The sequence below is a fragment of the Cyprinodon tularosa genome, unplaced genomic scaffold, assembly GCF_016077235.1.
Source record: "Cyprinodon tularosa strain WSP-4 unplaced genomic scaffold, ASM1607723v1 ctg630, whole genome shotgun sequence".
In the NCBI taxonomy this organism is placed as follows: Eukaryota; Metazoa; Chordata; class Actinopteri; order Cyprinodontiformes; family Cyprinodontidae; genus Cyprinodon; species Cyprinodon tularosa.
Window position 1 is genome coordinate 158885 of NW_024039375.1, and position 254203 is coordinate 413087.

Sequence of the window (254203 nt, forward strand, 5' to 3'; positions counted from 1 at the left end):
TTAACATTTGAATATGACGTCTTTATATGGGTAAACTTACTTTTATTGATCATTTTGGATTCATTTTAGCACAGGGAAGAAAAAAAAAATCCCCAGGAGTAAAGAGTTATTAGAAACACTTTCAGCTATTTGTGCTTGGAACAAACAGGACGCCTTCCCACTGGGAATGCCTGCACCCGCTTATGGCGAACTTGTAGAGTGCTTTATGTGCAATAACCGCTTTACAGTCTCTCTTTGAGTAACATTGCCTGCAAAGAAAAAAAAAAGCAAACCAAACTCTGTGCAGGCTGCATGGTGGTGGGATTAGAGTGGTCTGTGTATTTGCTGATGACTGCAAGAATGGTCCTCTGTGGAGAAGGCTGCCTGACTGCCACTCTGCTGTGTTCAGCAGTCTGAACAACATGAGAGTATCTGGACCTGAACAGATTGGGGAATATCTGTAACCAGAAGTAGCTGAACACATTTTACTCAGCCTGTTATGATTGATCCTTATTTCGCACAGATTCAAGAATATATCTATTAGTAATCATAATTTGGGGCTACAAGTATACAACTTGTGTATTAGAATTCATTAGTTGAAATTATATACTTTACATGTATCAACATAGCCTTCATTTTTATTTTATGTTTGAATTAGGATTTTTGCATTGGACTGAGCTCTACCCATGCATAAGAAAATCTATCTGAGATGAGGCGCAGCTCTTTGGAGCTCTGCTGACATCCAGTGGCAAGTCTCATCGATAGGTGCTCAGGAAGGAGCAATCCAGTGTTAACCATGGGAAAGAAATATCCAAACTACTAACATGTTTTTTTTTTTTTGTCTTTGTGCATTTGCATTTTTTTCACTCCGACACATTAAAGGCATATCTGTGAATTATTGTTCTTATATGGTATCACATCAGCCTTTAGTTACTATTTAGATCAGGATTGTTATGTGTATAATTTTATTTTATTATCAGCCCTGTAATATAGATCTGCCTGATCTTCCTTTCACTAAAGCATTAGATATCTTGACACTTTTTTCTATCTTGCTGGGATTCTATTAAATATTCTAGAACAAATTAGTTTGAATTGAGGAAACTGATACATGGCTGTCCAATGTTTTTATAAAAAAGCTTTCAAAAATTAAGATCTGTATTTGTATGCAGTACCCCTAGTTCAAAACTATAACCCAGTTTGAACTGCAACCAGGATACATAGAAGAACGTTAGCTCCATATGAGCAATCTAAAAAAAATCTGTGAAGATATATTGCATTGTTTTATGAAAGGAATTTAAGAAATAGAAAAGTAAGATTTGGTCTACCATAATATTCTAAATATAACAGCTGCCCCTCAGCATGATACTGCCACCATCTTGTTTCAGAACTTAGTGTTTAATGTGTTTTGCAGTGTACGTATAAATATTTACTAAACTGCTTTACTATCCTTATAGAATCTTATCCCCTGTTTGTTGTGTCCCCTAGTTAATACTTGTAAAAATAACTTTATTCCACCCCTTAACAAAGACAGATTTGTTGATTTTCAGATGTTGGATTGGATTGCACTGGTTGAGATGTTAGAAGTTTGGAATATTGGTGTATAACCAACCCAGCTTTAAAGATCTCAACAACTTCATCACTTTTATGTATTCCCTACATACTTATTACACCTCTGAGGCCTTTACAGAAATGTGCTATTAATACTGAGACTAAACATCACATATGTGGACTCTTCTAATAATATGACACCTGAAAGCAAATATTCCACTCATTTTATTTATCGTTACCAGAATCGAAGAAGACAATCCCAAATTGTCACTGAAAATTTGGATCAATGTTTGTAAAATAAAAAAGATAGGAAAACCATGTATATACTCATTATGTCACATGGCATTTTCTGTAAGTCAATTAAATAAGTTGCACTCTGTGGTCATTATTTGACAAAATCTTGCAGAAGGACCTAATAAAACCATTCATTATGATTGTTTTATAGGTAGTCCAAACAAGTAAAAGAAAGAGCTGGTTTGTTTTGTTTTTTTCTTTTGAGAATTCACCAGTCTTGTTTAAAATATAGTCTATGAAAATTGCAGAATCAGTATGTAAGACTGTAGATCTACACTGGTAAGAAAAGGGAAAGCACTGGAGTCATTTTGCATGCTGCACATAGTAGAAGCTTTAACGGCTTGAGTGTCAGCCTGACACCTTAACTGAAATGTTTCTTAAGACAACACACTGAGTTTATAACCATGTAATGAAAACAGCTGAGTATTATAGAGCAGTCATCAATTAAAATGCTGTCTAAACATGATGACTTTTACTACAATTCTTACTGGTACAAGAGTTGGTTTCCTTTTGGTCAGTTATTTTTTATTTACCTTTTTTTCTGATTTTTTTTTTTTTTTTTTTACAATAGAGCAGTTAAATCTTTAAAGGAACTAAATAGACAGCAAAGATTTGTTAATCACAAGATAAACATGAGAAAAGGCTTATTTAATGTTTAGTGTCCTACAACTGGACTTTTAAGGGCGATTCTGTTCATTTTCTGTTTTCATGTAGCTTGCTGACAGATAAGGAAATAAATATTTTAGCTGGATGGGATTAAACTTTTCCACATATGAACTTTAGTGAAATTTAACGGTGTGACAGGTATGTCAGTCATTTTGCTCGAGTTTTTAGAGAGATAAGTAAAAAAAAAAAACAGATCTGAGGACAGGATAACTTTTCTGTCATTTTCATTCCTTTCACTTTTTTCTCAATATGAAGCACTGATATGATAGAGCTTATCTATAGGCTTTGCATTTCTTTTTATAAACCCACCAAGCTATCACTAGGCCCTCATGTTGTTCTAGTGTTGAATTTAAAAACATAATTTTAATGCATTTTACTGATTTTGAAAACATTCCACAAACATGTTAAGCATAATCTGTACTGAATTGAACTATTTTTTTTATCACCCTTTGTTCTTAGTGTGAAGAAACACAGGATATAATGTCACAAAACAAGTAAAATAGTGCTTTCTTTTTAAAATTGCCCTTGACTATGTGACAGCTATGTGAAGATGAGAAGCCTGTGAAATACACTTTAGCCTTTTATTACCGTGAAGCCCATCATTAGGTGCCCTCAACTGATTGGCTCACTTGAGCTCTATAACAATCTCCAGCTTGTGTCTTCTGCAAAGGGATCCCACATTGTCTGTGGTCTCAAGTGTGAGTTTCACATAGTGACCGAGCTTAAGGGAGGACATAAATAGAAAGGCAGGCACCCTCACTATTCTCTCTGTGCCAGGTTTCCGAACAAAGTCTTGGTCCTTACATCACTGAAATAAAAGATGACATGCTTTCAAGGATGAATTAAGAAATTTTTATAGACAAGGACATAACTAACAAGTTAAACACATTGACCTTTAAGCCAAGCTCCTACAACCTGTGCTTATCTACTGTCTTGGAAGCTGTTGGTATTTTCTATTACCGGTATATGAAACCCAACTGGCCACACAAATTACTGACAGTTAAAGTGTTTAAAAGCTGATGCCAAATCTAAGTAGCATAAAAGGTGATATTAGATGTTAAATAATAATTTATAATAATAATACCAAAAATTATTGAACCTTATTAATCTCACATTGGAGAAATTTACCCTGTGCGTTTAACCCATCCACTTGAGGAGAAGTGGACTGCCATTGTGCAGCACCTGAGGAGCAGTGTGGGGTTAAGGGTTTTGCTCAGGAACCCAGAGTGGACGCTGTGGGGATTGAACCCAGTACTTGCAACCTTCTCAAAGCACAAGCACACTGCTCTAACCACTAGGCCAACACTTCCCCCCTTATAGAAAATATGGTTCAAAATCACTCGAATAAGCACAAAGACAAATATTATAATTGACTGTTGGTTACTATGCTACTACTGCTTGTGTTTGAGCTGTGCTTTAATGACCAGTGAAACATTCTGCAAGTAGATAAACAGCAACAAACATTTTTTACTTATTTGACTATAAACAAGTCCTAAAAAGAAACTACGGTAACCCCCTGGTCGGTTGCTCTATATTAATTACAGAAGACTTAGCAGGAGTTGAGCCTCTAAAATGTTACTTTTTCTTCTTTGAAACCTTGGGCTAGCCTGAGGTTATTTGTAAATTATCTGGGACAGTACAGCCATGATGTATACCCATCATATCCTCTAGATGTGGAATCAAAAATATGAAACACTTCTCATCCTTTATATAAGTTTACCATGCTTTAAAAAACATGGTTGGTTGGTTGGTTGGTTGGTTGGTTGGTTGGTTGGTTGGTTGGTTGGTTGGTTGGTTGGTTGGTTGGTTGGTTGGTTGGTTGGTTGGTTGGTTGGTTGGTTGGTTGGTTGGTTGGATGGATGGATGGATGGATGGATGGATGGATGGATGGATGGATGGATGGATGGATGGATGGATGGATGGATGGATGGATGGATGGATGGATGGATAACCTCTTGCTCTTACCTCCTCTTAAAACCTTTCATAGTAAGTCATTATAAATCAGACACTTTAACTGCAAAGGGGGTCCCACATTATAAAAGGAATCTGTTGCACATGAATTGATTCTTAGATTCCATGTATTGTTAGTGTTGTACTAACTCCATGTATTAGTAACAGTGGTTTTATAACTTTTATAAAAAGACAGGCTGACTATACTGATCTGAAGGCACTTCATCCTTCAAGTTGTAAAAGTAAGAACTTTTCAATAGCCTGGGTAAACCTTGTTTTTTGTAGCCATTGCATGCTTGTCCTTGGTATTATTTGGTGACCCCTGTAGGGAGGGGCCACAGATTGCGTTGTTTAGGCTTGTGTCCATCTAATCCCACTAAGGGGCTTTATAGACTGTGGGTCACACAGCCTCCATCAGTCCCTTTAAGGAGCCAGGGCCTCGACTTGTAGAAATCCCAAGAAACTTCACACCTCAATGCAGGTCCTATAAATAGGTGCCATCTGTCCCCACAGGCTCAGTTACAGCCTCATTCCTTTTGGCACAAACGCAACGTATCAGGAAGGAAGCACTCAGGCTTTAAAAAGAGGGAGCCAATGGATGGGACCAAAGTCCCAATTCTACTTTCTAGTCATCGCGCATGACTGGGGAACTAGTGTGGAATATTTTTCAGGAGAGGAAATCCAGTGATGTGCTTTACCTCTTCATTCTAAACAAAACATTTCTTAATGCTAGCAATATAGTGACCAGAGGGGGGGGTTATGCCATCTTTAGAACCTCACACCACACTGCACTCATCGCATGAGCTGGAGCTGGAGCTCAGGTTCTTCACATTTCATTAATCATACTTTAAAACAGGAGTCCTCCCAAGGCCAGGACGCATGCTGCATCTGCATGTTTTTGCTCCTTCATAAAATCCTGAGGGCATATTTCACTGTTTCATGGTTGAAATGTTATTGCTTGTGCTTGCAGCACTGTCTATGGGATTCACATACACAACTTTGAATACCAAACACTCTGAACTAAATCACTGACCAGTACTCCTCTAAACTATTGGGTTTGAGTGTCATAGTCCTGAGGGATGTAATTATTAAACTTGTTGCACGCATACCTCACCTACCCAAGGGCAAAGTCAAAAACTGACAGAAAAAAAGAAAATGCAAACAAAAGTATTTCTATATTTATAATACAGTAATCCCATAAAACCATGCAAAACAATGCAAAACAAAACAAAAACATGTCTTTATTTGCCATAACATCTCAGCATGCATTTCATTTTCTGTTAGCTGCAAATTCTGAGCTACTCTGCATTTCGACAGAAGTGCAGAGTACAGAAGTGCAGAGTTTATTGGAACACTGAATATATAGAGATAAACACTCATTTGTATTTTCTGATATGGGTAGAACAGCTCCAAGATGTTAATAGATGTTTGAGCTATTTACCAAATTATTTTTGCTAATACATACTTATTGTTTCATATATATAATTAGTAAAAGGAGAGTCTCCTTTGTTAATATTTTCTCTGTTTAAAAGATAAATGACAAGATAATTCAAAACTTAACTGGATACCCTTCTGAATTAGTTCAAACACCTTGACCAGTAAAAGGATGAGTGACCCACATATGAATGAACATAAAAATAAATACATGAATGCATAAAATAATGATTCAATAAATGTTTGAAAAAAAACAATTCATGGTGACTAAACAAAGTTAATTTCTGATATTGCCATTATTTATTTTATTTTTATTTGTTAAATAACACTCAATTCAAAACAGATGTTTTTGCTTTTCGGGGCAAGCTTACAAAATAACTACAAAAACACAGTAATAATGTTAACTTGTCTCACCAATCCTGAAACCATTTTTCAGGAGGATCGATGTTAGATAGCCTAATAAATAAAATGAGCACAACTCATAGTGTGGGTAATGCAAATATACTTCATGGACTCATAGATCTTATTCATGTTTTATTTAAAAAACTAATTTGCTATAAATCATGACTGCCAACAGATACCAGTATGTCTCAAAGGTACATAAGCTGTGTAAAAATATGCTTCTCTTCTGACAGTTCCAATGATCACTTTCAATCCTGGCCCCAAAAAGGATTTTTTAATGGATCAGTATTGTTTTACAGACTTAACCACCTGTGTCCATAGCAGATCTCACCTATTCACATGTCCTCTTTCACATAGATAGTATATGAACTTACCTTTCACAGAAAAATCAATTCCTTGCTCTCTTTGCACAGTCCTGTACTGACTTCAAAACTATTTCTTTTTCTCTGTGTAGCAGGCTGTTGCAATATAAATGTCAGTGGAATGTCTGCTTTTAGAAAAGCAAAAAGAAGAGGCCATTCTGTAAAAGAAGCAAAAAGAAAGTCTAAATCTTAGTCAAAAGTTTGATAAATGTCGTGGGAGACACAGCAGAAGTCTGGAGGAGGAGGCCTGGTCAGGCAGGATCAAAATGAAATGTTTTGGCTTACTGTCAAAAATGTATGGGTCTTAAAGGTTTGCATGCACAAAACCAACCATGCAAGCTGGATATCACACAAAGCAGGTCTACTAACCAGATGCACATGAGTTATTTTTTTTATAATGAGCAGAACAGTAGGCACAAAACTTTAGTGTGTCTGCCTTCATGAATATCTACAATTTGTTCTGATCATCAGAAAGTGTAACATACTGGGAGGGAGATAAGCAAATGTATTTACTTACAATAATAACAGAATAGTCTGACCTAAAACAGATTAGGGATGCTGTTGCTGCATCTATACTAGGCACTTTTTGTAAGTCAGCTTCAAACTCATATTAAAAATTGTCTGATTTCTAATTTCTATTTATCTTAATTTCTAATATATCTTATTATTACATTCTATAAAGTATGTTATTGTTTTAATACTACTCATTTACAGAAAACATCTCCCATCAATCAGGGCTACCATAGATTAAGTTTTGGAGGTAGGCTCTAAGCTAGCTAGGGAGTCATTCTCAAACATTCTGGCATATAGAGAAGGCCTGTCACAGCACCATATCTGTAGCAAAATGTCAGGCCAAGACAAGCCGTCATTACCAAATATAGTCTTTGATGTTCAAAACTCAATTGGAATAAATTAACACACGTTTTTTTCACAGAGTGCAACTGCATAACTCAAGAATTTAATTCAATTCAGTTTATTTTTATAGCGCCAATTCACAACACATGTCATCTCAAGGTACTTTACAATTCAACCAGTTCATTCAGTCAAGTTGATTCAAAGTTTTCTATCCAAAGAAAACCAGTTGGCTCACTGACTCAAAGGCATCCCTCACACTAAGCATGCTTGTAGCGGCAGTGGAGTGGAAAAACTCCCTTTTAACAGGAAGAAACCTCCAGCAGAACCAGGCTCAGTGTAAGCTGCCATCTGCCGAGGCCAAGTGGGGTTCAAGGAGACAAAAGCAGCCATACAGTAAGAAGCAGAGACACCAAAGGCAACTGTAAACCAGCTCCACAGGGGGCCCCGTCCAGGAAACAAATAGCCAGGCATACAAGCTCTGAGCCAGCTCCCATGTCGGAGCATGAAGAGAGCTCCTACAGTCAGTCACAGTCAGAGAAACAGGACTCCACTGAAAAACAGGCCAAGCTTAAACATCTGTAAACGAAGTTGTTGATGGCAGCAGCACAGCTGATATTTCTTTCAGAAAGATGAACTCTCTAAAGAAGGAAATAATATGAAAGTAAAACAAAAAAAACATTGCCCATAAAACAAATGTGGAAAAAAACAACAAATTAAAGCAAAAAATATATGTATGAAACAGGAAACTTTACATGTTCCCTTTTTTCCAGTAGGTATGATTCAACAAAAGTTTTTCAAAGCTGCTATCATTGCAAAAACAAACTATAAGTTTCATTATTCATTCCCATATCTTGGGTATATTCTTGGGTATAAGTTTACAGAGGTGCAGGATTTAATAAAACTCCTCCGGGTGAGCAACAGGGGAAGCCAGGGAAAGCAATCTATATGATGAAGAAGCTCTATTCTTCCCCCCATATGTTATATCTGCTTCTGAGAAGCTGGCAAAAAAAAAAAAAACAGACATATTTGAGAGTCTATTGTCCAAAAGCATAAATCCTTGAAAAAGAAGCATCCTGTAATGCAATAGTATCATGCAATAAACAACCATTGAAATGTGTTATGAATCATACACTGAAAACTGTGGTTTCCACTCGGCTTTATCAGATCATTTATTATTTCAAAATGGCAAACAAAGTCTCTACAGTTGCCTTTTATGAACAACAGCTTGTTGTTCCACTTAAAGATCTGACCTCATGCCTCAAGTGGATATTTCAAAGAAGCTTTGAAGTGATGATGTAGTTGTATATTTAGACATAAGAGGTTTAAATGTATTCTCTAATGTAATGTTTTGTGTTTTATTCTGTAACATTTTGACTTTATATATATAAATGTCATTGAACTGTACTACCTGCTATATGTATAATATACTAAACAACCATTATAGAAAATCTGTATACTTTTATATCTTTATAGACTTTGGTTCATGCAGCAGAACATGAAGTTTTATGCAATAGCAAACAAACATGTTTCTTTCCTCCTTTCTATAAGTCAACCTTTGAGAATACCTTAATAAAGTTTGGCTCCACCAGCATGCTGCTGAATCCATTAAGATTCTATAATGGAGCTGAGATTGGACTGCAGCACAGGTGCAAGCTCCGGTCTAGGTTTCTATAGGGGGAAGGAGAGAAGGGAAGCTCGACAGAAGATGCAGTGGATTGCCATGAGTGAGCCTGGATGACAGCTGGGGGACTGGGTTTTCTCTGGCTTACGCTCATGGAGATGGGGTCAGCGAAAGCAAGCGGGTGGGTGTGTACAGGCTAAGGGGTGCAAGGGCTAAGAGGAGTTTATGAACTTCTATCGTGACTGGCCTCTCCCCGTCTTGGTGGTGGGGGCAGGGCTCCACTACTGGGGCTGAGACAGATATAGATGAGAATTAAGGAGGCAAATTTGCACTCCTGGCCTTGTCTCTGTTACTGGCACCAGCAGCTGAAAGTTGCTCCATATCTCAGTTTAACTGTGCTTGTACGTCACATGCACCCTAAGTGTGGTGGTGACGCTCACTGAGGTGCTGTGTTTCCCAGCACACACTGTTATGCCAAGAATAAACAAGTTATCATTTGCTTTATTTGCTCATGATTGTGTACAATCAAGGAATCTGACTTTTGTTATAGTGTTCACAGCATACTTTCCATGTATGTAACATATGTTTTGTTTTGTATTTTCTTTGTATCTTTATCAGAGGAACCCGCAGGAAAAACTCTGTCTCTGTAGCGGTAGGGTTTTGCAAATAGTGCTCTATAATGTTGCCCAGAAGATACTCTAAACTGCTCTTTTGAAGGTTGTGTAAACCTTTCAGAGATCCTAGATTACCTTTTTCTAATCCTGGTCTTGGATCGAGGAAAGGTCAACCCAGATTATCTTGTCTACAGACCTAGTTGTTGATTGCAGTTTGGACCTGTTTTGTTTTGTGGATGTGACAAAACATGAAGTTGAGCTAATATAGGAAACATAAAATGATATTGGTATAGAAGATGAACAGTAGTTACTGCAGAAGGTGGAACATCCTGAGTTGAGCAGCAAATGTTGCTGCTGGTGCTTTTTCCAAACTGCATCTATGTGTGCAGATAGAAGATTCAGTGAATTTGCACTCCATTAACTTTTTCACAATTTGTGAAGTAACAAACCAAACCTCAATTAATTTGAGGGCAACTTACAGTGCACAGTGGCTAGGGTGACCAAATTTGGGTTTCTGAAAAGGAGGACACTTTTTTGGGCGCTTCTGGGCCGTTGACTGGCTGTCAGTTGACTGTCTTCCTGAACAACAGTCCACAGACTGTCAGGATCCACAATGCTGTTAAGGTTGCTGTAATTAATCCTTTACTTAAGAAACTGTCTCTTGACCCAGATGACTTGGACATTTATAGACCTATATCCAATTGTCATCTCTTACCTAAAACTTTGAGAAAGTACTTGCCAAAGAAGTGTGTGACCATTCACACCATAATGAACTTTTTGAATAGTTTCAGTCTGGTTTCAGAGCTCATCATAGCACTGAAACAGCTGTGGTGAGAGTCGCTAATGATATTTTAATGGCCTTATATAATAGACCTGTATCTGTACTTGTCCTGTTAGATCTCAGTGCTGCATTTGATACAGTTGATCACAATATTATTTTAGAAAGACTAATTACAGGAATTAAAGGAACAGCACTAGAGTGGTTTAAATCTTATCTATGTGATTGATTTCAGTTTGTTCACATTAATGACAATTATGTTAGCATTTTGACTAATCTTTTTCATGCTCAAGGGTTACCTGTGGAGAACCACATGGATCATACATATATATGCTCTCAATCGATAGAATTATTCGACAGCATAGGATTAATTTTCACTGTTATGCTGATGATACTCAGCTATATCTGTTTATAAATCTAGATGAAGCTAACCCATTACATAGATCACAAGCATGTCTTGAAGATATAAAACCTGGATGACTCTTAATTTTCTGCCCATGAATGCAGACAAAACAGAAGTTAGAGTCTTTGGACCAGAGTCTTTTAAAAATAAGCTAATTAGTCAATCACTTCATTTGGATGGGATTAAACGGACCTCAGATAACAAAGTAAAGAATCTTGGTGTTATTTTTTGGTTAGGATCTCTCATTTAAATCCCATATCAAAAAGGTTTCTAGAATTTCCTTCTTTCATCTGAGGAATATTGCAAAAAATTTGAAATATCCTGTCCAGAGGTGATGCTGAGAATTTAGTCCATGCGTTTGTTACTTCAAGGCTGGACTACTGTAATTCATTACAACCAGGAAGTCCACAAACTGTAGTTAAAAGTATTCAGCTCATCCAAAATGCTGCAGCCAGAGTTCTGATGAAAATTAAAAAGAAAGATCATATCTCGCCTGTACTAGCGTCTCTTTATTGGCTTCCTGTTAAATCCAGAATATAATTTAAAATCCTCCTTTTCATTTAAAAAGCCTTAAATAGCCAAGCACCACCTTATATCAGAGATATGATTGTTCTTTATGTTCCTAACAGAGCACTTTGCTCTCAATCTGCAGGTTTACTAGAATTTCTAAAATTTGAATGGGAGGCAAATCTTTTAGTTATCAGGCTCCTCTTCTGTGGTACCAACAACCATTTTTAGTGTGTGAGGCAGACACCCTGTCAACTTTTAGGGGTAGACAAAAAACTTTCCTTTTTGATAAAGCTTATAGTTAGGGTGGCTCAGGTTATCCTGAGCTATCTCTATAGTTATGCTGCTATAGGCTTAGACTTCTGGAGGACAAAGGGACTCCCATTTCATCATTCTGCTTCATTCTATCTCTATTCTCCCACTCTGCAGAATTTTTTAGTTCAATCTCTAATGCTATGCTCTCTCTCTGCTTTTTCTCATAGTAGCTTCGCCTTGTCTGTTCCTGTTTGGTTGTGACACCACCCTGGACATGCATCAGTACACCCAAAGGGGGGAATTATCCACTGTTGATGCCATGTCATCAGTGGTCCACACAGCCCTCATCTACCTGGAGAGCACAATCTCATACAACAATCTGCTCCTCCTGATCTATCCCTGGTCCTCAACACCATCATCTAACAGTCATTATTCATTAGTGTTCTCTCTTGGACTGATTCCTAGACTGGAGCACTGGGTCCTGGACTTCCTGAACAACAGTCCACAGACTGTCAGGATCCACAATGCTGTCACCCACAGCCTTTAACATGCCCCAGGGCTGTGTGCTGAGGCCCCTCCTGTTTACTCTGACATATAACTACTAAGCTAGACCCCACAACTGCTATATATTAAAATTTACAAATGACATAGCTGTAGTGGTAAGCATCACAAATAATGAGGAGATCAAATGCAAAGAGGAGGTTGAACATCTGGTCGAGCCAAGACAATGGCTGTGTCTGAACGTCCGACCTAATCACTATATGCCATTTTAGATGAGTGTCAGAATGTCCAGTGGATAAAAAAAAGTTGTGGACTCTACATTTCCCACAATGCACCTTAAAAAGTAGTGTACATCCATCGTCACTAGACGAGGAGATATATCCCAGAATGCTTTGCGAGAGCTCTCTTTGCAAAGCATTATGGGATTTGTCGTGGCAGTGAGAAAGACCAAAGATTGCGCAGGCAACGTGCAGGGAGATGGAGTTATGTGACCAACAAGTAGTGATCATCTTTCTGAATGGACAGTTAACTGAGTTGACTATAAAGTCCACTATATAGTGCCCACCTTATATAGTGATTGAGGGTTTTAGGGGTCTGTGAGGACATTGAGACACAGACAATAACTTCTGTATCAATGTATAGAAGACTAAGGAGATGGTGATGGATTTCAGGGGGGAGAAGGGACCTCTTCATTGCATGTAGCCTCACCTGGACTGCTAACACTTCATTTCTGGTCAGAAAAGCGCATTAGTGTCTCTAATTCTTCAGAAAGCTGTTGAGAGCTGGAGTCAGAAGGTCAGTCCTGGGAGTAGCCTTCCCTCCTAAAATAAACAACTCATCATTGCAATGTTGAAAAAATTTTAAACATGCAAATTGATTAAGCCGTGTGAATACTTACCTACCAGAGACCCTTTCTATGAATATTTAAAATCTGATCAGATCCACAAACTAAGATATTATTTTGATCATAACTTTATTGCAGTGTTAATTTTTTACACCAGTGTATCACTGAATGCTGATCAAAGATCATTATATCACCCGGATGAATCAATTAAATTTTCTCAAAGATGCACTACTTCATAAAATATAGAATTTGTAAGGGGTTTTTAAGTTCTTCATTTAAACGGTCCATCCTATGTGAGCTGCTGGGTCACAGTTTTAACTTTATGGAAACGTTTTCAGGATTTTCCTTAGCAGAAATAAGTTTTGGGGGGAATTTATTTTTTTTACCTTTAAATGCATTATAATTCTTTTCCTTAATTATAATTAGGCACAATCCTTAGTCAAAAGTATTTTGCTTGATTGATGCATGTCTGAGTATTCCTCGTAAATTCAGCTTTCTTAAAAGCAATCCCTCCCCACCGGATCCTGTAACCTTAATGCCCCTACTGTAACTTTACTATGTAGAATAGCAATCACCTGTTCCCTTCAGGAAGCCCCTACCTTGACCTGTTGCACCTGGCCAGGTCACAACACACCCACAGCAGAATGAAATCTAAATGTCTAAATCGTTAAATATTTTTTGTTTTTTTTGGCTATGAGAGCTCCTTGCCTTTGTTCAAACTTTCTAAAGAAGATCCTACTCACCATGACATGATACTGTGCCCTAAGGTGATGTCATGAGAGCTGTTACCAACTTGAGGAGAGATGGCACTGCATTTTGTTTCAGAAAAATAGCATATTTGATAACAGTGAATAATCAGGAGTGCCAACATTTTTATCAGAAATATGTCTTCATATATATGCCTACAGAGACTTTTGGAAGGCTTAGATTATATAAAACCTTTACATAATCATAAACTGTAGTTTCTCAAACACTTTGACTGTGTTTATTGTTATTTTTGTATTGTATTTTATTTCTTTTATTCAAACAACTGACCCTCATGTCTGTCATGGCGGAGTGGTTTAAGTCTTTAAGATTAATATCAGATTGCTGAATTATAATGATACAGGGGAAAGCATTTACAAAAGTGATACTTGGTGAATTTAAAATGCCTGAAACCTACCATCATGGGTAATTCTTTGGTGGAAACCAGGGATGAACTTTCTGAACTACAGCAATAATATACTAAACTATAACTGAGCATTTTCAAGGAAAATATGGGAATAAATGTAGATACAATCCAATATGTTCACTGGAAGAAAAGGTCTGTAAAGGAAAGGTTTACTAGTGATTCTTATACAAAGAAGTTGGAAGGCAGATCTTTTATTTATCAGGCTCCTTTCCAGTGGAACCAATACCAGTTTTAGTCTGAGAGGCAGACATCCTCTCTACTTTTAAGGCTAGATCTAAAAAAATACCTTTTTAATAAAGATTATAGTTAGAGTGGCTCAGGTTATTCTGAGCTATCTCTATAATTATGCTGCTATAGACTTAGGCTGCTGGAGGACATAGGGACCCATTTTTTATCATTCTGCTTCATTCTATCTCTATTCTTCCATTCTTTCGTAATTGTAATCTTTTCTTAATTGTTAGTTCAACCTTACATTCTTACTTTATACTCTTTCAGCTTTTTCTTATCAGTTTAGCTTTACTTGCTTTGTTCCAGTTTGGCTGTGACAGAGTCCCGGAGAAATATCAGTCTTACTGCTGCCATCAACATATTTGTTTACAGATGTTGGAGCTTAGCCTGTTTTTCAGTGTAGACCTGTTTCTCTTACTATTACTAACGGAATGCTATCTTCATACTGTGACATGGGAGCTGGCTCTGACCTCATCTGCCTGGCTGTGTGTTTCCTGCACGAGGCTGCTTGTAGGAAGCTATTACTTTCTAAGTGGACAAACAAAACAAAAAAAAACTTCAGTCAGGCTCCAGTAGTCCTTATAACATTTTTACAGGTGTGTGGTAAAGAGCACACTTACCCCCTCCATAACCTGCTGGCATAGGAACTGCTCAGTTTTGGACAAGATAGCTTAGTGGAGGATAGTATGAATGGCTCAGAAAATAACAAATTGAAGCCGACTGTCCCAAGAGGATACTTACACCAGATGATGCAGTAGCAGAGTATAACATATTAAGGATTATTACGCTCAGCCAACATTTGGACTGTTGAGCCTTTTCCTGGAAGAGACTCCACTGGCCTTACTTTGCCTTGGAGGCTTATGGTATGAACATTAAACCTGAGCTCTGATGCTGCAAACCCCATCACTTTCACACTGGTACATCGTTGTGTATAAATACAGATCCTCACATACATATATCTTGTGTTTTTTTTTTGTTAAATTTATTAATTTATTAATTAAATTAAATCGGATATTATCATCCCATTAAATTGCTGTTATTAGCAGTTCCCAGTCCCATACAATGACTTCAAATTGTGCCTCATACCTACCAATAGGTTCAGTGGGTTGTTATCATCAAATAAATCCTAATCCTAGAACTAAGATCATTCCTTTTTTACCCGCAGAATAAATTAATGTATTAATGGGTAATCTGAACATAATTTTAGTTGCTCTTATAGTGTTGTAAAAGAAAAGGTTGATCGGCATGTCGCTCATATCAAACAATCCCTCCCAAAAAAATGTCATATCCTGTGAACTGAGTTGTTTTTAATCACCACATTAAATCCGTGTGACTGAAACATTAGACTTAGATAACTTTAATTGTAATTTTGTATACACAGATTGTATGCAAAACGAGATTGGAATTCAGCTGAAGTAAAGTTTTAAAATGCATTTATTTTTAGGAGGTATGTTGTAAATAGAAAGTGAAACTTAAGATTTTAGATTGAGACTTTTATCAATGATAAGCTGCATAATATCAGCCATAAGAAACCTACTAGAAAGTAGAGGAGGTGCAGTCTGGAGCCATTCGATGGGACTGATAAATGCTCATAACAGCCATTTAATGGTTGATCACATCCAAAACTGGTGTATAGAAAGGGCTCCACTTATCAGCTTCTGTTTAAGGCTCTTTAAAATCTTTAACCAGCCCTGCAGCCTAACACAGCACTTATATTTCTCTTTCAGCAAACAATTCACACAGGCAGGTAACCTTTTTAAAGAGTGTGTAGTGTGTTTTTCTTTTCACATTAGTGGAATGGATAAACTTGTTCTGGCCTGCAATCCTATATTCCATGTTTAGAGAGGAGACCCCCACTCTCTAACACACCCTCCCATCTGCCATCCAATCCTCGTACTGGGACAACATGGACGGGGGTCAAACGGAAAATAGCCTGATATATATACGGCCAAACTGGGATTTCTTCCTCTGAGTCCCCTCCAGTCTGTGCTGCTCTCCTGTGTTACCCATACCGGAAATTGACTGTGCTTCGGTGAAAAAGTGGTACTTTAATAACTAAGCAGAAATGGCACCAAAGAAGGACCCTAAAGCTCCTGCCAAGAAGGCCGAACCTGCACCTGCACCAGCACCAGCACCTGCTCCAGAGCCAGCGCCCGCTCCTGCAGCTCCTGCTGTTGACCTGTCCGCCGTCAAGGTACCCCTGCAACTAAGGCATTAACCTAATGAAAGAATAGGAGGGCATGTACTCTTTTGGGGATGAGTTGAAACTTCTTTACTAAATATTGCATGATAGATCTGCAATGGCTATGTAAACGACTTGTATGTTTAAAAAAAAAAAAAAAGCAAAAAAATTATTTTGCCTTTAGTTCTTACTCTTTAAATGAAATTATTAATCATTGTGTCTTATATGTGACACTTATTTGTGTGGAATAAAATATGATGTTACACTCATTTGATGCAGCTTTAAAATGTATGGGTAAAATTTTAGATCAAATTGAAGTTTATGGAAAGTCTCATACATTATGAATGGGGTTGTGGCAAATAAACAGAACCATGGATAGCTCACTCCAGGGTTAGGCCACACCCAGCTGTTATCTGATTGGACATTGAGTGATGAATAACTTTTGATGGCAAACCACTGTCTCCAAATGTGGACATCATAATGTGGCTAAAGATGGTCACCCAAAATTAAGGTGTAATTACACATAACAGCTGTTGGCTAAATTAATAAATATAATGGCAGCACGATTTTTCTTTGCTTTGTGTGAATTCACTTGTGCTTATATGCTTTCATTAAAAAAAATTTCTATGACACAGTTTTTCTTCTTAAATTTATAATTTTGCTTCCTATTGGCTTGCAGATTGAATTCAGCGCAGACCAGGTTGAGGGTAAGTAGACTTTTGCCTACTTTTGCTACCACAAGACAGAAAAACACGCCAAATTGCAAACAGTCAATGGAATTAGAAAGCCGTGTCTTAAAATTCACCTTATCTACTGTTAAGGGAGCCTTTCCTACTCGTTACCCTAAATCTTTGAAGTTCAAAAAATTTATTAAATGAACCGTCTAACCCAAACCTTTAACAGACTCAGCAACAGGTGTTAAAATGTTTTCAATGACAGGTGTTCACCTCAATCATTTCTGTGTTTTGACATTCCGACAGAATACCACATGCCAGGTGAAATCTTAGACTGACTTAATGATAAAGTACGTACTATCGGTAGTTGTAAGCTATACAAAGCTTCATGAAAACATATTTTTGATATTCTTAAAACTTAGATGCATTTATTTAGACTATTTAGATTTGGCAGCATCAAACATTCATTTTGAAACAAAATCAAGCTTTCTTGTATAAGCAGATTGTGTCATGTTTAAAATGACATGCAAAGTAGAAAGGAGTACATTTTGTTGGAAGAAAAAAGTTTTCAGAAAAAAATAAAATAATTATCTTCTGGCACTTAAATGTTTCAACAGAGATTTGGCTTTGCCTGTAGATGTAAAATAGCAGCTAAAAGAACTAAGCTAGCACTTTCAAATGAATTAAAAAACGACACTAGTTAATATTAAAATTACAGAAATGATTAATGATGATTTGCCTTTGGTGTGCTTAATATATTTAAACCGTTCCTGAATCTTAATGTTGGTTTCTTTTATTATACCAATTTAAAGATAGGTGGAATATTTTAGGAGCAGCAAAAGCAACTGAGAGAATAATGAAATGTCATGACTTTGACAAGACGATGCACCTGTGTGCTGGAAGCCCTATTGGTCGTTCCAAGACCAGATTCGTAGCCTGACTGTCTGCATGTTGCACTAAAGTCAGCACTGCCTTCTTTTGCTCTGCTTTCACCCACAGAGGGCCTTGCCTTTAAAGGAGGGGCTCGTGTTCTCAGCTATGTTTATCAATTCCAAGGTGGTCTTTTAAAAGAGCCCCACAGTGACAGAAGGAGACAGCTGAGACAGAAATAGTGTAAGGGGTGACAGAGCTCAGCAGCAGTGGGTCCATTCAGCCAGCAACACTGCAGGCTTCTTAGACATCTTGCGCTTGTGCATTACCCTTTTCATTTAGGAGAGTAACTACTTCCACCTACTGGCAATCGTGCAACAGCTGCACTGTTGTATCTATTTCTCAGTTACAACAATCTGAGAAATAAAAAATTTTACCACACTATAATTAATAAACTGAATTAAAGTCAAATTTTAAACTGATTGCATAGAGTTGAATTTGCAGAAAGTTGGTATCTAGATAGTTGAATAAAAAGTAGGACTTATTTAGGCAGGAAAAAATAATGACAAAAGGATTCAGTTCACTTTTATATTAATCAATACACCATATAATGATGGCACTTTTAAATATATACAACATGAACAGTTAATCTTAGGCAGCTCTTACTTACAGACACACTTGTTAAATTATTTACAATTACAGCAAAAACACTGGAGCAATAAGGTAATTTTATTCTCTTCTCATTGTTCTGGATAGACTACAGAGAGGCCTTCGGGTTGTTCGACAGGGTGGGTGACAACAAGGTGGCATACAACCAGATCGCTGACATCATGCGTGCTCTGGGACAGAACCCCACCAACAAGGATGTCACCAAACTGCTGGGGAATCCCTCAGCTGAAGGTAAGGATACCACTTACCAATCCAGATTAGTGATGACCTTGTTCCATTCATTGCCTTAGATTTGTCCTGAAAACAGAGCCAGCATTATAGCCAGTATTGATAGTTTATTGCAGGATTGGACCTAGTTACCTAGTTTTAATTAGACTTTAGCTGGTATTTGTATGTGAAAGCAGCTGTTATTTATATCATTTTACTAGATACGGCCAAATAAGTCTTATAGACCTTGCTCATTTTCATAAAGACTGATTGGAATACATATTCATGCCTATTCAAAGACATGACTGAAGTTGACAAAACGGTGAAGCTTAAACATTAGACAGATTTGAACATTTTACCACTAGAGAGTGCTGTAGTGTAACATTTGGAAGTGTCTATATTTTGAAATCTTAAGCAGAATTTCTTTTTTTTAATTCATATAGAAAAATAAAAAAAATAAATCACACTTTTTATTTTTATTTATCTTAAGCACCACTGATGGGATAATTTGATCACCTGAAACAAACTTTTAGAATAATTCAGAAAATATTATATGAATATTTTCTGAATTATATTAATAGTAGGAAGACCCCTAAAATATATATATATATATATATATATATATATATATATATATATATATATATATATATATATATATATATAAAATTCAAGTATTAATATATAAGTTTGTTCTGTTTGAGATGCACTATTAAAATGTTTGTTGTTCTAATTTTTATTTCTTTTTATGCAGACATGGCCAGCAAGAGAGTAGAATTTGAAGCTTTCTTGCCCATGCTTCAGACCATCATCAACAGCCCAAATAAGGCTGGATTTGAGGATTACGTTGAGGGTCTTCGTGTCTTTGACAAGGAGGGCAATGGCACAGTCATGGGCGCTGAGCTGCGCATAGTCCTTTCAACACTGGGTAAGTCCAAACTGTTTTTTTCAATGCATGTATGACTAACCTAATATCTTAATGTTGAATGTGTTCTGTGACCCCTTTGCAGGAGAGAAGATGAATGAGGCAGAAATCGATGCCCTCATGGCAGGACAGGAAGATGAGAGTGGCTGTGTAAACTATGAGGGTGAGCCAGAAATTCAGTAACACTACTTCTATTACTAATACTACCGCCATAAAACTGAGATGCACCATATAAATATGATAAAGCCCATTGTTAATTAATCTCAAGCATATACTATAAATTATTCATCTGATAGCAGAAAATTGTAACTCTCCACATATCAACTTTTTATATGACAACAAACATTAATCTAGTTTTCTCAGCTCTAAACTAGTAATTAAAAATAGGAATATGCAAAACTCGACCAATTCTGTAATGATTATCCCAAAGCATCTTAAGTTTCTTCTGATAATATGTATATATATATATATAATTTTTTTTTTCTTCTTTACAAATTAATTTAGAGGCGTAAATTGGGATTTTTGAAGTGAGTTTCTATTAAAAAGTTACAGGTAATTAATATCCTACATATCAAGGTACCTCTTTTTGACATCTTCATTTAGTATAAATCAAAATCAGGTTCTGGAGGCTGAAGTTATCAGTTTACCTCAGGTGTGGTGAGACCAAAGGGTCTAAAAACTTTTTGTACTTTATATTGCTTTGAGTTTGTCATTGGCAATAAAGGTAAAAAGGACTTAAATAATGAACAAAGCAAGGGACATTTTTGGATTGAATGTAATGCAAAGAGATATCAAATGGAGGTACCAGGAATTACTGCAGGTACAGTACACTATTGACACAAAAAGGCTCAGTGCCAATTCACCACATATGTCATCTCAAGGCACTTTTTGGTTCAAAGCTTTCTAAGGAAAACCAGCTGATTGTATCGACTCTTTGAATCGAAAGCAATACCTCACAACAAGTACAGTATGCATGTAGGGACAGTGGAGAGGAAAACTCATTTTGCTGGTCACTAAAATAAAATGAATTCTTAAGGAATTACTTGCATTTTTTTTCCCTTTCCTTTTGTCACCTTGTTTAAATAATAAATGCTGCAGATCTCTGTTTTTCATGTGATATACTAGTTTATCACTAATATCATGTGGATCATATTTTCCCTCATTAATTTTTCTACTCTGTTCTTTCTGTTTAATGCCCTGGTCAACATCTACAGCCTTTGTCAAGCACGTCATGTCTGTGTAAGGACCCTGCCACTGTGGTGGTAAACATCGACTAGTGCAGACCCCATGGTGTCGCGACATCCACTCGCTGTTTCCTGAATCATCTTGGAAGCAGGGGGAACAATGGACTAAGAGATGTCATTTCTTGAACCCTGTTTTGTTAAATCATATTTTTTTTTCTCTCTTTTGTCCAAATGGTGCTTTATTTTATTTTTTTCCGCCCTTCTGTCTCTTTCTCCTCCTGCCACTTGGAAAGCAACGATTGCAAAGGAGGTGCTTCTTCCTTCATCTTCATCCTGGTCCCGTGGTCTCATTGGGGTTTTGTTATTACAGAGGAGCAGTGATGGAAGGGGAGGTGGAGTACCGATGACCATTTCCTCCCAAGTGTTGTTTATTTGGCTGTCTAGCTGCCATGTCAGCGACAGGTTTGGCCCAGGTCTGGCCATCAAAATCAATCCACCTTTTGCTCGATCCATCCCTGAGTCTTAAGCTATTCTATTCTCTGCCATTTCACAATAAACTTTTCACACTCCCATTATTTTCCAGAGTATTTGACTCTATTCTCCACCTACCTTTGTAACTTGTATATTATAAATAAATAGGAAATGGGGGCTTTTTATTTTTTTTATAAAAAAAACAAAAATCCTCTTTTAGTAACTTGCAACTTTTAAACTTGGACTCAAACATAAAACAGTTAGGTTTTGAACTATGTTTTACTAAAAAAAATGCTATTTACCACTTTTTAATTCCTACATACAAAATAGTTTCACATGTAAAGGTAATACATTTGACAGAATAGCAGCAGAGTTAAGTATATCAGCTGTAGCTACAAAAAAAATGACCTTTATTTTAGTTGCGAAATACCATATCTTGCTATTGACTCTATTTTAGAATAATCTAATGGATTAGATGACAATATTTTACAGAGACAGGAACAATTGGCACTTTAACAATGTATTCGCCAAACAAGCAAGAGCCTCAAGGGTGTTAAAGAACCAAAAACAACCAGAACAGCCTTGGATTTTTTTTTTTCTCATGCTGATCTCCAGCCTGGCCACAGACAACTGTGGAATAGCAACCCATCCTTCATCTGTACGAAAGGGTGGCGTTAGTGGACTGTGGCCCATCTCAGAATCTCTTTGCATTCAGATTTACAGCACAAAATAATAAAAAAAAACTGTTTTTCCACAAAGGAAAAGCCATACCACATCCTCACAGAGAGTGTCTGGTGGCATTTAATTTAAAATTTGGCAAGTGTTTCATGTGAGCAAGACAGATACTCGACTTTGATACCCAACCGAAATATATTTACTTACAAAAAGACCTCCACAAAGTATATTACCAAGTGGAATTTTTAAAATAAAAAATATTGAAAAAACACACTCAAATTTTCTTCTTTGTTAAGCTATGAGAATAGACTTAAAATAAAAAATTATTCATGTATTCAAAGCAAATAATAAAGCAAAAATGATTACCAGTTTTAACATCCTTCGTCAGAGAATATGATGTTTATTGTTGCAGCTAGACAGGAACAATCAATTTGGATAATAATGTTGGATTTGATAAGAAAATTCTTAGCTACTGTAAGACAATTATAGATATCTAGGTATTAACTGTACTTTAAGAAGAAAAATGCTTAAAATGTAGATTTTTATGTCAAACTGAAAAGGATGAAAAATCCAGAGAGTTGTTTTTTTTTAAGCTTTCATATCGGATTTTGTTGGATTTATTTTGGAATTTTCTTATTTCACCCCTGGAATATTACCAAAATGACAAAAATGTCCTGTCCAGGAGTGAAACTCCAAAACCGTTCCACTGATTGCTTAAAAGGAATTACATGTATGAACTTAGAAATTCCATACACACGTTTTGAATTGGCTGCACAGTGAGGAGTGATACAGTGGGTAGCTCTTGTCCTGTGTGTCCCTGTGTTGCCCTATGATAGACTGGTGACCTGTCCAGGGTGTACCCCGCCTCTCGCCCATGACAGCTGGAGATGGGCACCAGTAACCCTCGTGACCCCAGTTGGGATAAGCGTGACAGAAAATGAATGGTTGGATGGATGTTTTGAGTTCCCGTTGATATCTTCAATGATAGATAATAAAAACAGAACAACAAGATCAATGTCACATTTTGTTATTTTTATTGTCATTAATCATCATAATTGGTGTCATATCAACAGGAGAAAAACTGCATACATCTACTTGACCTTTTAAATACATTAAGAGTTGCTGCAGGGTGGAGCAGGGCCCGGGGAGGAGAGGTACACGGAAATGGGAAATGCAGAAAAACACAGAAGCAAACAAACATTTGCAGTTGAGGGCAGTAGCTAGGCAGGAGGCGGGTCAAACCACAAACGGTGTCAGGAAGAAAAAAAAAAACCTAGATCACCCAAACATTTTGTTCAAACAGATATAACAGGAGCTGACTGAGTTCTTTCTCCCCAGTGTACATTTTCAACAATGAGTATTTTTCTTCTTAAGGCTTTTAAAAAGTTGTTTTTTTTTTCTTTTCTTTTAACAATTTCTTTATCCTACACATCACAACAAACAAGCTGGATGCAGAGGCATCCCTCCTTAAAACGGCAAGGGATCTGCACCAAACGCAAACAACAAACACACACCCCCAGCACACACAGAATTTTGAGTAGTGGCATCATCTGTAATATCTATTCTTCTGTGAATCAGACATCAATTAGCATATCATTTTGATGAATGAAACAGCTAATTTTATAGGTGTTTCCTAATACTCCTTGAGGAATTTCCTCCTAGGTTGAATATTTGCGAAATGAGCTCTTATACAGGAAACTACAAAGATCTACTGAGCAGGTCAAAGTGAGTAAGGTTGACAGGACGGAGGTGCCTCCCTCAGTAACACCAGATCAGTCTCGGACATTGTCACCAAGCTTTACACTGTAAAACATCTATTAACTACAAAACATGAACTTGTTTACCTTTATCCAATAAATGAAGAATGATTTACTAAAATTTTTTTTTTATTTAAATACAAAAGAGCCTCTTTTCATAGTGGATTCATACATGCTTGTTATAACACGATGTGGTTCTTGCATAAATGCCATTTTAAGGTAATATCTCAGAGCCATTTTATTTTGCTTCGTTTGAAAATGTGTAGGTGTGTGTGGGAAGCAAGTTGTATTTTAAAGATATCTCAATGTTGTTCTTAAATAGCTTATGAATTGAGTCCAAATGCTGTCTCTGAATGAGGAATGCTTGTTGGGGGCTCTGATAATCATGCATGTTTACTGAGCAGGAACAAAAAGGGGGTGTTCAGACAATGTCTAGTGTGAAGTAGAAAAAAATGCTGTCACTTTTTCAAAACACTGATCCAAGACCTGCAAAGCCAGCGTTAACAGATATACCACTTAATCTAGAGCAAATGCCCAGTCTAACTTTATGCAAAACATTGTTCAAAACATAAAGTAATATCCATAACAGAAATCAGGAAAAACACATGTTTAGGGTTAAAAATAGAGAACTAAAAACACAGTAGCTTCTAAATCTAGCCTCAGCTTAGTGAGTACATCAGTAATGATGTATTTTGAGATAAAGAAGTTAAGAACTCTGTCTGCTGAGCATCAGCGGTGACCATTTTGTTTTAAGATGGCAATTGAGGGCAGAAAAGTTTGAAAAAGGGAGGATGTCTTGGATGCAGAGCAGCAATCCAGAGATCTAATGTTCACAAACCCTGTTTGGCTAGGGCGTCGGTGACATCCTTGGCCAAGGTTGCTAACTGTGGAGACTCCTGTATGTTGAGACTGCCAGAGGATGAGAGCTGGCTCCCCTTTTGTTGGTGGGGAGAGACAGAGCCTGACAGACCAGGGGATTGGACGATGATTTCAGCTCCGTGGTCAACGCGGGCCTTTGCATGCTCGCGAAATGTCAACCTGTGGCTCTCAATCTGTTAAATGCAGGACATGTGATTTAAGAGTACAATGAGAATAAGATTGAAGCAACAGTCCTTCTGTCTGCATTGTTCAGGTTTATGGATAAAAGACATATTCTCTTGGATTACATCGTAAAACTTATCCAGATGCTCTCTACTCATTAGCCTTGATTAAACACTGAGAAGACGCTATGATGTGTGATGAATCAATCAAAACAGAACTTTGTAGAAATCTGATGTCTCTTCTTGAATGATTCAATTAGAGACTCACCATAATGTGCCCTCCACCAGGAATGTGATGTGCATTCTCCAGTGAACCCACCTTGGCTTGAGCTTTGTCTTTAAAATCCAGCTTCACACTCTCGATTCGCACATTACCACCTCCTGAAGACAAGCAGGGAAAGATTGGATGATTAAAAAAAAAAACAGTGCATCATGAAGAAATTAAAAGATGATAACGAAAGGCAGGATATCCCATTGACAACATCATTCTGAAAACACAGGGGGGCCACATTAGAATACTTGGATAAAAGCATAACCACTCGTTAGAACGGCTCAGTCAAACCCAAGACCATGATCCAAATGAGAATCTATACAGTAGCAAGACAAGAAAACTGAAGCTCTTTGACACTTTACCTCTAATTTAACAGAGCCTTAACTAACTGGCAAAAAAATAATAATTTTTTAGAATACATTTGGACCCTTCATATATTTGCAACATTAAATTGCGTGTGAAGAGGAGTCTGAAAAGAAACTAGACTTTCCAGATTTTATTTTTGCACAGATTATGAAACCCAAATTCTCCTTTGCACTTGCAATCTGTTCTTGGTCCACATGTAGTAAACCGCAGGTTTTGTTTACAGCATGTAAAAAGAGAAATTAGCTCAAGGGGTATAATTACTTGTGTGTTTGGAATTAGCATTGTGGTTAATAGTTGGGAGGAACCTGAATGCAGAGAATGTCCTAAAAAAATAAAGGTTAACAAGTATACTGTAAAGGCAAGACAGCAGGAAGATAATATGTGACAGAGTAGCAGTGAGCAGCAGTTTTGTATGTAAGAACTGCATACAGTGTTTAGCATCTATAAATTCTTCCAGAGATCCAGATTAGCAACCTGGAACCGCGACTGAAACCGTCTGGAGGCAGCAGTCAGAAAAGGGTAGAGTAATCGACCATATATTATACTTTATTTTATTTTCCTTTTTTTTATAGACTTCCAACTATGCAAGAAAAGCTTGATAACTTTCTCATTCATTTCTGCATCTTGCAATGAAAAAAAAATGCTTGCTTACAGACTGACTTTCTTGACGTGACTTTATCTATGGGGATTAGAATTATTAAGACTTAAACATCTTTTTTTTAATCTGACCCCGATTGGATTCAACGCAGGTCATAGAATGTTGTTTCAAACTCAGGTTGGTTTTCTAGTTAGGGTCAAGGCAGCTGCAGCAATGTTTTCCAGGGACCAAAAAGCCCCTCCTACAGTTCACTGCCTGTGGACAGATTTATCAAGCTGTCAATCCAAACTAAGTTCATGGCTCAGTTCAACTTCTATTCTTTGAGTGCACTGGGACAACAAAGAGCTCAGCAGCAAAGAGTGATTAATGGGACTTTCAGGGATTTATACAAGCTAAAAAAATCAACAATGTCCTAAAAAACAAAACAAAAAACAAATAAAAAAAAACGTTTGATAAGTAAATCATCTAGAATAACATATTCAATTCCCCATTTTCTCTGATCAATCTCTCTATATTGTCCCAGAGGTTTTATATTGGATTTTAGTTGACTTGCTATGATAATGGAGAAAGGCAGATTTTTGTCTGATTACTTATTTCTTCCTCAGTTTGATAAGAGTTTTGAGTCCCTCTCCCAGGAAAGGGTGAAATAATAACAGATTGTCATCTATCTGGTAGATTGCAGTATCCGTCTTTACTTTACAACTACAATTCATGGTTTCAATGAAAACGCCCAAATTCATTCAGTAAACTAAAAAGATTTATATCAGTGATTGGACCTTTTTGTTGGTATACCTGTCTAACTGGCTGATACAGTATGATGGCATTTACTGGTTATGGAAACCCTGTGAGCCGAACACACTGTCGTTTGCTGCACTTTTCTAATAGAGAGTCAAGTGACGTTATTTCAAGGCCAAGAGCTTTGCAAAGGAAGAACTATGATGAGCACAACGTCATATTGGCTTTATCTGTTGCATTACATTACACAAGCTATAACAACAATGCATTCCTGTTTAAAAATCCAACAATGTTTGTAGGAGGAAGGGGCGGGGTGCGGTTCTTGATGTACAGTAAGGGGTGTTTCTTTTTGGGACAAAATGGATATTGCCATCTGGTGACAAAGCAGCTGGACAGACAAACAGAATATATGTCACGTCAATGGACGACATACTGGACACCAAGGTGAACAAAACTGTGAAAAAAGTGATGAATAAACTTCAAAGATGTTTAAGTGGCAATGAAGAGTTCAAATTAGTGCTGAGGATGCTGTGTACTAAGGATCAAGGCTGCACAGAAAACCCACAGCAGCTGTCATAGACATCATAGCCCAGTCTCCCTCTGCAACACCAGCTGTGTATAGAGCTTTATACCTGGCCGATGATGGATGTTGTCAAGAGAACCACATTTGGAGGTCACATGGCTCAAGTCAATCTTCTTGTTCTGTATTTGTATCTGAAAGAGGCAAAGTTGGGAAAAGAAAATTCAGCTCTTAGAGATAAGCATGAGATTCCAAATGCTAGGGAAAAAAGGTATTCTTTCATTATCTGAGTTATAAAAGAAACTGGTTTTATCCACAATTTCTAATTCTTTCATGAATTTTCTTGGTAAAGGAATTTTAATAAACAGGCTCGTAATGAGAGTATTCATGTTTTGTGTTTCTTTTTTTTTGGCACAGTGCTCTAAAATGTCTGTAGTACCACAACAGTTTCAGTTAAGACAATCTTTATTCTTTCTCCCAGCAAGTATTACATTTAATGTTTTTTTTTTCTAATTCCGCAAACAATTGTGATTCTTAAGCAAGTAATAGGTGATTACCGTAAATAAAAACTACGAAAAGCAAATCTCATTTAAAAACGAAATGGAAATAAACAGCTGTTTAAAATAACAATCAACAAAAACAATCAACAACCACTAAAAATGTCTTTATTGGCAAACATTTTGAACTCCACTGGTATTCCTGACCATATGTCTTTTGCACTGAGCTCTAAGTGTTTAAGGTTTGAGAGCATCTTTCCAACCCATTTATCTTCTACTCTCTCCACAGATTCTGGATCAAATTCCAGTCATGGTGAATATCCCTTTTAGTGAGTGAGACAGCAAACAGAGAGGAGCAATAAAGCTTTATAAACACAGCACAATGGGTAAGAAGAGAAACATCACATGCTGAAATGAATCACTCAGACATGTAAGGTTCCAGTTTTCCAATGATTAATCCAGAGTAAAGAAGCATTGTTATACACGTGTCAACAAAAATAAGACAATAAACAATGAATATCGGACCATGCAGACAGCTGTAGGAGCTTCTGCCAGTACCATACATGTGAAGACAAACTCCATAAAGGTATTGTGCTTTGTGCAAGTGTTAGAAGGCGTCCTTCAGCTCTTTATTTGTCCCAGATTTCATTTGAAATCACATCTTTCAATCCAAAAAACAAACATCAACTCTAAAGTTGTGTAAACTACTCCAAAGATTCTGCAGTTTTAAAACATACTGAGTTTTAGGACATCTAGAAAATCCTAGATCACGGACCATGCCCCCATTTTCCTATGTTTTCTTTGCTTAAATCATGGGAGGTGGAAATTTATATAAAACATCTTACTATAATAATGGCATGCATCAGTTTTCTTGAGCTCTTATTTTTGTTACTCTAACATTTTAAAATATATTTTCAAATATAGCTTTTCGAACCTTAATTTATCTTAATTTGCTATGTTTTTGTTTAAGTCGTATCACCAAAAGGCTTAACATTAGTATAATTACAGTAACAGTCGCTAAATTGGGAACAAAGCAAAAAACAATAGTCTCAAAGTGACTTTGTTAAGAAAATATTTCAGTTAAAAAGTAATTAACTTCAACATGGTTTTATGAGCAGCTATGAATGCTTTTAGCCACAGGCAGTGTTGTTTAAGCAAAGCTGTTTGCCAAGATATGTGAATCATTTCTTGCTGAATACTTGATTTCACTAAATAAAATTACATTTGTTATAAAGGGATTAAATTAAGAGGTATAAAGTTAGCAGAACCTTTATTAGTCTCATTGTCTTGTGTTATGGTGTGCTTATAATGAGCATCAGTCAAACCAGAAAACCACAGATTAGGATTAAACTTCTAACCTGTTTCCTCTACAGTACATGGTGCCAATTAGATTTAATCAAGTGTTTAATGAATTCCGTTATATTTAACTTGTAATGTGTAATTGTAAAAGTCTTACATAAAGGGGTATGATCAAAAAGAAAACCTTTATTATTAAACCATATTTGATAAAATACACTTCATATAATCTTTTGAGTTCTTGAACCTTTGGAAATGCCTTTCCAAAATTAAAGACACATCTTAAACAAAGCGGTGGTCGTATTTGGTAACCGTAATAAAGATGTCTATACGGATTAAAATAAATAAATACATTTTTAATTCCATTACTATAGTTCTACACTGGACTAACTATACACAAGAAAAAAATAGGAAAAGCTATTTTTAGGAAATCATAAGTAACAAAATAGCTACTGATACATGTGGCAAATAATTACCATATGTATTGTTGTTTTAATAATTACCTAATAACATGATTTATTTTCCTAATGAAAGAATGAACCTAAAATAATTCTTTAAAAAAATTTACAGTATAAAACTTAAAATAAAAGAGAATCAAATTAGCACAGACCTCCGCTGCTGTGTGAATGATCAAAAGTCAGATCAATAAAATATTTAATACGTTGAAAAAAAGAAAGTAGGAACACTGCAAAAAAGCACAACACAACACAGAACAAAAGGCAAACAGCACTGACAATGTAGCACTGAGAATGGTTTGCAGGACAAGACTCACGTGTCCACCTCCTGCTGAGTGGCCCCGCCTGTCCAAGGACCCACACCTAGACTGAACATGGCTATAGTCCAGTTTAACAGTGGGGATGAAGACCTGCAGGGGGGAGGCGGGGAATGAAGTGGAACAATCCTTTGACTCTTAAGCAAATCTTGTTAAAAGTTTGCATCACCTAGTCCTGCTTCTTTGACTGAAGCATTGGAAGTCAGAGTTTGCTTACTGCCTATAACCAGAATTTTACTAAACACCACTCTACTTGGAGGAAAAGCACAGCAAAGGACTCTCCTAAATTAAATAAATACTACAAAAAAGATTTAAAGCACTAGACTCAAATCAGCTAACTGACAAAAGCTCTGACTCAATTTGGGATCTTTCAAGTACTGAAGGCTTCATACACAGATAATGGGAGGCCTAAACTGTAAGGCAATACTTGTTTTTATGTGCAACATTTTCAACTTGATTGTGGCAGCAATGGCAGATTCTTCAGAAGAGTCTAAAAATACCAACCAGAGTAAATTACAGACAACTTATCTACTGAGACCAAAGTTTAAAGGTATTAAATAGATTAAGTGTCCAGGTGTTTCTCAAATTAATTAATTCATTGATGGCTGGCATTCTTGAACTTATGGTAACACCCCCCCTACCTCCCAAAAAAAGAAAAAACTAAAGATAACAAATATGAGTGTAACGATGAATGGCTCAGCAGCTGCAAGGAGAAAAGCAGGAGTGAGATGCTGACGTATTCGACTTCCTTAGCGCAAATTAACAATAAAGATACAGACATTTCATGCAGCAATTGTAAACAGAAATAAATCAATAAGCAAATGCATTCCTAGTTGATTTAGGCAAGGAAAATATGATAGAGATCAACAACCGGCCGGTCAGCTTTGAACCTGGCATAATAACCATGGAAATTCCCAAATTGTTGAAGATAAACTTGAGTACAGTAAGGTATCTACCATGAGCTGATTCATTCCATCTCTTTGTGCAAACTGCTTAAAAATACCTAAGAACCTAAAAAGTTACATCTAATTGTTTTTTAAGAAAAGGTCAGTGAGTCAAACAACTAAATACTAATGGGCTATTTTTAAAATTACTTTAAGAGAAGAATGTGAGCCATAGAATATAATGATTTAATTGATGTTTGGGAAATACTGGGTTATACTGTAGTAGTGAATACAAGTGTTCTCTTTGTTTTATTCTTGTAATACGTATGAGTAACAGCATTGGATTATTTAGTGCCACACTCAGTCGAGGCTGGAAAGACTTTTGTACCTAAAAGCTTAATTATACAATTTTATTTGTGTCACCTGCTTCAGTGTTTTTCCACTCCCTGCATCAAGCTAATAACTTTTGATAACAGGTTTGGTTACATGTTGAACACAACTCTCAAATGCATAAATACTGCCATTTTCCATTCATATTTAAAATATGTTATAAAAAATGTATTTATTATATTAATGGAACTTTTTTATATCCAGCTTTGTCATGGAAAAGGTGGCATAAGAGGTAAAATACCTTTTATGTCAGCTTAAGATTGTATTTTGAGATATATTTTGAAACACATTTTCCTAAACCTATTTATAAATCGTGTCTCTGTAGAGCATGATTTACAGAACAAGTGTACATTATGTTTTTTTTTTTTTTTCCCCATGCTTTTTTCTTCCAAATATTGGTGAGAAAGAAAGAAAAAGTCTTTCAGTTCTAAACTGGGAGAAAGGAAAACCGTTCCTTATATTTCTCTTTCCGTACTGCAGTCTTTTTTTTTTTTACACAGAAAAGAAAGTATCATGGTGTGAAATATACACTATATTGCCAAAAGTATTTGCTCACCCATCCAAATTATTGGAATCAGGTGTTCCAATCACTTCCATGGCCACAGGTGTATAAATTCAAGCACCTAGGCATGCAGACTGTTTTTACAAACATTTGTGAAAGAATGGGTCGCTCTCAGGAGCTCAGTGAATTCCAGCGTGGAACTGTGATAGGATGCCACCTGTGCTACAAATCCAGTCGTGAAATTTCCTCGCTCCTAAATATTCCACAGTCAACTGTCAGCTGTATTATAAGAAAATGGAAGTGTTTGGGAACGACAGCAACTCAGCCACGAAGTGGTAGGCCACGTAAACTGACGGAGCGGGGTCAGCGGATGCTGAAGCGCATAGTGCGAAGAGGTCGCCAACTTTCTGCAGAGTCAATCACTACAGACCTCCAAACTTCATGTGGCCTTCAGATTAGCTCAAGAACAGTGCGCAGAGAGCTTCATGGAATGGGTTTCCATGGTCGAGCAGCTGCATCCAAGCCATACATCACCAAGTGCAATGCAAAGCGTCGGATGCGGTGGTGTAAAGCACGCCGCCACTGGACTCTAGAGCAGTGGAGACGCGTTCTCTGGAGTGACGAATCGCGCTTCTCCATCTGGCAATCTGATGGACGGGTCTGGGTTTGGCGGTTGCCAGGAGAACGGTACTTGTCTGACTGCATTGTGCCAAGTGTAAAGTTTGGTGGAGGGGGGATTATGGTGTGGGGTTGTTTTTCAGGAGCTGGGCTTGGCCCCTTAGTTCCAAGGAAAGGAACTCTGAATGCTTCAGCATACCAAGACATTTTGGACAATTCCATGCTCCCAACTTTGTGGGAACAGTTTGGAGCTGGCCCCTTCCTCTTCCAACATGACTGTGCACCAGTGCACAAAGCAAGGTCCATAAAGACATGGATGACAGAGTCTGGTGTGGATGAACTTGACTGGCCTGCACAGAGTCCTGACCTCAACCCGATAGAACACCTTTGGGATGAATTAGAGCGGAGACTGAGAGCCAGGCCTTCTCGTCCAACATCAGTGTGCGACCTCACAAATGCGCTTCTGGAAGAATGGTCAAAAATTCCCATAAACACACTCCTAAACCTTGTGGACAGCCTTCCCAGAAGAGTTGAAGCTGTTCTAGCTGCAAAGGGTGGACCGACGTCATATTGAACCCTATGGATTAGGAACGGGATGTCACTTAAGCTCATATGTGAGTCAAGGCAGGTGAGCAAATACTTTTGGCAATATAGTGTATGTCTGCATGGTGGTCATACTTTTACAGTGAAAATTTGAGAAGTGTTTCATGCATTTTTATTTAGTCTGCATTTTTTAATCCATTGTAGAACCAACCTTTGGTATCAGGGCTTCTACAAGTTTTTACAAGATATGACAGGACATTTCTTTTGTCTGGGGTAATTAAATGAAGAGTTTTTGTGGCAATCTGTTATTAAGTATTGCCTCCAGAATGTTACATTTACATCCAGACTATTCTAACATATTTATATAATTTGCTTTTTCAGAAAAATACTGGGATCATACAGTCCTGCAAGGGTTTCTTTTTTCCCTTGAATATTGTAACCCCTGATAAATTCTATTGCAAAGTATATTTTATTTTCCTTAAATTGCTTAAAAGGCATTCTTTTTCAGCTTCATACATATTTTATAGCCAACTGAAGGCTGTCAACGTGCAAAAAAAGTAAGTTCTAAAACATTAAATATCATAACATCTAAAAAATAATATTGTATCTCACTTGTCAAACCACTCAGACCAAAATAGTGTAGATTAGTTTCCAATGTTCTCAGAGATGTAGACCTTTAAATTAACTATTTCATTGATTAATCAATAAAAGACTCATTATACCCCAAAAATTATAGTATTAAGAATAAGTATTATAGTATTAAGTATGACAGGTATATTATAGTATTAAGTATTTGAAATTCCAATAACAAGAAAGTTTTCCAAATTCTTCCACATTTCAAAACATAAAAAGGAATGGCATATTTACTTTGGCTAGTAACTAGTTACTTTGACTGAGCGGTAACTGAGTTACTAACTTGGTTACTTTTTTGGAGAAGTAACCATAACTACCGGTAAGTACATTTTTAAGTGACCCAGCACTAGTTAAGAATAAGTCACATTATGTTCATGTTCTGCCTCTTAACACAGAAAAATACAATATCGACTGTTTACGTGGAAAAAGGAATGATCCAAATATTTCTGATACAAAGCTCAAATACTGAACTGCAGCAGTTTTAAAAGATTTGGGGCTCACTCTGATTTATTTCATTTTTGACTAAATTCATCTGCAGTGATTAACGATTTGGGTCTAAGCAATCAAAATAAGCCCTTTTACTACGTCTGATAGAGAGAGACAGAAAAAAGACAAGATGAGTGATGATACCAGCAGGCTGTGGGCTCAGGTCACACACTTTGTTGTCAACAAAGAGTAAAAAAGATAAAGCGTAGCACTGGCAGAGCAAAGAGCTTCTGCGATTTGCTGCTGATGGCATGTCTTGTTCAGTTTACAGGTCAGCGGCTCGGTGGAAGTCAGTGATGAGCTAGGAGAAGCTCTGCGAATTTATGACGTTACCTCAGGCGGTCAGTTACATTACTGAACACTGATGTCTAGTCTGGTAAAATGAAAATTTGGTATAAAATCATATAATCACCAAGAATGTGTATCTGCCTAAAGAGAACTAGTGCATACATAATATAAGTAGCACAATCATGTTGATGCAAGTTATATTTTCTATTTATTTTGTTTCTGAAATGTGTATTTACAGAGAAATTCATTCTCTACACTTAAATACTAAAACACATGTTGAAATCTTGCTTCTCAGCTGTCAGTCAATGTATTTTCTAAACTGAGCTCATTACCTGATATGACTGGAGCTTGTGCAAGTCAGTCTTTAAACAGGCTCAAACTGGCAAATCATCTTGTGTTTAGATATTTTAGAGTTAAAAGTACAACTTCAAACACCTTGTATTTAAATTTGAGTTTTAAACAAATAATTGATAGGAGGCGTAATGCCTGACTGTCATAGTTTTGGTAATTATGAAAAAAAAGGTGGACTTTTACAGACTTTTATTTCCCTTATCCTTTTGAGTTTCCAACTTTTACCTGAAATTAAGCATGAAAACCTTTAAACTAGGTTACACCTGTTGGAAAATAGAAATATTGGTATCTAAAAATTATGCGAAGGGAATGCTGGTGTAGGTAACAATCTTTATAACACAAAGGGTGGTAGCTGCTAATTACAGTACTGAAAAAAAACTAAATAAAAATCAAAATTTAGATGGACAGAATGGTGAGACTTTTTTCAATATCTAAAATACATAGGTTATCCTGATCATAATTATTTACCATCAACACAAAGAAAGCTTTATTTGACAATAAATATAAATCAATTAACACATAATTAAGGATATAATATGTCATTGAGTGGCTTTGTATAAAAATACTTCATGCTTTGCTCCAACGATGACAGAAAAAGTGAATTTAGAAATAGTATTTTTCATCTTGTTTTCAACATCAAGAAAACATATCAGAATATAAATAAATAAATAAATAAATAAATATAAAATGGATGTCCTCAAGAACATATTTAGCGTTGCCTTTGCTGTACGACAGTATGCAGCACTAAAAAGGTTAGGATATCATAACTTTTTCCACTGTTCCCCAAAAGCTGCCATCCTTAAGTAATAAGGCAGGAAAAGATACACAACTATTTCTGTGTAAATGGAAATGAGCCCTTCAGAAATATGCTGTTCTCATCAGGTCTGGACATAACTCCTACAGAGTTTATTTTGCAATCTGTATCACATTGTAACACCATTGGACTAAAAACTGCCAAAACTCCTCCATCTTGGAAGCAATGATGTAAATAGATGTTAGTGGTAGGAAAAATGACATTGTCACAAATTCTAACCAATAATGCCTTCATACGCAGAGGAACATGTAAACAAATCCAGATCAAGCCTCCAAAGTCATAATCTTATAGGCAAAATGCTTCGACTCTTAATCAGGTCATCAGTGCAGGCTTGTAAGAGCTGATAGCTACCAACACCCTGCTGTTTCCATCACCATGGGTGATGCTGCAGGACTGCTTCTTGGTTTCCGGTTTAAAGCTGAAAATGATATATTGACAAACCTGCACATTTTCCACAATAACAGAAAACAGGATTTAAATGCTGAAGAATGTTGATGCTGACCTTCCATGCAAAGCCTGGAGGAAAACATCAGGCCTGAATGCTCTTAGTTTGCCTCCCCAGTAAAATGGCAAAAATTATTTCTGAAATAATTAGTTTTTTAATCTTCCATCTTAGGAATAATGACAGAAACATGAATGTGCTTGAAACAAACATGCTTAACTTAGGCTACCAAGATGGTAGTTCATTAGAGTTATGTTTTTTTTTTTTTACTTTTTTATATTAAAGGGTACGATAGATACTTTTGAGGTTCCCTAGATTTTTTGCAAACCTATCTCCTTCGCACAAAACAAGACCAAGTGGGCACACAATTAGAAAACAGAGCAATAAGACTATTCATGACAAGACAAAAGGAAAGTAGAAAAAAAAAACTGCTGAGAATAAAACATAATTTGAACTGCATCGCTGTCACATGTACTTGTTGGTGTTGTTGTATTATCGATAAACACAAAACCAAACTGCATACCAAACAGGGGACACAATTGTAACAAAGCAAACACCATTTCGATGTAAAAATTATTTACATAACTGTTTTTTTATAGGATACCCTAAATGTTATTTTTAAAATATAGGTTTATGGTCTTGCTGGGTTACTGTTGTTTTCTTTTTCTATTAGAAAGCCTGAGGACATGATTTCTAAAACATTTTCTTCATTGAGATTGAGCAAAAATGTGTTCAAGGTTTAAATCGTATTTTGTGTTCTTTAGAAATTCCATAAGCTTTTTCGTGGGTTAAAATGAAACATTAAATATGAGTATAAAATATGTAAGATTTTTTTTTCAATAGGTATTATGTTTATTCATCTATATTTAAGAAGCTTACAGAAATGATTCTTTCCTAGAAGGACATCTTTGAAAATAGATTGACAGTGTTAAGCCCCGGGGTGTTAAACTGGTTTTTGAGAGGGCCGTGTGGATGTATTTTCTTTTTTTTCCCAACCCAGCAGACTCCAGTCATCTCATCAAGTGAGTCCAGTCTTAACATGATGACTTGATGATATGACTGGATTCTGGTGTTCTATTGCTCAGTTGGAAAGAAGACCAGCAGCCTCACAGCCCTTTCTGGAACAGTTTTACACCTGTGGTGTAAGGAATGATCATATTTGACTAAACTCATGGTATCTCAAAGTCCTTATCTGATTGGTAGACTGATCCCCACCTAACTAATGTACAGAGGAAGTTAACACTTTCCCTGCACTAGTCATGGTTAAAAAGTCTATCCCGAAAGAACAAAAAAATGGGGTCACCCATTCCCAACTTTCCCTGCTCATGCCAACCACTGTTGACAAGTCTATCAACCATCATTCAGGTGAGAGAAAGGTGCCAGAGGTAGCTGGGAAGGTTATCTAAAAAAATTTAAACAAAATTGGGTTAGATCTAATAAAGGAATTTTTCATCTGTTAGGGCTGTCAATACTAATCTTACGTGACCACATATTAAGTTCAGAGATGTATTCTACCTTATTTTTCACATCACTCCTCAAGCAAAATCAGACATTAAATTCAGGTTTCCGAGAGAACTTTGAATTTTAAATGAAGCTCTCTTATACCAAAGCAAAAATATCTTCAAAGATACGTAGATTGAATGTCTAAAGTGCAATCATCCTTGACTGATCTCATGGCTTCCCAAAGTAGGACACTGACTGGTCAAACCTCCATATCTGACTTTATCCTAAAAATAAAAGCCATTTCTGTCTTTCAATATCTCACACACTTTTATTCAGTTATTCCTGGTAGAGTTTTAATTTCCTTTTAAATGCTATGTATTAGCTTTCATTGATAGCACTGAGCTTAAACTCTGCATTGTACATCTGTCTCTTGAAAGGAGCCATTATGGGGTCTTAACACACACAGACACACACACACACATGGAAATGAAAATTCCTAGTATGCGCCACGTGCTACTTCTTCTATGGGAGAAAATGGAGTCGGTGGCTGCTCCCTGTAGTTGCGAGATCTGATGAAGCTTTATTTTGATCCATACATAAGGCACACAGGATTATAAGGCCCACTCTCAGTTTTTGAGAAAAAGGCTTTTTGGTGCACCTTATAGTGCAGAAAATACGGTAAATTGATTATCAGATTTTGTCAATTTGTAAAAATGTATTGAAGTTGAGTGGATTTTAAAAGAGTTCTTAGTCTTTATGAATTTCAGCCACAGTAAGTATCATAACTGATTCATAAACATTTAAATACTATACTGAAGTTTTTTTTTAAGCAGCACAAACTTTAAGTCTATGCATGTGAAATGGATATGAAACCAATATAGTATATTAGTTTTGTCTTAAATGTCTGAATGACAATGAAATTATAATACACATTCTAAAAGAACAAAACTATTTGTTTAAGGGTGGAAAGTAGAGATGCTGTGATGAAAGAAGAAAGACCGGCTTTAAGTTTTTGAAGCCAAAATTGTAAGATATGACATGTCACCTGTCCTCCTTTTGGCTGATACTTGATGTTCTCTGTTGAGCCGATCTTTGACTTGACATTCTTGAAGTCGGGCAGTGGCTGGTTGATGATGCGCAGCTGCTTAGGAGTGGTTGCAGGTGACTTTGGTGGTGTGCGGACCACTGCCACTTTCCTCTCCTGGGAGATCAAACTAAGGGAGCGTGGGGTCCCAGGGGTTCTAGAAGATGAAGAGTAGCTAGGAGGGGTTCCTGGGGTGATGGCTGTAGAGCCTGGGGTACGAGGGGTGGAATGGCCACTGCGTGCGGAACGAGAACGCATAGATTCTGCAACTGATGGAGGAGAATAGTTACAACAGATGAGGTGAAGACAACAAAGAGATGACTTGTAACTCTGAGTAATGCTATTGAATAACTAAATACAACTACAATCTATCACTTCAGTGCTCTTGCAGTAAATATTTGATATCACATCATACCTGTCATACTAGGAGCTCGTCCTATCCTATGCTCTGCTCTCATTTCAGTGCGAAATGCTGCAAAAGAAAAATAAAAACTTAAGCAAGGTTGTGTTGTTATATTAAATGTTCTGTCTTTGTAATCTTAAACACTGGGGCTGAATATTATATGGATCCTCAGGCCAATAAATTCACATCAAGGGTAATTAGGGTTGTATCACTAAATAATACAGTATACCCTAAGATATAATAATCAATACAAACTGAACAATCTCTAGAAAGTGACTAAATTCTTTTCAGTGGCTAAGATCAATGATTGCCAGGTATGGAAAAATATTGTTATTTTGCCAAGTTAAAAAAGAGTGTAACCAAAAAAATCCCAATTACTTCTATTCAAAAAAATATTTTTTGTAACCAATAGAAAACCAATAAAAAAAACCAATAAAAAATATTATTTTGTAACGAATATTTTTTTTATACTGTTTGAAAACGACTTCCTCTATGAAATAAGGTTAAGCTAATGTTTCATAACATACTATGTCGGATTCCCTATAGAAAAGAAATGTCTAAAAGTGAATAAATCAATTATATACCATGTCTTTAAAGCTGCTTGAGAAAGCCTGTATAATTGAAGGTGATAGGTTTAGACAAGTATCGCTGTGTCAACAGAAAGTATTACGCTTTTAGTGTGACATCGCCATCTTGGTTTTCTCTACAAATTTAAGGGTAGACTGGTAACATTGGATAAAAGTTCAATGCTGCATGGATGCCGTCAAATAGTCAAATTCTATTAACTGGGTTTATCAGAAAATATGTTCAGCTATTTTAGCCAAATAATAGTAAAGTCAGTCTTTGCTCAAAATTTTGGGACTAAGCAGTGAGTAAATCCTCATCAGTGCAGATGGAGGGTATGTTAAGTGTAGCATGAGATTAAAACATGTTGTTGGGTTATGCTGTTATGTTTGAATACCAGCTGTATTACTTCCATAGCACAGTCTAATGGATGCGTTTTACATGTGGTACCTGGGAGATCAAAGTTATGGAGATCAAACTTACTGAACCATGTCAGGTGTGTTGGAATCTAATGATGGATTTATATTTTTATTAGCCTATGTATCTTTGTATGTCACTGTCAGCATGGGTGTTTAAGTATGTTATGTTAATTTACTGTAACTTATCTGTTATTTTAAAATGAAGTTTAGATCAATACATTTATATCATTAGACAGAAATTTTTTAGTTTTCCATTAAAGTAAACAAAAATTTGTATTGGCCAAAGAGAACCCTCTATCTGAGCAGAACATATGTGGATTTTTTTCCACATTGGTAATAGTTTTTACCTTTTAGGAAAGTGTTTTGAAGATACAGTTAAACCTAAATAATCACATTAGTATGATGACAAACAGCTTTTCTTCAACTGCTAGAAACCCAAGTTAAATGAGCAGCCTACATGTGGGTCTGCGGGGAGCAGTTGATCCGGAGCTCGTAATGGAGGTAGAACTTTCCTCGTGTTCATTGTAGCCAAGGCGACCCAGGACAGAGGCATGCCGTGGAACAGAGTATCTTTTTACCGGACTCCGTGACCCTCCATCCTGATGGAAAACAGTCATTCATTCACCCAAAATATATCAGCTTGGATCAGAAATGACTAACTATGGCCCTTGAGCGCTACTGTCCTGCAACCTTTAGATGCATCCATGCTCCAACATAGTTGAAATAAAGAACTGAATGACTTCTTCACTCATCCTTCAGTCATGAAGTTTAGCTAATGCAAGACAGTGCCCAATTCATTTTATTCAAGTTTTCCTTGAGCAGGGATACATCTGAAAGCTTTATGACAGTAGCTCTGGAAAATTCATAGATAATATATTGTGATTGATCACAGCTAGTAAATATAAAACATATTTGTACTGTACTTTACAAATACCCTACCAAATGATGTTCCTCCTATCTGTACAGTACATTTCTATGATTATGTTGCGCTGTGTGGTCTTTCTAGTGAGAAAGATTATCAGCATATCTAGATCTTGATCTTTATAACTGGCAAATTATTAGCACAAGGCTAAGAAGGAACAAGGATGTGACCCAGAATGTTAATATAAATAACACAGTGACAAAGGGATGGTGAAAATGAAAGCAGTTTAACATGAATAATAATCAAACTTGATGTCATGGGTTTATCTATTTCCCTGATGAATAATTTAATATCTATGTGGTCAACCATTATCTTTGACAATTATTGTAATTCATATTACATAAGATGACTGGCTTTATTTAGGGAAATCAGAATAAAGGGGGATAAAAAATGTGTATTGGCATCTATTTTTAAACATACAAACATACAATCACTTCTCCTTTTTTATAATAAAATTACGTGCTACTTTCTATTGGTTTTCACATTAAATTCAAGCAAAATACAATGAAATAAGTAATTCTAATATGACAGATACTAAAGTGTGATAAAAGTGATTTTGAAAGCACTTTATAACACTCAACTGATCAACAAACATGGAAAGGTGGAGGACAGAACATTACTTCCAGCTCTGGCAAACGATAACCCACCACACACTAATAGATGTATTAGAAGACATTTACAGTATGCTGTAAATGACATGACATTTCCAGAATGTAGAAATTCTGTTATTCTAGACAAAATAACTATCATTAGCACGGTGGAGGAGGAAACTGGAGTCACGACCACACTGGACGATTGTGAAATGTCACAGGGTGACTTTACACCCAGTCAGTATAATACACATTCAAAACAGATCTATCTCCACAACTTCTTCAAAACCACATATTATTGCTCGTATGAGACGCTCGTATGGGACTAACTGGAGATACAAAGTAATTAAAGATAGATATAGATAGATAGATAGATAGATAGATAGATAGATAGATAGATAGATAGATAGATAGATAGATAGATAGATAGATAGATGATAGATTTCTTTCTTTCTTTCTTTCTTTCTTTCTTTTATGCAGGACGTTATTGCTAACCAGTCTCTTTGCTTCTCTAGCTGACTCGGCTCTGCCGAGGGCCCCCAATTTACAGTACACACACACACACACACACACACACATATATATATATATATATATATATATATATATATATATATATATATATATATATATATATATATATATATATATATATATATATATATATATGCAAATTGTAATGAAATGTTAAATGTTGGAACTGTAACTGTACAGTCATATGTTTACATCACTTTATCACTCCTGCTTACCTTTATCAAGGCTGCACTTTAAAAAATGAAGTAGTCTAGAGAGCTGTACTTAAAGAAATATCTCTTTCTTTACACCTGTGTGTATAAAATGACAAAATATCTCTGTCTGAGTCTAAAAAGTATCCATTTAACCAACGATTTTAGAGGTCTCTGACATGGTGCATTAAATATTACAAGGTTGAAAATGTATTTTTTTACTTTGTGACAATTTCCTAAAAATAATGGCATCCTGATGGGACAAGCTGTGATGAACTCCCTTTGTAATTGTTTCAGAAAATAAGGTAATGTCTTTTTCATTACTCTGACCTCAAGCAAAGCACCTTTCCAATATATTATCATCATTCAATATAGTTTGTTTCCATTGTTATTTAGTAGCTGTGTTTCTCAAACTTTATATGTTCAGCTTGCTGATTTTTATGCCAAATATTATGTCAGACGTGTTTTTTGTTATACTCACTGATGCTCTGTCTCTGGACTGCCTGGCAACGCTAAGAGGTTGGCGCCCTACTGATAGGGATTCTGAAAAACACAGATATGTGGGTAATGAAATAGGATGAATTCAGTCTCAATACTATTTAACCACAGTATAATCTTTCAATTACAGTACCTTCTTTGTCAGTTATAGAGCTCAAACATTGTATTAAACACACAGTTTACTCTGGCAGTAAGCTAAACAAGTTGTACTCAAAGTATATCCAGAATAAAGGCTCTTAAAGGGTATGTCTGCTATCTCCCCCAATCTCTGGTCAGTATATTAACAACTGGTTTTATCTGAGGTGCTAAAGCTGACCTGTATGGTTAGTAGTTGATATCAATTTGGCGAGGAATACACAGAACACTGCGGTTTGTTACATATGATGCTAGTGTTTAACATTTCCTTTTAAACCATGTGGATGTACTGGTGTGTCTCATACTTGAAGAGCACAAGGCACCAGTATGCACTATGGAAAGAAGGTAAACCAGTGGAGGTAATGTTATGCTTTGGGCAAGGTTCTGGCTTAGAAACCAGACCTGCCCTTGTTAATGGAAGTTACTTTCACACATACCACCAACTTAATTGTTGCAGACCATGAAATAGTTTTTATAGATAACATAAAGAGTTATACATGATCTCTTGGCATCTTTTGGTAGGCAATTCCAAAATAAAAAAACAAAGTTTGAGGTGTTGGCTTGTGCTCAAAACTGCCAAGATCACATCTCAATCACACATCTGTCCAATTCAATCTATAGAACTTTTAAGTATTTGCTTCTAACTTCTCAATACAAAGTAACACAGCACAAACTTCAGTGGTTGTAGATAATCCATCCATGGTATTTAGGGTTGTCAAAAGTATCGAAACTCAAAAAAGTATTGATACTGAAATGTTGTATCCGGATACAATACTCGTTTTTAAAAGTATCGATACAGTGTCGTCACCAGTGGCACCTAAGCAGTCATTCATCTAAAGTGCAGAATAGAGGAAAATGCCCTTTCTGAACACTGTGATTGAATAATTCTCTGCACTTTTCAGTTTCAGACTTTTTTTTTTTTGTAACAGGTGCAGCTGCTGAGAATTATTTTTGTTTCTTAACTGGTTTGGCTAGTGTCATTGTTATGTGTGCAAAGCATAGCCAAGGAAGGAACACTTAATTTGAATTTGAGTTTTTTATCAAGCTTGCTTAATATTATGCACAGCATACAACCTTTATTATATTTATTTATTGTATTTTATTTATTAATGAAAATATTTCTGTAGACCTTTGGAGTCTTTGTTTTTATCCTTGTGGTATCGAAAATGGTATCAAGTATCGAATATTTTCCTTAGTATCGGTATCGAGTTGAAAAGTTTAGTATCGTGACAACCCTAATGATATTATAGGTTCTGGAAATTCTGGCAACATAAAGGGACACAAACAGACATCTATTTACCTATCTATGTACCTGTCTGTCTGTCTATTTATGCATACAGTATATACAGGGAGGAAAATAAGTATTTGAACACCCTTCTATTTTGTAAGTTCTCCCACTGCAGATCCCTCCATGGTTTCTAAGTGGGAGAGCTTGCAAAATTTTAGGGTTTTCAAATACTTATTTGCATCACCTTAAATGAATATGGTTAAACCTACAGGTGCTGGTCATAAAATTAGAATATCATGAAAAAGTAGATTGATTTCAGTAATTCCATTTAAAAAGTGAAACTTGTATATTATATTCATACATTACATACAAACTCATATATTTCAGATGTTTATTTTGTTTAATTTTGATGATTACAAATGACATCAAATTAAAATCTCAAATTCATCATATCAGAAAATTAGAATATTGTGAAAAGGTTCAAAATTGATGGCCCCTGGTGCCACACTCTAATCAGCTAATTAACTCAAACCACCTGCAAAAGCCTTTAAATGGTCTTTCAGTCTAGTTCTATAGGCTACACAATCATGGGGAAGACTGCTGACTTGACAGTTGTCCAAAAGACGACCATCGACACCTTGCACAAGGAGGGCAAGACACAAAAGGTCATCGCTAAAGAGGCTGGCTGTTCACAGAGCTCAGTGTCCAAGCACATTAATAGAGAGGCGAAGGGAAGGAAAAGATGTGGTCGAAAAAAGTGTACAAGCAAGAGAGATAACCGCACCCTGGAGAGGATTGTGAAACAAAACCCATTCAAAAATGTGGGGGAGATTCACAAAGAGTGGACTGCAGCTGGAGTGAGTGCTTCAAGAACCACCACACACAGACGTATGAAAGACATGGGTTTCTGCTGTCGCATTCCTTGTGTCAAGCCACTCTTGAACCACAGACAGCGTCAGAAGCATCTTGCCTGGGCTAAAGAGAAACAGGACTGGACTGCTGGTGAGTGGTCCAAAGTCATGTTCTCTGATGAAAGTAAATTTTGCATTTCCTTTGGAAATCAAGGTCCCAGAGTCTGGAGGAAAAGAAGAGAGGCACTTCATCCACGTTGCTTGAAGTCCAGTGTAAAGTTTCCACAGTCAGTGATGGTTTGGGGTGCCATGTCATCTGCTTGTGTTGGTCCATTGTGTTTTCTGAGGTCCAGGGTCAACGCAGCCACATACCAGGAAGTTTTAGAGCACTTCATGCTTCCTGCAGCTGACCAACTGTTTGGAGATGCAGATTTCATTTTCCAACAGGACTTGGCACCTGCACACAGTGCCAAAGCTACCAGTACCTGGTTGAAGGACCATGGTATCCCTGTTCTTAATTGGCCAGCAAACTCTCCTGACCTTAACCCCATAGAAAATCTATGGGGTATTGTGAAGAAGAAGATGCAATACACCAGACCCAACAATTCAGAAGAGCTAAAAGCCACTATTAGAGCAACCTGGGCTATCATAACACCTGAGCAGTGCCACAGACTGATCGACTCCATGCCACGCCGCATTGCTGCAGTAATACAGGCCAAAGGAGGCCCAACTAAATACTGAGTGCTGTACATGCTCATACTTTTCATGTTCATACTTTTCAGTTGGCCAACATTTCTATAAATCCTTTGTTTTTATTGGTCTTCAGTAATATTCTAATTTTCTGATATGATGAATTTGAGATTTTCATTTGTTGTCATTTGTAATCATCAAAATTAAACAAAATAAACATCTGAAATATATGAGTTTGTATGTAATGTATGAATATAATATACAAGTTTCACTTTTTAAATGGAATTACTGAAATCAATCTACTTTTTCATGATATTCTGATTTTATGACCAGCACCTGTATATGTGGAATTATAGGCTACAAGTCATCAAATGTGCAGTTTGAGTAGGTTGCTGTTCCTTTTAGAGCTTTGTTCTTCAAAGTGTTGGCAATGAATCAAACAGATGGGAGGATTTTCATTATATAAAGCAACGATGGAAAATTATCTAAGTGGAGCATGCATCACTAAGCTGAGTGTCATCCTTGGTGACAAAGAATTTAGTCAATCAGGGGAAAATTAGGCGCAAACCGCCTCTGGGACAGAGCAGCATTACAGAGTCCTTATAGAGATGAAATATAGATCAGGAGCTTTGAAGCAACCATACACAGAGAGTAGAATAGTGCAGTTATACTGTGCTTTAAAACTTAGCAGTTTGAGAATTTGAGATCAGAAATGACCCAAACTATATGTAATATTAAGAGAGAGCACAGGTAAAAACAACAAACTAAAAAAGGTTAAGTGATCGTGGTAAGAAATAAAAGCTAACCATGCTTTTATTCAAAAAGATAAAAACAGAAGGCCTAAACGGTTTAATTGAAAATGATGAAAAAAAACATTAGAATACAAAATGCTAAGTCAGAGAAACATGAAAACACTTATTTTGATCCATTTTATAGTGAATAAATACATAATAACCCAACCAAACACAATGAACAGTAATCAAAAAAATAAAAAATCTAGCTAAAAGAGGAGTGCTTTGATAATGCATGATAGACATCACAAACACTGCTGTTCTGATGACTGCTAAGGCTGTATGAGAGATATAGGTAATGATGGATTACCTGTGGGTCTCCTTCTTGGGCAGGAGTGATGTTGGATGGGCCGTATGTGACGGGTTGTGGGCTTCATGGTGCTTCGCTTGGATGGAGAAAGAGTTTGAGTCTCAACTTTTTTGTTGAACTCAGTCTTCTTTATGATAGCTACAAAGTGGAAGAAATAAGGAAATTATAAAAGGGTATGAAATACTTTGAACAAACCAATGATAAGAGATTATTGTGTCATTATTTGAGTTTTTATTTTTTGGTTTCTATCTTAGAGAAAACAACTTTAAATATGGAGTATTCAATTGGAGGAAAAGGTCTGAATTATTATTATTATTAAATTTTTATGGATTTTTTTTATCAGATAAAATACTGAAATCAAATTAAAATTGTTATAATTCTCAAATGTAAACAGCCCGCCTCTAAGCCTTCTGTTTCCAATTTTGAACTAACTTTGTTTCAGGTGAATAGTTCAAAGTGTGTCTTCTGCTCTATTATTTACCGCCCCCCTCAATATGATAAAAACTTTTAAAATAACCTCTAATGCTTTCTGTATGAGTTTATGCCCAGCTATGATATGTTCTTGTTGTCAGAGATTAAAATTTTCATGTGTGTTGGTCATGAAAAACCGCTGATGAAGGATTTTAGACCTAATTGACTCTTTTAACCTGATCCAATCAGTAACTGTTTCCACACATGAGCGAGGTCACACATTAGATCTGGTTCTATCTAATGATCTGCCTTTGTCTAATGTGAAATATGTGATTCTGGCTGGTCAGATCATATGTTTGTTTTATTTCTTGTTTGTTTTAAGCAAGCTTTAACTGAATCCGGTCCCCCTGTTTGTCACCGTCAGACTTTTAATCCATCCTCTGCTGTGGAATTTTCAGAGGCTTTTAATCAGCTCCCTGTTCCTCCTGAGGGTCCTCCTCTGTGATGATGGAGCTCACCCCTTGTTTTCACTCTTCATGTCGAACAATCTTTGACTATGTAGCTCCCTTAAGAAGAAAGAAGCTTAAGTCTAAACCTGAGCCTTGGGTTCATGAGAGGACCAGGGCTGCCAAAAGGGTTCTACCTAGCAGAAGATTTTTGCCGTCTCTCCTATAGCGGGTGCAAAATATGACCATGTCGCTCCTGTCTTGGCTTAACTCCACTGTCTGCCTGTTTATTTTAGATTTGATTATTTCGATTAGATTTTTTGCCCCACCTTACCTCTCTGAGCTCCTTCAACCCTACTTGCCTCCTTGGTCCCTAAGGTCAGCAGAACAGCAGCCCCTGCAATTACCGAGGTTTAAGAGGAAGCTCAGAGGGATGACAACCTTTTCTATCGCTGCTCCTCTTTAATGGAATAGCCTCCTGTTTCATGTTAGTGAGGCTCCTTCACTGCCAAATTTTAAAACATTGCTCAAGACTTACTTTTATTCGCTGGCTTTTAACTTTGGCAGGAATTAGTTCTTGTGACCTTGTTTATTTAGCTCAGAGAAATTCTTTTATCTTTATGCTGTATTTTATTCTTTTTTGGTGTTTATTATTTTATCTACAGTATGTTCAGCACTTTGTTTTCAGCTGTTACCTGTTTTTAAGTGTTCTACAAATAACATTGATGATGATGATGATGATGATGATGAAAGTGTTGCTTTTCATCAAAACAGCTCATAAACAAGAGCCATATCAATCAATCATATATGTTTGTGCTGGTGCCGTCTTGGTTTTACTTGACCAGGTTTTTCTTTTTGCATTAATCAAAAATATTGGAACTTTTTCTCTGTGTATTTAAGAGCAATTGATATTTAAAATACCTAAAATCTATGATTAATGAAATAATTAAAATAAGTCCTCATCTACCTTTATGTTGTTTTTTTTAAAGCATAGCAATGTCCTACAGTTTAAGCATTAGAATTGATAATCAGTTAGAGACTGATGCACAGTCCACCTTCCAGGGGTGTCATCAACTTTTGGTGACTTTTTCTGCTTGCTTGCATGCGCTTAATTCCTTATTCTTATAAATATATTCCTTGATTTTATGAAAAGTGCTGTTAATACTTTGTAGTACAACTTTGAGTAAAAAAGGGTTGAAGTTTGCTTTTATATAATAAAGCTCATAAAGAACCACAAAAGACCCTTCCTCCTCATTTTTTCTCTCTCTAAGTAGCCCTAACTCTTGGTTTCAGTACTTATTTATCATGATAACGGAAAAAAAATTTAATGTGTCAAATTGTTTTTTTTTGTCATTTTTTTTTTCAGGGAGGTAGATCCATATACATATAAAACCTTCATTTACTACAGTTAATTTTAAATGAACTCACAAATTGTATAAAATGTATAGCAACTTTCTTTTTAAACAGTATGACTATTTATGACGACATAAAAAGTTTATAATTTCCTGCAGTGCTTAGATTATCACATTTTTTATTAAACGAATGATGAACCTTCAAATTACCTTTTTTCTTCTTGAGCTCCTCTTTGGGAATGTAGGTGGGCTCTTTTCGAACAGGTTTGCGCTCAGGGGTTGAGATGCGACCTTTGGCTCGCCCTGTTTTACTTTTGGGTTTGACAGATTTCTCTCGTTTTTCCGTACTCCGCTGTTTTGTCAAATTGCTCTGGACCACAACAGGTTTCTTAGCTGGACTGGGTACCTCAGGTAAAAGCTCGATCTGTTCTGTTGCCATACTCCTGTCATCGTCTAGTAAACAGAAAATCTGATTAGAAACACTAAGGAAAGGAAATGGAGTGAATATAATAAATAACATGATACATAGAGTAATTTCACCTTGTGTGTCAACCCAGGAGCTGTCAAGGATGGAGTCATCTACTGTTGTTTCATCTCTATCATAGCTTTCAGACGGTACCTCTGTTTCTCTGGTCCGAGCTTCCTGTGCTGGGGAGGCAGGTGTTTCGGGAACCTCTCCTACTTCCTCAAGGCTTAGAGCTTCTAAGTCTGCTTCCTGAGCCAACTCCACAGATTCGTCATGTTCTTCTTCTTTTTGTGCACCAACACAAAGGGCCTCGGCCTCAGGTGGGGCTGAGAAACGAACGCTGTGACCTGGTTCTTCGGCTTCATCGATTGTTTGTACCACAGTGATGAAATCATCTTCAACCATGACCACTGATTCAATGGCGGCATGGGTCTCTGGTATTTCCTTTTGCACCTGTGCTCCTTTACTCTCCTCTTTCAATGGATCTTTATTATCTGTTAGCTGCATTCCCTCTTCTGCCACTATCTTATCTGAAGCTATTTTGTCAGTCTCAGACAATTGAAGTTGCTCTCTCTCCTCAGTGAATTCCATCACTACCTTTTCCTCATCCTCATTTTCATTTTTTCCCCGCTCCACCTTTTCCATCTTCTCTTTCAACACATTGTCTGCCGTCTCTTGTTCCATTCTTTTATTCCTTTCTCTGTCCTCTTGCTCCATATTTTCCTTTTCTTCAATTTCTTTTTGCAGTCTGTCCTCTTTTTCTTTCCTGTCCTTCTCTTCTTTTTCTTTTCTAACTTTCTCCCTTTCTTCATTTTCTCTCTTCTCCTTCTCCTCCCGTTCCCTCTCTTCTTGTTCCTTTCTTTCTTTCTCCTCCCTTTCCCTCTCTTCTCTTTCTTTCTTCTCGTTCTCCTCCCTTTCCCTCTCTTCTCTTTCTTTCTTCACTTTCTCCTCCCTTTCCCTCTCTTCTCTTTCTTTCTTCACCTTCTCCTCCCTTTCCCTCTCTTCTCTTTCCATTCTTTCTTTCTCCTCCCGTTCCCTCTCTTCTCTTTCAATTCTTTCTTTCTCCTCCCTTTCCCTCTGTTCTCTTTCTTTCTTCTCTTTCTCCTCCTGTTCCATCTTTTCTCTTTCTACTTTTTCCTCCCTTTCTTTAATCTCCATCTCCTCTTTCTCTTTCTTTTCTTTCTCCAATCTGTCTTTTAGCTCTTTCACTTGAATTTCTGCCTCTTCTTTCTCTCTTCTCTCTTGCTCCTCTCTTGCCTTTAATTCTGCTTCCTCCTTGATTTTTCTTTCATCCTCTTGTTTTTTTATTTGCTCAGCTGCCTCTTTCTCTTGGTCTTCCTTAATTTTTGTTTCTTTTTCAGGCCTTTCATCTCTGCTTATTCCAGACACATGCGAAGCTGATCTTTTCGGTGAACCGTACAATTCTTTTTGCTTAAGTTTTGAGGGTGAGAGTACTGGGGAAAGCAGTTTGTCATCATCAATGTTGCTCTCTACAGATGAAGTAGGTGATGTTTTCACAGGTCTGGCAATGCGGTCCTTAGCCATCCCAGTAAGCTGATAAACATCTTCAGCATCGACCTCCTCATAGGCCTCTTGGTGCACAAGCTTCACTTTTTCTCTTAGTTCCTGCAGTTCTCGCTCCTCCTCCAGACTCAGAGGTCTGTCCTCCATCTCCAGCTTGCGGATCTGTCTCTCATAGTCTGCTATCTCAATTTCTGTCACTGAAGCTTCACCACTGGCTTGACGTTCCATCTCACTAGCTGACCTCTCACCTTCCTCCAGAGTCACAGTGACAGTTGGTGTCACGAAGGGCTCACTTGGGTGAGTAGGAGGTGTCACACTCACAGGTTTTATCAGCAGATCATTTGCATCACATTTCGTGCTTTCCTCAACTGAATCTTCGTCTCCTGCTTGGTTTTGGTCTTCCCCCTCATGAACATCAGCATCTACAGATGACTGGCTCTTGTCTTCCAAGGAGGTGTCTCTTACTGCCAATTTTCTCGCCTGCTCAGCCACTTTCTCCTCTAGTACAGAAGGGGTAAAGACTTGTCGAGAGGTTGTGGTAGGACTTAGCACATCTGCAGGGGACGGCATTGGCCCAGAATATTCACTGAACACACAATAGCCCATCTCTTCCAGCTGGCTATCACTTTTTCTTACCCCAGGACTCAGCTCCCCTGAAGTCAGATTAGCCAGAGGGTTCTCAGTAAAGGTAGGAGAATCATCTTGGAATGACTTTTTCTGGATGATTTCGGGGTCTGTGTTTTCTGAAGCCAGCCTGGACCGAGTACCAGCAAGGTCTAGCATCTCTGGTAAGTCCTGTGTCATTACTGATCCATTTTTAAATGAACCTTTATTTGGCTCTGGTGATTCAGGAGATTCAGGCTCTGGACTAACTTTTATTGGTGTTTCAGCAGTTCTAGGAGGTGAAGAGGAATCGGATGTGACAGAGGCTGCAGTCTCCAGGATCAGTGGAGGGAATGATGGAGGCTTATCTACAGAAGGTGTAGAAACTGGAAGGTAGTCAGCTGACTCATCAAGACTTCCACTTGTAAATGACATAATGTCAGTGGCCAAGGGGGTGAAATTTCTTTGCCTTCCCTGTCCAGTCTGATCTGTTGCTCCAATGGTGATGTTAAGCGAGTAACTCCTCTGCTCTAAGGCAAGCTTACCAGGTGAAAGTCTGCATTCATTACTTCTATCGGGATTTGCAAACATGTCAGTGTCTCCAGACAGAGGCTTTTTGGTTTCTGGTTTATCCTTCGTTTCTACAAGTGTGCTGTAGCTGACTTCTTGGGACTTGAAATCATTTTCATTTTTCTTTTCACCAGACCGACTCAGTTCGTAATAATCCTCACCCTTACTTTCTGTACCTTCCTTAACCTCCATAGCTGAGGTTTCAAAGTATGCTGACATGCCTGACTTGTCTCTGGCCTCTCTGGTTGCATCTGCTCCTTCAACTTTAACTCCCATCGAAGAGAAATCTGAAGGGGCAGTGATGCTGCTGAATTCCACCACCTCCACTGATGGCTGTTTTTCTGACACTGTGATTGGCTCACCATATGTAGGCTGAAGTGTGAGAGATTTCACTGGTTCTTTTACTTGGGTTTGAAGATCTGGAGGCACAAAGGATGGCATTTCCATGGTTGGGCTTTCTGGTACAACTCGTTCACCAGCAAAGAACCCTTGCATCTGTGGCTCAAAAAACTCCTCAGGGCGCTTCTCCGATCCAATGCTGTCAGGGCTCATGGACTCACTCTCTTGCTTGTCTGCATCCATCTTCAAAGCTGTAAAAATATCTGTAAGTTGACTGGTTCCATCACAACAGAAAAATACTGCTTAAGCATGCTATGTACAAGGATTGTTTATTAGCCGGTCACAGGAAAAGCTTTTGCACAACCAGGCAAAGCTCTCCTTTGGAAACTTACAGCACAATGATACAGCCACCACTGAGGAGATACGGCAACACTAACGACCCACCATGTCACAGATGGATGAAAGACATGAGATGCAGTGTGACGGAGCCGACATGAGGCAACTGTAAGGATGATTTATGGAAAAACAGTAATGAAAGATGGGATGAATATCCATGCATTTCAAATCAACTACTGTAAAAAGCATATATTTCTGTCACTCACTGAAGATCATTGCTACATAAGTTATAAGTTAAGTATAAAGTTTAGAGGTTATTAATAATAGTAATCCATATGAGAATCACATGGACCATTGAGGGCTCATGACAGATCTTTAAAATCCAAAAATTACTACTTTTTTAGTGAATGACAGAAAAATGCCACATGTTCACACTAACTGTAAGGGGAAGAAAAGCAAATTAAGATACATTTGCTTTTTTGTTTTATTATAATTCTAGAAATGGAAATGTTTCTACAGATTCCTGTACCAAACTGAGCAAGAGACATCAAACACAGCTTGCCTCTAAAGTCTTTATACTGAGATTGATGGTAAAAATGAGCATTTCATGTTTATCGGCTATGACTTATGATAGCATTAAATGTTCAGCACTGGCACACCAGCACCATGCCATTATGTGTAAACATAATGAGAGACTAGGAAGCTTATAAAAATGTGAGATTAAAAAGAAAAAGCATTGTCATATTAAGCATCACTTCACATCATTATATCAACACAAAACGGCCGGCCCCAAAAACTACAGCGGTAAAATAAAAACACAAGCGAAGACAACACAAGGGAAAAATAGGTCGATTTGAACAATGTGACTCTCTTCACCAACAAGCCTGTGTTGCCTTGCAGCCACAGCAGAGCGCAGGTTTTTTGTCATTCCAGTTGAATTATAATGCTTATGTCATTTGCTTTCTTTTTGACATATATTAACTTTTATTACAGTATAGAATGCAATAACATGCAGGCAGGGAGAGCAGAGGACAGGACACACCTGTCTCATGGCTTTCCTCACCCTCTGCATCCTCCTCCTCCTCTTCCTCCTCGTCTCTGTCCACAGAGCTTTCTGTGGTTGCACAAGCTGCCTCAGACTGCCCCAGGTCTACATCCTGTGCCACCTCTAAGGCTTCTGTCTGATCTAAGGGTTCAGCTTTGGGGCTGTCCATCTCGGGCTCTTCCCCACTCCACTGCTGCTCATCAAGAGCTGCCTCGGACACTGCCGCTTCTGCACTCTCCTCCTCCTCCTCTTCCACCTCTTCCTCATCCTCCTCGTATTCAGCTGTAAGAGCCTCCATGGTCTCTTCTTTTCAAAAACAGGGTGAAAGGGGGGACACAATAAGACTACAGGCAACACAGACTTGGGTTATGTAAGAACATAACTTATGAGGGGATATATTAAACTCTGGAGGAATGTGACCCAAATAATTAAATTTTATTTTTATCCAAAACAGCAAGAGTATGTTGGCATTTTTATATTCAGAGGGATGTTGGTGAGTGTTTTAAGTATTGTGGGAGACATTTTACTTTAGATCTGATTATGTATTTACTTTGATGCAGATTCTCTGTAAGTGGGGAGGAAAAATGCTCTTACATTCAAATTTAGGAATGATTTATATACTATACATACAGAAAGAGTAGAATAAGAAGAATAAAAAACATTAATTATATGATTAAATACGCAACAATTGTAACGGTTGGCTAGATTGTTTAAAGATCATAATCCTGTGATCTTTTAATATCTTTACTGTTTCTAATTTGCTATGTACCAAGAAATAAGTGCTTCTCTCACCATGGCTAATATAAAAACAAACATGTAATAGGTCACTGAGATCAAAGTTGTAACAGTTAACTAGAGTACTTTTAACCCTATCACATAATTCAATTACATTTTTTATTCTGAAAAAACATTACTAAAACTGTAAAAAAAAAAAAAAAAAAAAAAAGTACAGAAGTACAGTTACATACATACATGCATATATATATTGGATATCTAAGCTGAATTACTTAAAATTTAGAGTTGCTGAAAATCTTGATTTGTTTAAAATTTTATAGATATATGTAATGTCATTATTTATGCATCATCAAATAAGCTACACTTCAATAGGTCTCAGTCTAAATACTTGTTTCTGTAAAGTAAAATACTTACAAAAAGCTTTTATAGAAACGAGAACTGTAACAGAGAACATAGCGAAAGTTTTGAAAGTATTGGCAGATTGTTGGAAGACTTCATATGGTACTACTAATTTAGTTATAGTTACTGATACTGTAGGTCAGGGTAAAACACTAATAACTAACTCAACTTATAAAAGACTGTTTTAAATATCCCATGACATCTGCCGAGGCCGACTGGGGTTCAAGAAGACAGAAGCAGAGATACAAAAAGCAACTGTAAAAGCTACCATTATATTCACAATAAGCATTGGTGGAGAAAGATGCAGTTTTGCTCTACTAAACTTCCTCCTCACCAAAACGCATCAACTAAAAAATTTGGGTTTTTGATAATCACTGATCATTTCATGTGTTCACGGACATGCAAAGTAAGAAGCTAATAGTTACCACATGGAAGGTCCTCTAATTCTGACATATTTGGAGCTGCGGTTTATAAACTTATATCAAACTTTATTTTAATAAATAATAATAATTATTCTAATACATACTATTATAATATTTATTATATTATATAATATTTATTTTAATAAATGTAATTAAATAAATAATATTCATTTAAATAAATTATAATATTTTACCCAATAATACAGTATTAATCACATTGCATGGTAAATTGGTTTGAACACATTTCAATTGCTCCAAATTATTAAACAGCTAAGTTGACCTCATTCCAAACCCTTCCAAATAAACATTTATTCTCAAACATAAAGTCTATGCAAAACTATATCTTTGAATAATTATGGTTTACAACCATTTTTAATAATTTTTCTATGTGTCATGATAGCTTAGTTTAGTTGAGTTACTAGTTACTAGTTTGGTCAAGAATTTTAACTGAAATTAGACAAGGAGCTGAATGTTTTTTTTTTATTGTTACTACACCATTTCATGTATCGTTCAAAGAACAACATATGAACATCTAAAAGTTATTTGATTAAATAACATAAGTTACTACAGCATTGAATTGCATATTTATTTAAAGTCCCAAACTTTGCACTATTGTTTAGTGCTATGTGTTTAAAGAAAGTTAGAGAAAAACTGTAGCTGTGGTATGGTATTTTGTCAGTAGATAAAACAAGATTGATGAATGCAATGGAATCCTATGCACATTTTTATAGTTGAAAAACAGCTAGACTGCATTCAATATTCTCTATTGCTTATCTAAATGTTTTTATATACAACTTTTGAAATGAAAGTAAAATAATCGGATGCAATAACATATCGGGCTTCAATTGTAAACTACAAGGAAGTGTTTGTGTGTCTGTAGCAGCTAAAGTAATGGTGTTAAAACTGTGATAATGTGTGGAGCATTACTGATGCACAAAACACAAGTAAAAAAAAAATGGTTTAATCTCAATGAATAATTCCAAGATTTGCAAATGTTTGGCGAAGGATTTGTTTCTTTTTTTTTTTTTTTTTGCTGTGCAGAGTGGCTTTTCACAGCCTCTAAGAAAGTTGTGCTAGCAGTTAAGCTTAAATCATGTCCTCAGAGTCAGCTTTTTGGGCCACAGTGTTACTGATGAAAATGCTTACTGAGTGAATCACAAAAACATAATGTCATACTTTATACACATCACTGCCATGTGTTGTTGTTAACGGCGAGGCAACCACGGGTAGCGACTGCTTTGATTAAAATGAATGACAGCAAAAAGTATGACTGTTAAAAAAAAAGTCAGATTTTGACTGGACACACTTCACAAGGACACACAAACATCACGTCAAGACAGCCAAAGAGACGGACTGAAGGACGGAGAGACGGAAGGACAAAAAGAAGGGAGGAATGAAGAAAGAGGGTAGAATCACAAAAGGAAAACAATGAAGGAGTGGGGAAATAAGGGGAGAATGGCAAAGAGGAACCATGCGTGGTTCACCTTCAATCTGTCTAAAGGCCACGGCGTGCCCAGTGGGGCGAGCGCCTGAGTGCGTCCACTCTGGGCTGAACAATGGGTGGTCATAGTACTCCTCGTCGGAGTGGTAGGGGTCGTCCTCAGGCACGGAAACTGAGATGGAGGGGGCGAGGAACTTGCACCTCTCCCGAGAATTTTGGAAGCGGCGGAGAGGACCTGCCTCCTCCTCATCCCCTACATCTACGAACAAGACAGACAAGGAGAAGAACTGCAGGGAAATTCGGACACAGACTGAAAGAGAGACAGTGAAAGGGAAGGAAAGAATAAAAGACGAAAATGAAGAAAACACACAAAGAATGACCATCTTAAAGGGAGTATTAGGAAATGACTAGAGTTGAGGTTTAAAACAGTGATTCCCAACCTATTGGTCCGCGTGTGCGTTGCAAGGGGTACACGAAAAAAATGGTATTTCTTAGGCAGTAAAATAAAATAGGGCTGGAATCTGTTTTGCTTTTTGCTTAGGTGTCTTTAAGAAAACAATGTTAAACTAATTTAGTCAGTCTGACTATAATTTTGTTCTGCATTTTGCTGCAAATTCAACAAGTTTGAATATAAATATAAGGGTGCTTAATTTTTATAAACATAGATTTATAATATGATTTATTTTTTTAATTTTTTTCCATTTCTTATTAACTTCCAGGGAACATATTTATGTTGTTTTTTATTTGAGATGGAAAGCATAAAAACGCTTAATAATTAAATGCTCAAATAAAAAGATTTAGTCAAATAGTTTTTATTTTATTTTTTTATAATTAGGTATTGTAAGCTCCATCATCAATACTTTTAAAAGAGAGGCTATTTATGGTAAGACAAAATACCCAAAGGGGTCCATAAGTCTAAAAAGGTTGGGAAACACTGGTTTAAAACTTAGTTTTATCAACTTAAACCCTTTTATCAGATGCTAAAATCTTAAACCTCTTTTACTGCAGATATAAAACTAGTAAAGACATTATGCATTTTTAAAATAAAATGTCTTTACTTTTTGTGCATTTTATCTGTTGAAAAAAAAGCCTAGAGAAAGACAAAATCACTGGTTCCACACTTATTAGCATAAGTGGCACAGTGGTGTCTCCAGTTCTCCATAATGTGAATAGCTGTTTGGAGGTGGTGCCATGAAAGGCTGTACACTGACACTTTTCACAAACTTAGATCAATGAAAGACCTGAATGGTAATTTTTGGTCAAAGACAAAAAATGGACTGTACTCTATATACTGTAATAGCTTGGATGCAAAATTATGTAATTTAAGATTAGGATTCATTTAAATGGAGTAAATTTTCATATTTATAGCAGATGTCCAATTACTTGTACATAGTGCTGTATAAATGCAGCAATTCAAATTTAGATTTAATTTACTACTGATACATCTTATTCTTCACCATCGATAATTTAGAAACAATGACTTTAAAACGTAAATGTTTTTTTTTCTATAAATTAGATCTTTACTTTTAAACTGGGCCCGACCACAGACCATTAGATTATTTGATTGAGGGGGTTTTGTTCACATTATTTTTAAGATGGACATTTTTTTTGCAGATAAAAAAAAATGCTTTAGAATAAAATCAAAAAGGGTATTTACAATATGAAACAGAACATAACAAAAATCTGACGAAAAAAAACAATGAGGAAAAAGCTTGATTGAGGAGAACAAACATATAACACACAGCAACAAGAGGACAAGTAACTCAAATGAATCAAAGCTTTAGGGGCCAGCCTTTAACTAGAAACTGCCAAAAAAGGCATCATTTCACTGAAGACATTTTTTCCCTTCTATTATTATAAAACATAAACGATAGACAATAAACATTTGCAGTAACAGATTTCATTAGTTCTAGAACAAAAAAAAACATTTGATGCAAACTATAGTACAAATCTATCACACTTTTCAAAACATTCTGTCATTAACAGATGCATCTAAATACATGAGATAGTTATCAAAATGTTGATTAATTTAAGAGTTTCAATTTAAAAAGTGAAAACTATTATCTATTTTGATTATTATGGCAGATGGTTAATGGAAAATCTGTTTCTATCAAACCAATAAAAAAAATGCTTTATAGAGAAATAAGAACTTTTCATTCGATAGTTACTGACATTAGCTTCCACAATCAGGGTTAGCTAATAAATTTCATTGCTAAAACACAGAGTGCTGTACTCAAGCTTACGGTATATTATTGGGAAACTGTGTGGGAGGTAAAAGTGTGCTGGAAAAAGATTTGCATACGAGAAGGATAAATGTAACCTTGACAGAACACTGCAGCAAATCCCATTACGATTTTTAAGGCAAAATGTGTGGACTGTAAGGAGAAACAGCAGTTCAAGAGCAAGAGAACAAAGAATTATATGCAAGAGTCCGTCTGTAATTACTGTAGCATCTTAACCAGTGACACAGTCACTTAACTAGGCATTAATTTTAAAAAATGAGGCACAAAATCAGAGTAGCTTGAAGTCATACAGTAGATCATGTTTCCCACAGTTAGTGATGATCTTTAATCTACTGCGGTTGGTCCAATGTGTGTAAAAACAGGTATATATCAGGAGACTTAAGATCTTTTTAAAGATCTTTTTGCTTCATTCTCCTAAATAGCAGTTATGGAGGGGGGGAGTTGATGTTCAAGCAGGACTTAGCACTTGCTTACATTGTCAAAGGTAGCTACATGGGTATATGGCAATGGTGGAAATTAAGCCGGGCATAATATTGTACGATATTTTCAATGCTTCCTACAGCTCAAACTGTATCAGGGTTTAAAAGAAACACAGCTCACGATGTATGTTCTCACACTATGCGGCCCGACGCACTGATGTGATATTGTACATCCAGGAACCTCATGTCGGACTCAGCGCAGAGAGATGGTGCTGGTCGGACTTGTCAGTCTGTAAGAAGAATTTGCACATACGCAGTGCTCGAAGTTCTGGATTTGATCCCAAACACGTCACGTGGGCTGACTGAATTTTAAAGATGTTTGATTTTCCCCCGACCTTACGATTCCTGATGCTGAGGTGGTCGCCCCTTGTTACCCTCTGTATACTACATGACGCAGGAAGCCCGATGAGGCTGAAACACGGCTCGATCTAAAAAAAATTTTGCATCACTGAAGAATCGTCCCGAAAAGGGCAAAAAAAATCGTACAGTGTATGCCCTTAGTGTGTCTAATGGGCCAGCTAACTCCCCTGATATCAACACCAGGCTATAGATGCTATAGAGTAGTCTTAGGAGAGAGATGAGAGATAGAGGTGAAGGCTGCAGTTAATTTAAGCAAGTATAGCTCCTAACAAAAAACTGGAATACATATAATCTACCAAATTTTCCATCTGATCCTTCAGTGTTAAATCCCATTATTAATAGCCTTTGTGCAATATTCTGTTCTTTTTTTTTTTTTTTTTTTTTTTTTTTTTTAGAAAATCGGTTTGATTCCTTTATTCAATAATTTCACTATTTTCTAACATTTTAGTTACATCTGTATTAAAGTATAACTTCTACTTTTAGATATCAGTAGTTTTAAGTTAGATAATTTTAATTATTGAAACATTTCTCAGTTAGAGTTCAAACTTCAGCAAAACCTTTTTTTTCACCGTCACAGAAACATTACAAAACTGTTACCGGTCTATGTAACAAACTGGAGAGAGAAAGAAACACATTTTAATGCTTCATATTATATTTAACAAAACTGTAGTTACCTAAAAAAAAAAAAAAAAAACGTTTTAGACTTCCATCATCAGAAGTTATCTAAAAACCTTTTAATAGTTGTCATTCTTTTAAAGCTTACGTTCCAGTATAACCTTGTAGTATTTGGATTTAAGATCACTGTTTTCGTTTATTAAAGAACTAGTCTCTGACTCAAAGCTTCAGCCAAAAACACAGAAAAGTCAGACAAGAGACAAGGAGCAAAAAGCACAATGACCAGAAACATGCAAATTCTAAGCATTCTAATAATTGGAAGCTGGAGGATAACTTTAAATGGTTGTTTTTAGTGTGTGGAAGGAGCTTAGGAAATGATTTGTTTAAAGAGGATGGTAAAAAAAATACTATAAGTGCAACAACACAACGTCCATGTTGTTAAATGTCTCATTTATTCATTTGGGACAAATGATGATAAAATGAAGATACTGGCAATGACAGATTTCCAGGCATATGATGGAGGAGATGTTCCAAAAAGTTACAGGAAATGCATGACAGGAGAAAGAAGAACATGCTGGAAATTTTCACAGCTCAGGTTTGGTTCACTTAACAAACATTACAGTGCTGTTTGTCCCAGTGAAGGCTGGAAAGAATCTTTTAGGTAATGGGGTACTATACATCACCCCAAAAAGTACAGTTAAAAGAAAGAGGTAAGACCTTATTTTAAGTTATTCTTGGCCTACCTTGTTCCAGGGGACCAAAGTGTTCAGCTGCAGGTGAAGGGGGAGGGGAGGGAGGCAAATTGGTGGTATCCTCAACTGCAAAGAGGCATATTGACAAACGAGGCAAGCATACAAGGATATAAATCCAATGAAGTCACTGTCTCACTGAGGAAAGGTGAAATCAGTTTGTTTCAATCTGTTGAACAACACATATTTTATCACTGTTTCTTCCTACCAGAGTTAGGCATTGTAAAAAAAAAAACTGTTTTCTAATCATTTACAAAGTTCAGTTCATACATTCTGAAGTTTCAATACATTTGGGTATAACACAGGCACAAGCTTCAATGTATTATGTTAACATGTTGTGTGATAGCATGTGTAACTGTTAGTAGAAAGAATAGGATAGCGATCATTTTATACTTATTGCTAGAAATATAGATCCAAAGGTCGGTCTGACATCATCACTGTAAAAGTTCTTTTGAATATCAAGGATGAGAACTGTTAATTTCAATCTGCCATAATACGACTGTGAATCCCTGGGCAGTTGCCGGTAGTTTGCCCTGACCCTTACTGCCTGCTGGCATTCCAGTTCTGTGTGGCAAATGGGCTAAAGATGTATTTCTCATTGGTGTTTGTGTGCAGTATTCGTGCCAGTGTTGGGATTTGCGTCTTACCGGATGGCAGCCGCTGAGTCTCCTGTTCTCCCTTTAGCACCGCCACTGCCTCTGCCGTTACTTCTTGAACAATCCGTGCCGAAACTTGCTCTGATTATAGACAGATAAGGGTTAGGATAGATAAGGGTTAGGGTAACTTTTAGGAGTAAAAGGTTATCTCTTATATCCCAGACAAATGTGAAAATGGTATTGCAACTCAGCAACTGCAGCAAGTCCTTTATTGGGAAGGAATTTCATCCAGCTCTGTTTTTACATATTTAGTTTTAGCACAAAGATATCAGGGTTGTAAAAATGTCCAATTTACACACTGAGTCTTGTGAAGCCAACCCAGTCAAATGTAAGAGCAGATTTGTACCTGACCCCTATAAAACTTTGATTTAAAAAAAAAAATAATGTAACATTCAGAGGTTGTAAGCTTCAGATCATTGCTCTGTTCCATTACTCTGCTGTTGATAAAAATTGAAGAGAGGACATTTCCCTTTAGAGTATTGTTATAGAACAAATACAATGGGCTCATGAATAGCCACAATTACATTAAATTATACAAAAATATGTAAATCTATAATCTTATACTCATTGACCATTGTAGTTTTATTAAAGTACATTTGGGGAAATTACATTGTATATGTAACATGCCAGACAAAACTTGATTTTTTTTTTTTGCATGGCATTTTTTTTTTTTTGTTTACAAAAAAAAAAAAGGTATATAAATAATTCTCTATGTATTTAGGCTGAGACTGTTTACCATACAAGTCAAAGAGTATTTGGATTTACATTTATATCTTCAGGTTAAATAAAGCCCCTCAGCATGCAGCACCCAATCAGCTCCTTGGTTTGCAGCGGTTATAGGACTGAGTGCTGGGTAAATCAGTGAAATGCTGCTGTTTCAGAATCTTTTTCTATTCAGCATCACCCACACACCACATAATCTGGCAGCCATAGACACTCCTACATATACACATTCACGCAGTTCTACCGGTAGCATTTAGTGCTGCCCACTCACTAACTCAAAGCAGTGCTGCATTTTTAACAGCAGCAAAATTGCATGGGCTCTATCTTTCAGTGTTTATTTATTAGGCAATAATTATTACTTTTTATTACTTTTATAACTATATATATATATATATATATATATAGTTATTTGTCAAATAAAAACATTAAAATTAGACTTGTGTAAAAAAATTTTTACATTTGTTTTTTCACTGTATGGAAAGAAAAAGAAAACATATCCTTAAAACAAACTAGATGTTCCAGTGTTTTTTGCCTGCAGCTTATAGATCAATGTGTGTACACCTAGATCTTTAGCTTTAATACCAGACTGAAGAGTAGAAAACTTTGTTTAATTTTTCAGCCTAATTTCCCATGAAAAATTACACATATAATCTAAAGTGCAGCTGACAGCCATAACTCATTTGAATATCCATTATGTTAATAAAAAAGTTATTGATTTTGATTTCGTTGTTCTGGTTCGGTAATAATTGAAAGCTTGATAATAAACAGTCTGTTGTCAAGAACATAACTTCTGGAACTGCTGCCTCAGCAGTTTTACAACTTATGTTAAATGACAGCACCTTACCTATCAAACACTGGCCAGTTTATTTTTTTCAAAAAAAAAAAGACTCCTAAAGCCTACCATTTTGACTGAAATCATATGAATTACTTTGCTCCTATTGTGATGCTAATCAACGGAACCAGAAATGCTGGATGGCTTACAGTAGGAACCATCCCTGGAGTCAACAATCAGCACATAAAACATAGACCTCAAGGTCACAGAGAGAACCTGAGTGATCTTGGATGTGATAGTGGCAGGCAACCAAAATTTAAAAGGCAAATAGTTTCCGTGGCAAGAGGATTGCAAGCCACTGGCTTAGGTCCCTCTGTAAATCAGATACAAGTGTCACAGGATATGTCAACCGTTGACCAAACAGATCTATTACTTTAAAGGCTTTGTAGCTCATTAAACATCTGCAAAGATTTTGTTCAAAACGCTCATATCTTTAATACAGTTTCACATTACAGTTCTAAAGGTACTGATACATTATACCAGAATGAATCAAATGTGTCAGACAGGTATCACCAACTGTTTTCATAAAAAAAAAAAAAAAAATAATAATAATAAAGTAAACTGGCTGCATCTTCTGCGATGGACTGGCGACCTGTCCAGGGTGTACCCCGCCTCTCGCCCATTGACAGCTGGAGATAGGCACCAGCACCCCTCGCAACCCCAACTGGGACAAGCGTGTAAGATAATGGATGGATGGCTGCATCTTGTTGGTGTGAGAGATCCAGAAAATAAATAAATAAAAACTGTTAAACTCCCTATAGGGTTAGGGTGTATTTTATGCCATTAAAAGGGACTTTTTTGAAGTGACATTCCTGTCCTTCAAGTGATGAAAAGTGCAAGAAAAGTCTTTAATGTTGAGAAACTGAGCATTATTTTAAAATTCATTGTGATTAAATACATAATCAAAATTGTATAATTGTTTGAGGAAAAAAAATATAAAATGGTTGATACATATTGCATTCCTCTCAACTGGTACACAGTATGTTGACAAAAAAAAAATGTCATTATATTGTGTCTGTTTGTGTCATTGAACTGTTTTTTTCTGGTATTTTCTATACTGTGTACAGCAAACGGCAAGGCAAGGTATGTTAATTTGTGTAAAAATGTAGTTGCTATACAATTCAGTACAAGGACAATTGAGTTATTTGCATAAATTAAACTATAAATTGGAAGAAAAATAAAAGCAGAGTAAAAGCAAATAAAGATTAAAAAAGATTAAAACAGGTAGTAAAACAAATAAAGCAGTTGGACCACAAGCTTAAACTAATAATACCTCAATTAACAGTTTAACTTCAACCATCAAAGGCAGTTCTAAAAGCAGTTCTAAAAAAAAAAATAAAATTTTTGACTTTGACCTAAAAGAACCCAGGCTTGAAGAACTTTTACCGTCTTTTGGAAGTTTTTCCCAGATAAGTGGAGCATTGGGGGGTTGATAGACTGACAACAAATCAGTTATGTATTTAGGTCCTGATCCATTCAGTAATTTATAGACTGACAGATGGATTTTAAAGTCTATTCTCTGAGCTAAAGGGAGCCAGTGTAAGGGCTTTTTCTTTTTCCTGATTTAAAGTTCCATATGGCACCTAGAAAACTGTGTCCTTCAGGTAGGATTTAAGCCAGTCGAGTGTGGTACACGGAAGGCCGACTGAGTTTTTCAGGAGCTATAATAAAATCAAGTGATAAACAGTATCAAAAGCTGCACTGAGGTCCAATAATACCATCACTATGGTTCTTTCACAGTCTGAATTTATACAAATATTATTGAACACCTTAATCAAGGCAGTGTCAGTACTGTGGTTAGCACAGAAAAATGATTTGTCGTTGTTAAGAATGTACTTAAATGATGAAAAGCACATTTTCCAATAACTTCACTGATGAAGGAGAGGTTTGAGAAAGACATATACTTCTGCAGGATCGATTTGTCCAAGCTTCAATTTAAACAATGGTTTAATAATTACTTTTAGGGATGTATTTATGATTTAAATCAAATCAGAGTCTAAAACAAGTGAAACTTTCTTAATAAAGTTGAATGGATTTGTGTTTAACGCAAATCCATAAACACAAAGTCTCACAGATAAAGTAAATTGAAATTATTAAAAAGTAGTTTTTTTTCTCTGTTCTGAAGCATTGAGAAGACAAATCATGTCTCCCTTCAATATTTCTGACTTCATCTTAGCAACATTGTTCATTCATCCAATTTGAATGACTAAGTTCTTCAAGGTTGGATGTAATTCTCTTGTCTGTATGATCCCCTTTGAGATTTCAGACAGCATGCAACAGCCAAAATTCACTGTTGTATTTTTCTTGTTGTATGTTTAGTTACTATCAGTTGCTATTACTGTTCTTGGCTTAGCAGCTGTTTTTTATGAGGCTGTTTTGGAGACAGCTTAATTTTGCCGTATGTTTTTCTGTTGTCTGGAAACAGTCTGTTCCCTTCAAGGTCATCCTGTAAGGCTAAAAACCTGTTTTTAGCAGAGATCCCAATATTTTCAGTAATCTCATTGAATCCTTCCTTATTCTTTGTTTTGGGACTAAACAGCTTTTTGCACCTGTTGATACTTGGAGTAGAAAACATGATTCTCTGGAGTCTTGGCCAGGTTTTGTCATTTAGATGTGGCATTCAGCCTGTCATGTGTCTTCAGATCTGTGTTTGATTGTTTGTTCTTTGGCTTTGCTCCAAGAGTCTTCCAGTGAGGGTTACCAGTCTGGTTTTTGTCATTAGAGTCAGCAATCAATGTACATGGGTCTTTAATGTTATTTCCATCTGTGCTCTGAAATACTGTAGTTTGTTTTGTCTTTTTACTGTAGTATATCCACTGACATTACTACCAAATAAATGAGAAGAACAGTAACAATAACAAGTAGGAATGTACCAATAAGTGTGTGGATGATGTTTTTTGTGAAGCTTTGAACTGCCAATTCCTATATAACCATTTAACCTACAATGGTCAGGAATGTTCAGGCTGATCAAATCCATATATTTCTACACATCTGTATAAGCTAGATTCAATTTTTACTGTCAAAGTCCCTCAGGGACAATTTGTGATTACCATCTAAGTTCTAGGTTTATTTGTTACTGTATTATATGTCTGCATAGTCTTATATATTGTCAAACAATAGACAGATTGCAGGGACAAGATATGCAGAAAATCTTTTTATAAGCAAATCAAAGTTCCTCATACTCCCAAATTCACCTACACCAGACCCTATTTAGCAGTACATTAAATTATTGTTTTCCTTTTCTCATCCCTTCACCCTCTCTTTCCCTGGACACTAATAACATAGCTGACTGACTTTTTCCAACTTTCTTTCAAGGGAAAGTCAAGAGGACAATTTTGTGCTTCACTGGTTCTTACAGTGACTGAAGAGCTTTTCAAAGGGGGAGAAGGCCGAGTGAGAACCAGCATCAGCCGTGCTGTAACCCACTCTGTCCCACTCAGCCTATACTCTGCCCTACTCTGAGGAGATGTTAACGAAATGTGATAAGATGCAAAGCAGACAAACAGCTTTACATGCAGCTGCTGAAGGCTGTGTAAATACTACTCACATGATGTTGATAAACAGATTAAATCTATGATTACAAGTAACTCTATGTAAAAGAGGAGCTTGTGTTGTTTCCGCAAATAACTACATAGTTCTGAAGGAGTCATTTACAGCGCCTTGAAAAGATAATCATACCCTTCAGTCTTTCCCACATCTTCTCTAGCTACAACCGTGAATGTCTATGTATTTTACTTATATTTTTTTTGCAATAGACCAACACAAAATGTTGCACACCTGAAAAGCAAAAGAAAAACCATAGAAAGTATTCAGACATTCCCCTTTAACCTTTACACATATGCTCAAAAATAAAAGCTACTTTCCTCAGAAGCTACCTAATGATCAAATATAATGCATTTGTGCACAATTTAATATCATATCATATCGTTTTTAAAGACTTACTGTTAATTTAGAGGATATTAGTCAATGAAAAACATTATAAAGACCAACATCTTGACTGCTGAAGACCTTTAGATGAAGCTCATAATAAGGACCTACAACATACCTATTTAAATTAAATAATGTGTTAACACTGACATATCCTTTGATATCAGCTATACTATATTTATCTTCCTTGTTTCAATTACAAAACAAACCCAATGGAAACTCAGCAAAATGAAATGTTCTTAGCAGCAAACATAATTTCTTCAACCATAAAATGCACAGCTTGTAATTTCTTCCTAATTTATACTAGGAAGGTTTGCATTCTGAATACAAAGACATTATCAGTATTTACACTCAGAAGAAAACTCCCCATTACGAATCATCATTAAAAATAAAAATGATATATGAAAACCCAACAATGGAAAAATGGGCTTCTAAATTAGCTCTACCGCATTGCTTGCTAAATTCTTTTGTCTGTGGCAAGCTACAGTCAAAAAGAACAAAGGCTCAGTCAAATTGTAGGGAAACTGTTGCCATAGTTACACTACTAGCACCACTGTTTCCCAATCTGGTCCTCTGAGTATGAGAGGGGAAAGGGTTTGGCTACAACAAAGAAATGCTTTATGTGTTAATTACAGTGTTGTTAATAACAGTATGCTATCCTAGTGAGCGCAGCAAACCCACTCTATGCAGACAACCTTAAAAGTATCAGCATGAAAAGGTCACATAGTGATACAACATACAACTTTAGAGAACCTGCACACTTTGAGTTTATTTAAGGTTATTCGATTTAAAAATACTTTACCAACCCCAAAGGGGAAATTAATTCTCTTTAAATTTAGAAATCAGTTGATGTTTTCACTCATATGCAAATGCACATTGTGCTACCACAAAAACAACATGAGTTAACAATAACGTAACTCATCCTTTTCCAAAAGTGAAACAAGAGAAGTCAAATTATTATATCAAAATTAATTAAATTAATTAATTAAAAATAGAGTTGTCATATTAACAGAAAACACATTTTATCTCACTAAAGTGATTCTTGCATGATTAAAACTGTGCTTTTATCCTGATTTTTTAGTTTAGTAACCTGGAACCATTTCAAACATAGCAATGATGAAAACTGCTGGCTTGGTGTTTCTGTTATAAGAAACCAGGGTACTGTACAATAATGTTAAAATAAATTGATATCAGTCATTTTTTAGCTTTAATTTTTAATTTAATTTTGTTTCAATAGAATTTAGATTATTTTCTTCTGCACTGCTCAGCTTTATTTTCTGTCACCAGACAGGCAGTAGGCAGATAGAGAAGGGCCGAATTCATGCAGCAAAGGTCAGGGATTATACCCAGGATCTCTGCCTCGAGGACTAAAGGCTGATTTATACTTCGAAACTAGGTCGCCTACATAGGTGTTGCAGTGAACAAAAAGACGTCCCCAGTCCCTCCGCAGACACTCTGCTGCACCTCTCCCAAATTGTAGGTGATCACAGACAGGAGGCCTCTGATTAGTCCAATCTACATCCGCTTGTTTTGTTTGTATGACCACAATTGTGGAAATCAACTCATGAAGTTGGACCAGCTAGAAGAGCAAGGTGCAAGAGAACGCTGGGACCCTTTTTCCACCTGGATCCCAGCTCTTTTTTGCCCTCATGTCCCTCCGTTGTCGGACAAACTTTCCCCCACTTCCTCACCGCCTCGGCCGTATCTAGACCCACAGCTAGTTCCTGATTGTCCCTCTTGCATTGTGGCGTGGAATAACATAGCCCAAACCACGCTTCAATATTGGACATAAATCAAAAATGTCTGCATCATGCTCACTGTGACACACTGCTGCAGGGAGTATAACCAGCCCTTGCCTCCTCTGTATATTGGGTGCCTCTTAATTCTATATAGATTTAAAATACATTAAATATTTTTGATACCTGTATACTTTTAAGACTAGGCTTAATAACTTCCTGTTTGACAAAGCTTATGGTAAGAGTGCCTCAGGTTATTCTAAGCTATCACTATTGTAATGCAGCTATTGACTTAGACTGGCTTAGACATAGCCATGGGCTCAGATTTTACTGTAACTAAGTGTATGTGTTTACATTAATCCCTTTGACATGAAAACTGACCCAGACCTTGTCTGCTCAACTGTTTATTCCCTCTCTGTCTGGGAAAACTTTTGCATGACTATCAGAATGACAAAAGCAGTATATATAGATATAGCAGTTCAATATAAAACTGCTATATCTAAAATCTAAAACTTTTTAATGTAAATCTGACAGTTCACACAATGTGCCCTCCAATCCTTTCAAATCCATTTGTTGTTTGAGTTTTTACAGCACTAGTGGCTGTTTTTTTTTTTTTTGGAAAGTAGGCTGACAAGAAAGGGGGTAGAGAGGGGGAGAGACATGCGGCAAAACACCAAAGGTCGAATTCGAACCCGGGTTCAGCCGCGTCGAGGACTAAGGCCTCCATACATGGGTCGTGCACGCTAACCACTGCGCCACCAATTCACACCAACCATTTGTTTATTTGAAGCAAGGTTGAAAGTAAACAGATAAACAAAGATAAACAAAGGTTAGACCATTACTAGACAGATTCACATACACATTGCTTGGCGAAAGTAATATCCCCCATAAATCTAATAATTTTCTAAATTGAGAACAGAGAAGCTTATCAGAGTTTATAGGAAGATGGATAGTTAAATAAATGGTAATCTTGAAATAAAATATGTTAGAGTCTACAAAAGACATATTAAAGCAGACGTTTACCTTTCTGCATGGTAATTCTAAACACCCAGGTTTGAATGGGATAGTTTAAAGCAGTACATATAATATGTTTGAATACTTGTGGTAGTGCTAAATGTAATCAAGAATATGTGGTGAGACGTTTAGAAATAAATTTGACATAACACTTTTCATTAAATCTGATTCAGCTTAACCTAATTTGCAAAGGTGAATGGGCAATATTGTAAGCCCCTTCATATGCAAATGTTGCAGCAACATCAGCCAAGGTCTTGGAGCTCTTATAAAAGTGAAAGGTGGTTCTGCAAATAAATCAAAGACATGATTTATTTCCAGTCCAGTTGATAATTTTTCCTGATCTGTCACATAAGCTGAAGTATGTGGTTGTAATGTGAAATAATGAAAAAGTTCAAGAGGTAAATGTAAATATGGACAATTTCAGAACACATTACCTGCGGTTATAGCAGGAGCCCCAGCTAGCTCTCCATTAAATCCATTCTCTCTTGCAGTGTAAGGAGCTGTGGTCATGTGAGTCCCGCCACTCTGGCAGGTCCTGTAGGCTGTAGAAGAGTAGCTGTTTGCTCCATGTGTAACACTTGGTTCTTGCCCCCCTGATGGTTCCCATTGTGGGGAACCATCGTCTGGCTGTCGACTGTCTGCCATGCTGTAGCTAGATAGCAGCTGGCAAGACCAGGCAAAAAGATGGGGATCTCAATTTCTGGGGAAAAGGAGAGGAGATGGAAGAAAGAGGTAAGGATGATATGAACTGCAGCATAAGGGATGTTACATATTAGAGAAGGAACAGTCTCCACTGCATCTGACACATTCACAAATCTCGTTTTTCAGTCATAATCCCTGCTGCAGCACCACTGCTTCATTGTCAAAACAGCTGGGTTCATGTGAATTTCAGTGTAGGTGGTGAGCTGATGGGTTTGGCTACTGGCTGGCAGATGACAACCTCTGTATAAATGATTCATACAGCTGGTGGGGAAGGTGGAATAAACAACTGTAAAAATGACCAGAGCAGGCACTTGGCTTTAGGTGAAATCAAGTAGGGTTCAAGGAATATAAGGTGTTCTTTGATTAAATCATATTAATGGATCCATTAAGGCTTGTACTGAAGTATACAATACCATCAGTATTAGACACAATGGCTGCAGAAATTGATAATAAAATACAATCTTACTTTTCCAGACTATTTTTTCTTTATTTTATTGTCAAAATTAAATCAGCAGTGAACATTCAGTTTTGATAAAAAACTTTTATGATAAAGAACTTAAAAAAAAAACAAAAAAAAAAACATATGCAGGATGTTGTAACAAACTGTCTTCAAGTCTGACAAAAAAAGTTTTGGTGTTAGAAGCAAAAGTTGTAAAGTCATTATCTTAAATTATCTTAATATAAACATTGTAAAAACTTTTTTTTATTTAATTCTGATTAAGTCTGGAATTGCAATCATTTTCCACTCTTTTCTTTATGCTTCAGACAACTTAAAAGTAACTCAAACTTAATATCCTCCATTTGGACAGAAACCCATGTGGATACTTTTCAAAACTGCTCAAAAGATTGGAAGGAGACTGAAGGAGAAACACTGGTGAATCTGTCTGAGCATCAGGAGTTTCTATTGTTACAGTTATAAAAGGGACCCCATATAACAAGCCAGAACTAAGACTGTTGTTCACAGCAAGTTTTCGTTACATTTGCGAAAAATGATGGAGTTAGAAAATGTTTTGAATCGTTTTTTTTTTTTTTCATCTGTATGCTATCTTACTTTTATTATCCTTTTTAATAAGACGGTTGGGGTCCTAGGCTAACACTGAAAGCACATTTAATTTACTGCAGTTGAACAGGCTGAAGCTGAGATAAACAAAGGGTGCTGTTATGGGTTCTACAGGAAGATAAGTGGCTTGTTGGTACCTGAGCTGTGTGTAAGCGTTTGTATTGAGGTAATTTGTCATTTGGTTCTGCAGTCCACAGAGATACAGAGAGTGAGCTGAAGCAGGAAAGCAGGAGTCAATAACTGCAGCCTGAACACAAGGCAAAGCTATAGTGAGCACTACTCAACGCATTCAGAGTATACTGCACAGCTTGGTCCTCATTACTTTCATCATCCGACAAATAGAATGCAACCATATCGTGATAAGTAGGACAGAAAAGAAAACTGTGAGAGAATAGTTATACTGTATATGGTATTGATATACAATCCGAATAAAACAAAAACTATACATTTCTTCATAAATGGTGCAAGAGTAAAAATATATACTTAGCATAAGAGTGACATAACCATCATTCAATTGTTTCATGTTGGGACAGACATATTTTTAATATGCAATGAGAGCAAAATAAACCCTGGAAGAAATATTTAAACACATTTAATGTTTATGTTAATCAGTACAAGGCACTCTACATGTGGTGTAGAATTGGAAAGTCATTAGTTTTACAGGCCTGCAGCGATGAAACATTACAATGAATGAATAGTGTTTCTGTCCAGAATGTTAGGGTTGCAGTGGAGCAGGTGCCTATCTCCAGCAGTCTATGAGCAAGACATACAAACATGCACACGCACGCTCATAACTAAGGACAATCAAGAGAAGCCAATTAAGCTACAAATCATATTTTTTGACAGTGGGAAGAAGCCGGAGTACCCAGAGAGAACCCCGACAAGACCTGGACCGCAAATCGAACCCAGAACCACACTTAATTAACATAAAGTTCGGAAAATATAAAACAAAATCTCATCAAAGAAAAAAATTAAATAAATATTTTTTTTCCTATGGACTCTCTAATCTAAGCACAATTTCCTCCTGCTTCCCTAGAGTAAAAAAAGTAACACAGCACATACACTTGTTTCACTTAGTCGCTCTTTTCATTTAGGTAGGAGAGGTTTGAGCTCTTATTGTTATGTCAGTGAATTGCTGCATGTAAATGGATACTTTTCTAAACTGATCCATATCTATTGCAAGTAGAACGATTAACTATAATGTGAGTTATGTGTTTTTTTTAGATGAGAATAAAACCAGAAAAAAAAAATAGGAGAGGAAAGAATACTGTACGGGTTTATCATTGTAATTTGGAATATGCATGCTGATGATGCCTATTTGTAATATTAAAAGCACTTTTGGTAAAAAAAAAAATATATATATTTTCTTTGAGTAACTTTTAAGCAGAATTCATTAAGCCCCTTGTCTGTATCTGAATTTTTTTTTTCTTAAATAGGAGTGGGTTTTTTTCACCTCAACCTCCATGAAGAATCCTTAGATAGAATTACTGTATACAAAGAAAGAATTAAGGACATTTTAACAGCTTCTTAGTATTAAGTTCCACATTTAATTTGGGGTCCATCCAGAAGTCCTACCTCCAAACCAGGGCAGCTTCCAGGATAGATAGATATCCACTTGTGTTCAATTAGGTCAAGGTTGTAGATATGAAAACTCCTGTTTTGTGCTCCTTTTTTTTGATAGTGCTATTCATTGATCACTTTTCTAAACTTTTGTGGGATCATTTTTGACCATATGTTAACATTTAATAAGAAACTTTTCTGTAGGCATCAGTCAAAAAATTAATTACACATGACCAAAATATTTATAGTCATGGGAATTTTTAATTCATTGGGATGATAAGCTTTTGAGACTACAGTGGTCATTGAAAGACTCATCTGATGTTAAACAGAAAATCTTAAAAAAGAAAATGTTACTTATTGGCAGTTACATACTAAATAGCAAGTATATTATACTGTGAGTTCATCTTACAGGTAATAAACAGGTTTATGGTGTTAACCAGCAGAGGGCAGTGGGTCATTGCAATCCCTTAGCATTTATTCAAACTAATTTTCAGAGGCGAAAATAGAGGACCACAAGGTGAAAGCCAGCAATTTAAGATGTCATACAAATTTTTATTTTTTCATATATTTAGACATAGGAAACACAAAGGACTATATAAACATCCTCATTTAATTAGCGGGATTAACATGAGAACAATATTTGAAAAGGGAATAGACCCTTTTCTCATTCTTATTGAACAAAACGCTGTGTTTCTCTTAAAACACTTTGATAATGAGTAAGAGTATTGCTGTTCACTTTGTAGTATATAGAGCTGCAACTAACAATTATTTTGCAAATCAATTAATCTGTTCGATTATTTTTTCAAGTAATCCATAAATAATCAGATCGCCAAAGGTTTGTTAAATTAAATTAAATCCAAATAGTAACATATTTTTTTTACAGTTTTGGTATATTTACTACTCTAAGCAGGTTGCTCTGCCAGCTAAAGGCATGTTTTATATTTTCTATACTCCAGTTAAGGATTAATCGATTACTAAATTAGTTGTTGTTTATTTCAATAATCGATTAATCACGGTTAATCCGATTAATTGTTTCAGCCCTAGATCATGTATGTTAAATAAAATCCAACAACCTTGACTAAAAATCACTAAAACATTTAGCATGCAGGACAGCAATAAACAAAAGAGAGCCCATTGAATACAGTTCCTTGCAGCTTCAAATGCTTTTAGAGTATGAGAAAAAAATGCAGCAGGATGACTCAAACCAGTGTAGAACGTCAATGAAGATGAAGCTGAAATTGACCGGCACATAGCTACAGTAAAAGCTTTACAAATTTTCTTTTCTCCTGTATGTGTGCACATGTGTTTTTCCCATAGAGCCGCACATGTCATGTCCTATCAGTCTGCCATTGCATCGCCGGCAATTCTTCATTTGAAAAGCACTTCATATATTAGAAGAGCAATAAATACAGAACTTAGGCTGCTGTCCTTCGGCCCTGTCTACGTGCTGTCTGGTGATGAAGGTCACTTTGAGCTCTGGCTAATTTTCAGACCCAGTAAGATCACTGTGACTGGTGGCCAGGGCTTTAGTGGGGGAGGGGCAAGGGCACAATGGTCTGGTTTCATGGAAATTCATAGAGCTGTGCATATTTAGTTTACAGTAGGGTCTAGATTTATTTTGAAAGATATAGAAGAATCATTACATTTAAATTCTGTGACACTAGTGCAACACATCAAAATTCTAGTCATGGCAAAACCATTGCCTTTTTTTAGTATCCTAAAAAAAGAAACTAGGCTGCAATGCACCACAGAATGTTGTCTAGAGTAAAACAATCCCAAGTTTTTCTCAGTACACATGTACCACTATTACTTAGAAAACAATGAAACATGTCTAAAAAAGGGAAACCTACACTCACCGGCCACTTTATTAGGTACCCCATGCTAGTAACGGGTTTGACCCCCTTTTGCCTTCAGAACTGCCTCAATTCTTCGTGGCATAGATTCAACAAGGTGCTGGAAGCATTCCTCAGGGATTTTGGTCCATATTGACATGATGGCATCACACAGTTGCCGCAGATTTGTCGGCTGCACATCCATGATGTGAATCTCCCGTTCCACCACATCCCAAAGATGCTCTATTGGATTGAGATCTGGTGACTGTGGAGGCCATTTGAGTACAGTGAACTCATTGTCATGTTCAAGAACCCAGTCTGAGATGATTCCAGCTTTATGACATGGCGCATTATCCTGCTGAAAGTAGCCATCAGAAGTTGGGTACATTGTGGTCATAAAGGGATGGACATGGTCAGCAACAATACTCAGGTAGGCTATGGCGTTGCAACGATGCTCAATTGGTACCAAGGGGCCCAAAGAGTGCCAAGAAAATATTCCCCACACCATGACACCACCACCACCAGCCTGAACCGTTGATACAAGGCAGGATGGATCCATGCTTTCATGTTGTAGACGCCAAATTCTGACCCTACCACCCGAATGTCGCAGCAGAAATCAAGACTCATCAGACCAGGCAGAATTTTTCCAATCTTCTATTGTCCAATTTCGATGAGCTTGTGCAAATTGTAGCTTCAGTGTCCTGTTCTTAGCTGAAAGGAGTGGCACCCGGTGTGGTCTTCTGCTGCTGTAGCCCATCTGCCTCAAAGTTCGACGTACTGTGCGTTCAGAGATGCTCTTCTGCCCACCTTGGTTGTAACGGATGGTTATTTGAGTCACTGTTGCCCTTCTATCAGCTCGAACCAGTCTGGCCATTCTTCTCTGACCTCTGGCATCAACAAGGCATTTCCGCCCACAGAACTCCCGCTCACTGGATGTTTTTTCTTTTTCGGACCATTCTCTGTAAACCCTAGAGATGGTTGTGCGTGAAAATCCCAGTAGATCAGCAGTTTCTGAAATACTCAGACCAGCCCTTCTGGCACCAACAATCATGCCACATTCAAAGTCACTCAAATCACCTTTCTTCCCCATACTGATGCTCGGTTTGAACTGCAGGAGATTGTCTTGACCATGTCTACATGCCTAAATGCACTGAGTTAACGCCATGTGATTGGCTGCTTAGAAATTAAGTGTTAACGAGCAGTTGGACAGGTGTACCTAATAAGGTGGCCGGTGAGTGTATATTACAGTGCCTTGTGAAAATATTCAGCCTCCTTGAACAAGTGGGACACGATCATTAAGTAGAACGAAACTTATTGGATACATTACAGTAAAAAAAAAAATAGAAAAAGACAGAAACATTGAGAGTGCAAAATGATTCAGTTCTCTTGAGTTAGTACTTTGTAGCACCACCTTTTGCTGCAAAAACAGGTGCAAATCGCTTTGGAATGTGTCTCCATCAGTTGTGGTTATAGAGAGACTGAATTTTTTAGCCCATTCTTCCTTGCAAAACAGACAATATAGACTTTCAATTGGCCATTGAAACACCTGGATATGTTTATTTGTGAACTATTCCATTGTAGATGTTGCTTTATGTTTTGGATCACTGTCTTGTTGGAGGATAAATCTCAGTCCAAGTCTCAGGTCTTCTGCAGACTTTCTTCAGGCATGCCCTTGTATTTGGCTTCATCCATCTTCCCATCAATTTTAACCATCTTCCCTGTCCCTGCTGAAGAAAAGCAGGCTCACACCATGGTGCTGCTTCCAAAATGTTTGACAGTGAGGAGGATGTATTCAGGGTGATGTGCTATGTTGCTGTTCCGCCGAACATCCATCCATTTTCTTACACGCTTGTCCCGAGTGGGGTTGCGAGGGGTGCCTATCTCCAGCAGTCAATGGGCGAGAGGCGGGGTACACCCTGGACAGGTCGTCAGTCCATCGCAGGGCAACACAGAGACACACAGGACAAACAACCATTCATACACACACACACCTAATGACAATTTAGAGAAGCCAATCAACCTAACAGTCATGTTTTTGGACTGTGGGAGGAAGCCAGAGTACCTGGAGAGAACCCACGCATGCTCAGGGAGAACATGCAAACTCCATGCAGAAAGACCCCAGGCCGGGAATCCAACCCAAAACCTTCTTGCTGCAAGGCAGCAGTGCTACCCACTGCGCCACCGAGCAGTCCGCCAAACATAACTTTTTTCATTGATGCCCAAAAATTTGGTTTCAGTTTCATCTGACCAGAGTACCTTCTGCCATGTTTGCTCTGTCTCCAAGGTGGCTTGTAGCAAACTGTAAAAAATACTTTTTTTAGATAACTTTTAGAAACTGCTTTCTTCCATTGAAGCCAGATATTTACTGTATACGACTGCTTGTTGTGCTATGTATAGTCTCACCTCAGCTAGATATCTGCAGTTCATCCAGAGTGATCATAGGCCTCTTGGTTGCATCTCTGATCAGTCTTCTCCTTGTTTGAGCTAAAAGTTTAGAGGGACGGCCTGGTCTTCATAGATTTGCAGTTGTCCAATGCCCCTTCCTTTTCAATAATATCGCATGTACAGTGCTTCTTGTGATGTTTAAAGCTTGGGAAATCTGTTGGTATCCAAATCCAGCTTTAAACTTTTCCACAACATCCTTGTTCTTCATGATTCTGTCTGCGCTTTAAGCAGACCTCTAAGACTATCATTGAGCAGCTGAATTTATATGGAGATGTGATTACACACAGGCAGATTCTGTTTATCATCGTCAGTCGTTTAGTTCAACATTAGATCATTCAGTGATTCTCACAGAGCTGGAGAGAGTTTGCTGCACTGAAAGTAAAGGGGCTGATTCATTTCGCTCTCCCCACTCTCAGTTTTTTCAACTAAATTTTGTTACACTTCTTGATTGATCACAAAAAATAAAAAATATAAACTTGACAGTGTTTGAAGTCTGAAATGTGGCAAAAGCTTGAAAACCTCAAGGTTGATGAATATAGGTGCTCTATATTGACTCATTAGACAAACAGTATTATTTTTTAGACGTGTATCTTGCTTCATTTCTAAGATTATGGTTAAAAGCTTATAACATTTTGTTTTTTACAATACTCAGAAAATTAGATATTACCGGAGAACAAACAGCACAGGAATGTTTTCGGCCTCCCTCTAAAGAGTGCAGGGTCGAGCTGAAGTAACAGGTTAAAAGAAAATGAAGCCCAAACAACCTAGATTGCTGCAGTCCTGAGAAGATCGTGAAACAAAGTCAATCCAAAGTTAGGCTTAGATTAAAAAATGTGGACAGTAGCTGGAGTCACATTGAGTTACAGTATGTCCCACTTTTTACGAGGACTTTCATTGACTTACTCAGATTTTTCATTTATTTCTATGTCACAACCCAGAACCTAAGCCTTACCCTAATATTCCCAATACTTACCTAAACCTAACTTTAATCAAACCATATCTCAATTCACACCTTACTTCTAAGCCTAATGCACGAACTAAGGAGAAAACTGTTCTTCATAAGTACCTAGAAGTCCTCAAAAAGTAGCATATTCCTTGAAAGTTGGCACTATACTCCCCAAAAGGCAATACCACACAAAAACACCACCCACTCATATTGTACCTTAACAACAGGGGTAAAAACTATTGCATTCTCTGTTTTAAGCCACTGCTAATCAAGAGATGATGTCAGAAGTTTACTAGGCTGAGGAGAAAAAAAACTGGACGGTTACCTTAAGTCCTTCCGTTAGATAAATGCAAACATTGCATTTTATCTGTAGATCAATATCCTTGAGTTTGGAGTGGAGAGGCTCAGCATACACGTAGTATGAGGTGGAGTAAGTTTTCCATAATCAGTGTAGGGAACTATGCCACCTGCTGTTGTAGCCCCAGTGTGTTTGATAGACTACAAATTCAAAGCAGCCAGCCTCTAGGGAATATCAAAGCAAGCTTTATGAAGAACATATTTCATTTTCCAGCAGAACTGTTATCTGCTCACTCTGCCAAACTACCAATAAGAGGTTCAGTCACAGTGACCATAACATAGCTGTGTTTGATTTGCCAGTAGAGATACTGCATTTTAATAAATAAAGTAAAATCAAAAATATATGGAGCTTTGTTAAAGCTACAGTGTGTAATTTTTAGCGACATCTAACGTCCAGACTGCAGACCGCAGTAACATGAACATCTCCCCCCTACCGCTTCTCCCCCCCCAACAGTACGGCGAGCGTTACGGGACAAAATGTCTTCCACGACGTCCGCATCACCTACCTTCTCAAGTGATGAGGTTTGTTTACATAGATAATTTTAATACTGCCATCTATTGTTCAGTACCGTCTCAGTTCATCTCTCTCAACTTGCCGTAGTTACTTTCGAGCGTAATGGGCGATCTCGCAATCGCGAGTTTGTTGGCTCTGCGCTGCCGTAGCACAAAGATGTCTGCCTCCATGGCTGCGAGACCCGCTCCTATGTAATTATATTAAGGTTAAGAGGCTGAGCTCGTAGATGATGATAAATAACATAGTTATGTATAATATATTACATTTCTGACTGTATATCCCTGTAATTATTACACACTCTAGCTTTAATAGGAAGATGACAAGTATCAAATCCAGGAATATAAATCAACAGGGGTTCACTGAGCCAGACGCTCATTACTTCTATTTTATACCAGACTGTTTTAGTAATGCATGTTGAAAAAAAAAAGACCAGAAAAAGTGTTTGTCTGCTTTGTACAATTTGTGATAGATGGACATGGAATTTCTCGCATTTAGTCGGTCAACGTATTAAGTATTTGGAAAAGTTCTGAACTGAAAGTTACAGGCCCTTAAAAAAATTAAATCAATTAATTGAAAAATGTCTATCCATCAAAGATGCTCAAACAGTATCAGTAAAGGAGCCTCATGTATGCAAACTATGAACGATAACGTAAAACCAAGTCATAACTGAGATACAGTCCTTATGTATGAATGAGGCGTTGTGACTTTGTAATGTCACAGCTTCTGCATCTAAGTACAAAGCAGGTCAGTTGTAACTGGCAGGAAGCCAGTGGCACCTGGCCAGAGGGGTTGGTTGATGCTGATAGGTGTTGATTATGAACCAATAAGCACTGTTTGACTCCATCTTTCATGCTTTACAAGTATTTGGGTATACAGAGTAAACAGCAGCTGAATTTTTCTCTCAAACACATGCTTCCAGAAATCACAGTCTGTCCACATAATGTCTTCCTAAGTAACTGCATGCAAGGGCGTAGGAATATGTTTACAATTGGGGGGGACACATGTCGGAAATCTGAGATTCGTAAATATTCAACAGAAACATGTCTTAAGTACGCTACTTTAAAAAAAGGCTATTTAATCTTTTACTTTATTCCTTTATAAATGTGTCTTGCAAAAATAATGCATTTAAAATGTACATAATGCATTTGTTCATAAGATGTGAGCATATCACCAAACAAAATGACTGGAGTCTTTTATTAAGCAAAGGGAGATGTCTTTCAAGGACTTCAGCCCTTGGCATATTTAGTGTCCGCATACGCACTAGAAAATCAAATACAGGTGCTGGTCATAAAATTAGAATATCATGAAAAAGTAGATTGATTTCAGTAATTCCATTTAAAAAGTGAAACTTGTATATTATATTCATACATTACATACAAACTCATATATTTCAGATGTTTATTTTGTTTAATTTTGATGATTACAAATGACAACAAATGAAAATCTCAAATTCATCATATCAGAAAATTAGAATATTACTGAAGACCAATAAAAACAAAGGATTTATAGAAATGTTGGCCAACTGAAAAGTATGAACATGAAAAGTATGAGCATGTACAGCACTCAGTATTTAGTTGGGCCTCCTTTGGCCTGTATTACTGCAGCAATGCGGCGTGGCATGGAGTCGATCAGTCTGTGGCACTGCTCAGGTGTTATGATAGCCCAGGTTGCTCTAATAGTGGCTTTTAGCTCTTCTGAATTGTTGGGTCTGGTGTATTACATCTTCTTCTTCACAATACCCCATAGATTTTCTATGGGGTTAAGGTCAGGAGAGTTTGCTGGCCAATTAAGAACAGGGATACCATGGTCCTTCAACCAGGTACTGGTAGCTTTGGCACTGTGTGCAGTTGCCAAGTCCTGTTGGAAAATGAAATCTGCATCTCCAAAAAGTTGGTCAGCTGCAGGAAGCATGAAGTGCTCTAAAACTTCCTGGTATGTGGCTGCGTTGACCCTGGACCTCAGAAAACACAATGGACCAACACCAGCAGATGACATGGCACCCCAAACCATCACTGACTGTGGAAACTTTACACTGGACTTCAAGCAACGTGGATGAAGTGCCTCTCTTCTTTTCCTCCAGACTCTGGGACCTTGATTTCCAAAGGAAATGCAAAATTTACTTTCATCAGAGAACATGACTTTGGACCACTCACCAGCAGTCCAGTCCTGTTTCTCTTTAGCCCAGGCAAGACGCTTCTGACGCTGTCTGTGGTTCAAGAGTGGCTTGACACAAGGAATGCGACAGCAGAAACCCATGTCTTTCATACGTCTGTGTGTGGTGGTTCTTGAAGCACTCACTCCAGCTGCAGTCCACTCTTTGTGAATCTCCCCCACATTTTTGAAGGGGTTTTGTTTCACAATCCTCTCCAGGGTGCGGTTATCTCTCTTGCTTGTACACTTTTTTCGACCACATCTTTTCCTTCCCTTCGCCTCTCTATTAATGTGCTTGGACACTGAGCTCTGTGAACAGCCAGCCTCTTTAGCGATGACCTTTTGTGTCTTGCCCTCCTTGTGCAAGGTGTCGATGGTTGTCTTTTGGACAACTGTCAAGTCAGCAGTCTTCCCCATGATTGTGTAGCCTATAGAACTAGACTGAAAGACCATTTAAAGGCTTTTGCAGGTGGTTTGAGTTAATTAGCTGATTAGAGTGTGGCACCAGGGGCCATCAATTTTGAACCTTTTCACAATATTCTAATTTTCTGATATGATGAATTTGAGATTTTCATTTGTTGTCATTTGTAATCATCAAAATTAAACAAAATAAACATCTGAAATATATGAGTTTGTATGTAATGTATGAATATAATATACAAGTTTCACTTTTTAAATGGAATTACTGAAATCAATCTACTTTTTCATGATATTCTAATTTTATGACCAGCACCTGTATTTCAGTTGGATTAAAAACAATTCAGTAGGTTACAGAAGTGCAAAGTTTGATATGTTTTATTTTGTCAAACTTGCAATAATGGTCAAAAACTAATTTATATAGATTGACTGACAGAGGGAGCTGACAGTGTGGTGAAGAATTATGGACAGGGCGCTTTGAAGCATCTGGTTCAAAAACGCATTATCAACCTTTGGTAGAAATCCATCCATCCTTCCATTTTCTGTACACCCTGTTCCTTAGTGGGGTCGGGAGGTGCTGGTGCGCCAGTCTGTCCCGACCTTTGGTAGAAATGGCGTCTTTAATTCCAATTTGCAGTACAGAACAGAGAAAACTACAGAGTTGTCAATGTTGTGTTAATCTGTTTATAGTCTAAAAAGAGGAGCCAGCAGTTTATTTGAGGAAATAAAGGTGCAGAAGTTAATTAGTTGGTTAATTAGTGGTTGTGCAGCAGTTCGCTGCTAAGAATTAAAATTAATTCTCCCTGTGGTTTTAACTAACGATCAGGAGCGCGGCAGGTATAACATCTGTCCATTTCGGCGAATCAAAACCACACAAAAAATAAAAAATCCCAGACCGGGCTAATTTCAACACAAGTTGTGTAAGGTGACTGTTACTCACACTGACGTTTCTCTTTTTTAAAAATCTGAGTAAGTCCTGCTGCTGTTTAAGCCTTTTAGTTGGTGGTGGCAATGTACTGAAATGAGATATATTAAAAAAAATAACATTTTGGCTAGCGTGGCAAACATCTAGAGAAAGTTAGCAGTTAAATATTGGATGAGTGATCAGCCCAAGACTACGGAAGAGGATTAGGGCCACTGAAAAAAGTTAAGTGATTTTTAAATTTTATTTCAGTTTAATACAGGAAAAAAGTCAGAATTCTGACTTTTTTTCACAGAATTCTGACTTTAATCTCATAATTCTGACTTCTTTCTCAGAATTCTGACTTTAATCTCAGAATTTTGGATCTTAATGTAGATGGGCACCATGAAGGTAGAGATGTGGAGCATTCAGCTTCACTGATAAAGATGTGAGTTGTTTGAGATGGTGAAAAATTACAGAATTAGGCAACTTTTGATGTGCCCGAGGGGTCCCCCTTATAAATGGAGGAGCAGAAGGACATTAAAACAAGAGAGCTAGTCTCTAAAACAGACATGGCTATGGCTTGATGCTAACATGTTTGTTTTTAAACATACTTTTGTTATATTACATTTGTGTTGTGTTTTCCAAATAGTGTAGAAAATTAATGGTGGGTTTATAATGTTTACCTTTTATGAGCAGGACAGGAAGCAGAGAAGTGTAGCATTACCTCAAACTAGTTAAACTCATAATTATGAAGTTATTCAACAAATTCCTCAAGTAAAAAAGTGCAACTTTTATTTTTTATTTATTTATTTTTTACCAGATTTGTTGATTAATTTCAAAATTATGTATTCCTTCCAAATTTCCAAATCTGAAGAATTTTTTAAACCAATATCTACATTATTTAACATTTAGTTTGTTTTAGCAGTACTTCCTGTTATATTTCTTTATACGTATATTTTACATTTTCTTGCACAGCAAGCTCAGCAGATTTGAAATTGTGTGCTTGTGTAAACACAAGTAGTCAATCTTTACTCTAAACATATATTCTGGTTATTTTTTAGTTAGACCTTCTTGTTTTTATATATCTGTATAGTACCCCCCCCCCCCCCCCAAAAAACAAAAAAACAAAAAAAAAACACTGTAAATTGATTAGAAATATTAATCATCTGTCAGATTTCTGAGAAAAAAGTCAGAAGAAAAAAGTCAGAATTCTGAGATTAAAGTCAGAATTTTGAGGAAAAAAGTCAGAATTCTGAGATTAAAGTCAGAATTCTGAGAAAAAAGTCAGAAGAAAAAAGTCAGAATTCTGAGAAAAGTCAGAATTCTTATTTTTTTACCCATGTTAAACTAAAAAAAAATTTAAAAATCAGTTAACTTTTTTTTTTCCAGTGGCCCTAATCCTCTTTCGTACAAGACTAAGATGACTAAACCAAAAAGATTCAGTTTCTATACAGGTGCTGGTCATAAAATTAGAATATCATGAAAAAGTAGATTGATTTCAGTAATTCCATTTAAAAAGTGAAACTTGTATATTATATTCATACATTACATACAAACTCATATATTTCAGATGTTTATTTTGTTTAATTTTGATGATTACAAATGACAACAAATGAAAATCTCAAATTCATCATATCAGAAAATTAGAATATTACTGAAGACCAATAAAAACAAAGGATTTATAGAAATGTTGGCCAACTGAAAAGTATGAACATGAAAAGTATGAGCATGTACAGCACTCAGTATTTAGTTGGGCCTCCTTTGGCCTGTATTACTGCAGCAATGCGGCGTGGCATGGAGTCGATCAGTCTGTGGCACTGCTCAGGTGTTATGATAGCCCAGGTTGCTCTAATAGTGGCTTTTAGCTCTTCTGAATTGTTGGGTCTGGTGTATTGCATCTTCTTCTTCACAATACCCCATAGATTTTCTATGGGGTTAAGGTCAGGAGAGTTTGCTGGCCAATTAAGAACAGGGATACCATGGTCCTTCAACCAGGTACTGGTAGCTTTGGCACTGTGTGCAGGTGCCAAGTCCTGTTGGAAAATGAAATCTGCATCTCCAAAAAGTTGGTCAGCTGCAGGAAGCATGAAGTGCTCTAAAACTTCCTGGTATGTGGCTGCGTTGACCCTGGACCTCAGAAAACACAATGGACCAACACCAGCAGATGACATGGCACCCCAAACCATCACTGACTGTGGAAACTTTACACTGGACTTCAAGCAACGTGGATGAAGTGCCTCTCTTCTTTTCCTCCAGACTCTGGGACCTTGATTTCCAAAGGAAATGCAAAATTTACTTTCATCAGAGAACATGACTTTGGACCACTCACCAGCAGTCCAGTCCTGTTTCTCTTTAGCCCAGGCAAGACGCTTCTGACGCTGTCTGTGGTTCAAGAGTGGCTTGACACAAGGAATGCGACAGCAGAAACCCATGTCTTTCATACGTCTGTGTGTGGTGGTTCTTGAAGCACTCACTCCAGCTGCAGTCCACTCTTTGTGAATCTCCCCCACATTTTTGAATGGGTTTTGTTTCACAATCCTCTCCAGGGTGCGGTTATCTCTCTTGCTTGTACACTTTTTTCGACCACATCTTTTCCTTCCCTTCGCCTCTCTATTAATGTGCTTGGACACTGAGCTCTGTGAACAGCCAGCCTCTTTAGCGATGACCTTTTGTGTCTTGCCCTCCTTGTGCAAGGTGTCGATGGTCGTCTTTTGGACAACTGTCAAGTCAGCAGTCTTCCCCATGATTGTGTAGCCTATAGAACTAGACTGAAAGACCATTTAAAGGCTTTTGCAGGTGGTTTGAGTTAATTAGCTGATTAGAGTGTGGCACCAGGGGCCATCAATTTTGAACCTTTTCACAATATTCTAATTTTCTGATATGATGAATTTGAGATTTTCATTTGTTGTCATTTGTAATCATCAAAATTAAACAAAATAAACATCTGAAATATATGAGTTTGTATGTAATGTATGAATATAATATACAAGTTTCACTTTTTAAATGGAATTACTGAAATCAATCTACTTTTTCATGATATTCTAATTTTATGACCAGCACCTGTATATGAAAGTGAACTGACAACAAAGACGTTATAAATAGGCAGCATCCCGACAGACCATTTTACCTCTTTCACAAGTTTCTGACTTCTGTATCGCTGTTTCCCTCCCTCCTGAGCTCAAACACTCTCACTCAGCAGTTCAGAGAGGGGAGGGGGAGTACAGTGACGTAACGCTATGCTGCGCCTTCAAAATAAAAGCACGCTAGTTAAAAAATGTCAAAATCTAATATTTTGCGGTACAATTTTTTGGGGGGGACATATCCACCGGGCTTTTATATTGGGGGGGACATGTCCCCCCCGTCCCCCCCGCTTCCTACGCCGCTGACTGCATGTATTGTGACTGATGTTTGAACAGGTAGTTAAAGGGTTAAGATAAACACATATCTGCCTAATACTGAGTGGTATTTTTGAGTCTAAAGTCAGATTTCACCATCTCCAGGTAGAAATAGAACAGGAAGACAAGGGTAAACTCTGTAGGTCTTTGGTATTTACAAGCTAAGATCCAATATAGCAGTCGTATGTATAAAAATATGTTAGTGTGTCTTTAACCTAAAACAGTAAGCTGTATGTTAATGCAATACATTTTCAAGAACTGAATGCATATAAGAATAACTTAGGTCTAGTTGCAAACAAAGCTTTTCCAATTATTGCTCCTTGTTGGCTTAGTATATTTAACTAATGTAATTTGCACCTTGTTTTTGTTAGTAAACACAGCGTTTTGTGTAATGTTAGATATTAGAGGAAACTATGGGTTTTTAGAGCCATAGAAAGCAGCTAGCGGAACAGTACTGGAGAGTTTATGCAGACATATTGTTTGACACAAATGTCTTTCATAGGTTGCAACTGATAAAGGGAAGTGTCCGCAATCTGGGGGCCTCCTGCTCAATTAGTCTTTGACACTGTATCATTACATAATCAATCAGATAAGCTGACACATTTTTAATGGCGATATGAGAGGCAGTGCACAGCCATTGTAGAGTGTTTATAACAGCTAATGTAATTATCTTTGACATTCTTTGACGAGGCTGATATCTGACAGGCTACAAAAGTGAAAGCCCATGAGGTCCTGTACGAAGAACCTCTAAAGATTATTGTAGTCTAAGAGAACAGGTTTAGATTTTTTTTTTCTTTCTTTTTTTTCTTTTTTGTAAGTAGGAGAAAATATGTTCACTTGCATAAAATATAAAAGCTAACTACCTACAATAGGTACTGACTTGGGTTTTATTTCCAAGAAACTTACCATAAAAGGCCACGTGACTACAGGTACAACCCTCTACACCCGAGTAATGAGTAAACAAGGAAAACCTATAGACACACATTAGGTCTGAGGCAAAGGAGCAGAGCAAGTTCTCTAGCAGAACTACAAAAAAATTAATAAATAAAAGAGGTCAATGATCAGGTGCGAAAAAGTGCTAAAGAACATTCAAAGTTATTAAGAACGCAGCAGGTGGCTACCAAACTAACCCTAACCCAGCAAAACAAAATCCCCTGACCTGATTAGATAAAATGAGATGTTTTTGGTGTGAACTTTAAACATCGTGTCTGCAAAAAAGAAGACAATGTTTATCAGCAGGTTAACAGGATTTCTATATTCAAGCACGGTGGTCTCATCATGATGAATGATGGGATAATTTTAGGGGCTGGGGAACTATTCTACATATGGTTAAATGAAAGCAGCTAAGATCTTTCCTGCCATCAATATTATCATCTACAAAAACCTTGAACAACATTTAATTTCTCTTTGATATCAAAAGTATTTATGAACTAAAATATTTACAGACATACCAAACAACACAGAAGGCTGTGATTTGTGTTCTTCAAGAAAAGGGCATAGACACTTATGAGCCTATTATTTCTTAAAGGTACACTATGCAACCGGTGTTGATTTTCCAGCGAGGCTCCCCCCAGAGGGCGAAAGTAAAAGTGCACTGTCGTAAATATGCACAGCTGTTCTCCTGGTTTCTCCGTCAAGCCAGGCGCGGTTGTTTTGAGCTTAGCAGACAGGCGAACGCAACGAATGACTAATGCTGCGTTCACACCGCAGCTGGCGCGACAGAAGCAGCGAGTTTACATGCAACGTAGCAGCAAGGCGCAGCAAAAGGTCCCGCGGCGCGTTTTGAGCAGCAGGCGCAGCACGTCTGAGCAGCTGAAGCAGCGCATCGGGCGCGTTTAAGCATCTGACGCAGGGAGAGAGACACAGCGCTGATGATCAGAGCGCTATTATCACTCCTCTTAAACAGTTTATTGACGCCTAAATTAACTTAAAATGCAGAAATCTGCCGGCAGAATATGCAGTTTGGATTATTTAGATGAAAAACACCTACCAGCTGCCGTGGTGAACCGCGAGGAGGCGACCCGGCCAGAGGCTGCTGATGAAGGTATTCCTACTCTCGGCGCACCGCTGGTATGTGGGGGTCTGAGCGGCTCCGACAGAAAAAATATTGAAGGCAGGATAATAATCTGAATGAACTGACGGCACTGATTGCGTTTTCAGGTGTATTTTCTAACTTAAACACATCTTAAAACTACTTTATTCCCACTGATCACAGCAAATATAGCTGCAAGGCAGAGAAAGGATAGTGAAGCTCCGCCCAAAGCGCGTCAGACACACTTTTGCACCGCGGAGCCAGAGCAGCAAAGCTGCTTCAGCCGCGCGTCAGAACTAACTGGTACAAGCAGCAAAAATGAAGCAGCAGACGCGATTTTGCTGCGTCCGATGTGAACGTAGCATAACTGCACAAAGATCGCCACTGTGCTAGCAACGAGAATGCTTTTAACTGGGGGCGTGTAGCAGTTCTCGCCGTAAAGCAAGACTGACTCTCACGAGACTTCTGAGCCTGTGGGTGCGGGTCGGTGCTCCTGCAATTGCAAGTGCGATATTTCCCCCACAGACCACCAGGGCGGCCGAGAATACCTTTGTTCAACCTGAAATGAATCATTTAATCATCCATAACGTTATGGAACACATTAATTAACTGAAAAATGTTGCATAGTGTGCCTTTAATATGTACACATTTTATAAATACATAAAAAAATATTTTTCTTTTACTGTTAAGGTCTATGCTGTGTACTTTGAATATATATTACGTTTCCCACAAAGATATGTTTATATTGCTGTCTGGCCAAATTTTATTGAGCTACCAGGTTGCTGTACATGGGAAAGCTGTAAACACATTTTATCCAATGAGGCACATTCTAGGCACAAAGTATAAAGATGCTGTCAAGGGAAGATATTACACACACACCAGTAAAAGTGCAGTCTAGACAAAACCAGCCTTCATGTTCTTCATCATTTTGCCATAAAGTGGACTGTCCGTTTTGTGGTAGAGTATGGAAGTTTTTGAATTTTTGATTTGGTTTGCATCTGCCACCTTTCAGAAGAACTCCGTAAAGTAGAAATGCATGTTTTTAAAGTTCTAAATAAAAAGACTTTCCCCTTTGCTATCACTGTAAAGCAAAAAATAGAAGATAATCCTCTTAGCGTCTCAACTCAAAATTTAGCTGTTCATAAAATATCTAAAAACGTAAAACCTTGTAAAATTCACAATGTCACGGAAACAAGGTTGCTGATAGAGGTGTAGTGGTCAGCAGTAGACCAATTACACCCTATTTTTTTATAACATCTTTAAAAAATAATTGTAGCGATTAGAAAAGTTAAATCTAACGTTGACATCATTTAGCCATCATATCTTCCCAAATGAAGCTGATTTTTCTGGCCGTCTATTTTGAAACTATTTCCTGCTCTGTCTATGCAACTCTGATACAAAAAGAGTGAGTTGATGAACTGTCAGCCAAAGAAATCTGTTCCAAGACGCCTCTCCAGACTATGTATTGACTGAGCTGATAAAGGAATCTATTTGTCCTGTCAATCAATCTCATTTGCTTTGCTCTCTTTCTTGCACTTAAGAGATCTTCTTCCCACCTGTTATTTCTTCCTCATCCTCACCTACCTCCTCCTCCTACCACCCTTGTGCCGCCTACTCACTCCTCCACCTTTCATCAGGCTTCAGCACTCTCCTAACCACGCTCTCTGTTGCCTCATCTCCCTCCTACGAGCCGAGCACTTTACATGTCACCATCTCACTGAATGTGTGTGTATTGGTGTGTGTGTGTGCACGCGCATGTGCATCACACAGATGCTGCATTGCAGGGCTCTCCTGTGAAGGCCATATTATTGCAGGAGCCTAAGAGGCAAGGGATTCAAGTTCTCGTGCCCTGGGAAGTAACTGTGAATTTGCTCATGTTCTTTTATTTATTTAAGGATGGTTTAAGGTATATTGCTGCCTGTGGGCACTCCATGTTTCTAAGGAAAGACAACTTGTGAGGACTTACCATTGACTGGGCAAGGCTTGAAATATACCAAGACAAAGTAAATATGAAAAAAATTATTAAGAGTTTCTTTGCAAAAAAACATGCTATGATAAAAATTATTCTATTTGGCAATTGGTTGATTATCTGGCGACTTGAACCACCACAATCTCAGGTCTTTTGGAGTGTCTAAAAAATTAGATTAGATATTATTTATTATTATTGTTACTTTACCATAGCACTGTAGCTTCATCAATCATCCCATGAATTCTGACCAACTTCTCTTTCATTTCTTAAGATAAGGGAACCCACAGCATGATTCTTCCACCACTGTGCTTTAGCATGAAAATTGTATATTGATATAATGATATATTCATTCTTCTTCCATATTAGTTGTTTGATTAGAATAACATTTTACTATAAAAGAGTAAGTATTGTTCTTAACTTTTGTGCGGATGGAATATTGACATGTCATAACTTAAAATCTGAGCCTTACATATTTTTTTTTGTTTCTTGCATTTTGCCTTATAACTGACTAATAATTCATATGCGGTTTATCTAAGGATATGTAAGAAAATGTATAAATAGTAGGAGTCAACTATCATATTTTGTACATGAAATAACTAAAGGTTTGAAAAATAGCTATCAAAACACTTGGAATAAGCAAAACAAAGCCTTTAAAGACTTCTTAAATTCACTGTCAGCTTTGCAGTGGAATTAAAGGAGATCTAGATGGAGAACAGATTTTACTACTGCTATCTAAGAGCACCTCTGAGCAACATTGATTCAGAGATATATCAAACTACTTTATACTAGTCTGCAGAGTCGGGCAGTGTTATTACCATTGCCTTGCACAAAGATGCGCAAATTCCAGTCTGGGGTCTTTTATGCAACAGAGGTGCATGTTCCCAGTCCATGCATGCATTTTTTGACAGTACTGCAACGTTTTTGAACAGTGCATAAGAACCCGACTAACATGGTTAGATGGCCTCTTTACCTTGCACTTAGGTTTGAACTTATGCATGAACTTATGCATGCATATCGTGTGTTATGTGTGTCTGTGTTGCTATGCTCTGGACTGGCAGCCTGTCAGAAGAGTCCTCTGCCTCTCACCAATGAAGACTGGAGATAGGGACCTATCCTATCACCATGTAAGGATAAACATCTAGAGATGATGGAGGGATTTTATGAATGAACTCAAGCAGAATAAGCAATGAAAAAAAGTAAAGGGATCTAACCAAATATTTCCAGAATAAAATGAACAAAAACACCTGTACTACTATTAGGGCTGGGTGATAATTCAATAACGATATATATCGATCGATAGACGTGTGGCGCAATAGAAAAAAAAGCGGGTCGATAAAAGTTGGATAAAAAAGAAACGCAGTTTTCCTTCCTTCTCATTGTAGCCTAGCATGTAGGTTTATGCTAGTCACTGCTTCCTCCCAACCAGTGACGTGCGGTCAGGGGAGGCAGGTGAGGCAGTGCCTCACCAGCCATCATGGAAAGAAAGAAAATATATAATCATAAAGTAATTTAAATTGTTATATTCATCCGGTGGTTTGTACTAAAAAATATTCATTTTTCATGTAGCTTCACCAATTTCGATTTTTATTTGTTCAAAATCGCTGAATTTTCTTATTTTCCCATTCAAATGCTTGGAAGCGATGCCGGTGAGGCAGCAGCGAGCTCTGCCTCACCTTGGATTGCGCAACCCCTGGCTCTGCGCTGGCTGCAAAGCGGAGAGAGCATGTTGCTGTACGGCGTCAATAAAATGGTTTAAACAAATGTAATATGTGAACTTATTTCTAATAATTTGGCTTATGTATATAATGTACAGAGCTTTTTGTCACCAACTGTGTTTGTGTAACGTGTTTCGTGTAATGAGCGATTATAAACGGCAGAGAACAAGTTCGAGGTGAGGCAGGCAGTTCTCTTGCCTCATGGCAGGGGGTGCTCAAGAGACTGAAAACATAAGGCAGGAACAGGACGGATCAAGGAAGGCTTTCTTCCCTGGCAGTGATCTCCATTGAGACTGAGAGACTTTTAAAACTGAAGGAAGATAAGGAGGACTTCTATTCATTTATAAGTAAAGGTAAGACAGTAATAACATTTATTTTGTTTTGTTTTTTAAGGAAATGTGTGTTTTGTGAGCTACAGTTTGTATGTGTAAGGATGCAGAAGTGAAACATAACCTGTAAACTGCTGTCAATCTATGCATCTATTTGCAAATCTGATTCTGATGACGTCAGTGCCTCACCAGCTATGAACCTCACCGCACGTCACTGCTCCCAACCAATCACAATCGCGGACCCAGGCACGCCATCACAAAGCGCCGCCCTCTCAAACCACAACACAGAGCACATGAAGATGTCGCAGCAAGGAGAGGCGGAGGAAATTGTTCCAAAGAAGGGTTTTTGTAGTTTGGCAGTCTGGCAGTATTTTGGTCATGGCAAGTCGGACAAAAAACAAACCACAGTCATCTGTAAAATGTGTAGGGAACCACTGAAAACGAGGTCTGATAACACAACCAACTTTTTTTTTTTTTATCATCTCAGCCGCTCACACCCGCAGGAGTACGAGCTGTGTAGGCCCCGGCGCAGCTCTCCTCCGAGGAATCTTCGGGAATTTCGGGAAAATATATATATATTTTCAGTTCTGGGCAGTTTCCCACGTAGTTCTAACAATTTAGATAAAAATGCTGAGGGGCCAGCAACTTCAAAGTAATAACTCAGGTTAAAGCAGGAAACGGCGGCGGGGGTGGGGGGGGGGCATTTATTTATTTGTTATATTTATTTTGGTCACTTTTCTGGTCACTTTAGTTTATTCTTTGTCAGTATTTCATAACATAACTCAGGTCTCTTAAGTTATTTTTCTTTAAAACAATTTTGTTATGGTTAAAAAAGTTGGTTAAATAAAGATTTAATTTGAAGTCTGTGTTTGTGTTTTATTATTAAAATGAAATCATTTAGCAATATCATAAAATGTCCAGGCAGAGCTGCACATAAAATATGGTTTCAAATCTTTTCAATAATTATCTATATCGATCAATATGCATTTTTTTTTTTTATCGATAAGCTTTTTTTCTATATCGCCCAGCCCTAACTACTATATCTCATTCATATTTATTTTCATGTTTCAGCTTTGAATAAATAATGAAATAAACACCAACAGTACTTTGAAAAATGTTATGCAAATCTACAGTCTCCTTGAGAACAGGTTGCAGACTTGAAGGACAGTTTTAAATTTGAATAAAAAGAAGATAATTTACTCGTTTGATTGGCTTTAAAACATAAAGGCCACCCTTGTTCATAGGGTCAATCTGTGCTAAAAAACAAAAAATACTTGAGTCTATTTGAATTCTGGAAAACATAAGTTTGGTCCAGGTTCTTTCATAGCATATTAAAATACAATTCTTAATTATACAGTACTTGACTTTTATAATGACTAACATTTTGTATGACCTTGGTAGGTACCATTCAAATATTTTGGCAGTTAGAAACTAGGAATTGACTAAATATCAATGTCTACAGTTTTTTAGTAAGAAAAAAAAAGCTACTTATAGAGATAAAAACAGCCATTAAAAGTCACATTTGCATTTCACCCAAAAGCCATTTATAAAACACCTCAAGCATATGAGTTAAGGTGTTCGGGTTAAAAGAAACCAAACTTACTTTCTAGCTCACATTAAATACACTACCTGCAGAATTTGCTATACATGTCATTGATCATAGCTAACTTACAGCAAAACAAAAGACGCCACACCTTCAGAATATATAAAAAAAAATTGAAACAATTCAAAGCACATTATATTGCATTCATTATATTTGCAATGTTATTCTAATCGTAATCAAAGTTTTAAATGAAAAAAAAAAAAAAAAAAGGTTTTTAATTATCATGAAATGTTCAAATGTATTTGATAAAAAAAAAAAAGCTCCAAGACTGGCTTCTGTGTTTAGGGAAGGAAACCTGGAGAAGAGCCTTAAGTGTGGCCATTTTGGAGGATTTTCCAGACCACTCTCATGACAACAGTGGGGATTAAGGCAATGTATAAAAGTTAATGAATTCATTAATAAAATAAGGCTAACCTGATTTGCATTTCAGCAACATTTTAATAACAGTGACATAGTAATTATTTGTCATAGTAACACCCCTTGTCTATAGGAAAATACATTTAATAACAGTGACATAGTAATTATTTGTCATAGTAACACCCCTTGTCTATAGGAAAATACATTGGAAAGTGAAAGAACAAAGTTATCAGGAAAGTGCTTGATAACTTTATTCATTTGGAACAAAAAACATAATTATATATAAAAGATAATAATAAAGAAATAAATAAATTGTGGGAGAAATTGTATAAGAGGCAATAACGACTTCGGGATCAATGTCAAGACTTCTGATCCAATCAGGCAAAAATGGGCATAAATGTCAGTGTACAGATGTCCAAAGCTGTAAAAGACTTATATTTAATAATCTGCAGCTCTAATAATAAAAAAAATTTCATGTTTTCCCAGATTGTTTTTATTAAAAACATTTTCTTTCTAATTTATTTTACATTTAGAATGTGCTTTTTCTACATTACCACATTTAATTACTATAAGAAGCCTCTAGTCTTTTGTTGTATTGTAATGAAAAGGTCAAGCTCTGTGCACAGTTTAGAGGGCAATTTAACCTTAAAATATCAGGTAACTGTATTTAATATATTGCCGGCTGATAACTACCTGAGGACTATATTTAATTCTTATTGAATATAGGTAACATTCCTTTATTGGGCCGAAAACTGTCAATCAAACTGTTCAAACAATTAGTTCTATATATTGAATTTACCATAAAATCTACCTTGTGTATAAGCCAGGCATTTATATTTTTTAATGGACTGCAACTGTTTGAATCTTCATTTTGTACTTTGTGAATTGTAGAAAGAAACCCATCAACTGACACTTATTCAGCTGCCTTCTCTTCAAGAAACAGATCCTAACTGAATACCTGGGACTGTCATTCTAGAGATTCACAAAACACATGAACCATGAGAGCGTGACTGCCAGCGTACTGGTGTTTATTGTCTCACTAAAGTAGCTCTCCTCTTCCTACTCAGTACCCGCTTCCCACTCATAGCTCCCAGCAGCCTGCACTCACATGTACATCCACCCACACAGCCATTTCATCTGTGGAAGTGGCAGCCATTCTTTCTGTCTCTGTCTCAGTTTCTCTTTCTCTCACTTTAAATTTTACTTTTTTCCCCCACTTTTGATGGACATTCATCACAACTCGGAGCTTTAAGACAGATAAATGTAAGTCTGTCCAGTGAGATGCTTTAACAAGTCTGTACCTTCTAATTTTGTTAGACAAATTAAACCAAACTGTCATAGTATGTACAGCACAGTAATCAATGTAAAGTGATCAGCTTCAATCCTTTAAATGTGATCCTATAGAAACAGCTTGATACAGGTGTTCAAACATATGTGGTCATACCAATACCTTCTTATGTGGTCAGGGACGTTTTGGTTGAGGAGTTAAGGTGGATCAAAGGAAACCGAGTCACCCCAAATGTTGATAAGATTCACTTGAGGTTGTTTCTCAGGATAAGGAAAGCCAAGAGAAGAATTTTCCCAGTTGGACCTGTTAAGAAAGGAAAAGAATAAAAAACAGACAGAAATGTTTCTATTCCCAAGTCAAGTCTCTCTTCTCTGAGATTTTTTTCCTAATCAAATCTAATACCGCCTTGGCATCAAAGCAGAGCTATGGTTTTAATGCTAATCATGCATTGTTTGTCCTTTGAGACAATTTAACAAAAAATACATATATTGCCTTTATAGTTTTATCATATTAAATTCAGCAATCAAGTGTTATAAGTCAATATGAATTGTTTGTAATCTTTGTCTTTATAAATCTTTATTATTATTATTTGAATTAAATTATACATATAAATATCGCAGTGGCTTTGTTAATATCTGCTAAACATCTGTAGATTTGTTCCTGTTCTCTACAAAATAGTACTTAAAAAATAATGTGCTGTAACTATGTTTTATATATATATTCAAAACCTTTTATGTTATATCGAATTATTAAAAGTCTGTACATTCTAACATAATGAATGAGGCACTCAGTTGAGAGCAGGTGAGAAAGAGAGCCTTTAGAGCTTCTGAAAGGAGAACTGGAAGCTATTTTATTTTGATACTTTCTAGAGGAATTTCCCTCGTAAGGATGCAGTATCTTGAAAGCAAGCAAGTAGGGATGGTAAGAATTGAGTTTGTGATTAGAAATGAGCAGAAGTTATTAAATAAAAAGTTAAATTGGTGAAATATTTGTTATCATAATTATTAAGGAACAGCTAACATAAATCGCTATGAGCAAATACACTGATTCATGAGTGTGTTTATGTTTAAAAGCTTTCTTTCACAGTAAAATGTGTGCAGCAGCAGATCAGCAAAAAAGACCTGTGTTTTGCAGCTTAAATATGGTACCAGTTAGATTAAACCTATGGTTACATGAGATAAAAACTGACAATAAAAGTAAAGAGATTTTCAGATACTTTAGTTGGTAAAACTCTTTAGAGTCTTCAGTTTTCTTTATTTATATTTATTTATTTTTTTTGTAATATCACTCTCAGTTAATCTGCTAGCAGATTTTCAAAAGTCAAAAAGTCAGAAAAAAACATCTGGAGTCAAAGCCTGGGTCGGGTCGTCTGATTTAAATCTTGTAAAGAGCATTGAGTTTTGCAGAGTTGCAAAAATAATCACCTTAATATATTTTAATATAGCAGGTAATAAAAACAAATCCCAACACAAGTCCTCCAGGACTGATGTGTTTATATTTTAAAACAGAACTTGCTCTCATTATTTAATTGCTTATTGTTACAATCATTGTGGTTTTTTTTTATATGCATACCTCAAAACCTAAAAAAAAGACAATTTGAAATGCCAACAATATCCTGGTGGTTTTACCAAGTGCCTCGAGCAGATAGCAGATATAAAAAAAAAAAAAGAGAGACAAAAATATTCGTAGGTGACTTCATGTTCCATTACCCCCTCTTTAGCTCCTTTGCAACAACGATTCTGTGTCATTTTAAGCAAACTTAAACATATCTATGTTCAGGTATGTATTTATTTATATGTATGTATGTATTTAATTTAATAAAATTCTTTAAAAAGAGAAAGGTTGTAATAAGGTTAGCACTAACATGCATAAAACAAACAGCTCGGTTGGTGAGGTTCACAAAATAAAGTCTTTAAAAGCATCAGCAGTCAGTCAGAAGAAGCTTTATATAGTGTTTCAATAGTGTTTCAAAATACAGGAAATTTAATTTGGTTTTCATGCGTTACATATAGATAAATAATGTTTTATCAAGTTCGACTACATAAGAGCTTGAATCACACTTAAATACCAATAATTCAATTCAGTTTATTTATATAGCACCAATTCACAACACATGTCATCTCAAGGCACATTACATTGACAATTCAACCAGATCATACAGTCAAAGTTTCCTATCTAAGGAAAACCAGTTGATTACTTCGACTCATTGACTCGAAGGCAATCCCTCACACTAAGCATGCTTGCAGAGACAGTGGAGAGGAAATACTCCCTTTGAACAGGAAGAAACCTCCAACAGAACCAGGCTCAATGTGAGCGGCCATCTGCAAAGGCCGACTGGGGTTCAAGGAGACAGAAGCAGAGATACAGAAAGAAGCAGAGATACAAACTTTTCAACCAGCTCACAGGTGGCCATGTCCAGGAAACAAACTGCTTAAATGTACAATAGCCTTCCATATAGCTTCTAAGGCAAATTTTCATTTTTATTTATGTGGTAAATAAATAAGCAATAAATCTGCATATAAAAGTGAGATAATTAATAAATATAATTTAATCTATACCAAGAAGTAAAATATTCTCCCACATGCTTTCATTGTTTGTTTGGAGAGTAAATGTGTTTACAGATAGGGAGAGAGTTTGAAACTCTGGTTATATTTAACACTAAACCTTCTCTATGATCCAAATGCATGTGTGTGGATTTTGTGTATTTAACTTGAATTAAGGAGCTCAGATAAACCTGATAATTGCTTGAAAAGCTTATTTGTTCTATGTCTACTTTATATTCCAGTTATCAAAGCCAAATCCATCAATAGAGCATTTTATGTTGTTTTTTTTTTTTGTCTCTTTCAATGTGTGGATCTTGCTCCTGTGTGGGAGATTTGTCCATTTTCTCCTAATCCCTTTGACAGCCTCTGCATGACTCATTGTGATCATAATACATAAACAATGCTTCAGCATGCTCTAATTTATGAAGGAAGGATCATGTATTGTGGTTTCTATTTTTTTATTTTTTTTTTTTAGTTTATGTGTGAAGTGGACTTTTTTATTTTGGAGATATTTAGCAACAAACAAATTGACCAACTTAATAAAAAAAACTTCAATGGTGTTTTTGATATTTTCCTATGAACTGTTCCATTAGTGGCTTATAGGCTCCTCATTTTAATTTCACATCTCTCATAGAATGTCCAGGATGCATGAGTATTGTATGTTTTACCACATATGATCTTAGTTCCACTTTCTTTAAATCAAACTATACAAACCCACATTTAAACAAAATATTTTCTTTGTAATTAGAAAAATATATATATATAAAAAAAATTGAGGTCAGTTTAAAGTCAGGTCAATTTAAAATATGCATTTGTGTGTACCATACAAATTGTAAACCTTATTTTCTGATTACATAATTAATAAAGAGGGTATTCTTTAGTATTACATACCAAAGACATTATTTAAATGTTACTTCTGGATTTTTTTGTTATGCTACAGATTGAAATTTAAGCAACTAAATACTTAAATGGAATAATCTCACAATTTTTGCTATATTTTATCTAGGGTCCAAAAACCTAGAAAAAACCCACAACTAAAACAGGGAAAAGTGTGTATTCTATTTTCATATAAAATCCATATAAGATCGGTGGTCAAAGATGAGCAATGTCAGTTTAAGCTATTTATTTTTTCAGCAAAAAGGGCAGCAATTTCACATATAGGGGTTAATGTCACCGAGTAAGTATGTTGTTAACTATAATTTGATATAATTAGACACATTAATAATGTGGTAAGAGGAGAGATAAAAAAGATAGCATAACATCTGGAGCTTAAAAATATCTTCGAAAATTTAACATTATGGATAATATTGACCATCCTCATTACAACAACAGGGTGTTCAGCCAAAAGCTTCTCTAGATACGATGTAGGGTAGAACGACATTCAACATTCCTCTGTGCCTACAGGTATCAACATATAAAACAACTTGTTGAGAAAACCCTATTAGTTACCACAACATCTAATTTACCATTAGCAATTTCAACAAGTGGTACCAAGCCTTCAGAGAAATACATGAGGATTATGTAAAAGCCAAACAGATTGTAAAATGTCATAAATAAAGTTAGCAATATCAGGGGTCAATGAATTGCCTCATCTTCAGAACATCTGTATACAATGAAGTTGCTGATATAGTCAAGTATACCATTGCAACCCTTCTGCTTTCCATTAACAGAGGTGTCAAGTAACGAAGAACAAATACTTTGTTACTGTACTTAAGTACACTTTTTAGGTACCGTATTTTCACGACTATAAGGCGCACTTAAACGTCTTTTTTTCCCCTCAAAATGTGCGGTGCGCCCTATGGTGCGGTGCGCCCTATGTGTGTTGTAACTGCGACTTTTGAGACCACCTCATTGAGGAGATGATGAAAGAGTGGCTGAATGTAAGGAGACCAGGTGTTTTTTTTCCACTCATCACCATTAATCTGTAACTCCATGCGTGCCCATCTCACAGCTGATGTGAAAAACATGGGGAAACAAATTAACCCTGTGCTCGCTGTTCAACCGCTTGACATCGGTGTGAACCGGACCCAGCAGGTGCAGCAGAAGCAGCGAGTTTACATGCAAAGTCAATGGTTGACGCGCGTATAGGTGCAGCAAAAGGTCCTGCAGCGCGTTTTGAGCCGCAGGTGCAGCACGTTGGGATCGTTTAAGCATCTGATGCACCGCCAACGCACTGCTGCTGCTCCAGATGGAAAATTTTAAGCTTTGCTGCTGGACGCGCCGCATCAACCAATCAGAGAAGCTGATCTGGGAGCTGACAGCGAGACAGACACGGCGCTCTGATGAAAGAGGAGATGATGAAAGCGTGGCTGAGGGAGGTGTAGCCTATGTGAGGAGAAAAGGTGTTTTTTTCCACCCATCACCATCGCTGCGTGCCCATCTCACAGCCGATGTGAAAAAAAAGGTGAATCAAATGAACGCTGTGCTCGCCGTTATCCCGGGGGGTCTGACAAAGGAACTTCAACCGCCCAACATCGGTGTGAAGCGCCCATTCAAAGTAAGGCTGCGAGCGGCGTGGGAGCGATAGATGACCGACGGAGACCACAGTTTCAGGATAAGTTGAAGGCAGCGCCGGGCAAGTTACGCCACCGTTTGCGGATGGATTGTAGATGCTTGGAATAACGTGTCTGCTGGCTCTGTTCTTCAAGCTTTTGCAAAAGCCGGCATTATTTCTGAGGAGCTGCGCTGCACGGAAAGTGACTGACAGCGCAGAAGGGGAAACTGGCATGTCTGATTTAGCGCAGCTGTTTAATTCAGAGGAATGCTGAGGATAACAGAGGATGATGACTTTGATGGGTTTGATTAATACTTTGTAATAAATACATGAATAAAGCACAATCATACTCAGTTTTGCTCCCGCTCTATTTTTTTACCTGAAAACTTAATTCAACAGCAGCCTCTGGGCGCGTCTCCTCCTCTTCACCGCGGTGGCTGGCAGGTGTTTTTTCATCTAAATAATCTAAATCTTGCAGCTATATTTGCTGTGATCAGTGGGAATAAAGTAGTTTTAATATGTTTTTAAGTGCGAAAGTCCACCTGAAAACTTCATAATTGCAGTCAGTTCATCCAGATTATCTATTTCTGTCGGAGGCGCTCAGACCCCCACATACCAGCGGTGCACCGACAGCAGAAATCCTTTCGTTCACCGCGGCTGCTGGCAGGTGTTTTTCATCTAAATAATTTTAACTGCAGGCACCAGGATACCGGTAATAAAAGCGAACATATTCTGTCGGCAGGTTTCAGGATTTTAAGTTAATTTAGGAGTGACCACAGCGCTGTGTCATCTGCGATGTGTCTGTCTCACGGCCAGCAGCCAGGTTTGATTAATACTTTGTAATAAATACATGAATAAAGCACAGTCATTCTCAGTTTTGCCCCCGCTGTATTTTTAAATACACAGTAGAGGTATTTAAAGGTAGTAGAGGACATGTACCGGTATATAAAAAACGCGCCCTATAGTCCGGTGCGCCTTATGTGTGTGTTAAATACAGAAATGGGACACATAACTGAGAGTGCGCCTTTTAGTACGGTGCGACTTATGGTCGTGAAAATACGGTATCTATACTTTACTCCATTACTTATTTTTCTTCCTACTTCTGACTTCTACTGATTACATTTTCACACAATATCTGTACTTTCTGTTACTTACATTTTTAAATCAAATGTTACTTGTTAATCTTGGGTTCGGTTTAATATTTATAAATATTTATTTCATGTCATGTGCGCCATCCAATGCAGATCATTGACTCCATCCACATCTAGTGAAAATTAGTGTAATTGGATGAATAATATAACTCAAACACTCATTGGTTAGCTAAAGGAAATCATCAGAAGCAAGCAGTTGTTCTTCAAAGTGCAAACATGAATTGTCTATGCCATGCTACGATGTTGGATTCAGAAAAAGATGTTGAAATGTCTAAAAGTTCAGAAAGAGGCGGGACCGTATCGGGAGATGGAGATGGAGACCAACAAGACCTCCGTCATCCTTGGCCCTATCTCAAAGAATTTTTCGAAATAGTCGAAAAATTGAGCTTTCAATTCATAAAGTGGCATTTGCATGTTTTTTTTAAAGGTTACTTTATACTTCTATACTTCAAGTAATTTTTGGAGCACAAACTTTTTCACTTTTACTTGAGTAAAGAGGTCAAGTTGATACTTCAACTTTTACCAGAGTATTTTTAAACTGCAGTATCTGTACTTCTACTTAAGTAACAAATGTGTGTACTTTTGACACCACCGTCCAATAACTCTGTTACATCTTCTGGAATATAGCTTTTGGGCAACATAAAAATGAATCTCCCCTCTTCTTCTACTATTTTAATCTCCAAACATTTCCTTAAAAAAACATATAACTTAGAGACTCATAAGAGAAATGTATCCACTCTTTTTGCTGATATTCAGAGGTATCAGTACCTGAGTGGTATATGTATTAAAAGAAAAATCTTTATTAGCATAGACTTTGCATTCTGATGAGGGTAACTGAGTGAGTCAGTGTTGCTAAGAGCCTTTTTCACCCATATTAGAGAATATCTCTTAATGCTCTAATATCTCACTGAATAAAATGGTGTTTGGAGGATAAATGAAAGGAAAGATATGGTCAGACACTGGATGGTAATAGAGTTCATTTAAAACTGTGAAAAGAAGCTTTATACTTAAGTCTGAAAAAAATGAACGCCTCAGCCTCTTTTTTACATTAATATGTTTAAACAAATGAAATAAATACCAAAAATTTGAATGAAGTGGTAGAATTCAGTAGATGTCTATCTATGCAAACTTTAAAATGCATGTGAATGTTTAACAAGATTCTGACGTAAAGTTTAATGTCATAACACCGTAAAATGTTTATGAAAAATTCATTCTGTTTTATAAAAGTCTCACAAATGTTTAAGAATTCTTGAAGGAAAAAAAGAGAACAATTGTAAAGGAAACTCAAAAGATTAAACATTGTAGAAAAAGGAATGACAGTGGATGAAATTTGATGCTTTATTTTTTTAATCTGCTAAAATTTCCGCAATAAGCTTATGAAGACCCACTGTAAAGTTTTAAAGATGTTTTGCATCAGTAAACATTTTCTGTCCTGTTACAGAATTAGTTTAATAGAAATTTCTTCAATCTGTTGGAACAGATCCACAAAATCCGTATCTCATTTGGGGATACATTACATTAAGAAAACGTGAAGTAGTGTCAGTGAATCTTATGACAATGATATGACCAGCAATGAAAAAAAACAGTTTGTTTTTTTTCTTTTTGGAGTCAAAGCAAACAGACACAAGACATTTTTTTCAATGTTTTAAATAACGTGTTTTTGCTCAGCATCGGCTGTTTTGTTATGAAAAACAAAATATTGTGTTGCAACTTCTAAATGACTTTAGAGCTTTGCCACCTTTTAGTGATTACGTTGAGGTCAACTGGATTTCTTTTTCTGGATGACATTTTGTCTTCTATCAAAAAGGCCTCTATGTAAACTGATTATCATTTTAATCAATATCAATTTAATGGATCTTCTATATTAGACTAAAATACTTTCTTAAGTTGAGATTTAAAAGCCATTTTTTAAATAATTGAAATATTTTTTTCCATCCTCTGGCTGATCTATCACATGTGGATTATTAAAACCATGGGTTACCTATCCAACAATGTCAAAAAGTTATTTAAATACTATTAGTTAGATGATAATAAATCTGGTATGAACCACGACTGGTACCACCACCAAGAACCACCACTATTTTCTTAAGTAGAATCCTGAGTTCTCCACACAGTGACAATAATCAGTCCAAGGCTGCAGCTCAGAAACGAAAACCCTAAGAGGAAAAAATAAATGTTGTTTTTTTTCATTGCTTTAGCTCGGTAGTATTTGAGGGCCACATGTGAGTCATACATCAGATAGGGACCTTGGACAGGCCTGTGGTAAACATGTAGTTGCTTCCCACACATGTATTAACTAGGAAACAACATGCTAAAGGGAACTTATAATACGTCTTCTATCCCCCACTACCATTATTTTCTATCAAATTCAAGATGCCATATTTGTTAAAGGGCTTTATCAGAAATATAGAAACAATCAATCAATAAATATTTTCTGCCAGAAACAGGAGAACTAAGAACAGATATATGATGGTGAAGATTATCAAAGACATCCAGGACATGTCAAATCCTTAAACATCGATTGATGCGAAAGATAATTTGTTCAAATATAGTCCAAAAGTCTACATTACTCATAGAAAAGCACCGATCCGATACCTGCAGCGGGTATCGACTCTGATATTTACAAATTAGCTGGATCAAATATCAGAGATCCAATCCAGTGCCCTTTACATGAAACTGTTGTTTATTAATTTTGCTACTGATTCACTAATAGTTAATAACAATATTTATGTCAAGGCTAAAACCGTCACTTACATTGCAAGATATATGGTTCATTCATTCAACAGTTGAATCAGACTGGTAGGATACTGGCCAATATGCTCAGCCCAGGTATCAGTATCGGATAACAAAAAATTGGATTGGCGCATCTTCAGTTATTTACAAGGAAAAAAATCTGCAGCAGATCTAATAAAGTCTCTAAAGCCTTTGACTGTGTTATAAGCTTTCAGAATTGTCAAAAAGAAAAAGTTCCATAAATAAAGCCCATGTTATTTATTGCTTGAATGTGAACACTGTCCTGAATTCACTGAGTTAATACTTTTACTTTAAAGCACAATAGGATCTAGTCCAAACAATATCATGATGTGCAAAAGAAGCAACAGCATGGAAAAAAATCAATTTTAAATTATTTACTAAATATAATGTGTTTCATATTACACTTTTTAAGTCATGCTTTTGTTATCTTTTATTCTGTAGTTCTCAGAAATGTTTTCTGAAATTCTCAGTCTTCAACATTATGACTCCTTCAGACAGTTGTTCTAATATCCTCTACTACTAACCCTATCTTTCTGAATAATAATATAGCATCTTCGTCTGTACATAATGAAGTAGAACTGTCAACAAAATAAACATGTGTTAACATCCTGCATCACAACAATACAGAAGAGACTTCTTCAGAATGAAAGAAAGTCTGTTTTTTCTGTTTATAAGGTCTAATGTTTAATGATTATAGTTGTGTTTGAAATGTTTATTCTTCTTTGCTAACAAAACTAAAAACAAATTCTTCATCAATGCAGATCTGTTCCATAATGGTTACCTATACAGTTTGTTGTGTTAACACAATTTGAGGTACCTTTTATGGACAAAGTGAATAAAAGAATCTAGTGAAAAGCGTAACTTAGTAATTTTCAGGTGTAAGAGTCTACATTTTGTCTCTTTGAGAAAGCAAAAACAGGTTGGATGTTCACTACTCGGAATATTTAAAACTTTAAAGTGATTTTCTAAATTGCTGTGAAATACCCTATAGTCTTAATATATGTTATTGTCACTTTTATCATGCTGCAATAAATGTAATAAAATTATGTGATAAATTATTGCCCATTCTTGTTTTCTGTTACTAAACCTTGCAAAACTTCCTAAAACTAAACTAGAAAACCTTTTTTTTTCTCTTTTTTTTCTGTTTTGATAAGATGTATTTAAACTATTTTTTCAAACAAAATGCATCTTTACAAGACAAGACCAACAATTTCAGATAATATTAGATAATTATAAGTCTATGGTTCAAAATAAAATGTTCTTCAATACAAACCCTACAGCCCAAATTGAAATTCCATAAACATCACATAATATTTACACCTTTATCCATTTTCTTCCACTGCATGTTTTTAACACTGTCCAAGTAGCAAAGTTATGGATTTCTGCATGTTTTATACCCTAAGTGTCTGTGCTGTATTTCTCTTATGCAACCATCTACTTCCAACAAACTCAAATGCACACACCAACACAAACTGATTGGATCCTGCAAACACACACACACTGATTAATCTCTCATGCACAGAGAAAGTGCTTTGTTGTGTCTCCTGAGACTGCACATCTTGCAGTCACCTGTCAGCCCACATTTAATGTAGCCTGTGAAAGAAGCACAGGTGTGTGTGAGTGTGTGTCTGCCTCTCTTTCTAGTGATCAAGCTCTCTGCTTGCTGTGAAAGCACAACCACCTCACCTCATGTTTTGTGAATGAACCCAGAGAGGTGAATTTTGTGCTGATGTTTTCATGACTGTGAAATACGGTTTAGATTATTCAGTAACATTGTAAATGTACTTCATATAGAATAGTTAATGTGTAAGTCATGTGGTTATGCTGGGAGGTACATGTTAATAAATATAAAATTTGAAAATTATGGCCGACACATCTGGCGGTATGGAATTGCAGTAAAAAGACATGCATGTTTGGTTGAACTGCAGCCACATTCACAATCATAAAGGGACTATGAACAATCTGTAGTGGCATAGCGTATCGATTTTTTCTTAGATTATTTACTAGTCTAACCCTACAAGCTGTGAGTACTTATAGGAAGGATTACTATAAAGTTCAATATCAATTTAAGGTAATTATCTTTGGACTGGGTTTACCCGCTGCCGTACTGATAACCTCTTGATCTTTTTTGCTGGGACTTTCATTTAGGTTTGTTGTCACATATTGCTACAGTTCACATCCACATACACTCACACACTGATGGTCGCAAACTACAATGTAGCCACAGCTTCCCTGGAACTCACTGATGGAAGCAAGGCAGCTGTACACTGGTGCCACCAGGCCTTCTGACCAACTTCAGTAGTAAATGTGGATGAAGTGTCTTGCTCAAGGACAACATGACACCAAAAGCCGGTGCCGGGGCTTGAACCAACAACCCTCCGGCTGCGTCGCAAACTCTGTGTCCGAATAATCAGATAGTGGTTATTCTCTATATAAATGACATAAATTGCATAAAATTACATAAAATTACATACATTGAGTTTTCATTTATTTTCGTTTGGAGATGATACAAATATCCTATAAAGGAAAGCGCTTGCAGCAGCTCTTGGATGATATTAAACCAAAGATCAAAAAGCTAGACATCTGCTTTGACAAAAATATAAGTTTATGTTGATTGTAAATGATCAAAGAAAATTTACTGGGCATGAAAATCGATGGGGTAGTGGTGGATTGAGTAAATAAGCTGAAATTGTTAGGTATGATTATGGACTATAATATATACATCAAACCCTGACAGTAAACATGATTAGTCTAAACTATCTAGAAGCATCTAAATTCTTAATGGGCAAAATGTTATCTAAATTATAAAGCCTCTATCTAATGTTCACTATTTCTGAAATACCTGAGCTACTACAGAAATCTGGGGTACATCTTGATCTACAGTAACTTATAATATGTTCAACATAAATAAAGAGAGACAAAAATGTTTTAAACAATGCATATGAGAAATTAGATAAAGACAGAAGCAAGGAAGGAAACAGACATAAAGGGTCTAGCTGAGGAGTGAGGGGGGGGGCTGTGCCATTACATCACTGCTGCAGTGGCTGACTTTATCCCTGCCTGTCCCTCTCTTTTTATGTCCTCAGACACCATTCAGAAGGTGTAGAAATTCTCCTTACCAGTGCTCTTCAAGGAATTTCATTTAATTTCTAATCATATATATATATATATATATATATAGTCATATGCATGTAGTATGTATGAATATAGAGCCATGGGGAGACAAAGAGCAATACGCTATCCAAACTAACCTGGCCCTCTTTAAAAAACGAATTGCCATCTACAGTAATACCTGGTTGTCATTGCTTTAGAAGTGTAATTGATATAAAGTGTTTAAAATACTATATCTGATAGTAAATCTTGACATCACCATGGAAAAATGTTGGCACACCACCCTGTGCCAAAAAGTTTCACTTACTATAGTTACTCTAGTATGAATGACAGGCAGTGGGTGCTGGCCAATAGAGGCGCACTAGGACGCCCCAAAACTTCTTGTTTTGTTAAAGACCAAACAAATTAAAATCAAATCAAAAATTTCAAAATATATTGATAGATATTTTTTAGATGTGCAAGATAAAGCTTTAATCTTTAGTGATGAGTAAAGCGCCATTTCATTAGGAGAGCTCATGGCACAGCTCTGGTGCAGGTTGAGTAGACAGGAACTGTTGTCACAGTTGTGCGGGTGATTGAGAGGCTGAGTCGTGGTAGAGAAGCAAACTGGAATCTGGAGGTGAAAGCGTTTGGACCAGATCAGCCGAAGATCCAAAATGAATCAGCAGTCCAAAGGACACATGAAGACTGTACAAGTCTGTCTTTGTCCAGGACCTGGTTTAGCTACAAGGCTTGGCTAACTGCATGCAGCAAGGCTAATGCTTTATTCAGCTTTCCCTGCCTCCTTTTTCAAATGTCAGGATCTGACCCAGCATGGACAAGACAGGTTAGGAATGATTTAAAGCACTTTTCAAAAAAGGCAAAGAAGGATGAGCAATCTGGGATTCACATGGAAGATAATAAAATATATAGAACTTTTCCTAAGTGTTTGTTCATTTGCATAGTTTCTCTTAAATAAACAAATTCTCAGAAAATAAATAGTTTTTATATATTAAAAGATGTAAAGCTGCCCAATAGCATCTGCATTATTAAAATGGTACATTTTTATTTTGGTTAGTGACACAATATTGGACTATGCAAAACACAGGTTTGCCTTCACAAAGCCTCTGAAGGGCAACATTATTGTACAAAAAGTAAACCTGTTCATGAAATTATGTTTTGTTTTTATAAAGTGTTATTACAATGTTTTTCTGTTGTTGACATTCATATAAATATACTGGTGTGATAACTTATAATCTTCAAAGTAATTAAGAGTTAGAAGCAGTGCAGATTTGTTGCTCTTTATTTAGTTTGATAATAGTGAAAGTTATGGAGGGCCAAGCCAAATTCTTTGTGCATTTCAATCAAAGCTGTCGTGACTCCATCCTACAGCTGGGTTTATCTTCTCTATTCTTCTCCTCCTTTCTCTTTAAGTGCATTTTGTTATTTATCTACTTCTCCCCTTCTGGGTACCTGCAGATGTGGTATATCCCTGACAATCTACCCAACCCAATGAATCTTTATCTAACTTAACAGTAAGCAATAAATCTTCTCTGGCTTTTCCTTGACATTGTGCCAGATTGTTGAAGTCACTGATCCAATACTGTCTGCCCGCCTGCCTTCTTCACAGCTTTGTTATTTTTATCTTTATATTAATTAAGATGTACAGTATACAAAATAAAGCAGACCAAGGTGAGGATAACTTTTTTTCCCGACCTGTCTTGTCTGCCTAGGAGTGATGAGAAAAGGAGGGATTTAACAGAAAGGAGAAGGGCAAACAGACCTGCTGGGAAATGCCACTAAAAAATTCCTTCATGAAGACAGCATTGACGATAGATTGAGGGAAAGTTTACAAGTTTTCACATCAAATTATTTCATTACTTTTATACTGCTTTGCCAGAACGGTAGCTTTTCATTTTATGTTTATATTAGAGCTATATGTTACAATCTTGAATGCCTAACAGATATGTTTTATTTAGACAGTTAATTAAACATTAAATCCTAAACATGAGAAAAGAAACAACAGCTGTTGCTTCCTTTTCTGTTGGAAATCAGTTCAATATTACCAAAAATGTATGGACTTGCATTTAATATCTCCAATGTAAGAAAGATAGAAACACTCTTCCTCTTTCTATTTCCTTTTAAAGGTCCTGTGACCCAATAGGTTTATAAGAAATGGGTCAGTTGTTCTCGTACCCGTTGTCGACTGTTGTCATCCATTTGTATAATATCACTTAATTAAGCCTTTTCTTACATTCCACATCACAAAATGAGTAATAAAGGTATGTATGATGTTTGACGATATCTTAATACGTCAGTATCTGTGTCGATCAGTGCTCAAAGCTGCAATATCTGTGTTGTTTTGGAAATCCAGAAGTTAAAACCAGAAACATCTTTCATTCTGAAAATATTTTCCATTTCAACTCTGGTTAGCATGGTGGCTTAACTTCAAATGATATTCAATTCAATTCAATTTAATTAGACCTTATTAATCCCTGAAAGGAAATTGAGTTTCCGAAGGGGAAGAAACAAGGTAACTTAGCTTGATTTTAGCATTGTTAATGAATTGTTGATAGTACTAAAACAATCACAGGCAGTGTCAGTGGTACAAAAACCACAGTTTGAGAACCATGGATGGAAGTCTTTGTTTCCTGACAATTCGTCGGCTCTCACATCTTAACCCAGACAACTAAGCATATCAAGTAAAGACAAAGAACTGGGGCTTGGTGCTGTAGCAGGGGTTGAGGCAAGTGACCCAAGTATGGAGGCCTTAGTCTGCGAGGCAGGTGTCCCAGACCAATTTTTATTTGCTGCAATCCTTCCTCTATCCTCTCAATCCCATTTGTGCGTGCTAAACAAAAGCCACTAGAGTCTAAAAAAATGAATAAATATAATTATCTTCCTCAGACCTGAGTAATTAAAATAATTTCAATGCCAAATGCTTCTTGAAATACATTATACATATTGTCAGTTTGAAAATTATGAAAAGGTTTTAAACAAATTTGATTTCAACAACTGCATTAAGAGACAAAAGCAGGATTTGATAAAGAATATATGAAAGCTTAAAGGGGTCATAGAATACAAAACAGAGTTTACATTGTCATAGATAAATAACGATAGTTCAGTGGGTGAAATGGATCTCACAATTCTAAACTTCCACCATAAAACGGGCAAATTCCAATTAAGCACTGAATTGAGGTCAATTCAGGGATGTTGCTTCAATTGGTTCTGGCCTTTACTTTTGTCACACCACGAAATTGACATACATACACATACTGACTGTGAAGACATTTTAACTGTCTTCCCAAGGATCCGAAGACTCGCCAGGCATGAATTATTTTTGTGTATCAGAAGATCCCTGCAAAGTTTGATGCTCAGCTGTTCATTTGCTCTTTAGCAAGATTTGCTAAACTTCTTTCACTGAAATGAGGGGCTGTTCTGAATGTAAGGCCATCACAACCGCAAGCTGGAAGTATTATACTGTCGCTAAGGCTGCTGGGCCGTTAACTGGACATTCGAACCGAGCCAGCTGGGGACAGAGCGACCAAACCCGACCCAGTGACGGTATGCCTCCCCCCGCCTGCCCGGTAAGGCTATTCAAATACTGTAGGTGTAATAAATACCATCCATTCATCCATTTTACGTCACGCTTATCCCAAGTCTCGTGGGGTGCTTGTGCCTATCTCCACTTGTCAGCTGTGCGAGAGGTGGGGTACCCCTCGGACCGGTCGCCTGTCCATAGCATGGCAACACCGAGACACACATGACAAACAACCATTCACGCGCACATTCACACCTAAGGAGAACTTAGAGAAGCCAACTAACCTAGCGGTCATGTTTTTGGACTCTGGGAGGAAGCCGGAGTACCCAGAGAGAACATGCAAACTCCATGCAGAAAGACCCCAGGTCGGGAATCAAACCCGCCACTGAGCAGCAATAATAAAACCAATAGTATATATTTTTATTAAAAAAAAAGAAATAGAATATTTGATTTTATGATAGTCCCTTCTACTACAACCCGGTTATTTACCATACAAATCCTTTTAACCCTGCTTTTAGATTTTTATGGTACCAGCTTAAACAAAAATAGATAAACTGGAACATCTCAGTAGAAATATTCATTCAAGATGCTGCTGCTTAAACCAAAGTAGGAAATTGTCTGTATCTGGTGAGTTACTTCTTAGAATAGGATCTATTCTGTCTCATTGTTTTGATATTTCAAATTAAGCTGATAGAAAATTCTAAATGAAAATCAAAACTTTCGTTTTTGTTTTGTTTTTTTGTAATGTGTGTCTGTAGAAGTAACCAATATTTAAAAATTTTCCCTAAACCAATAAGGATGCATTATTTCCAAAGTAGTTAAAATTACACACTTAATATAAAACATTTAATATTTTAAATGAAATGGTGTTTTCTTGTGCTCAAACATACATTGGCCTGTCAAGGTGACTGAAAAAGCGAAGAAAGCAAGTATGACCGTAGAGAATTGCATGTTTTCTTTTGCTGCTGGTCCTAAACTGAGACAACAACTGAGCCAATATGAAGACAGGCACACAGTGACGCAGCATCTTTACAGCAGCATCCAAGGACATATGCAGGGGGGAGAAATAGATGAAACAGAGACATAGCTGAGAGGCAGAGGTTTCAAGGCTCACCTGGAAAGCTGAAATGATGTCCGTGTCTCAATGGAGAGGATAACATCCGACACCTGAGAAAATGAACAAGGATATAGGGGGGAAATAGCAGTGAGGGAAAAAGAGAGAGAGATTAGACTTGGCTGGAAGCACTATGGGTGTGCACTGGAAGGTGGCAATAGAGTAGACAAACAAAATTAGGAGATTTCATGAAAAAGAAGTATTTATAGAGATGTGGAAAATGGTGAGGAGGGGTTTAGGTGGTAGGATAAGACCAGAAGTAGTTTACTGTACTTTTGGATCAACTGAGGAGTGAAAAGAAGTCGTGTTCTGACTGGAAAAAAAGGTAGAAAGGCATATTTTCTCTTAAAACCAGCAACATGTTTTGTTTTTTTTTATGAAAGGATTAGACAAAATTTTCATTTATAAGACATACAGCAGAAGATGAGAGAAACACAGAACAGCTGCTTTTAGTCTAACATCCACCCACAGGTAGAATACAATGATAAATAGGATCATGGTTCATTGTGGAGGTAAGAGGAATATCATGATTAAAAATATTTTTCATTTCAATATGACTATTTTTCAGGCAAATTTTCCAGGCAAACTAACAATTTTACTATATAATACCTGGGCCACCAGCCTTTTGGGGTATAAATATTCATTACCCCAAAATTATTAATTTTCAGCATTTTGCAATTATCTATTAACTCTATATGATGTCTTCAGTTTATTTTTTTATTATGTTTTATGTTTACAGTTTAAACTGCAGTATCAGACTTGTGAAAAAAAAACATATAAGTGAGATCCATATTTATTTTTTAAAAGCCCTAAAAGCCTTGTACTGGTGAGTACTATGAGTAGCTAGCGAATGGTGAAACATTTATCATCTGAATGAATCAAAAGTGAGGGAAATGGGTTTACAAATGTAACCATATGAAACCATTACAATGTTTATAGTTAAAAGAACTCAGGCAGTCAACGAAGAGAGCAGAGACTTCACTGCAAAACACCAACACTTAAGCAAAGTCTACAGTATGTGAATTTCCTGTGGGCTACTATCACGGCAGGGTGGTTGATACATGGCTTGGTTGCTTTCATTACAAAAGCAAGGCCAAAATTAGCTCTATCTATTACAAGAGGTTGTAAGGCATTCTGGAGTTACAGCAGTAAAATGACTATAATTTCCTGACACACTCAAATCTAGACAGCAGCCAAAGAGTCTGAAGAAGAAATAATGGACTTTTCCCATCCCTATCAAAACTATAGTGGATTTTATTGATGCAAAATATGAAGATTTACTACTTTCTGGCTCAACAATTCCTTCAGTCACCTTCCTTAAATAACTATCTATGATTTCATTTGAGAATAAGAGCATTTCTATAAAGAAAACATAGAAGAGATAAATCGCTTTTTCTTAAGTGTCAATCACAAACTAATATATAACTGTTATGATAAAGAAAATAAATCAGAATCAACTTTAATAGCCATGTTTTCAGGTCCAGCTTCCCTGAAGGCTCATCCTGATCTTCCGCCGTTGTAACTCCAAGTGGGTCTGAGTCCACCAGTTAACCAGCTGGCCTACCTCCTATCCTATCTATGACAGTGTGTCATCTGGGTTTGCTGAGGTGCAGGTATTTATGTTCAGGAAGACGAGGATAGGAGTGACAACACACCCTTGGGGGGGCACCAATTTAGGTGTTTCCTGGACAGGAGAGGATGCTCCCTCGACTCACTCCCTGCTGCTGTGATCAGGTGAAGGTTTGATGGCATCTACTCTATATGGGAATATATGGTTTCCAATTTTGTTTTTTTATAACTGTGTACCACGCATCTATATTCTGTTTCTTTACTCTTAAATCCCTGAATAAAAGCAAGCATAGAAAAATTGAATCTCAGCATAAATTTACTGCTCTCTTCTGCCAAAAGGCTCAGGGGACACCTATAAATTACATCTTAATTCAAAGGTGCTTGTGAAACTAAAACTTCTTTTCAGAGATGCTTTCACAGCAGAATCCTCAGCAGGCTATTGGACAGTTCTAATGTGTCATCCATGTTGCTAGGCAACACTGAAGCAAAATAGATGTTGGTGTAACTGTAAAGAAACATTTTAAACTATACTGTATTACCATCATAATCATAAAAGAGATAAATGACAAGAAGGCAATGAAGTAATCCCTTAAGACTTCTCAAAAAACACTGAAGGCCATTAAGTTTCACACTTATATTGTGGACAACCTTCTGCCAATAGGAACAGGGAGAAAGGAAAAATAAAACACTGTCTTTAGGAGGGGGTATTTCAAAATTTTTTGTGGAATAATATCAAGAAAAACTCTTAAAAGCATTTAAAAATTATCTATAAAAAATAAGGCTACATTTGGTAGCCTTGGCTGCATTCATCTTTCCTTCAATTGCAGCTGTAAGGCCTTATATAGACAGGTGTGTGCCTTTCCTAATCAAGTCCAATCAGTTCAATTGAACACAGCTGGACTCCAATGAAGGAGCAGAACCATCTCAAGGAGGATCAGAAGAAATGACAGAATGTGAGTTGAATATGAGTGTCACATCAAAGGGTCTGAATATTTATGACCATTTAATATTTTAGGTGTCCTTTTTTAATAAATTTACAAAAAATTCTACATTTTTGTTTTTTTCCCCATCAAGATGGAGTGCTGAGTGTACATTAATGAGAAATAAAATGAACCTGTTTGAATAGCTGCAATGAAACAAAGAGTGAAAAATTTAAACAGATCAAGGACTCTGACAATTTACCAAAACACATTGGGCTTGGCACCTCCAGATCCTCCTGCTTCCTCAATGTGTTAAAAGCCCAGCCTGTACCTCAAAACTCAAAAAGGATGATGAAGCAATAAACAAGAAGCATTGTTGACTTCCATAAACCAAGAACCATACTAGACTCAGACTGACATTCAACAGGGATAATAAAGACTGCACATTGGATCTCATCAGCTACCCAGAAAAAGAACACTCTTTTTACCAGCTTGCCCTCAAAAAGACTTGGAGTCCAAACCCGACCAACAAGTTTAAATAAAACTTTTTCCTCAAGGCCCTAAAACACTAGGCACAAGTAATACACATATGCACACAAAAACACACCTCCAGGTCCACTGAATGGACAACTTCACCATTGCACAAATATTAATAAAAACTATAATTTAAATAACAAATCCTAACTATACATTTCACTGACACTGATGCTACCACAAAGGTGCTGCCAAACAGCATATTGTGTCATTTAAAATAACAAGAAAGGTTTTCTTCGTAATACTGAGAGGTAAGTTGTAGAAAGTATTGGAGGAATTCTGAAAATGTCAGGCTGGATATTAAAGCTGCTTTTAATCTCAAAAGATGTTTTGTCAGGCTGCTTTTATCTTAGCCTGGATGACCTTAGGTATTTGTGAAAGGCTATAATCAAATAGAGGTGAATGGCATAGTAGAGATTCTTATGATATAATTTCAAGTGGTTTATCGCTTTCTCCCTCAAACTTTGATTATTTTAAGTTTGCATTGATCTATGTAATGGCAAATGTGCAATAAAGGATTATTATTTAAAAAACTATTTATCTAAAAATTTGTGTTCTATTTAAGGGAAGGGATTTTCTACTTTCATTAGACCATGATACTGCAGTAAAACTTCATGTCAATTTAGGATTTTCCATTTTTAATACAACTTAACTAGGTAGATGTGCATATCTGCAGAACTATCTGAAATCTATAAACAATGCTATTTTTTTTTCTATTTCCTTTTTTATTTATGCCACGTTAGCTTTCTCTTGATATCCACTTTATGTTTTAAAAGGGAATTAGGGTTTTAATTAGACCCAGCTTTTTTCCTGCTCAATGTTTTCATTCCGGAATGTGTGTTTTTTTTTTTTTTTTTTTTTGCTCTACTGTCTATTTTCAATTTCTTGATATTCTTTAAAAATTCTGTTAGTCTTGTGTGTACCTGTATACACTCATCTGCTTATTTGCTTTGACACAGACCAATAATATTTCTATTCTATTTTATTGAAGTATGTAAACCTGCTTAGATGATTTCACTTTGTTTATATGTACTTTTTATAATCTCAATATGATAACAAAAAATTGTGAAATTCTCCTTTTTCACGAGTAACACACTGCAATGTATATTGTGTAAATGTGGGTGAAAAACAAACACCTCAGTATCTCATTAGAAACAATAATAGACCCCTCCTCCATGAAAAGAGGCTGCTTTAACACTATAGTAGAGCATTTTCTCTACCAGTTAATTTATTGTTTATTGTGTATAAGACGATGCAAGTTAAAAGTAATAAAGAATGATAGTTAAAGAAAGAAAATGTTATCCATATAAAACATGTCAAATTTAAAGCCCTGTGGGCCAAAGCTGGTCCCTCACTACAATTTATCAGGCCTCACCAGCTAAATAAAGTATATGTCATTAAAATTGAGGTATGTTCTTTTTTAAGTGTACAAAAGGGCTAAAACTACTTAATAAATCAGAGCAAAGTGAATATTACAGAGCATTGTGCTCTTGTAAATGAAATGATCAAATCAAATGTTTCAGTTTTACAGGAACCGGCCCTTTTATCGATTTGATTATGTAAAGGTGGAGCAGCGTGAAAATGAATTTCAAACCCCTGATCTAAACTTAGATTTTTTTCCCCCCTTTCCTTTGTTTGTTTCTTCTTACCCTGCTGTCTCCACTTTATTCAGCTTCTTTTTGCTACTCTTCTTTTGAAAATTCCTCTCAATACTCTGAGACTATATTTAGTGTCAAATAAAATGCCCAGCCTCTCTTTGTTAGGTACTGTACAGTTCTAGATGGCAACCCTCTTTTCAATGAAGCAAACGTGTTTTAAGATTCTCTGTGAGTTTTGTGGGCTGCTCTATAAACACCACCAGTCAATTACTGTATGTACAGAGAGAGCTAATACACACATTGCATAAATACTTGAAATATTTATCCTACCACTCACTGTTGTTTGTGCTTTGGTGAATTCAACTTTTGTTGCAACCAATGGGTGTCCAATAGGAAGGGATTTGTATTTTGATACAGAAAATACTGAAATGTACCAACTGCATAAATGATTTTGCAAAAAATTTGATGGCATATTTGGAGTTTAGGTGATTTATATCCATAATCTAAGTCATACAACCAAGCTTAAGGTCTGAAACTTTAAGACCATTCATAGACGTTTTCAGGTATATTCAGATAAAGTTGATATTACACTTAGATAGCATTACATGTTTAATAGAGAGTTTTAAAAATACTGGTTATTAAAAATTTTTTATAAAAATATATCAATACATCTATTTTAGCCTTAGCTAAATAACATTCAATCAACAATTAAACAAATAAATAAATAAACAAAAGATCTGAGGTAAAAGATTTTATAATTTGTACATATTGGCATGAAATCAATGTTCTACCAACACTAAACCAAAGACAAAATGATATATGAGCAACAAAAAGAGGCCTCAGTCATTTAGGCTAGTAAGGCTGTCCTTAACCTGCAATTTTCTTGTCAATGGTACTGAAGAAAGGTTGACCTTTACAGCATTAAAACACTTTTATTTGGTCCTGTGGTGCTCTTGGAATTTCTTTCACATATAAACATGTGGGATACAGTCCTGAACACAATGGTAAGAAACGCTGATAATAATGAGTGAAACCCTTGAAGCAGCCAAGGGTTGAATCTTATGGTCACCGAGTTTCTATAACCATTAACTATATACCAACTGCTTATAAAAAGAAGCACAGCGAAGCCCTCTACTGTTTTACCATTAATATGATAATGTAATGGTTTGAGAGCTTTTTGCACAAATACAATGGGTATGAAATAAACAATAAATATGTTGAACAGCACCTTATACCAACTACTTTAGGGTGGGGATGGGTGATGGGGCAACAGTGGTGTTGGATACAGAATGTTGTCTGGCAACAGGAGGGTCAATGGTTCGAACTATGGCTCTGTTGTGTCCCCGGGCAACAAACTTCTTCCACCATTGTCCGCTAATGGTGGTCAGATAGTTCATGGTATATTAAACCAAAGCAAGTTTAAGTGAAAAAAATACAACATACAAAATACGTACTGTAGGTGTGTGTCCCGCTGGTACATGTTGTTTAAGACAGGCTTTGCTTTACTGAGTGAAGCTATTTACAAAGGGTGGAAATTTTATTTAAGGGTAAATGTTACTGAATTACTGCAACTAGTTACTACCTACCTCTGCTAGTGAATGAATATAGACTATGAGGTTGTGAATTAATTAGCGTTTTGAGTATGCCATTGAGTCTGGAGGTTCACCGGTAATATTTCCAAAATACTGAAGAGTAACTCATCCTTGATGTAAGCAAAGGGGTTAAATGTGTTTTTGCTTTTAGAAAAGTTGTATGAAAAGCAAAATACAGCCCATCAACACTGTGGTAATTGCAGTAAGACAGAGAAAGATTGGTTAGGGGATGGTAATTACTCCTTAATGGCCTTTAATCTTTAATCGGCTGAATTAAATCCAACTGAGCTGCTGAATACCTTTATACCGAAGGAAAAGGTTTCAGCAATGCTTCTTCTCAGAATTAGTAGATTTCTAAACCTACTAAATCTAAATTCAGTGCTTCCTAACATCTTCACATTGTTGTATGATACATTTAAGGTTAAGTGAACAAAATTTACCAAAAAAACATCTGGCTTGTCCATTTTCAGCTTAGAGTTACATTTATTATGCCAGTATAGCTTTTCTCCTATTTATACTGTCATGGATGCAGACAGTGTAGCAACCTGTCAGGACAGAAATAAAATCATACACCATATCTAATATATACACAGCTTATATAAAACAATACAATACTGTACCTTTGGGGGGGGGGTTATGGGTTTGTGTTGAATACTGTGTATATGTACATGTGTTTGTGAGGTGCTGCTCAGGGGAGTGTGGAAGGTTGCTGTGGGTGGTAATGAGCGGTCTCTCCGTTTCCACAGCAACACTCTAACTCCGACAGTCTCCATGGCAACAGATAACAGCATTAGCTGATTCAGCCTAAGTGAAGGTTCTTGACAGAGGGAGGGCATTGGATTTTTTTCCCCTTTTCTTTTTTTGAGAATTGCTGTTAATGGTAAACAGTGATGGAAAAGTGGGGCCTCCTAGGAGGCACAGAAAATAATCAAAACATTTAAATCAAGACGACTAAACGTTCAGCAATATAATATTTCATTGCTGACATCTCCCAGATCTTAACATTGTCTGATTTAACAAGTTACTAGTTATTAAATGATTTTTTTCTTTCTGTGTAGTATTTCAAAAGAACCCTTTTAATTGTGTGTACATGTGCATCAGCTACTTGAAATTTCAGTTTCTCAGAGAGTTAAAATATTACTAAAAACAAATATGTACGTATCAACACCTACAACCCCCAGAAAAAAAATAATAATAATAAAAACTATGAGTTCCTGCAACATTTAATTTCCCTTTGGGATTAATAAAGTCTTTTATTTTTTTATGGAAATTGAATAGAATTATATAACCTTGTTATATCCTACAAACTATGAGAAAGACTGCTGATTTTATAGTTTCCAGTGTTAAAGCTAAATTTTTTGGGAATTATTTTTCTGAACAAACCAACATCATAATATAACAGAAATAAAAAGTTTAATTATTTTACTGTTTAGAGGTGAACCCCAAATGCTTTCCATGTAAAAAAAAGAAAAAAAAAAGAGGTGCAATCTTAATTAACCTGACAACAGCCAGATGCATGTCTCGCTCCGCCCAGCTCCGAGCTGGGCGGAGCGAGACATGCATCTGGCTGTTGTCAGGTTAAATCTTAATACCATGGGAAAAAAGTGTTTTTCAAACCAGATGCAATTGGTATTGCATATATAAAGTGAGTAGTACACTAGACTCAGCAGATCCTTTATTTATGACTAAACGTTGCAAAATTATTGTTAGAATATCAAAGCTAGAAATGAAAACTGAAAAATTACAAATTACAAAGGCAGACATTGATTTTCAACAATGGATCAAGTGAATGATTATGAAAATTTAACCCATGAAACAGGCCAGGACAAAAATGATGCTACAAAATAATGTGACCAAATAGATATATGAAACCTACAGTCCACTAATTAACATCACAGGTGTCAACAATAAGTTAGTGGGGCTAAATATATATAGGGCTACATGTAGTCACTCTGCTGCTTGGTGACATGGTGCATACCACACTCAACATGGACCAGAGGCAATTAAGGGTATACGAAAGCAAATCCTAGACAACAATGTTAAAGGTAAAGGCGATAAGACCATCTTCAAGCAGCTTAAAGTTCCTGGGACCACTTTTTCTCAAATTATTCAGAAAAGTAGGATCCATAGGACTGTAGCTAACCCCCCTGGACGTGGCTGCCAGAGGAAAAACAACATTTGATGACAAATCACAGAGACGTGCAATACGAAATGGTAACAAAGAGCCAATAATACTGTAACTTCTAAAGAGATTAATAGGGAACTTTAAGTTTCAGGAATGTCAATGTCAGATTGCAGTAATCTGTCATTGCTTCAGCCAAAGTGGATTCAATGGGAGACAACTAAGGGGGACCACATTGTTGAAAACAAAGGATAAAAACCCGACTGAAGTGGGCTAAATTATATGTTGACAAGCCGCAAAGTTTCTGGCAGAATGTCTTATGGCCAGGTATGTGTTTACAGATTGAAAAATGTAGCTTATCAAGAAAAGCACACTATCTCTACTGTGAAACACTGAGGAGTCCCTTGTAATGTTATGGGGCTGCTTTGCCTGATTTGACATGGGCTGTCTTGAATCTCTCCAGAGGACAATGAAATCACATGACTACCAAGGGATTGTCGAGAGAAAAGTGCTGCCCAGTGTCAAAAAGTTTGTTCTTAATCGCAGGTCAAGGGTCTTGGTACAGAACAATGCCCCAAAACATGACTAAAAAAACACCTAGACTGGCTAAGGGGAAAAACAATGAACTATGATGAAGTGGCCTTCTATAAGCCCTATAAATCGTATTGAACATCTACATGTCATCTGGAATAGGCTCCCTTCCAACCAGAGACAACTGGAGCAGTTTGCTCATGAGGGGTGAGATAGAATACCTGTTCAGAGATGCAGAAGGCTCATTGATTGTTACAGAAATCATTTGATTGCAGTGATCACTTCAAAAGTTTGTGCCACCAAGTATTAGGTTAAGGGTACCATCATTCTGTCCAGACTTGTTCCATGAGTTTATCTTTTTGCTGAAGCATGGTTAAAAAGCAATGTCTGACTTCCATTGGTTAATTTTTATAGCTGATTTATTTATTTTTACTTTTGACAATTTCAGTGATTGTTGTAAATTTTCCTTTCATTAAATGAGAGGTGCGAACAATTTTGTCCACGTTTATATTTGGCACATTTGAAAGTCAGCTGCAAACTCTCCTACAAAAACTTCTGTGGGCATCTTGGACACTAAGATGGCATGACTTTATTGACAGAAGATAAACTGGAAGTCTAAGGACATATGAACATATTTACAGTGCTAGAAATAACTAAAGTAGAATAAGAATAGTGAGGAAATGACAACTATGCAGGGACAGATTAATGAGATTTCAATTTGAGGAAAGGGTAATACATTGAGTTGATAACAGTCATAACAATACTGTCTACAATCTTAATGACCTTTAAAATCTTTTACCTATTTTTGGTTTGGGCATCTAAGGCAGCAAGACTCAGTTTAACTAGCTGAACTTCCATGGAAAGCATGGATTCGTAATACCTGGAGAATACTATATTTAATAAAACTTACATTCAAAACAATTTGCTATGTGTGTACTGACCTATTAGAGGGATACAATAATTTTGAGGTATCCAAGAAAACAAATAATTTTCTATGCTTTTAGCACCAAGTTTTAAAGTTGGTGTTTATAAGATACTTTTTTCAGCAGTGTTCCAATGTACAGGGGTTCTTTGCAGAGATAGGACATGTCTACTGGAAGATCAGTATTTGAACATGGTGTGTGTTGGAACAGTGGGTGGTAAGACTTAATGGCTTTCGACTGGGAGAAGCAGCAAGGCGTACAGTGTACAATGGTAGTAACTAATCTAAACCTCATGGTGTTAGTTTCATTATAGAATTAATGGGAACAAGTCAGAGTGGGCTGGGAGTTGACAAGTCTGGTGTCAAACATTGGCATTTGGTCCAAATACTAAGAGGAATTGTGTGGAAAAGTCTGGCATCAGAGCTTAGGATGGTTTTGTTGCAAAGAGCCAAAGAAAATATATCTTCCTAAATTAATTGTATTTTTTTTTAGGATTAACTAAATGGAGATTATTTCAAATAAACATGGAAATGCCCTTTTCCTTCTCCCTGTTTTTCTAGGATTAAACTTGCTAATCCATTTGCATGTGTCTCAGTGCATTACCCTTGCAGGTATTGCACTAATCCCATCCATTCTTCCCCACAAATTTCAGTCACACTTAATCACACTGAGCCAACCTATATTAGCTGGTAATCGAAGAACTATCTCTTTAATTTTCCTTGGTCATATTTGGCATTTCACTACCTTTTATGTTACAAACAAATCTCTAGAATTCCATAAAATATTTATTTAAAAAAATTGTAGAGATAATATGACTGAGGAACTGAAATTGAGAGATATAATGCTAAAAATATTATTACAGCAAGGGAGATGTTTAATAACGTAAAATTATTGAATCTGTTGATTTTTTTGTTTATAATTTCTCATTTAAATGTATAAAATAATTAGTTAATAAAATAATAGTTAGTTAAAGGTATAGAGGATGATCTTTCATTTCTGGGTGGATCATTTAAATAAATGGTCCTCCTAACTGTCTGTCATTCTGGTGATATGGGTGCGCAAGGCCATCCTACATGCTCGTCACCAGTTACCAATCCTTTTCTGTGCATGCACACTTTCAGGCATACAATGTGTGGTGAGCTGCGGTTTCACACAGTAGTTGAAGCTCATCTTTTTCAACTGGGTTCTTTGAAAATGGCCGAGGGTTGTGTCTATGAAGTGTATGAGAAGAAGAGAAAGGCCTCAGAAGAGGCAGATATATCCCAGAATTCTTTGCATGTGGAATCTCCTAGCAAAGCATTATGGGATTTGCTGTCGCTACCCAACAGCGGCGACTAATAACAAAGGTAGCGCAGGCACTGCCCAGTGGAGGAGAAGTTACGTCACCAAGGGGAGCAAAAAGTATTGATCATCTGTCTGAACATTAAGTTGACAGAGTTCTTTATAAAGTCCAATATATAGTCCCTGCTCTACATAGCGATTGAAGGATTTAGGGGTTAAGATGGACGTTCGGACACAGTAAGCTTGTATGAGCTATAAGAACAGCAACTCTTAAATAGAGCGTGTACAAGGAGAAACGGGCTCATGCATGCTCTTGCACGTGTTTAACAAGTGTTCCCAATCGGGAGCGGGTACAGGGTTTTGCATGTGCACTTTTTTTTTAAGTGGAGAGGGCGAGTCTTCTAAAAAAATCATGAAAATCTTTGACGGTATCTATAACAAATGATTCTGTTTTTCCCAGGCTACAATTATTACCTTACACAGAGGCCCATTTCACTTAAACTACTGGCTACAAGGCTAGATTAAAACTAGATTAAAAAGAGTAGTATAGTTTTATTGAGACTCACTAGAATGACACTTGTGACCAAGCAGGGTTCTGTCTTAATTTAGTATATATTTATATACTCTCAAATAAAGTTACCATTATATTGAAAATCAGGCTGATATGCTCATTTTTAGTGGGCGTAATGACGCTTTGACTGACATCTAGGCTTCCTCTCCAGCGCATTTCATCACAGACACTGGTTACCCTGAAACTTTTAGAATTACAATGAAACTATGTTGTTTTTGACAGCCATCTTAGAATTAGTTTTAGGATGAAACCTATTATTAGTTTTAGTAACATTTTAGTCATAACGATATGTGATAGTTTTAGTCAACTACAACTTAGAAAGGTTTTAGTCTTGTTTTAGTCAGTTTTATGTTGCAAAATAACTTAATCTTTACAATTTCAAATAACAACAAGATTCACCAGAGTGACAGCTCTTGCCTAGATGCTACAATTGTTGAAGATTCAATGCTGCTATGCAATTTCTTATTGCTGTTGGGCAGAAAAATTATCTCTAGAATTCAAATAAACTTTTATATGAATGAATACCGTTGTTTATACAAAAGTGTCTTACAAAAATTGTGAAAATAGCAGATCTTGTTCAACACATGATGTTGGTTACTATGGCAGACAGCTAAGCCAACAAAATGCACAATAAAGTAATGGTTTTAGACATACAAGGTTTTCATCCAAAAGCAAACACTTCCTGATCTACTATAAATTATGCATTACACACAGATCAATGAAATTTTCATTACTTTCATTTTACTTCATTAAAAAAGCAAATAACAAAAATATTCTTTAGATTCATTGGGGCCTGATATAAAAAAAATTACACAGAGAACCTACATAATTGCCTTATAATACCACGACCATCAAGACCTAAACTTCAAGAAAATAAAATGTTGAAATATTCAAATAATATAGAGTATATACATACGAGAAATATGAGAGAGAAATATTCAAAGAACCATGTACCTTTTTAGTGGGTCTTTATCCAAAGATAAACAGTAAGTAATGAAATATTTGATGGATGTAATTTAGGGATTCCTTTCGGTAGAAATTAAAGAAGGTTTTGCATTGTCTCTTAAAATAAAATCTTGATATTTAGAAAAAAAGAGAGCCACAGAGCCATAGCCATAGAAGAGCCATACTTCTGAGAGCAAACCATCAGTATGGAGTGTGAAGCACAGAGTCTGAGCTAAGCACCTGCAAAGATGCATTTCTGCACAAGCACAGCTGGAAGAGCAGAGTTTGTCAGAATTGAGTACGTAGTACCAGACGATTCCAGCTTCACCCCTGCCACTTCTGCCATGGTCCATCTGTTTCCATTCAGAATGTGCATTGCAGCACGTCAGGAGGGGAAAGTTACCGAACAGGACGCTGCGGCACAGCTAAAACTGCTTAGCTTCTCTAACATATGACAGCACAATGATGCATTTTAAACATCTGACAGACCACCCTCTAACATTTTTATTCAACTAAACAAACACCCAAGAGCTGGCATGTTTTCGTCATCAAAGATCCATGTTTAATTTGTTAGTTCTCGAAAACATTTTTAAAAAAAAGGGCATCAACTAAATAATTTTGTCATCGTTGACAAGAACAAAACATTGCAATGGAATCATATTGATATCTTGAGTTTAATGAGTGTAACTGTCACAATGTCAGGTGAATGTTCACCTCATCATTTGCAGGCATGAGGAAAGCTTTGTGAAAACATAAACCCTTCGCTGCTGAAACGGTCAGTGACACACGAACACTTTACGCTCATTAAAAATCCTTGAGAGGATCCCAAGTAGCCCTTCTAGCCAGATTGACTTGTACCTTATAGGCCATCACACATTCAGTCTTGAATAGCACACCCTGATTTCATAGGTAGGACCAGGGTGGGATTTACATATTCAGTGAAAAGATGTTAGAACCAATCAGATAACTATTAATGTGAACATGTTAAAAAAAAAAATCCTACTAGAGCCTGTTGAACTTTTAAAGATTGGACATAATAAAGTGCATCTTTAAAACATCACTCAATTTTTGGCTGCAATCTTGGCTGTTGTTACAGAAAAAGGCTGATCTGTTACAAGTATTTCTGGCGTAAGCGTAAACTTCTGCCTCCCACACTCTGATTGGTTCAATCTGTTTGAGAATAAGCCTTTCCAGACTAACTTCCGCCCCATGTAAATAAGTCTGGCTGATTAAGCAATGATTAAGCAGTCTGAGAGCCTTTCAGAATGACAAAAATAAAAAAGGATGAATATTTTGTAAAGCATCTTATGCCCGCTGTTAAGAATAGCAGAAGGTTTTCAATGCTACAGTTTTGCTTTATTTCAAAATATAGTTAGAAGCCATGACATAAAAAACTATTTAGAATATTAGAATAATTCTGATGGCTTGAAGAGTTCAGTTTAGAAAACTGGAGTCTGGAGTCTCTGAAAAACTCAGAAGGATTTTCAACCAGCACCAAATATCAATCCCTGTGTAATTCAAACCCTGCAACACCCTGAAAAACAAACTGGTTCACCCGAAAGTTAATACAACCAGAAACAAGGCCGACAACCCGGCTTACGCCGTTCAGTGTAGTGAAGAATGCACAGACCTGTGCATTGGAGAGACCAAGCAACCGCTACACAGGTGCATGGCTCGACACAGGAGGGCCAGCCCCTTAGGAACGGAGTCAGCTGTTCAGCTACACCTGAAGCCCAAAGGACACTCTTTTGAGGACAGCAATGTCCATTGCTGCGTTCGAAATTATGGGATGCATCCACCGAAGGCCAGTTTCGAAGGCCGATTACGTCGTAGCGCAGCGCTAAGGTCTGATTCCAAGACTCCTCGTTATGCGTCCTACAAATGCGTCCTTATTTTTGCCCGAATTGAAGGATGGGTCCGATGTATCCTATCTATCCTTGGTTATCCCAGGATTCATTTCAAGACCAAACAAGCCGGCTGCTCCGTTATCAGAGGAAAAAGGTACTTGGTGCCAAACAGTGGTGAATATTGTAAGTTCAGTTTAATATAAAACAAGTATGTGAATAGTTCCGTCTGAAACTAATGGAAATATTTGTTTTAATCGTTATTGAGTCAGATATGTAGTGGATAATGTTTGATTTATCTAAAGGTTTCTATCTGTTACTGTGTAAATAGGTTTGGCTGTTTTTTAAGGACAGATTCATTACCATGGCGGCGCTCCAAGGCAGCGGCCAAAAGCAGCTCCTCTCGACAATTTCACGAAATATGCCGCTTAAAATGATACAAACTAGACATCAAACCTGCATCTATGATCGCCAACACCTGCTGGAGCTACGGTCACAAAGTGTTCTAAATACTGACATTTTTTACCGTTTAAAAAAACTGCAGAGTGCTACGGACTGATGTCAACAAAACAACAATGGAAAATAACTGACCGAGGAAGAGATGCGTGAGACGAAGAAAGCGGGCTGCAGAGCTAAAGAGAGATCCCCACAGACAACCGCTTCCATCAATCCATCGGTGCAATTGGCTTGGGGGGGCTGATTCTGTACTGCGCTGATAGAAACAAGAGCTCTGCGACTGTTCCCAGGCAATCTTCGGTCTCTAGAGGGGAAGCACAGCCCTCTGCAGGTGAAAATGAGGAGAACACTCTAGATGCTTCCCTGCCAAATGCTGAAAGCCCCCTCCGGCTTCCACACCTTCTCCAGCATCGTCTGTCGCTGCTAAACCTGCCGATGGCACCACTGCTGCTTCAACCATGTCAGCCTCTTCAACCCAGGGGGCTACCACCCTCACAGCATCGTCACCATCGAATTCTTCCTCCCCTGAGTCAGGAGAAGTGAGTGCTGCAGGAGCTGGAGGCAGTAGTAGCAGCTCAACAAAAACTGCTGCTTACCTTACCAAGGCTGCACTTTAAAGAAAATGAAACTGTCTAGAGAGGTGTTCTAAACGAAATTTATTTTTGCTTACACTTGTGCATACAAAATGACAAAATAAATCTAAGTTTAAGTCTAGTATATCTGCAGTGTGGGGACTATAATCTAATCTGTTATGATTTTTATTTTTTAATTGCTTTTTAAAGTTTCATATAAATAGACCTAAATCCTACAATATACTCTGTGTGGTAAGAGGGGAGGGAAACACACAAGAGGAGCCCAAGGACACTGGATAATGTAAAACACAGGCTCTAAACTCCAGTCTTCCCAGGCCAGTGTCCTGCAACCTTTAGATGTATCACTGCATCAACACATCTAATAATTAGGTCAGTAGCAGCACCTGGCAGAACTTGTGTGAGAGGAGGTAATTCAGTCATTATATTCAGGTGTACAGCAGGACATGACTTGATGTTTTGACCGCTGATCTATAGTAGCTTATCTGTACAAAGAGCAGCAGTTAACCTGTTTGCTTCTAGCAAATGGAAGATGCCTAAATTAATGCCAATAGAATAAATGATAATTCAGCCAACCATTACATTTTCTCCCCACTTAAAAAAAAAAGAAGATTGTTTTCATATCTTTACTTTAGAAGGCAATAAATAGTAGAAGCTCTCGTGGACCATCCAGTCCACAAGAGCTACTATCTACTATTATTTTTGGATACATCTTCACTCCAGCACACCTGAATCTAACAGCACTATTTCCTTGTCAATCAGCTAATCAGGGGTGTAGTAATGAGCCATGCATTTGATTCAGGTGTGTTGAAGAGGGGAAGCATCTTAAAGGTGCAGGGTGGTAGCTCTTGAGGGCTAAACCAAACACCCCTGCTATACAGTATACTGTTCACAAAGACACTTTACAAACTTGGGTATAGCTTTTATGAATGACAAATCATTTCTCATAATTTCTCAAGACATAAAACAAATGTAAATAGAATAGAGAAATAGCACATTTTAATTTATATATCAATTAAACTTTAGAAATGGTTTCTAAAACATTCTAGAACTTGGAATATAGATGGGTGTAGAAACACAGGAAGGAGATGACGTAAACCAATTAAAAAACACATTTAAAGGGCCTTAGTTTATATGCCCAGAAGATTGGAAATATGCACAGAGGAACACTGAATAAAATGTCCAATTGTGTGATCATAATGTGTGTGGAAAAACACACAGTGACCTTCTCCTGTTGTCTTTATGGTCCTCTTGCTGGCTGATTGTTTACTGATAGAAAATTTACCATCAACGTTAATTTAGTTTAAGTGGGGAACAACATCTGCTTTATTTCACACTGTGAATTCATTAAGTAAACAGCAGTTATGTTTAAATAGAAGGGGAGAGATTTCTTCTGATTTCTTCCACATGAAAAAAGAATAAACGATCCGATCTGATAATTGTATTTTCAAAGACTGATTGTAGCAACCTTGAACGTCCTTTGAGAATTAAGTTTACAGTCTTACAGCTATGTCATCACCTCAACCATTTTTTTATTATATTCATCCTCTTTTAAATCATGGTCATCCTTTACCCAATTGTGAGAATATATGGCTGTTCATCAAGAACAGAAAATCATCTTTAAGCTCAGTTAATACTCAACCAACCTTTATTTGGGATTTAGAGTTATTTATTTGGATGGGGTAATTTCACATAAACGAACAACCTATAAAGGAGCCAGAAGCATCCTCAATGCTATATATCATCTGTTTTTCCTTGATAAAACCTAATTTGTCTAGCTAAAAACAAGGTTTTTTAAAGGTTGCTTTAAATCCAGGTTAAAATGACTAAATTACACAAATATGTTACATTTATAAAAAAAAAAAAGAGGAACAGGTTTGATAGATTAAAAGGTTCAGTTTCTAATTGTTTGTTCCATATTTTTGACAAAATTACTAAACCAACTAAAGGAATTACAGACTGGTAAACAATACATATATTTTTTTCCTTTTTAAATGCACTCTGAGACGACAGCATCTTTTATCGCCAAAGCAAAATAATTTTTTTATTCCAACTGTACTTTTGAACTCAATGGTTAAGCCAAACTTAAGCTTATGCTTTTGTAAATCCATAAATATCTCAAAACAATGTAACCGAATTGAATACAATCTTTTTGCTAAGAAGGCTGGTGTTAAAATAGGAACTTGAGTTGGCTATTCACGCTGTTAATACTTTGCGACTCGACAGTGGTAATCAGTGTTGTAAATGAACACGTTCAATATACGCCATTCACTTAATGCGTTTATATTTTTTGAGAACGGTGAGCAGAAAGACACAGTTTTGAAATAATGAACATCAACAAGAGCGACGTTCACTCTGAGAATAACAAGCAACAGGCACAGCTCATATTCCTGTTCAATTGATAATGACACTTCATTGGGTAAAGTCAGGTTTTATGGAAGTTATTATGGCAAACAGCATGTGCCTTAATTTACAAAATGAACTTGAACTAGTTGATTTATAGGTTTGAGAACTTAGTTCATCATTCCATCCATCCATCCATCCATCGATCCCACTTAGTCCTTGTCAAGGGTCGTGGTGGGGCTGGTGCCTATCTCGTTCAATTTTATCGGTGAGAGGCGGGGTACCAGTCTGCCGCAGGGCAACACAGAGAAACACAGAGACACACAATCATGAACACACACTTAAGGAAAATTTAAAGAAGCCAATTAACCAAACACTCCTGCTTTTGGACCGTTGGAGAAAGTGGGAGTACCCAGTGAAAACCCATGTATGCAAGGGGAGAACCTGAAAACTCCATGTATAAAGACCCTGGGCCAGGAATGCCACCCAGAACCTTCTTGCTGCAAGGCAGCAGTTCTACCCACTTCTCCACCAAGCAGCCTGAACTTACTGTAGTGCATTTTTTGAAAAAGTGAACTACAGTATGAACGTGAGCTAGTTCATGTTCATCTCTGTGAACTGAGCTTTGTTAAAGCCACACACAGGTATTTAAAAATCTCCTTGCAGTCTAAATTACTTGTTGTAAAACAAGTTTTTTGCAGGTTGACCGTAGAATAATTGGCCTTTTTCACTTAATATTGCAAGTCTGACTTATTTATAAAGTAGCTGGAGAAACTGTTATCCAAATATATGTTTCTGTAACATATTTAAAATTTTAAATTGTTGTGTATGCATACAACCATAAGTATCTTTTAATTTTTCTATGCAAAACTATTTAAATGGGATTTTCTAAAATTAGTGCTGCAAGTTTGAAAAATATTAGCATTTAAATTTAAGAAGAAAGATTTATTTTGCACATTGAAATGGCCATAATTAAGAGAGATTAAAGAAAAATAAAATTACACTTCTGCTTCATGAAAACAATGTAACCGATAAATAATTTTAACAGTATTTCACCCTAGAATTATTTGATTATTTTAATACTAATAATAATTGACAAGACTTGAGCAACAGTAAACGCATAAAAAACATCACCCTATCTAAAATAAAAACATAAAACATTAGGTACTTTATTTGCCTGTCAGGCTATGTGCATGTGCTTGCATCTAAATGTAAATGTGCACATTCTTTTCTTTTAAGTGTGCATCGGCTTCACGTGCAGGGTTTCCATGAGTGTTAGTTACGCAACTCAAAAAAAGGGTTGACTTGCCTCCCCAAAGACAACAGCTGAGAAGATAAAACACACCACTTCAATATATTTTCAAATTTATTCATGTTCTCTTCTCATGTATAACTTGCAAGCTTTCCTGAGTGGAATTCCCACAGATCTGTGGAGAAGCTCAAAACTCCAGATCAAACACCCCACAAAGTGTCTGGTGACTGTTTTGGTCATAAACCGTGAAAGCTGGGAAAACCAGCAACAGATAAAAAATAAAAATACTGAGAGTAGATGCAGCTGCAGGGCATACAGTATGAAGCGAATGAAGTAGCTTGCATTGAACATACTCTTTCTATGATGAACAACCAAATAATTTTACTTTATAGATTACATAAGGATTATTTTATTATAAGCGCAAGTGATTTAAGATTTTCACGAGAACATTTTAATGTAAATATTAAAGTATTCTAGTAGAACATCCATGATAGACAGCTTTAAATTAATTACTTTTAGTTTTTCCTTTTCCTAGTTAAAACTTTCAGGGGTTTTTTATCTAATACTCACAATTTTTTCCTATTATATCATTAAAGTGTAACTCTTTTAATACATTTGTTATTGAATTTAACTGGATTTCTGGCTTTAACTGACTGAAAAATTCTTTGACATATCCTTGTACCCATGAAAAAGGTGGCATTAGTCAAGACGTGTCAATACAAATGGACAACAAACCTGTACTGTAAGGGTCATTTAAGTGCTCTATGCTTTGTTTACTCTGATAAGAGAAAAAAAGGAAAATCTTAATGCAATGACTTCATTTAGCAGGTTTTGTGTCTGGTCTCTGTTGCAGACCTTAGGGGGCGTCACCATCAACCTAAGCGCTCCATCAAGAAAAGCCATTAAGAGAAGCAGTCATATTAAAGCTGTTCACTAAACTGATGTGAAATGCAATTAGGCTGACAGAGCCTGTAACCCAGGCAGTTTATGTAAGCCTGTTAATATTCAGCTGGAGCAGCATGTCCATGTGCTTTTTTTCTCCGACGGACAGATAAGATAGATTAGATAATAAATTATCCAAACTGGGTCCCATAAAGAGCATATTTCTAGTGTTTGGAAAGGAAAGAATTAACACTGCTCAAGTTCTCTTTCATCTTATAATACACCCCCTTTCCAACTATCTGGATATGTTTGGTTTTCGTAATTGTGCTCCTTTACATGTTCAAGAGACGCTGTGAAAAGGCCCATCTTTACTGAGAAATGAAATGGAATCTGATATGGGTGGGGAGTTTTCAACACTGAGGACAAGAAAAATGAAGGAGAACCATCATGGAGGGACAAGCCACTGCACGGCGTGTATTACAGACAAATAGAAGAAGTGGCTGATATCAAAAAATCCTACCAGTGGCTGGAAAAGGCTGGACTGAAGGACAGCCCAGAGGCACTAATCATGGCAGCACAAGAACAGGCACTCAGTACAAGATCAATAGAGGCCAGGGTCTACCACACCAGGCAGGACCCCTGGTGCAGACTGTGCAAAGATGCCTCTGAAACAATACATCACATAACAGCAGGGTGTAAAATGCAGGCAGGAAGTGCATACATGGAATGCCACAACCAGGTAGCTGTCATAGTGTCCAGGAACATCTGCCATGAGTATGAGCTGGAAGTCCCAAGGTCAAAAGGGAAGACACCTCCTAAGGTAGTTGAGAATGACCGAGCTAGGATCCTATGGGACTTCAAGATCCAGACTGACAAACAGGTGATGGCTAACCAACCAGACATCGTGTTGCTCGACAAACAGCAGAAGAAGGCAGTAGTGATAGATGTGGCAATCCCAAGCAACACCAACATCAAGAAGAAAGAACACGAGAAGCTTGAGAAATACCAAGGGCTGAAAGAGGAGCTAGAAAAGTAGTAAGTGGTAATTGGAGCACTGGGGGCTGTGACCCCCAAACTGGGAGAGTGGCTACAGCAGATTCCACGTAAAACATCAGAGGTCTCTGTCCAGAAGAGTGCCGTCCTAGGAACAGCTAAGATACTGCGCAGAACCCTCAAACTCTCAGGCCTCTGGTAGAGGACCAGAGCTTGTAGTTTTTTGTTGTTATATATATATATATATATATATATATATATATATATATATATATATATATATATATATATATATATATATATATAATAAAAATGAAAACCATGTTGTTGAGCAACCCTTTGAAGCAATCACTGAAATCTGTTGTTTTCTGTAATGTTCAGGATAGAGCTGGGCGATATGGCGATATATATCGTGAGGACGAGAGAAACATGTCTATCGTGACCTTTCTCCTGTATTTTTTCTATCGTGATAAACTTCTTTATTATTATTATTACTGCTAATATACATTTTAATATAATCTGTTAATATAACATTTTGCGTTTTTGCTATGCAAACTCTAAGTGTATATAACGAAAAAAAAAAGAGAATAAAAAGATAATGTGTAGAGAACGTGGTTTTGCGACACTACACCGCTTTACGTCACGCGGCTTTGCACCATACGTTTGCGACATTACTGATGGAGAGAGCCCGTGAAATTTCTTTCTGGCTTGAAAAAAAATGAATGATGGACACCCAAGAAGATTTTACCGTTAAAGCGGAGCTGCCTGGCTTATATGCTAGTTGTCGGGCTTAAGTGGAGAGAGAGGTACGCAGTGGTGCGACGCATTATGCGTTGACTACGGACATGTGGATGAGTAGAGCAACACAGCCTTATATGAGTCTCACCATCCTTATCACGGACTGGACCCTCCGCGCTCGGTGTCTACAGACCGTGTACTTTCCTGAGGACCACACCGGAGTGATGCTCGCCCAAGGTATGAGCCTGACATTGCTATGCACTTTTGTACGTTCGCTAGTTTTACTATTATTGGTTTTACTAATATGCTTACACCAATGAAGTGTGTGCTTTTACAGCATACGCATCCATTACTGGACCTCACTGATATTATAATTTATTCTGAAGGGGGGAAAAGTGAAGGCTACTGCACCTGTGAGTGTTGTGTTTACACACAAAGGTGTTGTAGCATTCACTTTTTCCCCTTTAGAGTAAATCATACTGTGTGTATTAGTGTGTACTGTTTGTTATAGTTTGTTGTATAGTACTGTTGTGTTCCATGTTTTTAAACTGTGCAGCACGTTTCTCTTGTGACTGCTGAAAAATAAAGAGAACAACTGAAACACCCATAATTGTGGTACAGGTCGTATGATGGATCACATTTTTAACTACACTGACACTCCTATCCAGTAGAACATGTGGGCATTTTAATTAATGTAGTTATTACCCGTGCAGACACATTTCTTCTTAAATAGGCGAGGCGCCTCCTAGTGGAAAACAAGGTAAGTGAAAGACAAGAGAAAAAACTGGCCTTGGAATTTTATAAAATGTCAATAACAAATGAATATTAAATGATTAATTACTGCAGCGCAATAGCCAAGATTCTATACTGTTCACTGTCATGGCCGCAAATTGCATAACTGGTGTTCTTGGTTTGGGGTTGGGATTCTCATATTAGGAAACAAGATGATGGGTAAAAAATAGGCGATGAAAGATTTTTTTCAACCCTGTCCATCTGACGGACTATGAAAACATAAAATGCAACATCAGTTGTGGTATATCGTGATATATATCGTTATCGTGATATAAAATAATCCATATCGTGATATAGTATTTTTTCCATATCGCCCAGCCCTAGTTCAGGAAATGTTCAGTCAGATAAGTCACACTATCTAAGAAATCATCTGGAGGCATCTCACTTAATTTAACCAGTTTATATCTGGGTTGAGGTATCCATGTTTCCCTCAGTCTTTTCATTATAGCTCAGCTGGCTTAGGTTACTGAAGTAGCAGCAATAGTGCCTTGTTTTATTCTCAAAACTGGCTTTGGTTTCGCCCTCAGGATTATCCTGCCTTCCTTCATGTGGAATCTAAACTCTAAAGGATCTAAAGGATCTAAACTCCTCCCTGTTCTTCAGTCTTCGGGGCTTCAACCTCTGGCACTCTCGGCACCATTCCCTGCATCTTGTCGGCAACCGACCGGCTGGAATCCACCTTGAACGAACTGGACCAGGTTAGTGACTCACAGGTTGATAATCATCCTCTGCCAGATTGACATGGTCACTAACCTGTGTGTTCTTCCTGCAGAGGTTCATACCTTATACAACCTAGCGGTTCACTGGAGATCCACTGTTTTTAATAAACGCTTTTTGAGATATCATATTGTCTGTCTGTCTGAATACTGGATTCTCTGCCCTGAGCTCAGACACCAACAGAGTGTTAGCCATTTGTTAACTAATCATTCAATGTAGAAAATTGAGAATTAAGTTCTGCTGGTCAAAAAAGGTCAGCAAGACCAACAAAAATTCTTAGAAAATTAGAATTACACATGTTGACAGATTGAAATATATTCAATACCAACAAAAAGCATTAAAACTGAAAAAGATTTCCAGCCTTCATGTTATGTAAATGTAAAGTTTCAGTAACAATATTTAGGTAATGTTCTATTTAAAAGTATTTTTTGTTGAGTTATAACCACCTATTCCAAAAAACCCTATTGAAGATTGGGTAACAATCCAAGGCATGTAGAAGACGCAACAACCAGCACAATAGGTGCTCTGATCATAGGCCACCAAAACCAAACTTTTTCACCTAACTACAAAACTCTATGTGAACAAAAATCTGTACATGCAGCGACGTACACTATATTGCCAAAAGTATTTGCTCACCTGCCTTGACTCACATATGAGCTTAAGTGACATCCCGTTCCTAATCCATAGGGTTCAATATGACGTCGGTCCACCCTTTGCAGCTAGAACAGCTTCAACTCTTCTGGGAAGGCTGTCCACAAGGTTTAGGAGTGTGTTTATGGGAATTTTTGACCATTCTTCCAGAAGCGCATTTGTGAGGTCGCACACTGATGTTGGACGAGAAGGCCTGGCTCTCAGTCTCCGCTCTAATTCATCCCAAAGGTGTTCTATCGGGTTGAGGTCAGGACTCTGTGCAGGCCAGTCAAGTTCATCCACACCAGACTCTGTCATCCATGTCTTTATGGACCTTGCTTTGTGCACTGGTGCACAGTCATGTTGGAAGAGGAAGGGGCCAGCTCCAAACTGTTCCCACAAAGTTGGGAGCATGGAATTGTCCAAAATGTCTTGGTATGCTGAAGCATTCAGAGTTCCTTTCACTGGAACTAAGGGGCCAAGCCCAGCTCCTGAAAAACAACCCCACACCATAATCCCCCCTCCACCAAACTTTACACTTGGCACAATGCAGTCAGACAAGTACCGTTCTCCTGGCAACCGCCAAACCCAGACCCGTCCATCAGATTGCCAGATGGAGAAGCGCGATTCGTCACTCCAGAGAACGCGTCTCCACTGCTCTAGAGTCCAGTGGCGGCGTGCTTTACACCACCGCATCCGACGCTTTGCATTGCACTTGGTGATGTATGGCTTGGATGCAGCTGCTCGACCATGGAAACCCATTCCATGAAGCTCTCTGCGCACTGTTCTATAGCTAATCTGAAGGCCACATGAAGTTTGGAGGTCTGTAGTGATTGACTCTGCAGAAAGTTGGCGACCTCTTCGCACTATGCGCGTCAGCATCCGCTGACCCCGCTCCGTCAGTTTACGTGGCCTACCACTTCGTGGCTGAGTTGCTGTCGTTCCCAAACACTTCCATTTTCTTATAATACAGCTGACAGTTGACTGTGGAATATTTAGGAGCGAGGAAATTTCACGACTGGATTTGTTGCACAGGTGGCATCCTATCACAGTTCCACGCTGGAATTCACTGAGCTCCTGAGAGCGACCCATTCTTTCACAAATGTTTGTAAAAACAGTCTGCATGCCTAGGTGCTTGAATTTATACACCTGTGGCCATGGAAGTGATTGGAACACCTGATTCCAATAATTTGGATGGGTGAGCAAATACTTTTGGCAATATAGTGTATGTCAGATATTCAACCAGAGCACTTTTAGTAAGCGAAAAGTATAATGGTCAATCCTCAGAACCAATTGTCCTACATATTATTAATGTGTCTCTGCTCCAACACTGAACAAAATGATTGCACAGCCTCATCAAAAGCCATCAAGAGCTATAAAGGTTTGTTAATGACTTCTTTTTTTTATTTATGTGTGTAGAGGCAAGGAAATATGCATGGACAGAGGGAAGACCCCTAACTCAGAGCATAGCATAATTATAGATTAGAATTTAAATCGGAGATCTAACTATCCAATTAAGGATTTGTGATAATGCAAAAAATATGTTCAAATATTTCCATGATCCAATCTAACTCAATGGTTCTGCTAAATCCCAGTCCAGTCTTCTAACATGCAACATTTTCTTAGCAATTTTTTGCACCTTTGTATTGGTTTATACTTTAGAACTTCTATAAAATATAAAAATATTATATCCTCTAAACATTTCAAGATTCAAATTTTACTGGTAGATGATGGATCCACCTATAAAGTAATTTTATCTTTACAGTGGAATTACCTTCAAATAACACCTAACTACTCTGTTACCACACTGACCATTGTGATAAACGCCATAAAAATCCTTTCAGTGTGAGAAAGGCAAAGATAGTAAACAACAGGCCTGTAGGTGGCACACATTAGTTGCGTGACTAAATGTGTTGGTGTTACTACCACTGAAAGTCTCTCTTTGTGATCTAAAGAGATTTTTTTCCCAATGATGTTCTGTCTCACACGCAGAGATAACTGCACACGCAGAGATAACTGCACACGCAGCATTGTGTCAGATATGACGAAGCAGGACTTGTGTGTATGTGACTGCCTATGTCTCTTTGAGTTACCTTATTCACACATCAAGCTTATGTAAAGCCCTATCACTATGTGGTAGTTGAGTGTGAACAGGCAGACTGCAGTGCTGCCACACCAAGCTGGCTCCTCTTCCTGGCCTGCTGACTCCATCAACCAACAGTGCTCATAACAATGATGATTCAGAGTGACGCAACAACTGATTTGTTTTTACTTACTGCATAGAAAAGAGGTAAAACAGGCACTGGAGGATGAAGATGATTTTTAATTCAGTGAATATAGTCTACGGATATGTTTTTATTGATTTCCCAAACTTTTAAAAAGAGTCACTTCTTAGACAAAATTAAGAAAAATTAAACAATAATCAATGAAACTATTTTAATATGTCCATATATTCTGAAATAAATCTTAAAACCACAAAACATTTAAAGAAAGTTAAGATCCTTGATCTTTTAGCAACAACTTCTCGTTGGTTTTGCACCAATATCAGTATCGGACAGGGCCCCGATCCAGCACTAAAATGGTGGTATCGGTATGTGCGAGTACCAACAAATAGGGCACCGATACTATTTTGAGAGCCAAAAGTTTATTCAACTATTGTCACCCATTCCAGGTAGGCAATAAAAAGTTCTACTGGATTAACTTTGTATTAGTCTTTCTCCTGCTTCACAAAGGTAGGCAGCAGCTTGACAAAGCCATGACAGCGACTATTTTACATTCAAGTAGAATGCTGTTCTTCATATATACACACACACACATCAATTTCAAACAGATAGTATCGGTATCGGCCAATACTGCACAGCCAGGTATCGGGTATCGGTATCATGGCCAAAAATGGCATGGATGCAACACTACTCCTCATTAGTATGAAATTCCAGGTAAATTGGGTTTGAGAACCTTAGCATACTGAGGTTATATGGTTGGGCTTAAAACTGCTCAGCTACTGTAATTGTGTGAAACTGAACCTAGTGTTAGTACTTTTTTTTATTTTTTTTATTCGTTTCATGATGATTTTATGCAAAATATTGTGGAAAGGACTTTAAGGTATCAACAGGTTTGTTATGTTCGTTAAATTTTCTTCTTTTTGGAATCCTGTTTTCCAAAGCTGAAATGATCCAAGAGGATGCGTCACGAAACTGATTATGTTCCGTTATCAATTTGTTGTTTTCAGGAACATGTCCAGGTCGCTACTTCAGGTCGCTATTTCATTTGCTTGGCATGTAATAGTGAAAAGTCAGTATGAAACCAAAACCCTTTTTTAACGTGATTCCATTAATTCTATTCCATTCCATTGCATTCCAATGAAGATATTTTAGGTTAATTTACTAATTTTGGGTGACATTCATGATGCACATCACAGCTAGTTTAAAAGCAACGTTACAAGCAGGTCTTATATTTTGTTGACTAAGGCAACTTTTAAGTAAAAAAACAAAACAAAACAAAACAAAAAAAATCATTTTAATTAAGAAATAAAATGCCAGATGAAAAAGTAATGTTGACGGGATTTGAAGTGTTACCATGCCTTGTCCCAGCTGGAGAGATAATAACAACTTATGGCTCAAATCAAAATTCTCCTGTCTGTTTTTATCTTTTTCCAGCAGAATGGTATAAACGCCCACATGTTACCTGCCACTGTGTTGATTGCCACAGCCATTTTCTAGGCTCTATACTTAGCTAAACTAGAACAAATTTAAAGGCTGGCTGCACAGCAACAGTGTTTTGAGGCCCTAGACAGTGTCACCCCGTAGCTCTGAGATTACTAGAGAGCTAAAAAAGGTATATTGACTTTACATAATATGGTCAAGACAAGAACACTCACTACTAATAGTGTTATCGTCTTTTGCTTAATCCAAATTTGAAATGAGAGGGGTTGTACAGTAAGTAGTGTTGTGCACATAAATACACAAAGCTCTGATTCTAACAGGTGTCTGGTTAGCCGCATTACTTAAAACATGCAAACTTTTATGAGGTTTCTTCTTTAAAGAATCCAAACAATGAATCTGAATCATCCATCCATCCATCCATTTTCTGTCCTGCTAAATCCCAGTTGGGGTAGAGAGGGGTGCTGGAGCCTATCTCCAGCTGTCTATGGGCGAGGAATCTGAATCATTAAAAAAAAAAATTTAAATTAGGCCAATCCCTAAATTGTCAGGGAGTTTTAATGTTGTTTTATCAAAAGAGAAATACTGAAGGGGACGTTACTTTCATATCCAGATGAGTACCTTTGATTCTCCTTTTGCCTTCAGAATAGAAATCATTTCTCAGGAAACTGATTGAACAAATCGTCAGAAACGTTTCCTAGAGATTTATGTTCATATCAACATGATGGCATCACACACTTGCAGGAGATGCATGTTATTTCCCCACATCTCAAAATGTTGCTGTAAAATTAAGGTCTGGTGACAGATTCTACAGATTGTCTTTGAGAATTGCTCCATTTTATCTCAAATATCTCTCTGCATGCCGGAGAAAAGCCTCTCAACAGCATAATGTTGCCACCACATTTGTGGAGGCAATCTCTAGGGTTCTCTTCCCTGAGCTGGGAACCTGATCAATGGTTTCCTTCCCATATCTCACCAAGGCTGTCCTGGTTCCATTTTTTATCCATACTTTAGGTGAAGGGAGATGATCAAAACCAGGGATGCCTTTGGAGAAGACGGATGCCTCTTCTCCAAAACACCAAAATGGCATTGCTGAATTCTCCACAATAATGTCATTCAATCCTTCAGAGCACTGATAATGTAACTTAGGTATGTTGAAAACACACACATTTAAAGTTGCAGGACATTATCTTTTGATGCTTCCACAACTAAATTCTGCTTTAAATTTCACCACAGTTTTATAACCTTTCCTCTTTGGTGAATCCTGCTCTAGTAGATGCTGATACACTGTTTTTGTATGCATATTTAAGTCCTTCACTAATTCCTGGATAAACCTAGTTAATAATTAGGTGAAAATTGTTTGCACTGGATTTTATTTAAGAGTAGGAGATTAAAAATGAGTTGGCTACCATTGCAGTTTTTAGATTTTACAAAAAAAAAAAAAAAGCTAAACATTCTGAAAATCATTTATCATTTTCATTTAACACCTATGTGCCATTTTGGGTTGGCCCATTAAATAACATTTGGGACACTTTGAAATCTATCTTATTAAAAAGCTAGCATGCAAATTTCAAAGGTCTGGTTACTCTCTTAAGACCTTATGCAAACACAACCAGTACACAAAGCCTAACATGTAACACCAAAAAAACTCTCCAAGTGTGTGTCTAACAGCATCACCGAAGACTATTCTTCAAACATAAATGCAAGCAAGACTGAACACTGGAACTATTAATGCCTTCAGATGGTGCAGATCACACCCACTTGCTGTGATCGTTCATGTTATTCTAGGAATTATGTAACATGCAAAGTAGAAAAAAGGGATCCTATAGAAGAATGGCTGTCAGCAGAAAAGAGAAAGCAGGGGTAACAGCGTACCCAGAAACATTCCTTCATGGAGCTCTCTGCAACCTGCAGGACTCCATAAATCCCACCCTCATCCTGAATGCATGAGGCATCAAAATGTATGTGCAGACACTGGAGCAAGTGGACTCCACAAAGGGAAATCAATATCTAACCCCAACCCCCAATATGTAAATGAGCTGTGACTGAGGCCAGCATGCTCTGAGTGAGAAATCCATCTTGTATGAGCTAACCAAATATCCATTGAGAGGGGAAATTTTACCACAGAGAGGATACAATGCAGGCTTTCTCACCTGATTTTGATGCATTAGGTTTACCCTGGAGCAATGAATCTAAAATCCCTCATTTAGAGCAGAAAAAACATGCAAATCATTTTTGCCATATGTTTGCAATGGGTGTATTACAGTTATTAAACTTGAAATTGAATTGAAAGATATGTCAAAAGCATTTATGTTAATTCTGGGGATTTAATATGTGTGATCAATCAGAGTGGGGTAGCCGATATGACTCAGCACCTGTGTTTTGCAGATCTCTCCTTTCCCCGTTATTAATAATGCAATAATAATAATAATAAATTATAGCAGGCAACTGTTTTCCGTAATTGCTTTTAATAACCTTATAGACTCTATAGGGTATTTTTCCTGTAATGTGCAATATCATCGCTGTAGCCTGACAGTAATTCAGCACCAAGGCAGCCAGCCAAGTTTCTACAGACACCGCAGTAGATCTGTGATCCTCTCAGAAGCCCAATGCAGATATTTTTCCATCCTTTCAGACTCACACAAAATGAGTGTTTATAATTGGAGCAGTAAGACACAGCAGGGCAATTAGGTCAATCAGCGAGGCGCTCCCACCTCAGAATCTAGGTTTCTAGATCTGTTGCTCAGCTGTGATTTCACACCCGCAAAACAGCCCCTTTAAAATTCGGATGTTATCACAACCAGAACCTAGACCCAGTTCTAATGATATAAACAATGGATCCCCCCCCCCCCATCTCATAGAGGTATGAGGTTCAGTTCCTTAGAATAATATTCTATTATCCAGAGGGTAAGGTTACACCGACTGCAATTTCACAGACTTTTAAGCGAATATTGAGTTATGTTTTTTACGGGCTTTTGTTTTTATGTTAATGTGAAAAAAGGAGAGCAAATTTTTTTACCTGTTCGGCGCAGCGTCTTCCAGTAAAACACCGGCTCTTTCGGACGCAGAGGCGCCGCAGACTCTCAGCTACCGTAATACCGGGACAAGGCGTGCACGCAGACTGCGTTCTTGTTTACGTCCGTTATTACGGTGCTCTGGGAAATACTTTTGCTAGAAAATACCATCGGCCGTTTTTCGGGGGTATGAGGGGGAAAAAAGGACACTTAGAGTAAATCACAAGTGCGATCAGTGGTAATTGATTCAGCTCAATATGGAAAAATAGAAAGTAATGCTTAAAGGAAACTGCAAGATAGCCTATATGTTTAGCTTAAAAAATAAGGAAAATTTTATTTGATCATGTTAAAATTGCACCCAGATAGAAATAAAAATTAAATTGAAAAAAAAAAAATTGTCTATCATAATTATCATAAGAATAACAAACCGGCAGGCTATAGAACATCATATATATATTATTCTCTGATACTTTTTAGGCTACATTAAAAGAGCAAAGCATTTAATGTACATATTAAGGACTTGTTGGACTAGAGGGAAGTTTTTATTTTATTTCTTACATCGTTCCATATGTTTGAAGTAAATCTAATAAATATGAAAAATATGTTTAATCACTTTTACCATTTACTATAGCCTAATAAGCCAGTTCCTTACAGGGGGGAAATATCTATACAGGCAAAAGCAGGAAAAAAAAAAAAATAGGTACCAGCGGTTAAAATAAAAACTCACTGTTATATTTGGTGATTGAATAGTTGTAAAAAAAAAAAAAAATGGAGCTTTGGCAAAATGTCACGGTTTTTGCTTTGATATACGGGCGCCCCCTCGTGTGCAACCTAAATAACTACACACACACACAAAAAAAAAGCTATTACCGGTAACTATGTAATTTGTTAGTTGAGCTTTTGTTGCATCAGCGTTATCAAATAAGCTTTTTAAATCAAATAAGTTAAAAAAATAAATAAATAAATTATATATATGTATATATATATATATATGTATATATATATATATATATATATATATATATATATATATATATATATATATATATATATATATATATATATATATATAGTGCTGCTTGAAAGTTTGTGAACTAGTTCAGTAGTTTAGATTTTTCTTTATTTTTACCATGATTTTCTTATTTTTTCATCACCAGTTTTTGTATATGAAATGTCAGGTTTATATTCATCAATTCCATTCATTTGTTTTGAGGAAAATGTGGGAGTTGAAAGCAAACTAAATGAAAAACGGAATCAGAGCATCTGCAAAAGTAAATGAACCACAGCTGCACTGGTAAAGACAATCAGGTAAAAGACTCAGGTGAAGCACATGTTAGTGCTTGAGTAATCAATTAAGCAGACCAATCAAATGAGACATCCTTGGGAAAAGTTTGGAGGCGCACTGGTTAAAAGGGAGACGAAACCAAACAAACTACTGTTGTGTCAAGGCATAAAGACCAGATCAACAATGCCGAGAGGAAGGGAGACATCTGAGGACGTCAGGAAGAAGGTGGTGACAGCCCATCAGACTGGGGAAAGCTTTAAGACCATCTCCAAAAGATTCCAGCTTCATCCATCCACTGTAAGACAGGCATCACTACAACTCTGCCCAGATGTGGACGGCCGTCAAAACTTTCACAAAGAAGCACCAGAAAAATAATGATGCAGGTAAAGGCCAACCCACGCATCATCTCCAGAGAATTGCAGACCTCTCTGTCAGCGTCTGGGATAAATGTACATGCGTCTACAATCAGGCGAAATATCAATAGACATGGCATTCATGGGAGAGTTGCTAGAAGGAAGCCTCTGCTCTCAAGAAAGAACAAAGCTGCACGTTTAAAGTTTGCCAGAGAACACTTGGACAAACCAGAGGCTTTCTGGAAGTCCATTCTCTGGACGGATGAGTCCAAAATTGAATTATTTGGCCACAATCACATGCGCCATGTTTGGAGAAAAGTAAACACTGAATTTAAAGAGAAGAACCTCCTCCCAACAGTGAAGCACGGTGGTGGAAATGTGAAAGTCTGGGCCTGCTTTTCTGCCTCTGGACCTGGACGACTCCATATTATCCAGGGAACCGTCAATTCCCAGGGCTATCAACAAATTCTTGATCAGAATCTCTTGCCATCAGTCAGGGAGTTGAAGCTGGGACGGAAATGGATTATGCAACAAGACAATGACCCAAAGCATTCCAGCAAAAGTACCAAAGAATGGCTTAAGAGAAAGAAGATTTGCACTCTGGATTGGCCCAGTCAAAGTCCAGACCTCAATCCCATAGAAATGCTGTGGCAAGATCTGAAACGGGCAGTACATGCCAGATGTCCCTCCAACATCTCTCAACTGGCAGAGTTCTGCAAGGAGGAGTGGACAAAAATCCCAAAAAGCAGATGTGAGACACTTGTTTGTGGTTACAGAAGACGTTTAGTTGAAGTAATGGCTGCAAAAGGCGGTGCCACAAGGTACTAACTGAAAGAGTTCACATACTTTTGCACTTGGCATATTTTCTGTCTTTGACAGATAAAATACTTTTGTTGAATAAATAATAAAAAGATGCATCTTTTTTGTCTTTGTGTTCCTTATCTGGAAGGTCCGCATTACAATTTGAGCTTTGGATGTTCATTTTACATGATTATTATAATTTTTCTTTAGAAAACAATGGCCATGTTTGGATAGTTCACAAACTTTCAAGCAGCACTGTATATATATATATAATTATTGTGCATATTGTTAAAATGCATTTCATTATGCTTATTTGTTGTCTAATTTAGGAAGTCCCCAATGATTCTGCTTTTACATTGAGATCACTCGATGCTTTAGATAAATTTATTAGCAGAGAGGCGGCTGTTCCACACAAGTTGTAAGTCATAATTTTAACGTTTTATTAAAAAACATAGTCCATCAATCAAAGCTCCAATCAAAAGCAAGAACAGGAATTTAACAAGGTCACTTGTATGGGGATTGGAGTATAATCTAAGCTGTAAAATGCTCTGAATTAACAGGAGTATTCAAAACACTTATTCTCATAAAATCATCATGCATGGGATATTGCTAATTAAATAAAGTGCTGTACTTTTGATTTAATAAGTCATGTTAATGACCTCAAAACAGCTAATTGTGTATTGCTATAAAATGTGTTAGGTAAACTGAGTTTCCAACTCTTCAGGACACGTAACAAGTCCTTGGTAAGGAGTTTGATACATAAATTCATGAAATCGGGGCTGTGACTTTAGCAACCATCTGAACATCTGGCCTCTCTCTAGTTGTGAAGGAAAACAGCATTATGCATTCAAGATTAAAGCACAAGCTGTTTCCCTCCAACTTTGGCCAGAGGAAAAGTGACTTTGAAATGTTTTAGGAATGCCTTTACACTGACATTTTAAAGTATTTGAGGCAAGCATTAACTTTCATAGATACATTTAAAAGGGAACGAATTTAGCATTTATTCAAAATACAATTTGACTTACATCATAATAGACTGAAGATGTTTTCTTTTTCACAATTAGATCTTCTTAAAACCAACAGTTTGAGATGTACTGTAAGAAGTGCCATGTTGCAGACTATCAATCGATATATATATATATATATATATATATATATATATATATATATATATATATATATGTGTGTGTGTGTGTGTGGATACATATATAATTATAGATATATTCATATATACAAACAGTGGGACCAAAAAGTATTTAGTCAGCCACTAAAGTTCTCCTACTTAGAATAATGAGAGAGGTCTGACAAAATGAGAAAAAAAGAATCCAGGAAATCACATTGTAGGATTTTTAAATAATATATTTGTAAATTATGGTGGAAAATAAGTATATGGTCAGTCACTAAAGTTTAGCTCAATACTTTGTAACATAACCTGGTCACCAAGAGATTTACACACACTGTAGCTGTTATTTTGGCCCATTCCTCCATGCAGATCTCCTTTAGAGCAGTGATGTTTCGAGGCTGTCACAGAGCAGCACAGATTTTAACTCCTTCCACACATTTTCTATCGAGTTGAGGTCTGGAGACTGGCTAGGTCACTCCAGGATCTCGAAATGCTTTTTATGGAGCCACTCCTTCGTTGCCCGGGGTGTGTGTTTGAGATCACTGTCATGCTGGAAGATCTAGCCAAGTTTCATCTTCAAAGCTCTCACTGATGAAAGGAGGTTTTAGCTTAAAATCTCACGATACATGGTCCTGTTCATTCTTCCATCAGCACAGATCAATTTTCCTTTCCCCTTTGCAGAAAAACAGCCCCAAAGCATGATGTTTCCTCCCCCATGCTTCACAGTAGGTATGGTGTTCTTGGGATGCAACTCTGCATTCTTCTTGCTACAAAGGAAGATGGATATTTAATAAGATCTTTAAAAAGATGGATTACAAAGTGTTGGAATTGTCCCACATTTTTGGGGGGGTTTTTACCAAAAAGTTCTATTTTGGTTTCATCTGACCACATGATATTCTCCCAATCCTCTTCTGGATTATCTATATGCTCTCTGGCAAACTTCAGGTGGGCCTGGACATGTACTGGCTTGAACAGGGAGACATGTCTGGCACTGCAGGATTTGAGTCCCTCTTGGTGTAGTGTGTTACTTATGGTAGCCTTTGTGACTTTGTTCCAAACTCTCTGCAGATCATTCATCAGGTCCCTCCGTGTAGTTCTGGGAATTTTGCTCACCGTTCTCATGATAATTTTGACCCAACAGGGTGAGACCTTACGTGGAGCCCCAGATCGAGGTAGATTATCAGTGGTCTTGTATGTGTTCCATTTTCTTAAATTTTCTCCCACAGTTATTTTTTTCACAACAAGCTGCATGCCTATTGTAGATCTACTTGTCCCAGCCTGATGCATGTCTACAATTTTCTTCCTGGTGTCCTTCGACAGCTCTTTGGTCTTGGCCATGGTTGAGTTTGGAGTGTGACTGTTTGTGGCTGTGGGCAAGGTTTAAACAGGTGCCAATAATACAGGTAACAAGTGGATGACAGAGGAGTTCCTTAAGGAAGAAGTTACAGGTCTGTTAGAGCCAGAAATCTTGCGGGTTTGTGGGTCAACAAATACTTATTTTCCACCATAATTTACAAATAAATTTCCTAGATTCTTTTTTTTATTTCAAATTCATTACTATTCTTTTATATCCCTGAAATTTCAACAAATCACAACTAGAAAAATGATTAGTAACCTCTAAGACACTGAAGAAAACAAAAATGATGCAAAAGAATAATTTGGAAAAGCATTAAAATCCACAATGTTTGCAATGACAGCATTTGCTGTTTATTAAAAATATCAGGACAAAAATGACAGCACATGTGAACAATTTTTAAAAGATTAAATCAACAAACGGAACTATTAAGTCTATACATCTTTACATTTCCAGAAAGCACTTTGAGAATAAATACTATGTACTAAATACATATCCAATATCAATCCACTATAGTACATCACAAAAGTCTAATACTTACATTAAAATCTCAAACCGCAGCCAGTTAAAACTACAGTGACATACTCCATAAAACATTTCACTCTTGCAAGAAAGTATTACATTTAGAATAAAGAATAAAAAAGATCAGTGACTGTTTCCAGTCTTCCTTTAAAAGGTTTCTGGTGAATTTCTTCAGGCTTGTGTAAGAAGAGCTGAAAAACAAAGGATATATTGTTTAATTGACTGGTCAACATACAATATTAGAAATAATACATGACGCTTTCCACTATAGATCCAACTGATATGAATCTATGAATTCATTTGTCCCTTGATTGACTTAATTTAAATTATTTAAAACCAACTATAAAAGAAATGTTGGATAGAATACTTCTAGACTTTTAGAAATTAAGTGGTGGTATTAATGAATAGTGACCAAACAGTCCATCTTATTTTATCTATAAAGAGAAAACCTCAGCTGACCCTGGACACACAGCTCTAATTCTGGCCAGAAGAGGGCGGCGTAGTACAGGCAGACTGGGTTGGGGAGTGGAGGGAGCTTGAGGGCTTTGATGAAAGACAGCTGGATTCTGTCCATCCAGATGGAATTTTCACTTCATCAGAAAGCAGAAGAGCTTCTTCATGCTCATCCAGAGGAAACACACGGGATTCCCAAGGTGCCTGAGGCTGCTGTAAGCACAGAGCGAATAGTGTGAGGGGATTTTGTCTGCTGGCTGACAACCATAAATCATTGCTATAATATTTATCAAATATCATAAGAAGTAAACAGTGTATGAAACCCTTTCAGTTGTAAAATAACATCTGCTAAATGCTTCATTTGAACCAGTCCCCGCATCAAATTAATTATTTGATGTCTGTTTTATTTCTTTTGAGCTCAGAGCTTCAGCCTTAATCGTGGTTTGTTTGGGCGCTGAAGTGCATGAGGACTGGAGAGTCGTGGAGTAGAGCATATCTATAGTGACGCGAACACTGATTAGAAAAGCCAAGATAAGTAGCTGCTTGTTCCCTCTCAAATCACAGTATAGAAGCAGAGAGTCTTACAATCAAAGCAGGATCAGTGGAGACAAGTATCTGTACAGACTGAAGAACCAACAGAGGCTTTACAACTCACAGAAGCCTCACTGAAAAAGGCTCAGGATATCAGGCTCATTACTGCTCATTTGAATTCTTTTCTTATGCCAAAGGATAAATAACATGTTACTATGGATAGGGATGTTATAGAAAACTAATTCAAGTAATGTTAAGCACTAAAGAGACAATAAGTAGCCTAAAAGCAAATTGGTCACAGTCTTCTCGTTAAAACTATGACAACTAGAATATTTGTTGGTTTCCTAATAATAAATATTGATATGAGAATACTGGATTATAATTAACCCAAATAAGAATGATTAATTTATATATTAGTGAGAGGGAGGAAACAGGATGGTATTGTGATCAATAATTAAACAAATCCCTCTGAGAAGGATTCGGTTTGAGACGTTTCCTTTCTCAGTAGAACTCAATCATATTCGTTAATATGTGTTTCAGAAACAGTCTGAGATCATACCAGCCCCTCTTCTGATCGCGGCTGCTCATCAGAATCCAGCTGAGCACACCTCCTCTCCACAGAGCTCTCCTCCCCTGATGTACACACTCTGATACCTGATAGCCTGCTGGCAGATCTGGAGAGGACAAAAAAAAAAACAAAACAAAACATAAGCATTCCCTGGAAACTACCATGAGAACAATTCCCTACACACAGCTTTCACACGTTTCTATATAAAGATGAACAAAGCAGCAGCGTGCATTTTTAACCCTATGTTAGTGAGTGAGTCTGTTTGTGTGCAGCCACCTTGTGGAGCCTCTGCACCACCCCCTGTTTCCCCAGGACGGGCAGCGCCGCTTCTCCTTCTGTTCTAAAGCCAGGTGCCTCCGAGCAAAGACGTCATCACTGAGATCCTCAATCTTTACACAACACAAAAGAACACACTGTAAGATGAAATCAACATTTTATTCAATAATAACATCAATAGGTCAATGTTCAGAATAGTGAGCTTTACTTTCTGATCCTCTCCCATCTGGGTTCCTTTAGGAGCCTGGATGTCGATTACCCTCCAACTAAATAAAAGACAGATGCTGTCCATTACTATTCTAATCAATATAACCAAGTTTACTTCTAAATCTCTTTTAAAAAGAACATGAAATATATATCTGTCTATCCAAACAACTGGAGTCAATACGGTCATAGAATTCTGTGTATTCTTTTTTTATTTTTTGTACATTATTGTTGTTTACCTCGGTGTCAGGATGTCTTTGTACTGCAGTTTTTCAACCTTAGAAAGGGTCATGGGAAGGACAACGTCATTGATGTTGTATACACGACCTCTGTCCTGTTTGCCCTAAATAGAAACAAAACATGTGAACATAAATAAAGAGCACTGCAGCAATTGAATGAACTCTACTCATCTACTGTAAGGACTCAATGTGATAAACCCACTACCAGAAATAACATTAGATTTAGGGAGCCAGCTGAAAAAGCTCTAAAATTGACATGCTGCAAAATATAAACTTGTAAACTGAAACATATTTATGACTGGTGCTGGAATTAAGAAGTGGGCTGTTGAATTAGGAACAACTGTTCTGCATCTGGAAATGAAGCTATTGACTTTGTGCTACTTTCGTTTTCCGCTTCAGTGGAAGTGTCATTACTGTAAGTCATTCAGTTCAGCGCCTCCTTCACTTGCCAACATGTACAGGATTATTTTAGAGGAAAATAGGGAAGATCTGGAAGCTTTTAGCTGTTACTGAATACCAGGTGGATTCCTGAGCAGAACTTTAACCATCAGTTATTTCTGAATATGAGCATCTATAGTAAAAAAAGAAAAAAGGCCAACCTCCAAAGTGAAGACTTTCTATTCATGTCTGTGATTCTCATTGTGTGGACATTGCTTTAAGTTTCAGGTTTGTCTATGATTTTCCTCATACATAAAATTAACTGTGTGCTTGGAAACAATAATTTCTGTTAAACTGACAATATAGGTGACATGATGATACATGATATTAAACAAAAAACACAGAAAAAAACAGGTGAGCTCATTCATTAACCTAAGAAACTCCATCTGCTAGGACAAGAGAGTTCACTATTTTAACCAAAATTGGCTTCGCTGGGTTTTTATTCTTCACAAACTGCTATTGTCTGGTAATGAAATTTAAAAATTTGATCAAACTTTAATAAACCTCTTCCACCAAATAAAATTAGAAATAGTAAACTTAGGCTACATTCACACAGCAGCCTGAAGTGACCCAAATTAAATTTTTTTTTGCCCGTAAGCAACCTGTATCTGACCTTTTCATGGCAGTCTGAACAATACAGATCAGATTTTTTCCAATCTAGGCCACTTGACTATGTGGTCCTGAATCCGACACACATCTGATCATTTCAAATGCAACCTGTGTCTGAACGTCCAGGTCGGATTCATCCGACCTGAATGTCATTAATACTCAACAAAGGTCTCTATTCTGCATCTTGCTACCCAGAAGCTAGAAGAAAAACAACAACCATGGTGGACGATAATGCAGAGAGCAGTCTTTTTTTAACCATCTTTAGTTAGTTTTAAGGTTGGGAAAATCATTAGACGAGCTCCAGCACTACCATCCATGTTTACTTCAGTAAACACAGAGTATGCTTGCTTGTGACATCATTGTGTCCACTATTGAACACTATTGCACACTCAAGCTGTATGAATGCAGTTCACAAATGAGATCCCATACAATGCAAAGAAGAAATCGGATTTTGCAAAAAACAAATCGGAACTGAGCATTAAGACCTGCAGTGTAAAGGTAGACTTATGGTGTATGTTTATAATTATGTGTTGTGAGAATGATTTTCTTTTCTATTTCCTGCCTTTCAGCTGAAATGATAATAATTATTTACCATTTAAGTCATTTAACTTATAGTTAAGAATGGATAAAATAAAGCCCCTTAACTTTAGAGTGATTTACACAGGGTATTAGTTTTGTTATTTAAAGTTAATAACAATGGATTTTTTAATAGTACATTACTATAGTAATGTACAAACAAATGACATCTAATTTTAAACATTGAGCATTAATTGGCTTTTCCTACTGGTACTACTGTAAAGTATGTATGGGTTTGACAAACAATGGAATAACATTTAGTGTGCTACCTGTGAGGCCCAGCTGAGCGTAAACTGCCCCAAGTTCTCCTCAAGCATTTCATTTGAACTGTCTCCAAGCTGGTACAGGACATCCTGATCATCTACACACAAAATAGCAAACTTTGTAAAAGTGAGACAAAGTCATGGGCAGCCAACAGTGTTTCACTCAACTTAGAAATGTATGTAAAAATGCTCAGTAACAGTAAAATAGCACCCTGTAGACCCAGTTTATAGCCACAGAAGTGCATTATAGGGAAAACCAAACTTTAAGCAGCCATCTTTCTGATTATTATGGCTGAACTTTTTCACTAGGTAATAAATATTTGGAACAATTGTCTAGTAAAAGCAAAAGCCCCTTCAAATCAATTACTAGACTTGGCAGTTGTTCAGACATGACCATTTGTGTAAAATCTCAGAGATACTATTAAACTACTAAACATAACATCATTTTCAGCCAGTGCCATCTGCATTAAGTATTGAAAACATACTGAAAACATTATTCACCTTTACTAAAAAGTCGTCTTCTCTTCCTTTTTCTTTGATTGGTTCGCCTGTTCTGCCTCCAAGCAGTTTCTGGCGACCTGATTGGTGACAGACCTAAGACTCCCATCGTATTACGCCGGACATGTTGCTTATGTTTCCTACCTAGAAGTATAAAGACAGGGCATAAATCAGACTTTTAATGATTTTCTTAAGCTTCCCTTCTGATAAATTTGTATATCAAAAAGACAACCTTTGTAAGTTTCACTTTCTAATCACAGTACCAGATTTCAAGTAATTTGTTTGTTTTTTTTTTTGTTTTTTTTTCCACTTACCGAATTCATTGCAGTTATTTTTTTTTTTTTAATAATCTGACAGAACAAATATTAAAGCCTCTTTTATTTCTGGCATATTTTACCCCTTAGTATTTACTTTTAACCGCGCTGGAAATAGAATGCAGCTTTGGTCCCATCAAATAGTACTTTTCAGGCATTGGTTCCAGAACAAGATCATATCCTAATGATCCCCAGACAACATGTTATCTGGAGCGTAATCTTTAAACTCAAAATGATAATGGGTAAAAAAAAAAAAAAGTATCTTCTTTAAGCAGAGTTCTTGAGAATCTCTGTATTTACGGCTAGCTGAATTTTGTTTCTGTTTTTTAAAGAGCTCTCTGTGTTTGTACAGTTGGACCGGCTGGTGTATTTAATAGCCCCATTTACACTACCCTTTGGAAACTGTGCAGAGATGGGTCCAAGCACAGTAACCAGGATAATTGTTGAGTGTAAATGGCATTCAAACTGAACCAAACTGCGCTAAACTGGTACTAGTTCATCAGTAGGGTTCAGTTCTGGCTCGGTTCTCAAATAACAAAGAGCTCATGACCAGACCGCGCCATCTCCTTACAGTCAGAATCCGTAATCATGACATTTCTGACATTCATAAAAATAATAGCTTCCCTACCGTGCCACATGATTTCCAGTGATGATTCTGCTTAGCAGTGTGACGACCACAAGGTTAACTGATCCAAGCTTGGCACAGATTTTTTTTTTCAGAGGGTAGTGTAAATGGGGCTATTATGAACAGCAAATGAAGCACTTGATTAATTCTGAATTGACCATTACTGAATAATCTCTTGTTTTTAATCAATAAACTTCATTATAAACTGTGAACCAATCTGACAGTATGATCTGGTTGAATAGACGCTGTAAAGTGCCTCAAGATGATATGCGTCATGTATTGGCGCTATTTAAATAAACTAAATTGAATTACAATCCAAAACAAAAAAAAATGCAAGAGCGAAAATACATTTTAAAAAAGAAACAAAGGTTAATGTAATTTTAATTTGTACTAAGTAGACTATATAGTAAACTAAATGCTAATTATAATAAAACTTATTCCTGTTTTTTTTCCTTTTGGTCTTTATTCTATACATTTCTTTGTGTTTAGTCCTTATATTGACTATTAGGAGCAACAATGAATAATGCAAAACATATTGTAACGTGTCTTCTACAGTGATAAGCATGTACTATATTTGCCCTTTTTTTCTTTCCACCCCTGCCCTTCAAAAGTCTGTGCACACCACTGCTCAGGACGGAGAGAAAGATAAGCATGATCCTTTTCAAATTAAGGTACCATAATAATGATATATTTAGATCAACATTTTTCACTAAGTCTGGGCACACAGAAAAGGAATTTGACTTTGGTTCCACGTTCTCTAAATAAAGATGTTAGGTTGTCATTTTTGAGTAATCTACTACTGACAGACTGCCTCCCTCTGGGTCTAAAAAACAGAATAAAATCATTAAAACTGAAATGAAATCGGCAGGGAGCTGAAAATGTGACATTTTCATCTATATTCAACCAGGCTCCTTTGTGCACACTAGCTTTTCAGCCATTTCAGGATTACAAATCCATGGGGGTTTTACAATGTTAATGTAGAAATAAAATCCTAATCTATAAATATGGAAAACCACACAAACACAATTTGTTGTTAGTTCACAGAATCCTTTAGCCAGACAGTGTGGTTCTTCTAACAGGAATAAAAAGAAAAGGTTTGGAAAACTGGACATTCAAGTATTTACTCGTTCTGCAAAAGATACAGAGATCGGAGATCATCCGTCAAGTTATTCCAGTTATGTAATACTAATATTCTTTAAACTGCATTGCTCAAATATTTAATTTATATAGTTTTTACAAGTAAGCTTGGAAGAACTGTGGGTGAGCCCAGGAATTCTAATATCCGAGCAAGCATCAGACTTTAAATACAATTAAAAACATTTCTTAAACTTCTTAAGTATTTTATAAACATTTAAGCAATTTTATTACCTATATATGGGAAGTTAATAACCAAAGTCCTGAGTTTTTTTCAGTATAACTTATGCATTCCCTCCACAGGAACTGTGTTAAGTTTTGGTTGAACCCTGACTCGGTGTTGATCCTTTCCTGTCTTATTGGCCTTTGATTCTCGACTTACCTGGTAAGACCTAATGGTGGCTTTTTAAGGAGCTGAAGTCAGAGGAATTTTTATACATGCAATACCAACAACTTAATGTGATGGTTGCATTAAACATTTCATTTGAAGTCTTTTCGTAGAAGGCTTAGTTTTTCCTCAACTGGTTAGGAACTGCAGGATCATTGGTAAATTGTCTTTTTAAGTGTCTAACTATGATATGTGGGATTCTGATTTTCTTTTTTAAGTAAAGTAGAATGAAAGGTATCAGACTCAGTAGAAAAAAGGAAGGGAAGAGATATTTACAAAAAAGTTCCTCCTAAAATATCTTACTGTGCCTTGGAGAGGAGCTGATTCTCCCATAGTTTGGTGGATTCAACAGTTTAGAATTAAAAACCAAAGGTTTCTGGATCCATTCTTCTCTGGCCATAATCTTCTGAACATGATGACTTGAAGACATGCCTGGGAGGAGAAAGTAAAAAACTTTGACTTGGTGGCAAAAAATAAATTAGTAGCATTTTCCTCAACTGGTTATTTTTAAATCAGCTAATAATTCACTCTCAAAAAAGCCAATTTGTTCATATTTCATTAACAAACAGGTGCAATTGAAACAATGAATTGCTCAAAGGTTTCCTAATTATTTCCAGATTCACATTAGATCCCAGATAAATTTATAAATAATCTGTAAAAAAAAATCCTTCCCACCATGACCAGTATGTGCTACATTGTTTTAGACATTACACAGATCCAAGACATACGAGGCAGCTCTAAAATTACTGAGGCCGAAAATATATGATTATGATCATTTTATTGCATTTAAGTTACTATAATGATGAAGCAATGCCAACTACTTAAAGTGGCGCGATTATTAGCAAATAATTTAATTATTCCCTTCATATTTATCGTAGGTTCTTCATGGACTAAACAGAATTTTACTAACAAGATGGGGGGAAGAAGGTATGATATATATTTAATGTGACATTTCACATACATACACATATATATTAAGAGTGTAAGAAAAAAAATAGATTTTGTCAAATATGTCATGTTTAATTAGACTTGTATGGATTCTAAATACCAATATTGTCATTTCATTTGATAATGATGGTTTTGAATGAAATCATGGCGGAATGGACCTTAATTGTAAAAACTTTTTGGATTTTATATAAATCCAAACTCTTCAGCAGCCAGCACAGGAGCTGATCTGCACCAACAACAAGATATGTTTTCCAGAGCCATAACTAACCTAAAGATTTTCCAGGGCAAAGAGCCTCCACGTGGTGAAATCTTGATCTGGAGCTACAGTCAAGCTCAGAGCACAAACAAACAGAATCACAGGTGCAAATGGAGAGAAGAGTAGATAAGGACTTTCTTGCTTTCTGGAATAAACAAAGAAAATAAGACATAAAAAATCTTATTTCACCTCATATTAGCTCATCACTAGAGCATAGTAATAGTAGACTCTTTGACATTCAGAGAAGGTATTCTAAATTCAACATTAAGCCAAAATTCCTCAAAACAAACAAAAAGGAGAGCAGCAATATAAACTGAACATGCAACCTCTCCTTTCTCTTAAGTTGTTCTTATATTGTGAAGAAAATAATTTAGGAGGCATGTCTTTTTAATTCCCAATGATCAAATCAATATGCATATGGTCTTTGGCATCTATCTTCAGCTCAGCTTTAGCAAGAAAAAGTCAAATGATGGGGAGTCTTTAAGCATACCGGTGATCTGGCGGTGTTACAGGGGGTAAAGGACAACAATTTGCGTTTGTGGTATGAGATCAGGGGCCGGGTGCGGGCACAAACACATGATGCATCGACCCTGAGGAGCCTTCTGCTTTTAAATGTCCTTCTGTTGGAGGTCCCAGTTAGAAAAACATCATCCTTTCCATGAACGCTGTGAGAAACAGATCAGATGAGATAATAAGAATGCCATAGTTCTTAGTCATGCACTAAAAAGGTGCTGCTTCAACAGATGTGTCACACCAATAAACACGAGGAAAGGACAACTACATATACCATCTTACACCACAGCTCTATTAACATAAGGCTTTTAATTCCACTGACAGGAGTAAAAGGGTTGTTCAGGCAATCAGGCTTGACAAAGAACGGCTGTTTGATTGCTTTTGTTTTATACCTCAGATCCTAAATAACAGAACATCAGCATACCATACAGATTTTGTCCAGCCAGATGATGCCCGGCAGAATTATCCCTATTCCTAAAACCTTACAACCAAAGGCATCAGAATTTTATAGGTAAATCGACTTCAATTTGTTTTTATTTTTGAAACATATGAAAAATATGTGGAAACTATTTTGCTATAGTTACAGCAGTTTTCTTCATCAGCTTTTAAAATCTAGAAATGTTTAGGGGAAACAGCTCAAGCGTTGTCAGATTAATACAGAAAACATTCTGAATTTTGTTTTCCAAGTTTCCCAAGGGTTCACTTTTGGATTCAGACCTGGACATTAACAGCCATAAACTCTGATCTAAACCAGAGGTCTGAAACATGACGCTCAAAAGCTGCATATGGCTCTCTGGCCCTTGAATGTTGCTCTAACAACACCTTTCTGATTCCTTAATAATTATCAAGTCAATAAGAAAGGGTCCTTCTGTATGTTGTATCTGATTAGCATGTCTGAAAAAAACATGACACCAGTGGTGCAATACTTTTGAAAGTAATTTACTAAATCGTAGCTCTAGCTGTGTCTAGGATTTTAGGTGAGTTAACTGTTGTTCTTCATCTTGACCTAATGTGCCTTATTCTACAGCACAAGATATATTTGTGTCCTGTTGAATAAAGCCTAAACTATCATTGTTTTTTGATTCTTTAATTTAGAAGTTAGAAAATCTTGGTTTACGTTTTTAGGCGTTCAATATTTTTAAAATCTTTAATATGGCACTTGAAAATTTTCCTTTTGTCTCATCAGATAAGTAGCCTGGGTGCCATTCCAAACTTAGTCCCGCCCACAACGTTTGAGGTCGGGAAGTTCGGTCTGGCATTGCTGAATAGTAGCGCGAGTATGCTAGCACAATATCTGGCGGGCCAATCAAATTGTCAGGGCGGGCTTTATACGATGATGGACAGATGATCAACAGTAACGTAATCAACCACGTCACCAAAGCGCGCATGGGTGACAACAACAATGGCTGCCACTGGACAGTTGAGGTGTGTAGATTCTGCTATTAGATCTGTTCTAGAAGATATCGACAGCAAATTAATTTTAAAAGAGGAACAGAGAAACGCGATCAAGGCTCATCTTCTTATTCTAGGCGTGCAACTGCACGCTTTGATTTTTGTTGACAACAACTATGCGTCGCTTAAAGGCACACTATGCAACATTTTTCAGTTAATTAATGTGTTCCATAACGTTTTGGATGATTAAATGAGTCATTTCAGGTTGAACAAAGGTATTCTCGGCCGCCCTGGTGGTCTGTGGGGGAAAAACCGCACTTGCAATTGCAGGAGCACCGACCCGCACCCACAGGCTCAAAAGTCTCGCGAGAGTCGGTCTTGCTTTACGGCGAGAACTGCTACACGCCCCCAGTTAAAAGCATGCTTGTTGCTAGCACAGTGGCGATCTTTGTGCAGCGCTGCTTTCACACCGGACAGAGCAAAATCGCGTCTGCTGCTTCATTTTTACTGCTTGTACCAGTTCTGACGCGCAGCTGAAGCAGCTTTGCTGCTCTGGCTGCGCGGTGCAAAAGTGTGTCTGACGCACGTTGGGCGGAGCTTTAATAATAATAATAATACATTTTATGCTTCTATGCTTCTATTTTATGCTTTTATGCTTTATGCTTCACTATCCTTTCTCTGCCTTGCAGCTATATTTGCTGTGATCAGTGGGAATAAAGTAGTTTTAATATGTTTTTAAGTGAGAAAATACACCTGAAAACGTAATCAGTGCAGTCAGTTCCTCCAGATTACAATCCTGCCTTCCAATATTTTTTCTGTCAGAGCCGCTCAGACCCCCACATAGCAGCGGTGCGCCGACAGTTGGAATCCCTTCATCAGCAGCCTCTGGCTGGGTCGCCTCCTCGCGGTTCACGGTGGCAGCTGGTAGGTGTTTTTAATCTAAATAATCCAAACTGCAGGCAGCAGGATAATAAAAGCGAACATATTCTGCCGGCAGATTTCTGCATTTTAAGTTAATTTAGGCGTCAATAAACTGTTTAAGAGGAGTGATAATAGCGCTCTGATCATCAGCGCTGTGTCTCTCTCCCTGTCAGCTCCCAGATCAGCTTCTCTGATTGGTTGAGGCGGCGCGTCGAGCAGCAAAAATAAAATTTTTCCATCTCGAGCAGCGTGTTTGCGGCGCGTCACACGCGTTTTCCATCTCGAGCAGCAGTGCGTTTGCAGCGCGTCACACGCGTCAGATGCTTAAACGCGCCCGACGCGCTGCGCCTGCTGCTCAAAACGCCGCGGGACCTTTTGCTGCGCCTTGACGCGCGTCAACCATTGACTTTGCATGTAAACTCGCTGCTTCTGTCGCGCCAGCTGCGTTCGCCTGTCTGCTAAGCTCAAAACAACCGCGCCTGGCTTGACGGAGAAACCAGGAGACTAGCTGAGCATATTTACGACAGTGCACTTTTACTTTCGCCCTCTGGGGGGAGCCTCGCTGGAAAATCAACACCGGTTGCATAGTGTAACTTAATAAGAGTGTAACCACTCTTATTGGTTGTAGGTCTATCCAATTGAGTGCAGAGGCATATTTTTTCCTGGTTCGTTCAAAAACACGCCCCATAATCACAGCTCTATGGAGCAGCATCAGACTCATATTCTGACTAGAATTGAGTAGGACTACGTCAGGCCATCAGATAAGAGCACCTTCTTCCAAATGTATGCAAATAACTTAAGGCATCGTGCAAATTGCAGAGTTTTTTTTTTTTTTTTTTTGGTTTGGCCGAGCAATTAAACCATTTTAGCTTAACTGTGAAAATTTTATGTTTCAAAAGGGCAATAAAAAAAAGGATGTTATTTCAGGCAAAGGCTGGATTATATGGCCTAAAAATCTCAGTCATATCCTTCCACATTATTCGTTTTTTTCTCAATTGTTTCATAATAAACTGAAATAAACGGCCTTCAAAAACTAGATTGGCTTTCAGGTATTCCCTCTGGGAGGTGAACTAAATTTTGAGGGAAACGAAATTCAAGCAGGGAAACATGCTTGTAAAATAATCATGTTTTACAACAAACATTGAAAATATAACAAGAAATGTTTACAGCAAGCAGTAATACAAAGGGATCTAGCTTATCAGTTATGAGTGCACATTAGGTCAAAAAGTTTCAAAATGATGTCACTTCGCTATGGGAACCCAAGTGGTGAATTTGTAAAAGACAATCCAGATTTTACAAAAATACAGTCACGAAAAACAAAAAAATGCATAACTGCATTGTCCAGCCCCATTTCAGGTGTTTTTCATTTTCAACGTTTCCTATAGATTAAGACAACTGATTCAGATACTTTTTCTCTTGGTAAATAAGAAATAAAAAAGCAGAAACGCCTTTAAACTGCACGTTCCTTTTTAATCCTCACTAAAGAATGAGAAGTAAGATGGCTGAAGGACCAAAAGACATTATTTAGGTCAGGACAGAGTAAAACAACGTTGATTTACTGCTTTCCACCCACACAAACTAAAGAAAAAAATACTAATAATGTAAGCACAGTACAGAACTGTATAGTATTAAAAAAACTGATAAAGTCTTGAGCTAAGGATTAAAAAGCACCATCGCAGGTATCAGCAAGATTTAAGACTCTGAGCCACAACATTAGATTAAGACCTAAAATCCTGACTCTGCAGCCATATGGTGTCTCACCTTCTGCTTCCCACAGTCATTCAGATCAGTATATGCTACAGTAGTCTTAGTTGAATAAAATATATCTCCTGCATTTAATATCTTCAGGGTTTTGTATCTTCCTCGTTGCAAAGCAAGATTGGCTTCTTAGTCGGTGTTTGTGCATTTAGGGTACAAAGAAAAATAGATTTTTGCATTTAATTCAATTCAATACAACCAATATTTAATTTTTCCTATATTCATAATAAAAATCTCTACAATCAGTTATGCATTTCACAGTTTATTTTGCAAAAAACAAAAACAAAAAGGAGCTAAGAGGGGGCTGCTTCTCTTTGATAATGATCAACTAGTCATTAAAAGGAACATTTTCATGAAAACAGAAGCTCTGAAAGTTTATCCATCAAGCTAGAAAATCATTAAATGCATTCAAGGTTGATCATTAGTCTGGTTTATAAAGCAGTTCCGAACAATTCCTTCACAAAGATAAATATTTTTCAGAAGTGGAAAACAGTGCAGCTGCCAGTCTTTCCGGAAAGGGGATTGGCCCTGGAAGTTCAAACAAAAGTCAGAGAGATTCTGAAAAAGTCAAGAAAATCCCCACATTTTTTTAATCATCTCCTTTTGTTTTTCTCTTTAAATCGCTAAGCCATGGAAAGTTGTGATACAACATCAAGCAGAATATAAAGTGTATGCCTTAATGAGTACAGTGAAATCTGTTTAACATTTACTGTTTTGATGTTTAAGAAAAGCTCCAATTAGGTTGTTCTCAACAAAACATGCACTGTTTTTTTGTTCTGAAGCTGTACAAGCAGATCTGAAATACAAAAACCTCCTAGTCGTACGAAGCGTACGAAGGCATCCATTTCATTTTACTTGGATTTGTACTAAGATTGATAATTAAATAATAAGTATTCAAGTTATTCCTTTTATGGGTCCATATGCAGAGTTTTCCCAACAGAGGTGAGAGAGAAGGTGACTGGGGTCTGCTTTATCCTCATTTTTTTTCCTTAAATGTTGTTCCACTGTAACAGTATGACCAAAATCCATCTATCTATCTATAAAATATTTAAAACATCCTTTTTTTTTTAATGAATGCAGCATTTTTGTCTCTAAGATATGATATGTAAAAGGATAACATGCAGCTGTAGATAGATCTGTGCTCTTTCACCCAACCAAGAATAACCTTAATATTAGCTCTGATATGGAAATTGATTTGGATCTAGTTTTTAAAAACAAAAACTGTTGAATTTTAATGCTCCACTCAATTAAAAAAGGTTTGCAATTAGCTTAAATGACTAAGACGTCACATTAGACTTGGTCAAAGCAAGTTATATGACCTAAGATAACCTCATAAAATGCAACTAAAAATACCCGGCAGAGCTTTGGTAACTTAAACTCTACCCAACCTGTAACCTACATCAACAACAAGGATGAATCAGGTTAAATGTGCATCTGTCAAAACAGACAAGGAACAGACAGATTTCCTTTGGGGCTTCACACATTGATTTCAACCTTTCAAAGAGTTTGAAGATATTCAAGAACTGAAATGAAGAGCAGTACTAATAAGGAATTCAACGCACCTTGTGAAGCTATTCCTTCCCTTTGAAGGCTGTTTAGAAAGAGGCGAACCACTCAGAGGAGGCATCAGACTGTTTACAATCTGGCTGAGCTGGGCGCTCTGCAGAGAGGAAACAGCAAATTCAAGCATTTAACCCCACAGACAAAATGAAACTTAGGCTTTATTAAACTATCTACCAAATTTCATCTAATCAGACACATTCAGCGTTGGCTGCAATAATCCAACTGATGCGGACATACAAAACAGAAAATACTAAAAAATGTCCCAAAAGTGATGTTCTTTTGCAATGTGTCCATACATATCTATATATAAAAAAACTGTACCATCAAATGAACATTTAACTTTCACTTCCATTAAGGCTGGAGGTACATACAGCTTCATATTAGCATGTAGTTCTATGTCAACTTCAACTGTTGTAACACTTAATTCCAATCACCCCTCCCAAGATAATTAGAACCACCTGACATCATCAAGGAGAGGCAATTTATTCCCTCCACCTGCAGCGTCTAATTTACCATCCCTGCACACAGCTCTAACAGAAAGCACCATTTGATTGATGAGGCAAATCCTCTCAGTCTCACACTAGAACCTAACATTACAAGGCAGAAAACTCTTGAACTATATTCTGAAGACAAGGTGGAATTGATTCATTCTGGTATCATTGGTGTATCTGTGGCTTGCATTATCTTACCTGTTTCTCTATGTTGTACAGAAGGCGTGTTGGACTGCAGGGCTCAGCCTCTGTATCTGAGACCGTGCAGGACAGGCTGGCCATTTCTCTCATCAGGGTCTGCTGGATCTGCCTGTCAGTCAGTGGCTGGGATTGTGCAAGGACCACACTACCCTAAAATGTACACAGAGTCGCATAGAACAAACAATGTTGATATATGGCATTCATCATTTTACATGTTTAAATACCCTCGTTTAACATTCCACAGTATTTCAACTCGGTCGGTAAGTCAGAAGTTTCTGTTTTTAGGTTTAATAAAGCCTTGACCAGCTGAGTGCGATTTCAGCTGATCCTGATAGAAGTAAGAGCAAGAGTTGAGTGGAAACTACTTATATAAAAAAGAGTTTTTAGGGTTTTTGTCTTAGGCTCATCTTAGTTCAATCTTAAATGCCTCAATGATGCAAAAAAAACAACTGTTAACGTGCATTCACACCAAACACAAATTTCACAGCAGGAGTGAAGGATGTCCATGTTATCTCTATGTAGATGGTGGATCTGGACTGAAGTGAAGTCAAACTGATCGAGGCGAACGCGGCAAATTCATCTCAGCGAATGGTTCACTTTGCTTAATTCGTACGAGCTGAAAAATCAGAAGTTTTGTTTACATTTACATCATGAAATCCAATCATGATGTGGCTGTGAGTTACAGTAAAGAAGGCAGGGGAGACTACCTTTTTTTTGTTTATAATGTTGGCAAAGGATGAGATAGGGATGCTCTTAAGATTATTTTAGGTGGGTTTTAAAAAAATCCATATTAAGGTAGCCCTAAAAGGACTCTTCTTCCACCCTTCGGCTCAGACACCGGGCAGCCGATGCCTTTTTTCCCCATTTCCGCCAATGTCTGACTTGCCAAACTTTGCTTATCCTCTGCTGTACTCCTTCCACCTCTAGCAGTTAGCCACTAGCCTCCCCTAGCCCTGGCTCCATTACGGGCTTCTCCGATGTCCAACTGTCCTATTCCCAGTCAGCCTCTGCCTCTACTCCTAGCCTCTAGGCCACCTTCAGCGTTCTTTCTGCCTCGCTGACTTATCTGATCTACTATAGAGCTCATTTAATTTTGCCTCTATATCCAGCCCCTGCCAGCTGTAGCCTCTCCCTGCTGCCGCTGTTTCTGCGGTGGGCTACTCCGATCTCCCACTGTGGTTCCTTAGTTCCAGAGGGAGACACAGCTGGCAGCAACTTCTTGTTTCTGGTTCTCTTTCGGCTGGTGTTCTCGCACAGATTTTTCCGCATTTTGCTCCTGTCTGAGCTCCAGAATGCTGTTGCACCTAACCCTCTGCTGTATGGGTGATTCAACCCCCCAATGCATGACAGCAGGGCCCAAAAACTGGGTCACAGATAGGTGGAAGTGATGCTGAAAGCGACCGTCATCCAGATGTAGCTTCTAGAGGTGGTAGTGATATTCCCCATAGTGGTTCTATCTCTGGGAGTCTGGCTAACTCAGGAACATTGACAGGTTTGTTTGGCTTTCAAAGGTAAACACAGCAATACAGTTGCTTTGTAAAACCATCTCTGCAAATGATCAGTAGACTCCATGACGTAGGAGCCTTTTGCCTGACTGGCAAATCAGCCTGCTGTGTGAAATGGCTCTATGCACAAGTCCACTACTTCCTTAAATTAAGGCAGCTTTTGGTTTCCTGTTTGTCATTACTGGGTGAATTGAATAATCCAGGTGTGTAGTCATGGTTACTGAGGCCAGGCACACCTAAAATAATCAGTTCGAAAAAGACAGGAAACACATGAGCTGCCTTACAGTAAGTTCAGGAAGTATTGGACTTGTGCATAGAGCCCATTGCTTCAAGATGCAAAGCAGGTCAAACTTTCGCAGGTTTCACCTTTAGTCTTCTGTTCAGCATTGCTTTCACTCAACAAAATCCTGTTTTAGATGTAGACCATTGGCAGTGATAAATGGTATGTTTGCTGTTTGACAAAAGGACAGATTTCTGAATTTTTGCTGGACAGGGTATATCATGCTGTACACCTTTGGTTTTGGTTAACCGGCATCTCTCATTCCAGTCATACCTTGGTCGAACGGATTTGCTTGTGGATCTCCATCAGCTGCTTTTTTCTCTCATCCAGTTCAGACAAACGAAGCTGCAGCCAGGTCCATCTGCTACTTAGCTCTGCTCTTTCTTCCAGCCACTGCATTTTGCTGCTGCTGCTCCTGCTGATACAAGGTGAGTGTTAGATGATTATATTAATTTCACCTCCCAGTGTGTCAGATTCACCTTTGTATAAACAAGCACCCAAACTCACAGGAAGCAATTATCTTAAAGACCGCATTGTAAATGAATAAAGTATGTCTAATAAAATTGATCATGTGAAAAGGTTACAACAGGAACTAGTATGTGTGAGTTTGTATGGTTGAGTTCAGCTGTGCACCAGTTGCCATGACAGTGCTGTTGGACCTTGGCTTACAGGGACTCCCCCATTTCAAACAGTCAGACACAAAGGAAAGGTTAGGACTTAGAGAAAGCTACAGACTCTATACTTCCACGTTCCCTACATATCAGAGGGTGGTTTTTAATTTTGAATGTAGTTAATTTAAATACCAAAAGTCACCACACTGAGATAAAGAAAAAAGAAGTCAAATCCAGCCTGTTCACTGTTCTTCAGTGAAGGCTGTTTGTTGAGCATTTAATTGCCTAGACAATGCCCAGTCTTTGCTCAACCCTTTACTCTTTCCATCTGTATAATGAGGAAATTCCAGGAATTTTTGCCAAGCACTGACTGGAAGAGAGGAGTCAACAAAAAATGAATGTCTTGCTTGCTCCTCTTACTGTAATGTTGCTGAAACTGTTAATTTATCACAATAAAACTAAAACAAAACAAAAACTAGTCAAAATTCTGCAAATATATGTCAACTTGAGAATGTTTATTGTTCTCACCACCAAGGTTTCTGTTGTTTGAGTTTCTTTGCTCATGTAAATGATCCAAACTGCATTTGTAGCATGAGGAGATTGACTTATGGCTAAAGTTTTTACATTTTGTATTATTATGAGGTAGAATAACATCTTATTAGGTCAGAAGGAAGCTTCCAATTGTTCTCTACTAAGTGTCTATAATAAGCATACAACAAAGTAGGTAATTTGGCCCTCAGGACGCAGCCTTTGGGAAATTTCAGTTAACATAATCTACATCTTACACATGTACCCATGTCTTAATTCTGCTAACCACCAATAAAAGTTGTTAAAGGCAATTTATAATATCAAACCTATAAGATCCTGTTTTACACAGAGGAGGAATGGGTCTTACCTTCGCTCCTGATACACACAAAGACCACAAAAAATGTTCTTTTAGAGCTGCTACTGTAACTTCTCATAATTAACTTCAAAAGAATGAATCAAAATCAGCTATTAATAATATCAGCAGGTCAAAGCTTAAAAAAGATAAAATAAAATTTCATCTTTACTATAAAATCCCCATGACAGGCAAAAGGTTCCACTACATCATTAAATCTGCTGGTCGTTGGTTTTGGCTTCAGGTGGAAGATTTGGATTTTACTGACTGAGTCGCAGTGCTTTATTTACTTTGGAAAGTAGAATAAAAAAGTGAGTGTCCCTGGCCGCAGCAGGTTCTCTGTAGACGCTCCCAGTTTAGGGAATCTAGGAGCTACGGCTGGATCACGACTGCTTTCCACTGAGACCACATTCAGGAGTTAAGAAAGGACCAGCAGGAAATCAGATCAAGAACACCAGCAGAGCGCAGCCAAGCCCCCCTCTGGAGGAAACGAAACACAGTGGGGGAAGTCTGCTGGGCAGAGAACACCAGAGCAAAGGAGAGGCAGCGGCTGGCTGGGGTCTGCAATGCAGCTAAGAGAGGATAACGAATGAAGAATTATTTAAAAGTCCTTCTGAGACTAAATGAAACAGTTTTTTTAAAGCCCCAGCAAACCTCTAAAAATGTCAACATTATTTTCCTTATTGTGATTGAAATAGCTTGTCTCTGATGCATTCCTTCGCCCTGCATCACATCCATATCTAATCCCTGATTGGGTGTTGGAATGTAAAAATACAAAAAAAAGCAAAAAGTTTTCAACTACTGTGAATTTCACTTTGAGAATGTCACAATACAGCTTCGCTGTAATCACCAAAAACATTCCTTTCACCTCATTAGAATCGCTTCCTTCACAACACTTTGCACCACTCCCAAGCAGCCCTCTGAATAGGGATAGCATATAAATCGTTCGTTCCAGGTGTACAAACAACCTCCTATTGCATACTAAAGGAATGTGTCTGACAATAGTTAAAAAGAAACAAAACTATATCCTTCATTACGAAAGAGGAACTTTTAGTTTGATTTAACAGAATCCGAAAAGATTTATGAGCCTTTTAAAAAGTACATGTAAACATGCGGATTCAAACGTTTATCCTATCCTGAGCATTTATTTACAAAAACCAAATATTACCAATCTGATTTAAATGGAAAGCTTTTAATTAAAACGTGGCTGCAAGGATTAAATTCGATTCAATGTATTTATACAGCAAAAATTCACAAAATGGATGTACTGAATATCATTTTGAGGAGGGACTTAATTATAATATAACCTCTGACATTAAAACGAAACTGAGAGACACACATTCTGAAGTAGACACAGGGAGGAGTGGAGACACAGATCGCAGATCCTGGGTGGAACACAAGAGCATGTTTATTTCTTACCCTGAGGGTAGAGAGGGAGCTGGCTCATCAGACAGATCTGTTATGACTGCTGCATGGAAAGAAACCACCATGTGTGAGTGCTTGGCTTAGAAAAAAATTTAGGAACACCCACAGCAGAGAGGACAAAACTGTACTTATGACAGCCACAGTGTGAATGTCGCCAAGGGGCCAAATAAAACATGCATGCAGCACTGGATCCAAACATACACAGATTTCACAAAGTTTTACTAGAACAACAAATTAAAGCAGAATTTTTTAGTGTGCATGTTTCATTATTTCCCTACAGGAACTCTGCTTCACATGCTAGTTTACTGGCTGTCTTCCACCCCCTAAAATAAAGTTAAACAGCACCTATGCTTTCTTTCCACTGGTCTAAGCAGGAAACATCGGCTTGAATGGCAGCTCTATTCTGTCATCTAAATCCCCAACACGGTGAATGTTCTTCAGCATGAGTAGTTAACTTCACATCTGACACTGAAATGATCTAATTTTGTGCTTCAAAGGATTTCCAGCACCTTGAATCTCAGACGGGTTTATTTAGCTGTACAGACCAGCTGCACATGTGAGATACTAACACTGGCGCTTTTATACTCAAAAACACAACACAGGTTATGTTAAAGGACTGGATGTTTTTACTGGACAGTCTTTTCCAGAAATTACATATTACAAAATGTTGAAACACCCAATATAAACATCAGATAACCACGCATCAAAATTCCAAAACGTTCTTCAACATACCCTTTTATAGTGATGAAATGTAAGGCTGGGCAATAAAAGAGTAACAATGAGTATCGTGAGAGACACCTGAACAATAAAGATACATTATGTTCTATAATTTAAATATACTTCAAATCAAAACTGCACAGCATTGTGGGGGATGTAGGCAGAGGAAAGGATTTAATCTATGGCTGTGTGCGAATGTCCGCCCTAATCACTATATAGGGCACTATATAGTAATTATGCCGTTATAGATGAGTGTCCAAACATATAATGGATTAAACAGTAGTGTATTCAAAATGTACCACAGTGCACCTTGAAAAGAAGTGATCATCCATGTTAACTAGAGGAGCAGATATCTGGGAATGATTTGCGAGATTTCTCACCGCAAAGCATTATGGGAATCGTTGTCACAGTTGTGCACTGTAGGGACAAATAACAAAGATGGCGTAGGCACCGTGCGGGAAGGTGGAGTCACGACACCAACCCGGAGCGAAAAATAGTGATCATCTGTCCAGACGGTCAGTTAACTGAGTTAGGGGATTTTAATGGGGGTTTTAGGGGTTAGGGCGGAAGTTCGGACATAGTCTAATTCTCTCACAGCAAAGCTAAACCATGTTGACCTCTTCTAACAGTTTGAAGTTACAGTAAAATAAAGTTATTGTTTAAATTTTTTTTCAGCCATTTAGAAATGATAAAACAAGAAACGTATCATTACTTATAGAAATAGACCGATAATAAAGGTCCCATATTATACTACAATTGAAAATACAACATTATTAACAGCGTGGGTCCTCCCCTACTGGTGGTGGCCTATGCCCCAATTATAATTTCTAAGACATACATATGTAGGGCATCAGGGTGGGCATATTCTGGTCACTGGAGGTGGGTCAGCTTTTCAGTTTTTGCTTCCGATGCTCAGGCCCACCTGTGGCTGTTGGAATGCGTTTAGACACTTAGGGTTTAGGATGGGAGAGGCGGCGGGGCACACCTACTCTCCCCCAGATTTTAATTACACAGTAGTCCAACAGGCAAAAACACTACATCCGAGCAGGAGGGGAGGCTGGCATGGGGTCTTTCACACCTCTGTTCTTTACGTTTCGAACACACAAACCTGCTCTGCTGCATGCTCGGTAAAGAGAAAGGGATGAGATCAACATCCGTTCTCTGTCTTGTGTTGTGAATTGGAACAGTACTGGGGCTTAAAGGTTTATAATAGTGTTGCGCCGATGCCATTTTTTGGCCCCGATACCCGATACCTGGCTGTGCAGTATCGGCCGATACCGATACCATAATAATGTAAAATAATTGCCATCATGGCTTTGTCAAGCTGCTGCCTACATTTGTGAAGCAGGAAAAAAATCTAATACAAAGTGAATCCAGTAGAACTTTTTATTGCCTACCTGGAATGGGTGACAATAGTTGAATAAACTTATGGCTCTCAAAATGGTATCAGTGCCCTATTTGTTGGTACTTGCCAATACCGATACCACCATTTTAGGGCAGTATCGGGGCCCCGTCCGATACTGGTATCGGTGCAACACTAGTTTATAACATGACTATTTGTTTGCAATGTTGCACAGACTGATTTACAGCATTCTTTCGTTGTATAGCCAACTCTTAATCAGTGGACAGTAGGAAGGTTGTGGGTCTAATTCCAGCTTCCCCCTGTAATATGTCGATGTGCACTAGGATAACATACTGAATATCTCCACCTTGCCTTCCGATCCAGATATCAATGTATAAATGAGTGTAAAGTGCTTTTGATGATTAGTACAAGTAAAGAAGCTCTATATAAATTTTGTCCATTTAACATTCTATAACATTTATGTTAATAAATGCTAAAGAGAAAGACCTTAAAATCCACCCATTATAGACCCGTAAACCCGATGGTTGAACTTTGATAACAAAAGCAAATCAAATCTGGCCCTGAAATGAATGAAGCAGGGCAACATAAGCTTCACTTTGACCAATACTGATAATGCACATTTATACAAAATGAGGCGATGCCAAACACCAGGACCTTATAAATCATCCAAAAATGGTTCTCCATGACCTATTAAGAGACATTTAACAAAAAACTAAAACAGGGCATGTGTTTTTTTAATCTAAATACATAATTTTGAATGGAATACAGAAAATTTACACAAATCTAATACAATAGCACTTACTTTATTTTTTGTTTTAATTTATATAAGTGTTTTTTTTAAGAAAAAACTACAAAAAACAGCTCATATAAATCATTAAAAGCCCGAAACAATTATCCAATGATCTAGGTTTGCAAACTACAGCCCAGAACCACCCAGGGCATTGCATAATCACAACCCTTTAAACAATATTAAACATTTAACTGAATAAACAAACTTTAACTGTTGTTACTTACAAAGGTAAAAGCATGTCGTTCTCTGAATCGTCATCAGAGCTGCTGCTGGCTGTGGCCTCTGAGTCCAAGTCCTCCTGCAGTCCTTTCAGCACAATCCGGTTGGATTCACAAAAATCCATCATCTCTGAAAAGAAGGCTGAGGATGTAACTGACTCTTCACAAGGCAAATAGTGAGTTTGTGGGGGTGTGACAGACTCCAGGTTCTCAAGAGGCACATCTTCAAGTCGAAAATGCTTCTTTAATCCCTCCAGCTGCTGGCTGCAGTGTTTCAGAGCATGCTCACCCAGCAGGGCTTGAAGTTTCTTTTGCAGCCTACAAGCTCTGCCTTGAAGCTCAACTTGCTTGTAGAGCTGCCCCTTTCCAGCATCCTCCAGCAGGTTTCTTGTTTCCAGCTGGTCAGGATTTATAAAGCCAGTCCCAAGCTGCCTTAAACCCGCAGTGGAGGGAAGATCAAGCAACCTCTCTAATTCCTCATACATCATTGTGGGGTTGGTTGCACACATGGAATTGGGATTTGGAAATGTTTTCTCACCATGGGAAAAGGAGGGACACACACTAGGATAGATAAGAGAGGAGGGGCGGACATCACTGCCATCTGGCCAACATTCAGGCTGAACACTGTGTCCACAGAGTAAGAAAGCCTCTTGGCTATTGTGCTCTGGAAGAGGGTTTACAAACATGCCTGATGCACCTGGGAAGGCTGTGGCCACTTGATGAGATTCTTTATTGCATTTACTGAAGCAGGGGAGGTTGGCAAGTGAGCCAGGAGCAGGCTGTGCAATCGTCTCATTCTGACTGCAAGATGTAGGGCCACGTGCCAAAGGTACAGGATGTGCAGGTAGATCTATAGCATCTAGATAGCTGAGAGAGCAAAGATCCAAACAAATATCCTGCAGATCCCAATTATCTGTGGAGCTCATGCGTGGCTCAAGCTCAACAGTGAACATGATGGTGCTGGCATCTGAGTCCATTCTGACAGAGGCAGAGGGAGAGGAGAGGTAGAAGCCGTGGTCATGTTTTAAGATCTTTGTTAGAGCTGGGGCCATTCACTTTTCAGAGCAAGGCAGCAGATTCACAGGGCAGGCCCTAAACGATCTGACAGAGAGGAATACACTTGTTAATCAGAAATGGTGCAGCAGCCATATGTTACACACACAACCATATTTATTCTACAATATTTTTTACAATCGGTCTCCGCCAGTCACGTGACTTTTGTTGCTAAGACGCCATTTTAGGTGGAAAAGGTGTAGTGTAAACAACCGCAGCATAGCTAAACGAAGGACTAAAGGCCTGTTTACATAGCAGCCTGTCCAAGATAAGTCATTACAGTTAACATAAGCCTGAAAACAGGGGCGGATTTAGGAAAATCGGTCTCCGCCAGTCACGTGACATTTGTTGCTAAGACGCCATTTTAGCTGGAAAAGGCATAGTGTACCGCGCCCGAGGTAAACAATTGACGTCACTTGGCGGAGACCGATATGCATGCATTGAATAAAAAAAAAATGCTTGTATTTAGTTGGTCCGATCATCAGCTCACCCTTTGACATTGTTAAAGGGATAGTGGAGGATTTTCACGAATTTTTCAAAAAATACACATGCACAACCCCGTCATCACCCCAGAGACACAACGCCTATTAAAACAGTACAAGCCCATTTCTCCTCGTGCACGCTCTGTTTAAAAGTTGCTGTTTGCATTTCTCATACAAGCTTACTTTCCAAAAGAAGATTTGCAATTTTTCCACTATGTCAGACTCACCACCGTAACGTAAAAATAGGACCGAGCACGTAAAAATAGGCCAGAGCACGCAGGACGGCCTTACGTAAACATATCACCAGAATGATTGACATTTAGTAGAACCACTTATTTTAATGATCCACCCAGAAAAATAACATCCTCCACTACACCTTTAAGTTTTCTTAGCTTTTTTGCTATATTTGTTTGGATGGGGGGTGCGGTCATCACAACTGCGTCATACTACTTTACCAATAATCAAACTACCAAGCTCCACTTCAAGGTGCACACTGCTAATAACACTTACTACATTTACTTATTGTAGTCATAATCAAATAGATTTAGCAACTGTCTATATCCAGATCTGCCTTCATGTCAACATTTGTAACTATTAAAGCAATTAAAACATCATCAGCGATCCCGCAAAGCCCCACCATGGACTGTTCTCCCTGATGCCCTCTGGTAAGAGGCTAAACAGTATCCTCTGCAGGACCAGAGAGCTCTGCAACAGCTTTTTTCCCTGCTGGCACAAGACTGTTGAACTGTTGAGACTCTAATCAAGACTCTGCATCATACTCGTAAACATCAAATTTGTAAAACCAACATGGCTGGTTTTTGTTTTCATAATAACTACTAGTGATTTTATTACTGATTTTTGTTATCTACTACTGATTGCTTTTACTGATTTTTCATAATCCCTGCTACTGCATTTTTCACATTATTTACTTGCACTGCACCGAACATTTCCATATCAATGCCTTTTGAACCATGACTTTAAACTGGTTTCTCCTTCACTGTTTTCATTCTTAATCACTGCTGCACTTTTTAAAATGGTAAATGTTCATTTCACTGTTGTAAACTGCTCACTCACTGTTAAAAAGCTGTATGCATTGAAATTTCACAAAATGTCAATAAAGTTAGTTTATGTCAGTAATAAAAACAGAAACAATATCTTGAAAAATATCAATTACTCTGAGTTAATCCGGTCACTTCTGATTATTTAATAAATCCATGTTAAATATAACTTAGACTTAGAATCTAAATCTAAGTTACATCAACTCAGAATAATTGATATATATCAAGATACTGTTTCTGCTTTTATTACTGACTTAGGCATCGAATGTTTACTAGGTTGGACATATTTTAAAGGGGACATGCTCAATGTAACATCCAACAAACAGTGCAGGAACATCAAACTTATAGTAAATTCAGGAAAATAGACTAGAGGCTTATAGATGCATCGACACTGAACTACTGAGGTTTCAGTCTGCTCATCAAATAATGTTTTAGTTATAATAGGTTAAATGAAAAGGCTATTTTAAAGATATTTTCAGTAAAAACTTACATAATGTCTCTTTTTATTTTTCTTTCTATTTATTAAGACTGATCTTTTTGTTTACTATCCTTAACCATCTCCCCCCCTTTTTTTTATTTGAGCACCTGTCCCTTGAAGTTCTCTGCACGCCCCTGACAAAGATCCGCGATCAAGTGCAAAAATAAATAAATAAAAGAAACTAAATAATAGCTATAGTTCAGGGGATGTAACGGATAATGGAAAAACAGAATTACAAACCAGCCTTTTCAACGCAGTTCTATTCAATGGGTTACTACTTTCTATTTTAAACAAAAATATCAATAAATCTGTCCTTTCCTTGAAGCTACGGGACTGTTTTCCTCAAACGGCCCTTCTAACGGTCTGACTGTTGGGAAATTGAACGTTAGAGTTTCACTTCAGCAACCGAAAAAAGAGCTTTTCTCTAGACCAAACACTAAAATGAACACATCAATCTGTCTGAGAAACACGCATCATTATTAATTAACGCTTCTCAAAGTCTGGTTAAAGTGGCAACTCACCTGACCGCTGATTGGACATCGCATTTAGACGTTTAAATCGGGTTTGCTCATCAAAACACATCGGTTTGATCGAGCTGTGCTGTTTAACACTCAGCAATTTGACTAACAAAGTTGTTTAAAATGAAATATGATTTTTAAAAAATCCTTAAGGAGGTTGGCCCCATCGTGCTCCTTGCATTTATTTCCCTCTCCTCGGATCTCCTCTCACCAACTGCACAGATGATCTGAGGTGCTGCGCTGCAGACATATGCTGCCTTCACGGTCTGTCCTAAAGCTCCGAAATGTTAGTACTCCCTCCAATTTATCTGCAGCGACGCTTCCCTTCCCTTAAAAAGCTTTATTCTGTTGTGATCAAAATAGATTTTAAATGAAAGAGTAAACCTATAACACGGTACGTTTGATTTTATCTTGTTTTATCAATTAAACAAAAATGTTTTTGTCATTTAAACTGTAACCACTGTCGTTAAATATTAATTCATATATTATTTAGTTTAGTCGTTGTGTGTGCTAATTGAAGGTTTTTTTTTTTTTCAAGCAAACTGAAAATTGAGTTAAAAAATATATTTAAAGAGGAATTCATCAGTAGAATTCACAGGAACTTAGAGGAAAAAACCAAGAGACACTATCATCAACAACAAATATTTTAACCAGATATTGGTAATTTATAAGACATTTGTTATTTTATTTATAGGCCAGTAGCAGACTCTAGTCTCTCACAAAATCTTTCTAAAAGATTTAGGGGAGTGTTGGCAAGTTGCAAGTACGGAATCCCAATGCACGCAAAGCAAATTTATTTGTATAGCACAATTCAGTACAAAGACAAAGCAAAGTGCCTCCACTCTGGGTTCCTAACCAAGCCCCTTAACCTCTGATTGCTCCCCCGGTGCCGCACAATGGTAGCCCACTGCTCCCTAAGGGGATGGGTTAAATGCAGAGGTAACTTCCTCCAATGCAAGTTCAATAAAGTTCAAAACTATCCTGCTTCCATATATTTTTAAATTTTTGTGTGTTCTACTTTGTTTCTTTGCCCAGTTTGTTGGTAAAAAAATATATATTTTAATGTATAATTGCAAAAAAAGCAAAGGTATGATGTTGTTCCTGTGTGCAGGGAGTGAACAACAAAGTTGCAAATTGCAGCTAAGCCAGTTAGAGCCTTCGATCAACGTTTGAAAATAATGAAGAAAAATCCAATATCCAGTGGCTTAAAATAAATTAAATTTAAAAAAAAGAAAGAAAAAACATTTGATTCCAAGTGGTGTAAGATCTAGAAAGCCCTGGATTTACAGTGTGAACCTTAGTGTTCACTGTGTATGTAAAGCTGCAGATGTATTCAGATGTCCCTGCAGAAGACTAAGTCATACAAAGTTAAATACATTTCTACACCTTATTGCAACACATCCATCTAAAAGCTGTGAGGCATGTTGTCAACTGAAAAAATGTGGAACATATATTAGTTTCCACTTAGTTGCCAAATGAAAGCCTGGATCTAAAGTAATATACAACATAAAGGACTTAAACAAATGAAAGATATCAACATATGTACATTCTCAGGATGGATGCTTTTTGCATATAAACTTATTTTACCATTATCAAATGGTTTCTAGTCTCTTTTGTATAGGCATAACACATTTCTAAGCACATTAAACAACATGCAGAAAAGAACTTACTTTCTTTGAAAATATTTAGAAGGTTTGAGGCACTTAAGAAAAAAACATACATGGTACATGGCTAAAATGATAAAAAAAAAAGAAAAAAAGAAAAAATGCTCATTACACTTAACTGCTAAAATATCACCAATGAGTCTTTAAAACAAATCCCCTAATGTCCACTATCTACTAGCTCTATTGTCTCCATAAATCAGACCTGGCTAAACAAGCTATGGTGTTTTTCCTTAATTATTCCCACAGGTGTAATCATAGAAAGTTGAGAATCATTACCTAAACATTATTTACATTTAATAAAATTTTATTTTATCAAATAATGTGTTTTTACCTCTTTGATTTTAATTGTAAATTGATTAATTGTTCTAATATTAATTTCGACCTAATTCCAAACAGCAATATAAATGTTTGTACTTAAATCTAAAATCCATGCCTGACTGTGATAGCATCATGTTGTTGACTGTAGTTTTCAACCATTTTCCTTTCAAAAAGTGTACATAGTAGCCTATTATAGCTGAGTTTCTTTAGTTTGGACAATTGTTTTTTCAGCCATGATATGCTAGACTTGTAGTTAAATAATTTTTGTTGACATATTCTTGTATTTTGAATCGCAGTTGTGGTAAATTTATCCCATATGTGTACAGAGCTAACTGCACGTGATTTAATCATGAATCACACTTTCTTTTGTTATTTTAATAAAAAACATAAGTCACATCAGCATTTATTGGCATAACACCAAAAGAGTGCAATGTTGCAAAAGGCAAAGAACCAAAACAGCTTACAGGAAATTTGGGAACAATTTATGCTTAACATATTTATTCAGTCTATTTCACTTTAACATTTCAGACACACATAAACTTCATGATACAGGGAATATACAGTAGAAATAATCCAGTGAAATATTACCTCCTCAAAGGAGTGTTTTTATGAATTTGAATTTTATTTTATATGCATTTTAATTCTTCTTGTATGTTTTTCTACGTGATATGGATGAAAGAAAAAAAATCGTACACAAAGCTTACAGTAGTACTTTGTATCAAAGAGGAAATATTAGGCTTGTTTCTTTTAAGAAATAAATAACAACACTTCTAACAGACTTACAGAGTTACACTTCTGGACACTTGCCTGGATCGAAGATAAAAGAGATTGCAAGCGATGTGAAATTAACTTTTATCCATGAATTAAAAAAAAAAATGCACATCATAAAAGTGAAGTAGGAATCCCTGATTCAATAAAAAAAAAGTTCATAATCATACATGAACCATATTTGTTCATGATTATTGAAATAGTCAATGATGACATGCAGTTTCCCTGCAGGTCAAATAGGATTTACACCGTTGCTCCTTGTCTTCGGCTCCAGACGTTTGCAGCACTGACCTGCTCTGCTCCACATATCTGCGGCTCTCTGCCTGAACACAGACTGACCAGCTCCCAGGTTAAATGTGACGCCCAACATGTAGAAGCTGACGACAGTTGATCGTATGTGAGGATCTATGAAAGCTGACAGATTGTGCTGAGAAGCAGATGCGTTCTCCCGCCACAAAGCAAAGGAAAAATAGAGGAGACCCTGAAGGATTCCAGTGATGGTGACCCTTAGCTGACTACTAAGCACTACACTGGAAAGGGACTGTCCATTTATAACCATACGCCGGATGTGCCTTCCCAGGTACACTACTGTGATACCACTGGATGTCATCATCACAATAAAGGAGGTATAAAAGCGAGATTTCAGGAGGAAAATCCTAATGATATATATATCTAGAGGCTGGTGCAGAAAGTCCTCTGGAGGTATGAAAAGAGATGCATGTGTCCCAGTAGTTGTCATATTGAGTTCAGTGTTGTTAAGAACTAAAAACATCAAACTAAAATCCAGTAAGTTGCAAATGTTTTCTAAAAGCACAACAGAGTAGATGATTGGTTTGATATTTTTCTTAATCCAAGTAAAGAGGGCTCTTTGTCCAGGAACAATCTGTGTATAGTAGAAAAAGTTCAGCCAGGCAAAGGAGGAAACACTGACGGACAAACAGCCAAGTGAGATCACTAGACAAATCTGAGCAATGTTGTTTTCCTTAATCTCCTCAGAAAAAAATAATCCAAGGACTGTCAGTAGGTAAATAGCAGTGCTGACAATCAATGAGCTCAAAAGAAGCTTCAGAGGTTGCTTGATCCTTTCTCCCTGGAGCGGACACACCACGCAGAAGATGTAAAATCCATTGCATGTAAAGTTAATTACCCCAAGAGGCACATTAATCAAAGTCCAGGTTAGGTAATTCATCTTTTTGTCATGTGCTCTATTTTTTTAATGTGTAGATCTTTTACTCTTTCTTTTCGGTGGAGACCCACACCAGCTGGAAAGATAGTGGAAAGATGCTATTTTGTGCAGAGTTAAAGTTCTGCAGCTTTTTGCATATCATGCAAATAGGTTTTGATACTTTCAAATGACCTTTGAAAAACCATCCTTTTTGGATGCATTTATCATTCCATGTGTATTGTTATCTTTATCACCACCATTTCAGCATGCATGATTTAGCAAAGGATTCATGTTCAGTATAAGCAATGATTGTTAAAATTGAATTCTGCTGCTTTTATTTTCTCCTGCTTTAGTAGATGGGCAAATAATGCGACAAACAAATTAATCTGACATCAAAAACTATATATTCTCAAGTTCTTTAAATTTATATAATTGCTATGCAAGTTATGCAAATATGATATTAAACACAAACCATGCGGAAATCACAGATGTTCTCTTTACCTTGAATGCAGTGCTACTTGCTTTATAAATGATGGTGATTTAAAATGAGGTAGAATAGATAACAATGATAGCAGTACAATCTCCATATTTTATAGATAGAAAAGATGTATTTGTTCTACTTTAAATAAAATGTTGATTTTTGTCCTCCAATAATGTAATTTGAAAAAACCTAAAACATGATGCAGCCACCTTAAGGTTTCACAGACGAAAAGGAAGTTGTCACAATCCACTGGAATTTGTGTTCAAAATTCTTATTTCTGTTAATATCTAAAATCTATATAATCGCTTTTTTAATTTTTTTTTAGTATGTGTAGAGTTTTTGTTATTTCTTGTGTTCTGCTCAGAAAGTATTCGAATTGGTTTGGATAGTATTTATTTTCCTTTGGTTAGTACAAGAGTTTGTATTCTGGTTGAACTCCGTCTGTATTTTTTCTCGTTTTTCTGACCCTTTGTCAGACACACCTTTAAAGTATGACGCTGACAAAGAAAATAAGGGTGATCCTCACTGAATTAACACTGAACAGACATAAAATGAAATTAAGAGGAATGAAAGAAGGCCCATGGTCAGGGTGGCTCCAATGGGGGCAAGATAATTCCTATTTGGATCCCATAGTTTTACAAAGGATAAATTAAATATTTGTCTGACTCTTATTAGCACACAGTATACAAGAACTTTAGAATTTCCATCACGGCATCAACATGAGAGGCCCAGTGGTGATCCGGCATACCTACCACTTTAAAAATATAGTAGTTATGCCATGTTACATGCAGATAAGCAGAGATGAGTGAGGCAGATATGAGTTCTTGTAGATTAATTGCAATATGAGGCAAACATCCAAAACGCAAAAATACTGAGAACCAAAAAAACAGCAAACATCAGGTAAAACTCATGTGGAAAGCCAAAGGTGAGGAAGCAACTAACAATCAACAAGGAACCACCACTGAATATCAGCATAGGGAGAGTATATATGGGATACAGAACAGAGACTGAGGTAATCAGATGATATGGAGCAGGTGTGGATGTAAGTGAGTAGAAGGGAGCTAGGGGAAAAAGGACAGTCACAAGGGGTAACAGAGAGAGAAAGTAAAGACCAGCTTAAATATAACACAAATTGTAAAATAAATCAAAGATAAAAAAAACAGAATTAATAGTAAAAAATGAAAACTAAAAACTCAAAGTCCCATAAGGGGAAAACCATGACAGTTGGAGCCTGAAGACTGCCAAACTGGTTGAGGAGCAGACCCAAAAAAGGCGAAAGGCGAAGGAAGGCAGGAGCTTCCAGAAAACAAAGCCCCTGTGTCATAGAGGTAAACAGGAGTACAGAGCAGAAGATCACAGATCCGAAGAGAGGCCGAGGGGAAATCCAAGTCGAAGTCAGGAGACAGATCCACAAGCAGAAACCAACAGGAGCCCGAAGACAAATCAGGCAAACAAATCCGAAACAGGAACAGCAGGCTCAAAGGTCCGAAAGCAGAACTGGTTAGAATCAGGAAATCAGAACAACAACAACAGGTACACTAGAGAATTCTCACCAAAGGCTTGAATAATATGACACTGATGACTGAGAGCAGAGCAGATGAACAGTGATGAGAAACTGGGTGGAGCTCGGCAGTAGACTGGAATGAACCATTAAGCCAGTCATCAGTGCCAGGATCATGACAACTAAATCATAGGGAATTTCAATTTCAAAATGAAAGCCCCTAAAAATCTCTATATTCAGTCACTTCAAACTAAGTTGCTGTCAATCTTACTTCTAAACTATTAGTTTTCAGCGAATACCTCCTCTTCTGAAGCAAAGTAGAACACCCCTAAAGTTTCATCCACATATAATTTGGAATTTCAAAACTAAAGCCCCTGTAATAAAGACACTGAATCATTTTGATCAAAGTTGCCATCCCTATTGCGGTTAAACTATCTGTTTACAGTGAATGCTTCCATTTTGAAATGATAGTAGAACATCTCTAAAGTAGATGTGACTCATGGCGTTACAGATCCTATTTGGAATTTCAAAATCAAAGCTCCACAAAACCGGCAGTGTTGTTCTGTTTGTGCTACGTTGCAGTCAACCATGATGCTACACTTTAGTTTTCAGTAAATGCTATCAATTCAGAATGACAGCTGAACACATCCAGATGTGACTGAACTAAATTGCTGTTTGTTTGTTTGTTTTCAGTGAATGCTTGCATTTTGTAAGGATAAAATAACCCCTCCAGAGGTTTTATCCACAACTGAAGTTGAATTTCAGCTTTAGAATCTCTATGTTTTTTCATTCTTTTGTAAGTTGCTCCCAATCTTGCTGCTGAAATGTATGCTTTCAGTGAATGTTTTTAATTAAGACTGATAGAAAACCTCCAGATGTGCCTCAACAAGTTCCAACAACATCTGTTTTGGATTTTCAAAATGAAACCACAAGAAAATATGAGTTTATAGTTCTCTTTATCAAGTTTGCAAGGGTAAATTCAACATTGTCACGCTATGTAAATATTCTCATACACACAGAAATAAACTCAATCGCTGAAAACAAAACAGTGAACCCAGCCATCCAACTTCTTCCGCTTATCCCATCAGGGTCTCGTTGGAGCTGGTGCCTTTCTACAGCAAAAGGTGGTGAAGCCCCCCTGACAGATTGTCTGTCGCTTACAACCATGCACACTTACACACACAAACACACCTAAGGACAATTTATAATTAAGCTAGCCAATTAATTTATAATTAAGAAGCCAATTAAGCTAGCTGTCATGTTAAGCTAGTTGTTATGAGAGAACCCATGCATGGAAAGGGAGAACATGCAAACTCTGTGCAGAAAGATACCAGGAATCAAACCCTCAGGACTTTCTTTGCAACAGTGCTACACATTGTTCCACCATGTAGCCACAGTGAATCCAATATCAAGTGAATTAAATTATTAGGAACATTTACGATGTTTCTTTAAATTAATCTTTGGTTCCAACCAAAAAAAAACCCCTGAAAATTCCCATCTAGACTCCCTCAAGACTTCCAGGACAGCTTCCTTTAACCCTCTACTCACTGCTCATGGAAGCACAACATGTATCCCACTGTATCTGAAAAAAAAAAAAGTAACCTGAAATATATATTACAGGAACAGGGAGTTCACTTTTGGTGTGTTTATATTATCTTTATTTTGTGAGTTTGGGTTATCAGATGATAACAAAACTGTGTTCCAAAGAGAGATTTTACCTGATTTGTAAAAGACTCACATTTGCAGTCAACCCCAGCAAAGACTGCTAAAAATCTAAATCAACTCAACCACAGAAGGCAACTAACTCAATGATATGTAATATAACAGAAAGCTGTCATGTTTAGAAAAGATTGACTCTGAATCAGACAAATAGTGTAAGTGAGACTTATTGACCAAGTGCAGAAGCGTTCTAGGACTTTGGTCGGTCAAGTGCCAAGCTGGAAGGGAGAAAGACCCGAAGCCCTCCTCTAATTTTCCACTCCTTAAGGAAGGCTATAATTAGCGGTGATGGGGAGCAGCTGCCCGTCACACCCTGCATAGTAGAGAGAGAGAGAAAACCCGGGTCTGTACCCAGAACTGAAAGTATGACAAAAGTATTACTTTATACATTGATTTGTAACTGTACATATTTTTTTAGATATTTTTTTTTTTCAAACACTCACATCACTTACCATATAATTTATAAATGTAATTAACTTTTCCTTTTCTGGATACTGGACCGCACAGAGGTGGGTAATCCCAGTCCAGAAAGAAAAAACATGTTGTTTTCCTTCATCCTATTCACATAACCAGGTGATTAGCTCCCTGTCTGTGTTGCAGAGGCGCTAATGCAGTGCTAGTTTTAAGACTTTAAGACCTCAAAGCATCCGATGCAGGACCAGCAGATTCCGAAACAGCTTCTTCCCCACCACCATCAGACAGCTGAACTGTTGAAAAAACCCTAAATCATTTCACAGACTCTGCATCACACTGACACCAAACCAAAACACTGCATAATTGCGCCATATATATTAAATGCTCTGAACTCCTATATAAATGCGTACTTTTGCACCATGTTTTTTTTTTCCCTTACCGTTTACATTGATCACTGATGCACCTTAAGACATGAAAATGTCATGAAAGTTTTACAAAACAAAATAAAATAAAACTTGTCTAAGTCTAAAGCCCACTTGGTCAATTGCTATGGTTACTGAGTCAATCTCAGAGTGAGGCAGCATTATGAAACCTCAATGGGATCAAAATAAGTCTGACTTGGCCAGCAAAATTTTATTTTAAAACCAAGCCAAGTTTATGAAACAGCTCCCTGTTGTTATTAAGTTTGTAACTGACTGACAATTAAAAAAAGTACAAAAAATCTGTACACTAAAATCATTTTAATTTTAAAAAACTTCTAACAGAACACCAGATATGACTGGGAATAGAATAAATCTTAAAGTCACAACATGAAATGCCACATGAAAACAGGAAAAAAGGAAACACACATGAGCAATATAGACACGCCCCTACACTCATACACTTATTTTGGTGCATACACAAAACCTCTTTCACATACCTAAATCTACTGTCTGTTCATCTTTTCAAAATTCAAATAAAACACACTTTGAATATTGTCTCTGGTTTTGCATTTCATTTTGCATCAGTGCAATAACCTAAAACACAGGTGTCTGACAGAACAAAAACTGAAATGGATCCTTTACATTTGAATTTAAGTAAATCGCAAATTGCTCTGTTTACTGTAAAAAAAAAAAAAGAAAAAAAATTAACATATTGACTGCAGCAATAGCACGAAGCGTCGAAGAGTTGAAGTAAATGATCCAAATCATGCAAAAACACAGTAATGGTCACAGGAAACATTTAACTTGCAAAAAAAAGTGTTACTTCAAATGTATGAAATACAGCCATACAAACTTGTATACATCTCTGTGTTAAGCCCTTATTTCAGCAGCCAAAATAAAGATTTTTATAAACTTTCCCATCAGCAAAATTAAATTATCATAATATGATTAAGTAAATAAAATACGTTATTTACTTAATTAATTGAATGGAAAAGTTACTGGAAAAGGCACTTTTTTGCTAACCACCTTGATTAAAACATTAAACCATTCTTTCTTCTCTATCTAAGAATCTGTTGTTGTGTTCTAAAAATAGATTTCTTAAAATTTAATCATAAATCAGCATACAGAGGAGGCTTAAAACTTGCTGGATGGACACAGAGTGTGACTATTGTTCGAAGATGATTTGTAAGGAGTGTTGAACAGGAGACAATTAATTTGTGGAACAGAAGCGCCATCTTGTGGTACAAAACTAAATGATTTTGTTGAAGCCCACTCACCTATACTATACTATACTATACTATACTATACTATACTATACTATACTATACTATACTATACTATACTATACTATACTATACTATACTATACTATATTATGGGAATAACTACATTCACTAAATTACTGAAAGATTAAGGGGTAATTAGTTGATGTTTTAGTTTATTAAGATAAATGAAAAAGGATGAGATTTGTACATGATCCATTCTTTTTTATAAGGGGATACATACATATTGCAAAACAATTCACACCTCTCAAAGTTAAACATTCAACATACAACGGACCAAAATAAAACTTTTCATTGCTACTGTACACCATCTGCCTCTTAAAAATGTAAACACTTATCAAAAGCTTGCAGGTTAAGTTTTTACATGTGATTAAGAAAGAAAAAGTATCCGAAAAAAAAAAAAAAAAATCCAGAGAATAATCAAAACTGAATGAAAAAAAAATGAAAAAAAAAAACAAAAAATCCACTAACAGCTACACTGTATTAATAATAATAATAATAATAATAATAATAATAATAATAATAATAATAATAATAATAATAATAATACATTGTATCTAACAGCGCCTTTGTGGATACTCAAGGTCACTTTACAGAGTATAAAAATTAAATTAAGAAAATACAAATACAGGAACATAAAAAAGTTATGGGGAGAGAAAAGAGCAAAGTATTTACACATAAGCAAGCTGGAACAGATGGTTTTTGATTCTGGTTTTGAATAAGAAGAGAAAGTCAATACTGTCAGGAGGTAGTGAGTTCCAGAGCTGGGATGCAGAGCATTGCATAGAGTGGAAAACTGCAGTGGAAACTGGAAACCTCTTCCTCTTCTCGCGATGGAGCAGTGTAAGACCACCCCCACAGCCGGAGCCACCAGGAAGAGAGTGGTAAACAAACCCAGGTGGAGTGGAGGCATTGAGCTGGGAGAAGTCATTAGGTTGTTGCCAGGTCTCCGTAAGACAGAAAAAGTCCAGCATACAGTCATTGAGGGGATCCTGAATGAGTTGACCCTAGTTTGTAAGAGAGAGGACATTCAGGAGACCACAGTTGACGGTGTAATTGTTATGGCGGTAGTTGTTTGGTCTGTTAAAGCCGGGCTTGCTGCCTTAGCCAAGCTAGTTAGTGAACTGAAGTCACTAGCCCGACTGGAATATCGGCGAGAGGTGGACCAGAATGACATTATAGGATTGGAGTCATTGATGTGGAAATTCTGCAAGATTCACGTAAGATGTATCTCCGGCGGGAAAGGAGCGCAATCTCCAGGTGTAGCTGGAGAACTGGCAGAGGAGGCGCAGACAGAAACCCACGGAGCCAGAGGAGATCAGCCGCCATGTACATGTCGATGTAGAGTGGAGATGACAGTCCAGAGGAGGATACACCAGATATAAAACTAGGAGGTCGACAGTATGAATGACAGCAGGTGGCTAACCAACAGCAGCAACAACGTTGAGTCAAAAAGACAGGTGTATCATGTTTTGTTGATTGATGATAGAGCCCTATGTTTGTGTTTAATGAGCAAGGACAGGTGGCAACAACTCATATAGGGTTTCATTTGCAATAGTTATTCAACAATTGGACAATATCCAAAACAAACTAATTCTGACATTTTTGAAAATTGGGATGCATCCGAAACAGGAGGAGCACAGATAGCCATCCCTGTGACATCTATGAACACAACACAATCCTGTCATAAAGATACTTCAAAACTTTGCATGATGCTATTGATATCTTTTGTAAAGCACTATGCTTGTATTGTATCTTAAATGTGCTTATAGTCACTGCCCAAACTAGATAAAGGAAAGATACAGACTGGTACAGCTATAGTGACTCATGAAGCAAATCCTCTGCAACTCCATAGAGCTACTTATAATGTGGATTACATGTTCCTACTTGAGCTGTTTTATAATCCAAATACTGTCTGTAATCTTCAATGGTATAGTTACACTCATTTCAAGGTTCTAACATATAGTTCCAGGATGTTTTTTTTCAATCCCACTAACTTTTTCTTTTTTTACTTAAACTTACCAGAATATGTGTTATCTTCTCATCAGATATCTTGTTATACAGGTGCTGGTCATAAAATTAGAATATCATGAAAAAGTAGATTGATTTCAGTAATTCCATTTAAAAAGTGAAACTTGTATATTATATTCATACATTACATACAAACTCATATATTTCAGATGTTTATTTTGTTTAATTTTGATGATTACAAATGACAACAAATGAAAATCTCAAATTCATCATATCAGAAAATTAGAATATTACTGAAGACCAATAAAAACAAAGGATTTATAGAAATGTTGGCCAACTGAAAAGTATGAACATGAAAAGTATGAGCATGTACAGCACTCAGTATTTAGTTGGGCCTCCTTTGGCCTGTATTACTGCAGCAATGCGGCGTGGCATGGAGTCGATCAGTCTGTGGCACTGCTCAGGTGTTATGATAGCCCAGGTTGCTCTAATAGTGGCTTTTAGCTCTTCTGAATTGTTGGGTCTGGTGTATTGCATCTTCTTCTTCACAATACCCCATAGATTTTCTATGGGGTTAAGGTCAGGAGAGTTTGCTGGCCAATTAAGAACAGGGATACCATGGTCCTTCAACCAGGTACTGGTAGCTTTGGCACTGTGTGCAGGTGCCAAGTCCTGTTGGAAAATGAAATCTGCATCTCCAAAAAGTTGGTCAGCTGCAGGAAGCATGAAGTGCTCTAAAACTTCCTGGTATGTGGCTGCGTTGACCCTGGACCTCAGAAAACACAATGGACCAACACCAGCAGATGACATGGCACCCCAAACCATCACTGACTGTGGAAACTTTACACTGGACTTCAAGCAACGTGGATGAAGTGCCTCTCTTCTTTTCCTCCAGACTCTGGGACCTTGATTTCCAAAGGAAATGCAAAATTTACTTTCATCAGAGAACATGACTTTGGACCACTCACCAGCAGTCCAGTCCTGTTTCTCTTTAGCCCAGGCAAGACGCTTCTGACGCTGTCTGTGGTTCAAGAGTGGCTTGACACAAGGAATGCGACAGCAGAAACCCATGTCTTTCATACGTCTGTGTGTGGTGGTTCTTGAAGCACTCACTCCAGCTGCAGTCCACTCTTTGTGAATCTCCCCCACATTTTTGAATGGGTTTTGTTTCACAATCCTCTCCAGGGTGCGGTTATCTCTCTTGCTTGTACACTTTTTTCGACCACATCTTTTCCTTCCCTTCGCCTCTCTATTAATGTGCTTGGACACTGAGCTCTGTGAACAGCCAGCCTCTTTAGCGATGACCTTTTGTGTCTTGCCCTCCTTGTGCAAGGTGTCGATGGTCGTCTTTTGGACAACTGTCAAGTCAGCAGTCTTCCCCATGATTGTGTAGCCTATAGAACTAGACTGAAAGACCATTTAAAGGCTTTTGCAGGTGGTTTGAGTTAATTAGCTGATTAGAGTGAGGCACCAGGGGCCATCAATTTTGAACCTTTTCACAATATTCTAATTTTCTCATATGATGAATTTGAGATTTTCATTTGTTGTCATTTGTAATCATCAAAATTAAACAAAATAAACATCTGAAATATATGAGTTTGTATGTAATGTATGAATATAATATACAAGTTTCACTTTTTAAATGGAATTACTGAAATCAATCTACTTTTTCATGATATTCTAATTTTATGACCAGCACCTGTAGATTGTACTCTGATTTAAAAGTTATTGGTGCAGCGCATACCATACCATACCAACTTTATTTATGAAGCACTTTATACACCGAACAGGACCAAAGTGCTGTACACAATCATAAAATACAATAAAATTATAAAATAGAGAAAAAACGAGTGTAAAATACATATTAGTATACAAAAAGAATAAAACAAAGTAAAACCTCTCAAATTGTGCCAAAAGCCAAGGAAAAAAGATGAGTCTTAAGAAGGGACTTAAAAACAGCAAGAGAAGAGGCCTGTCTTATGCTCAGAGGCAGATCATTCCACAGCTTAGAAAAAGCACGGTCCCCTCTGAGCTTGCATTTTGTCTTTGGGACCCTCAGAAGCAACTGATCAGATGACCTGAGGGAACGGGAGGGTGTATAAGAATGTAACAGCTCAGACAGATAAGAAGGAGCAAGGCCATTAAGAGTTTTAAAAACAAATAAAAGAATTTTAAAATTAATCCTAAAATGTACTGGCAGCCAGTGTAAGGAAGCTAAAACAGGGGAAATATGTTCGAATTTTCGTGTACCTGTTAAAAGACGTGCAGCAGCATTTTGAACCCTCTGAAGATGAGAAATATACAAGTCACTGACCCCTGTATAAAGTGAGTTACAGTAATCCAGCCGTGTGGTCACAGCGCATGATTATTACTGTCTTGTAGTTTGGGTGGAGACCTTGCTGGGGTGAAATGGCAGTAGGTGCTGCATTCAGTTACAATGTGTTGACGTCATTTTACATTTTATTTTATATCATATATTTGATTGTCCCTACCTCATTATAGGTATGCAGAGAATGCAACCCCGACTACGGTATACTGAAACCTGCTTTTCTTCCCTGAATTTTAATGAAACATACCAGACTTTCATTTATGGCTTTTTCTTTAGTTTCTAATTAAGAGGCACTCTAAACAGTTTGTTTTAAGAAACTATCTGGAGAGGTGGATTGTGGATTTTTTTATTTTTTATTTAACCAGATATACAAAAATATTCTTCTACATCAAGGTGTTGTAACCTTCTTTGCAGGTTTAAACAGCTTTCTTGGCCAGTGGGAAAAGGGTATTATGGGTCAGCCCCGACCTGCAGGGAAATCTGCAACTCTCTGGGAGAGAAACACCACAAACCCAGTATACTAATGCTCAATCTTAATACCTCAAACTAAAGCTCTTACCGCCTGTTCCTAACTCCTACCCATATGGGGTAGGAAAGGAGCAGACCTCTGAGCAGGGGCGGTGCTAGCCCATTTTGGTGCCCTGGGCGAACTACCCCTCAAGCGCCTCAACCTTACACAAACTTTGAAAGAAAATTCCAAAATTAACTGAGATTCTAACATAGTTTACAGTACTGTGAGAGTATTGTGAGTGAGTTACTTAAGGAGCGAGTTACTTCAGGACAACAACACATACGTACAAGATTCGCATTTCAACTACTCTTAAAAATACAATTTACCCAAAAAATTATTTTTCACTTGTGTACTTTTTGTCCGTGTTCTTCACCACTTAGTGATATTGTGAAACACGGATTATTTAATGGGTTTGAATAAATTACACATATTTCTAATGTTTTCAATATAACAAATATCAAGGAATCGCTTGGTATCAAATGGCTGTTGCTAAACTTCCACCTAGTTTTAGACCAACCTGTTGCCGTTCTCTTCTTCGCCTTCCTTGCTCATAAACAACGTGAACTTAGTTAAACACGGCTGTATTAATATATTAATGTCAGCATCAGAATGATGGCATTAAGCAGCCTAAAAATACTTAAGGATACTTTATGAAATGCAGTTCCCATGTAGAAAAAATTTTACACATTTCAGACATTTCTAGGATAAATTTTTTTTATCTACATATATGACAGCCGTGCTATATACAAAAAAAAATAAACTTGTAACTTGTATAGTTTCACAACTTGAGCAATAAAACCACAGAACAATATGACATCTTAATTCAATTATAATTTCAATGAATTGGACTATATCCAATCTAACTTATCTAAAACATCACAACAAAACTCTAGTGCCATATCCGAATTACATTTTGATTTCTAATCATAGAGACACTTATTTCTGCCTTGACATATTTAAATGACAGTAAAAGTTTACCAAAAGATACCTTCTAGTAATAAAAAAAAATACAATTAAAGCCGCCTCCATATCCTTAGAAATGTATTTAACGAACAAAATAAAATCTGTCTCTATGGACTTCACAAAAGTTATTGAACATGCTTTATTTGACCTAAAGTGATATATTAAAGAAGTGTCAAAGTATATATATATATATAAAAAAAAAAACTATGCTATTTCTGTAACAGAAAATCAATCTGCAGATTTAAGGACAGTTTTCCTCCCATATTATTCATCTATCAGTCCTAAATTTGACCGATTTAAGGATTTTGTTAATTTGATATTTGCCTTTAGAATAAAATAAACACCAACAATTTCCTATTTTTGACACGATCTGTTTAACTGTATATACTCCTGCACATTTTCGAGAATACGGTTAGTTTTCCTTCTAGTAGTTTTATCTAACTTTAATGCGTACCACCCTTCATCCAGTTTTTTTATGCTTTGATAAGCAGAACTTTCAGCTGTTCTGGTGTATTAATCAAACTTATTAGTTTTTAGTTTCTTGTCTGGGTATCTTGAATCTTCTCTTTTTTTATTTCTCCTTGTGAGATCAAGATGCTCTCTAATCTATACTCCTGTAATCTTCAGTTTTTTTGCCTATTTTAGAAATTCTATTTTATGTTTACACTTCACCTATTGAATGATAATATTTGGACTATTGTTAGACTTCTGAGGTAAGAGTAGGGATGGGGAATCTAAAACCGGTTCCTGTTCAGAACCTGTTCAGTGTGTTCCAATTCCATGGCACCGTTTGGCACCGTTTGGCAGCTTAGCGGTTCTCTTAACGGTTCCAGGCAGCACCAGAGTTCCTCTGGAATCGTGAAAATCTTATCAATTCCTAACCCTAGGTAAGAGTGGTAGGCAGATATACATGTATATCTTTTTTTCTGTAGAAAAATTGAATACTCTTCTTTTCAAGTGAATGCAGATTACCTCTTGTTGCATCTTCTCCTCGCTTGTCACTTGCTGTAATCTAGATATCACTAGGTCTTTTATATTGCTCCTAATCTTCCAATTTTTTTTTTCAAACCCCTTAACCTTCTTGTCCTTATCTTTGATCACAGCTTCTATTTACCTCACTTCTTTGATTAAATCCTACAGGTCTGTCTGTTACTTCACCACCTTATTTAGTTCCTCTGACATGAAGTTCAAATACTTTTTCACTTCATTCATATCTTTTACCAACTTCTTAGTTACCATTTTCTCAAATTTTTTGTTTTTTTTTAATTAAAGATAAAGATTTTGCTTACAAGATTGCAGATAATCTAGTATTACAGATGATTAAGCATACACCATAGAAAGTGTTCAAAACTTCACAAAGGATAGAAATATTCCCATTAGTTAAAGCTTCAGTTACCCAAAAGAGTAAAGAGCTAAATATAAACTTTGTGTGATCATAAGTTCATAATATTTGATGATATTCCAAATTTCTTTAGAGCTGATCATCATTGATCATCACCATGGATCGATTGTCTTTCATAGTGTAAACCCTTTTAATTCTGTAGCAAAGTATTTTTTTTATTTTTGTTAAATTGCTTGAGAAGCTTTATTTTTTAGCTTCATACCTAGGCAAAAGCATGCTATCAGTTGGCAAAAACAAAATGTTCTAAAACATCTTATTTGATTTGTTATTCTTTTTATTACAGACAAAAAATATAATCACATCTGCAAAATTATACTGCGACTTAGTTGTCCAGTCACTTATAAGAAAAATTGTGCAGATTAGTATAAAATGTTTTCATATTTGAAGTCCTTTAAATTAATTATCAAATTTATTACTCAATACCAAACATCTTTTATTTCATTACAGAACTTTTAGATGTAGTTACAATTCCAATAACAGGAAAATTATCTAAATTCTTCAATGTTTTATATCTTAAAAAAAGAAACTGCATTGTTTCTTTACCTAATGACTAATGACTTTGATTGTGCAGTACCTAATTCAGTTACTTTTTGGGATAAGTTTCTAGTAATTATAAGTATATTTTTTTTTTTTTTTTGAGTAATGTTCCTAACACCGCTAACACTCCATTGCCCAATTATGGTTGATGTTTGACATGGTTTGAACTTCCTCCTTCACTCTGTCCAGTTGGCTCCTGCTCCAGCGCTGTGCTCATAAACCCATTTGGTATGTGGAGTCATAGTTCAGGTGTTGTTTGAGCTCAGCTGTTCTCAACCATAAAAAAACAAACAAAACTTGCTTCTATGGTGACATAATAACAACTTTTCCAAAGTAAATGAAAAAAATAAAACCATCAGCACAAAAACCTATTCACAAGTGCAACATTCAACCAGGAAAAAAAAATCCAAGAAAAAGCAAAGACTCCAACCCACATATTTTTGTTTTCTGTTGTGTTGTTTTTCTGTTGTTTTATATGGGCTCCTTTAATGAGTTATAATAGATGTTAATGGCTCTAGTCAGGAAATGTATTGTGACGTAACACAGGCCTACATAATCGCCTGACTAAAATTGCTCAACATTCTTCAAGAGAGTTGACCTTTATGTTCTACATTTTATAAACAGTGATTTTTTCTTTGTGACATTAGTCTGTTCTGTCTGCAGTTGACATGTATGTCTTTTACCGGAATTCTGAGCTATACAGAGTAAAAAGGATTTGCGAGGACGGCAGCACAAAAATATGAAGTATTTATTTCAAAAGTGGGATGAATAAGCTTAGATTAGACATCTGGGGAAAGCTTGAAAAATTAGGACTTGGTCTGAAGTCCTAATTTCTCAACATGTATTTCAGATGAAGGGAAGCTAAAACGAATGAGGATGATGGGAGGAAGGGAGGGCTGCATGGTGGCAAAGTTTGTAGCATAGTTGCCTTGCAGCAATGAATGTGTGTGAATCCCGCCTCAGGATCTTTCTGTATAGAGTTTAAATGTTCCATGCATGTGTGGGTTATATTTATTTAATAATTTTCATTAATTCATTCTAATTTTAATGAAGATGCCAATTAAAAGGTGGGATTCAGACATATTTGTTGGGGTTCCAGTTTGTAGGGCTTGTTTTGTTCTCTTGCAGTTCCACTGTGCACCCACCAGATGGTGCCATTGTCCTCTGCTGCTCTGCAGGGCTTCTTGTTCTTCTCACATTACCCCAGGCTCACACCGACTCCGGTCTTACCGTTGCGGTGCGGTGGGTGCGGCGCCGCAGTGATTCCAAGTCATTAAAAAGACGTAAACCTCTCTCACCGGCTGCTGAGCTGTCCGGCTGCGGTTACCGAGACACTCCGGCGCTGCAGAAAATTCCGCAAGAAAGCTATCCTTGCGGCGTGCCGGAGCCCTCCGCAACAAGCTCTCGCAAAAATCCTTTATTTGGGCCGTGTTATCGCGTGAAGTTACGTGAACTCAAGTGAACTTCTGTTAAATCTCCGGACCTGTTGCCGGAGCCGCAGAGCCGCACCGCACCGTAGTCAAAAGGCCGGTGTGAGAGGGGGTGTGCGGGAGTTGCGGTCTCCGTCGGCTCGGTAACTGCACCGGAGCCAGTGTGAGCAAGGGGTCACACCTGCAGCCTATTGGGTCATCACTTCCTGAGGAGTATTTAAGGAACAGACTGTCTTCACTTCCTCACCAGAGTGTTTGCCAGTATTGGGTGCTCTAGCCCCTCAGAGTTTGCAGAGTCTACTTTGAGTCCCAGTTTCTTCTGAGCTTTCTCAGTGCTAACATAGTTTTTGTCTTTAATTCTCCAGTAGGATATCACTGATCCACTGGATAAGCCAGGCCCTTCAAGTCTTGGAAGGGACTCTCGTCACACTGAGAATAGGAGACAGATCTCCTCATCTGAACGCCGTGCACTTCAGGAACTTTGTGTCAGTCTGCTCAGCTGCTCCTCAGGATCACCATAGTCTGTCTGTCTGCCCTCCAATGAACTAAACCTTCAACAGATCAAGCCTCCACAAACGGGAACTCTGGAACCCTCCCAAACTACCACAGTGTTTTTCCTAGTCTCTGTACAGTAAACCTTTCAATAAACTGTTTAACTTTTTCCCGTCTCTGTGAGTTCTTCTGCAAGTTGGTTTAAAAACATTAGACCCATCATGACAGAATTTAGGGGTCAAATTGTGACCAGGGGTTTCCCTTGTGGTCCAACATAGCTGGGTTGCAAGTTTATCTGTCTAAAACAAAACCTGATGTCAAAATGCATTTGAAACGTAATTCAGTTTTCGAATAATAACAAATATTGTCCTAGGACAGTTTAAATAAAAAAAAAAAATCTAAATGTAACAACATACTGTATATACACATCACATAAAACATGTTTGTGTTATTCAATCTTAAATACCCATTACACTTTCTTTGCTATTCTGATTGTGTATTAACCTATAGTTGCCTTTCAGTTTTCCCACTTTACCGATATTTGTTTCCTCATTTTAAAAAGTTTTATAAATTTTGCCAGGGAAATGCTTTTTCAATAAAGTTTACAGCTTTGAAGGGACTTTGGACTACAAGCCAAACCCTGCCTACTCTCTGATAGTAAATATGTTTAAATAGCAGCACTTCATTCTTATCTTCACTTTGCCCAGAGGGACCTGCTTGCAACATGGGTGACTCCTTCATCATTGCCATAGACTTTGGCACTACTTATAGCGGGTATGCCTTTAGTATAACTGAACGAAATGAAAACATTGAGCCACGTTTGAAGTATTGGGGTGAAGAAGTTGGACTGGAAACCCCAAAGACTCCTACCTGCATCCTGTTTGATGAACAAGAAAACTTTATAAGCTTTGGTTATAAAGCTAAACAATCTTATGTCTTAAAGAAGAATAAAGAAGAGAGAAAGTTGTTGTTCTTTGATTGCTTCAAGATGTCCCTCTATGGCAAAGTGAGTAAACTTAACACATTGTTAAAAACTAATGCAATATACAGTTTTATTAACAGTTCCTGTCTAGGTACAACAATAACATAGGTGGTAATGTTCTCCAGAAACCTACCAAGGATCTGAAGATCACAGCAGCCAATGGAAAATCAATGAATGCACTAAAAGTTTTTACAGAAGCATTGAGATTCCTGAAGGATGATGCACTGAATTTCATCAATATAACCACAGCGAAAAAGTTTCTCTCCTCTGAATTTACCTGGGTGCTTACTGTTCCTGCCATCTGGGATCCTTCAGCCAAACAGTTCATGAGGGAAGCTGCAACTAAGGTTACTGTTAAAACTGATACAAAATTAAAAGCCTTAGCCCTACAACTTTTGTGTCTAATCATTAAGAAATTTGGTTTCCTTCTTGGTTTCAGGCTGGAATTGTAACCAAAGATACTGAGAATAAACTGGTCATTGCACTGGAACCAGAAGCTGCTTCACTCTGTTGTAAAAAGTTGCCAGCTGAAGGTTTCATTTCAGTAAACCAAAAGGAAAATCCAACATTTGCTGATTCTCCAGGAACTCGATACATTGTTGTTGACTGTGGAGGTATGATATTATGTTTTTTGAAATGTTAACCTTTAATTTATACATTTTATAGTCAGTAAATCAAAATTACTGCAAATTTTTTTTGGTGTGATTTGGCTATGAATTCAGTTTGAAGTGTTGTAAATAATCACATTTAAATCAATAATTTTCAGTGGCTAAACAACATAAAATTAGAAAACCACAAACCACTGCTAAATAGAAGTGCTGCAATAACAGTAAACAGAGAGAAGCAGCAATCAAACATGCTGCAAATTATAGGCATGCTGCAAATACTTAGAAAGCTTAAACAAAAACACAAAAGGGTAAAAAAAACATTAAGAATATATATATATGTGTATATATAGTCTTAATGTATTGAAAACCTCATGCCCTGTGCCCAGTAATTATCTATTTATTTATATTGTAGGTAATGTCTGATACTGTAAATTCCCTTGATTTCTCAGTGTCTCTGTATGTAGAAAATAAAATTAAAGCAACTTGGCTTTTGCACCAACAAATATTCTATGTAGCATTTTTGATTAAAATTATTCAGTTCTTCAGTCAAGTTATTCATGTTGGATAGACAGCAGCCTTAAGCTTTATTCAAGCAAGAGTAGCAATACTTTACAGTAATATTACTCAAGAAAAACTACCGTCTTGTGTCCTCAATAAAGTAATAATATTGATAACTCTGGTAAAACTGATAAAAACAAAATTTTCCCCAAAAGATTACTCAAATAAATGTAACTTATTTCTAGCCACATCTGTCAATAATAAATCACTAATTTGACCAATGTGTCACTAATATATCCTAATATTTAAAATAATAATGTATGGCAAATACAAAGGGACACAAAATCTGAATAGAATTAATCTTTATAATTGCAGTTCTTTAGCTTAAATAAACTCATTTTAAAGCAAATGTGTCACTAATATATCCTAATATTTAAAATAATAATGTATGGCAAATACAACGGGACACAAAATCTGAATAGAATTAATCTTTATAGTTGCAGTTCTTTTGCTCAAATAAACTCCTTTTAAAGCAAATAAAACATACACATATTTCTAATTGAGCCTGTCTACGCAAAAGTAAAGTACCAAATAAAAGAAAGACAAAGGTTTTACTGGTTTGTTGCTTTCTCCAGAGTGGCACAGCGACTGCAGGGTGTACGAGTCTTAGCGGCTTTTATCTCTCTCTATGCAGGAGAGGGGGAAAAGCAGCCTTCAGCCTGGGTTGTAGCAAAAATGGGCAAGGCAGGCTGTTCTATGTAATATGGAGACGGTTCAGCAAGAAAGGAAAGAGGCTTGTTTCAGGGGCTCATGTCAAATAACAGAGGTGGTTTCCTCTTGATTGGCATCTCAACCAGAGAGACAATTGAGGGAACTGTAGATGATCAATGCGGTCTCCAAGCTGACAAGCTTTTTCTTTAGAGGAATGATAAAAAGGAGAGGTCTATAGGCTTTGGCCAGCAACGTGCAGCACAACATGGCGGAGCTCATCAGAGTTGTTTATTTCTTGGAGCAGCTACCTTTGCAAAAGAGACCAGATGTTCAGTTTGACCACCTCTCATATGATGGTAAAGCTGAAAAGCTTGCTGGAAGCTATAGTATAAATTTAGTTCTGATTATGACAAGCTGTTTTCACATCTTTTAAGATGCTTAATTTTAGCAACAGAAATGTTCTGTCTTTTGGATTTAGATGATGAAACTTTGTAGTACGGTGATAGTTTTTTTTATAAAGTTATACAGGCTTATCCTTGCTGATGTTCAGGAAAGGTGTAGAGGTGGGTGCTTCTAGGGTTTTCTCAAGTGGTCATTTGGTAATAGATGGGGACATCCTGTATATCAGGAAATAATTACAGCTAATTACTTTGATGTGGCTGATCATCAAAGATTGGTCACACAAAGGCAAATGCATAGGCCTGATAAGGCACACAGGTAAAAGTGCATTGCAGTTGGTCTGGCGAGCCAGACAGATTGATACAGTCGCTTTTCTCTAACCTTAGCAGTCAAGATTGCAGCTGCAATGATCTAATGATATCCTGTGTTTTTGTCCTGAAAATGCAGTTTATACTGTAAACATTTCAGCAACTTGTTACTGTGAGAGCTTATCTTTTTAAGAAATATGTTTTTGAATCACATTGTTAACTGATAAATTCTAAACTGTCACTGCTTTAGTTCATCTCCTTAGGGCAGTCCCTGTCTATGTTCCTCATGGGGAGTGTTTTGGTTCCTAGGTGGAAAATTGCCATAGAAACTGTTACATTTTCCTTTTTTTTTTCTTTTTATATCAACTATTACTTGCTTTAGTTTTAATTCTAAATCTGTTTAAAGTTGTTGAATTCATGCTAACTGAAGATTTCTAACCATCTCAAGACATCAATATATTAAAATATAATACAACATAATAAAACAAGTTAATCAAATGAATAACAAAAAAAGAATTGCAAAGCTTTCAAAATTATACTAACAAGTTTCCACATCAGAGGCTTAGCATCTTGCTCTTAGTCAAGAAGCTAAAGAGGTTACTTGCCTGAGAAGCTTACTGAGGAATCTGGTCTGTCCTAGACATAGTTATTGGCTCAGCTGACTGTGATTAACTGTATGTGCTCTTTTTCATGCCTTTAGATATAAAAACAGGCTCAGCTCTGCTTAGTTGTTTCTTTTAAAGACAAAGCAACATGTTGAGCTAGTTTTCTGTTGCCATTTCTAACATACAAAGTATTATTGCATTAGTACTTTGATGTTTCCTTTGTGTGTCTGCATCTGTTTTCTTAAACCCCCAGTCTTCCTCTGCAGAAGTCCCATACCAGTGAGGATGGTTTTGCAGTAGGCTTCTCTCAGTTAAAAAGGAATTTTTCACCTTACACTGTCGCTGTATGCATGCTTGGTGTGCAGGATTGCCGTCGAGTTATTTTGGTGTTTGTCTGCCTGAACTCGACCAGGCTTGACACAGAGGACGCAGGAAACAACTCAGATCAACTTAGTCATTTCTTTTATTTGACTTTTGTCATTTTCTGTTGAATCATACGCAGGTTGATAACCTCAACAAAGAAAAGAAAAACAAACAGAAATTAGTTCCACCATGAACCATAGTCACACATTGCAAACATGTTTAGTTCTCCATATTAGACTTAGTATAATATGGATTAAATTAAACATTCTTTCTCTCATTTATTTTCTCTCATTTTCTCATCTAATTTCTTAAATTAAATTAAACATTCTGAAATACATACATACCAGTAGTGTCTCTGTGCTCCACTGACTCAAACCACACCCAGGGCAAACAAACAAAAGGCCCCTCAGGTGCTCAACCAAGGTTAATAACCCTAGAGCAGTGGTCTCCAACCCTGGTCCTCAAGATCTACTGTCCTACATTCATTTGATTCAACACAGCTGAATAAAATGAATGGCTTGAAAAGGTCATCAATCATTTGATTCAGCTGTGTTGAAGCAGGGATGCATCTAAAATCTGTAGGACAGTAGATCTTGAGGACCAGGGTTGGAGACCACTGCCCTAGAGCTTCTTGCTCTCAACTCTCTCTCTGAACACCATGTGAACACTTAGGCTCTCTACTGCCCTTTGACACACTCCATGTACAAAGTAGTCACATCCCAGAGTGAAAAATATTAAAAGAAAAACATGAAAAATAAACAGCATACAACACATAACCCAACACCTCCCACTTCAGCTCCTGGTTAATGAACCCAAGGAGGTCACACTATTCTCTCTTAATGTTGCTCCTCAATAGGAAGCAGAACCACCAGGCATCTGACACCCCTGTGAACGATGGTGGAGAGGATTCTGGATGAGAGTTTTTCTGTGTTTTTTCTTTGCTTGTGCAGTGTCCCTCCTTTACTCATTGGAACAGGGTAGCTTGGAAAAGTCCTCACATTCACATCCCTCACGACTCCTCTTTGGTCAGGATTTACAATGACAACTCTGCAAAGGTTGTATCGGCCTCTTAAAGCGTTTTGATCTGCCAGCCACACAACATCTTCCACCGTGACATTCCGTTGCTTTGTGTGCCATTTGCTTCCAATGAATAGGTTGGGACCAGCCAGCTCACACCACTTTCTCCAGAACCTGCTGACTACTTGCTGGATACTTTGGAGTCTTTTATACGAGTAGCCCTCAAATTGAAAATCTCCTGGATCTCCCTTTGGGCTGGCCCAACCAAATAAGAGGGAGTTTGGGCTGACATACTCCACATGGTCTTTACGACTTTGAACTCTGGCAGCTATGGGTTGTTCATTTACCAAATTTGCTGCCATGAAGAGAAATATTTAAAACACTCCCCATGTAAAGACTACATCACCACCAAGGTTATTTAAGGCTCTTTTGACTAACCAGACTGCTGTTTCTGCTCCGTTCCTGTGGGGGGAGTCGGCTGGGTGGATCTTCCACTACCATTCTGTTCCATTCCCTGTAGCTTCAACCTCAAGCTCAGCTTTGTTCAGTTTATATAGGAAACTTTGGAGCTCCTTCAGTGCAGGTTTGGCCCCCACAAAATTTGTCCCAGCATCAGACCACAGCTTCCTTGGGTGTCCTCTGAGGGATGTGAATATCTGATAAGCCAAAAGAAACCCTTCTGATGACTGGTCACTGACAACATCGGTGTGAACAGCTCTTGAAGCCATACAGCAGAATACGATGCCTCAGACTTTCAGTTTAGTCCTCTTCTTTATCTCGTCTCTGACCTCATATGGTCCAAACAAATCAACACTCGTAAATTCAAATGGATTTGAGAGGCTCACTCTTTCTGGTGGCAGTTCACTCATAACTTGCTAAAATTGCTTGGCTTTGAGCTTCCTGCAGATGACACAACTGTCAACCACTTTCTTTGCAAGTCTGCGACCTTTAAACACTCAGGCCTTCTTCCTCATCCTGAAAAATGTTCCTGCCACACCTTCATGATTTGCATTGTGGGCCTCTCTTGCTATCAACACAGATATCCACGCCTCATATGGTATTATGGGCACTGCAGATTTATGTTCAGTGAATATCTGCACCCTACCTCCACAGACTAACAATCCAGATTCTTCATCTTTGTATACCACCAGTCTGTAACTGTAACTGGAAAGGTCCCACCTTCTTGAGCTTCAAGGAAGAGATGTCTAAGTGCATCTTCCTGCTCTCTCACTGTTAGCATAGGTAATTCACCTTTCAGTTGTCCTCTGCCTTCCACTTTAATTTTCAGCCACTTCTTAGCAGCTCGCTGGACCCAGGCAACACCGTTTACTAACTTGTGCAAGTGACTGAATCTCCTAACCTCCACCAGACTCTTCAGCTGAGAGTCAGCAGGTGTTTTTTCTGGGCCAATTGTGTGATTTGTTTTGGTTTTGTCCATGTTGGGATCTTTGAAGCTTCCCTGAGTGGTTGGAAGATGTTGCTCACTTTTTGCTTGACTTCTGGTCACTGCTGCTATGAACGCTTTTCTCTTGAGCTTGTTTACACTTTCCCTGGCATGAGCAGCAACTTCTCCAGCTGACTTCTTAGGCCACTCCTCCACTGGCCACTTCAAAACTCTGGCTCGTTTTGCCACACAGATCCTTCCTTCAGATCTCTTGCTGTGCTTCCTCTAGTCATTATATCGGCAATGTTCAGTTCCCCAGGAATCCACCACCAGTCTTCAATTCTCTTCAATTCTTTGGATCTCACCCACACGGTTTGCAAAGAAGGTCTGGTACCCATAGCTGTCCTTTTGAATGGCGCCCAAGACTGTTTGGCTGTCCACTAGATGGAACCACTTCTCCACTTTCAGTCTCCCCTGCCTCTCAAAATACTTCCTGAGCCTGGCTGCAAAAACAGTTCCACAGATCTCGGCCTTTGCCGCTTCTCCCTTTTGATCCAGTGGGGTCAGCTTGGCCTTTGCTTCCACAAAGCAGACGTCAACTTCTCTCTCTGTATCCCACCTCAGGTACATCACTGCTCCATAGGTTTTATCACTCCCATCTGAGAAGGTTATTCCCAACGGTTTCCCTCTCCAGTCAGCTGGTGTGATGCTTCTGTGGAATTTAATACGCCCAAGCTCTACAAATTTCTTCAAATATCTTAATGGCTTCTTCTCTTAGACCTTCTGAAAGCGGTTTATCCCAGGTCTTTCGAGTCATCTTTCCACCTCCAGCTTCTTGGAAGGCCTTCCTTACAAGGATTGCTCCCTTCTGTTTGACTGGTGGGACTAGCCCAATTGGGTCATAAAGCCTAGCTACCTGACTAAGCAGCTCTTTCCTGCTCAGTGGGTCAGGTGTCTCCAGTCTCACATTCTCCTTCGTAAGATGCTCGCCCAGTCTAACCTTTCTTTTCCTCTTGAAAAAGTTGATTGATGTCATCATGTAAAGCATGTCCTCTTCCGCCTGATACCCAACACCCAGGGCCTTGTTGTCTTCAACCCTCATCTGGTTTGGAAGGATGATTGTTGCTGCACTTTGTGCTGCTGCCTCCGGATTCCCCCTGCAGCAACCTGCCTCCCACTTTGGCCTGACCACACCCAAGGCTTGAGAAAGACACCTCCTGCCTTCAAGATGTCCTCCACTCCTTTTGTGATTTTGATCAGTTCCTCCAGACTGTTGTGGGATGTTAGGATGTCATCCACATGGCTATCCTCTTCCAGAATCCTGCACTCCTCCTTCAGGTGAGCAAAGATGGATTATCTTGCCGTCTCACGCATAGCGAGCTGTGCTATGCACCCAGCTGGTCTGTCCCCTATGTTGACCCGTGTGATGGCATATTCTTTTATACAGTATCTTCCTCTGGCTTGTCCCATCAGAGAAATCGGTGTAGATGCATTTCACGTTCCTCCAGCCACACTGAATAATACATCTTTTTGATGTCACCTAGGGCTGCATACACACCTCTTCTGAACCTCAGCAGGACAGCTCTAATTGGGTTTAGAACGTCTGGCCCCTTTAAAAGACGGTCATTCATGCTCACGCCTTTGAATTTTTGGCTACTATTCCACATCAATCGACTGGGGTCATTACTGAGTGAGGGTTAGGTGCCACCAAGTGGCTTACATACCACACCGGCCCCTTCCAGTTTCCTTTCATCTTCTCAGTGAGTTCCATGGTTGCATGACGTTCAACCATCTCATGTACTTGCGCTGTGTATGCAGCTTTCCATTCAAGCTCTCTTTCCAATTGCCTTTCTGTTCTTAAAAATGTGGCTTCCACTGCACTCCTGTTGTTGGGGAGAGAGACAGGGTCTTCAACCCATGGATACCTTGCATCCCAGTGTGGTGAGTTCACGTGAGTATGCTCCTTCTTGATGTACGGGAGACCTCTTTTAATGATCTAAAGTTCTTTTTCCTCTGCCAGGGTCATTTCTTTCCCTCCCGGTTAGCAATTTCCACATCTGCATCCCGCACATCTCGGTTTACAGGCTGCCCCAATACTCTCCCATCTCCACCATTCAAGAAACTCACTGTTAGTGGCTCTTGTAAAATTTACATTAGCCTGATGCTCCTTTTTTAGGAGGGAATCCTCTGCTTCGGATGTGTCTCTGAGAATCTCCTTATATTTGACAGCAGCTCTTCTAATGGACCGAGCGAAGTTGGTTCTTGACCCATGGGCTGCCACTTCTGCATCTTCAAAGAGATCAGGATGTGCTCCTCCCACTGTCTTCCCGGGTGGACTCTCCCACAAGACGAGGTCCCCAACCACTCTCTTCCTTTGAGGAGCAAGCCTTCCCTCTCTGTGGCTGATAAGAAGCTCAACATCTTTTGGTCTTCTTAGCTCCTCCAGCTCAACCTCTGTGAAGAATTATTTTAATCTCTCAGGTTCTATTACTTTGTGCACCTTGGCAATATCATCCATATCATCTTGCATGCACCTAGCTTTTTCACGGCCGCCTTTTTTGTCCTGAAGTTTCAATCCTCTAAACTTCTTACAGAAGAAGATCTTGTCATCATCACACTCCACACACTTCCCCCATTTCTTTCTTTGTCATCTTGGTAGAAGCACAACTTTTCTCAGGTTTCCTTCCTGGGCAGTAGTCTGGTCTCTCTCTCTTCTCCACAGTTTTAAGCTGCTCAAGTCTCTCCAGGACGCCTTCCTGCTTTTTTTAGGAACTTCAGGAGCACATCAAAGTGGTTCCCTGGGGTGACATTATTGCTTGACTCTAGCATGAAGATTAACCAGTCTCTTTTCACAAAATCTGGTAATTTACTCTCTATTGTCTTGATGACCAACGGGTTCCTCATTGCACCAGAGCTCCCCAGCTCTGTCAGATCTGCTAGGGCTTTTTCCACAGTCTGAATTACTTCAATGACTTTCCTTGGTTGATTTCCCTTAACAGGAGCCATTTTCTCTAATTCTTCTAGGATTTCTAGGACAATTGTTGCCTTATTGCCGAACCTGTTCTCCATGACTCTGAAGATCTCATCAGCAGTAGTGTAGATTGACAGTCTGAGATCCTTTATTATTTTGTCTTCAACGCTGCTGAGGAGTTGAATTTTCTTGACCTCTGCTGACCCAGATGGCTCTCCTTGTCTCTGAAGATTCTCCCAATCCTTTCCCCATCTGTTATAATCTCTCTTGTTTCCACTGAAGGTAGGAAGAGCTGTCGGTTTAATCCTAACCGTAGGTGCTGCTTGTATTGGACCTCCAGCCACCACATTTACAGGTTGCGCAGCACTTGCTTCCTCTGCAATTCTCTGTGCAGTGGCATATTCAGCTTTCCTCAGTTAAATTCTACGGCTGATTCTTTTAAAATGTCTGATCCTGCCATCAAGATCTCTTTTCTCTAACCCAGGGATCCATCGCTCCCAATTTGACATGGCCTTGATGACCTCCTTCATCCTCTTCTCCAGGAGACTTAGATGCACATCGTACCCCTCCAGGTGAGTACTCTGAAAAGATAGGTTTCCTGCTACATCAGCACTTTCCTCTGCCACCAGGATTGCAGATTGCTGATTTCGTCTTGACCATACTTTGACCACAGGTTCTTCTGGATGATTCCACACACCTGATTAAACCTTGTTTCAGCCTCACCCACAGTCTTTTCTATATCACTTTCCAGCTGCTATTCAAGGCCCGCCTCTTCTTCTTTTGTCGCCTCAGCCAGCAATCCAATCCTGTATTCATTGTTTGCTTCAAAAATATTTCTTAGACAGACTGAAAGCTTATTGAATTCCTTCTGTAGCTCTTCTTCTACCATGCCATCTGCTCCTTTTCTAATAAAGTTGGCTTGCCTGGCGAAGCTGCTTTTTGCAGTGGTCCTCTCTCTTTTGAGCTGTTTGACCATCTTCTTAAGGATCTTCTGCCATTTTAGACCTTGTTGACACTCACAGCTTGCACCCTTGCGTCTACAGCTTTACTCTGGACCCGTTTATGTCCTTGTCCAGGCTGCCCGACTGGTTATCAACTGTCGAGTTATTTTGGGGTTTGTCTGCCTGAACTCGACCAGGCATGGCACAGAGGACGCAGGAAACAACTCAGATCAACTTAGTCATTTCTTTTATTTGACTTTTGTCATTTTCTGTTGAATCATAAGCAGGTTGATAACCTCAACAAAGAAAAGAAAAACAAACAGAAATTAGTTCCACCATGTACCATAGTCACACATGCAAACATGTTTAGTTCTCTATATTAGACTTAGTATAATATGGATTAAATTAAATTAAACATTATTTTCTCTCATTTTCTCATCTTATTTCTTAAATTAAATTAAGCATTCCGATCAGTATCATCAATCTTATTTCATGATTTACTAGAACATAAGTGGGACAATGAAGTGAAATACATACCAGTAGCGTCTCTGTGCTCCACTGACTCAAACCACACCCAGGGCAAACAAACAAAAGGCCCCTCAGGTGCTCAACCAACGTTAATCACCCTAGAGCTTCTGCCTCTCTACTCTCTCTCTGAACACCATGTGAACACTTGGGCTCTCTACTGCCCTCTGACACACTCCATGCACAAAGTAGACATCATCACATCCCAGAGTGAAAAATATTAAAAGAAAAACATGAAGAATAAACAGCATACAACACATAACCCAAAAGTCAATGATGCTATACAAGAAAATATTCTCTAACATATTCAATGTTATTGAACTATGTTTCCTTAATTGGACATAGTATGTGTAAAAGCAAAAAGCTATAGTTAAAAGAAATATTACCTTCAAAACAGCAACAATAGAAAGATGCACTTTAGCTAAAGATGTCAGTTTATGGAACAATCTTTACTGTGAGATAAAACAGTCTTAATGGTTTTCTGCATTTAATAGAAATACATTTGAAAGACATTCTTATTATATTTTTTTCTGTTTCAGTGGTTGAAAAAGGTGATGTTTAGTTGTGTAATTTTCCTTTCCATTAAAGACTTAAAATATGTGTGTTTCAGGAGGAACTATTGACATGACTGTACATGAAGTGCTGGAAGGAGGTGGCCTGAAGGAGCTACACAAAGCCTCTGGAAACAACCTGGGAGGCCAAACTGTGGACCGAAAATTTAAAGAGTTCCTCAGGGAAATATTTTCAGATGGAGTCTGGGATGAATATGAAAGAGAACACCCCAGTGAAGTTCAGAAAATGATATATGATTTTACACTTTTCAAAAAACAAGATGCAGATGCAGAGATTAGCTGTCCTTATAAACTTGGGGATATTGCTCAAAAAAGGAAAGAAATAGAACAGTTATTTGAAGGAGTGCAAGGAGTCTCCTGGGATGAAGGATGTATTGTCATCTATAAACAGAAAATGCATTATTTTTTCTCTGAAAGTCTAGAGGGTATTACTAAGAGTATCAAAGAAATGTTTACCAAAGTTCAAGCCATTGATTATATTCTGTTAGTTGGGGGCTACGCGGAAAGCAGGGTTCTGCGGAGACATATCAATGAGGAATTTAATGATGACTGTAAAATTCTGTGTCCATCAAGACCACAAGAAGCAATCCTGATAGGAGCTGTAGAGTTTGGAAGAAATCCTGCACTTGTGAAATCTCGTAAAAGTGCCTTCACATACGGAGTTTGTATTATTGAGAGCTTTGATAAATTAATCCACAGGAAGGAAAAGAAGTTCACCAATGAAGAGGGTGAATGGTGTAATGATATCTTCATGACACTGGTGACAGCTGATGACGATGTTGGTTGGGATGAAATTAGAACTGAGATTCTGTGTCCGCTTGAACCAGACCAGACAGTTATAAACTTCACCTTTTATCAGACAGAGAAAAAACAAGTCAAATATGTGGATGAAGTAGGAGTGGAAGAAATTGGATCATTTGATATCCAGTCACCCGATACAACACTGGGAATGAAACGTGAGATAGAACTGAAAATAAAGTTTGGCTTCACAGAGATTACAGCCACAGCCACTGACAAAGAGACAGGCTCAAATCAAACAGTCAAGTTAAACTTTATAACAAAACCATGAAGATGCTTCTTAGACATTTCTCCTGCATTTAACAATAAAAAAAAATAAAAAAATTCAGAAAAGAATGCTAATAAGTGATTGATTTATTGAACGTCTGTATCTCCTTTGAAGGGTTAAAGAATGTGTAAAACCCTGTAAAAGGCCTTGAAAGTAATGAGATACAAAAGGAATTGCATTTTCCAATATTAGATCTATTTTTTATATCTTGTTTCATAGACAAACTCAAATCTATCTTTTAGCCCTGAAAGGAGCTCGTCTGGCAGACTCACTTTAACTTTTTTTTCATTTGGGACAACTACAGTAGTTGGTGATGCTCCTAAACATTCGAGCATCTATGACAGCAAAGATTTTCAAACCTTTAATCTTAGAATCCTATTGATTTCAAGGAAAAACACATCCAGTGATGTTCTGTCTTTCTCTTATTATCACTATGTAAAACATGCGCTAATGTAAACTTTCTTTTGAAAATTTACATTAGCACACACTAATACACGCACCCCCCACACACACATCAAGGCTGCACTTTAAAAAATGAAAAAGTCTAGAGAGCTGTACTTAACAAAACTTCTTTTTGTATACACTTGTGTGTTCTACTGTCCAAGTAGAAGTCTAAGTATATAGATTTATGAGTGCATGAAATTATCTGTTTTAATTGTTTCCACTATTTGTTTAGTAAGTGGGTCTTACTTACACAATAGATTGACATAAAGTAGTTTTCTGTTAAACATATGAGCTGTAGATGCAGTGATTTTACAAAGTAAGTTGTTCTGTGAGGATATTTGAAGACTTTATTAAGTAAACTATTATGAATTTCTGTCTTTCAATTTATGACCAAGAATTGCTCTGATCATGTGCTTTTAAGTCACCACACATTTCCAAAATTCCTGTTATAATACTGCAGTACAATATTTTATTGTAATATCTATTGCTTTTAGCCTTAGCCTCTTGTAATTCCTTTATTGTAATAGATTGTCTGTGCTTCTAATCTTCATTAATGTATCAATCACCCTGTTATTATCATACCGAATTAATAAAAAAAATATCTAATCATTTTTATTTTAATTTCCAAAGCACGGATTGCTGCTCATCTCTTAATGCATCATTATAGTGGGAGCATTATATGAAATGCATCTATGCAATAGAGTCTGCAATTGTATTATTTAATCAAAATTCTGTGTAGTTTGTGTTAGATGTACACTGTGACCGAGCATGTTCAACCCATTGCCCTCTTCACAAACTTATCAAAAAATGTTTGTTCTCTTTTATGATTATCAGATTTTATTACCTCTCAAGATAATCATATAATCTGTCACATAACAGCTTTCATATCTTTTATATGAGGTTGCAGTAATATACTTGTGATAAGAAAAAATATTTCCAAAAAGTTGTTTCCCTTAACAGAGGGGTAAACAAAGTCCAAACATAATCTTTCCTCTGACTCAAAATCCAAAAGTGAAGGGTTCCTGACTGCGGTCTCCGCAAATATCTACAAAAAGGCAAGAGCTGTTTTGCTGTGCCAATTGTCTTTGTAAGAAGTTATTGAGAATAATGGAAGATTTGTTGGCACTGGGGAGTTGGATATTCTTTATGGATTTGGTTTGGGATATAGTCCATCTGTCAGATTGTTGTATTCCTTTCTATAACTTGCATAGAGACAAAAAGACTGGTCCCCATCTTATTTTATTGTTACGCAAGACAAGGAGGTCTACTGTCCTCATTTTTCACCATTACTATTGAGCATCCGGCCATCTACCCCACATTTGAGAAAAACTTTAAATCCCTTTCCTACCACGGAGTAATACACACATTATTTCATTGAAGTGAGGTATTCCCTGATGTATTGCATGTCTGCACCAAAAAGTGAATTAAAATATATGAGAAGAAGTAAAATGTTAAGTAGAGCAAACTTTTTACAAACAAATGTGGAGAAATGTGTTGTAGGAAAACGTCAAGATCCTGCAAAGATTTCTTAGCTACAGTATATTCACCAGACTTTTATTCTCATTACAAGGATTTTAAAACACAAATTAGTCTTTCAATTCTAAATGGCAGGTTAGCAAAGTCTGACATGCTAACTTCATTACCTATGGGGAAAAGCTCACTTTTGGTAAGGTTGGTAAGTGGAAGACATTCTTAAAACTCAGATATCGAGGTTGAGTACAGCTGTTAGAATTGCAGCCTGATCGGGGGGATTTCTGTGGAAATCCCTGATCACGTCTTTGTCCATAATGAAACGGGCTGGAGCCAAAGACCGCTCCTAAGGCCCCTAATCATCCCAATCGACCAAATATTGGAGTCCCCTGCCCCTCCGTCTGGACCTTAAAGGCACACTATGCAACATTTTTCAGTTAATTAATGTGTTCCATAACGTTTTGGATGATTAAATGAGTCATTTCAGGTTGAACAAAGGTATTCTCGGCCGCCCTGGTGGTCTGTGGGGGAAATACTGCACTTGCAATTGCAGGAGCACCGACCCACACCCACAGGCTCAGAAGTCTCGCGAGAGTCAGTCTTGCTTTACGGCGAGAACTGCTACACCCCCCAGTTAAAAGCATTCTCGTTGCTAGCACAGTGGCGATCTTTGTGCAGTTATGCTACTGCTGCTTCATTTTTGCTGCTTGTACCAGTTAGTTCTGACGCATGGCTGAAGCAGCTTTGCTGCTCTGGCTGCGCGGTGCAAAAGTGTGTCTGACGCGCGTTGGGCGGAGCTTCACTATCCTTTCTCTGCCTTGCAGCTATATTTGCTGTGATCAGTGGGAATAAAGTAGTTTTAATATGTGTTTAAATGAGAAAATACACCTGAAAACGTGATCAATGCCGTCAGTTCATTCAGATTATTATCCTGCCTTCAATATTTTTTCTGTCGGAGCCGCTCAGACCCCCACATACCAGCGGTGCGCCGACAGAAGGAATCCCTTCATCGGCAGCCTCTGGCCGGGTCGCCTCCTCGCAGTTCACCGCGGCAGCTGGTAGGTGTTTTTCATCTAAATAATCCAAACTGCATATTCTGCCGGCAGATTTCTGCATTTTAAGTTAATTTAGGCGTCAATAAACTGTTTAAGAGGAGAGATCATAGCCTCTGATCATCAGCGCTGTGTCTCTCTCCCTGCGTCAGATGATTAAACGCGCCTGACGCACTGCTTCAGCTGCTCAGACGCGCTGGGCCTGCTGCTCAAAACGCGCCGCGGGACCTTTTGCTGCGCCTTGACGCGCGTCAACCATTGACTTTGCATGTAAACTCGCTGCTTCTGTCGCGCCAGCTGCGGTGTGAACGCAGCATTAGTCATTCGTTGCGTTCGCCTGTCTGCTAAGCTCAAAACAACCGCGCCTGGCTTGACGGAGAAACCAGGAGAACAGCTGAGCATATTTACGACAGTGCACTTTTACTTTCGCCCTCTGGGGGGAGCCTCGCTGGAAAATCAACACCGGTTGCATAGTGTACCTTTAAGAGACGGTTGACAGTGTAGGCTGGGCCCCCATCAATAAGACGGATGGGAGGGGAGGCGCCCTAGAGGTGGGTACAAACCTGGAGGTTACAACAGGTTTAATTTGTGACAAGTGAAACGTGGGGTGTATCCGAAATGAACAAGGAAGGTGGAGGCGGACGGCTACCGGGTTAACCACCTTGGAGATAGAGAAAGGCCCGATAAAACGGGGAGCCAGCATTTTACTGTCCAATTTCAATGGCAGGTCCTTTGTGGGCACCCTTTGGCCCACTAGATAAGTGGGCGCGGGAACTCTCCTATGGTTGGCAGCCCTGGCCTGGCTAACCAGGGATTTAGTGATGGCCCTTCTAGCCCTTCTCCAGACATGCTGGCACCTGTGGGCCGAAAGACTGTCTGAGGGAACCTTGGATTCCTTCTCCTGAATGGTGAACACTGGTGGATGGAAACCAAAAACAACGAAAAAAAGAGACAACCGAGTGGTGCTGGAGGGAGTTTCAAATGTAGCGAAGTATGTAGCGAAGTAAAACTACTTAGGTTAAAATTTAATCAAGTAAAAGTAAAATTACATATTTCAAAAACTACTCCGAAAATTACAAATTACTCATAAAAAGTACTCAATTACAGTAACGTGAGTAAATGTAATTCGTTACTTTCCACCCCTGTGTATCAGTGGGAGCATTATATGAAATGCATCTATGCAATAGAGTCTGAAATTGTATTATTTAATCAAAATTCTGTGTAGTTTGTGTTAGATGTACACTGTGACCGAGCATGTTCAGCCCATTGCCCTCTTCACAAACTTATCAAAAAATGTTTGTTCTCTTTTATGATTACCAGATTTTATTACCTCTCAAGATAATCATATAATCTGTCACATAACAGCTTTCATATCTTTTATATGAGGTTGTGATAAGAAAAAATATTTCCCAAAAGTTGTTTCCCTTAACAGAGGGCTGAACAAAGTCCAAACATAATCTTTCTTCTGACTCCTAAATCCGAAAGTTATGAGTTCCTGACTGCTGTCTCTGCAAATATCTACAAAACGGCAAGAGGTGAGGTCAAAGTATGTTTTATTTTACATAAGATTTACTCAATCCCTCTCTCCAGTTTCATAAATTTATTTTACAAAACCCTGAAAGTACATCAAAGCTGCTAGTGACCTGGATCCTTATCAAAAAAAAAAAGGCAAATATACTCTACCTTGTAGCAGTTTAAAGTCAATAATCAAGCTTACAAAGGCAGACAAGGATATTTTGGTTAGGAATATTGAGACTTTCTTGAAAGCTGTGCCAATTTTCTTTATAATAAATTATTGAGAATAATGGAAGATTTGTTGGCACTGGGGAGTTGGACGTATAGTTCATTTGTCAGATTGTTGTATTCTTTCTATGACTTGCATAGAGACAAAAAGACTGGTCCCCATCTTATTTTATTGTTGTGCAAGACAAGGAGGTCTGCTGTCCTCATTTTTCGCCATTACTATTGAGCATCCGGCCATCCACCCGACATTTCAGAAAAAAACTTTAGGTTCCTTTCCTACTATGGAGTAATACACACATTATTTCATTGAAGTGAGGTATTCCCTGATGTATTTCATGTCTGCACCTCCTTCCAATCAGTGCATTTAAAAAAAAGTTAATTCAAATATATGAGTAAATAAGTAAATAAATAAGTAAAATGTTGAGGAAAACATACTTTTTACAAAAAAATGTTGAGAAATATGTTGTAGGAAATTGTCAAGATCCTGAAAAGATTTCTTAGCTGCAGTATTCACCACACTTTTATTCTCATTACAAGGATTTTAAAACACAAATGAGATAATAATCACATTACTTGCTGCAGAATTGCTTCTAAAGTAAATTGCAAATTTTCTACAGTAAAACATAACAGCTTTCATATCATTTATATGAGGTTGCAGTAATACACTTGTGATAAGAAAAACTATTTCCCAAAAGTTGTTTCCTTTAACAGAGGGATGAACAAAGTCCAAGCATACTGTAATCTTTCCTCTAACTCCAAAATCCAAAAGTGAAGAGTTCCTGACTGCTCTCTCTGCAAATATCTACAAAATGGCAAGGGGTGAGGTCAAAGTATGTTTTATTTTACAAAAGATTGCCCCATCCCAAAACACAGCTCAACAGAGGTAGGTCTTGCAATGACAGAGAAAGTTTTTGCAGCTTAAAAATTTGGGTTTTCAGTGAATCAATCAGATTTTTGTGATGCATCAGAAAAAGATGCACAGGTCACCTAAGCGTACTCCTCTCAATGTGGAGAAAGGCATCTACTCTGTGCCTCTCCAAGATGATCAAGCTCTAAGGGAGTGCCCAACCACCCTGAGGAGAAAGTTAATTTCAGCTGAATGTATCCAGGATCTCATTCTTTCAGTCATGATCCAGATTTCATGACCATGAATGAGGGAAGGTAGACCATCTAGTAAGTCAAGAGCTTTGCCTTTTCACTCAGCTCTCTTCACCACAACAGAACAGTGCTGCTTCTGTATTATTAATCTCGCACTCAGGTCGTACCTCACTCATGACCAGGACCCTAAGATACAGGAACTGTCCTCCAATCTAAAGGGACAAGCCACCTTTTTCTAGTTGAGAATCATGGCCTCTTGAGGGGCTAATTCTCATCCCGGTTTTTTCACACCCAGCTACAAATCACCCCAGGGTATTGTTTAGGTCATAAGCCTGGGTCACACCAGTAGTGTACGGGTTATTAATATCCAATCCAACTGGTTGGTGTTGTGTTGTTTATATGTTGTTGTTTTTTTTGCAAAATTTAGATTGTTTGAATCCTATTTATTTAAATAATAAATAGAATTGCACGTATTTTACAAACTTGTGTCAGCATTTATAATGACGGATGACACTGTCATGGACCAGAAACAAATATATCGTAAGTCTGCACTGAATGTGTACTGTAACTACTGACACTCAGTATCTTTGTGTAATATGAATGGTTTCTCACATATTTATAAACAAAGGTGTCAAGTGATCAACTCGCTTTATAGATTTACAAGTCAATGGATTTATGTATTTTTATTTTTTTTCCAAAGTAAGTTGTTTTGTGTGGATGTCTGAAGACATTTTTTAGTAAAGTCTTATCAATTTCTGTCGTTGAATTTATGACAAGGAATTGCTTTGATCATGTTGTCAGAGTTTACCTAACCATTATAGATATATTAAATTATTGGATCTGGAGGTTTTAGTTAATTAATAGCTCATTTAAATCAAGGGTAAAACTAATCAATTATTATCAGTTGAATGATTATAACTGTAATTTACTGACCAGGGTTTTAGTCTCTTACATAAAGGGTTTGACTGCTAAATCTGTCTGTTAAAAATTCAGTTGTCTTTCAACAATTTATTGATTTAGACTATGGCTCTTAGCAAAGTTATTAATCATCAACCAAATAAACGTGTCTATTTATTTGGATGCTACTGAAAGAGTGAATCCAGCCTGAGTGATACAATTGTTCACTGCCGTAAAATAAACACAAGAGACCACAGGTTAAAATAAAATGGTACCTTTATTAGCTACAACCACACAGTATTATAACTTATAACTAAGCATATATCAAACACTACTGAAAATAAGCAAAAATAAACAAATCAAAGTGGAAGGGGGTTTAAAAGTCCTTTCAAAGTCTGAGGGATGATTTATTTATTTTTTCTTAATGCGTTTGAAAGTTTCCTTTAAAAATGGTGGCAGATAAAATGTGAATAAACCCTGAGGCAGAGATGTTACACAGCCAAAACAGTGTAGTTTAATTCAATTTTATGGTGAAAAATGAATAATTACTCAGGATTACATTAAACAGCCATGAAGCTGAAAGACAAATGGTTTAGCTTAGCTGGCTCCAGGGGGTCTGGTCCAGACTTTTAAGTGGCTGCAACCTTTCTCTGTTTTGCTTGAGAACATGTAAAGCATTGATCAGGTCTTTTGTTTACTGTTCCTGGTGAGTCGGCAGTGCTACTACAAGCCCTGACGATCTCATTCTTAGTACACCATCCTTAATGTTGGCTAATTCAATGGTAAGAGACGATATAAAGAAATGACATGCCGGTTGGATGCCAAACAAGGTCTGCGTCAGGTGTTGGGGAACCAAAGCACCTTGATGTTAAAGGGGCTACTGGAAAAAACATGAAGGAAATGCATGAGATGTGAGAACAGGGCTCTATTAGAAAGTTACTAGTTAAGTACCCCTAACCAGATAGGCTATATGCTTTCCCCCTTTCTTGACCTTTGCAGGAGGAGACAACTTTGATCTTTGAACCTAGTATGTGAATCCACAGTGGTCAGAAGGCTTAGAGTTGGCCGTCACCCTCAAGAAAAACTCAAGAAAGTTACAAAACCATTCATTGGGGATTTTGCACATCCACAATGAATGGTTTTGTAACTTCCTTTAGTTTGATCATCATATACCGTATTTTCACGACTATAAGGCGCATATAAACGTCTTTTTTTTCCCTCAAAATGTGCGGTGCGCCCTATAGTGCGGTGCGCCCCATGTGTGTCGTTACTGCGGACGTTTGAGACCACCATGAGAACGTTAAAGAGGGAAGTGTGGGCGTGGATTGTGTATAAAAGAACAGGTATGTGCTTTATGCAGAACTCCTCATCTCCTCATTGAGGAGATGATGAAAGAGTGGCTGAGGGAGGTGAATTTTAAGGAGACCCGGTGGTTTTTTCCACTCATCACCCTCTCTGTTAGTCTTTGACTCCATGCGTGCCCATCTCACAGCCGATGTGAAAAACGCCACAAACGCGCTGCTGCTGCTCGAGATGGAAAAAATTAAGTTTTGCTGCTCAACGCGCCGCATCAACCAATCAGAGAAGCTGATCTGGGAGCTGACAGCGAGACAGACACATCGCTGATGATACAAAGCGCTGTGATCGCTCCTCTGAAATAGTTTATTAATGCCTAAATTAACTTAAAATGCTGAAATCTGCCGACAGAATATGTTCGCTTTTATTATCCTGGTGCCTGCAGTTGTCGTGGAAGTTCAGGTTAACGGCAGTTTACAGTAATTTGCAGGCTTCGCCGAAAACTCCCATAAATTGTCAGAAATTGACGTGGACTTTCTTAGGCAGTGTTCCCCCCATGCCTCCCCCCCATGGAATTCTAGGGGAGGCTTTAACATGTAAATGAAAATGCTGTGAGCTATACAAATACAAATCAGGGTTGCAGGGGGAGTTTTACCCCAAGTGAAATTTTTCTAAAAGGTAAGAAAATCTCTGATACAAAGAGATCAGGCTCAGTATAGACTCTTACATTTTAGCTTGAATTGATTTATTTAATTAAAGTATAGAGACCAAAACAGATCTTTAGCTGACAAGGCAATACATTTAGAGCAGTAATTATAAAAAAAAAAAAAATGCATTTAAGATAAAACATAAAATGTTGTCTGTCAATATGCTCAATTCACAATTACTTAAGTGGAAAAGTTTCAAGAAACGAGTCTGAGATGATTCACTTTATAACATGGCGCATTATCCTGCTGGAAGTAGCCATCAGAAGATTGGTACACTGTGGTCATAAGGACATAAGGTCAGCAACAATGCTGAGGTAGGATGCCTCATTTATTTGATGCTAAATTGGTATTAAGTGGCCCAAAGTGTGGCAATAAATATCCCCCAAATAGATGGTACAAATAGATCAGGCTCAGTATGACCTAATTATAGACTCTTACATTTTAGCTTGAATTGATTTATTTAATTAAAGTACGCTAGATTACTGTGTATGCCATTAGCAATGGCAGATGTTATGTAAAAAATACACAAAATAATTTATTTCAAAAATTAGTTTTAATCAGAATCAGTTGGTAAAATGTGAATCAGAATCAGCAAGGTAAAATCTGCATTCCTTGCACAGTGCTCCTTGGGATTTTTAAAGCTTGGGAAATCTTTTTGTTTCCAAATCCAGCTTTAAACTTCTCCACAACAGTGTCTCGGACCTGTCTGGTGTGTTTCTTGTTCTTCATGATGCTCTCTGCACTTTAAACAGACCTCTGAGGCGATCACAGAGCAGGTGCATTTATCGGGAGACTTGATTGCACACAGGTGGATTCTATTTAGTATCATTTAGTAACAAACTTTTAAACAATTTTCCCAACATTTATGGAGAACAGCAAAGTTGCTCTTTTGTAGTTTTTATTATTTTCACCTATAAACATAGAAAAAGTCAGCAGCCTTTTGAAATGTTCTGTAGTATGGTATAAATCAAGATTCTCCAGAACATATCTCCAAAGCCTGCTATTTTCTGTAACACAAGTTGTGCTACCCACAGTAATTGCTGATAAAAAGTCTAAAGACTGTTTTAGAGTTTTCATATTTCTTTATGCTATTACTAGTTTTAAATCTGTGGTAAACCATTGTTTTACAGCAACTACTCTCTCACATATACAATGTTGCATCTTCTAATATGTTTCCTGAAAGGCTGTTTAGGACAGGAAGCTACAAAAAGTTAAATGAAGTTAAATGTTAAACTCAATATTAAACTCAATGTAAACCCCTAGCTATTATTATTTTATGTTTATTTTATTTATTTGTTTATTTATTTATATGTTTGTTTCCCTTGTTTTATTTTTATTTATTTTTTACATAATATGTCTCATTTTTTTTAAGTTATAATGTCACCAACTGCTGTGTATCTTTGTTTGATGTTTGAATTACTCTGTATTGTTACAGGGAATTGCCAATAAAGCAAAAAAAACAAAAAAAAAAACATTATAGGCTCAGCTGTTCTCGCGAGTCCTTCCGTATAACAATGACCTCGTATGTGATTGGAGGAGCTATACTCAGAAGAACTTTATCTCCAGTTCCTTTGTTTGGATTTTGCTGGTACGTGATCAATGGCTGGACGACGTCTTGCGTTCAACTCGCCTTCAACTCCTCTTGGACGCGATGGCGACTCTGCGGTCGAACAACTGTGCGGGAGAGACGAACTCAAAGTAGAGAAGCTAGCGGTAAATATATGTTCGATTACTGCCTGCTAAGCTAAAAGCAGCCTAGCCTAAAGCTACGGCTAATAGTAGCCTTGCAAGAACAAGCTTTATTAAAGTGTATTTTTTGTGATTTACAGGAAGCAGTACGCCGTCTTCACAACTCAGAGACAAATTGCAGGCGCTATGAACCGGAGCAAGGGTAAGAGTTAAAGAATATGCCTTCATTCTGCGGTAAAAGGAAATAGATACGGATGGATACCGATCATAACTACATTTTGTTTTCACAGACTAATCTCGCCTCATAGTGAGGCGGTGACCTCCTATTATTCATACCACTCTCATTTAATTGTTTTCCAGTGTTAAGGAAGAAAATATTCTAAAATAGTTAACTTTGGAAAAAGTTTGGCTTCTCTCTTCCTCTGGTACCCGGGCCTCCTGGCGAGCTGCGTGTGGCCCCAAGGAAAACCAGCAATGCGTGTGGACGTCATAGAATCACAGAATTTAATCCAACAAGAAACAGCTTATGAATTAACAACAAAATTGCAGAACAACAGAAACATACATTCAATTACCTGAGGTAAAGAAAATAGAAAAGAAAGGCAAATACGTGTCTTTGGAGAGAGCTGGTGCAAAAAAGCAAAATAGTGGCAGCTATCTGAATTTTTGCCCGTGTGCACAAATTTTTATAATGTAGGTAAGTCCTTCCCTTTAGTATAAGGGCCTCCGCTTGACCAATTGGAAGCTACCTTGGACACTCAGAAAAACTTAGAACTTCACCTAATTTACTGCCGGGCCTCCAGGAAAGATAACGTTTCACAGAATCGCTGTGGAATGCGGGGCCTCTTCCTGCCATAAATTCTCAGGAGCAAACTTAAATTCAGTAATTTGGTTCAAGGAAAGGTTATCTTCACAAACTCAATTTTGCTCTACTGCACCATCTCACCCCAAAAGATTGAATCCTGCCTTAAACCAAAAATAACACATAGAATCAACAGAACATGAGATACAATTCCTTTTTCTCACATATGAAACATAATATTCAATCCTAAGTATACAAGCTAACATATTCAATTACCCCATTAAGCATAGATCCTGAGCAATTTTCTAATACTAAACAAAACATTTTCATTCAAACAATTTCCATTTGATTCTGATATTGTCACAGATAGTACAATTTTCAAATACATTCATCATCTACTAAACTAGTTAATTCTAATATTAGATAATACAATTTTAATTTAAAAAACATGCTATTAATACTTAGAAAAATGTCTTAAAAACTAAATGTTAGTGTTTTAACATTCTACATTGTATTCAGTTTCACACCATCCCAGATGTTTATTCTAGAAGACTTTTGATCTTCTGTAAACCAAGCAGACCTCTCTCCTCGAGGCTCAAATGATATTCGCCCCCCAGGAGATACTCATTTTATGGCCTCCTGTACTTTGAATACTTACCCATCAATAGTTTAGTTTTAAATCATTAACACAACCTTGTTCAAAATTAAGAAATGTGGTCAAAATGAGAGTGTTCAACATACCTTTTACACATGCCATAAGATTAACTGTATTAAAAACTAAAAATAATCATTTTTCTTTAACACCAGCTGCCTGTAAGACGTATTATGAGACGGTACGCAGGAGCTTCAGGTATACGCAGCCAGAGAACACGTTGCGCGCGGAATGCCAAGCATTCAGAAAAGAAAGAGGGTAAGACTTTATTTGGTGACTATTTTTCAGGTGCATTGATAGATGTGTTGTGTCCATACGCAGTGCATCCCATCGCATAGTGCTGATTCATTGCTTTTTTTTTTTTTTTTTTTACAGCTGCTGGAATCGAGGCAGAGTGTGCTAGCTGATGAGGAAGTGGAACTCTGGAATGGCCGCCGCCAGTTCGTAGGCCGGATCTCTCTGAACTCTGTGTTAAGCTGCAGTCCCGGTTAGAAGCGATGCCGAAGTACAGGGCCATGCACAGTAGGCGTCTGCAAATCGGACCTGCCTCGGAGGGAATGCTGCCAGTTACCTCCAACCCCGAGGAGGCACGGAGTTGTAATTTTTGGATACGCATGTGTGGGCAGATCCTCACTTTGTATATAGTTGTGTTTGTTGTAATAAAGCTCTTTCTTTGCATAAACAGCTTCCTGGCAAATGTTCATTTCCTGTATAAATTCATTCATGTCCTTGATGGTAGCCTAATAATTGTGTAGTTGTGTAGGATAACATAAATACACAGCATATGAATAAATAAATATATGAATAAATAAATAAATAAATATATATATATATATATATATATATAAATAAATATATATATATATATATATATATATATATATATATATATAAATAAATATATATATTTATATAAATATATATATATTTACATATATATTTATGTAAATATGAAGCTCTAGCGGAAGTTCAATTGAAGAAACTCTGACTTACCTCCATCAATCAGAAGCCGATCCGTCTCTGAAGCGAGCCAATCAGCTTCGAACTACTCCACCATGAAGCCAAATCAGCGTCCTGCTTCCACTTTATAAACTCCCTCAAATCTCACCACAGCCGCTATCCTGCAATCGCAATGTCGGATTTCGATTCAGACGACAATCCACCCACCTCCATCCCCTTCTCCGCCATCGCAGCTGAATCGTCCTCCATGACACGACTTCACCTCAACCTCATCAGAGAGTTTTAATCCCAGTTGTCACCATCCCTCGTCTCATCGCATTGGTCCGGCAGAAGACCACCATGTTGAGCCCGGTTCTGCCAGAGGTTTCTTCCCAAGGGGAGTTTTTCCTCTCCACTGTCGCTTCATGCTTGCTCATCATGGACAGTTCACGGTACCTGCATCACCAAGCAGGACCTCTATATCCCGAGTCTGAGTGAAGCCCCGGCTTCAGCTCCCTCAGTCTTCTAGTCCCACAATTCTGCCCAGCAGATCACCTTGTGAACCAGCTCGGATTAAACCACCACCAGTTTCAGGCCCGGGGGAACATCCCTATTCACATTCATCTACTCATGCATGTTAAAGCATAATTCAGCATGAATGTTCCTGCCGAGGTCTGAGCGCCAAAGACTATACTTTCTTATCAATAAATTCTTCTAATTATCTTTTCTCTCTGTGTGAGTTTTTCAGATTGAAATATATATATGCCAACCAATCACGAGCGATTTTACTTGTTTAAAAAGAAGTGGTTCCGTCCAATACTCAGTAAGAAAATTTCAGCCTGGCCTGGCCACGTGTGGTTTTGCTGCCAATCACGAGCGATTTTACTTGTTTGAGAATAGTGGTTTTAGCCAATACTGAGTAGGTTATTCAAGCCAGACCTGGCCAGCCACGCGGGTTCGCTGCATTCATATGCTAATTAGGGCCATTAGTACAGCTGATCGCTCTCCACATACGTCAGAGTCCGTTCCCGACAATTTGTGGCACTGACAAACGGCGACAAGCGCGGGTTGCAAATTGTCGGAAACTGACGAAAATCAGGGAGATCTGCGGGAGTTTATGGGCACGAAAATCTCACTTTTCATGCAGTGACTGTTATTGGGAAAGTGAAGCCAGTCCAAGCTGTCTTCCCAGCAAAAATATTTGAAAACCCTATCTCCAAGTTCCCAGAAACACTAAGTAATGTGGGGGTGAAGGAACAAAACACCTCAGATAGTGACTGGGATCCCCCAGTTAAGTCAGACCATTTGTCCCTCTGAGATATATAGTTAAACAAATCTTAAGGGAGGAACCTCTTTTTCATGTTCAGATAATGATATTGGCTGTATTTAGAATATACAGTACAGACCAACATTTTGGACACACCTTCTCATTCAAATCATTTTCTTTATTTTCATGTTTATGAAAATTGAAGATTCACACTGAAGGCATCAAAGTAGCCACCTTTTGCTGTGATTGCTGCTTCACACAGTCTTAGCATTCTCTTGATGAGCTTCCAGAGGTAGTCACCTTAAATGGTCTTCCAACAGTTCCCAGATATGCTTAACACTTGTTAACCCTTTTGCCTTCACTCTGCGGTCCAGCTCACTCCAAACCATCTCGATTGGGTTCAGGCCTGGTGATTGTGGAGGCCAGGTCATCTGGCATAGCACTCTTTCAATCTCCTTCTTGGTAAAATAGCTCTTACACAGCCTGGAAATGTGTTTGGGGTCATTGTCCTGTTGAAAAATAAATGATGGTCCAACTAAACACAAACCAGATGGAATAGCATGCTGATGCAAGATGCTGTTGTAGCCTTGCTGGTTCAGTATGCCTTCAATTTTGAATAAATCCCCAACAGTGTCACCTGCAAGGCATCCCCACACATCACACCTCCTCCCCCTTGCATCACGGTTGGAACCAGGCATGTAGACGCCATCCGTTCACCTTTTCTGCGTCGCACAAAGACATGATGGTTGGAAGCAAAGATCTCAAATTTGGACTCATCAGACCAAAGCCCAGATTTCCACTGGTCTAATGTCCATTCCTTGTATTCTTTAACCCAAGCTTGTTGCCTGTCCTTAGCAGTGGTTTCCTAGCAGTTCTTTTACCATGAAGGTCTAATTCACACAGTATCCTCTTAACCGTTGTTCTAGAGATGTATCTGCTGCTAAAACTGTGTGCTATTGACCTGGTCTCTAATCTGAGCTGCTGTTAACCTGCGATTTCTGAGTCTTGTGACTGAATTTATCCTCCGCAGCAAAGGTGACTCTTGGTCTTCCTTTCCTGGGGCTATCCATATGTGAGCCAGTGTCTTTGTAGCACTTGATGATCAGTTGAGTCCCCATCATCCAAATGGGTTCCATCAACATCGGACTGCATCAGCCGGTTGATTGTGCGGACATCACTGTTCTACATCACATCAGGTACATCTGGGCATTGACCACTTCCATGCATAGCAGCAGCACTGTCACAGTCAGATTCATAGTCCTCAACACTCTCACAGGGCAAGAAGCTAACAGGGAGTAACAGGTTTCTGTGGACAAATTTCTCTCTATCCATTAGAACATACTTAACTTTGGCGGGTGTTAACGTACAGCACACACAGAGAGATGGAGAGTGAGGATGAGTCCAGCAGCAAAACAGCGTTTTCCACATGGAAATACCGGTGTTACGTCAAGCTGCGTTTCCCCACCACATAACGGTTTCCTCTGCATCTCCGCACAGCGCAGGCGGCACGAGTCACCGCGCAAGCGACAGGAAACGCGCATGCTCGCTAAAGGCGCGCAACAGTCGCCCTGTGCTCGCGCCACAGGAGAACTATGGAGAGCGTGAACGATCAAATGATAGCCTATATGAAGAAAGGGAGAAATCTGGATGGATGGATGGATGGATGGATGGATGGATGGATGGATGGATGGATGGATGGATGGATGGATGGATGGATACTCTGACTTTTCAACCTACTGTATTTTTTATTTTAAACATTATTTGATGGCCCTTGTGGCAGGGATGGAGATCCATATTTTATGTCACACACAGAGTATACATCTAGATGGATAGACAGATGTTACAGTATCTATAACAACCCAAACACACAGGATTTCAGAATTAGACATCCCCAGTTATTAATTTCATATACTCACCAGATCTGAATGCCCTGTTAAAAAACTTCACATTGCGTTCCCCCCTGATGTAATTTACATTGAGTTACAAGAAATGCAAGACTCTCTGCAGCTTCTTGTCTTTGTTGTCTGCTCTATTCAGCTGGCTTTGGAAACACACGGCGAGAAGGTGGGGGCTGGATGGTGAGGTTTACGGGGGCGAGAAACGCAAAAGTAACGCAATAGTTACTTTTACTAGTAACTAGTTACTTTTATTGTGGAGTAACTCAGTTAGTAACTCAGAGAAGTAACTAGTAACTATAACTAATTACTTTTTCAAAGTAACGTGCCCAACACTGGGGATATCAGGCACCCAAGCAAGGTTACTCTGCCGACTTGTGAGGGACCTGTTGGAGCGACCCCCGGTTCAAACAGACTGCAAGTAACACACACACACACACACACACAGTACATTATAGAGACTATATTAGTTTTCTGATAATTTTTTATGTTTTACCCCGGTGAGTTCCTGGTCTCATGTTTGAATCGATATTCCTTTTTCATCAAATAACAAATATCCAGTAACTAAAACTCTCAATAACAGTTTGGTCAGGTTTGAATTAGCTTTCTCTGATATACGGTATCATAGCAAAATTTTCTCTTTCTCTTATCTATAGATACTTTTCTTTAATGATGTGCTGTGTTAGAGATCTCTGAGGATTATCTAATATAAAACAGGCCTGTTTCCTCACCTTATAATATATAACCTCCGGAGAGTTTTTTATTATTATATATATATATATATATATATATATATATATATATATATATATATATATATATATACATATATATATTTATATCACCTAAGGCGTCTAAGAAAATTTGTAATGGTTTCCACTCTGGTGTTTTCCAATCCACTCCGTCTGTTTAACCATGAATGGTGGATGAGCAGGGAGACTGTAGATTTTTGTATTGCTCAAATAATTTGGTAACAAATTGGCAATATTTACCTTTTCTTCTCCAAATTAAATGCTGTAATAACAGGACTGTCACATATTCTGCGCGTTTGTGATGGTTACTACACTGCTATCCCAGCATTGCTTAAGACACTGTAGGTGATTCTAATCTGACCCCTTTCGTACCCCCACTTTGTCATACCTGATTTATATAACCATCCATCCATCCATCTTCCTCCGCTTATCCGGGGTCGGGTCGCGGGGGCAGCAGCTTAAGAAGGGAGGCCCAGACTTCCCTCTCCCCAGCCACTTCTTCTAGCTCTTCAGGAGGAACCCCAAGGCGTTCCCAGGCCAGCCGAGAAACATAGTCTCTCCAGCGTGTCCTGGGTCTTCCCCGGGGCCTCCCCCCGGTGGGACGTGCCCGGAACACCTCACCAGGGAGGCATCCAGGAGGCATCCTAAACAGATGCCCAAGCCACCTCAACTGGCTCCTCTCGACGTGGAGGAGCAGCGGCTCTACTCCGAGTCCCTCCCGGATGACCGGGCTTCTCACCCTATCTCTAAGGGAGAGCCCAGCCACCCTACGGAGGAAACCCATTTCGGCCGCTTGTATCCGCGATCTCGTTCTTTCGGTCATGACCCAGAGTTCATGACCATAGATGAGGGTAGGAACGTAGATCGACCGGTAAATCGAGAGCTTCGCTTTTTGACTCAGCTCTCTCTTCACCACGACGGACTGGTACAGCGCCCGCTTCACGGCAGACGCTGCACCAATCCGCCTGTCGATCTCCCGCTCCCTTCTTCCCTCATTCGTGAACAAGATCCCAAGATACTTAAACTCCTCCACTTGGGGCAGGACACCCCCCCTGACCCGGAGAAGGCACTCTACCCTTTTCCGGCTCAAGACCATGGCCTCGGATTTGGAGGCACTGATCCCCATCCCAGCCTTTCACACTCGGCTGCGAACCGATCCAGCGAGAGCTGCAGATCACGACCTGATGAAGCCAATAGGACCACATCATCTGCAAAAAGCAGAGACGCAATCCTAAGGCCACCAAAACGTATCCCCTCAACACCTTGGCTGCACCTAGAAATTCTGTCCATGAAGGTAATGAACAGAATCAGTGACAAAGGGCAGCCCTGGCGGAGTCCAACTCTCACCGGAAACGAGCCTGACTTACTGCCGGCAATGCGGACCAGACTCTAACACCGGTCATACAGGGACCTGACAGCCTGTATCAAAGGGCCCGGCACCCCATACCCCCGGAGAACCCCCCACAGGGGCCCCCGAGGGACACGGTCGAACGCCTTCTCCAAGTCCACAAAGCACATGTAGACTGGTTGGGCGAACTGCCATGCACCCTCCAGGACCCTGCTGAGGGTGTAGAGCTGGTCCAGCGTTCCACGACCAGGACAGAAACCACACTGCTCTTCCTGAATCCGAGGTTCGACTATCCGACGGACCCTCCTCTCCAGCACCCCCGAATAGACCTTGCCGGGGAGGCTTAAGAGTGTGACTCCCCTGTAATTGGAGCACACCCTCCGGTCCCCCTTTTTGAATAGGGGGACCACCACCCCAGTCTGCCAATCCAGGGGGACTGCCCCCGATGTCCATGCAATGTTGAAGAGTCGCGTCAGCCAACACAACCCTACAACATCCAGGACATTGAGAAACTCCGGGCGGATCTCATCCACCCCCGGGGCCCTGCCACTGAGGAGCTTTTTAACCACACTGTTAAAAAAGTAAATGGCAATTGTTGTTCTAACACACAATTGTATTGTAATCCGACTCAGAAATATAAATTTGACATCTAACAAATAAATACATGTTTACCCAACTTAAATTCTCAGAAGTTGGTTTAACAAGGAGTTTTAAATCGCCTGTACAAGATTTTTTTGAGTTCCCTCAACTGTAAACTCATGGGCATGCGCACTGCTCATGTTCATGGACACGCCCACTACGGTACGGGGTTTCCTATCCCTTTCTTCAAGTGCACAGCCTTTTTCCCTCACGTTTGAGAAGATTGGCGGACATTGTGGTTTTATGCATCTGGAGAACCACGGAGGAACGACCCTGGGACCTTACCAGTTTTCTGAATCTTTTCTTTTCCCGGTGAGTGCTGCAAAGTACAGACAGTTAGCGGTTAGCTCCGTGAGTTAGCATTCCCTTGTGGTGTATTGCCACCGAGTTGAAGCATGAGTTCACATGTTTTTCACGTTCTGACAAAAGGAAAAGCCGCGCATGTGCGTGTGTATTGCGCGCGTGCGTGTTTATGTCGCGCATGTGCGGGTGAGTGTTTATGCGTAGAGAAAAGAGTGTGCCTGTTATTTTCATTGTACAAATGAAAAGAGACATTAAGTTGAGTGTAATAACTTATGAAATTTCTAAATTGTTTTATGTAGTGCAGTGTTGTTGCACTCAGGCACAGAATATTACAAGATTACATTATTTTACTTTCTTAATCCGATGTGGGTATTTACTGTTCAGCTGTAAGTGGTTTTATAATCATTTACATGTGGATTTTTTGCTTTCATGATTTTATTTGCTTTACAAGAAAAACAGTGACATTAACATTTTATGTTAACCCTGTAATGCAGCAGTTAATTTGTAATGAGTTAGAAAAGTTACATTACACACTGAAATTTATCATACTTGGAGAGATATAAACTGTGCAGTTAAGAACAAGAAGTGAATGGATTTAACTAAGCCCTGTTGTGCTATGCAGGCTGGGTTTATTGGATACCCTGGATTCTGGATTCTCTCCTTAAATGGAGATGGCGTGCCAACCGTGTGAACATCTGTATTTGGACTGAAGAGGAGGATTTGGACTGAAGAGGAGGATTTGGACTAAAGGGGACTTTCTTTTCTTGCATTCATCATCCTGTCGGAGTGGTAGGACTAAAAAGAAAAACTCAGAGATAAAAAGGGAAAAACCTTTTTCTTTTTCCGTTGGGAAACAAGACATTTTATTTCATTTTATTTTTTTTAAAGGGTGCACCCAATTTAAAGAGACTACAATTGAAAAAACAAACTGAAGGCCGGCCAAATTTGTAAAACTGTTATTTTTTCATATATGTTAATACACTTACTTCACAAAAAAATATCTGTGTGTTTTCCTCTTACTCAATCAGTGTCTTATTGTTTTTTTCCATCATCATCACTCCCTCTTACGAATCTAGAACATTCTGGTCCAGTGTCAGGTTACTTTGCTCTGTGCAGTTAAGATTATGTTGTTGAACATGGTTTTATACTGTATCTATTGATGCAATGTTTGACTTGAAGCAATAAAAATGTTGTATTAACATAATTTTTTGTGTGTTGAATGATTGGTAGTGAAGATGATTGGTAGGACTAAAAAAACTGAGTTGATAGAACTCAACTTACAGATAACACTACAAAATCTGAGTTTGTAGAACTCAAAATCTATATGTCAAACTCATAAAACAAAGTTGATAGAACTCAGAACTTAAAGGTGAAACTCAAAAACCTAAGTTGGTAGAACTCAAAATTTCTATGTAACACTCCAAAAACCTAAGTTGGCAGAACTCAAAAATCTTTGTAAACTCAACCACAGTGAATTTAAGTAAGGAAAACTCAAAAAACCAAATGCATCACATTTCCTAGAAAATTTAAGTTCTGTCAACCTCTATTTTTTTTTCAGTGCACCTCGGCGACCTCGCCCACAGAGATTGGAGAGCCCAGCCCAGAGTCCCCAGGCCCAGCTTCCTCAATGGAAGACATGTTGGTGGGATTGAGGAAGTCTTCGAAGTATTCCGCCCACCGACCCACAACGTCCCGAGGCGAGGTCAGCAGCACACCATCCCCACTATAAACAGTGTTGGTGCTGCACCGCTTCCCCCTCCTGAGACGCCGGATGGCGGACCAGAATCGCTTCGGAGCCGTGCGGAAGTCTTTCTCCATGGCCTCTCCAAACTCCTCCCACACCCGAGTTTTTGCCTCAGCAACCATCCGAGCCGCATGCCGCTTCGCCCGCCGGTACCCATCAGCTGATTCCGGAGTCCCACAGGCCAAAAAGGCCCGATAGGCCTCCTTCTTCAACCTGACAGCATCCCTCACCGGAGGTGTCCACCAACGGGTTCGAGGGTTGCCGCCACGACAGGCACCGACAACCTTGCGGCCGCAGCTCAGATAAGCCGCCTTGACAATGGAGGAACGGAACATGGTCCACTCGGACTCAATGTCCCCCACCTCCCCCGGGATGTGTTCGAAGTTCTGCCGGAGATGGGAGTTAAAGCTCCGCCTAACAGGGGACTCGGCCAGACGTTCCCAGCAGACCCTCACAACACGTTTGGGCCTGCCAGGTCTGACCGGCATCCTCCCCCACCACCGGAGCCAACTCACCACCAGGTAGTGGTCAGTGGAAAGCTCAGCACCTCTCTTCACCCGAGTGTCCAAGACATACGGCCGCAAGTCCGATGAAACGATGACAAAGTCGATCATCGAACTGCGGCCTAGGGTGTCCTGGTGCCATGTGCACATATGGACACCCTTATGCTTGAACATGGTGTTCGTTATGGACAATCCATGACGAGCACAGAAGTCCAACAACAGAACACCACTCGAGTTCAGATCAGGGCGGCCATTCCTCCCAACCACACCACTCCAGGTCTCACTGTCATTGCCCACGTGAGCGTTGAAGTCTCCCAGCAGAACAAGGGAGTCCCCAGGAGGGGCACCCTCCAGTACCCCCTCTAAGGACTCCAAGAAGGGTGGGTAATCTGAACTGTTGTTCGGCCCGTAAGCACAGACAACAGTCAGAACCCGTCCCCCCACCCGTAGGCGGAGGGAGGCTACCCTCTCGTTCACCGGGGTAAACCCCAACGTACAGGTGCCGAGATGGGGGGCAACAAGTATGCCCACTCCTGCCCGGCGCCTCTCACCGTGGGCAACTCCAGAGTGGAAGTATGTCCAGCCCCTCTCAAGGAGACTGGTTCCAGAACCAGAACCATGCGTTGAGGTGAGACCGACTATTTCTAGCCGGAACCTCTCAGCCTCACACACTAGCTCCGGCTCTTTCCCCACCAGCGAGGTGACATTCCACGTCCCGAGAGCCAGCTTCTGCAGCCGAGGATCGGACCGCCAGGGTCCCCTCCCCCGGCCGCCACCCAACACACAATACACAGATTTATATAACGGTTTATATAATCACATAAAATTTACTAATGATATTTAAATCAATACGATATTGCTATCATTAAATATTTCAGTTTAGTCATTCAAGCTATCTCAGTCTAGCTTTTTATTATTCTTTTTTTTTCTTAAATCTTCATCATTCCTTTTAAGCTGATTTATGAGGCTGAACTATTTACTTAGCTGTCTGCCCAAAACCTGTGAACTGCACGGCTGCTAAAGAGCCTGCTGCATGCCCCCACCTTTTGCTAAAATAAGGTCTTTTGTTTTCCGAACTGGACAAATGGAGCTTTTAAACTTTACTTTTTTCCTTCTTTTTCTGGTAACCTAAAATATTTTTTCCATCCCTTTTTGTGTTTTGACCCATGGGGGACCATGCGTCAAAAGGGAGGACTAGGAAATGGATGGATAAAAATTGATTAACAGTAAATTTTTCTCAAATAGCAACAAGGTTTTGTAAAGATTGCTTAATTTGTGCAAGTCACAACATTTCTAAAGGATAGAAAATGATGGGCCAGGGAGCTCACAAAAACAGTTGATGCTCCATTTCAACATCTAATGATAGATTTTATTGAACTAACTCCATGTGAAGGAAAGAAATGTTGCTTGGTGATTTAGATATATTTTCAAGATGGATTGAAGCCTAACATTTTGTACATGAAATATTACAACACATTTAATGTTAACCTAATGAGGCATTGTGTCTATCATCCACAGAACGGAGGAGCTGCTGAAAGAGAAATTAGATCTGTGAAGAAACGGATCTGAATTGGGTCCAGGCACTACAAATTGCTTTGATGCGCATGCGCCGGCGTAAAAAAAAAATAAAAAAATCTAACCTGAATCATTTTGAAATTCTCTTTGCAGGACTGTCAGAGACTCATACAACATCTACACTTACATATGGTGATAAAATGCTTAATTACTTAATTTCACTTACAGCCCGGCTAAAGGAAGTGGAGACCAGATACAGAGAGGACTCCCTGCACCAGTTACTAACACATTCCATGATTTACAGCCAGGAGATTTTGTCTTTATAAGAAATTGCAGGAGGAAGATTGGAGATCCTGGGGGTGGATGGGTCCATTCCAGTTGTTGCTGACCACCTGCACAGCAGTAAACGTCGCAGAGAGAAACACCTGAGTCGACGCCTCCGACTCCAAGAAGTTCATCGGCAGAGTACAGGACCAGGCTAAAGAAACAGACGAATACAGCTCAACTGGAGAGCTACATCAAACACTTCCATCAGGAACCTTCATCAAGCACTTTGGGTTTTTCTAAGCTGCCACCTATATCAACCTACTCAGTAGGAGCCATCCTAGCTGAGGCAGCATTAAGAAGCATGCCTGCAAGAAGCCTGCAGATACCACAGTGGCTAAAAGCTGCTATAATGTGCTGGATTTTCCTCCTGGGGTGTTTGCTCCTTACACTCTTCTTCTGATGGCCGTTCTGCAGTAGCAGCTATCCAAGATCCACAGGCAGTGAGACCGGGGAACTGGGTGTTCATCAGTCATCAGAGAGACAAGCTGGGTGAGTCCAATGTGGAAATGAACATTCCAAGTGCTCCTGACCATGCCTACAGCTGTGAAGATTGCAGAAAGACCATCCTGGATTCACCTCAGCCACTGCAAGTTACAGAGAGTGTTAAACACCTGAGGCTGGAACAGTGGGGAAGTCCGACTACAAAGGGGTTTGGTTTTTTAGGGCCACTCGTCTCAACGTCGGTGAAGAAATCAACTGATCCCTGTTCTTTAGAAGTCCTGGGTAAAATTAACATCTCTGCCAAAGTAGCAAAGATGGGGTTCCCATGGAGATGGGGCTTCTTTTGCGTTGTTGCTGTTACGTGCAGTATCTGTTTCAGTCCAGAGGTGTACCAGATGAATATAAACTAGTTGATTAGGTTGCTACAGGATTTGAATCAACAATTTGCTGGTGGTTAATTATAAAAAAAAAAAATGAATTAATTATATACATTATAATGTTCAGAAATTAGGTAACTAGACTCAAAGTGGTTTTGAAGCTGTACATGGACAACTGGATGTCTATGTTTGGACAGTATAAAATCCTGGTATCATCTGTCTTTTTATCTGGTGCTGTTTTTGCTGCCATATTGAACCTTGGTGGATGTTGCTGCAATCCCTGCATAATAGCTTTGATCCAAAGATTAATAACTACAACTATAACCCCATTACAGCAAGATGTGCACACCCTAATGTACAATGAAGAATCTGATTCTACCAAACCCCTGTTGGAGGATGAATCTGTTGAAGCACCGATGTTCGTCCTGATCATTCTTATTGTTTTTGCTATTATTTTACTCATTTATATTTCTATGTATTTTATATTATTTACAGTTTTTTACTCTGTTGTAGTTTTGGTTTGTAATTGTTCCATTTAAGGAACAAAAGGGAGAATTTATGGAATGGTATTTTTCTTTAACCTGTTTGTCAGTGATGTTAAAGTCTGTTTTTTCTCTTTTCCTCAATAAAAATGATTACTTAGAAGCCTTGCTGAGATGAAAGGAAAGGAAGGACATTTGAAAGGAAGTTTCCCCCTACTGTAGGTCAGATAAGGGGGGAAAAAAGTCAAGATTCTCACGTCCTGGTGTGAACAGAAAACAATTGTCATCTCTGTCCTTTGATGAGCTAAAGTGTTTTCTCTTGGGAAATGTTAAGGTGTGGGTTGTCCCCTTTTTATGCAGGGGTTGGCATGCTGCAGCCTCAGAACATCACTGAGCTGCATTTAGGCTGGTTGTATGTTCTCCTTTGCAAAGTGAAATTAAAGCCTTTTCTTCCTATAATATCAACTCTCAGCGCTCATATATATTTTTTTAACTTGACAAGGGGAAGGCGTGTGCCATCTTGGAGAAATGGTCAGTCACAATTAGAACATCCACAGACTTGTTCCCTTGCTCAGCAGTCCAAAAGTCTATGCAGACTATTTCCATAGGTTTAGTAGTGACTGTTTTGAAGTGGTGCACCGCTGTGTGGTTCAGGTGTCTTCCCTACAATGCACCGCTGACAGGACAAAACATAGTTCATGACATCACAGCTCATGCTACTCCAGAAAAACCTTTGCCTCCCCCGAGACAAGGTACGGTGTTCGCCTTGGTGACCTGGTGCGTCATGGAGACCATGGAGAACTTTCTGCTTCATTGAATCAGGTACTATGAACTGAAGAATTTTCTTGTTCATGTGAGGATCTTTCCTTGCCTTGTACACCATACCATTTTGTATGGTGAGTCTGTTCCAGTGTTTCAGCAGCTTAATCACGCTTTGTGATCCATTTGCCCTTTCACGTTTGGTAGGTCTTTTATGTGTCCTTACAAAGTACATGGCTCTGCTTATTGTGTCATCAGCTTCCTGCCAATTGACAAGTTGGCTCTATGGGAAGGCAGATGATTGGTTTTCATCCAGCAGAAAATTGGGGTCAACGGCAATTCCCATCATATGGCTCACACCTCCGCTGGCCTGAACATTGAGGATGGCAGCAACCTCCGCTAAGACTGAGCCTTTTGTGTTCAGAGGAACTGTGTCTTGAGCTGACTCATTTGGCATCTCACCACCATCGTTTACAACAGCTTGACAGTTGTTGGACACTCTGAAGACATCCTGCACAAGTCTGTCATTCACACTGTTGACCTGGTCCAACAGCGAGGTATATGGCTCATTTACAAGGCGGTAACCAACACATGACTGGAGGAACGGCTCAAGGTGTCTGCAACAATGTTCTTTGGGCCCAGGATGTATTTTAGGTCAAAGTCATATGTAGCAAGCTTTGCCACCCACCGCTGTTCACATGCATCCAGTCTGGACTTAGTTAGGATATTTGTCAATGGATTATTATCAGTCCATATGGTGAAGTGTCTGCCTTTCAACTAATGGCTGAATTTCTCACATACTGCCCATTTTAAGGCAAGAAATTCAAGCCGGTGAGCAGGGTAGTTCAGCTGGGAGCGTGAAAGGGTTCTACTTGCAAAGGCAACTGGCCTTGCCACTGTTCCACCAGATGGCAGTTGTGACAGAGCTGCTCCGATCCCATCAAAGGATGCATCAACAGCCAGAAAGAATGGGGCCTTAAAATCTGGGTGGGCTAGAGTAAGACTTGTTATGAGGTCATGCTTCAGTGTCTCAAAAGCAGACTGGCACGCATCTGTCCAAACAGCAGGTGTCAGTCTCACAGGACCTCTCTTTTTGACATGTTTACAACCCCTTTTGTATTTGTTTTGAGCATCTAGTCCAGCTGTGAGCTTAAACAGTGGTTTTGCCTTTGCAGAACATGGCTTAAGGAAGCTTTGATAGTACATCACCATGCCTAGATATGATCTGATTTTGCTAGGACAAGGTGTTTTCCCATCTGAATCCATGAGGTCAGTGACTTGGATGTCATTTATGGCTTTCACTTTCTCAGGGTCTGTTTGAACACCATTGTCACTGATGACATGCCCAAGAAACTTCACAGTCCATCTTAGGAAGAATCACTTCTTAGGTACGAGTTTAAGGTTGTGTTTCTTGAGGTGGGAGAAAACTATGTGTAGACGATGGAGTGCAGTTTCCTCTGTAGGTGCAAACACCATCAAATCATCAAGGTAGCACAACAGGCTTGTGAAATTCTCATCACCGAATATGGACATCATCATCCTCATGAAAGTAGCTGCACTGTTGCACAGAACTTGAGGGAGACAGTTGTATTCGCAAAGTCCAAATGGGGAAGAGAATGCTGTATATTTTTTGTCATCAAGGTGCACAGGGACATTATAAAAGCCTAATGTCAGGTCCATCGTTGAGAAGAACGCATGACCACCAAGAGCATCAGCTTGACGCGGTAGTGGGTAAGCATCCTTCACAGTTCTTGCATTTAGCCATCTAAAGTCGGTGCAGACTCTGAGGACACCATTTGGTTTCTATACTAGAATGAGTTTGGATGCATATTCACTGTTTGACTTCTGGATAATACCTCTCTCTTCCATCTCATTCAGAGTCATTTTCAATTTCTCGTACTGGCTCGGTGGTATGCGTCTGTAGGGTAAACGGAAAGGCTTGTCATCAACAATATGGATGTGGTGAACGAACCCCTTAGCTTCTCCACAATCCATCTTGTGACGGGAGAAGATTGACTCATGCTGCACAATGAGGTCAAGGAGCTTGCTTTTCCACTTGTTGACAGAAAATTTTTATCTCTCTTCTATCACATATCATTTTCTCTTATTTACTCACTATACAAGTTTTCAAGGCCGCACCATTCTCTGCAGGATGGTGTTTGTAGACCAGACATAGCTTCTTCCCATAACAAACCAGATTCTTTCTCAAGGTTTATTCATAACATGTTAGTGTTTAACCAAAGTGTCTGTAATTTGTTTTGACTTTGACTACTTTTGCATTGTTGTAAGTAAGGGGGAACAAATGCTGCTCTAGCAGAACAGGGCAGAATGCTGTGCCATTAGGGCGGTACGATGACTGTTCTCTCTTGGCAAAGATATGAATGTCAGGACTCCTTTTCTTTGTGTTGGTGTCTGTGTTTGTCTTCCTTCATCCACCAGGAGGCGCCTGGTTCTGGTCCGCCTCCTCACACACCTGTTGATGGTTTCATCGTTAAACGGAGTGTTCTTAAGCTGCTGACTGCCTCTACCTTGACGCCAGAGTGTTTGCCAGTTTAAGGAAGTCATCCTGCAAACTGGATTTCTCGGACCTTCTCTCCCTGGAAGGAACAACTGAGCTTCAAACTGAGCTGGGGTTCACACAGGAGGTTTGGATCCACTTTCCCCAAGAAATCGTTTGAGCTTCTCACTGAGAAAGGGATTAATCTCCACTTCGACCCGTTCAAGTACCGCAGGAAATCTGAGTGGCAGTCAGTTTCTCTGTTCACTTACTAACAACCACATTCTGGTTAAACCCTGCTCCGCCCTCCACTAAATCAGAGAAACACTGGAACTACAGCACACAGACAGGACTCAAGGATTCAACTACTTCTCTGGAAACATGAGTCAGCAACCAAACCCTCTTCTCCAAGTTCACGAGTCAAATTCCCCACTGAGCCTGAACTATCCGCTGTGTCTTCTCCTCACTTTTCAGTTCCGGTTGAGCAGTGTTCAGAGCAACACTTCTCCCTCTGTTTTACCTCTTCAATAGAACCTGTTAAATCGATCTCCCCAAAGAGGAGTAATAACTCTGCCAACAAGGATTTGTTTTGCCCCAGCTTTAGACCGTGTTGGCTCAACAATCACTGTTTTGCCTGCCGACATCAGTGCTGACTCAGGTAATTTGCTCGAGACAATGTGTTCACTTTGTGGTTTCAGGGTCACACAACTCTTGACTTTCGCTGTCCCTACTTTATCTGGAATAAAATCACCCCTCCAACGTTATATGTTTGATAGCAGTGAAAGAAATTTGCAGTGGTTAGGTGTTTGGCCAGTGTTGGGTGAGGAAACTAGTTTCCAGTAACTGTCAGTGTCTTTAAGTTGGGTTAGAATGTGTTTGATGGCATTGCTCCTGAGAATAAGCTGTTCTGTTTGGCGTGGAATAACCATTGTTGGAATTATCATCCTACATCCATAAACTATTAACTCAAGGTCATACATGTCTTAGGGGAAAACCTGATGTCCACCACAGCCTATAATGACATAATCTTCAGCCGTGCCTTTTGTTATGTTATTAAAGTGACTGAAGAGAGGACTCACTTATTGTACAAGCCATTGAGCCACTGTCTAACAGTGCTTTGAGAGTAGGGCCGTTCTGTACAGACACAGTTGTGTAGAACAGGCTGTTAGTTTCTGCCATTCTTTGGGAACCTTGGAATATCAGTTTCTTGGATTAGGTCAATGCACTACTGTACAACTCATAAAGGGATGCATTATCTTTGATTTCTGGAAACTCATTACTGATGGGACGTTTATTGAGTTCATCTGCACTGTCCTCCCTTTTGTGCAGATCAATCTGTTTTCCTGATGTTCTAGGGCGGCTCTTTTAGTTGGGCAGTTGTGGCGTGAATGTCCTAGATTATAACATTTGAAACAAAGCCCATTTTCTCAGGCAATGTGACAAGGCACTGTGGTCATGAGCTTTGCAAATAATGCATGGTTTAATAGTGAATCAATTTTGTCCACAGTTCGCCTAGTTGGAGCTCGCCTTCTTACACGTGATTGATTTGGGGCTCCATGCAGCAGAACCTTCTCTAACATGGTCATTACATCTGTCAGGGAGACAGGAAGTTCTGTGTCTGTGGGTATTCCTGACTGTTATGTGTAGGGACCTAGTCATGTTTCAGTTCTGCTTTGTGCTCTTTAATGTCCACTGTCCATGGTACTCATTCAGCACCTCTAGGACTTCACACGCTGACCACTTATCAATAGTTTTGGACATGAAAGTGAGAGTTAGGTCTTTACAGGGACAATTTCTAATAAACATACGTGTAATCTCCATCTCAGGGTTTTCAAATGATTTGCCCTGCTCCTTCAGGCAGTCAGAGGCAAAGTCAGCTGCTTTATTTAGTCTTAGCCAGTAGTCATATGGGTCTTCCTGGTCTTTGGGTAAAGTCGAGTAAAAGTCAGCTAAGGGGACAGCAGAGTATTTAGTAGAGCTGAAATGTTTTCTGAGAAGACTATAAATCATGTCAGGGTGAGCAGTAATGTTAATGTTGCTGTTTCTAATCCCAAACTTAACTTCATCCTTAGCCTTTCCCCTCAGATACATAAGGATTTCATCAACCTTTTCTTCAATTTTAAAATCACTTTTCCTAATAAACCTTATCATCTGATCTTCCCAGTCATGCACTGTAATGGAGTCTGAACAATTACCTGCAAAACATGGAGGTTCTTTGACTTTTCTCTCTGTGACAACCTGAACTTGGGATACATCAGATACACAACCGGGCTGATCCACAGTACTCACTACAGCTTATGTGGTTGTAGAACTGGGAGCAACTGTGATATGTGGCTGCATGTGTGAAATGATACTGTCAGCCAGCTGATGTCCTTTCTCTTGGATAACAGATTTCATCTGGGCAGTTACACACTCAGAACTGTCACTAGTAGGGTTTGGTGTAGATGTGTTGGCATAATTATCAACAGGGTTATGGATCCTAGCACTAGGAATTTCATCTAATAAAGGTATAAGACCACTTGGAGTAGGACTATCAACAGGAAAAGGAATGGAAGCGAGCACACCTCTTCACCTACCAATATTTTTGGGTGTGCTAAACCAAAAGTGGTTACTTTGATAAGACATTGTTCAGGAGTTTGATAAATAAAAAGATATTCAGAATCCAAAACACAATAGAAAATAAAATCCCCGACTTGGAATAAATAAATAAATAAAATCGAAACAACAAAAGAAAACTAGCAACTTGTGAGTTACTGTAATGGCATATAAAAATTCTAAGTGTACAGTAATATTTTCTAATGCTACTGTGTCAGCTGTGAAGGTGAACTCATACACAATCTGAACTGATGTCTTCAAAAACCGATGTGGAAGACAGGACGGTCACAGGTTCGATGAACTTGATTGAAGTCCAAGGTCACGGCACCAATGTTACAGCTCCTCTGTTAGCCATACTGTCATGCACAGATCAGATGCCAGACAGTTGTTGTTTTTTTTTTTTTTTTAGATTTACTGTAATGAATGGTAGAGAAAAACAAATACTCTGGTTTGCCTTCCCTCTGGTTCACCAACAGCACAGCTGTGGGCCGAACAGATTCTGTCTTACATACACAATGGATCTACATAAATTCACAGGACCTATTCTTATTATATTTGATCGTATAGTTTTCTTTTTTTTCTTATACAATATATATTTAAAATGAGTTCAATACATTTTGTTTTTGCTCTTTTCTATATAAATCAAACAATTTAGAAAAACAAATACAGAAGGCAACTAAAATTAATTATTAAATAGCTTAAAAGCAAATCAAAAATAAAGTAAAAATCATAAAAACAACTAACAAGTAAACTTAGAGACACTGTAAACATAACTGACAACTGACAAACATAACTGACAACCGTATCAAACAAAGTGGTAAACATAACTGACAACGGACAACATAAATAACTAACATTTAATGTAATATATTTACATGTAATGAATGGTAGAGAAAAACAAATACTCTGGTTAGCCTCCCCTCTGGTTCACCAACAGCTGTAATGCAATAAAAAGTCCAGTAATCCCTTGGATACCCAACTCCAACACTACAAAGAAGATAGCCAGACCTCAGCACTTACCACAGCTGGTGGCCAAACAGATTCTGTGGAATTCACTGCATGAAAAGTGAGATTTTTCCCTGTAAACTCCCGCAGATCTCCTTGATTTTCGTCAGTTTCCAACAATTTGCAACCCACGCTTGTCGCCGTTTGTCAGTGCCACAAATTGTTGGAAACGGACTCTGACTTATGTGGAGAGCGATCAGCTGTGCTAATGGCCCTAATTAGCATATGAATGTAGGGAACCCGTGCGGCTGGCCAGGTCTGGCTTGAATAACGTACTCAAGATATCCAAAAATTACAACTCCGTGAACTGTCCGTTTGCCTCCTCGAGGTTGGAGGTAACTGGCAGCATTCCCTCCGAGGCAGGTCCGATGTGCAGACGCCTACTGTGCGTGGCCCTGTACTTCGGCATCGCTTCTAACTGGGACTGCAGCTTAACACAGAGTTCAGAGAGATCCGGCCTACGAAATGGCAGCGGCCATTCCAGAGTTCCACTTCCTCATGAGCTAGCACACTCTGCCTCGATTCCAGCAGCTGTAAAAAAAAAAACAAAAAACAATAAATCAGCACTATGCGATGGGATGCACTGCGTATGGACACAACACATCTATCAATGCACCTGAAAAATAGTCACCAAATAAAGTCTTACTCTCTTTCTTTTCTGAATGCTTGGCAGCTTCCGTGCGCAACGTGTTCTCTGGCTGCGTATATCTGAAGCTCCTGCGTACCATCTCATAATACGTCTTACAGGCAGCTGGAAAACAATTAAATCATGAGGAAAACAATTATGAGAGTGGTATGAATAATAGGAGGTCACCGCCTCATTATGAGGCGAGATTAGTCTGTGAAAACAAAATGTACAGTTATGATCAGTAGCCATACGTATCTATTTCCTTTTACTGCTGAATGAAAGCATATTCTTTAACGCTTAGCCTTTCTCCGGTTAATAGCGCCTGCAATTTGTCTCCGAATTGTGAAGACGGCGTACTGCTTCCTGTGAATCACAAAAAATACACTTTAATAAAGCTTGTTCTTGTAGGGCTACCATTAGCCGTAGCTTTAGCTTTTAGCCTAGCTAGCAGTAATCAAACATATATTTACCGCTAGCTTCTCTTCTTTGAGTATGCTCTCCCACACAGTTGTTCGACTGCAGAGTCGCCATCGCGTCCAAGAGGAGTTGAAGGCGAGTTGAACGCCAGCCATTGATCACGTACCAGCAAAATCCAAACAAAGGAACTGGAGATAAAGTTCTTCTGAGTATAGCTCCTCCAATCACATACGAGGTCATTGTTATACGGAAGGACTCGCGAGTACAGCTGCGTCTATCATTTTTTTTTATTTTTTTTGCTTTATTGGCAATTCCGTGTAACAATACAGAGTAATTCAAACATCAAACAAAGATACACAGCAGTTGGTGACATTACAACTTTAAAAAAAATGATACATAGAATGTATGTTGGGTTTTAATCCAGAGAAATGTGAGTTTAAAAGATTAAGAGGAAATAATCAACACAGAGACAGGGTTTTGTAATAACAATCTTTGCAGAAGTGGAGAAAAGCTGCTGGCTCGGAAACCAGCACCTTCTCACACAGATCCCTTCATGGCAAAGCCTTTTATTAACAGTTTACAACATCATAGGGTGTGCCTTAAACAGAAGACCCAGTAATGATTATCTGGGAGGATGCAGGTAATAAGATAGTGTTAATTGACCATCTGGCTGGATGGAAGTCACACAACCGTGTGATTCTGCCTCATGACCTACTGGAGGTCATAAAAGTTTATGACCCTTTTGGTTGATTCACAGGATAGAAATGTAGCATCTTCTTTCTTTCAATGTTTCATATATCCACACAATAATTTTATAATTATCACTCTAACATTTCCCTCCTCTTATACATAAAAACATCAGCATATAGCACTTCTAAAAAGATTTTCACTACAGACATCATGAATGCATTGCAGATAGGGAATTCAGTAATCAAAGTTTAATATGCAAAACACAACAATATTAAAAGGAAAATTCAAGCAAAAAGGTAAAAAAGAATGTAAAAACTTTAAAAATAATCTGTCCCTTGAGTAGGCAAAAACTCTCCAATAGAGAAAAAAAAATCCCTACCCGACCCCTCCCGAGGAGGCGATCATTATCCCTGTAAAAGATTACACAGCTTCATCATCATCATTATCTTCATCTGCATCTCGGCGGAGTTGAGCATAAGTGATAGCTGAATATTGGATTAGAGTGGTTCCTATCATTTTCTGAATCATTGATTGCAGGCATGGTATTAAGCAGCAAATAAAAAGGAAAAATATGATTAACAATCCTACAAATGGTAAAGCTATCTTCATCAGTACCTGCCACCATGATCCCATGGTGAACCAAACTGTCCATGGTGCTGGAACTGCACCGGAAGTGTGACGGTTAACATACCTCTTTAGATCTTTCAACTCCTCCAGAGCAATCTGTATTTTTTCATCATTAGTGTCATTAGTTATATAAGTACAACATGTCGGGCCAATAATAGTACACACACACCCTTGGGAGGCTGTCAGCAGATCCATTACCATTCTGTGTTGAATGAGGGTCTCTGCTTAACATAGCTGAATTCCTGTTTTATTGCTAGTCCTAAATCCTCAGTGGCATTTATTACTCTCATCAGGGTATATCTGTTGATTTCAACAAGGTCTCGAACCTCTCCAATTCCCACCCATGGAAAAATACCTTGCAGGACTTTAGGTCCCCACCCCCATATCCTGAATTCCATGGGGACTCCTGTGTCTGTGGTCACACCCCAGTGTGATGCTGGGAAATTGATTCCTGTGTCTTTCTCAGCTTCCCTTTTTTGTAGGTGGGAATGATAGGGGTGTTGCTCAACTTTTTCCATGACCATGGTGTGATCTGACACTAGTGCCAGAGTGCAACGACCCCCCCATCCAGCAGGCAAAGCTGGGTGAGCTTTATGGCCGCAGACATAGTACCAATCTGCCAAGGTGCGAGTTTTGGATGACCGTATGGATGACTTTCTGTGGATCCATCAAAAATCATCCTGCTATTCCTTTGTTTCAGACAGTCAGTTTGAGTCCCTAGAAACACCACTCCAACAGTCACCACCAGGCAGCAGAATGTCATTAGTTTTTCCATCTTCATCAGCTCTTCCAATGAAACACCCATTAACTAGGACTCTAAAAGACTGGGTTAGGTTGTTTTCTTCACCAGCGTTGAGACGAGTGGTCCTAAAAAAAAAACCAAACCCCTTTGAAGCTGGACTTCACCACAGATCCCTCACCTTAGTTATGGGGTTCCTGTGAAGGTAATTGGGCGTCTTGCTGTGGAAAGTTTTTAATTAGCTTACAATGACTCTGGTGGATCCAAGTGTCTCTTTCCTGGATTTTCACGGCAGTGGGGGTTGTTAGTTGCACTATGTAGGGTCCTTCCCACCTCGGAGCTTTCCAAGTTTTCCTTTTGATGATTTTAATCAGCACTCGGTCTCCAGGCTTCAGGCCTTCCTGTGGGGAAACAAAAGCACTAGGCAGATTACATGTTTTCCGACCAGTTTTGTCGCTGAAAAGCTTCAGCATCCACTTAATTAGCGGGTCAATGTCATCTTGTTCTTTTTCTGCCCATGGCTGTCCTTCCCATAAAGGTAGAACAAAAGGTCTCCCATTCACTATTTCAAAAGGGGTCAAACCATCAGATGTTGGAATAATCCTCATGAGTAATTTTACCAAGTGCAAACACTCTGACCATGGCTTTCCTGTTTCTGCCACGAATTTTCTCAATCTATTCTTAATTTCTCCATTAAATCTCTCCACTAATCCTGCACTCTGTGGATGGTAGGAACAGTGATGTTTCAAAGTTATGTTTAAATGTTTGGACATTAGTGATACCACTTCGTTCACAAAATGTGCTCCATTATCACTTTGTAAGATTTTTGGGATACCATGCTCAGGTATGATATGTTTACACAAAGCTTTTGCTACTGTCAGTGCATTGGCATGTTTTGTGGGAACAATTTCTACCCATTTAGAAAAATTGTCCACTAGGACTAGGCAGTACTTGTATTGTCCACTTGGGGTCAGCTCAATGTAGTCCATGCTAATTACTTCAAACGGAGCTGTACCTCTTGGTGGTTGTCCTCGCTTAGGTCTCTGATTTCCTTGTGGATTGTATTTACAACATGTGAGACATGCTCTGCAGTAATTTCTAAAGTACCGTATTTTCACGACCATAAGGCGCACCGGACTAAAAGGCGCACTCTCAGTTATGTGTCCCATTTCTGTATTTAACACACACATAAGGCGCACCGGACTATAGGGCGCGTTTTTTATATACAGGTACATGTCCTCTACTACCTTTAAATACCTCTACTGCGTATTTAAAAATACAGCGGGGGCAAAACTGAGTATGATTGTGCTTTATTCATGTATTTATTACAAAGTATTAATCAAACCTGGCAGCTGGCCGTGAGACAGACCAACATCGCAGATGACACAGCGCTGTGATCACTCCTAAATTAACTTAAAATCCTGAAACCTGCCGACGGAATATGTTCGCTTTTATTGCCGGTATCCTGGTGCCTGCAGTTAAAATTATTTAGATGAAAAACACCTGCCAGCAGCCGCGGTGAGGCTGCTGTTGAAGGGATTTACTGTCGGTGCACCGCTGGTATGTGGGGGTCTGAGCGCCTCCGACAGAAATAGATAATCTGGATGAACTGACTGCAATTATTAAGTTTTCAGGTGGACTTTCTCACTTAAAAACATATTAAAACTACTTTATTCCCACTGATCACAGCAAATATAGCTGCAAGATTTAGATTATTTAGATGAAAAAACACCTGCCAGCCACCGCGCTGAAGAGGAGGAGACGCGCCCAGAGGCAGCTGTTGAATTAAGCTTTCAGGTAGAAAAATAGAGCGGGAGCAAAACTGAGTATGATTGTGCTTTATTCATGTATTTATTACAAAGTATTAATCAAACCCATCAAAGTCATCATCCTCTGTTTCTGAATTAAACAGCTGCGCTAAATCAGACATGCCAGTTTCCCCATCTGCGCTGTCAGAGTCACCTTCCGTGCAGCGCAGCTCCTCAGAAATAATGCCGGCTTTTGCAAAAGCTTGAACAACAGAGCAAGCAGACACGTAGTAGTCCAAGCATCTACAATCCATCCGCAAACGGTGGCGTAACTTGCCCGGCGCTGCCTTCCCATTATCCTGAAACTGTGGTCTCCGTCTGTCATCCATCGCTCCCACGCCGCTCGCAGCCTTACTTTGAACGGGCGCTTCACACCGATGTCGAGCGGTGGAAGTTCCTTTGTCAGACCCCCGGGATAACGGCGAGCACAGCGTTCATTTGATTCACCTTTTTTCACATTGGCTGTGAGATGGGCACGCAGCGATGGTGATGCATGGAAAAAACCACCTAGTCTTCTCAGATACACCTGCCTCAGCCACGCATCCACCCAGCCTTTTTCATCTAATATCATATGTCATCAGAGCGCTGTCTGTCTCGCTGTCAGCTCCCAGATCAGCTTCTCTGATTGGTTGATGCGGCGCGTCCAGCAGCAAAACTTCAATTTTTCCATCTGAGCAGCAGCAGCGGGTTGGCGGCGCTTCAGATGCTTAAACGCTCACGACGTGCTGCACCAAAACGCGCTGCAGGACCTTTTGCTGCACCTATACGCGCGTCAACCATTGACTTTGCATGTAAACTCGCTGCTTCTGCTGCACCTGCTGGGTCCGGTTCACATCGATGTTGAGCGGTTGAACAGCGAGCACAGCATTCATTTGTTTCCCCATGTTTTTCACATCAGCTGTGAGATGGGCACGCATGGAGTTACATATTAACAGCGATGGTGAGGGGTGGAAAAAAAAAACACCTGGTCTCCTTACATTCAGCCACTCTTTCATCATCTCCTCAATGAGGTGGTCTCAAAAGTCGCAGTTACAACACACATAGGGCGCACCGCACCATAGGGCGCACCGCACATTTTGAGGGGAAAAAAAGACGTTTAAGTGCGCCTTATAGGCGTGAAAATACGGTAATTATTTAAACCTGAAGTGGGATAAAATACTTTTTTTACTATACTCATCATCCCTCCCGTGGAGACATGGCCCTGACCATGACTCATCACCGCAGCTGTTTTAAACAGGCTTCGTGGCTAAACTGGTCTATCCCCTATCATAACTAGGCCATCAGACTTTGTAACCGCTCCTTCCCTTTTCCATTGTTCTTTTTCAGGTGTAGGAGCGTTTTTCTGCATATCTATAAGAATTTCTGTAGGAATTATTGTGCATTCGTTTGACACATCTGCATTAGTCAGAAAAAATTGTGCTCTAGCAGCTGCTTTTGCTGCAGCATCTGCCTTCCTGTTTCCTCTGCTTATCACATCTTCGCTATCGGTATTTGCATATGGCTATGGCCCGTGGCAACATCACAGCTTTTAACAAGGTTCTTAACAAATCTGCATGCTCAACCTTTTTCCCTGCACTGGTAACCATGCCCTACGCTCCCATTGTGCAGCAAAATTATGGACTGTGGAAAAAGCATACTGACTGTCTGTAAAAATATTTACATCTTGGCCTTTTGACATTTCACATGCTTTCGTTAATGCAACAATTTCTGCAGCTTGCGCAGAATATGATGATTTTAAAGCAGCACTGTAAAGAGTTTCTTGATCATTTACAATTGCAAAACCAACAAAATTTTTTCCTCCTTCTGATTTGGAAGCTGACCCATCCACATACAAATTTTTATAATCCTCCTGCGGTTCATCTTTTAAATCTGAACGCGGTTTGCCACTCATAGTTCTTCTTTCAACACATTGGTGAGGGTCACCATCTTCCGGTGTGGGCAGCAAGGTTGATGGATTTAAAGAATTACATCTCTGAAGCGTGAGGTGAGGCTGAGACAGCAAAGTGCTCATAATATTTAGATGTCTGGCTGGAGACATAAAAGTCATTTTTGCTGATGTGACCAACAGTTCCAACAGATATCGTGTGGCTGGTGGACCTCCCTTCCAAGCATGAGTCTGTTCGGTGTGAATCCTGTTACCATGTGTCGTGAACTACGGTAGGCCGCAGCCAGCAGGGGCAACTGTTCATCCCAGTTCCTCTGGTTTTCGTCCACATAACATCAAAGCATCTGCAGCAAGGTCCTATTGAACCGTTCAACCTGCCCATTAGAGAACGGATGGTAAGGTGTAGTTCTGGTCTTGGTTATTTGCAGGAGCTTACACACATTTCGAAATAGCGAACTAAATTACGCCCTTGATCTGTGTGTAGTTCTAGGGGGGCCCCAAACCTGGCAATGAAGTCGTAGACAAGTTTCTTTGCAGTCGTTTCCGCACCTTGGTCAGGAATAGGAAAGGCTTCAACCCATCTTGTGAACTGGTCAATAATGACAAGAATATACTTGTTGCCAGAGCTTGACACAGGAAATGGTCCAAGAATACCAAGGTGCAAACGATCCAGTGGTGCTCCAACCTGGTAACTCTGCAGTTTTGCTCTTTTCTTCGGTCCCATAGATTTGCATGCACTGCAGTGTGGGCACATTTTAACAAAAAGGTGAACATCTCCACCCATGCCATACCAATGATAACTCTGGCGCACGCACTCCAGAGTTTTGGCTTCTCCCAAGTGACCAAAGTATGGAGGGTTATGGCAAGACTTCTTTCTGCATATTGTTGGAACTAATAGCAGCAAAGTTGGGCACTGGTTCCCAATTTTCTCCCAGGAGTAATAGAGGACTCCTTTTCTCAGTGTAACTTGGGGCCAACAAAGCCAGAATTTTCTCACTGCAGGACTTTCAAGCATCACCTCATCTCTGCTGGGGAGCGTCCCTGTTTCCTTCCATGTATGAAGGATGGCGGGGACAGGATCTGCTTTCTGGAGTGTAGCAAGTTGCTCAGGGCTAAGCGATTCTAGCCAGTTGACCTCTGGGCTCTCTGAGAAGGGTGCAGATGGCTGACCCTCCACTGACTGAGTACCATTGCAATTTATAAAGCTTTGAGGCTCTATGCAACCCACAGCTAGTGGCACAACATCATCCACGTCTTCTTCAAATTTCTCCCACCGCTCATGAATTCTCTGGCAGTACTTGCACCCTCTGCATGGCAGATCTGCCAGATTTACCCCTGCTTGGTAACAGTCACATTTTTCCATATTTTCTTTTGGCAGCCTTGACATGGCATCTGCATTAGCGTGCTGCTTACCAGCTCGATGCTCAATGTGGAAGTCGTACTGGCTCAATTCTTCAAGCCAGCGAGCTAGCTGTCCTTCAGGGCACTTGAACCGAAAGAGCCAGGTGAGACTGCCATGGTCGGTCCGAAGTAGGAACTTTCTTCCTAGAAGATAGTGGCGGAACTGACGTGTGAAACGCACAGCAGCGAGTAATTCACGACGTGTGACACAGTACCTTTGTTGAGCTGGGGTAAGCTGACAGCTGGCATAGGCCAAAACTCTCTCTTCTCCCAACTGGACCTGTGACAGGACAGCACCGACACTGTTGTTGGAGGCATCAGTATCGAGAATTAACTTGCCTTCAGGATGGGGATATCCCAGCACAGGTGCAGTGGTCAGTCTCTCCTTGAGCTTAGTAAAAGCAGCCTGATGTTCCTCTGTCCATACAAACTCACTCTCCTTTTTCAGAAGATGATGAAGGGGGTTTGCCAGTTCTGCAAAATTTGGGACAAATTTCCGATAGTACCGTATTTTCACGACTATAAGGCGCACTTAAACGTCTTTTTTTCCCCTCAAAATGTGCGGTGCGCCCTATGGTGCGGTGCGCCCTATGTGTGTTGTAACTGCGACTTTTGAGACCACCTCATTGAGGAGATGATGAAAGAGTGGCTGAATGTAAGGAGACCAGCTGTTTTTTTCCACTCATCACCATTAATATGTAACTCCATGCGTGCCCATCTCACAGCTGATGTGAAAAACATGGGGAAACAAATTAACCCTGTGCTTGCTGTTCAACCGCTCAACATCGGTGTGAACCGGACCCAGCAGGTGCAGCAGAAGCAGCGAGTTTACATGCAAAGTCAATGGTTGACGCGCGTATAGGTGCAGCAAAAGGTCCTGCAGCGCGTTTTGAGCCGCAGGTGCAGCACGTCGGGATCGTTTAAGCATCTGACGCACCGCCAACACGCTGCTGCTGCTCGAGATGGAAAAATTTAAGTTTTGCTGCTGGAAGCGCCGCATCAACGAATCAGAGAAGCTGATCTGTGAGCTGACAGCGAGACAGACACAGCGCTCTGATGAAAGAGGAGATGATGAAAGCGTGGCTGAGGGAGGTGTAGCCTATGTGAGGAGACCAGGTGTTTTTTTCCACGCATCATCATCGCTGCGTGCCCATCTCACAGCCGATGTGAAAAAAAAGGTGAATCAATGAACGCTGTGCTCACCGTTATCCCGGGGGGTCTGACTGTTAGAGTGATAACTATCCTGTGTTTCAACCAGAAGGGTCATAAACTTTTATGACCTCCTGTAGGTCATGAGGCAGAATCACACGGCTGTGTGACTTCCATCCAGCCAGTTGGTCAATTCACACTATCTTGTTACCTGCATCCTCCCAGACAATGATTACTGGCTCTTCTGTTTTAGGCCCGCCTGTTTGATGTTGTAAACTGTTAATAAAAGGCTTTGCCATGAAGGGATCGGTGTGAGAAGGTGATGGCTTTCCAAGCCAGCACTTTCTCTCCACCCGGCACACACTGACGTCACAAAACCCTGTCTCTGTGTTGATCATTTTCCTTTTAATCTTTTAAACTCACATTTCTCTGGATTAAAACCCAACACTGACAAAGGAACTTCAACCGCCCAACATCGGTGTGAAGCGCCCGTTCAAAGTAAGGCTGCGAGCGGCGTGGGAGCGATGGATGGCCGACGGAGACCACAGTTTCAGGATAAGTGGAAGGCAGCGCCGGGCAAGTTACGCCACCGTTTGCGGATGGATTGCAGATGCTTGGACTAGTGTCTGCTGGCTCTGTTGTTTAAGCTTTTGCAAAAGCCGGCATTATTTCTGAGGAGCTGCGCTGCATGGAAAGTGACTCTGACAGCGAAGAAGAAGGGGAAACTGGCATGTCGGATTTAGCGCAGCTGTTTAATTCAGAAACAGAGGATGATGACTTTGATGGGTTTGATTAATACTCTGTAATAAATACTTGAATAAAGCACAGTCATACTCAGTTTTGCTCCCGCTCTATTTTTCTACCTGAAAACTTAATTCAACAGCAGCCTCTGGGCCGCGTCGCATCCGGGCTCACCTCGGCAGGTGTTTTTTCATCTAAATAATCTAAATCTTTTTAAGTGAGAAAGTCCACCTGAAAATTTAATCATTGCAGTCAGTTCATCCAGATTATTATCCTGCCTATGTTTTAAGTTAATTTATGCGTCAATAAACGAAGAAGGGGAAACTGGCATATCGGATTTAGCGCAGCTGTTTAATTCAGAAACAGAGGATGAGGACTTTGAGGGGTTTGATTAATACTCTGTAATAAATACTTGAATAAAGCACAATCATACTCAGTTTTGCTCCCGCTCTATTTTTCTACCTGAAAACTTAATTCAACAGCAGCCTCTGGGCCGCGTCGCATCCGGGCTTACCTCGGCAGGTGTTTTTTCATCTAAATAATCTAAATCTTTTTAAGTGAGAAAGTCCACCTGAAAATTTAATCATTGCAGTCAGTTCATCCAGATTATTATCCTGCCTATGTTTTAAGTTAATTTATGCGTCAATAAACGAAGAAGGGGAAACTGGCATGTCGGATTTAGCGCAGCTGTTTAATTCAGAAACAGAGGATGAGGACTTTGAGGGGTTTGATTAATACTTTGTAATAAATACTTGAATAAAGCACAATCATACTCAGTTTTGCTCCCGCTCTATTTTTCTACCTGAAAACTTAAAGCTACAGTGTGTAATTTTCAGCGACATCTAACGTCCAGACTGCAGACTGCAGCAACATGAACGTCTCCCCCCCACCGCTTCTCCCCCCAACAGTACGGCGAGCGTTACGGGACAAAATGTCTTCCACGACGTCGGAATCACCTACCTTCTCAAGTGATGAGGTTTGTTTACATAGATAATTTTACAGATAGTATTTCATTAGTCTGTGTAGGGTATAGATTCCATGTAGACTTAAGATAATAAATATACCCGTTATTTTTTCTACGTCGTTGTGACGTTTTGGTGAGCTGCTTTGCATGGTGATATAAACAGACGAAGTAATTGTAGTCATTAGTTTAACAGCGATATTGTGTTCGCTGGAAGAATATATATTCCCCGTTTACAGAGTCCAAGTCATGTTTGTGGCACGGGGGTTACAAGGCGATGAAGAGGGAGAGGAAGAGGGCGAGGGCATGCAGCTAGGGCCAGGCGAGAGAGGGGAGCCAGCGGGGTGACTAGAGCAGAGGAGGAAAGGCTTGAAGATCTCCAAAGGAGCCGGAGAGAAGTAACCGAGGTATATATCCAGAAAATTATTTTACAGAAAATTACTGAATCATTACCTGTGAAACGTCAGGGACGTTGCTGAATAAGTATACTGGAGAGTAACAGCATCATCACGCAGCATGTTATTGTTTTAGACAGGTCTGAGCATCCTGTACTCCAAAAACTGCAGTGATATTAGACAATTGTGTGTGTAGGATTAATTACCTGTCCAAGAGAAAACTGGCAACTTGAGCGTCACTTTGAAAACCTTTTTCTTCCATCAGTAACTTCCATCGTGTAAATGCCGTGCCAATGTTGATCCGTGTTTTTTGTCGTTTCTTGTCACGCTTGCGTTTATTCTCGTCGTGTTTCCGCTTCTTAGATGACGGGGGTTTGGTGTCCGCCGCTTTTCGTTGTGATACAGAGTAGGCATGATCCTCCATTCGTCTGATGTTTGGCCACACAGTGCCAAACAGTTTGCAAAGTCACTCACGCCTGCCGCCTTGTTCACCTTTCTTGTTACTGAGGCGCAGTATACCTGCTTCTTCTTCTTCTTTGGTTTCAGGCAGACTAAACGCTTCTCAGGCATAATACTGCCATCTACTGTTCAGTACCATCTCAGTTCATCTCTCTCAACTTGCCGTAGTTATTTTCGAGCGTAATGGGAGATCTCGCAATCGCTAGTTTGTTGGCTCTGCGCTGCCGTAGCGCAAAGATGTCTGCCTCCATGGCTGCGAGACCCGCTCCTATGTAATTATAAATAACGAATTCTAAGGAAACGCAAATATTATGGTTAAAAGGCTGAGCTCATAGATGATGATAAATAACATAGTTATGTATAATATATTAAATTTCTGACTTATATCCCTGTAATTATTACACACTGTAGCTTTAATTCAACAGCAGCCTCTGGGCCGCGGCGCATCCGGGCTCACCTCGGCAGGTGTTTTTTCATCTAAATAATCTAAATCTTTTTAAGTGAGAAAGTCCACCTGAAAATTTAATCATTGCAGTCAGTTCATCCAGATTATTATCCTGCCTATGTTTTAAGTTAATTTATGCGTCAATAAACTGTATCAGAGGAGTAATCACAGCCCTGTGTCATCAGTGATGTGTCTCTCACGGCCGGTTCCCAGGTTTGAATAATACTTTGTAATAAATACACCTTGCAGCTTTATTTGCTGTGATCAGTGGGAATAAAGTAGTTTTAATATGTTTTTAAGTGGGAAAATCCACCTGAGAGGACATGTACCTGTATATAAAAAAATGCGCCCTATAGTCCGGTGCGCCTTATGTGTGTGTTAAATACAGAAATGGCACACATAACTGAGACTGCGCCTTTTAGTCCGGTGCGCCTTATGGTCGTGAAAATACGGTAGTTGCATAGCCCCAGGAACGCCTGTAACTCTTGCAGATTTTCAGGGGATTTCCACAGCTGTACATCCTTGACAAGAGCTGGATTCGGTCTGATTCCTTCTCCTTTTTTTTTTTTTTTTTTTTTTTTCACAGTGTCCTGTCTGGCAAGGTGGCAATAAGAATAATTGTCTTGATGCCAAAAGGAGCCCAACAGATTTTACTTTCACAAGTGTAGCGGTATCGCAATTGCCTTACTGCTCCACTTGTTTCATGTATATAAATTGCTTTATTATAATTATGCAGGGAGTTTTACAGTTCATATGGACACTGCAATGTAAGTAGAGCAGAAAAACAGAAGAAGAAGAAGGAAAAAGAAAAAAACAGGACAAAAGATGAAAGAAAGAGGAGATAGGAAGGAGACAATGACAAAACATTTTCAGTCTGCTTCAACACCTGTAATGAGATGGAGAAAGAAAAAAAAAAAAAAAAAGAAAAAAGAACAGCACAACCAAAAAACATTGTACGAGATATACAATAAAGCAAACACCTTGAAACTATCGCTAAAGTAATATTATTAAGTCTGACATGTACTCTGTGTTACCTGAAGATATGAATGTGGGGTTTCTGTTTGGAAGTGAATCTCTAAGTACCTGAAGCCTAGCACCTGTAGTTGTTTGTGAGGGTGAACTTGTGCATGTAAAGTTTTAACCATAGAAAAAAAATGCTCAATAGTGGTTGTGGAGAGCCGGAGAGGCACACCCCCCAGAGCACTGAGTCCAGCGCCGGGAGACCCAAAGCCCCAGGCGCCCAAGGGGACCCCAGAAGCGAAGGCACCAAGGCAGGGCCAGCCCCGGAAACCAGACCCCACCAAGGCAGGAGGAGAGACAGCCACGAAGAAGCCCCCCAGCCACCGCCATGCCGGCGCCCCGGGGAGCCGCAGGGACGAGTCCGCGGGCCCCGCCGGCAGCCGGCCACCCCGAAGTAGGGCCGGGCACCGAACACCAGCCCCCCCACGGCGCCGACCGAAACGCCCCAGCCCCACAGAGCACCGAAACACGCCCCGCCCCCCCGCACCAAGCCCCGGCGACCGGCCGCAACACCCACCGCGACCGCACCACCCAGGAAAACACTCAGGCGGCCCCGCCCCCGGCCGGGGCCCATGCGCATCCGGCGCGAACCGGCCACGAGCGCCGCGGGACCCCCCCAAAACGCCCCCCCCCCGGCCAAAAGCGCAGCCCGACCCCACCAAGACCGATGCCAACAGCGCGCAACGAAACACACCGCGCACAGAATCAGCCCGAGAGCAGAAAAACCGCCCGGCGCAAAACCGCAAGAAGAGCAGACTGCAGCCGGCGCAACCACCCCCTCCAGCAGCCCGAGGGGCAGCACAAAGCCAGAGCGGAGCGAACCGCGCCGCCCCCCCCACCGGACGAAGCCAAAGCAGCCCGCACCAGGCCCTGAGCAGCTCCGCCGCCCCGGCCCCCCACCACGCGCCGGCCATAGCCACTCCAGGCCCCCACCCGCCCCGCAGCCCCACCCGCCGCGATCAGCGGGAACAGAGCAGCCCCGCCATGCCTCCAGGAGGGAAAACCCACCCGAATACCCAGCCAGCGCAGCCAGCCCGCCCAGACCGGACCCCCACACACCAGCGGCGCGCCGCCAGCAGGACCCCCACCCAGGAGGCCCGCCCGCCCCCCGAGAAAACAGACATGCCAAACCCCCCAAAGAAAAAAAAAAAGGAGCCCCCACAATGCGACAGCGGACACCGGACACCGACCCGCCCGCAACCGCTCCCCCCCACCGAGGAAGAGAAAAAAAAAAAAAAAAACATAAATAAATAGGTAAATAAATTAATTAATAATTACAATTAAAATAAATAGGCAAGAGGAGAAGTGCGAGCGGAAAAACCGGAGCCCAAAACAGGACCCAAGACCCGCACCCCACCATGCCGCACAGCTCCCCCCCCCCCCCGAACCGATACCACAGAACCGGCATAGGAAAGAAACACCGCCCAGGAACCGGCATCGTAGCGAAGGCATTCCTTCTCCACTCACAATATGGCCGAGAAACAGGACTTCTTCTTGAAGCAGGTGACATTTTGATGGCTTTAGCTTAAGCCCATGGCTCTGAAACCTTTGAAAAACCTGCTCGAGACGATCTAAGCTTTGGTCCACTCCGTTTCCAACAACAATGACATCATCCAGGTAAATAAGGAGGGTTTCCCATCGAAGGCCTCTAAGGACAACCCAGTCTCATGGGAAAATGTACCCCCACTACGTTGGTCCACACAAATGCAAAATTGTTTTACGTCCTAGTCACGTGACTTTCAAGATTCCAGCTGGGAGAAGAAAAAAAATATATATATGGCCGACTAATTTTTTTGTGGAAAGATTAATGACTTGAGTTTGTTTTTGCATTAAAATGAGTTTTGATTACATTTCTAGTGAGAAATGTATAGTTTGTTGCCAGAATATTTACTCAGGGAATGTACATATTCACTTGCTTGTTCGTTTCTTGCAAAGATTTTTCAAGATAATGTGAAACTGTAACATTTTGGTATAAACATGGCTGAGATTTCTCTAACTTTTAGTGGGAAAATCAATAATTTCAATCAGTTTCTGCATTTAAATGGGTTTTGATTACATTTATAGCGAGAGGTGTAGGGTTTATTTACATAATATTTACTTAGTGAACATACATAATCACCCGCTTGCTAGTTTTTGCTACGGGTTTTCGGATCTCGTCAGGATTATGTGAAATTTGCAACGTTTTGGCTGCTACCCATCGCCTAGCATTTAGCTGCCGCCCCGATTCAACATTGAATTCCCTTTTTGATTTAACTCCATCTGACGGATCAAACCCTCGCCACTGCGTGCGTTGCGTCTGAGGTTGATTTTCAGATCAATGCATTACGTCGTGGCATACGGAGAAACTAATAACAGAAAAATAAGGATAGGGTTTTAAAATCAGATTTTTTTTTTTTTTA

The 254203-nt window shown here is 38.3% G+C and overlaps 5 protein-coding genes across 8 annotated transcripts; 2 read left to right on the top strand and 3 right to left on the bottom strand.

The window, feature by feature from the left end:
* The first annotated feature begins 16367 nt into the window (after nt 1–16367).
* myl1 (myosin, light chain 1, alkali; skeletal, fast) lies at nt 16368–21698 on the top strand. Its single transcript, XM_038308169.1, has 6 exons — nt 16368–16606; nt 17274–17301; nt 18895–19038; nt 19769–19942; nt 20025–20102; nt 21154–21698. The coding sequence occupies exons 1-6, from the start codon at nt 16478–16480 to the stop codon at nt 21180–21182; spliced, it is 582 nt and encodes a 193-aa protein (XP_038164097.1). The 5' UTR covers nt 16368–16477; the 3' UTR covers nt 21183–21698.
* A 3014-nt stretch (nt 21699–24712) lies between these two features.
* map2 (microtubule-associated protein 2) lies at nt 24713–143007 on the bottom strand. Its single transcript, XM_038308170.1, has 19 exons — nt 142913–143007; nt 112412–112464; nt 95887–96027; nt 70583–70848; nt 61908–61997; nt 61255–61329; nt 56858–57073; nt 53815–54123; nt 49475–52687; nt 49145–49387; nt 46726–46863; nt 42704–42765; nt 40443–40584; nt 39015–39071; nt 38561–38868; nt 30122–30214; nt 27669–27750; nt 25335–25447; nt 24713–25078 (listed from the first exon to the last, which is right to left on the bottom strand). Exons 4-19 carry the CDS (start codon nt 70791–70793, stop codon nt 24857–24859), a joined length of 5574 nt encoding a protein of 1857 aa, XP_038164098.1. The 5' UTR covers nt 70794–70848; nt 95887–96027; nt 112412–112464; nt 142913–143007; the 3' UTR covers nt 24713–24856.
* A 5146-nt stretch (nt 143008–148153) lies between these two features.
* kansl1l (KAT8 regulatory NSL complex subunit 1-like) lies at nt 148154–175099 on the bottom strand. Of its 4 annotated transcripts, none has more exons than XM_038308167.1 (16): nt 174886–175099; nt 171300–172394; nt 165563–165704; nt 163502–163654; nt 162812–162909; nt 157156–157330; nt 156678–156810; nt 155765–155893; nt 153004–153144; nt 152509–152600; nt 150617–150720; nt 150382–150439; nt 150174–150286; nt 149889–150003; nt 148780–149011; nt 148154–148536 (listed from the first exon to the last, which is right to left on the bottom strand). In XM_038308167.1, the coding sequence occupies exons 2-15, from the start codon at nt 172343–172345 to the stop codon at nt 148820–148822; spliced, it is 2691 nt and encodes an 896-aa protein (XP_038164095.1). In that variant the 5' UTR covers nt 172346–172394; nt 174886–175099; the 3' UTR covers nt 148154–148536; nt 148780–148819. The 4 variants fall into 4 exon arrangements, with proteins under 4 accessions (XP_038164095.1, XP_038164094.1, XP_038164093.1 ...); XM_038308166.1 differs by having other exon boundaries at nt 148154–148538; nt 148820–149011; nt 165563–165707; XM_038308165.1 differs by having other exon boundaries at nt 165563–165707.
* A 2765-nt stretch (nt 175100–177864) lies between these two features.
* Nucleotides 177865–178821, bottom strand: LOC119798620 (taste receptor type 2 member 1-like). The gene has a single exon (XM_038308171.1). The coding sequence runs from the start codon at nt 178819–178821 to the stop codon at nt 177865–177867; it is 957 nt and encodes a 318-aa protein (XP_038164099.1).
* Nucleotides 178822–194955: 16134 nt separating this feature from the next.
* Nucleotides 194956–207204, top strand: LOC119798622 (heat shock 70 kDa protein 12A-like). The gene is made up of 4 exons (XM_038308173.1): nt 194956–195257; nt 195359–195580; nt 195673–195847; nt 206174–207204. Exons 1-4 carry the CDS (start codon nt 194976–194978, stop codon nt 207202–207204), a joined length of 1710 nt encoding a protein of 569 aa, XP_038164101.1. The 5' UTR covers nt 194956–194975.
* The last annotated feature ends 46999 nt before the right edge of the window (nt 207205–254203 follow it).

Bases quoted from the DNA above. Each gene is read 5' to 3' on its own strand.
- myl1 (XM_038308169.1), top strand. From the start codon at position 16,478: ATGGCACCAAAGAAGGACCCTAAAGCTCCTGCCAAGAAGGCCGAACCT. The intron at 17,302-18,894 runs GTAAGTAGACTT...TGTTCTGGATAG, and splicing joins CAGCGCAGACCAGGTTGAGG to ACTACAGAGAGGCCTTCGGG. The intron at 20,103-21,153 runs GTGAGCCAGAAA...CAACATCTACAG, and splicing joins TGGCTGTGTAAACTATGAGG to CCTTTGTCAAGCACGTCATG.
- map2 (XM_038308170.1), bottom strand. From the start codon at position 70,793: ATGGCAGACAGTCGACAGCCAGACGATGGTTCCCCACAATGGGAACCA. The intron at 52,688-53,814 runs GTGTGTCCTGTC...ATATTTTTACAG, and splicing joins TGAGGAAAGCCATGAGACAG to CTTTGAAGATGGATGCAGAC. The intron at 40,585-42,703 runs GTGAGTATAACA...GTTTTCCATCAG, and splicing joins AGTCCAGAGACAGAGCATCA to GATGGAGGGTCACGGAGTCC.
- kansl1l (XM_038308166.1), bottom strand. From the start codon at position 172,345: ATGGCCCCAGCTCTAACAAAGATCTTAAAACATGACCACGGCTTCTAC. The intron at 165,708-171,299 runs GTAAGTAACAAC...ACCTTGTATCAG, and splicing joins AACGACATGCTTTTACCTTT to CAGGAGCAGCAGCAGCAAAA. The intron at 155,894-156,677 runs GTTAGTTATGGC...TTCTCCTCCCAG, and splicing joins TTGCCCTGGAAAATCTTTAG to GCATGTCTTCAAGTCATCAT.
- LOC119798620 (XM_038308171.1), bottom strand. From the start codon at position 178,821: ATGAATTACCTAACCTGGACTTTGATTAATGTGCCTCTTGGGGTAATT.
- LOC119798622 (XM_038308173.1), top strand. From the start codon at position 194,976: ATGGGTGACTCCTTCATCATTGCCATAGACTTTGGCACTACTTATAGC. The intron at 195,258-195,358 runs GTGAGTAAACTT...AATGTTCTCCAG, and splicing joins AGATGTCCCTCTATGGCAAA to AAACCTACCAAGGATCTGAA. The intron at 195,848-206,173 runs GTATGATATTAT...TGTGTGTTTCAG, and splicing joins CATTGTTGTTGACTGTGGAG to GAGGAACTATTGACATGACT.